The sequence below is a fragment of the Ipomoea nil genome, unplaced genomic scaffold (assembly GCF_001879475.1).
Source record: "Ipomoea nil cultivar Tokyo-kokei standard unplaced genomic scaffold, Asagao_1.1 scaffold2951, whole genome shotgun sequence".
Lineage (NCBI taxonomy): Eukaryota > Viridiplantae > Streptophyta > Magnoliopsida > Solanales > Convolvulaceae > Ipomoea > Ipomoea nil.
The window spans coordinates 155,868-408,139 of record NW_017619379.1 but is presented as its reverse complement, the minus strand read 5'-3'; the positions used below and the strand labels follow the sequence as shown (position 1 = coordinate 408,139).

The following is a 252,272-nucleotide window of genomic DNA, read 5'->3' as shown; positions in this document are numbered from 1 at the left end:
AAGCTTATATAATAAAGGTAATATCTCATTACATCCCAAAGTATATCATAAGTGTACGGGGTGCTATGCCACACCTGGGCTAGAGAACCCAGGTGCACAGGCTGTCTAACTAATATCCATTGAAACACAATGCATAATATGGCACGCAGGCCGAAAGGGAAACTACTCTACTTCTACGCTCCAGTTCTAGCGCTCCTCAGTGCTCTAGTCCTCTGTGCCTGAAAGCCAAATATATCTGTTCAGCGAGAGATGCTGGTAACCCACTCCAACGCGTTGAAATACAATACATATAGAGATATATATAGATATACGAAAACCATTTTGAGCATGAAGATATATCCTACGAACACTAGCTTTAAAACGGGGAATGACTCGACAGATAAGGCCAAACACAAGCACAGTTATAACGAGCATATGCAGTTCACAACAGATAAGGCAGATAAGGCGAAGCATAAACAATGATCATAACCCAACATGAACAATCCCAATATAAATCCCATAGTCACATCCCCAAGACACTCGTAATCACAACTCGTCCATGTCACAACACATAACACACTTTGTTGGCGCCACAGGACCAATCGCATGCACATACATGAGGGTCAGTGCATATAGCTCTGACACGGCCCCGCAGCACCCTGCCCCGTATCGGCAACACGGAGGGGTCGATCGCAACCGACCGATGAACCGCAGCTCATCATAGTGTTTGATCGCAACCAACAGTGGACCGCAGCCCAAGAGAATGTCATCTGACCGCAGCCAGGAAAAAGGACGAACCGCAGCTCGTATAGAAACGTTTGATCGCAACCAAATGGTGGACCGCAGCCCAAGAGTATCAATCTGACCGCAGCCAGCTTCTGAACCGCAACTCAGGATAACCAATCCGATCGCAACCGAATTGGGGTAACACACACATAACACATAGCAAGCACATGCAACCCACATTACACATTAGGAAGGGGGAGAAAACGTATAACAAAACCTATGCGTGATCCATCACTTACTAAGAATAGTCCTAAGGGGTTCATACTTCTTCCACCTAGGTCAACGGGATACCAATTCAACTAGCATGCAATATAATAGACTCATAAACCTACGAACGGTACCCGAAACATCAAACTAGACATAGGCACGATAAACGGAGTCCGTTGGGACACCACGGGGAAGCCGGGATCCCGGGTGTGATGAATTTCCAGCGGGTAGCCGGTGGGTGGGGGCCACTCGCCGGCTACCCGCCGGAGAATACTGTTCTGGGCAGCGGGTCGCCGGCGGGCAGCTGCCCGCCCGCCGGCCACCCGCTGTCGGGCGGTGCTTCACGGCCGTGGGTAGGTGGCGGGTCCCCTACCCCCCACTGACTCTTTTCACACACTTTATGCCTCGGGAACCGTTGTGGAACCCGAAACCATGCTTAGACACTTTACAACGCAATTAACGACAACACGTAGACAATTAACGAATCAAATACAAGAAACGAACGGCACATAACCTATCATGCTTTTCTAAATATAATCAACACCCAAACATGCGATTTCCCCACCCGATAATCCAAGAATAAGATCATACGATACAACCTAGGGTTCTAATCACTTTTATATCGACAAGAATACGGTTCGTCTTCTAATTGCAAGATTCGGTAAGAATAACACATAAACATCAAGAGCATCACACAATTATCAAGAACGACACATAATCATCAAGAACTCCATATAATTATCAAGAACACCATAGTTATCAAGAATCTCCCAATATCAAGATCATCAAGATCCCCCATGGGATCATCACATCAATTACCAATAATAGTCATCATAACTCGCCAATATACAATAATATGGGGAAACCCTAAGGGGGAATTATAACTATCAAAATAGGTTTTGTTGAGACATGGGTTACCTCTTAGCCTTAATTAATTCCTTGGCTATGAAGGATCTTTCTTTAAGCTTCCTTGCTTTCTTGATTTCTCCTAAGGGGATTCTTGGAGCTCTTTTGGGGTGGTGGGGCGTTATTTTTGTGGGAAGTTCTAGGTGCCTCCTAAGTCCCCTATTTATATATTTAGGAGTCCTAATTAGGAACTAATATTATAGGCTCGCTAATTCTATTCCTTTTGGAACTAAGGATTGGGTTTAGGGGTTGGGTTTATATATGAGGGCCCATGGACTATGGTGGGCCTTTTTCCCTAATTAATCATTATGATTTATTCTTTCTCTTGGGCTATTGCTTAATTAATTAAATGGTTTTAGGGGCCGTAACACGGGGTGTTACACTCTCCCCCCTTACAAGGGGCTTCGTCCCCGAAGCCCGGTCTTATAGTCCATCCTTTCACCCCTAGACACCTCGTAGCTCGGCCTCCTGATTAGGGTTGCGGTCTTACGTTTGTCTTGGCTTGGGGTAGGCTGAACTTTTGATGGTGTTGTGATAGAGAATTTTTCGGTTGTACCTCGGTTTCCTGCGCTGGAACTGGATGCACCGCGAGTGCCCAAGGTGGCCTCGATCGCTGCTACCCTTTGATCGAGTGCGCGTGTGGTGCGAATCAAGGATGAGAACCCTTCTTCCATGATTTAATTCTGCCGGTCGAGCTGAGCGAGTATGCGTTCGTTGACCGAACCCTCGTTTTGTCCCCTCGGGTTCCCTCCTAGCTGTGGGTGCACTGACGGGTTAGGCCCGTCTTCCTCCTCTTGTCCCTCATTTCCCTCCGTACCTCCGCAATCTTGCATGGCTCGCTTGAGCTTTTTGTTGGCGATGTCCAATCGATCAACCAATTCCCTACGTTCCTCCTCGGGTTTTTGGCAAATTTCTTCGAGGGTGAGATAGTGTCCTCCCTCGGTGTAGTAGATGTCGTTGCGACGGAGGTTTTGGGCATTGAAAACCATGCCGTTGGCGGTTTTGACCTCGGTGTGGCTTAGGTCTACCCCCTTTTTCTCCATGATCCAACTTAGGATCATCCCGTAGGGTAGGCTAAGCCGGTTGTTTGTCTTGCAGAACTCTATGTGCTTTAGCATGAGTGCCGGCAGGTTGAACTTGATTTTATGTTTTAGGAGATACGCAAAGGTGCACTCCAAGCTCCCCACATCCTTGCTCTTGTTATTGGTGGGCAAGAGGCTTTCGGTTACAATCATAACCAATATCTTTTGCTCCGCCGATAGCCACTTTCGATTTGGTCGAGTGGCCGAGGTGAACCCGTCCTCTTTCCCGAGTAAGTACCCAAGATAGTCCTTGTATCCCGTAGTTTGGGTATCGATCCACCCCTTTCGGTCATAGTCAGACACACCCGTGGTGGTCAATTTCAAGAGCTTGGCCAACCGGCCTTCGGAAAGCACAATTTCCTTGCCACGGACCTTGGTGGTAATTTCTACTTTGTCACCCCGTTTGGTGGCCACAAGGTGTTGGTAGAATTCTTTCACCAATTCGGGGTATGTGTCCCCTTTGATGGCGAGGTAAGTATCTAAAAGCGCTTGGTGTTTGAGCATGTCAACCAATTCCGGAGAGAATTGGTCAGGTTCAAGTGCTTTACCTCCGATTACGGTGTAATCGGCGTTGCTCCACTCCGGGGTGCGGATTCCGAGGGGCTTTTTCGGCATCTTGAATTTTTTTCTTTTGGCGGTGAGGAATTCCGGTAGAAATTCCGGCAGCTTTCCGGCGGGTCTCCGGCGAAGTTTCCGGCGGCCTCTTTTCCGGTGGTGGTTCGAGTCGCTACAAGGTGGCGATGGTGGGGCGGAGCTCGGCAATTTTTCGGCGGGGCGGTGGAGGCCTACGGTCGCGTGGGCGTTGGTGGCAGCGGGCGAAGCTTGGGTGGATGGCGGGCGGCGTCGCTCGGGTAGGGAGGCAGCGGGTCGCCGCTGGGTGCTCTCCGGGCGGTGGGCGAGGTCGGCTGGGACGGCGGCGCGGCGGTGTGGCGCTTAGCGGTGGCGTTCGGCCGGCGACGGTGGTGCGTGGTCGTCGGTTCTGCTGGGGTGGGGCGGCGAGGTGTGTGAGGTGGGGAAGGGAAAGAGTGGGGAAGAAAAAGGGGAGGAAGAAGAAGAAGGGTTTTTGATTTGGGGGTTTTGTGGGTTTTAGGGACTTGGAGGGATTTAACAAGGGGTTATCCCCTTAAAGTTTCAAGAAACACTCATGGCTTAGTGGTTGGGACTTGGACTTGTAAATGTGAGGTCTAGAGTTCAATTCCTAATGGTGACATTAGGCATTTCTTGGTGGTGTGGTCCTCCTTTGTCTTTTTCCTTATTTTGTCCTTTAGTGGGGGAAGGGTTGGGTTGATGATATAACTTGTGCTTTATCTTCGTAGTGGAAATTGAAGTTTGACCAAAAATCCTTATTCATAATACTTTCGAAGTAGCTAAGCTAAGTAGACATAATGTTTTCGAAGTATTTAAGCTAAATAGGTGGTCCATACGATACAAGGGGTGTGATGGTTTATCCTAGACAGAATTCGTTTTCTGAGTTTTCCTCGGTGGGATCCATATGGTCCTCGTCTTCCGGGATTGGGTTTTCCCCTTCTAGGTCTTCTTCGTTTCCGAGTTTGGCTTGCGTGTGACTCATAACGAATACTTTTCCGGGAGCGCCGTAACCCCCTTGGTGACTGGTGCCCCCGTGTTGACCCACGGTGGCGGGGCGTGGTCTTTGGGGTCGAGTGCACTGGAAGGCCCTGTGCCCCTCCTCTCCGCAGTTGAAGCATCGCCAGGGGTTACCCGCGCAATCCTTGCCTCTGTGGCTTTTGCTACACCTCGGGCAAGGGAAGCTTCTTGGATTAGCTTCATTGTTTCCCAGGGGTGGCCTTGGGTTGGTCGGGTTGTTCGGCCTCGTGCCGGTGTTGTTCCTCGTTCTTTTCACTGGCGGTGCCCCACTTCCGGTGTTTCTTCTTCGTATTTGTTCCTGAACCCCGCGTTGGAGTAGTTGGATTCGATAGAGGTTCGCGGCACTGGAATAAGCCTCGTTGAGGGTCCGGGGTCTTCTTACCACTAGCGCTTTCCGAGCTTCGAAGTTGAGGCCTGACACGAACCTCTCTATCTTGGTTACCTCGGTGGGGACTAGCTCTGGTGCGAAGCGCGCCAGTTCGAGGAATCGTCTATGGTATTCTATGACGGTGGCCGTTCCTTGTTTTAGATGAAGGAACTCTTCGTACATGGATGCTTTTACGTGGGTTGGATAGAACCTCTCTCGTAGTCGTGTCTTGAGGTTCTCCCAATTGAACCCCGGTTCTTGTTGATAGGTGGGTCCCTCGTGGATCCACCAGAGATCGGCCTCGTGCCCGAAGTAGAACGAGGCTATCTCTACGCGGCGTTCCTCTGGGCATTCCACTACTCCAAAAATCTTATCAAGCGTCCGGATCCATTCTTCTAGGACCGCGGGATCCTCTTCTCCCGAAAACGTGGGTGGTCGGTGATTTGAGACTTGTCGGGCGACGTCCGAGTTTGCGTTTGATGGAGGCGGTGGGGGCCTATTGTTGCGAAGGGCCGCGTCACTTAGTGCCTGTGCGACTTGTGTTAGTTGCTGCAGGGTTTGGGTCAAGGGGTCGTCAGTGGCGGGCTCTGGAGTTCTGGATTGCCTTCTGTTTGGCGCCATGCTATCGTCTTTCTGGTCAGTGTTTATAAGAATGTTAAGTTAGAGTCTGATGCACTTCTTGTGAAGTGATGAGTGGGGAAGGGTAACGTGTAGAGAAGTTATGTGTAGGTTTCACAATCTCACCGCGCGTCCTAAGATTCCTGAGTCCTATGTTCCTAGGTACCTAGAGTTCAAGCCTAACGTCCTAAAGTCCGGTCTTAAGAGTCTTTTCCTAGGGTCAAACTTAGGCTCTGATACCAACTGTAACACCCCAGATTTTCAAGACATTTTAAGCTTATATAATAAAGGTAATATCTCATTACATCCCAAAGTATATCATAAGTGTACGGGGTGCTATGCCACACCTGGGCTAGAGAACCCAGGTGCACAGGCTGTCTAACTAATATCCATTGAAACACAATGCATAATATGGCACGCAGGCCGAAAGGGAAACTACTCTACTTCTACGCTCCAGTTCTAGCGCGCTCCAGTGCTCTAGTCCTATGTGCCTGAAAGCCAAATATATCTGTTCAGCGAGAGATGCTGGTAACCCACTCCAACGCGTTGAAATACAATACATATAGAGATATATATAGATATACGAAAACCATTTTGAGCATGAAGATATACCCTACGAACACTAGTTTTAAAACCAGGAATGACTCGACAGATAAGGCCAGACACAAGCACAGTTATAACGAGCATATGCAGTTCACAACAGATAAGGCAGATAAGGCGAAGCATAAACAATGATCATAACCCAACATGAACAATCCCCAATATAAATCCCATAGTCACATCCCCCAAGCACTCGTAATCACAACTCGTCCATGTCACAACACATAACACACTTTGTTGGCGCCACAGGACCAATCGCATGCCCATACATGAGGGTCAGCGCATATAGCTCTGACACGGCCCCGCAGCACCCTGCCCCGTATCGCAACACGGAGGGGTCGATCGCAACCGACCGATGAACCGCAGCTCATCATAGTGTTTGATCGCAACCAAACAGTGAACCGCAGCCCAAGAGAATGTCATCTGACCGCAGCCAGGAAAAAGGACGAACCGCAGCTCGTATAGAAACGTTTGATCGCAACCAAACGGTGGACCGCAGCCCAAGAGTATCAATCTGACCGCAGCCAGCTTCTGAACCGCAGCTCAGGATAACCAATCCGATCGCAACCGAATTGGGGTAACACACACATAAGACATAGCAAGCACATGCAACCCACATTACACATTAGGAAGGGGGAGAAAACGTATAACAAAACCAATGCGTGATCCATCACTTACTAAGAATAGTCCTAAGGGGTTCATACTTCTTCCACCTAGGTCAACGGGATACCAATTCAACTAGCATGCAATATAATAGACTCATAAACCTACGAACGGTACCCGAAACATCAAACTAGACATAGGCACGATAAACGGAGTCCGTTGGGACACCACGGGGAACGGGGAACATCAAACGGGGAAGCCGGGATCCCGGGTGGGATGAATTTCCAGCGGGTAGCCGGCCTGTGGCCCCCACCCGCCGGCTGCCCGCCGGAGAATACTGTTCCGGGCAGCGGGTCGCCGGCGGGCAGCTGCCCGCCCGCCGGCCACCCGCTGCCGGGCGGTGATTCACGGCCGTGGGTAGGTGGCGGGTCCCCTACCCCCCACTGACTCTTTTCACACACTTTACGCCTCGGGAACCGTTGTGGAACCCGAAACCATGCTTAGACACTTTACAACGCAATTAACGACAACACGTAGACAATTAACGAATCAAATACAAGAAACGAACGGCACATAACCTATCATGCTTTTCTAAATATAATCAAAACCCAAACATGCGATTTCCCCACCCGATAATCCAAGAATAAGATCATACGATACAACCTAGGGTTCTAATCACTTTTATATCGACAAGAATACGGTTCGTCTTCTAATTGCAAGATTCGGTAAGAATAACACATAAACATCAAGAGCATCACACAATTATCAAGAACGACACATAATCATCAAGAACTCCATATAATTATCAAGAACACCATAGTTATCAAGAATCTCCCAATATTAAGATCATCAAGATCCCCCATGGGATCATCACATCAATTACCAATAATAGTCATCATAACTCACCAATATACAATAATATGGGGAAACCCTAAGGGGGAATTATAACTATGAAAATCGGTTTTGTTGAGACATGGGTTACCTCTTAGCCTTAATTAATTCCTTGGCTATGAAGGATCTTTCTTTAAGCTTCCTTGCTTTCTTGATTTCTCCTAAGGAGATTCTTGGAGCTCTTTTGGGGTGGTGGGGCGTTATTTTTGTGGGAAGTTCTAGGTGCCTCCTAAGTCCCCTATTTATATATTTAGGTGTCCTAATTAGGAACTAATATTATAGGCTCGCTAATTCTATTCCTTTTGGAACTAAGGATTGGGTTTAGGGGTTGGGTTTATATATGAGGGCCCATGGACTATGGTGGGCCTTTTTCCCTAATTAATCATTATGATTTATTCTTTCTCTTGGGCTATTGATTAATTAATTAAATGGTTTTAGGGGCCGTAACACGGGGTGTTACATACACTACCATATACCAAAACATCCCTTCGGAGATTTTCAACCCCAAACTCAAATTCAAGTCCAAAACATGCCAAATCTCACCAAATACAACAAAATGACTTGAATCAAAGAAATAGCCAAGCAATGGCATACAAGAACCCTAAACACAAGCTCTAGATATGCATTTTCACAAGACAATGCATAAACACTCACATTTCATAGCAAAATCACATGTAGAATCCAAGAATCATCAAATAGGTAAGGAAAATAGATTTTGTAGAGCATGGGTTACCTCTTGAAGACTCAACTTTCACTTTAAACACTTCACAAAGCTCTCAACAAGGTTCCCTTTCCACACCAACTTCAAGAACACACCAAAACAACATAAAGATTTCACCTTAATCGAATTTGGATTACGGGGTGTCACAGCCGGAGCCGCGCCGGAAAGACATCACTGGGAAAAACACCACCTTGAGGAATCTCGCAATGCCGAAGAAGCTCGTTGGGATCCGAACCCCGGAATGGAACGACGCTGACTACACGGTGATCGGAGGTAAAGCCCTCGAACCCGACCAATTCTCTCCGGAATTGGTCGATATGCTTAACTTCCAAGGGCTTTTGGATACCTATCTCACAATCAAAGGAGATACGTACCCCGAGTTGGTGAAAGAATTCTATCATCACTTGGTAGCCGTCAAACGGGGTGTTAAGTTGGAAATCACCACCAAGGTCCGGGGCAAAGAAATAGTGCTCTCCGAAGGCCGCTTGGCCAAACTCCTGAAACTGACCACCACGGGTGTGTCAGACTACGACCGGAAGGCATGGATCAGTACCCAAGGCACGGGGTACAAGGATTACCTCGGGTACTTACTAAGAAAGGAAGATGGCTTCACCTCGGCCACCCGGCCAAACAGGAAATGGCTAACCGCCGAACAAAAGTTGCTAGTCATGATGGTAACTGACAGCTTGTTGCCCACAAACAACAAGAGCAAAGACATGGGGAGCTTAGAGTGCACATTTGCCTACTTTCTGAAACACAAAGTCAAGTTCAATCTACCCGCCCTTATGCTAAAACACATGGAATTCTGCAAGTCTAGCAACCGGCTTAGTCTACCCTATGGAATGATCCTCAGTTGGATCATGGGAAAGAAAGGGGTGGACCTAAGCCACACGGAAGTCAAACCCGTAAGCGGGATGATTTTCAATGCCCAGAACCTCCGCCGCAACGACATCTACCATATCGGAGGGGGACAATACATCACCCTCGAGGAGATTTGTCTAAAGCCCACGAAAGAACGACGAGAGTTGGTCAATCAGTTGGACATCTCCAACAAGAAACTAAGACGGGCAATGCAAGAATGTGGGGAACAAGAAGAACAAGAGGAACATGAGGAAGATAGCGAGACTAACCCACCTGCACCCGCGCAAGAGAGAGGGAATCCGAAAGGCCAAAATGAAGGATCCGTCAATGAGCGCATCCTCGCACAACTCACCCGGCAAAACCAAATCATGGATGAAGGGTTCTCGTCCCTAATCCACGCAACACACGCATTAGATCGAAGAGTGGAAGCAATCGAGGCCATGTTGGGCACACGCGGAGCACCCAGTGTAACACCCCCGATTTCCATACCAAATTAAACCTTAAACATGCAGATAATTCTAACCATAAAAGCATACACAGCGGAAGACTTAAGCACGAAATAGATGGAAAACATAGAGTGTTATGCCACGCTCACACAACGGTGAACGCACAGGCGTAAACATCTGCAACATAATCTATCAATCCCAAAAGTAAAGTCAACAACATAAGTCTAGAGTCTAAACAAAGGCACGCAGGCCCAAACCATCATAAGGAAAAGGGGATCTACTCTAACAGCCTCTAGACCGCGCTCTCATCTATTCAGCACCTGAAAGAAACACAGATATATATGGGATGACGCCCAGTCAGCGAATGATGCTGGTAACCCACCAATACATGTGAAATATCATATGTAGATAGTTTATATACAAAATCATTTGCGAAACGGGATATAGTATATATATATTTCAAAACCAAGATAGAGATCAACACAAGACTCTTTGCACTCACAATAAAGATAAGGGAACACATCCCAAGACAGTAAGAAGTACATCGACACACAAGAACGGCTCAAGGCATAATCTACCATCACACAGTAGATTAACACCCGACATGCATAACACAAGAGAATAAGGACACAACCATTGGCAACACATGCCTTTGTGACAACACATGTCACAAATAGAGAAATACACAACAACGGCTACACAAGCCTTCGTGACATCACCCATCACGAATTGAGATGCCTTCCTTATGCCCGGTTCCAACCTTATGGCTACCCCCAACCTTATGTCTAGTTCCAACCTTTACCTCCAGGACCCCTGTACAACCAAGTCCAACCTTTTCCCTCCGAGGACTGTCGTCCCCATCCGCCAACGACCGCCAACAAATCCACTAATAATTATCTGTTATTAATAATTTACTGGAAATAAAAAAAAAAAGTATATTAATAATTATCTAATTAATATGTATTAAAAAATAATTATTGCCTGGTAATAAAAATGACATGAAAATTAAGTCAATTGAAAAATGAAATGATAATTAATACTTGATTAAAATGGATTAGGATATATTACTGGAAATAAAGAAATATGTTATTAATAAATAACTAATTAATCTATCTACATATAATTAAAAGAAAAATCCTCCTAGCCAAATTCCCCCGCCCCCAAAACTTAGGGGCATTTCTGTAATATCTATGTATATATAATTAGTCTATATATAATTCATAAATATTCCGTATTTGACTAATTAGTTATGGTAATTAATTAATTAGTTTATAAAATTTATTCCGTGTGAAGTTTAGTTGACTAAAATTTAATTAATTATAAAAATTATATATTCATATCCGTGTATGTATAAGTAGTCTATATATATTTCATAAATATTCTGTATGTGACTAATTAGTTATGGTAATTAATTAATTAGTTTATAAAATTTATTCCGTGTGAAGTTTAGTTGACTAAAATTTAATTAATTATAAAATTTATATATTCATGTACTCCTTTTTAGTAAGCAAATGTTTAATAGAAATTAATTAAATATATAAATAAATGTAGTTTACGCTCTTATTATCATATACTTAAATATTTTATATTTTTTTTGCTCAAATAATTAATAATTAATATTTTTTAAATTTTTTTATTATTTAAATTTTGAATTATTTAACATTTTGACTAGGAGTTGACGGAGAATGGAGAATTCCCGTCCCCGCCTAATTCTCCGCTAGGACGGGGATGAGGAATATTTCCAATTTCCCGCCGGGGACGGGGACGAGATGGTGATGGGAACGGGGTCGCAGTGACGGGGACGGGGAGTATACTCCTCGCCCCGTTGTCATCCCAGAATATGTACTTAAATTGGAAAATGGTTACCAAATTATAAGAATAAGTAACCATTATAATTGTGAGAATAATGGAAACAAATTCTGCGTAATAAATGAGAAAATTCTTTTGAAATTTTGCGTAATTTTATAAGAAAATAATAATTTATTAATTATTATTTACATCAATCTATACTATTAATAAAATACAAATTATCCTCTTTAAATTTTCCGCCCAAACTAATAAAAAAATATTAATTAATTCGTAAAAAAATTTAATAAAGCTTAATTGGTAACAAAATTTTATATGAAAATTAACTAATATATAATGAATTGTTACCCCAAATTAAAGTCAATATGTACTTAAAAATGAAAAATAGTTAACAAATTTTGTGAACAATTAAACCATTATAATTGTGAGAATAATTAAAACAAATTCTGCGTAATAAATGAAAAAATTTCTTGAAAATATTGTACTACCATCATCATTCACAGGCGGAGCTAGGTATATGATTCAAAACAATCAAGATGAAATGACAATATGCAGGCACATCGATTATCCTCATCTGTTCATAACATTCACATGCAACCCGAAGTGGACTGAGATTGAGAGGTATGTTGCACAACGTGGGCTTAAAGCAGAGGATAGACCCGATATTGTTTGTCGTGTGTTTAAGATGAAACTTGATGCTATGATTGAAGATATCAAGACAGAAAAGCTGTTTGGCGACATATGTGGAGGTATTTGGTTATCATACATACTTTAATGTGCCCTAATTAAATTTAAATTTCATGTATAAAATTACTTTTTTAAAAATTTTAATTTTCTGCACAGTTATCTACACAATTGAATTTTAAAAAAAAAAAAAAGATGTCTCCCTCACGCGCACATATTGTTATTTGCCAAAAGAATGAATCGGGCACATTCCACACTGGAAGTTGATGCCTTGATTTTTGCTGAGATTCCAGACCAAGATGCGGACAATAAGTACAATGACGTAGTTAGCGAATTTATGTTGCAAGGACCGTGTGGACACTCCGGAAGAATTCGTCATGCATGGTAAATGGTAAATGTTCAAAGTATTTCCCCAAAAAATATGTTAGTCAGACGATTCTGGATAAAGATGGTTACCTAATTTACAGAAGGCGTGACAATGGACACACAAAATAATATTGAAGTGTGGACCTGATCCAATTACAACTATAGTTGAAAGCATCTTCCCAACCGCGAAGTATGGAATGCTAGAAGAGTCGCACCTAGAAGGACGAGCGATCCTCTCACCGACTTTAGATGTTGTTGATCAAATTAATCAGTATATGTGTGACATGAACACTGCAGAAGGTCAGACGTATTTAAACGGTGACTCTTTGTGTAAGGTAGAATCAGATAGATGGTGATAATCTCTCACAAGTACACACTCTTGAATTTTTAAATAGATTGAGATTGTCTGGACTTCCTAATCATTCATTGACAATAAAGGTTGGTGCACTTGTTATGTTACTGCGAAACATAGACCACTCTCTTGGTCTTTGCAACGGTACGCGCCTCATCGTTACAAGATTGGCGGATCATATTGTCGAAGCAAGAATAGTTAATGGAACGCAGCAAGGAAACAAAGTTCTTATACCACAAATGTCTCTCACCCCTTCTAATACGAGATTGTCATTCAAGTTCCAGCGTAAACAATTCCCGTTGATGCTAGCATATGCAATGACTATCAACAAAAGTCAGGGTTAAACACTAACTCACGTTGGCTTATTGTTGAAAAAATCAGTCTTTAATCACTGTCAATTGTACGTGACTTTTTCCCGAGTCACTCATCCTAATGGCCTTAAGGTTTTAGCTCTAGACGAGGATGGACAAACTTCTGTGAGTACTACTAATGTCGTCTACAAAGAGATTTTCAACAATGTCTAATTCAAAACAGTTATATTATGTATACTTCTTGCACAAATATAACAAAATTGTTACATATCTACATATTACGTATATATTCCGTTACAAAAATTTCTATAGCTAAATTACTACACATAAAGATAAAGAGACCAATTAATTCAATTCCGAAACATTCATACAAACCTTCAACGCTAAAATTTGCACTATCGAATATGAACCAAATTATAATTCATATATTATAACGAATACATTCCGTGCATCGTACGGGTGCAAATACTAGTTGAAGAGGAATAAAAAAATAAAGAGGAAGCGCACCCAAGCAACATTCAAAAACAGGTCTTGAGGGTTAGCATATTACTGTTCACCTGCATAATTTCAAATTCTCCAAATGGAGAAGTCAGACATTGGCAATTTATATCCTACACCATGGCGCGCGTTGCACTGTGCGCCCAGATGCAAAACGACGTCGTTTTAATTAATTTTTTTTTTTTGAAATTTCCCGCCCCAGTGAATGGCAGTAATTTTTTCTTTAAAAAAAACTCGTTGTTCAAAAATGTACATAATGTTATACTAGAATACACATAATTGTATACATGAATGTACATAATTATATAACAAAATATACACTCTTTTTAAAAGATAATACACATAATCTAACATAATACATAATAAACATAAACTTTTAACATAATACACATCAACTCTTAACATAATACACACAAATTTTCTGATTCGGATGTACATAATTGTATAAAAAGAATGTACATAATTGTATAAAAAATGTACATAACTGTATGAACAAATACACATAATTGTGTGAACAAATACACATAATCGCAGCAACTTCCTACCGCGCCTCCCAAAACGACGTCGTTTTGGGAGGCACGCGGCGCATAGTGCTATGCGTGCCGTGGTGTAGGGTATAACGATTGTCAGACATTGGTTTCTCCAAAACTCTATAGAAACGGAAGAATGGAGATGGAAAATACATTTAGAAAAAGAAATTTAGTAAACAACTTCTCTAATTTTTATTTTTGACACTTCTCAATTTTTTCATTTTCCAAAAAAATTATCCATTTTGAAAAACGAGCTATAAACGTTGACTATAAAATCAGACCTTTTTTCTAAATTCAGAATTAGAACCAATGGGTTTCAAACTAGAACCATTCATACGGTTTCAATTTCAGTTCAATTACTACAGTTGCGAATTCAGATCGAATCGATCGGTTCGACTTTGATCATCCTTGCCAACAATTAGCTCTTCTCAGAGACTCAGACTGCAATACCAGAACTTAAGACTACACTTGTACATAATCTTACTAGCAAATTGAAGATTGGAATTGAGAGATAGATGGCTTGTGTTGCTTTATCTTCTCTCATTGGAAGCATTGAGATTGAGTTTCTACAACCCACCCCAAGGGTGAGTGTGTCTCCTCATGATCAACTACCAATCATTTCATTACTTGCAAATCTGTATTCTTTGCAAGCCCTTCTCCAGAAGGAATCCAGTGGTGAAGGTGATGGTGATGCAATCAGAGTTAGGGATTTGGAAATCCAAATCAGAGACTTTGCACTCAAATCTGAAGATCACATCCAAATACAACTCAGCAACATCCTTCTCGCTCAACACACAGGGATATGCCCTAAAAACAAAATGAAGATCTCGGGACAGCCCAGTGATTTAATGCGTTTTAGGGCAACACACGAACTGCATCAAATTTTGCGAGGAGCAGCAAAAAATTCAACAGCGTTGTTGAAGATTATAACCACAGGAAAAGCGTTGTGTGGGAGTGAGAGAGAGATGGCTAGTGCTGCTTTAACTATTCTCATCACAAAATTTAAGTATTACATTTTTCAACACTTCCCAACGATGTATCTTCGTGATGAAGCAGCAATGAAATCTTCCTTGTGGAAGCTTGATTCTCTGCAATCCTTTTTATTGCGGAGGAAATCCAATTGTGGTGCTGCAATAAAAATCAGAGACTTCGCACTCAAAGCCGAAAATGACATCGAAATACAGCTAAGCAACTTTCTTCTATCCGAAGACACTGAGCACGAAGAAGAAGCTTCCCAGGAACTCCGTCAAACCTTGCAAGAAGTTGTAGAAATTGCAGCAGAGATTATCGACAAAGAAGAACAGCAGCTATTAGCAGAGTATTTGAAGATAGTCAGAGGTAGCAGAAGCAATGAAGTTGATGATGAGGCAAATGAAACTCAACCATTAAAACATGCCGATGCTGATGCTTCCAAGTCTGCCAATGTTGTTGAGTCTGATGGTGATGGATCCTCCTCCTCGCATGGCTTTCTAAAGCCTGAGGGCAGAATGGTTGGCCGTCAACATGATTGTACAGTGATAAAGGACCAACTCTTGTCTTCCCGTTTTGGAGTAAAGATAATCTCAGTTGTTGGCATGGTGGGTATTGGAAAGACTACTGTAGCAAGAAATGTGTATGAAGATCCATCAGTTGCATCCCATTTCGATGTAAGAGCTTGGGTTACTATACCTCAACACTACAACAAGAGCAGAATGCTAAGTGACCTTCTTCAGTCAATTATGGCAGCGGAGCCAAATGTAATTAAAAAGAGAGGCACTTCAGATGAACTAGGTATAGAAATGCAAGTACGCAAACGCTTTCTTGGTAGGAGGTATTTACTTGTTTTGGACAACACTTTGGGCCATCATCAAGCTTGGAATGACATCAGAGAGTGTGTTTCTAATGACATAGGTGGAAGTTGCATATTACAAACCACTAGCAGGTTCAACCGACGTTGCAGCTGGAATGAATATATCCATAAGATGACTTTGCTAGATCCAAAAGAAAGTTGGGAACTATTTTGTAGTGTCCTTTCTATTGAAGAGCACTTGGCCCCTAAAATTGAAAAAATTAGGAACCATGTTGTGGAGAAATGTGATGGATTACCCCAGTTAATTGTTGAAGTTGCCAAGCGTTTATCTAAATGCAACAATATAGAAGAGGGATGGAAGAAGATTGAAAAGGAATTAGAGTCATTGGGAATTCTAGATCGCAATACACTCTTTTTCAGTTACTATCCATTGCCACATCATTTAAAAATTTGCTTTCTATATTTTGGAGTCTTCCCAAAACGTAATAGAATTCTAGTTACAATGCTTATAAGGCTGTGGATCGCTGAGGGATTTGTGATGAAGCCATTGGAACATAGGGAGTTAGAGGATCAAGCTTATGAGTATTTACTTGAGCTTATTGATAGAAGCCTTATCTTAATTGAAAATCAAAGTTTTGATGGAAAAATCAAGACGTGTAGAATGCATAGTGCTTTGCATAGTTTCTGTGTAGTAGAAGCTCAAAAAGAAGGTATTTTTTGTGCATTAAATACTAAGCAACATTCAGGATTGTCATTGGATGCATTTGCAAATTCTTGTCGTTGGCTAAGTTTATATTCTCACAGTTTTGACTATTATGTTCTCTTTTCTACAAATATCCCTCGCTCCATTTTCATCTTTCTTGAAAATCCTGAAAACTTTGTTCGCCTCAAGCTGCTAAGAGTTTTGGCTTTTGATACTTCTATATCACTTCAAAGAGTGCCTGTGCAATTAGGGGATTTAGTTTTTCTAAGATACCTATCCATAACACAATGGTTCGAGGATTTGGATGATGTAGTATCAAATAATCCAAATTTAGAGACACTTGTTGTTTCCGGTAATGGAGCACCAACTGTCCATTTGCCATCTAGTATTTGGAAGCCACCACACTTAAGGCATCTCGAACTTGGCAATTCATATATGGTAGATCCTCCAAGTGCAGATAAAAAGAATTTACAAACATTATCTTGGGTGGTGAGGCCCCTTCATTGCATTAAAAAGACGTATAGCAGGTTCCCTAACATAAAAAATCTGAAAATTTTCTTGAAGGATGACATAGAGCCCTATCACATTGGAGGAACTTGCAGCAATCCTATTATATTGGATGATTTTGACTATTTGGAAGGGCTTGAGAAGCTTAGCATTTCGGTTTCTATTGGTTGCAATGCAGCCCTTCCAAAACAGTGTATGTATCCTACAGGATTGAAGAAGTTGAAGTTGAGTGGGACTAATATTTCTGAGAGGGATTTAAATGTAATTGCCATGTTACCCAAACTTATGGTGCTCAAGTTGGAAAATGCCTTCCATGGAACAATATGGAATGTAGTAGCTCCAGGAGGATTTCGTCAATTAATATTCTTGCTCCTTGAAGCTAAAGAACTCAAGCAGTGGGTAGTTAGCTTCGGGTGTAACTTTTGGAGGCTCAAACACTTAGTCTTAAGATCTTGTAATTGTTTGAAACAGATGCCAAAGGATTTTAAAGGTTACAACTTGCAGTCAATTGAGTTGGAGGGGTGTCACTCTTCCCTTGTCGCTTCTGCCAAGCATTTACAACAGAAGAGTAGATTAAAAAATCTTAAGGTTAGAAGCTAAAGCCTAAAGCGTGTTTCATTCTTAATTTTTATTTCTTTTCTATTCAATGCTGATTTTTTTTTATTTATTTTTTATTTTTTACAAAATCAGTTATTATTTTATTTTTCTAATCTCATTTTGTTTTCTGCCTTATTTTTCACAGATCAAAATTCTGGACCCTAAATTTGATGAATACTGAATATACATACAGAAATGCCCATGTAAGATGAGTTGGGCAGCCTCATAGTATAATCTGTTAGAATATGGTATGTCATATGTGTTAGGTTACAAGTGCTGATTTTTTAATTGTGTTATTTTTGCATTTTCTAGTATTGCATCCCACTTTATTTTATTTTATCCAAGTATTGCTTAACCTGGTTTTATAAACAATAAATAGCTCGTTTAGTTGCTTTCTTTGGTTAAAAGTTAATGATTCCTCATGAATGCAATAAACTTACTACGACATCATTATGATTACTACTGCAGAGTACCCAGAAGTTGGTAATAGATGGTACTGAAACATGGGCTCAAGAGCTTTCTGTCAAAAAGACACTGGTTGACTTTTTATCACCAAATATTGTGAAAGAGATGTATGCTGATGTTTTGTCTTTTTGAAGATTTTGTGTTGGTGGCTGGGGCAAGCTGCCAAGAAGGTAAATTCATATTTCGTATGGTGCCTATATGTGATGATTAATACACTACTTTACATCTCTGTATCTGTTTCTTTTCTGTTTTGCATTTAATCCCAAGTACAAATTTTAATATGCTTTTGCAGATTGGCATATGCTAATTGAATACGTTTTTGAAAATTTTTGAAGCTATGAAGCTGTTAGTCTCAAGTATTGAAGATCTACAGGTAAGGGGAATTGCTTGGTTATGTTCCGTCTAAACTTGACTGATTAATATTGATTTGCAAGGCTGTTTATAATTCTAAAAACTTCTTCATGATATTGATTACATCCATTTCATGTATTTTGTAAGGTATTGAATGGAAGATTTTACAGTGATCTTGGTTTCTAAGAGAGGGCTTTCAAATCCTGTAGTTAGTCTTTGTGTGATTTTTTCCTTTTTCTACCATTTTCTTTTAAGCTACTGAATGCTCTATACTAGAGATGCATCATGTTCTTGAAATTGCTTGCAGAACCTGCAAAAATCGTATTCTTTAAAGAGGTTGCAGAATAAGCATGAAATTATTTGAAGCTAAATTGATAAGGATTACTCTTTCTGTTAGGAAAAAATCACCTAGAATAAATGAATGAATCATTCAATTTGCCAACAACTGAGAGAATGAAATAAAAAATGGAGAAGCTGTATTTCTCTAGAATCACAATATGAAATTATCTCGCAAAACTTGCACCTCTACAGTTGCTAACAACTCTGCAATTTGTTTGTTGCATTCTTTTCAGTGTTAACAGGGTAGTGAGGAGAGTTTGAAAAGGTTTATCAGTGACTTGGAGAATGCCTTCTGTGGAGAAGTACAGGAAGTAGCTAAACGAGAATTATGTAGACTAAGATTCTTGCTTCTTAAAGCTAATAAACTCAAGTATTGCACAGGCTGGCGGTGGTGATTTCCCATGTCTTGAGTGTTTAGTCTAGAGATGTTTATTGTTTGGATAATTAAAGTTCCCTTTGTGTTTAACAAAAAGTTTGAACTTGTGGTCAATTAAGTTGCACGGTGTGGCCCTTCCGTCGTTGCTTTTGCTAAGCAGATTTGAGATTGACAAGTTGAAATGGGGAACTGCATTTTTGAGGTTTGAAGGTACAGAACATGATCCATTCTTGATTACTTAGCTTGATTCTTTTCTGTTCCTTATGGATGCTAACTTTGTTTACAAACTAGTCATTATTTCTTTTTGGAATAAGGGTCAAATAGGCCATCGAACTGCACACGTAATGCAATTAGGCCACTGAACCTAAAAAACCAACAATTGGGTCCCTAAACTAACCAATTTCAAACAATTCTTTCAATTTGTAGGTTTCCCACAGGTCAACAGGTCATCCTCCCAAATTAATTATTTTTAAAAAAAATAAAGTTTAAAAATTAATTATTTAAATTAAAAAAAAAAAAAAAAAAAAAAAAAAAACAGAATTCTGCCGGAGACGAACTGTTTCTTCGTCTCTGGCCGTGGAGACGAAGAAACTGTTGGATTCTGTTTTTTTTTTTTTTTTTTATAATAATTAATAATTAATTTATAGACTTTATTTTTTAAAATAATTAATTTGGGAGGATGACCTGTTAGAAACCTTCAAATTGGAAGAATTGTTTGGAATTGGTTAGTATAGGGACCCAATTGTTAATTTTTTTGGGTTCAGTGGCCTAATTGCATTATTGTTTGCAGTTCGATGGCTTATTTGACCTTTATTCCTTTCTTTTTTCTTTTTGATCTGATCTCATTTTGTTTTCTCTATTTTGTACTATTTTTTTGTAGATCAAAATCCCTAAATATGACGAATCACAAATAGATGAGTCTATACTAGCTAGAGAATTCATCTGGCTCACAGTGAATTAACTATTATTTTAAAATGGTATGTTCGAGGCTGCATTTGTCTTTGTATCTGCATGCCAAATGAAATGAAATGGTGTTTTGCTACTTTATTCAGATAATTGAAGGTTAGAAATGAAATTGTTCCTCATGATGTCATCGGCTTATCTTCAATTCAGAACCTAGGTTTCAGCATAAAATTCCAAGTGCTATCATTGATCACAAGTTGTATTCTTTGACAGACAAGTAGTTTCTCATTTACAGGCCATTAAAGATGGCTTAGAAGTTAGAGCCCAATTTCACTTGTGGCTCATGCAGTAATCCCATTGTTTTGGATAATCTTGACTATTTGGAAGGGCTTGTGATGTAGGACAAGGGAAACGATGCCAACAAGTGACAAAGAAAGAAAAAAAACTCTCAAGAACCAAATTAACTCAGAAGTTTTCAAATTGTATTCAAAACTAAAGTTCTTGGATACAAAATCTGTTTAAATAGAAAACTAAGGAAATTGATGGGTTGGAAATATTAAAAACATGCCTGGGAACTATAAAAGAAACATAATATTTAAAGCTAATTCAAATTTTCCATAAAAAGTAGCCACCAAACTCCATGTCTCTTAGACTTCATGAATGTGACCACTGTTCTATTATTTCCTCAATTCCTGTTACACATCGGCTTGAGAAGCTAAGGATTTTAGTTTCTATTGACTGCAGTGTAACTCTACAAATCGGTCTATGTTTCCTTTCCTACTATAGAACTATAGAAGTTGAGTGGGCTTAATCTCTCTGCGAGGCATTTAACGATAATTGGCATGTTGCATCAGCTTAAGAAGTGAGCTTAATCTCTCTAGTTTTAGTTACTGTTGTCTCTGATTCAAGAAGGGCTGCATCCATTACGAACAAGAATGTTTGAGGTTAGAGGCTACATCATGCTTGATGCTTCATTCTTATTTTTTTTTTTCTTTTACATTCTTTAGAAAAGTTGTTACTATTTCTTTTTCTGATCCGATTTCATTCTCTCCATTTCCCAGGGATCAAAATTGACGGGTCTGAATTTGAGGAATCACCTTATCTAGATAAAGAAAAGGACTTGGTCGAGATCACAGATTCATAGTTAACAACCATTAGAAAAGGGTATGCACATAGATACTGAATAACACCTTCAATTTTGATCAGATACTAAATGACAAGGTATATGTTGCTAGAGTTGCATTCTAATAACTTCATTCACTAACATTCAATTCAAAACATGGATTTCTTGTTTGGTTCTTTTCTTTCCTTGTTCAATTACAAGTTCTATCATTATCGTAATTGCCTAGCTTGCTTCAAAAATGCATTGGATATTCTTTTTAACCGCCAAATGTTTCTCATTTACAGGGCATTAAACTTCCTCAATCCAACATCATAGAAAGAAGCAATATTGCTGCACCTGGTTTTGAATAGTTCAATAATTGCTATCTTTAGTTCAATAATTGCTATCTTTGGTCAAGAGTTGTGCGTTCCTTGTGAATGTAAGATACTATTGCAGAGTATCCAAAAAATGCAAATAGATGGTATTGAGACACAGGGTCAAGAGTTTCATTTCAAATGGACATTGGTCAATTTTTCTTGTACAGATAATTGAAAGTTTGATTTGGTTGATGTAAGAATTTGAAGGATGACACTGGACAAATTCAGTAACATAAATTCATGTGTATATATATATATCTGCCAATTAACATAGTAGAAAGATGCAGTATTGCTGTACCTGGTTTTGTCACTATAGTATTATCGAGGAAATGGGAAGCTGCTAGTGCTAAAGTATTGAAGATCTAGAGGTAAGAGGAGTTGCTTGGTTATTCGTTCTGCCTTTGGCTAATTGATATTGATTTGCAAGGCTAAGTGTAATTCTGAAAACTTCTTCATGAGATTGATTACATTCATTTCAGGCATTTTGTAAGGCATCAAATCAAAGTTTTGACGGTGATCCTGGTGTCAAAAACAAGGCTTTCAAATCCTGTAGTCAGGCTTTAGGTGATTTTTTTTTACCATTTTATTTTAAGCAATTGAATGCTCTAGACTGCAGATGCATTGTATTCTTGAAATAGCTTGCATATTTTTGGGATGATCATATGTTTGTTCCATTCTTTTCAGTGTAAAATGGGGGAGTGAGGAGAATTTGAAAATGTTTTACCCATGACTTGGAGTACACTTGGAGCCAAAGGTACTATATTGTCTTTTTTCTTGTCTAGATGAATGCGCATTTGGAGAACATGGGAAGAGCTCGTTTGCTACACATGTTCAAAATATGATATTCAATAAAATCAAGTATCCAACTTTTTGATAGAACCCAAAAAAAATAGTAAAACAACAAAAGGGCATAGATGTGTGTGTTCTTTAAGAAATCAAAGATATCAATCTTGAAAAAGTAGGGAGTTTTATGGTCATTTGTGATGTACTGGAGTGCTCAAGTTATTGGAGATGTAGAGGTAAGAAGAATTGCTTGGCTATTTTGTTCCGTCTCTGTCAGATTGATATTGATTTGCAAGGCTAATTAAGTATAATTTTGAAAACTTCTATTATTAGAATTGACTATAAATAACCTCCATCTTATGCATCCTCCATGGCTCCAAATCAAAGATTTGACAGTTTACTTGGTTTTAAAGAAAGGGTTCAAAATCTTGAAGTTAGTCTTTAGGTGATATGTAACCATTTTACTTTAATCTCCCAAAACTCACACCTCTTTGATTGCTAGCAACTCTGATGTGCTTTTATGGAGTAAAATTTGGGGGGATAACTAACGACTTAAGTGGTAGTGGTAAATGCAGTTAGAGTGGTGAGGGTTACAGGAAATTAGTCAAAGCAAATTTGAAATGGTTTCTTTTAGGAAAAAAATCACATAGAATAAATGAATGAAACATTCAATTTGCCAATAACTAACAGTATGAAATAAAAAATGGAGAGGCTGTATCTCTCTAGAAACACAGTATGAAATTATCTTGCAAAACTTTCACCTATGGTTGCTAACAACTTTGCAATTTGTTTTTAGTCATTATGATATGTCTGTTGTGGAGAATGTCTTCTGTGGAGAAGTATGGAAAGTAGCTAAAGGAGAATTATGTAGACTAAGATTCTTGCTTCTTGAAGCTAATAAACTCAAGCATTAGGCAGGCGTTGATGATTTGCCATGTCTCAAGTGGTTAGTCTTGAGATGTTATTGTTTGGAAAAGTTCTCTTGGTGTTTAACAGAAAATTTGAACCTGTGCTAAATTAAGTTGGATCGGTGTGGCCCTTCCATTGTTGCTTTTGCTATGCAGATTCGAGACTGGCAAGTTGAAATGGGAAACGCCATTTTTGAGGTTAGCAGCTATAGCATATGATCCCTTCTCACTTATTTCTTTTCCATTCCATTCCATATGGATGCTACCTTTCTTTACAAATGTTTTAGTATTTCTTTTTTTATCTGAGCTAATTTTGTTTTCTTGGTATTGCACTATTTTTTCGTAGATCAAAATCCCTAAATATGATGAATCACAAAAGAAGGGTCTGTACAAGACAACTTGCTAAGGCTCACAATGAATTAACAATTATTTAACAATGGTATGTGCGAGACTTCATGTCTCTTTTTATCTGCATGCTAAATGAAATGAAATAGGCCATGTTCGGTAAAATGGTTGTTAGCTGATACCTGTTAGCTGTTAGTTGATTGTGTTAATTAGAAGGTATAAATAGTTGATAACATTAGCTGATTGTAGAAAAGTGTTTGGTAAATTAGTTGTTAGCTGATAGCTGTTTGGTATAATTTCTTTTCTCAAAAAGCTAATTGAAAAAGTTGTTTGGAGTAGCTTTTTGAATTTTAGCCTTTTGGAGTTGCAAAAAGCTATTAACCAAACATTTATATTGATATTTTAACTAAATCAAACAATTAATAGTGGTCAAATAAGTCAAAATTGACCTATAGGCCAATTTTTTTATCAAACAGGGCCATGGTGTTGCTATCAAATACAGATAATTGAAGGTTACAAATGAATTGGTTCATCATCAACTGATCGCACTGGATTGTTGTTTGGTGCTTTTCTCCGCTTGTTACTCTGTAAATTCCAAGTGCTATCGTTGATCACAATTGCCTTGTTTCAAGAAATGGAGTGAATATTCTTTGACAGGCAAATAGTTTCTCATTTGCAGGGCATTAAAAATGACTTAGAGCCCAATTTCACTTGTGGATCGTGCAGTAATCCCATCATTTTGGATAATCTTGACAATTTGGAAGGCTTGAGAGGCGGCTAAGGAATTTAAGGTGTGTTTGGTTGGGAGGAAGGAATTATTAATGAAAGGAATTGTAATTCGGTGGGAAAAGAATAAGGTAGGAATAATGTAGGAATTCAAATTACATCGTTTGGTAGGGAGGATTGGAATTATTATGGATGAGAAGGAAAAAAGTGGTATAAAGACTAAAATTTCTTTGTGTAATAATAATAATAACAATCACCAATGATACTTTTGTCATTTCTTCTATTATGGATGGCGGCACTGTAACTCTTCAAATTGGTCTATGTTTCCTTTTCAACCATTATTGTGTGGCAATTGTTATGCCGTGGAACTGTGTTCACCGTGCAAGGTGGACACAGTTCTATGTTCATAATTACTGAACTTTATGTTCATAATTATAAAATTCTATATTCATAATTTTTTTAACTTTATATTCACAATTATTGAATGCACATGCACAATTTTCCAAGGAATGCACATGCACAATTTTCGGGCCTAATTTTTTGCGGGCTTTTGCGAGTTGGCCCACTAAACCCACAAGCTACGGTTCATGCAACCAAAGTCCGCTCCATGCGGGTTGGCGGGTCCCGCGGTCCGGTTCACGGACTTTTTTTTTTTTTTTTTAATAACTCAAAGTTCAAAAAAAAAAGAGTAAAGTCTACTACAAATAATATTAATTTTTTCGCATTTAAAAATTTTTAAAAAATTACATTTTTTAAAATGTTTATATATATATATATATAGGGAAGGGATCAGGCATTTGAGGCTTCACGTGCGGTTGTGCGGGTGGACGCACGTTAAGCATTAATCTGATGCACTTAAAGTACACAGCACACGCACATTAAGCACACAAACAAAACACCTTCAGAACACAACCTCACGCATGTTAAACACAAGTTTCACGCATGTTAAGTACAAGTCTCACACATGTTAAGCACAAGCCTCCGCATGTTAAGCACAAAAACACACGCACCTTAAGTTTTAAAAACAACTCACATTAAGTACACACTCACGCACATTAAGTACAAAACTCACGCATCTTAAGCAGGGGCGGAGCCAGGATTTGGTAGTGCGGCGGGGCCAATCATAATTTGAGAGAAAATAACGATGAAGTGAGAATAATTAACTCCATAACTTGAGGGTAAAATTTCTCTACCAACTTGCAAACATCATCAATTCTGAATGATATATGCATCTCTTTTGGATCTAACGATAAATTGAGAACAATTATCTTCATTGCTTTATCATCAAACCTATTGCTCAACTCTTGTAACTGAGAATCAATCATGGCATTAAAAATATCAAATTTGTAATGATGCCCAATTGTTAATTCATCTTGTTGATGCCTAGACCTTCCTCTTCTTGCAATATATTGAGCATCAAAATTTGGCACAATTATGTTGATAGTTTCACAAAATGACGACTTCACACTTCCAACTAATTCATCACATCCACTATCTCTTAAATTTTGAATAAGCAACTTAGTAGGTGACACAAGATGCATTGCATTCAATATTTCTTGAAATTGAAATTGCAAAGCTTGGCAAAGCATATTAGTTCAAATGCTATTATATCAAAGAAATTTAAAAAAATCACACTTGTTGTGTGACCAATGATCAAGAGCCGTGAGCCATCAGTCCACAAGGAATCACCATTCACCAAAGATCAAACATTTTTTAAATATGGATAGTTCACATGTAAACATTGTCAAAACCCTTTAAACAAATTTACATTAAAAGTGTGGATCAATAAGGAAAAAATTCATTAATCTTAGAAAAATGAATCTAGAAAAAAAAAATAAGAAATATGTATAAGCCATATTTTTGGCTTATACATATTTCAAGATGAAGAAATTTTGAGCATGTTAGACTATGTGATTGTGTATGTTCAAGAAGAAGAAATCATATTTTTTTGCCGGGGCTAGTTGCGAATCAAATAAGATTTTGAAAGCTTAGTTTAAATTTTTTTGTTCGGAGAGTGCAAATACTTTGGTGAAGCAATCGTTATACTGTGAAACTGTGTTCACCTTGCAAGGTGAACACGGTTCTATGTTCATAATTACTAAACTATATGTTCATAATTATAAAGTTATATATTCATAAATTTTTACCTTCATATTCATAATTATTGAATTCTATATTCACAATTACAGAATTCTATGTTCATAATTACTGAACTATATGTTCATAATTATAAAGCTATATATTCATAATTTTTGAACTTCATATTTACAATTATTGAATCTCTATATTCATAATTACAGAACTACATATTCATAACTTATAATTTGCATCGGTGAAGGGGACCAAAAAAATAATAATATACTATTAATATTTGTTTTGGGAGGGGGCCAAGGGCCAAGACGGCCGGTTACATTTTCCTCTAAATCCTCACACCATATTAGTATTATATTTTTTTTTTTTGAGGGGGCCAAGGCCCCTGCATTAACAATGTTTCTCCGCCACTGATCTTAAGCACACGACTCACGCACATTAAGTACAAAACTCACGCACATTAAGTATAAAACTCATGCACTTTAAAGTTTCAACAACTCATATTAAGTACACACTCACACACATTAAGCACAAAACTCACGCACATTACGCATAAGACTCACACACATTAAGTACAAAACTCATGCACATTAAACATTACACACGCACATTAATCACAAATCTCACGCACATTAAGCACGAGACTCACGCACATTAAGTACAAAACTCGCCAGGGACGGAGCTACCTTTGGGGGCAGGGGGCCCACCCCCACCTTCACCTTAATTTTTTTTTTTCGTAAATATGTATGTATATATTGATATAGTGTGGATAAAATACACTTTTGGCCCCCTTTTAATATTTTTTTTTTATAAATAATCTATTATGTTTATATTAAATGAACTCAAAATATATATTAAAGTTCAAATTCATTAAATAAAAAGAAATAAATCAAATAATTAAAGTGACTATTTTTCTGTATTATCTTATTTCTTTTAAGAAGATTTTAATAATGAATGGCATCAAGAATACATTTTAATTTAAAAAAATCTCCAAATTTGAGATATATGCTTTGGTTTATATATATTGATTAATTAATTAATGATTCATTATTGTGTGTTTTAATTATTTATTTACATTTTTAAGATGTACATTTGCTAGTTTAAATGATTAGTTTTGAAATTGACAAAAATTAATATTGATTATTTAATTCGTCTTGGTTTTTGTCATCTCTCAAATTTTGAAATATTCAATTAACCAGTAAAATGAATATAAGTTAATTATGAAAAAATTTGATGACAAAATAATTGACAAAACTTTTTATTTGATGTTAAGTGACAATCTATATTTAAATAAATGTTGCTGTTATTGTTATTATTATATTTTGTGTTATGTGAAAAATTTCTAAAGTAATGATAGCTACCTATGTTGATCGTACTGATATAATTATGTATTTCATACTTTATTACAAATAGTATAACTTGAAATCATTATTAATAATAATCACAATAATGTATGGCATATATAATAATATGGTGCGGTTAATTATAATGTCGACTAACATTGTAGATTTTCTCTTGTAAATTTTCTCTACTACATCGCCACCCCCCCCCCCCCCCCAACTCAAGTTTTCTGGCTCTGTCCCTGAAACTCGCGTACATTAATCACCCACACACACTGTTGGAAATTATGAAATTTCCGACCACCAGAAAATGATATTAAATCAAGTCGAAAGTCTTGTTCCAACCACTTTTGGTATCCAGAAAAACCTTTGTTGCTATCTCGGACCACTTTTTACTTTCGACTTGATTTAAGATCACTTTCAAATGTCAGAAATTCCATAATTTCCATTAGTGACAATCGCACGGGAAACACTTAAATGCACCTGAACCTGAACATATATATATATATATATATATATATATATATATATATATATATATATATATATATATATATATATATATATATATATATATTGATGGATATATTAGGAGAAGGGACTCGGGACAAACCGACCCGGGGGTCGCGGCGTGATGCAAAGGGCCTTGGAGACCTCAACTGGGTCCCTGGCGTAGACCTCGGCTGAGGTCGACTACGTAGACCCCAGTTGGGGACGACCTCAGAAGTCGACCAAAGGGGAAGGAGGCGGGGCTGATGTCTTCCCGTAGGCTTGGGGTCGACCTTCGACTCGAGCTACTCTCTTTCGTTACGAAGACTCGCAACTCAGAGAGTGGGGGACTCATGATGGATATATTAGGAGAAGGGACTCGGGGCAAACCGACCCGGGGGTCGCGGCGTGATGCGAAGGGCCTTGGAGACCTCAACAGGGTCCCCGGCGTAGACCTTGGTTGAGGTCTACTACGTGGACCCCAGTTGGGGACGACCTCATAAATCGGCCAAAGAGGAAGGAGGCAGGGCTGATGCCTTCTCGTGGGCTTGGGGTCGACCTTATACTCGAGCTACTCTCTTTCGTTGATGAAGACTCGCAACTCAGAGAGTGGGAGACTCATGATGGATATATTAGGAGAATGGATTCGGGGCAATCCGACCTGGGGTGGTAGCGTGATACGAGAGGCCTTGGAGACCCCAACGGGGTCTCCGGCGTGGACCTTGGGCGGGGCCTGCTACGTGGACCCCAGTTGGAGACCCCAACGGGGCCTCCCCGCGTAACCCGGTCAACTAAGATCCAACCGCCCACCCTATTCTCTTGGGGTCGGTTGGAAGGATTATTTAGTATAAAAGGACATATCCTTGTCTTGTTAGGACATCTACTTCTTATTATTATTACCATATGTTACCTTGTAACCCTTCTACAAACGTTATCAATACAAAGTTGTCCCCGCGACACACATTCAACGTCTTTTCCAATCCCTTATTTATCGGGTTTAGTAATTCGGGTCTACCCCGGGCTAATTAAATCCATCATTGGTGCTGTTGTTGAGAGTTGACGTATAAGCTCGAGCATGCTCCATATTCCACTAGTTATGGCAAGATCGAGGTCCAACTCTCGCGGCTCTCGTAACACCCGTGCCTCCCCTACCGGGGGTGGCCTCAACGGGACCACTAGTCAACAACGAATGCTTTCTTTGAGGTCGGCGGGTGACCTCAGAGATCACCTCACCTAACCACCGCAATGGCACGTCGGGGACCCCCGCCGCCCATCCTCCGAATCTCGCTCTCTTCTAGGAGGAGGCGGTGGCCCATGAACAAGCTTCCGTGACGCTGGCTCGCCTCGCGGAGGGGCTCCAAGGAGGTATGTGGGTCGGTTCGGAGGCCACCCGAAGGGTGCCGACCCCACCTCCACCTTCCCCGAGAGGGCGCAGCGGCCCAAGCACCCAACCACCACGCACAGGTCAACACCTTCCTCGAAATAGGGCACATTGAGGAGGTCCTATACCTTGAGTGGCCCACCAACGTGGTCCTCGACCCCAATATCATTGTTCTAGAAAAGGGGGCACCTGGCGACCCCACCCCTGAACCCCAAAACGATTTTATTTTTTCCAAAGGTAAAGGAGGTGAGGGGGCTTGACCCCGAACAGCGGCATATGTTCTCCCTAGTATAATCGGCAGAATCCAACCTCGCCTAGCAGGAAGAGGAGTTATTAACCCATGGTCGTGGTCGTGCGCGCCGGCCCGACCTTGGCTTTCCCTAACGGTAGTATAGGGGGGACACCACCACTCACTACTACCTAGCGAAAGAACCTAGTATGGGTTGCTTGCCCCTTGACAGGCCAAGGCCAAGCAGGTAATGAGAACCTACCCGCTCCCTGGTGATGCACTCTATAAGAGGTCCTACAGCGGCACCCTGCTACGTTACTTATACCACGTCGAGGCAAGATCAGACATTGAGGAGGTCGACGCAAGGGGACCTACTCAGTCCAACCCCTAGACCTCAGCCCCAAGCACACCTCCAAGATAGCTTGGGTGAAGAACCACAGGAAATCCAATTCGAAGGCCTACCCGGTCCTCTCCTTGCAAGCTCAAGCTCCCTACTGGCTCGACCACCTTAAGGAGTACAAGAAGACAGACGTCCTCCCCCCAGGAGAGGGGGAGGCCAAGCTCGTGAAAATGAGGGCCCCAACCTGCCTGCTCCTCGAGGACACACTCTGCGGAAGGGTCTACAACGGCACCCTGCTACGCGACCTATACCCCGAGGAGGGCCACCGGGGAGACCCCATTCTCCTTGCTCTACGACTTTGAAGCCCGGACCTCCTCCGAGGTAGCAATACCTTCCCATCAGGCAGAAGAATACAACCCCTGCCTCAACGAGGGCAACCACCGGACCTCCGTGCCGAGAATCTCCGCCACCACGCCCCTCGTCAACGGACTTCGCCACCACCGTGCACCGCGACACCGCCCAGCGCCACAGCCATCGCCACACCTCCCAGCGCCCAGCGCCCAAGCCTTCGGTTCGACACCTCCGAGGTTCACTAGCACGCCCATAGCCGCCGCGCATCTCCTAATTGTTTTCAGGTTTTCACTTATGCACTTTCAAATATAAGCTTTTATTTGGTTTTCTGCAAGGGCATTCAAGTATATACATGTGCTATAAGCAAGAGCTTTGATCTAAACTCTAAAAAATAGAGACATGAGAAACCTATTAATCTGAATAGTTAACAGATAATCAAAGATTTGTTTGCACAGGGATTTTGACATTAGCTATTTCTTTTGCATTAAGTATTTTTTTAGAAAAATTATTTCTCATAGGACTAATTGAAATTTTAGAGTTTTTCCATTAATTTAGTTTTAGTTGACGTCTTTTAGGTATACCGGTTTTTATACTTTCAATTGTTTCATCTGGATGCAACTATGCAAGTACACAAAGTCCATTTGGTTTCATACTCCAAAGAACCTACAAATTCTCCAGTGAACAAAATCCCAAAAACCGAATCTAGCTCATAACAGTTTCTGGACAACTCAATTTTGAAACATATGCTACTGCCCTAAATGATGTATACTCTCTTATCTATTCTTTATTTGTTTGTTTATTATTTTTCCTGTGGTGTCTAGCTCTTTGAGTATCCCTATTGACAATGATTTGTTTCAATCTTGCCATTTGTGTTACTTTTAAAGTCTCATTGAATTGTTTGGTTTATGCACAGGTCTATACATTTTGTTGCAAAGGGGAGTGATGATATGACACAGGAAATCAGCTTAGGAAATCAAGGAAAATAAAGCAAGATTGATTCTCTCAATTATTCTGATTGATTGGCAGTTTGAATTTTATTCTATTTCCTTTACAATTGTTTGGTAATTTTGGTTATTATTCTTGTTCATTTTTATGATGGTTGAATGCATGTAAATCTTTCTATATAAGTTGGGATTTCGTGATGCATTATATGATTCTGGCTTAACAGTTCAAGTATTTGGATTTTATTTTCCCCATGGATATAATTTATTTAGTTTTATTTCTATTAAATTTTTCTACATGTGGTCTTAATTGGTTTTCTAACTATGTTTTGCTATACTTATGGGCATAAAATTGAGTAGTTCAAGAGAGGAGGAGAGCAGGAGATGATAATTAAGAGAAACCTTAGTAGGGCTGTTGGATTTTCGAAACCAGATGAAACCTGGAAATAGCAAAGCCGATTCTGCAAAAAGGGATTGTGTCGGCGGATATATGTAATAGGGAGAATCTGTGTCGTGTTTGGTTAACACTGCCTTAAAAACATTTACACCCAGGGTAGTGCATGTTTTCGACAGACTCACAGATGAGCAGTATTTCTACCTCAAGAACTTCAGGCAAAATTTCTAGCATGTGTTGTATAAGAACAATGTTATATAACAAAGGCTCAGATAATGTGTATGCTGGAGAGGGGAGAATTATTCAGTAATTCTTGAATGAAGAATAGCATGAATTTATAGTACATGTTCCCAATGGCAACCCTCCTGTACAGCCACACATATGAGAAATAGGGGGACCATGGGAATGAGTTTCCCATGATGCTACGGACAAGGCAGTAGCTTTGACCACAAAATTAGGAGAAGGAAAGGTGGGAACAAAAAGGAGTAATGAAATGTTGCCACCTCACTTTCCCATTAAATGTCTCCCAACAATGCCCCACACATTTAAGGTGGTGAGGCTAGACCCACTCATGCTTGAGTCTGCACAGGAACTAACTTCCATATCAGTGTATTAAACTTGAACTGACATGTAGTGGTATTAAGTAACTTGTTACCGATGAGTGAATTGAATCTTGAACTCTCCGGTTAGTAGAGTTTTGAACTTAATAGCACTCGTTAGCCCTGATAAATCCCTGTTTAGTCTATCTCAACATAGAAATTTTACTCTATCAGGTCTATCTCAATATAGACCACCCTTAGCAGGCTACAGAGTAGGCACTGTTTTACAGTCCCTTTGTAAGTCTTTCCGTGATTTTGCTTGGTCACCCACGTGGTACCCATCACGAATTCCTCACCTCATTGGGTTTTAAACCCATCTCCCTTGAAGTATCAAGGACGGTCTTTCGATTGAGACCTTTTGTGAATGGATCTGCAATGTTCTTTTCAGATCTCACAAACTCCATTGTGATTACACCGTTTAGTATCAACTGCCGTACAGACTCATGTCTGACTCTTATGTGTCTTCTCTTGCCATTATAGACACTGTTTTGCGCAACACAGATGGCAGTTTGTGAATCACAATGAATAGGAACAGCTGGTGCTGGACACCCCCACAATGACACGTCTGCCAATAGGTTTCTTAGCCACTCAGCTTCTTAGCTTGCCAGATCTAGAGCTATGAACTCAGCTTCCATAGTTGATCAAGCAATGCACGACTGTTTAGTCGACTTCCATGACACGGCGGCTCCACACATAGTGAACACGTATCCACTAGTTGAGCTTGCATCATCGCTGCCATTTGCCCAGTTCGCATCACAATACCCTTCTAGTACAGTTGGGGACCCTCTATAGTCAAGACCCCAGTCCATTGTACCTCTCAGGTATCGAAGTACTCTTTTCAGTGCATCCCAATGTGGAGCACTAGGGTTATGTGTGTATCGACTGAGTTTGTTTACTGCGTATGCAATATCGGGTCTAGTATAGTTCATAAGGAATATGAGACTACCGATTATCTTCGCATACTCTTCTTGTGACACACTAGCCTCTATGTTTTTTGTCAGTTTTACACTAGGATCGTAAGGGGTCTTTGCTGGAGTTACATCATAACTCCCAAACTTCTTTAGAAGTTTCTCCGTGTAGTGACCTTGAGATAAAAGATAACCTATCTCTGTTTTTGTAACTTTTATCCCAAGTATTACATCAGCTTCCCCTAGATCTTTCATGTCAAACCTGTCACAAAGAGTTCTTTTCATTGCATTTATAGCCTTAATATTGGAGCTAAAAATTAACATGTCATCAACATAGAGGCATATAATCACAAGGGTAGACTCTATTTCTTTAGTGTAGAGGCAGGCATCTGACCGGTTAGTAGAATAGCCCAGGTCTAAAAGAGTTTTATGAAATTTTTCATACCATTGTTTGGGAGCTTGTTTCAAGCCATACAGAGACCTCTTGAGTCTATAAACTTTCCCTTCTTGACCTGGATCAACACACCCGGGAGGTTGTTGCATGTAGATTTCTTCTTCCAGTTCACCATTTAGGAATGCTGTTTTTACATCCATTTGGTGAACTATTAACCTGTGTAAAGATGCCAACGAAAATAGCACACGAATAGTTGCTATCTTTGTAACATGTGAGTATGTAAAGAAATAGTCTTCACCAAATTTTGTGTGTAGCATTTGGCTACTAGTCTGGCCTTGAACCTTTCAATTGAGCCATCTGGTCTTAATTTTCTTTTAGAAATCCACTTGCACCCAATTGGTTTGCAGCCATTTGGCAGATTTACCAATTCCCAAGTGTGGTTAGACTGAATAGAATCTAACTCGCTTTTAACAGCTTCTTTCCATAGCGTGGCGTCTACTGAGCGCATAGCTTCTTGGAAAGTTTTCGGTTCTTCTTCTAGGACCAATTGGCATATGAACTAATCACACAATTCATCTAGATCTTTCAGCTCAGTCAGATAGGTTATAAACTCAGAGCCAAAATTTTTCTCAACTCTAGGCCTTTTACTTCTTCTAGGCTCCTCAGAGATAGGAAAAAACATATGAGAATTCTGTTGTATGCTAACATCAGGTGAAGTATAAGACTTTTTCATAGGAAATATAGATTCAAAGAAAATGGCATCTCTAGCTTCACACATTGCACGATTTTCTAATTACATGAACCTATATGCTGCACTGTTCTCAGCGTACCCAACAAAAATGGCATCTATTGTTTTGGAACCCAGGTTAGGCCTTTTGAAGGACGGTAGCCCTACTTTGGCCAGGCAGCCCCATACCTTAAAGTAATTAAGGTTGGGGGCATGTCCCTTCCACAGTTCATAAGGAGTTTTTTCAAACCCTTTGTGCGGTACTCTGTTTAAGATGTGGTTAGCTGTCAGTGCAGCTTCCCCCCACAAAGAGTCCGGAGCACCTGAACTAATTAACATTGCATTAATCATTTCTTTGAGAGTTCTGTTTTTCCTCTCAGCGATGCCATTTTGTTGGGGAGTATAAGGTGCCGTTACTTCATGAATAATCCCAGAGTTTTCACACCGAATTTTAAGTGTGTTTGACTCATATTCTCCTCTATCGGATCGAAGCCTTTTAATCTTTTTATCTAACTGGTTTTCTACTTCATTTTTAAAAACCACAAATTTTTGTTCGGCTTCATCTTTTGATCTTAATAGATAAAGTTTTGTGAAACGCGAGAAGTCATCAATAAACGTAATATAATAACGTTTTCCACCTCTAGTTTCAGTAGATTTAAAGTCTGCTAAATCGGTGTGAATAAGTTCTAAAACAGTTGTAACTCGACTATTCACAGTAGGAAAGGAATTTCTAGCATACTTAGTTTCAGCGCAAGTTTCACATTGTGTGCATGCATCACTAGACATGTTTGGCAAAATGTTCATGCTTTTTAGTCTATTTAAGCACTTTGTACCAACATGCCCTAATCTATCATGCCAGAGATTTATTGAAACAACAATGTAAGCAGAAGAGGAAGCTTTATTATTAGCATTGTTTGGAGTGAAAACACAATTAGTAGAAGTGGAACCATCTACAACATTTTGTTTTCTAGCTACAGAAGCATCTAACACAAAAAGGCATCCCCGCAGATATCCCTTTCCCAAATATTTTCCACAGTGAGTCAGAACCAGTCGGTCAGACTCAAAAACCATTTTTATTCCAACCTTATTAAGAAGGCCTCCGGAAATCAGGTTTCTACGAAGGGAGGGAACAAAAAACACATTTTGCAGCAATAGGATTTTCCCAGAAAAAAGCGTTAACTCTATTTTTCCTCTACCACTTACCTTAGAGATGCTGGAGTTTCCCATAAACACTTGTTCTTCTCCAGTGTTCAGCTCAAGCACTTTAAACAGGTCCTTGTTGTTGCAGAAGTAGCTAGAGGCTCCGGTGTCCACGACCCACTCATCTGGATCACCAACCATGTTTACCTCGGTTATTACAGCTGCTACCATTTCTGTGTTCTCCGTGTTTTCCAGCAAGTGAGCCTGGTTGTTTGGCCTTTCACCGTTTGGCTTCTGACCAGCTTGACTTGTGGACCCTTTCTTGTAATAGCATTGTGCAGCACGGTGACCTCTTTTTCCACACACTTAGCATTCGTTACTGTTTTTTTCCTTTCTTTTGAATTTTTCCACCTTTGCCACGATTGTTGCCATTTGGTTTTGAGTTCCGTTTTTTATTTCTAGAACTTTCACCAGATTTTGGCCTTTCAGAACCAACAACAGTTTCAACCACATTAGCTTTAGCATTATCAGAAAGAACACCTGACCTTTGTACCATGCGATTTTCTTCTTCAATGTTGAGGCTGTTGATTAGTTGCTGCAAGGTGTAACTGGTTCGATCATGCTTCATTTTGTTCTTGAAGTCCACCCAAGAGTCAGGTAGTTTATCAATGAGTGAATCTCATAGAACGACATCGTTCACTTCGCCCCCTTCTGCTTTCATGTCAGCAACAAGGTTTTCAAATTCATGTACCTGTTCAGTGATTGATTTCGAGACATTCATAGTGAAATGCAGCCAGCGTCCCACTGCATACTTTCTCCTTCCAACGTTGTCTGATGCATATTTTTCTTGCATTAAGTCCCAAATCTTTTTTGCAGACTTATGCGGTGAGTACATGTCGAACAGTGGATCAGTCACCCGCTGGAGCATAATGAACCTGGCTAGTTTGTTGTCCTTCTCGTATTATTTACGAGCTTGTTCTGAAACTGAAGCAGCACCTGCTGTAGTTGTCTTTGACGCAGTGTAGGAATCAGCAGTTGCCTCTTTCTCTTTCGTTGCAGATTGCGTTGTCACCTCGGGTGCAGTTGCAGAATAGAGCGCAGGATCCACAGAGATAACGTAGTCCACGTCTTTGGACTCCAACTCCATCAAGATCTTGCCAGCCCACCTTCTGTAATTTAAACCACCAGTGAGTGGTTCTATGGAAGTGACAGAAGATGAGAGGATTGCAGACATAGACATAGTTGTATATATGTAAATGTTTTTAACTGTTGGATTTTCGAAACCAGATGAAACCTGGAAACAGCAAAGCCGATTCTGCAAAAAGGGATTGTGTCGGCGGATATATGTAATAGGAAGAATCTGTGTCGTGTTTGGTTAACACTGCCTTAAAAACATTTACACCCAGGGTAGTGCATGTTTTCGACAGACTCACAGATGAGCAGTATTTCTGCCTCAAGAACTTCAGGCAAGATTTCTAGCATGTGTTGTATAAGAACAATGTTATATAACAAAGGCTCAGATAATGTGTATGCTGGAGAGGGGGGAATTATTTAGTAATTCTTGAATGAAAAATAGCATGCATTTATAGTACATGCTCCCAATGGCCACCCTCCTGTACAGCCACACATATGAGAAAAAGGGGATCACGGGAATGAGTTTCCCATGATGCTACGGACAAGGAAGTAGCTTTGACCACAAAATTAGGAGAAGGAAAGGTGGGAACAAAAAGGAGTAATGAAATGTTGCCACCTCACTTTCCCATTAAATGTCTCCCAACATGATGATCAGGGTAAGTTGTCTGATATGGCATATCATTTTGGGCTTCACTTGTAAGTGGATTTTGAATAATATATATTGGTAATTGGCAATCATTAATTTAATGAAATTTTGGTTTGTTATGTACTGAATTTACCATATTGTAGTTTATTTCCATTCTTTACTTTCAATCTAATTTAATATCTTTTGTTCGTGACTTGCTTTCTTTTTAAGTTGTAACCATAGCTTATCATTTTCAATCCTTAGACACAATGTAGTCTTTTATATGGTAATTGGTTACTGTGCAAAATAGAAAGAAAGTTGATTTGTGAAGTTTTGAGAATACTACAAATAGCATGAGCAGACTGAGCTTATATAATATATATTTCAAACAATAGACTTTAATGATGTTGTTGTCTCCCCCTCCCCTCAATCCTAACATGTTTCAGTGTCAATTTACAGTCTAAAGCTTGATATAATGAAGGCAATGCTAATTTTTTTCTTCTGGTCTTTTATTTCTGGGAAGAAAGTCATGCGTATAACAAGGGTAAGGCACTTGTTGTGAGCAAAGTTCCATTACCTAATTACTGGGCAGATCTTGATGTGCGCCATAGATCAACACAGGAGGTGGTTGAACATGTTAAAACTTTTCTTATCTAATTTTCTCCACTCCATTGTGAGATGAGTATAATTTTCCTTTAGAAACAGTTACAAGTACACACAGACTTACTATTGCAATAATGGGCAGGTTAAACGAGCTTGTTCAAGGCTGAAGAGTCGAATTGTTGCCGAGCAATCAATAATCAAATGGGCTAAAATAATTGACCATTATGGAGGACCAAGTTGCAGAAATTCTTCAAGAAGAGAGGTTCAAATGCTATTGTATATGTTAGACTGAAAATTTTATTGTTTGTTTTAGTTTAGATTTGTTGTGTGTTATTGTATATCTTAGACATTCTTGTGATATATACATTATTTATCAAGTTTTTTCCCTCCCCTTATTTCTGTTAATTTCTTATATATACAGTTTTTATTTTGCTGAATAAAAAAAAAAAAAAAAAAAGAGAGAGAAACTTTGAACATAAAATAAGAAGAAATGAAATGGAAATGTTGACTTGAGGTATACACTATACGCACCCTTAGATGAAAAAAGAGATCTAGGGACTCAAATTTATGCATTGTTTAGATTTCCTAAACAACTATACTATTGCAATCAGCAATGTATTGACTCTTCATTCTCTTGTTTTTTTTCTTCTCTTTTTTCATTACAGCTACCGGACAAATTACTTCCTCATGGTTGTTTTTATTCTTGGTAAGAGAGGCTAAAGTTATTAGGCCATTACTTTTAATATTTTCTCTTCATTTGTAATCTTATGTTTCAATAATGGTATGCACCATTATTCTGATCATTGAAGATAATAATTGGTTTCTTGAAGCTTTTATACGAATTTTATAATTTGTTTGTAACTGTTAAACATGACCACTTAAGAAAAGATTGTCTTTTCCTGTTTCTTTTTGCATGTGGACATTTTAAAATGGGTATTATGACTTACATAACAAATTAACAATACAACATATGTTTTATACATTTGATGGTTTGCTATTGGTAGATATTCGTATTCTTTTACTTAGCACCCTATCTCGATCATCCTTTTCACTGCTATTTTCACTCTTATAAAGTTAAATAAACAATCATTCTTGTTTTTCTTTTCTTGGCCAAAGAGTGGAGCTCAATGTCCTTTTTTTTTTTTTCATTTTTTCTGCTTATGTTTCGTTAAATGAATGGTCTATGAAGTCTAGACAATTTCTCTACTATAAATTGATGTGAATGTACACCCCACAAAGAGAGAGGTATTGATGTTTAATAAACAGGTTAGCCTTTTGAACCAAGAGGCTACTAGTGCACAAATCAGATTTGCTTGTTAGAATAATTATTTATTTATTGGCATGTTCAGAATAAGAAGAGCCAAAATATGCTTTCTTGGCATTGTTATCCTGAACACTAGTACTTCTAATTAAATTGGTGTCCAACCTATTTTCATATTACCGTTGATGTATTTTAATTTTTCTTCACTTTGGTAGATTGACTAGGAGGATGAAAAGAATTGTTTTCAATCAATTTCTGCTGCTCTGGTATAAGAATTAAACTGCAGTTCTGATACATTTCTAAAATACCGATCATTGTTCTTGAATCTTGACAATAAAAAAATGATGCTACAAGTAGTAATAGTGAGCTTGAAGGTGCAAAACAAAATATTTTTCTTGATCTGCCTAGATTGGAATAAGCTTGTCTTTTCCTGTTTTCTTGTTGTGCAGTAAAGCAACTTTTTAAAGCTGGAATATAAGTGTTTTTTCCTTGTTGCCAGTAATTGAAAGGCCACATGAATCTCTAACTGATGTGTGGGGATCATTTTCCTAACTGGCTGCTTTAGATTGATATTATGGTACTCATAAATGAGTGCTAACATACAAAAATATGAGGAGGCATGCACTGATAGGTACATTTTCATTAAGTTCCATACGCTGCTTCTTACTTTTGTTGACCTAATTATTTCAGGTATTACAGTTGATTTATTTTCTGATGCAAAAGTTTTGCCTCAGCTGCAAGAGGTATGCACAAAGCATAGGTATAACCAGCTTCTGGTTCACATAGTTACACCTGAATAGTAACAAAGCAACAAAATAAAGGATGTTTAACATTGAGCACAATGTGACCAACTATAGTTTCTTCGTATTAATGAATTTGCAGGCAGAAAATATGTTTGCACACAAAGATGAGATTTATTCACGCCCTAAAAAAACATGGTTTATGACAGAAAAGGAGAAAAAGCTTGTGGCAAAGGTAGCTAAAGTGAGTATGCCCTTCCTGTGAATACCTCATAATTAACCTATGTATTTTATTTATCATTATTGAAAACCACTTCCTTTCCCAGTAGAAATGCTAATTACCTGTCATCAACCAAGTAAATGCCAATGGCAATATGAGAATAGTTTCATGACACATGTTCTATCACTTAATTTAATTCCTTATTTTAAATTTATATTTCTAAATATGGGTGGAATTTTGAAAATTCTACCAGGGCTCTATGGAGAAAGGAAGTGGTTCTGTAAACAAGGTAATCAGTGCTGAACAAGTAGAAGACCTCAAGATGAAGGAAAAGAGGAAGCCAGAGCATGAGGAGCTTTATTGTTTGGGATTTATGTAATTTGACTATTGACTGTCTGCTCATCCTGCTAATTATTATGATTATTACGCATGACAGAAAAATCTAAATTAGTTTGTTATATTAGTTTGTTAATAAATTTTTGTTATGTTAGTTTGTTAATATAAATTTCTGACAGAAGTGGATTCTAATCACTCTGTAAGTCATTAGGCACCCTCTTAAAATTGATATCTAATTTTTGTGGTGTTGCTCTGAACATAGCCGACCAAACCATATGATTGTTTTCATTTTGTAAAAAAACCGACGTGTTATGTTAATTTTTTTTAAAATTAAATACGTACAATGTCGGTTATTAATAAATAACTGACGCCGTATGTATTCATAATATATTTTTTACCCACATACAACGTCGGCTATTTGTTAATAGCCGACGTTGTATGTTTTAATAATTTAAAAAAAAATATACAAAGTCGGTTATTTATTTAGCCGACGTTGTATGTTTTCGATACAACGTCGCCCAGAACAACGTTGCTTTTTAGCCGACGTTAAAAGCCCAATTTAGCCGACGTTAAAAGCGTTCTGTGTAGTAGTGCCCCTTTTGCATCTCTCCAGAACAACGCCAGACCCCCACCTAAACCCGCACGGTCCACACTACACATCCCCTCAAAGCCTAATTTCACTCGCACCTGTTCCACTCGAAAACTTTTCGCCTTCGTCTCCATCAAGAAGACGAAGAAGGGCCGCTGCTTGGACACAATGCCCAATAATTCACGAACCGTCCGGGTACCACCCATTCCCCGGCAGTTCCAGCTGATAATACTCATTTGGCTTGGCGAGCCTGGTCCACCAGACCGCCATCATCTCGTTTTTTGAGTTCTCACCCATGGTTACATCTTCATCCTGTGGGCTAGCCGTTGACCCATCCTCCTCTCTGCGACGTTTTAGATCGCCTTGTAGAACCCCGCTCTCCTCCATGGCCACCAGTGTCAAGGGAGACGGACTGGCGGCAAGGATGTTGGACTCTACAGCTTTTTGCGTTGAGGTTGGCAGCAACCACTTTGCCCTTACAGGCTTCACCCGTCGCTGAGGTCCTGCCCTCATCCACGCCCCGAATGGAAAAGCCTCACGGAGAATGCCTTCTTCGTACACCCTTTTGCATAACTTATCGGAATGGCCTAGCACCCCGCAACCGAAACAGAACGTACTGAGTCTCTCATAACGAAAAGAGACCCACTGCGACGTACCATCCTTCCGCAACATCTTCAGCCGTCTCTTCAGGGGTGTCGCAACATTCAGACGCATTCTGATTCGAAAGAAGCTTCTCCAGGCACCTCCAAAATTAAATGGATCTAAAGTAACGAAGGTCCCCACATAATTCCCAATCTTCGTGAGGAAATCAGTAGTTGCGTACAAAGCCGGTAGTCCGTGTATCTGAATCCAGAACGAGACAGAGTCCAAACTGACATCTTCCGGCCTGACATTGATCGGCACAATCTCGCAGACCAGCATGTTATTCTCGAACGTCCATGGACCATCATCAAGGACCCTCTAAAGATCCTTCGGGTGGGGAAACTGGAACATGAATAGTTCATCTGATAATGGCACTACCTGCATGCCCATCACCGGACGCCAAACCGAGGTCAAGACCTGTTGCATGTGCTCGAATTTTATCGGTCGATCTGTAAGGAAGCGACCGACGAGATTATGTTGGATCGCCGCATCATGATTGGAATGGATGTCTCGCGCCTCCATCCCACCGGATTCCTCCTCAGTGATTGTCAGGTCCGCACATCTATCCTCAATCTACCGGATATCCATGATGACCAGAGGGAAACGAATCGTCGCGATGACCAAAGTAGTACAGATTAGTGTTGAGATCTCCATCAGAACAAGCGCCACAAATAAATAGAAACCCTAGCTTAGACGCCTAGGGAGAAACCTCTCTTAGACACGGCTAAGAGAGAGGTCCACAATCAGAAAGCACGAAACGGAGCACGATTACAGATCACGATCGGAGATCATGATCGGAAGAAACACGGCGTGATGCGGAGATTGCGGATGATATATTACTCTTTTACTTCAAGTGCATCTTTTTTTTTTTTGAAAGTTTACTTCAAGTACATCTATTTGTCGAACATTGAAATAATAATTGTAATTTGAATCAAATACTTAGTAATTATAATGTGTTTAAGTAGAAAATGTTTTCCAAGGACCTTGTGGTCTAGTAGCACCAAGTCGTTCTCCCATTTGGGAGATTGTGAGTTCAAGTGGCATTGACTCTTTGTACTTGAGTAGATTTCAGAAGTAATCCAGAATGGATAACATGCTATATAGCTTCTAATCTAAAGAAAAAAAGAAAAAAAAAAGGGGGGGTTTCCCATTTCAGCTTGCTAGTCTCAAATACGCTTAGCAGAAGCTACAACGTAAAGCTAGGGCCACACTAATCCAATTTAATTGACCGGCCGCAATGTCAAATATTCGGTTAAACATCAAGCTAAGGGAGCTCTGATCTTCCATATAATAACATATATATCTCAAAACTAACCACTTTAGACATTGAAATTACAATCATGCATGCTCGAGTTTATTAGCTTCCCATTTCAGCTTGCTAGTCTCACCCAAGGTAATATTTGCAAATTATATTTATTCCTAGTCAGAGGATTTACCAGTATGCTTGAGTTATTCTGCAAACTGCAATAGCATCTAGCTTGTGTTTCAACACCATCTATTAGCATATTCTGCAATAGCATCTAGCTTGTGTTTCAACACCATCTATTAGCATATTCTGCAATAGCATCTTGAGCAAATTAAAGATAGTAGCCTACTATTCAGCTATCCATTGCCTTGAGAAAACCGGGTATTATCATATATACTGCATCTTTCGATTATCTGGCCGGGATTGAGCAAGTTTATGCTTAATGCCCTGCAAAATCAGAAACATTTGGCTGTCAATTCAAACAATAGCTTTTGAATGAGAAATTAAACCAGAAAATTAGTCATGTTTTATTATATATCAAATAGTATGTTAGTTGCAATATGTCTTTATTTGCATAAGTACCATATATTTTTCAAACAACAGTAAATTCACTGTGAGCTCCGTCAACTCATCTTTTAAGTAGTGATTCCTCATAATCAAGTCCGATGATTTTGATCTATAGAAAAATAAGACAACGAAATAAGATCGGAGAAAGAAATAGTAAAAGCTTTTATAAAGAAAGTAAAAAATTAAGAATGAATTGGAGCATGTTAGTTGTACTATACGTAGCTTCTAACCTCAAACATTCTTCATCGTCTATCTTTAATCGCCTGCAAATGAGAAACTATTTGTCTGTCTGTCAAAGGTAAAATACAAATTAAAGCAATATAATTTCTCTATTGAAAACCTTTCCATTCTCTGTTGTGGAAAACCATGCTTATTCTGCAGGCTCTACAACCTCTATAAAGAATACAATTTTTCTGCAAGCCATTTCATAGTTCATACAATGCATTATCTGCAGTCTAGAGCATTCAGTTACTTAAAATAAAAAAATTACCTGAGGACTAACTTTAGGATTTGAGAGTGATGTTTATGAAACCAGGATCGCTGTCAAATATTTGATTTGATGCCTTACAAAATGCCTAAAATGGATGTAATCAATATCTCGATGCATCTATAGTCTATAGATTTCAATTGCTTCAAACAAAATGGTTAAAACCTCACCTGAAGAACGACTACAGGATCTAAAGCCCTTTGTTTGAAACAAGAATCACAGTTAAATCTTTGATTAATTTGAGGCCTTTCAAAATGCATGAACTATCACTTTGGAAATTTGTCAAAATGGTATCCAATTTGCATACCGATCTGTGAAAGCATTTTAGTACTTCAGGTTAATTGCAAAACAGAAAGGAATCAGAGATGTAAAGTAGTATGATCATCACATCATCAATACCAACTAGTGAGAGACAGAACTGATGAACAAAATAAAACAATAAGTGTAGTCTCACTATGAATTTAAAGTTTTAGTTGGAACAAAACACATCCATCCTTCAATTAGAAGGAAATAACTAATCAAGTCTTCTTACCTTGATCTAGATCTTCAATACTTGACTACTAGCAGCTTAGCTTCCCAGTTTGAAAATGTTTTCAAAAACGTATTCAATTGACATACCAATCTGCAAAAAGAACATTAGTACTCGGGATTAATTATATTAATTGCGAGAGGTAGATAAAAGAAATAGATATGTAAATTAAAGTAGTATGATCATCACATAATTCTTGCCCCAGTCATACATCTTCTTCTCCTTCAAATATAATGTTTGCTAATAAAAAGTTATACACCGTCTTTTTAACACCAAGCTCTTCAGCCCATCTTTCAAGACCAACTTCTAGATACTCGATCTGCTGGTTTCTTAATTCCATTAGTGAGGAATCATTAAATCTTAACCAATATAATGAATTTATTTTTTGTATATGTACTGTATTTGGCATGAAAATAAAAATATAACCTAACACATACCATTTTCCAACAGTTATTTACTATATATGAGGCTGGCCGCCCAAGTCATCTTACATAGACAATTCTGTATGTGTATTCTGTGAGTCATCATATTCGGGGCCAAGGATTTTGATCTGTGAAGTTAAAAATAATGCACAAAAACAAATGAGATCAGAAAAAAAGAAATACTAACTGATTTTGTAAAGAAAGTCAGCATTGAATAAAAAAGAAATAAAAAGAAACATGATTTAGCTTCTAACCTTAACATCCCTGGGTCTTCTCTTCTGTTGTAACTGCTTGGCAGAAGCGATAAGGGAAGAGTTACACCCCTCCAACTCAATTGACTCCAGGAAGCAAATTTCTGCAAAATGCATTGGGATCTGTTCCAAACAATTGCAGGATCTTAAGACTAAGTGCCTGAGCGTCTGAAAGTACTGGCCAACTACCCACTGCTTGAGTTCTTTAGCTTCAAGGAGCAAGAATATTAATTGATGAAATCTTCCATTAGCTACTTTCCATACTGTTCCATGGAAAGCATTTTCCAACTTGAGCACCTCAAGATAGGGTAACCTGGCAATTACATTTAAATCCCCCTCAGAAATATTAGTCCCACTCAACTTCAACTTCTTCAATCTTGAAGGATACATACACTCTTTTGGTAGTGCTGCATTCAAACCAATAGAATACGAAATGCTAAGCTTCTCAACCACTTCCAAACAGTCAAAATGATCCAAAGTAATAGGATTGCTGCAACATCCATTAATGTGACTGGGCTCCATGTCATCCTTCAGGAAAATTTTCAGATTTTTTATGTTAGGGAACTTGCTGTACACCGTTTGTCTACAATTAATTGGTCTCACCACCCAAGATAATGTTTGTAAATTCTTTTTATCTGCATTTGGAGGATCTACCATATATGAATTGCCAAGTTCGAGATGCCTTAAGTTTGGCGGCTTCCAAATACTAGATGGCAAATGGACTGTTGGTGCTCCATTACCATAAACAACAAGTGTCTCTAAATTTGGATTATTTGACACGACATCATCCAAATCCTCAAACCATTGTGTTATGGATAGGTATCTCAGAAAAGCTAAACCTCCTAATTGCACTGGCACTCTTTGAAGTGATATACAAGTATCAAAAGCTAAAACTCTTAATAGCTTGGGAGGAACAAACATTTCAGGATTTTCAAGAAAGAAGAAAATGGAGCGAGGGATGTTGGTACCAAAGAGCACATAATAGTCAAAACTGTGTGAGTAAGAACTTAGCCAACGACAGGAATTTGTAAATGTTTTTAATGATAATCCTGAATGTTGCTGAGTATTTACTGCACATAAAATACCTTCTTTTTGAGATTCTCCTACGCAGAAGCTATGTAAGGCACTGTGCATTCTACAAGTCTTTATTTCGCTGATACAACTTTGATCTTCAATTAAGAGAATACTTCTGTCAGTAAGCTCTTGTAAGTACCCATAAGCTTCATCTTCTAACTCCTTATGTTTCAATAATGGCTTCACAAATCCCTCGGCAATCCACAACCTTATAAGCATTTTAACCAGAATTTTTTTACGTTTTGGGAAGACTCCAAAATATAGAAAGCAGACTTTCAAATGATGTGGCAACATATTATAACTAACACTGAGTGCATTGCGATCTAGAAGTCCCAATGACTCTAATTCCTTTTCAATCTTTTCCCACCCTTGTTGTATGTTGTTGCATTTAGATAAACGCTTGGCAACTTCAACAATTAACTGGGGTAATCCATCACATTTCTCCACAACACGGTTCCTAATTTTTTCAAATTTAGGGGCCAAGTGCTCTTCATCAATAGAAAGGATATTACAAAATAGCTCCCAGCTTTCTTTTGGATCTAGCAGAGTCATCTTATGGGTATGGACTTTTAGGTCTAAGTGTCTAGTCACTAGTAATATGCAACTTCCAACTAATCCATTAAAAACACAATCTCTTACGTCAGTCCAAGCTTGCTCCCAAGTTTGCTTGCTCATAATGTTGTCCAAAACAATTAGATACTTCTTACCACCAAAGCATTTGTGTACCTGCATTGCTACTTCATGAGGAGTGCTTCCCTTTTTAATTACATTTGGCTCTTCTACTGGTGTAATTGAGTGAAGAAGTTGGCTTAGTATTCCGCTCTTATTGTACTGTTGAGGTACAGTAACCCAACCTCTTACATCAAAATAGGATGCAACTGATGGATCTTCATACACATTTCTTGCTACAGTCGTCTTTCCAATACCCACCATTCCAACAATTGAGAATATACCTGGTATGGCATAATTTTGAGAAAAGAGTTGGTCCTTTATCACTCTACAATCATGGTGACGACCAACCATTCTGCCCTCAGGCTTTAGAAAGCCGTGCGAGGTGGATCCATCAGATTCAACATTCGTAGAGCTAGCATGTTTTAACCAAGTATTTGATGGTTGAGTTTGATTTGCCTCATCATCATCATCATCATTGCTGCTTCTACTTTTGATTATGTTCAACAACTCTTGTACGCTTTCTGCTGCTTCTTGCAAGGTGTGATGGAGTTTCTGGGAAGCTTTTTTTAGACGTCCGGTGTGTTTGGCTTGAAGGAAATCTTTTAATTGTATTTGGAGGTCATCTTCAGCTTTGAGTGCGAAGTTTGTGATTCTGGTTTCCAATTCTTTGATTGCAGCACCAGAATTATTGGAATTCCTCTCCTTCAATAAGCAGCCTCGCAGGGTAGAAAGTTGCTGTGAGAAATATGCCATTGTTATTGCTGCTTTATCATCAAAACCATACACCTTTGGGAAGTATTGCTCAATTTTTTTGATGAGACTAGTTAAAGCAACACTACACATTTTTGATGAGTACAACAGGTCTGTTGCATATTTTGCAGCTTCTTTCAAAGTTTGATGGAGGAGGAGTTGATGGGAAGCTGCAGCTTTTTCTCCGTGTTGATGAAGGATGAAGTTGCTAAGGTGTAGTTCAATGTCGTCTTCAGCTTTGAGTGCAAACTCTCTGATTTCCACTTCTAAATCTCTGACTTTGAGTACTGCATCACCATCACCACTGGATTCCATCTGGAGAAGGGCTTGCAAATAAGAAAGGTTTTCAAGGAAAGCGTTGATTCCTGCTCGATCATGATCATGGAGAGACAGGCTTACCCTTGCTGTTTTCCGAAGAAACTCAATCTCAATGGTTTTAATCAGAGAAGCTAAAGCAACACAAGCCATCTATCTCTCAATTCCAATCTTTAATTTAACTTGCTGGATGGTAAGAATATGTATGTAGTTTTAAGTTTTGGTATTGCACACTGAAAAACTAGATCGATCAAATATGCAAGCAAGACTCTGATCTGAGAAGAGCTTAAATTAGCTTATAAAGTTTATTAATAATCTAAAATTAAAGTGATAGAGGACATGAATGCATTATTTCTCCTCTCAGCTTTTTTTTCCATTATAATCATCTGTCCTTCCGGCCATGCTTTATTTGTCGTCTTCTTATCCGCCCTACCCTACACATCACTTCCATAGTTCAATATCAATTATCAACCTCATAGCTAAACGTACAATTCCTTTCCTATTATACATTAATTAATTATTATAATAATATCTACTATATATATATATCTACTATCTACTATATATATATATATATATATATATATATATATATATATATATATATATATATATATATATATATACTAATAAGAGCCCAAGAGAGTTAGGCCTATAATGGGTAGAAAAAATGGCGGTCAAACTTTTTAATCAAATGAATAGCTTAGATTGATCAGATTTTAATTTTTCCTTAAGATTTCCTAATTTATCCTTAATGAATATGATTATCCGTTAAGTTTTTTGTTAAATATTATCTTTTTCGTTAACTTCTGTTAGTTCACCGTTAACTTACTCATTGATTTCAATAAGAAAGGTCTTAGGTTCAAACCTCATCCCAATCAAAGTTGGCATAATTAGTACTCTATTTTACTCTTATTAAATTAAATAATAATTTAGTAGCTACAACAAAAAATAATACATATGCATTTCTTTAATTTAGAATTATGTGTCTACAATGTCTTTATTCAAAAAAAATTATTCATTATTAATAAATTAAATAAGAGAAATAATTGTATTAGTTATATTGTCTTTATTTTTCTCAAATATCAAAATCCTTTACATCCAAATTCATCAATTGATTATATTCGCTACATTGTCCCTACAATGTCTTTATTAAAAAAAAATTATTCATTATCAATAAATTAATTAAGAAAAATAATTTTATCAGTTATATTGTCTTTATATTTCTCCAATGTAAAAATTTTTTACATTCAAATTCATCAATTGATTATATTCACTACATTGTCTATTATCCTTTTTGTGCAATATTTTTTAATAAAATATCAAAGTTAAAATACAAAATAATGCTATATATTTATTTACCAAGTAGTTTATTAATACCATGAAAAAATTAAAAAATTATAATTAATAAAGCCAATCATATTAACTACTTGAGGGATTTGTTGACAAAGAGAGTATTCAAATCACACAACAAATTGAAGTGAGAATTACCTCGCAATGTCCTTGTTTGACAATCAGCAGTTAGCAGTTAGCGTTGGCGGATTATATTAGCAGATTTGACCAGCGAATTATATCAACGGTTGAAAAAAAGATATTTGAAAAAATTAACTGTTTAGATTAACATGTAAAATGACCTAAGGGTGTATATATATATATATATATATATATATATATATATATATATATATATATATATATATATATATATATATATATATATATATATATATATATATATATATATATATATATATATATATATATATATATATATATATATATATATATATATATTTAATTATAATAATAATAATAATTGTTTTTAAAAAATAAAAAAATATAATTAAGCCAATCATATTAACTACTTGGGCGATTTATTGACAAAAAGAGTATTCAAATTACACAACAAATTGAAGTGTCCTTGTTTGACAATCAGCAGTTAGCGGTTAGCGTTTTGAAGTGAGAACTATCTCGCAATGTCTTTGTTTGACAACCAGCAGTTAGCGGTTAGCGTTAGCGGATTTGACCAGTGAATTATATCAACGGTTGGTAATTAAAAGATATTTGAAAAAATTAGTTGTTTAGATTAATATTTAAAATGACCTAATAATAATAATAATAATAATAATAATAATAATAATAATAATAATAATAATAATAATAATAATAATAATAATAATAATAATAATAATAATAATAATAATAATAAAGTTTTTAAAATATAAAAAAATAAAAAATATATAATTAAGCCAATCATATTAACTACTTGGGAGACTTATTGATAAACAGAGTATTCAAATCACACAACAAATTGAAGTGGGAAACTATCTCGCAATGTCATTGTTTGGCAATCAACAGTTAGCTCTTCAATATTAGTATATATTTAATATTTTATGCCCTAATTTTTATTTGCTCTCCCTTATGTCCCGTATTTGGTTTCAACCATACCTATACAATTATTTTATAGAAAATTAATTATAATCAATCTTGACTATATTATCTTGCATTTGCAAACTTAGAATTACCTATTTAAATACGCAAATTCAACATTCAATTATCTATGTATGAACAATTTCAATATAATCTTGCATTGATAAATACTTTAAAGTACTTATTTAAAAAACACATTGGGCATTATCTCACTCGCGCAATGCGCGTAAAAAACTAGTATATATATATATATATATATATATATATATATATATATATATATATATATATATATATATATAATATATATATATATATATATATATATATATATATATATATATATATATAAGAGCCCAAGAGAGTTAGGCCTATATAATGGGTAGAAAAAATGGCGGTCAAATTTTTTAATTAAATGAATGGCTCAGATTGATCAGATTTTAATTTTTCCTTAAAATTTCTTAATTTATCCTTAATGAATATGATTATCCGTTAAATTTTCCGTTAGATGTTATCTTTTCTGTTAATTTCTGTTAGTTCACCGTTAACTTACTCATTGATTTCAATAAGAAAGGTCTTAGGTTCGAACCTCATCCCAATCAAAGTTGGCATAATTAGTACTTTATTTTACTTTTATTAAATTAAATAATAATTTAGTAGCTACAACAAAAAATAATACATATGCATTTCTTTAATTTAAAATTATGTGTCTACCATGTCTTTAATAAAAAAAAAAAGTATTCATTATCAATAAATTAAATAAAAATTCTAAATTAAATATTAGTTATATTATATTTATTTTTCTTCAATATAAAAATTCTTTACATTCAAATTCATCAATTTATTATATTCGCTACATTGTCCCTACAATGTCTTCATTAAAAAAATTATTCATTATCAATGAATTAATTAAGAGAAATAACTTTATTAGCTATATTGTCTTTATATTTCTCCAATGTAAAAATTATTTACATTCAAATTCATCAATTGATTATATTCACTACATTGTCTATTATATATTTTGTGCACTATTTTTTAATTAAATATCAAAGTTATAATACAAAATAATGCTATATATTTATTTACCAAGTATTTTAATTAATACCATGAAAAAATTAAAAAAATATAATTAATAAAGCCAATCATATTAACTACTTGATGGATTTGTTGACAAAGAGAGTATTCAAATCACACAACAAATTGAAGTGAGAACTACCCCGCAATGTCCTTGTTTAACAATCAACAATTAGCGGTTAGCGTTAGCGGATTATATTAGCGAACTTGACCAGCGAATTATATCAACGGTTGGTAAAAAGATATTTGAAAAAATTAGCTGTTTAGATTAACATGTAAAATGACCTAAGTGTATACATATATTTAATAATAATAATAATAATAATAATAATAATAATAATAATAATAATAATAATAATAATAATAATAATAATAATAATGTCCTTGTTTAGCAATTAGCAGTTAGCGGTTTGCGTTAGCGGATTATATTATCGAATTTGACTAACGAATTATATCAACGGTTGGTAAAAAGATTTTTGAAAAAATTAGCTGTTTTGGTTAACATGTAAAATGACCTAAGGGTATAATAATAATAATAATAATAATAATAATAATAATAATAATAATAATAATAATAATAATAATAATAATAATAATAATAATAATAATAATAATAATAATAATAATAATAATAATAATAATAATAATAATAATAATAATTGTTTTAAAAAATAAAAAATATAATTAAGCCAATCATATTAACTATTTGGGGATTTATTGACAAAAAGAGTATTCAAATCACACAATAAATTGAAGTGAGAAACTATCTTGCAATGTCCTTGTTTGACATTCAGCAGTTAACTCTTCAATATTAATATATATTTAATATTTTATGCCCTAATTTTTATTTGCTCTCCCTTATGTCGCGTATTTGGTTTCAACCATACATATACAATTATTTTATTGACAATTATAATCAACTATATTATCTTGCATTTGTAAATTTAGAATTGCCTATTTAAATACGCAAATTTAACATTCAATTATCTATGCATGAACAATTCAAATATAATCTTGCATTGATATACTTTAAAGTACTTATTTTAAAAAAACATTGGGCATTATCCCAATCACGTAATGTGCGTAAAAAACTAGTATACTAATAAGAGCCCAAGAGAGTTAGGCCTATAATGCAATCGTTATACCCTACACCACAGCGCGCCGCGCGCCTCCCAAAACGATGTCGTTTTGAGAGGCGCGGTAGGAAGTTGCTGTAATTATGTGTATTTGTTCATACAATTATGTATATTTGTTCATACAATTATGTATATTTTTTATTATGTACATTTTTTATACAATTATGTACATTTTTTATACAATTATGTACATCCGAATCAGGAAATTTTGTGTATTATGTTAAAAGTTTATGTTTATTATGTATTATGTTAGATTATGTGTATTATCTTTTAAAAAACAGTATGTATATTTTTTGTTATACAATTATGTACATTCATGTATAACATTATGTACATTTTTTAACATGAGATTTTTTTAAGGAAAATTAACCGCCAAACACTGGGTAGCGAAACTTTAAAAAAAAAATAAAAATCTGAAACGACGTCGTTTTGCATCTGGGCGCACAATGCAACGCGCACCGTGGTGCGGGATATAAATTGCCCCTATAATGGGTAGAAAAAATGGCGGTCAAATTTTTTAATCAAATGAATGGTTCAGATTGATCAGATTTTAATTTTTCCTTAAGATTTACTAATTTATCCTTAATGAATATAATTATCGGTTAATTTTTCCGTTAAATATTATATTTTTCGTTAATTTTTGTTAGTTCACCGTTAACTTACTCATTGATTATAAGAAATGTCTTTGGTTCGAACCCCATCCCAATCAAAGTTGGCATAATTAGTACTCTATTTTACTGTTATTAAATTATCAAATAATAATTTAGTAGCTACAACAAAAAATAATACATATGCATTTTTTTTTAATTTAGAATTATGTGTCTACAATGTCTTTATTCAAAAAATAATTATTCATTATCAATGAATTAAATAAGAGAAATAATTTCATTAGTTATATTGTCTTTATTTTTCTTCAATATAAAAATTCTTTACATGTAAATTCATCAATTGATTATATTCACTACATTGTCCCTACAATATTTTTATTAAAAAAAATTCATTATCAATAAATTAATTAAGAAAAATAATTTTATTAGTTATATTAACTTTATATTTCTCCAATGTATAAATACTTTACATTCAAATTCATCAATTGATTATATTCACTACCTTGTCTATTATATTTTTTGTGCACTATTTTTTAATTAAAATATCAAAGTTATAATACAAAATAATGTTATATATTTATTTACCAAGTATTTTATTAATACCATGAAAAATTAAAAATATATAATTAATAAAACCAATCATATTAACAATTTGAAGAATTTATTGACAAAGAGAGTATTCAAATCACACAACAAATTGAAGTGAGAACTACCTCACAATGTCCTTGTTCGACAATCAGCAATTAGCGGTTAGCGTTAGCAGATTATATTAGCACATTTGACCAGCGAATTATATCAACGGTTGGTAAAAAGATATTTGAAAATTTTAAATGTTTAGATTAACATGTAAAATGACATAAGGGTATACATATATTTAATAATAATAATAATAATAATAATAATAATAATAATAATAATAATTGTTTTTAAAAAATAAAAATAAATAAATAAAATAATTAAGCCAATCATATTAACTACTTGGGCGATATATTGACAAAAATAGTATTCAAATCACACAACAAATTGAAGTGAGAAACTATCTTGCAATGTCCTTGTTTGACAATCAGCAGTTAGCTCTTCAATATTAGTATATATTTAATATTTTATGCCCTAATTTTTATTTGTTCTCCCTTATGTCCCGTATTTGATTTTAAACATACCTATACAATTATTTTATTGACAATTATAATCAATCTTGACTATATTATCTTGTATTTGTAAACTTAGAATTACCTATTTAAATACACAAATTCAATATTGAATTATCTATGCATGAACAATTCCAATATAATCTTGCATTGATATACTTTAAAGTACTTATATAAAAAAAAACATTAGGCATTATCACAATCGCGCAATGCGCGTAAAAAACTAGTATATATATATATATATATATATATATATATATATATATATATATATATATATATATATATATATATATATATATATATATATATATAAAGTTGGCAACTATAATAATGCAATTAACTATTTGCCGTTACTTTTCAATTTATTATATATTTTTGAAAAATCGTCATAACTATTTCTTAAAATATTTGTATATCTAAACTTACAACTTAGGGGGTGTATTCAATCATGACTTTCGTAGAGTTTTAAAGACTTTTATGAACTTTAAAAGTTTGGAGGTATTCAATTCAAACTTTTAAAAAGTCTTTAAAAGTCAGGCGGTATTCAATCAAGATTTTTAAAGAGTCTTTAAAAGTCATGTGGTATTCGATTAAGACTTTTAAAGAGTCTTTAAAAGTCTTTAAAAGTCATGTGGTATTCAACAAGTTATGAACTTTTGTAGACTTTTTAATTTTAGGACTTTTGTAGACTTTTCATTCTCAAATATAAATAGTTGAAATCCAACCATCAACCTCAAGATTTCAAAATTTTCTTTCTGACAACTTTGAATGTTTTCTCTCTCTATTTAAACTCCATTTTCTCCATATTTAAACTTTATAAACCTATCTAAATTCAATAAAATTATTTTTTTTCTTCATTATCCTATATTTTCCTCATACCTAAACTCTACCAATTTTTCTCTCTTTCCTAAACTTTACATTGATGTTGTTCGTTGTCTCAAATTGCTATTGCAAATAATAGTTCTTTGCATGATGCCTAGCAATATATCAAGTATAATATATATATATATATATATATATATATATATATATATATATATATATATATATATATATATATATATATATATATATATATATATATATATATATATATTAGATTTGGGTGAAGAACTATATAATAAGAAGAATTTTATGATATATTATAAATGTTTTGTAAGAAAATTATAAATGTTAAGAATCAAAATCATTGAAAGTTTGTAAGGATGTATTCAATTTATAATTTCAATGACTTTTGTAGATTTTTTAAAATAAAAAGTTGATAAAAGTCTATGAATGTTATTTATAAAGACTTTTATAGAGTCTTATAAAGTTTTAAAAAGTTTTGAACGACTCTATGAAAGTCAATCAAAGTTTATTAAAATCAATCATTTTAAAAGTCTTTAAAACTCTACAAAAGTCATGATTGAATACACCCCCCTTATTTTTATATCTAAACTAATTTATTTAACTATCCCTAGTAAATTACTCGTGTGATGCACAGATAAACTTATTTTATTATATATTTATATAATAAAATTAAAGATGAAGTCATAAATAACTTTAATATTTGAAAATGTATATTTATTTGATTATAAGATCAGTACAAAATTATCAATAATATATGACTTGTTTGTTTACAATTATAGTAAAAAAAAAAAAAAAATTGATTTGTAGTATTTTTTTTTGAAAGCCAACCAATAAATGATTGTATTAATGAAGCAAAGCAGCAATAGAGTAAGGAGGGATTGAATCCCATAACATAAACTGGTCCTGAGTAAAAGCTAAAGAAGCTAAAACATGTGTAGACGAATTAACCTGTCTAGAAACATAACTTAATGAGCAATAAGTAAACGAAGCCACCAACGTCCTGCATTGGTCTATTGTGGACCCAAAATTGATTTGTAGTATGATTTATGTAATTATATTTTTTCTTAAGAGTAAATACCAGCCAAGGTCCCTCGAATGAAGAAGGCGACGAAAGCTTACCAGTTAGTTTTGAAGACTGGAGAAGTGAAGGCGGAAGTTCTCGAGTGCTTGCAATATGAATGGCTCGGGAACGTCTGAGTAATTTCTACAGTGGTGAAAGAGTAAAAGGAAGCTCATGCGTCTCTATTTATAGGAGATTATTTGGGCGGGAATGGCTTAGCGAATCCGAGAAGTTTCTCATAGATCACGAGGCAACCGCAAGCCGGCACGTGGTCGTGACGTCATCGAGATAGCCACGTGGAAGGGATCGGTTCAGGTTCCAAATAATGACCTGGCCTTTCATCTTAGACCGTTTTTCCCGAGCTGTCAAAACGATCCAGGCTGGGGGGGGGGGGGGGGGGCTCTTAGTAGGATAAATCCCGACCGACACCTCCACGTGGGCTTTGCTCGATCATCGTTGTTCCACTCGCATTGACCTAAATCGCTCTACTCTTCCCGGCCTCTTTGCCCGACCTCTTTGCCCGACCCCTTTGTCCCGATCCAGATCTTCTCAGTCGCCCTACCTTAGCGCCAAAGGTGAGGGGAAGACACATGCCAATGAGAGGAGCCGACAAAAGGCTAAACTTGCACGGTGACACGTGGATAACGCGTGTACTACATGTCGATGGGGAGGAATGCTATAAATACTCCTCGAGGGCTAGGATGATAGGACTTTTGGAAGATTAAAAAGATTTAGCCCAGAGTTGCCCGACCGCCTTCAGTCGGTTCTCGAGCTAGGTCATTTAGATTATCCTTAGGTCCACGTGTATTAACACTATCAATAAGTACTAGGCTAATAATCAAAATTATTATTCTATGTTTTTTTAAAAAAAAAAAATTCAAGCTAACAATTAAAGTAAAAAGATTGTTTATTTAGAAAATAAAAATAAGTACAAGATCAATCCCTTTTAATAAAAAAAAAAAATGAGTACAGGCTAACAATTAAAGTAAAAAGATTGTTTATTTATAAAATGAAAATAAGTACAAGATTAACCCCTTTCAATAAAAAAAATGAGTACAAAGTCATGTTTGAACTATAAAGAGAAAATTTTCAAAATGGTCATCCGACTGTGGTCTTTTCTCAAATTGATCCTGTGACTTTTAATTGCACCCAAAGTAGTCCTCTAAGTCTCTAACTATAGTGAAAATCCTTAATTACCAGTTTTACCCCTCATTTTAACACCCACTTAACACCAAAACTAACGGAGGACCATTTTGACTTAAAATTCAATAGTCAGAGGACCACTTTGGGTTAATTTAAAACTCAAGGAACCAATTTGAGAAAAGGCCATAGTCGGAGGACCATTTTGGGAATTAACTCGGAGTAATATTTTCAAATTAGGTGCATGACTATATAATTTGTATCGCATTTGGTCATACCGTCTAATTTTCTGGTTAATTTCTCAGCCAACTATTGCTGAAATTTCAACGAGAAAAATAATTTTTTTCATGTAATAGTTGGCCGAAAATACTCTTTTAATTAAGGAATATTGTTTCGTCATTGAAATTTCGACAATAGTTGACCGGAAACTTGGGCAACAAAATTAGATGACAAGACCAAATGTAATATAAATTACATAGTCATCCATTTAATTTAAAAATATTAATAGTTAATGACCAAATTTGATACATGTACAATAGTGAAATTCTTTTAAAATTAAATATAAAAGTTAAAATATTAAATAATTTTGTACTAGATTCTTTCACATGAACACTGCATAGTCATCCCTGGCATGCTTGGTTAGTCCCAAATGTCACATGGATTGAAGCAATAATAGAAAAAATGCTCACATGCAAGAAGTATAAGAGACATGGAGTTTGAAATAGCTTTTAATATTCTTAATATTTATAATTCAAGCCAGGTTAAGTGTTACTACAAGTCAAGCGAAATACTCTTTCTTTAAAATTTTATTTGCTACCTTCTTTGAATTGGTGCTAGGCGACAGTTAAACCCAGTATTCGTGCCATGGTGCAAATCCCTTTCTTTTTTCAATATGAGACAAGTGTTTTTTTACAAGCCTTTCCACCTCTATTTTCCAACTCAAATGCGTCTACTTTGAGAATCAAGTTCTCATTCACCCATTATCCGTTTTGAGTGAATAATATATTGATCACTTTATCTCACTATGAAGAACCCAAATCCACTTTGACCTTACACAAAGCGAAAGTGGACCCTACATATATTTGTACCACAAAATAGCACTTACAATATCATTTTTGCTATTTTTTCCAACACTTAGAGGATGTTTGGTTCATGGAAAATGTTTTCCAAAGGAAAATATTTTTCTTAAAGTGGAGGAAAATGTTGTTTTCTAGTGTTTGGTTCATAGAATTCATTTTCCATTGGAAAATGAATTCTTTTCAAATTTGAGGAAAACAAAATCCTTGGTTGGACCAAGGATTTTGTTTTCCATGAAATATGGGAAGAAAAAGTGATATGAATTGCCTATTTTACTCTTGTTTTCTTTTTTAATTATATATTACTCTTATTAATTTGTAGGGGCATATAGGTCTTTATACTCGTTATTCCTTATAATTCCAAATCTAACCCAACAATGGAATTAGTATTCCAAGCAATTCTTTTTCCACTAACCAAACAATGAAATTCATCTTCCTAGTAATTATTTTTCAATGGAATTTCAATTCCACTTCCCTTAAAATATTTTCCGTGAACCAAATGAGTCCTTAGTTTTTTCCAATTTTGAAAATACGATTAGAAAACTTATAAATTAATTTGGTTCTTAAGAGTTTTTCTCTTTGTTATTTGTTGACATCTATCATTCCTCTTGTCCTATAAGTTGCAACCATTTGTAGACTTTAATTTTTTATTTTTATTTTTACAAGTTCATGATGATGCCAATACATAGTACAAATTGAGAGTTGTTAGTTATATATAAAAACATATATATTTGGAGTTGTTTGGATGTCTCATTTGCTATTCGAATCTAAAGATAGGTTTTGCTCCTTTTTTTTCAATAATTTTTTTGTTTTAACTAATGAGCAATATATGGTCTAAAGTTACATCCTATTGACTATTATGACATTTTTAATAAAGTTTTAGAATTTTGTAGAACATTAATATTGGCTATCCCTACCATAAATGAAAAGAAGATGTCCTCCAATTAGTCACATGGGCTTAACTCAGTACAGTATTTAGGAAAAGAAGATGTTATGCAATTAAAAGAATTCATGTGATAATTAATATTTTGAAAAAAATATTTTTGATCCATAAGCATTATTGAGTAGTATGTAGTGATATTGTCCTCGTGGACTAAGCTCAATAGTTCAGCAGCAGTATTTGGGAGAAGCGACCAAGGTTCGAATTTTGGTGGCAGTAACATGGGAATTATGTCAAAAGTTAAGTTGGCATCTGTTGAATCATTGAGTAATTGTGATTTACATCATGCCAAATGTTCTGTCGGATCGAAGTGTGAATTCAACCTTTTGAAAGAAGAAGTACGTAGTGATATACCTAAGCCATTTTTTTTTAGAAAAAAAAAAAAAAAAACACGATCAATATATTTTTATTCTTCTTTGAAATGCTAAACGTGTGTTGAAGCTTTCAATGTTAGTGTTGATATTGTAATTTTTTTTAAAAATTATTATAGCCGGCCAACATTAATTATTAAATTGTCTTAATTACTTGCCGGTAATTATGCTTCTGAAGCTTCAATAATTAAAAAAAAAATTGAAGTTTTTTTTTTTAATTTTATTTTACAAGTTAGCCATATTGAAGCATAATCTAATCTAATATATATATATATATATATATATATATATATATATATATATATATATATATATATATAAAATAAGCCATCATGTCCATATTTTTAGTGCTAACCATTTTGTACTTTGTGTTTTTAAAGTTGTACTATATAATTTTTTTAGACAAAAATATCCTTACCGTTATAACTTCCGTTATCTTTCAATTACTTTTACCATGCACTTGCATCCAACATATATCTTTTTATATTCTTTAATGATAATAACATTTGTAGACATTAATAAATAAGTTTTATTTCATTTTGATTTTACTTACTAAAAATTTATTAGTTATTCTTCAAAATATAAATATTGGGCATATATTTTTGCGCATACATTAAAAATGTGAATAATGTATTCCATTTGGTTGATGATGATATCAATGCAAATTACAAATTTGATGTTGTTAGTAATATATAATAAAATAAAGGGAAAATGACACATTTTCCCCCTAAGTTATATATTTATAGCACTTTTTTCCCCTCAATTATTTATGTAAGCACATTAGTCCCCTCAATTATTTTAAAAGTGATGGTTTTTCCCCCTAATATATTAAATTGACATTTCTACTCTTCAAGTAAACATTTTATTTATTTTACTTCTCCAACAAATTATTGCGTATATGTAGCGATTACCACAGTTTGATTCGAACTGAACCAGACACTATAACAATCGAATTAAAAGTTTTTGGTTATGATTCAGATCTAGAACCCAATATTTGGATTTTAATTTATTAAATTTAAGAAAAAAAAAAAAATTGGATCATGAACCGTGAACCGGCGGTTCCGGATCCGGTTCGCGATTTTGAACCGTCTTTATTTTAAAATTTTATTTTTTATTTTAAAATAATCTAAATTCAACAATAAATGTATTTTATTTTTTCAGTTCGAAACATGAACAGGCCATTCCGGTTCGCGATTTTAATAAACTCTAAATATCACGTTTTGATTATAAATTGTAATTGGAATATTTTGATTTGGTTGCTATAGTATCTGTTTGGTTTGAACCAAATTATAGTAATAATTTGTTGGAGAAGAAAAATAAATGAAATATTTATTTTAAATATTTATTTTAAGGGTAAATATGTCCATTTAACATTTCAGGAGGAAAAAGAGCCACTTAAATAATTTAGAGGGAAAAAATGCTATAAGTATATAACTCAGTGGGAATAAATGTCATTTTCCCTAAAATAAATTTCGAATTGTCAATTTTAAAATACAAAATATTTTTCAAATTTCAAGAAGTAATTTGAAAAGAAAATATTTAAACATTGCTTCACCCGTGCAATTTGGTAGACTAATAATTATTTGACCATTTTTACCTATTTTGAAGACCAAAAATGTTATTAACCTTTAAAAATGTCTGACTTGTTAGAGTGATATATAGTTAAATAAGGGATGTTAAACTAGTTTAGATATAAAAATAAGTTGTAAGTTTAGATATACAAATATTCTTTAAAATAATTAAGATGATTTTTCATAAAATATAATAAATTGAAAATACAACACTAAATAGTTCATTGCATTATTAAAGTTGCCAACTTTATATATTAATTAATGTATAATATAGGAAATTAAAGGAATTATTTAGTTGTTAACTATTATGCAGTATGATGGCATCGTGGTTATCATTTTAAATAGTCGTTATATCGTAGATGTGCACCGCGGTAAAAAACGGCGCCGTTTCTTTAAGTAAAGAAACGGTCAGCTGTTACTGTTAATGGAGCATGTTTGGTGTATTAAACACCAACTGAAACTATATTGTATCTAAACTGACACTGCCTCACGTATTATTTTTATATTATCAAGTGAAACTGCAATTGAAATGAAATGAAACTGTAGTTGTGTTGAAATGAAACTCCATTTTATACGAAATGAAACTGAATAACAATTTCACATATTTGAGTGATATTACCCAACGAAACTGTAGTTATATCAAAATGATACTTTAGTTGTGTTGAAATGAAACTGCAGTATATATAAAATGAAATTGAATAACATTTCACATATTTGAGTGTATATTGTGCAATGAAGCTGTAGTTATATCAAAATGATCATGGAGTTGTGTTTTAATGAAACTATAGTGTATATAAAATAAAATTAAATAACATTTTCACATATTTGAGTGTATAAATATCGAATGAAACTGTAATTATATTGAAATGAAACTGTAGTTGTGTTGAACTGATACTGCCGTGTATACAAAATTAAACTGAATAACAGAGTTACATTTTTGCGGAACGGCGCGGAACGGTACGAAACAGGTACCATTTCTTTCATTATACAAAACGACGTCGTTTTGAAGCGCAATGCATAATCGATTATGCACCGCGGTGCATGATATAATTATAGGTTTGAATTTCAGTGGTGGGCTTAAATTCTTTGTGCTATATAACATAGAGTAAATACCCAAAATGGTCCCTCAACTATAGCTAAATTCACAAATTGGTCATCGACTTTCAATTTTAACCAATTAAGTCCTTAACTTTGCAATTTTAACACGATTTGGTCCTTCGAACACTTTTTCATTAACGCCCGCGCCCGCGCCGTCATCGACGATCTCCAGAAGAACCTGCAGCTCTCATCGGTGCACATGAAAGCCTCCAGGATGACGCTGCACCGGTTCGGAAACACGTTGTCTTCTTCACTCTGGTACGAACTCAACTACATTGAATCCAAAGGGAGGAAGAAGAAAGGCAACAGGATTTGGCAGATTGCTTTCGGCGGTGGATCCAAATGTAACAGTGCGGTCTGAAAATGCAACCGAAACCTTAAAAAATCGACGATGGACCATGAAATTACATATATATCTTCAAAAATCACAGTCAACAAACGGTCAAATAGACGGAAGACCAAATCGTGTTAAAATTACAAAGTTAAGGACTTAATTGGTTAAAATTGAAAGTCAAGGACCAATTTATGAATTTAGCTATAGTCGAGTAACCATTTTGGGTATTTACTCTATAACATATACTACCTAGTTATGAGGTTGATATGGAAGTGATTTGTAGGGTAGGGCAGGGTAAGAAGGCAACAAAATAAAGCATGGTGGGGAGGACAGAAGATAATAATGAAAGTTTGAAAAAAGATGATAGGAGAAATATAATATATATATAATGCATTCATGTCCTCAATCACTTTAATTTTAGATTATTAATTAATAAAATTACAATAAAAACATATATGGCAGCAAGCTAATTAATTAGCTCTTTCCAGATCAGATCAGACTGTTACTTACATATTGGATCTAGTTTTCAGTGTCCTAAACCCTAAACTTAAAACTACTACATATTCTTATATTACCAGCAAATTAAAGATTGGAATTGAGAGATAGATGGCTTGTGTTGCTTTAGCTTCTCTGATTAAAACCATTGAGATTGAGTTTCTTCGGAAAACAGCAAGGGTAAGCCTGTCTCTCCATGATCATGATCGAGCAGGAATCAACGCTTTCCTTGAAAACCTTTCTTATTTGCAAGCCCTTCTCCAGATGGAATCCAGTGGTGATGGTGATGCAGTACTCAAAGTCAGAGATTTAGAAGTGGAAATCAGAGAGTTTGCACTCAAAGCTGAAGACGACATTGAACTACACCTTAGCAACTTCATCCTTCATCAACACGGAGAAAAAGCTGCAGCTTCCCATCAACTCCTCCTCCATCAAACTTTGAAAGAAGCTGCAAAATATGCAACAGACCTGTTGTACTCATCAAAAATGTGTAGTGTTGCTTTAACTAGTCTCATCAAAAAAATTGAGCAATACTTCCCAAAGGTGTATGGTTTTGATGATAAAGCAGCAATAACAATGGCATATTTCTCACAGCAACTTTCTACCCTGCGAGGCTGCTTATTGAAGGAGAGGAATTCCAATAATTCTGGTGCTGCAATCAAAGAATTGGAAACCAGAATCACAAACTTCGCACTCAAAGCTGAAGATGACCTCCAAATACAATTAAAAGATTTCCTTCAAGCCAAACACACCGGACGTCTAAAAAAAGCTTCCCAGAAACTCCATCACACCTTGCAAGAAGCAGCAGAAAGCGTACAAGAGTTGTTGAACATAATCAAAAGTAGAAGCAGCAATGATGATGATGATGATGAGGCAAATCAAACTCAACCATCAAATACTTGGTTAAAACATGCTAGCTCTACGAATGTTGAATCTGATGGATCCACCTCGCACGGCTTTCTAAAGCCTGAGGGCAGAATGGTTGGTCGTCACCATGATTGTAGAGTGATAAAGGACCAACTCTTTTCTCAAAATTATGCCATACCAGGTATATTCTCAATTGTTGGAATGGTGGGTATTGGAAAGACGACTGTAGCAAGAAATGTGTATGAAGATCCATCAGTTGCATCCTATTTTGATGTAAGAGGTTGGGTTACTGTACCTCAACAGTACAATAAGAGCGGAATACTAAGCCAACTTCTTCACTCAATTACACCAGTAGAAGAGCCAAATGTAATTAAAAAGGGAAGCACTCCTCATGAAGTAGCAATGCAGGTACACAAATGCTTTGGTGGTAAGAAGTATCTAATTGTTTTGGACAACATTATGAGCAAGCAAACTTGGGAGCAAGCTTGGACTGACGTAAGAGATTGTGTTTTTAATGGATTAGTTGGAAGTTGCATATTACTAGTGACTAGACACTTAGACCTAAAAGTCCATACCCATAAGATGACTCTGCTAGATCCAAAAGAAAGCTGGGAGCTATTTTGTAATATCCTTTCTATTGATGAAGAGCACTTGGCCCCTAAATTTGAAAAAATTAGGAACCGTGTTGTGGAGAAATGTGATGGATTACCCCAGTTAATTGTTGAAGTTGCCAAGCGTTTATCTAAATGCAACAACATACAACAAGGGTGGGAAAAGATTGAAAAGGAATTAGAGTCATTGGGACTTCTAGATCGCAATGCACTCAGTGTTAGTTATAATATGTTGCCACATCATTTGAAAGTCTGCTTTCTATATTTTGGAGTCTTCCCAAAACGTAAAAAAATTCTGGTTAAAATGCTTATAAGGTTGTGGATTGCCGAGGGATTTGTGAAGCCATTATTGAAACATAAGGAGTTAGAAGATGAAGCTTATGGGTACTTACAAGAGCTTACTGACAGAAGTATTCTCTTAATTGAAGATCAAAGTTGTATCAGCGAAATAAAGACTTGTAGAATGCACAGTGCCTTACATAGCTTCTGCGTAGGAGAATCTCAAAAAGAAGGTATTTTATGTGCAGTAAATACTCAGCAACATTCAGGATTATCATTAAAAACATTTACAAATTCCTGTCGTTGGCTAAGTTCTTACTCACATAGTTTTGACTATTATGTGCTCTTTGGTACCAACATCCCTCGCTCCATTTTCTTCTTTCTTGAAAATCCTGAAATGTTTGTTCCTCCCAAGCTATTAAGAGTTTTAGCTTTTGATACTTGTATATCACTTCAAAGAGTGCCAGTGCAATTAGGAGGTTTAGCTTTTCTGAGATACCTATCCATAACACAATGGTTTGAGGATTTGGATGATGTCGTGTCAAATAATCCAAATTTAGAGACACTTGTTGTTTATGGTAATGGAGCACCAACAGTCCATTTGCCATCTAGTATTTGGAAGCCGCCAAACTTAAGGCATCTCGAACTTGGCAATTCATATATGGTAGATCCTCCAAGTGCAAATAAAAAGAAACTACAAACATTATCTTGGGTGGTGAGACCAATTCATTGCAAACAAAAGGTGTACAGCAAGTTCCCTAACATAAAAAAGCTGAAAATATTGCCCAAGGATGACATAGAGCCCCCTAGTCACATTGGAGGATGTTGCATTAATCCTATTATTTTGGATCATTTTGACTGCTTAGAAAGACTTGAGAAGCTTAGCGTTTCGGTTTCCATTGGCTGTAATGCAGCCCTTCCAGAACAGTGTATGTATCCTTCAAGACTGATGAAGTTGAAGTTGAGTGGGACTAATATTTCTGAGGGGGATTTAAATGTAATTGCCAAGTTACCCCAACTTATGGTTCTCAAGTTGGAAAATTCCTTCCATGGAGCTGTATGGAAAGTTGCTGAAAGAGGATTTTCTGAATTAAGATTCTTGCTCCTTGAAGCTAAAGAACTCAAGCAGTGGGTAGTTGGCCAGAAGCACTTTCAGAGGCTCAACCACTTAGTCTTAAGATCCTGCAATTGTTTGGAACAGATCCCAATGCATTTTGCAGAAATTTACTTCCTGGAGTCAATTGAGTTGGAGGGGTGTAACTCTTCCCTTATCGCTTCTGCCAAGCAGTTACAACAGAAACGAAGATCCAAGGATCGTATTGTTGAGGTTAGAAGCTAAAGCATGTTTTATTTTATTTCTTCTCTATTCAATGCTAACTTTCTTTAGTATTTCTTTTTTCTGATCTCATTTGTTTTTATGCATTATTTTTAACTTCACAGATCAAAATCCTTGGCCCCGAATATGATGACTCATAGAATACACATACAGAATTGTCTATGTAAGATGACTTGGCCAGCCAGCCTCATAGTAAATAATTGTTGGAAAACGGTACGTGTTAGGTTACATGTGTCTTGCTCTTATATTTTTATCTGCATGCCAAATACAGAACATGTAGTTGCATATACAAAAAATAAATTCATTGGTTAAGATTTAATGATTGTGAAGGAGAAGAAGATATATGTTGGTCATTAAAGATCTTCTACTTCATGAGTATATGTGAGTGGGGCAAGCTAGGAAGGTATTTCCATTTCATCTCATCTGGTGCCTATATGTGATGATCATACTAGCTACTTTAATTTACATCTCTGTTTCTTTTCTCTACCTCTTGCACTATAATTAATCCCGAGTACTAATGTGGTTTTGCAGAATTGAATAAAAAAAATTCAAACTGGGAAGCTATGCTGCTTGTAGTCAAGAATTGAAGATCTAGAGGTAAGAAAACTTGATTAGTTATTTCAACAGTTGTGCCTCTCACTAATTGATATTGATGATTTGTATTCTAAAAACTTGTTCATGAGATTGATTATATTTATATCCATTTTAAGCATTCTGTAAGACATTAAATAAAATATTTTACATTGATCCTGTCTGTAGTCAGTATTCTTGAAATTGCTTTCAGAACCTTAAAAATTTGTATTCTTCAAAAGGCAGATCGAGGTTGCAGAACGTGCGGAAGAAGCACACATTTCCCCAAAGAATGAAATTTTTTTTAACAGATCAGAAAGAATATTAGACTGATAGATGTTGCCTTTTGTTTTAACTTCACAACTATTGAACTACTAAGCTAATTATTATTTCTGTTAGGATAAATGAATGAAACATTGAATTTGCCAACAACTAAGAGTATGAAATAAAAAATGGATAAATGAATGTTTGATGGTTCGTTGGTGGCTATAGCAGCCAAGTTTATTCATCTGGTGCCTATATGAGATGATGATGTGAGTATATATATGACTTTACATCTGCCTTTCTTTTCTATTCTGCCAATAATTCTTTGTTTTGATATGGTTTTGCCCAAATTTTTTTCAACTGGTAGTGCTCAAGCTATTAGAGATGTTGAGATAAGAGGAATTGGTTGGTTACTTTGTTCTGCCCCTGGCTGATTGATATTGATTTACCAAGTGAGTATAATTAATTCTGAAAACTTCTTTTATTAGAGTTGATTGCAAATTACCTGTATTGCTTCAAACCAAAGATTGATAGTGATCTTGGTTTTAAAGAATGGATCTACACTTTGACATTACTACATTGTAATCTTTTGATTTGCAAGTTGTTTGAAGCTGATTATAAGATATTTTTAATTTTTTACAAGTATAATTACATTTTTCTTATACAATTATTAAATCCATATTCATTTTTATATTTATTTACAAGTTGATCATATTCTCAATCTCCAAAAGTCACCAAGTAGCATAATTTGGCAAATTTCTAGTAAACGACATAATTTATTCAACTAATTAAATGAGTCAAATTATATATACTTTTGGTGATAAAATTTCATTCCACATGTCAAATTCTAATCAGTTAATTTTATTTTGTTCAATTTAATCTTGAAATTTGATTATTTTAATCTTTATATTTAACAAATAAATATAAAATTAAAGTTTAAAAACATTACATAAATTTGTGCATGAATTTTTCACATGAACACAACAATCTACCCAACACCAAACTTTTTATAGGAGAAGTAGGAATTAATAGCAATGAATAATGACATTAACATCTGAAATAAATTCAAGTTTGTAACCCTCATAATTGACAACTTAATATGGAGTTTAACATACCTGTTACGACTGTTAATTCTTAAAAGACAAATTGGAATTAATTCGAAATTATTTCTTACGAATCAGAATTAACACTTCTAGAATGGTGCTCTGAGAAGTCACCCAAGAATTTGCATTTGAGATGTACACCCAAAAGGTGCTAACGGATGGATACATCCGAGAAGCAAAACTTTACTTCTCAGTGTACACAGGAGGTCGCAGAAGCACATGAGTCAAGTCTTTTCATACTAACTTTGGGATTTGATTTGCACCTCCTACCCGCAAGAGAGAACTTCTAAAATATACAATTCAAATTATTATGAAATAATCTCCCAAAACTCACGCCTCTTTGATTGCTAACAACTCCACTTTTATAATGCAAAATTTGAGGGGTTAACTAACCACTTGTTAAATGGTAGTGGTAAATTCGGATTCTATTGGTTTGAATATAATGCAGCCCTTCCAGGAGTGTGTATGTATCCTTCAAGATTGAAGAAGTTGAAGTTGAGTGGGATTAATATTTCTGAGGAGGATTTAAATGTAATTTCCATGTTACGCCTGCTTGAGGTGCTCAAGTTGGAAAATGCCTTTCATGGAACGGAATGGGTAGTTGATGGAGGATTTCCTAAACTAATATTCTTGCTCCTTGAAGCTAAAGATCTCAAGCAGTGGGTAGTTAGCTGGAATCAGTTTAGGGAGCTCAGACACTTAGTCTTAAGATCCTGTAATTGTTTGGAACAGATTGCAATTGGTTTTGCAGAAATTGACACCTTGAAGCTAATAAACTTGAGCATTGCGCAAGCTAATCGATGGTGATTTCCCATGTCTCGAGTTGTTAGTCTGATCTTGAGATGTTATTGTTTGGAAAACTTCCCTTCCCTTCCCTTCCCTTTGGTGTTTAACAGAAAATTTGAACCTGCTGCACTCAATTAATTAAGTTGGATTAGTGTGGCCCTTCCCTTAGCTTGTTGCTTTTCCTAAGCAGATTCAGTACTGGAAATTAAAGTTGAAATGGGAAACTGCAATTTTGAGGTTAGAAGCTACAGCTTATGATCCTAGCTTTCTCAACTGTACTACTTCTTTTCCATTCTATATGGATGCTAACTTTCTTTACAAACTTGTTACTATTCCTTTTTCTGATCTCATCTCATTTTGTTTTCTCTGTTTTGCACTATTTGTTCGTAGATCAAAATCCCTGAATGTAATAGAAGAGTCTGTACAAGACAACTTGGTTGGGCTCGTAGTGAACTAACAGTTTGTTTAAAAATGGTATGTGTGAGGCTGCATGTGCCAAATGAAATGAAATGGTGTTGCTACTTTAGCTTGTACAGATAACTTGAAGGTTACAAATGAATTGAATTGGTTCCTCATGACTTCATCAACCGATCCATCTTCATTTGAAAAGTGATGAGGTTAGAGGCTACATCATGCTTCATTCTTAATATTTTATTTTCTTTTACATTCTTTAGAAAAGCAAGCTGTTACTATTTCCTTTTCTAATCTCATTTCGTTCTCTCCAGTTTCCATAGATCAAATTGATGGGCCTGAATGTGAGGAATCACCGTATCCAGATGAAGAAGAGGACTTGGCCAAGATTTATCATAGCGTTAGAAAAATGATATGCACACAGATATTGATGAATGACACCTTCAATTTTGGTCAGATGCTAAATGACAAGGTATGTTGCTATAATTTCAATTCATTCTAATAACTTCATTAACTAACATTCAATTTAAAACATAGATTTCTTGTTTGGTGCTTTTCTTTCCTTGTTCAATTCCAAGTGCTATCATTATCATAATTTAAAATATTGCAGACTGGACCGGGTTTTGAATAGTTCAATATATAATAGCTATCTTTGGTCAAGAGTTGTGGGTTCCTCATGAATGTAAGATGCTATTGCATACTATCCAAAAAAGATGCTAACTAACCACTTTTATAATGCAAAATTTGAGGGTTAACTAAACCATATAAATGGGGCTAGTGGTAAATGGTTTACTACAATGCAGTTAAAGGTTTAGTTTTGTGATGATGATCATATCTGCCTTGCAATTTTTATTTTTTTTTCCCTTGTAAATAGAGTGGAGAGGAGTATAGGAAAAGATTGGCACAAAATTGAAAAGGTTTTCCAGCTAGCAACTTGAAGAAAAATGTACTGAAATTTCTTTCTTTCAATTTGTTAAGATGAATGTGGGGATCTGTTACATACAGGAAGGGCTCGTGCTGTTAAAAAAGAATGATGTTCAATAAAACCAAACATCCGAATTTTTGGTAGAACAGATTAAAATCAAGAAGTAAAATAAAATTTGAGTAGAGGCGAGGGTGTACATAATATTACTGATATTTTAAAAATAATCAAAGATGAGATGTGAATTTTCATAAAGCTAGGAATTTCATGTGATAGTTGTGTGTCATGTATGTATATGTGCAAATTTATAGGTGCCAACTTACTGCAGATAAAGTAGGAGTAGGGTGCATGCTGTCAAGTTTGAAAAATGGTACATATATATGCATAGACATGCATATTACAACATACTATTTGATCTATTATAAAACATGACTAGTTTTCTGGTTTTGCATTCAAAAGATCGATATTCTTTGACAGCCAAATGTTTCTCATTTGCAGGGCATCAAGCATAAACTTGCTCATTCGCAGATAATAGAAAGATGCAGTATATATGATAATACCTGGTTTTGTGAATATATATATATATATATATATATATCAATGGATAGCTCAAAAAAAATTAGTTAGATGCTATTGTGGAATATCCAAAATATGCATGCTAATAGATGGTGTTGAAACAAAGGATTCATGTTGGAGGCTGTATGCTAATGTATTGAATATACATTATAAAAAATAATGTACTTTCAGTAATATACATTAATGGTTAGAAGCTAAAACTTATTTCATTCTTAATTTGTATTTCTTTTCTATCACTGTTGTCTTTCTTTACAAAATCAGTACCTTTTTTTTTTTTTTCAATCTGATTTCACCAGTCTTTCTATCAATTTCTAGTAAGTGTAGCTTACACTAGAGTCAGGCTTGTATAGTTGTAATTACAAAAAAAAATAAATTCATTTTTATAATTTACCATTATATCACTTTATCACCACATTATTACCTGAAAGAACATCATTATTTTATTGCTCTCTCTATATATTCGTGTGCAAACCGGGGGAGGACTAGTGTTGTTTCCTTGTACAGATATATTGAAGGTTTTAATTTCGTTGTTTCCTTAGACCTCAGCTGTGAAAATGTACCGTGCAGTCACTCCAACAACATAATAGAAATGTGCAGTAGACAGTTTAATTAGTTACTTCTGTGGTTAAGAGTGAATAATTCCTCATTAATGAAAGAAACTTACTATGATTGATTGCTACTACAGAGTAACCAGAAGTTGCCAGATGCATAGTATTTTTGATGATTCCTTAGGTTAGCTTGTAGAGCCTGCAAAAATCGTATTCTTCAAAAATCCAAGCTGTACTATTGATCATAATTGCCTTGTTTCAAGAAATGCAGTGGATATTCTTTGACAGACAAATTATATAGTTTGTGATTTGCAGGCCATGGCCATTAAAGATGACCCAATTCTAGTAGTTCAATAGTTTGTGAATTGTGCAGTAACCTTGAGTGTTTGGAAGGGCTTGAGAAGCTAATGATTTAAGTTTCTGTTGGCTGCACTGTAACTCTTAAATTCGGTCTGTGTTTCCTTTCCTACCCGAGAAGTTGAGATTGAATGTGTTTTAATCATTTCGATAGGCATATAACGGTACGTAGTTGGCATGTCGTTGCTCTAGCTTGAGGTGTTCAAGCTAGAAAATTCCCTTCCACAGAAAAAGTATGGGAAGTAGTTTGAAGGAGGATTCTGTCAATTAGGATTCTTGCTACTTGAAGAAAAAAGCCTGAAGCAGTTGAAGGCTAATAAATATTCCTTCCATATATATCTCTGGCGGCACTTGTGTCTAAGATTCTGCCATTGTTTTTGAAGAGATTCCCATGCAGTCAATTGAGTTGAAACAGTGCAGCCCTTCTGTTGTTGCTACTGCCAAGCAGATTCAAGAAGGCTGCATCCATAATGAATTGGACTGTTTGAGGTCAGAAGCTACATCATGCTTCATTCATAAATTTTTTTTTTCTTATACATGCTTTACAGAAGCTATTACTATTTCTTTTTCTGATCTCATTTAATTTTGTTCTCTCCATTTCCCATAGATAAAATTAAACCGATGGGCTTGAATATGAGGAATCACCTTATCCACATGTAGAAGAGGACTTGGCCGACATCATAGTGAGCTAATTGCTATTAGAAAAATGGTATGTACACATGATGCGTAGTATATTTGCAAACAAATAATTCTCGGAGTACGAGTTATCGATCCACAGGGAAGTGGTTGTATCAAGCACTAGTTACTAACTTATTCATTAGAGCTAATCCTAACAATTACTTAGATGATTGATTGGCATAAAATAAATAAAATAAAACAGAGGTTCAGGATTTTGAAAACAATTAGAGAGAAGTTGAGATTCATGGGATTCAAGTATTTAATCACCTAGTGCCAATTATCGTTTGCAATATTTAGTTTGGAATTAAGATTTGTGTGGGAATGCAAATTGGAATCGAATTACTCCCGTAATCTCTATTCCTAGTGAATTTCCACTCCCATGGCTTAAACACCCAATAAGATCAAAGATCAGCATTCAATTATTCCTAATTACTACCGTCTCCCGATGAGCAATAATCTAGAATAAACTTCCCCTAATAAGTTACCCTTTCCCAAGGACCAACCATTAGGTGCAACCGTGTGTGCCCTAATTTATGCCCCAACTCCCATTGGTGACACAAACATGGCTATGAAGCTAGTAGCTATGGCCATTAATTACAAGCATCAAGCAATATTATCACGATTGCAACACAAGTATTAAACCCAAATAATAATATATTAAAGAAACTGAGAGCTCAGGCACATAGGTTCATAAACACTTTTACCAAGAATCTCTAAAGAATTTAGCCAAGCATGACTAAATTATACATAGCAAATATAAATAAAGAATTACAAATCATCAAAAGAGTACAAGAATTGACCAGACGATTTTCCCAAATCTCCATAGTCTTCTTCTTGCTTTCCAAGACAACTTGTGGCTCTTGATTTCTCTCCTTCTTGTCTCCAAGAATCTCTGAACTCTCGCGGTCTCCCCTATTAGGGTTGAGGAAGGGGAGATTTTATAGTGGGTACAAAGTTGAGATGAAATAGGAATCTTGTACAAAATTGGACTCAAATTATAATTCCTATATTTAAATAAAGAAATTGCCGTAATTAATTTAAATTGAAGTTGGAATTGGAATTTGGAATTGAAGTGTGAATTGGGGTTTGAGAATTGAATTGAATTATGGTAATCAGCGCCCTCACTGTTGTTGATTCCAGCGCCCTCGCTCGACGCGTCGAGCCAAGTCTCGACGCGTCGAGACCAGCAGGTCCCGATCACCAAACTTTCTGGAAATTTTCGACGCGTCGAGCCCTCTGGGTCCCGAACGTGTCCAAAATTGCTCCAAACTCATCCTTGAACTTCCCTTGATCATAGAATTGACCTACAATGGTTCAAAAACACTAACAAACACCGTAAAACATTCAAAACAAGTGTGAACCTTAATTAAATGATAATAGCAAGGAAAATATGTATTAAATAAGCAAAATTAAAGAACTTAAATACTGAGATGATTCAAAATAACTATAATAACAAGCAAAGATGTGATAACATCAACACAGATACATATCTCATGTCTACCAATTATTTCCAACATACTTTATGATATATTATTAAACAAGACTAGCTTTCTGGTTTCTCTTTCAAAAAATGCTTTTGATATTGTTTGACAGCCAAATGTTTCTCATTTGCAAGGCATTAAGGATAAACTTCCTCAATCCCACATAACTGAGAAGTTGTGGCTTCCTGTCAAATGGACAATGGTCAGTTTTTCTTCACCGGAGATAGATGAATGATGTACTGTGATTGGTGAAACCTTTGGCACTATGCTTGAGTTAACTAATGATGTTTTTCAAAGAAATGATGTTGGTGGGTGTGGCATATATGCAGGTCAATTCATTTGGTGCCTATATGAGATGATGTAGATAGGTAAGAGGAATTGTTTGCTTACTTTGTACTGTCTCTGCCAGATTGATATTGAAAGCAAAGATTTGACAGTGATCTTGGTTTTAAAGAAAGGGTTCAAAATCTGGAAGTCAGTCTTTAGGTGATATGTAACCATTTTATTTTAAGTTTTAACTAAGCACTCCTTTTACAATTACGATATGAAATAATCTCCCAAAACTCACGCCTCTTTGATTGCTAACAACTCCACTTTTATAATGCAAAATTTGAGGGGTTAACTAACCACTTAAATGGTTTACTACAATGCAGTTAACATGCTTCATTCTTAATTTTTTACTTTCTTTATAAAAGCTTTTACTATTTCTTTTCTCAGATCTTATTTCGTCGTCTTATTTTTCCATAGATTAATATCGATCAACAGGCTTGATATGACGAATCACCGTATCCACATGTAGACCTCACTGTGGATTTATTGCTATTTGAAAAATGGTACTTATGCAGACTGCAGAGACATATCTGCCAATTAATTGCAACATACTATTTGATCTATAATAAAACAAAACTGGCTTTCAAAAAATGCTTTTGATATTTTTTGACAGCCAAATGTTTCTCATTTGCAGGGCATTAAGGATAAACTTCCTCAATCCCACAGACTATAAAAGATGCAGTATCGTGATGGAGGCTGAATATGATGAATAATGTATAGAATACGAGTTGGTTGGTATGTGTGAGGCTGCAACACATCCCCTAGCTTGTTACTCACCACAAAATTTCAAGTGCTATCACAATTTCCTTGTTTCAAAAATATGCAGTGGATATATATTCTTTGACAGACAAATATATAGTTTCTCCGGCCAGGTCATTAATTAAGGATAAAGTTCCTTAGTCAGACATAATAGAAAGATGCAGTATTGCCAAAGGCAATGGAGAGCGCAGCTCAGGTAGTTACTATGTTATTGTGATTGCTGTTGCAGAGTATCCAATGGTATTGAAGCATGGGCTCAGACACTGCAGGACGTGATGGAGACGGTGGAGTGGTACTTAAATTTAAGTTCTCCCACACTTAATAATATTTTAGATGATTCTTCCCTTGGGTTTTTGATGAGTAGCAATTATTAGTGGTTTTGTTGTTAGGCCAGTGTTAGCTATCTAGAGGAGCCACGTGAACGTCAACTTCTCATGGGGTAAGCAGTAAGGATTGTATAAACACTCTGCCCATTTTGCTTCACTTTTCTAATGTTGATGCTCCTAGAAGATCGAAATCATGTTGGTCATCCGGGCAAGTGGGTATGTAGATCAACCACCCACATCCCACTCATGTTTATTTATTTTGCTCTCTATAACTATGAACCATCCTTACTTGCCACTAACGCCCCAGGCCATCATATTCAAAAAATGTCCCTCAAGGTGATGATGTTCCTGCCAACCATGGTAGAACGTACAATTTGAGAGTCACACTCCACACAAATTATAATAATATGCTTGTATTTTTCATAGATCAAAATTCAGGGGCCTGTGAATATGATTAATCACAAATAGAAGAGTGTGTAGAAGATGAATTGATTGGGCTGTGCTTGTAGTGAATTAACAGTTATTTGAAAATGGTATGTGTGAGCTAGCTAGCTAGCTAGGTTGCTTTTGCATCTGCATGCCAAATGAAATGGAATGGTGTTGCTTCCTCATGATTTCATCAATTCAAAACTTAGATTTCTTGTTTGGTGCTTTTCTTCCCATTTTACTCAGTAAAACACAAGCTCTATAAATTGATCATAATTTCTTTGTTTCAAGAACTGTGGCGGATATTCTTTGACAAAAGACAAATAATTTCTCATTTGCAGGCCGGCCATTAAGATGATGACCCAATTTCACTTGTGAATATTCTTTACAGAAGACATAGTTTCTCACTTGAGCTTGAATTTTTGCAGTCCATCCCAAGGGTAAGGGTGTCTCTTGATGAAGATGAAAGTGAGTTGATGTGTTGTATGCTGAAGCGCCACACACGCTGGCCAAGACTGTCTCTTTATGGTCAAGTAGAAATGCTCCACAAAAAGCTTTCTTCTTTGGAGGCCATTCTAGACAAATTCAATGGTGGTGGTGGTGCTGAAATCAAAGATTTGGAAATCAAAATTAGAGACTTTGCACTCAAAGCTCAAGACCACATTGAAACACAACTCAGCAACTTTCTTTTGGCCAATGATAGAGGGCATCGACGAGAAGCTTCTCAGGGGCTCCATGGAAGTGTGCATGAAATGCAACAGAGTTGCTGAAGATTATGAACAGCACAAGCAATGAAGATGATGAGGCCAAGATGGCCGTCGAGCCTGAGAATGTTAAGTTGACTGTACCGGATCCTCACAGTGCTTTCCTAAGCTTGAGGGCAGAATAATGGTCGGGCGTCACCATGATCGTAGAGTGATAAACAACTTCCTCTTGGACAACTATGATGAACTAAGAGTAATTTCAATTGTTGGGATGATGGGCATAGGAAAGACTATGTTAGCCAGAAGTATCTACAATGATCCATCACTTGCATCGCATTTTCAGGTACGTATGGTAGGTGGGTTACTTTACCTCAAGAAAACCAGCATGCGAATCAAGCACTATGGGATCTTTTTTCATCAATGCTTAGCAGGTCAGAGGTATCTAATTGTTTTGGATAACTTATGGAACAATTCGGCTTGGCGACATATCCAATATTACTTTCCTAGGGATGACAAAACAGGAATTTGCATATTAATAACCATAATGCACTTCGATCAGGAATGCTATGCTAATACAAATTTTTATAAGCATGACACGACTTTTCTAGATCCAAAGGAAATTAAAGTTGGGATCTATTCTGCAACATCCTTCCTCCCAAAGAATCTATGGCACCTAAATTTGAAAAATTAGGAGTGAGGTTTTGGAGAAATGTGAAGGATTACCACAATTAATTGTTGAAGTTGCAAAGCGTTTGTCTAAATGCAACAACATACAACAAGAATGGAAGAAGAATGAAAAGAATTAGAGTTAGTTGGAACTCTAGATGGTAGTATACCTACTCTCATATACAATCCATTGCCAAAATATTTGGTGTTTGCTTTCTATATTTTGGAGTCTTTTCAAAACGCAGTAAAATCCCAGTTAAAATGCTAATTAGATTATGGATTGCTGAGGGATTTGTGAAGCCGTTGGCACATAAAGAGTTGGAAAGTGTGGCTTATGAGTATTTACAAGAGCTTGTTAATAGAAGTCTTGTCTTACTCCCAGATAGATGTGGCGTACTATGATACGCTATGTTTTTCATGTGGGTCCCAATATAAGTGTCTACATCAAGATTTTTATGTGTGGGAGTAAAAGTTGGGAATATAAAATGGGAGTACACATAGTATTTTCCTTATATTAGACTGAGGAGAACTTGATAAGCCACATCAGTCTTGGAGTGCACTTGCAGGCAAATGTACTAAATTCTCTTTTTTTTTTGTTCAGATGAATGTGCATTTGTAGAACATGGGAAGAGCTTGTGTGCTACACGTGTTCAAAATATGATATTCAATAAAATTAAGTATCCAACTTTTTGATAGAAAAAAAAGTGTAAAACAACGAAAGGGTATATATGTAAGTGTTCTTTAAGAAATCAAAGATATCAATATTGAAAAAATAGGATGTTTTCTGTGATACCTTAATATCATACTAGTATTTGACCCGTGCGCTGCACGGTATGTAAATTAAAAATTATTAGTTGTGTGTATGTTATATTATAAATTGTGTGAAATAATGCGGTTATAATTTATAACATATAAATGAAATATGTGTGGGAATTCAACAAAAACAATAGGAAAATGGTATATTACAAATAGTTGCAAGGTGATGGTACTAAGAAAAGAGAACTTTACAAAATTACAAATTATTGAAAACTTCATGATATACAACATTAGTGGTTGATGTAATAGTTGAACTTGGGTCTTTGACTATCAATATTTTGAGACCGTCTGGATTGTTAACCCGAGATGCAGCTACGTACAACTGACCGTGTACAAAAACCGGTTTATTTAGTATTAAACCAACATGAGTCAACGTTTGTCCTTGACTTTTGTTTATGGTCATTGCATATGAAAGCATTAATGGGAATTGCCTTCGTTGAAACTTGAACGGCAATCTTGGATCGGAGGGTGACATTGACATTCGGGGGATCAACACTTTTGTACCTTTGTTAGGTCCGGTCAGAATCTCGCCTTCAATAACATGGTCTGCTAGCTTTGTAATTATCAACCGAGTTCCATTGCACAAACCAAGAGAATGGTCAATATTTCTCATTAACATTACCGGTGAACTGATTTTCAAAGTCAGTGTATGATTTGGTAGACCTGAAACCCTAGAAATTCCGGTGTGTACATCTCCAAGTATGCCGTTGTCGCCATCAGCTTTGCATACTGCGTCTGAACTATAGTACAACCTGCTTTGGGCATTATGCAGCTCAGTCATATAGTCATTGACGGCGTTGACCACGTCAAGCGTTGGAGCTAATATAGCATGACCTAGCAGATGCTCGGGGTCGGTGTTTCCATTTGCAAACATAGGAAATGTACTGTGCACAATTGTTTTAATATCGTCCCCTCCGGATGACAGTAACATGTGTTTTGGAATTTCAACCTCTGCGAAACCATCATTCCGCCCACCCAGCTTTCCATCACCGACATTACCAATCCAATCGGCAAATTCTTGTAATGCCTGCCGGTTTCCACCGTTGGGTACCGAACTTAGTCTGAGGTTTTTAGTCAACCTTAAAACTTTGCAACTATCCCATAGATATGATGAATTTATGGCTAAAGAAACAATATCTTGCCGTGTTCCTTTTGGAATTACTGGGAGAATTTGGCGGAAATCTCCACCCAAAACAACTGTTTTACTACCAAACGTCTTCATTTCACTACACGGGTCTACAAAACGCAACAAATCTCGCATAGTTCGATCTAAGGCTTCAAAGCAATGTTTGTGCATCATGGGAGCTTCATCCCATATTATCAAACTCGTCTTTATCAACAATTCAGCCAGGTCGCTACCTTGCTTAATGTTACAGGTTGAGTCTTCGTTTATTGTAATAGGTATTGCAAATCTTGAGTGAGCAGTTCGGCCACCTGGTAACAACAAAGAAGCTATGCCACTTGATGCCACATTTAAAACGATCTGACCTTTGCATCGGATTGCAGCTGACAACGCTCTCCACAAGAAAGTCTTTCCTGTTCCACCATAACCATAAACAAAAAATAAGCCACCTTTACTGTCTGCAATGTCTTGTATAACCGTATCATAGATGAGACTCTGTTCTTCAGTTAGTTTGGCACACAGCACTTCAGCATCTTCTTTCAATTGCTCGCGATTGTAACATAACTCTTCAAAAACCAACCGATTCTGAAACAACCTTGAATTATCTGTACTTGGTATTGGCATCGGAGGATAGTCTTTTAAAGACTTATTTTGTTGCCCCAATAGGTTTTCCAATTCCAACAATGCAAAGTTCTTTTTCTCTTCCTCTGTTAAGACCAAATCTGTTACGATGCCAACAGTCAGATAGTTATAAATATAACCTAAGAAATTTTTTATTGTATCATAAAAAATGTACATTACCTGGTTGTTTTAATATTCTTCTTTGATAGTGTTGAGCATCTTCAGACAAATGTTGCCACACTTGATTCCAAACATTTTCAGGCCTAATAATTGATGAGGATGTTAGTAAGACAACAAATAGCTTCCTTAATGAATATGCAGTTGACCAGTAGCTTGCTTCATTTATAGTATCAATGTATTCTTTATCATCATCTAACAATCCATGAGCATAACAGACATCTCTAAAGGTCAAGTACTCAACACCATTAACTGTCCTAATATCTTGGAAACCTTTTGGACCACGGACTATGTTCAATAGACACCTTAAATAATAAATTTCTCCTGAAGCTGGTGGTACATAGAATATCCTACCAATTGAGAAACCCTTCTTTCTTGGATGCCATTCACGGATGTCCTTTTTCCACACAAATTTGGTAGGCATCTCAATGTAAGTTAATAAGCTCGCTTCTTTAAACTTCTGGTTGGCTACAAACCATGCATTAAACATACTTTTCCCAATGGTCTCTCTATTCAGAACATGATCAATCGTATCATCATCTTGAAACACAACTGATTGGCAGTCAGGCAAGTGAAAGCTTAGTCGCTCAACCGGTGGAGTTCTGTACTAGACTTCAAAACTAAACAACCTCCAAGCTGCCTCGCATGTAGAGATGTACCTGCAATCATAGTACATGTTTATTTCATCCACCATCTCATTACCAGCTTCATCCATCGTAGTCTTATAAAACTCGGCCGTTACACGGTCGTTACCCTTGTTGACATACTTGAATAGGTACTTGATTGACCTAGATTGGTTACACCACTCTACATTAATGTGGGCTTTGTATTTCAAGAGCAAGTACCGATTATGTGGTACAACATACCTATTGTCCAACTCTATTCCATTTTTTTTATTGTCCTCTTATCATCTCTTCTTCGATACAACGGGTAACCATCCTGGTCAAAATGGGATGCATCAATATATCTTTTTGGAAAATGCTTCGAGCACTTGCCATTTACCATGCACGGTGAATTACTCCTGGCAACACCACACGGGCCGTGCAACATGAATTCTTCGACAGCTTTGTAATACTCAATGTCCATCAGCTTGTCTGGGATCTCGGACGAAATGATCGTGTCCATAAAAGCAGGATTGGCAAAGCAGCTCGTCCCTTGTAGGAATAGTAATATGTGAGCATGTGGAAGACCCCGTTTCTGAAACTCAATTGTGTATATCACTGTTACAGAAACAATTACATGATGTGAGTTCTAAGATTCGTATTAATAAGTATTTTATGAAAAAAGACAGCTATAAGAAAATGCGGAGCGCACCTGCCCTTACCGCACCAAACAGTTTCCCATTTTTTATTTCTTTTATTAAGCAGTCTAGCTTCATCTTGAAAACTCGGCAAACAATGTCCGGACGATCTTCAGCTTTCAAATTTTTTTTCTCCAAAAAACGTTGAATCTCCGGCCATTTAGGATTACATGTAAAAGTAATAAACAGATTTGGATAACCTATAAATCTGCAAATTGCCATGGCGTCTTGGTAGTTTTGTATCATGTATCTTGCTCCTCCCGTGAAACTTGAAGGTAATATTATTCTTTTACCTTGAAAGCTAGGTTGAACTTCACCTCGTGTTAACGCATCAGAAAGACCTTTGTACGCCTCACACCTCAATGCTTTTTGATTTGACCTAATATATAGCAACCTCGAAGATTCAACCATAGTATACACATCAACCAAGAATTGTTGGAATAACCTTTTAGCGTACATTATAGTTGAGATCTCATTTGATCTTTCGTGAATACGGAACGCGAAGTACTCTATTTGTGAAACACTCTTTCTTGCAAAATTTTGTTTAGTACCATGTGTTGCAAAATGTATATCTTCCCTAAAACCATCCTCTCCATATGGAAATAAAATTGGGTATTGCAATGGTAGATACGCTGGGTTTAATTCACTTATTCGTTTAAGCATTCCAGATTTAGACTCGACCACAATATCACGTTCACCCATGCAAGGGTCTAAATCTCCAACGATGAGAGCAGCAACCTCGGAAGTAGTTGGTAGCGCATACGTTTTGGCATCTTTAGACCTCTTCCCTATTAATCTCCTTCTAATTTCACTTTTAGGATTAGATTCCATAAATGACTTGGCCATTCGGAATGACCATTCAGAATGACTTAACCAAAACATTGTGCTCATCTAGGTCTTGCTTAATGTCATGAACTACATCAAGATGCAATGTAGAACCATTGTTTTCCGCCCTAAAAAAAATAAGAATATATAATATAAGATTTTAAGTATTAACCAATGAGAGGCCCAAAAGAGTTTACTAACACAGAATATTATACCTGAAAGAGTTGAAGCGATTTTCTATCTCATTCTCTGTATCGTGAATGTATAATTGTGCAAATTTAGGTTGAGTGCCAAGTGAAGGCAATAAACTTCCAATGCGATGGAAATTTTGACCATTTATACGGAATATAGGCGGCGATGTTCCGTTGTTAATAGTTCTATCAATTTTTCCACCCATTGACGTGAAGCAAAACATGTTGTTATAGGACCTTATATTCTTCAAAAAACATTTGTTTTTATCACTTGATGTAAAGAATAGATCAAACAACTTTTGAGGAGGCTTTGTCATGAATGGCAACTTTATTTTACCATTCACACAACATGCGGAGTATTTAGGCCTGTCACATGACCTTGAATTGCTTGACCGTTCATTGTACCAAAAAAATGCATTACAATGCTCGCAACCATACTCTGGATCACCACTATCAAAATAATAGTCTAAAAAAAATACATTTATATTAGTTCATATCTAACAAAATAATATAGTTCATTGTCGTCCAAAGATAGTATGTATTCGTCCGACAACATTTAATATGAACTCACCATTTTTTGAGGGCACATTGTCATGTAATTGTTCGACAACTTCCTGAAAATCTGATATCAAATTTTGACAATGCTTGATGGGTTCAGTCTCCGGCTCTACCACGACTATTTGCATGTTGTTGTCATTTGTAATACAACAATTACTTTCAAATCCTACACAAACGATTATAAAATATATTACATGATTATTAAATATTTACTTAAACATTATAATTTAATATTGACTATGCAATAAGCAACTCGTCCTCGTAATATATTTATACCTAGTTGCGAATCTGGGGTTCGATTTAAGTCGAAGCAACGATTTTAACAGTTGGATGTAGTATGCCTGTCGCGGTCCCCATTAACTGTACCGCAATTTGCTTTAATTAAAAAGATATTGTAGAACGACTTGTTAGACTATTAAGTATTCCATTTGACTACACAATAAATTTATAGTAATCTTATTACAATATACTTGTTGAGATTATTACTATTTGATATGTTGCTAAATGGCATTCTGGTACTAAAATCTTGCGTTGAGGTAGTATGTATTGTCGTTCGTCCCGGAGAAGAAGCTGTGAATTAAGGTAGCAAATATTACAATCAAGTAGAAGTTAACCCAGATGAGTATAGATTATTTACTCAATTTCAAATTTATTACCTTGCGAGACTGGTGATCTATTTAAGTCGAACGAATGATTATGGCGCTTGGTTCTCGGTGATTTATCACGGTCCCCGGTAGCTCGAGTTAAATTTGCTTTAATTATAGAACAGGCGTAAAAAACACATGTTAGAATAATAATTATCCCATTTGATTGTTAGAGAATTTATTTAAAATATTATTATAATATTGGTTGAGCTAATTACTATTTGATATGTTGCTTAATGGCATTCTGCTACTAAAATCTTGCATTGGGGTAGTCCGTATTGTCGTTCGAACCGCAGTGTCACCTGTCGGTTGCAGTGACAACTAATATTAACAACAATTCATTAAGGGAGTGAATTGTTCCAAATGAAAACACTTACCATTTGTAAGAATACTTAAAGGCGTACTTAGCGAACTTTGGAAAACACCAATTAGCGGTGTACCCATTTTTGTATTCTTGTTAGATTCAAAGGACGTCATGTACGCTTCACCATTGACAGTGATATCTTCATTCTCTGTACAAAAAAAAGCCAATGTTATCACTCCACATGTACTATTTGGTGTACCCATTTTTGTTACTCATACCGAGATCTACTTTAATTATTCAATAATAGGATGTCAATAATGACGTTATTATATTGTATAATCACAATTATAATGTTAAAGTATTACTAATACTTTAAAATTTAGTCATAGCTTAATCTCATTTTTTAGTAGAACGTTAATAACATTTAAAAGTGTAATGATAGAAATAATAATGATTAGTATTATTATCAAATAATACCAATAGTAATATTACTATAAGATTAAAAAAATAATAAAGATATTATAATAATTAAAATTAATATTAATTATCAACAATTATAATAAACAATTGAGTACATGAAGTTGTAATACATAAACAATTAAACTATAAAATGAATAATAATAATAATATTTATGCGCACTGCGATGCGGTCATTGTTATTATTATGACTAAATAATAATAATATTTATGCGATGCACAATTAAACAATTTTATGACAACATAATATCACTCCCTAAATAATAATAATAATAATAATAATAATAATAATAATAATAATAATAATAATAATAATAATAATAATAATAATAATAATAATAATAATTAGAATTGCGGTGATGCTCACAGCTGGCCTGAGACGGTGATGTTCATAGCTGTCTTTCCCTTTCCTACACACCTAGCAGGCTCGATTCTGAGCTCATTTCACTCATCCCACTGTGGGTTCTCTCTCAACAAATGGAGTTGATTACTCCGGTTAGGGTTCGATTTGTCAGTCTCAACCCCTCTATACTATGGATTCGCGATGAAGATGATGTGGCTGTGAAGTATCAACTGACGCATACGTCTCCACAATACTCCCAATCTGAGTGTTAACTCCATAGTCAAAACCCCGATTCGGAGTTATCAACGGGTTTCTAACCCTATCTCTTCGCCGGAGGTCATGGGTAGACAGAGATCGAAGCTTGGTGGTAATAAATGTGTGTGATGCTCAACGATGGACCAAGGCAGGAATGGGTGTTCTCCTACACGATTTCTAGGATTTATACCAAGTTGGGTAAGGATTTCTAACCCTATATCTTCTACGTTTTCAGATCTAAGTATGGTGTATATATATATATATATATATATCTAAAATGGCAGCTTATAGAACTAATTTTTAGAAATCATCTTACTGTATACTGAAACTTGTTTATCACAACATCTATATACTGGAATTTAATTTGTGCCATTAATTTTTTGGGCCAAGAACACATACACATAGTTTATATGCTTTGATATAGTCTTTACGGCTATACTCTAACACAGAATAGTATAATTACTTTAACAGTATATAGTATTACCTTGGTTGTTGCTGTTCTGCTTCCGCTTTGCTCCTATTGTGGTTCAAGATGTAATTTTCTTCATGTGTTCGTCGGGAGATGAATTGGCTAAAGTCCAGTTTTGTTTAGGTGGTGCTTCAGAGAGAATAAGAATATCTCTTTGTTGATTATATAGTAGTAGAGCATTCCCATCCAAGATTGGGAGACAACATTGGAAAATGGTGAATATAAATCAAGTTGGAATACTAAAAGTTTTAGTTGTGCTACTTAATGCATAGTGATATCAATATACGTGCTAGTTGCATATTATTACTATTTCCTTCTCATAATTACATTGATTAAGCAAATTAGTGTGAAATATAATAAGGTTCCTGATTAAGCTACTATGTTGTTTTACAGGTAGCCTGAATATGAAAAGAGTTGTGGTTGTGAACATGTTGTGACATGTTTTAACTAAGTAAGTACCAATGTTATCCAGTTTGGTATTTACAGTTGCTTAGCAAGGCTCAAAGATAAGTTTTAAGTCGCACAATAGTGTAGAATCTACTTTGATATACATTGTTAGTTACCCAGAATAATATTATTTCATTGTTTCTAAAATATATTGTTTTTATACTCCCTTGATCCAGATAATTATCTTGTGGAATCTGTATGACAATCTGTATAGTTCTTAAGGCATTTGAGGGGGCTTCACCCATACAAAGTTGGTGTCAATACATGGTAAGTGCCTAATCAGCACTAAGTCCCTGATCATGTACTTTCTAATCACGTGATTATTATAAGCATCATTTGCCTGCCAGTTGTATCTTAATTTAATAATTGTTGACTAAATGCAGGCAAGCTGCTACAGAATATATGATGGTTCAAAGGATTTTGAAGAGAGCTTATATTGCAAATTGTTGTCAACATGTCTGTGGTCCTAATGACATCTAATTATGCACGTTGTGAATTTCAGTTGTACTTGCATTATCAAAGATAAGTTTTAATTCAATAATTAGTTGTCACTACACTTCATTACGCGTGTGTTCGCTACTCATGTACTATATATAATATTTCTGATGTATATTTTGATCTGCATTATACTATGCTTGCTGAACTCAACTGAATTCGCATTGTCTTTTTACTTAATAGAGTATTAGTCCTCTCATGTTTAGAAGTTCAAGTTTACTGAAAATATTAAGCAGCTCAACATGTGCTTTGATTTTTTTTTTTTTTTTGTTATGTTACACTTATTGAAATACATCTGTGATTAAGTTATATTACAGTTTTACTCACAATTGTATTTTTTACTCCATTCTAAAGTAGAATGAAGTGTGTCTTACTTGATCAAACTTAAAACAGTTTTTAGTAGTAACAAAGACGTTAAGCCGTTCTGTTTGAATCCTAATTTATTTACAACTCTGAAGATACCTGATTATTTACATTTGAAACTTGATGTATAACAACATTTTCTATTCAGCAAGCACTTATAATGTATAAGTTAGTTTCATAATACTTTTGCTACATTATATTAAGTACAATGTTAATATCCTGTTTACATTATTTAGGGTGCTCAAAATTGGATGATTACCAAACTGGAGAAGTGATTGACAGTAACCAATAGACAGGGTGAGATATCTCTTTTACTAAATAATTAAGTTTTGTAATCTTTGTATCTATAGTTTAGTATTCAGTGTAGAGTTATTGATAGGATGTAATCTTAATAGAAGTGATGGATAAGTGCTTTTAGGATTAGATTAAAAAAATATCAAAAATATTTACAATGTTTACATTTTTAGGAATAGAATAGGTAAAATTATATGTAATCACTAAGATTTAGCTTACATTAATCCTGACGTACTGTATAACTTAACTTAAATTAACACTGTATACTAAAAAATTAATCTGTATGCTAAAAAAAAAATACATTAATCTTCCAACTAATGTTTTACCTTAACAAATTACAATTGAAACTATATCTGTATTCTAATATATACTATCTGCATTGTCTTTTTCCATCATGTGATGTTCATCTTCTTCGCCTTTATGTGGAATCACTGTCTTCTTTAGTACCTACAAAAAAAAAATTAAAAAAAATTCCATTTTGCAGAAGGGATAACACATTTTCCTTACTAATAACATGATTTAAAAACCAACTGAAACCAATTAAATCCACCATGAGTATCCAAATGTTATGTCAAACTGTTTTAGGAACACCGCAATTTTGTCCTCATAAAAGCATTCATAATAAAAAAAAAATCCAATAGAGCACATCCCAGTCATTTAACTCATTACACATCTGCTTATTTCTCAATTTTGACCACAGCTTCCCTGCTTTTTTTTAGAACTTTATGTGCTGGAAAATTCATCAATCAGGGATCTCTTGACTGTTCCATTCTCAACGTTGTTCTCTGCATTCAGCCTCTGTGCAACAACTTGTAGAGGACTTTCAGCTTCATTTTCTTGGTCATTTTCCTACAAAATCAAGAGTTGAAACTGTAAGTACTAAATAATCTGCATTTATAAAGTAATTGGTATAATATGATACTCGGTAGCCCCATTTATACCTCTAGATCCCATAGATCCTCATCTGTAAGCTCCAACTCCAACTTTGAACTGAGATCCCTGTCCCTAACTTGAATTAGCTCTGGTGCATGCTTTTCTACAATCTTTTCATCAGTGATGATCCTCATAACAGGGAAAGCATTAAGGTAGTTTTGGAACTGTTCCTTGCGAACAACAATTCGAAATAGCAGATTCAATCCAATCTGAGTCTCAAGCTCCTTAGGTAGCCCCTTTCGGCCCTGCACGTAATTCATTTATTTTTTAAACTTTGTGTACATAGGAAATTTATACAATTGGTATATTAGTTAACAATTATATATAAAGATTACCTTAGGTACTATTCCTAAGTTAATATAATAGTTAAGAATTAAACACCATTTAGTACCTTAGTATGGGTATCCTTCAAATCATCTGCACCAACACCAAGTAGATCAAGGCACTCCCTGTCCCAAAGAAGGAAAGCAGAATTCCCATCCAAGTCCACCACCCTAACTTTAACCCTGTACCTCAAGGTTCCATCGCCCTAATTCCTGTCACATGTACTACACCACAGCCACTTTCCTTTCAGTTTCAGCTTTTTGTTGCAACCCTTTGTTCTACACGAAGCATAGTACCACTCAGGGTCATCAATGAACACAATCCTTGCTGCCACCCAAAAATCTCCAAACTGCACACACACATAGACAATTAGCAAGGTACATTATGAGCCCCAATCCAAACCCGTTTGAGTATAAATTTACAAAATATTATGTTCATTGTGAAGGTTTGATATGCATACTATGTATCAGTTGATCTATTTTTGCTAACAGAAAAGAACACATACTATGATTATATAACTAACAAAGATTAATTTGTGTGTGCAAGTTTGGGTCAAACACAGAGTATGGGTTGCATAATAATAACAACAAAACTGTCCCTAGAATGTGTTCATGCTATTTACTCACTGAGATAAGCACACTCTATTATTTTGAACAATAATATTTAGGTAATTGTGTTCTTCGATCTCCAGTACACTGAAAAATTTATTCCATTGGATTCAAATAACTTAATAACTTAATAACTTAATGTATCAATAGATTGGCAATGTATCACAGAAGGTTGTTTACTCTGGGTTTCTGGTGGCACATAAGCTTTTCTAAGGTTTTGTAAAGCTCATGTAATCAGTGAATTTTCAAGTTTCCAAACACCTATTCTTCCAAGTAGGTGATTGCATTGTAATAAAACTGTTTGGATGGTTGAATTATTCTTTTACAGGGAGTTCAAGTATCATAGGACATATATAGCTAATTTGATAGTTGGAGTTCATGATGAAGTTTTTCTGCACAGCTCTTTAGTTTTCCATTATTTTTTTGGATGTATATTATAGGTTTGAGTTCTATAATATTGTAAAGTATTGAGAATATGTACTTTTGATAATTCTTATATTTTGTTAATAGACTATTATAGGTTTGAGTTATTGTAAAGTATTGAGAATATGTACTCTTAACTTTAAAAAGTATATATTATTAATTATTTCTATACTTTGAACATACCTTGACAAACTATATATCGTATACATTGTTGATTTGCAGCCTATGGTAAGTTTAAATATCTGCAAGTAACAAGCTCAAATTTTATTAAACTTTCAATTTCATATAATTTGTATTGAAATATATATATATATATATATATATATATATATATATATATATATATTGCCGGCTAAATCTAATCAAAAATTTTTAATATGTAAAATATTGAGGGTATTTTAGTCATTTTACTCCTCTTTCATTTCTTCTCCAATGAGCTACCCTGTTTCCAGCTAAAACTTTTTTTTTCTTTCTTCTCAATCTCAAGAAGAGCAACAAGCAACACCATGGCTAAAGTTTCGTCTTGACTGCATTAAAACGGGTCGATGGGTGAAATTCTTAGACATGAGATTTGAAGTTCGTTCCTCACTATGGTATGCTTTTCTAATGCCATTTACAAAATTTTGTTAAACTTCATTCGCATCGTTCACTATATATATAATTTCAGCCTCTTCACAGATTTTCTCGGTTCCCTTTGAAGAAGGCAGCTTGCCTTCTTCCGACGGGAAGAAGTCGGAAGAAGGCAGTCTGCCTTCTTCCAACGGGGAAGGCAGTTGTCAACTACTTTCTTGATATGTTTGCCTCTATTAGGACTATATTATTCATATTAGACTAGGACTATATTATTCGTGTTAGACTAGGACTCTATCTAGTATCTATATATTCGCTCTCTGTACTCTCAGACATTATGATTGAACATAATACTTTTACATACATTCACATCTGGTATCAGCTTCCAGGTTTTTCTCTAATGGAAGGTCTCGGTCTCCCTTATGATGGCTCTGTTCGATATTCTGAACGTACCGTTACCGAGACTTCCCCTATGCCCACTGGGAGTAGCCTCTCATCGGCTCATCACTTTGTTTCCTTGAAACTGACCTCCCGTAATTATCTTTTTTGGCGGACACAGATGCTATCGTTTCTGGAAGGTCAAGGTCTTCTCGACTTCATCGATGGTAGTATACCGTACCTGGTCACAGCGCAGGTCGCTGTCGCCGACGCCGTTGCTTCGACTGTCGACAATCTAGCGGCGGCGGGCGACCTTGTAGCTCAGCAGGTGTCTTGGAGGAGGCAAGACAAGGCTATCTTATCCCTATTAATTTTGTCTCTTTCGGAGGAGACGATGCGGTTCGCCGTTGGTCGTTCTACTTCACGGTAACTCTAGCTCACCATCGAACAATCTCTCGCATCTTCCTCGCGTTCTCCGGCGTTACGATTATTCGGTGATTTGCAAGCCCTTCGGCAGGGTGATTCCTCCATATTGATTGATGATTTGGCTCTTGCCAGTCGCAATGTTACGTTAGACGATCAGAACTTATACGTCTTTCGTGGCTTGCGGTCTGAGTTTCGTCCGCTTGTGGCAACCCTGGCTCGGGGTGCTGCGGTCCCGCTTGCAGAGGTGGCGGATTTCTTGGTGTCACAGGAGTGGATTTGTGCTGACGATGGAGTCGGCAGTGTACCGCCGGTCGCGATGGCCGTTGGGCGAGGTGGTGCGGCCCCTAATCATGGTGGCCGTGGCAACGTGACACAGCAGCAAGGTCGCGGTCGCGGGCGTGGCTCGGGCACAGGTCCTCGGTGCCAAATCTGCAACAAACAAGGACATGGGGCTATCTCGTGTTGGCATCGTTTCTCAACCCCCCGACTCCTCAGGTGAATGTGGCTGTCTCTGGTGAGAATAGTGACCACAGAGGTCATAATGAGTGATTCCCGGACACTAGTGCTACGAATCATGCTACCCCTGATTCATCCTTGATGACTTCCGCGACAAGTTATGATGGCCCGAAAACTCTGCGAGTCGGCAGTGGTACAGGTTTGCCTATTGTTAATGTTGGTTCCGCTTCGTTAGCCACTGCTTCTAGTCGTTTAAGTTGCATGATGTTTTGCATGTCCCTAGTCTCTCTTCTTCTTTATTATATGTTCAGCGTTTTGCGAAAGAAAATAATGTTTTCTTTGAGTTTCACCCTCTTTGTTTCTATGTGAAGGACATTTTGACCAAGAAGGTTCTTTTTAAGGGACATGCATCTGGAGGTCTCTACACATGGCCTACGTCTTCTGCCTCCCCTACTACATTTGTTGCTGCGCGATCCTATTATGTTTGGCACATGCGGTTGGGGCATCCTCATTCTCAAGTCTTGCGTCAAATTCTAGCGTCTTCGTCTGTTAGTGCATTTAATTCTAGTGATCTTCCCAATGTATGTTCCTCTTGTCAATTGGGGAAATCTTCTCGTTTTCCATTATCTCGTGTTGAAACTACTAGTATGCATCCTTTGGAATTAATATATTCAGATATTTGGGGCCCTGCACCATTACTTTTTAAAAATATTTTGTGTTGTTTGTGGATGATTACACTCGTTATATGTGGTATTATACAATGTGTGCAAAGTCTGATTTGTATGCTATATTTGATAAGTTTCGGTCACTTGTTGAACGTTCTTTTTCTCGCAAGATTATTTCTTTTCAATCTGTTAGGGGGAGAATATAAAAAGCTTGGTTCCACTCTTGCTTCGCTGGGTATTCATCACAGGCAATCATGTGCGTATACTCACGAGCAAAATGGTCGAGTGGAACACAGGCATCGGCATGTTGTTGAGACAGAGCTGTCTTTAGTGGCTCAAGCATCTGTCTCGTCTCGTTTTTGGGACTATGCTTTTGAAACTGTTATGTATCTAATTAATAAAATGCATACTCGTGTTCTGTCTGATGAGTCTCCTCATTTTTGCTTGCATCGAACTCCCCCGTCCTACTCTTACTTGCGAGTATTTAGTTGTTTGTGCTTTCCTATCATTCGTCCATATAATCGCAATAAACTCCAATTTCGTTCATCTCCCTGTGTTTTTCTAGGTTATCCTCCGTCTTATAGTGGCTACCGTTGTTTGGATACTAACACTAACAAGGTTTTTATCTGTCACCACGTGCGATTCGATGAGACTGTGTTTTCCTTTGTTTCCCCTGTTGCCTCGCAAGTTGCTAGACCATGTTTCGAACCTTGGGCTGCTGCGCCGGTTGTGACGTGCCGAGGTAGTGGTGTCTCGGCCACGGCTATTGATGGCGTTCGGCGGTCGGATGAGCCCGTGTCGGCTTCTGGCGATGGTGACGATAATGGTCCCGAGCAGTCCGCATCGAGTGAGCGGGCTATCTTGGACCAGCAGGTTGAGCAGTACGGCAGGCCGCGCGGACGTCTTCGGCGAGCTACTCCTCATCCTCGGTCGCATGCTATGAACACTCGTAGCTCGGGTCTGCATCAACATGTCACCTTAACCATTATTTCTACCATAGCACGTGAGCCTACTTTTTACTCTCAGGTGGTCAAGTTTCCTGAGTGGCGTGATGCAATGGACGCGGAGTTCAATGTCTTGGTCCATAATCATACATGGCGTCTTGTTCCGTTTCAACCAGGTATGAATGTTGTTGGTTGCAAGTGGGTTTTCAGAACCAAACGGAAGGCCGATGGTTCAATAGAACGTCACAAAGCCAGGTTGGTGGCCAAGGGTTTTAATCAGGTTGCTGAAGATGACTTTTTTGAGACCTTTAGTCCTGTGGTTAAGCCCACTACGGTATGCCTTCTCTTATCTTTAGCCGTATCTCGTGGGTGGACTATTCGCCAGTTAGATATTCACAACGCTTTTTTAAATGGCGAGCTAGCTGAGACTGTTTACATGCGACATCCACCTGGTTATGAGGACAAGTCGTTAACTGATCATGTGTGTTTGCTTAAAAAATCTCTATACGGGCTCAAACAGGCTCCGCATGCTTGGTTCACAAGGTTACATGATTTTCTTGTCTCTATGAGCTTCTCACATTCAAAGACGGATGTGTCTCTCTTTATCTATTCTCATGACAATATTCGTCTTTATTTCTTGGTGTATGTTGATGACATTTTGATCATGGGTTCTTATTCAGATCGTGTTACTGCTCTTATTGATAAATTAGCCCTTGAGTTTAAGGTTTGTGATATGGGTGTGCCTTCTTTCTTTTTGGGTATTGAAACTGTCCCGTTATCTGGCGGTATGCTTTTATCACAACAACGGTACATGAAGGATATTCTCAAACGTGCTGGCACGGTGGACTGCAAGTCAGTAGTCACGCCCGTCTCTTCTGCGAAAATTACTAACGATGTTTTCGTTCCCTATGTCGATCCTACACAGTACAGGAGTCTTGCAGGTGCTCTCCAGTATCTTACGGTAACTCGTCCTGATTTATCTTATGTTGTTAATCTCTTGTGTCAACACATGCATGCTCCCACTACTACGGACTGGGCCTCTCTAAAAAGAGTCCTGCGGTATGTCAAGGGCACCCTGAATCTTGGTCTGCGTATTTCTCGATCTACATCTATGGATATTCACGGCTATTTTGACTTAGATTGGGCTGGCGATCCGAATGATTGCAAGTCTACTAGTGGCTTTGCTGTGTTCTTGGGCAGTAATCTTATATCTTGGGTGTGTCAAAAGCAACGGACTGTGACACGTTCCTTAACTAAAGCAGAATACAAGGGACTAGCTGATGTATCTGCAGAGGTTACATGGCTTGTTTCCCTGTTACACGAAATCGACATCCCTCCAGCATCTCCTCCTCGACTATGGTGTGATAATTTGGGAGCTACTTACTTATGTGCCAATCCAGTGTTTCATGCCCGCACGAAGCACATTGAGATTGACTATCATTTTTTTCGCGATAAAGTAGCTAAAAAGGAGTTAGAGGTGCACTTTATTTCAACCAAAGATCAACTAGCGGATATCTTTACAAAGCCTCTTTCGTCTCTGCGTTTTAATTCTCTCTGTGGAAAACTCAATGTTTTGGCTACCCAACCTTGTGCTTGAGGGGGAGTATTAGGACTATATTATTTATATTAGACTAGGACTATATTATTCGTGTTAGACTAGGACTCTATCTAGTATTTATATATTTGCTCTCTGTACTTTTAGACATTATGATTGAACACAATACTTTAACATACATTCTCATCGCTTCTAGTAGAATCAAACTAGTAAACTTCATATATATAAATCAGGACAATTCACAATGTGGTCAATCATCGGATGCACAAAAGAGAGCCAAAAGCAGGAAAAAATAGATAGAGATCTTAACTCACTGCAACAATAGGTGCACTCACCAAAAAAAAATAATGAAAAGTTGTCCACGTCGATAAACAAACCACGAATGAAGCTAATCACCAACAACAAGTTATTATTTGTAAATTAATATACTAAATTGATTATTGTCCAAGGTAATATAAAAGAATACAATTAGAACCTAGATTCTTCAAATAAACTAGAAGTGAAGTTCAAACTAAACTAATCTAAAGAAGTGAAGTTTAATAATACTAAATAATCCTAAATTCAATATTTTTTTTACGGAAACCCTAAATATAATATTAATATACTAAATAAAACTAAATTCAACATTAATATACCAGGATTATGTGGTCTAATGGTACTCGGGTTGGACTTCCATTTGGAAGATTGCGAGCCTCAGTGGAGGCGTTATTGGCTCTTTGTGTTTCAGTAGGTTGAGAAAGTATATGAACAGATACTACATTGTAATAGAGCTAGAAGTATTCAAAAAATTCAACATTAATATACTAACTAATCACAAATTTAATAATAATAATTCAATCAAATTCTAAAAATATATTTGAAATTAAATTCAAAAAAATTATATATAATTTGAAAACATTAATATACTAACTAATCACAAATTTAATAATAATAATTCAATCAAATTCTAAACATATATTTGAAATTAAATTCAAAAAAATTATATATAATTTGAAAAATAAAGCAACATGGGCGACGATGTTTTATGTCGGTTTATCAAAAATCAACATAAATCGGATGATGTAATATCCCTTTTTTTTAGTAGTAGTGTACATACAATATTTCTTCATCCTTTTTACTCCAGCCATAACCATGTACTATACATTATACAATATTTCTAAAAGACCCGTGATTTTTACCGTTATGATTTTCATGTTAAATTTGTGTCTTTATTATTATCCATTAAATCCTTGCAAAACACTTTATATCATTAATTTTTATACAACGAGAAATCAATTTTCTCCATCAATGTTTCTTTCATTCAGAGTCGATTAAACTCTCTAGATTATTTTCAAATTGTACACTTATTTTTGGTACCTTTACCATTAATTATTTAATTACCATTGTGACTTTAAAAAGAGATATTAAAACATAGGTGACATTTCTCCTCTATACTTATATTTGGGAGTTGCCATTTGCCCCTCAAAAATGGCACCCTTGTTTACCATTGATTTCAAATCTAATGGATGAAATTTTTTGATCTAATTTTATCATTTTAATTGCCCTCAGTTTTTAAAGAAATAACAACTTTACCATTACTTTTTTGTCTTCTTCCTCTTTGCCTTGACGTGATCTTTGTCTTCATTTTTCTCAATCATTCCAACACTCCATTCTTTCTTTATTTTTTTAACATTTTTCTAGAAAACCACTACATTATTCTAGGTAACATCTCCATTCTCTCCCTCAAAACCAAATCTAATGTCCTCCGCATGTTCCTAATTCAATTCTTGTATATCATGTTGGTATCTAAATAACTTATTTATGTATTCTTATTTATTTTGTCATATAATAATTATTAAAAATTATATATATTATTATTTAAAAATTAGAATTTACTCGTTTAAATAATAAATAGCACCCAGATGGCAACATTTCAGGTCGAAGTGCTCTTTGGGATATTTGGCCAACAATAGGCGACGGTTGTAGGCAAAACTGACGCCTATGTTTTTGGCAATCAAAATTAAAAAAGCCCTAACCTAGCGACTGACCATTTGACCACCACTTCCCACCCCTCCCCCAACAAAAAAAAAAAAAAACACTCTTCTCTGCTATATCCCAAAAAAGAAGCCCTAGTGATTGACGCGCAGCTCCGGAGGTTATGCCTCCCAACGATTGACGACGGTGGCGTGAGGGTAGGTGTTGCAACAACGTTATCTCTTCAGCGTGAGATTAGAAACTTCTGCTGCGTTATCTCCATTTTCTGGTGCTGCAGCGTGAGGTTAGTTTCTGTCTCAGAGCATCACATACTGAATAATTTCTTGGTTGTGACTAATAATTTCTTGGTTTGTGCATGGCAGCACCAGCACAAACTTCTGCTGCTGTTGTTTTGGCCGCCGGCGAGACGATGTACTCATACTCCTGCTTAATTGCCACCAAGTATATATATTTTCTTTTCTCTTTTTCTTTTATTTCTCATTTTTTTTAAAAATATATTTGTAGTGTGAGTGAGTGTTCAAGCACTGGCTAAACTGTCCCATTTTATGTCCTACTTATTATTCATGGGTCAAACCATCTCTTTTCTTTGTTTATTTTCTTTAATACTTTTTACTTATTTTTAAATTTGATTTTTGTGTTTAATAGTACTTTTAGTGTAGTTTCTAAATATATAAATTTTGTATACTAATACTAAACTTAATATTATGAAAAATTGAATACAATAACTCATTAACTCTAGTCAAACCTCGTTAACTGAACTAGACACATAAAATGGGACGGAGGGAGTATTAGTTTTTCATTCTTTTCTGATATGTTTCTCTGTGTTCCTTGCCCCTCAGTTTATTCTTGCAGCGAATAATGAATCAGTAAGTAAACTTTTTAAACCCAGAAAAGTTTATCATCAAGTCACAATTAAGAGTATAATTACCCAAAGTCACCATCTGTAGATTGCAGTATATATTATTATTGTCAAAACAATCTGCAAAATGCCAAAATACAGTGTTTGATATGATACAATGTCAAAGCAAGAATATTATTACCAATATCATAAAATTGCTTATAATAAGTCTAATTGATTTCCCATAAATTTATAATAATGTTGTTGTTTCTAAATGCATCTATCTTCATTTGTCCATATCTCATATGATATATACTTCAATTAAAGTTCATAACTTTACAGATTGATTGTGCCGCAATGGGAGATACGGATCGTAGCTGGATGTATGGGAAACGCAATACGTTTGAATATATGCAAGGGGTTGAAAATTTTCTAAAATATGCTGAAGCAAATAAAAGTAAAAATGATGAAGAATTTCTAGTGTGCCCCTGTTGTGACTGTAAGAATCTGAGGAAATTTCGTAGTTCTGAGCAAGTGAAGAGTCATTTAATATGCCGTGGGTTTAAGAAAGGTTATAACCGGTGGATATGGCATGGTGAAAGTATACTTCCTAGTACAAACACCGGTGATAATAGGATAGGCAATGATGAAGAGAATGATGATAATGAAAAGAATGTAGACACTGAGAAAAATGGAGAGAATGATCGAATAGATGAACTCATGCGTGATATTCAAGGAAATTTTAGTGAAGTTCCTCATGTATTTGAAAGTTTGTTTGTTGATTCAGAAAAACCTTTGTTCTCTGGTTGTAGTAGATTTACAAAGTTATCTGCTGTGTTAAAATTATATAAATTAAAAGCAGAGAATGGGTGGAGTGATAAGAGTTTTATGCAGTTATTAGAACTTTTAAAAGACATGCTTCCTGATGATAATGAACTTCCTATTTCAACTTATGAGGCAAAGAAAATATTGTGTCCGTTGGATATGGAGATTAAGAAAATACATGCGTGTCCAAATGATTGCGTACTCTATTGGAAAGAGTACAGTGATTTACATGTGTGTCCAAAGTGTGGGACATCACGTTACAAAAGAAAGAGTGTTGATGGTGGGTGTTGGGGGTAAGAAAGGCCCTCCGGTGAAGGTGTTATGGTATTTACCAATAATTCCGAGGATCAAACGTTTGTTTGCAAATCCAATTGATGCGAAATATTTGCAGTGGCATGCTAAAGGGAGAAAATATGATGGAAAATTAAGACACCCAGCCGATTCTCCTCAATGGAGGAACATTGATAGAGCATTTCCTGAATTTGGTAATGAAAACAGGAATCTTAGGCTTGGGTTATGCATCGGTGGAATGAGCTCCCATGGTTACATTAATAGTCGACATAACACTTGGCCGGTTCTTTTGGTTGCTTACAATCTTCCTCCTTGGTTGTGTTTGAAACGCAAGTACATCATGCTGTCATTGCTTATTTTAGGGCCTAAACAACCAGATGACATAGATGTGTACTTAGCACCACTTGTGGAAGATTTAAAAATGTTATGGAATGAAGGTGGGACGGTGTTTGATGCATATAGTCAAACAAACTTCACTTTGCGAGCCATGGTATTTTGCACAATAAATGATTTTTCAACATATGATAACTTGTCAGGCTATAATACTAAAGGCGCAAAGGCATGTCCTATTTGTGAAGATGAAACAAGTAATCTTTGGTTGAGCAACAGTAAAAAAATGTCTTCATGAATCATCGGATCTTTCTCCCTATTGGTCATCCTTATCGAAAGAAGATAAAGTGTTTTAATGGAAAAGCTGAGACACGTGCCCGCTTTCCATTATCAGGGCGTGCGGTTCATGAAAGAGTTAAAAATCTTAATGTTGATTTGGGCAAAACATCTAAACCTGCTGAAAATAATCTTTGGAAAAAGAAGTCAATATTTTGGAATCTACCATATTGGGAGCGTTTATCTGTACGACATTGTCTTGATGTGATGGATGTGGAGAAAAGTGTTTGTGACAGTATTGTTGGGACATTATTGAATATCCAGGGTAAGACTAAAGATGACATTAGAGCTAGAAAAGATATGGTAGAAATGGGAATACGAGATAAGTTAGCACCGCAAGAATCAGGAAAGCGGACATACTTACCTCCAGCTTGTTATACTATGTCTGAAAAAGAGAAAACAAGCTTTTGTGGATGTTTGAATGATGTGAAGGTTCCTAAAGGTTACTCATCCAATATTAAAAAACTTGTTTCAATGAAGGATTTGAAGTTGGTTCGTATGAAGTCTCATGATTGCCATATTTTAATGCAGCACATGTTACTCGTGGCTATTCGAGATGTTTTACCAAAACATGTTAGACATGCCATTATAAAGCTTTGTTTCTTTTTCAATGTTATATGTAGTAAAGTTGTTGATATTGAGGTATTGGATGATTTGCAGGCAGAGGCAGAAGTGGTAGTGACTCTATGTCAATTTGAAATGTATTTCCCTCCTTCATTTTTTGACATTATGGTGCACTTAATTGTTCATTTGGTGAGAGAAATTAAGATGTGTGGTCCAGTGCTTTTAAGATGTATATATTCGTTTGAGAGATTCATGAGGATACTGAAAGGATATGTGAAAAATCAGATTCGACCAGAAGGTAGTATCATTGAAAGTTATGTTGCTGAGGAGGTGATTGAGTTTTGTACGGATTATTTGGCAAATTTTGAATCTATCGGTGTTCCTAAATCTCGTCACGAGGGTAAACTTACAGGGAAAGGTACTATTGGGCAAAAAGTTGATTCAGCAAGAGCTGAAATGCGTGATAAAGCTCACCTCCTTGTATTGTGTGAAAGTGTGAAGGGTTTCATCTATTTCTTTAGATAGAACTGTACAGATTACAATAATTTATACTGAAAACTAGCTATAACCTAATGGGCCCACTGTAACGGGCCTAGGGTTTCAACACTCCCCCTCAAGCTGGAGAGTATAGATCATAAGCTCCCAGCTTGTTACAAATATATTCAACTCTAGGAGCTCTAAGGGATTTCGTCAAGATATCAGCTAACTGATCTGCAGAATTAACGAAGCTAGTTTTAATACACCCTGACACAATCTTCTCTCTAATGAAGTGACAGTCAACCTCAATGTGTTTAGTCCTCTCATGATAAACAGGATTTGACGCGATGTGTAGAGCTGCTTGATTGTCACATATCAACGTCATTTGGGCAACATTGCCACATTGCAATTCTTGTAGTAGGTGTTTAAGCCACATAAGCTCACATGTGGCAAGCGCCATGGCTCGATATTCTGCTTCAGCACTGGACCTAGCAACCACATCCTGCTTCTTACTTTTCCAAGATATGAGATTACCTCCAATGAGAATACAAAAACCTGAAGTAGAGCGTCTGTCAAACGGGCAACCAGCCCAATCTGCATCACAATACCCAACAACTTGTGAATGTCCTCTATCTTCGTATACTAAGCCTTGTCCTGGTGCTCTCTTGATATACCTTAGAACACGAACAGCAGCATCTCAATGAGAATCACAAGGTGTCTCAAGAAACTGACTCAACACACTAACTGCGAAGGAGATATCCAGTCGTGTGATCGTGAGATAATTCAGTTTTCCAATTAATCTCCTATATCGCTCTCGGTCAGGCAATGGCTCCCCCTGTCCTGGTAGGAGTTTAACATTCGGATCCATTGGATTATCAACCGGTCTACTGTCCAGCATGCCAGTTTCTTCTAAGATATCCAAGGCATACTTCCTTTGAGAAATTCTAAGATATCCAAGGCATACTTCCTTTGAGAAATAACAACACCACTGCTAGATTGAGCCACTTCAATTCCAAGAAAATATTTTAGCTTACCCAAATCCTTAGTCTGGAACCGACTAAAGAGATACTCCTTCAACTAAAATATGCCCTCTTGATCACTCCCTGTAATAACAATGTCATCCACATATACTACAAGGTATATGCATTTCTCATTAGAATGACGATAGAAAACAGAATGATCAACTGCACTTCTTGTCATACCAAACTCACACACCACAGAACTAAACCTTCCAAACCAAGCTCGTGGAGATTGCTTTAAACCGTATAAAGAACGGCGAAGTTTACATACCATACCAGACTCCCCCTGAGCAACAAACCCAGGTGGTTACTCCATATAAACCTCCTCGTGAAGATCACCATGAAGAAAGGCATTCTTGATATCAAGCTGGTGTAAGTCCCAATGATGAATGGCTGCCAAAGACAAAAGTAAACGAACTGAAGCAATTTTAGCAACCGGGGAAAAAGTATCAGTATAATCTAAACCAAAAATCTGAGTATAGCCTTTTGCCACCAGACGAGCCTTAAGACGATCAATTGCGCCATCAGGGCCCATTTTCACCGTATAAATCCATCTACAACCAACCACAGTTTTACCAGGAGGAAGAGGAACCAACTCCCACGTGCCACTAGACTGGAGGGCCTCCATTTCTGTTAACATGGCTTGACGCCAACCTGGATCCGAGAGAGCCTCACGAGTGGATTTGGGTATAGACACAGAAGATAGGTGAGAAAGAAATGCAAAGTAAGGGGACGAGACACGGTGATAACTCAGAAAGGTATATATAGGATGGGGGTTACGAGTAGAACGTGTACCTTTTCGAACAGCAATAGGTGCCTCAGTGAGATTAGTGTCAGATTGCAGTGGAAGTGGTGGAACTGCAGCCGGAGGATCGGACAGTACTGGCAAGTCACTAGGGACCTCAGGAACTGCAGGGCGAAGACGCCGGTGATAAACCTGAAGGGGCGGGTTAAGAGGAGTCGGTTGAGCTGGAGGAACAGTGGACTGGACAAGAGGAAGTGGACCAAGATAAGGTACGGGGAGCACCTCAGACACAGGGATCGTGTCTCCTGATGAGGACTGGAAAAATGGTGTGGACTCAATAAAGGTGACATCTGCGGACACAAAGTGACGCTTTAGTGCTGGAGAATAACACCTATAACCCTTTTGGACACGGGAATAACCCAAAAAGACACACTTGACTGCTTTAGGATCTAATTTGGATCGACCTGGAGTCATGTCATGAACAAAACAAACACACCCAAAAACACGAGGTTGAATAGGGAAAGGATCAACAGATGGACACACAATGGAATATGGGGTGTCATTGTTAAGGGCAGAAGATGGGCATGCGATTGATCAGGTAACAAGCAGTAAGGATAGCATCAACCCAGAATTTGGAATGAACATGGGAGTGTAACAACATAGTACGGGCAATTTCTACTAGATGTCTATTCTTACGCTCAGCCACCCCATTCTGCTGAGGTGTGTAAACACATGAACTTAGATGCAATATACCACGAGATGTCATATATGACTGAAAAGGATGAGAGAGATATTCTTTAGCATTATCACTATGCAAAACACGAATGAGTTTGCCAAATTGAGTTTGTATTTCAGCACAAAAAGTTTGAAAAATCTGAAACAATTCAGAACGATCTTTCATAAGGAAAACCCAAGTGCACCTTGAATAATCATCAATAAAGGTTACGAAATAACGAAAACCCAAAATAGAGTTGACACGACAAGGACCCCATATATCGGAATGAACTAAATCAAAGAGGGACGCAGCCCGATTATTGACTCTTCTCGGAAAAGACTGACGTGATTGCTTTCCAAGATGACACGACTCACAATCAAAAGACTCAATAGACAGACCTGGGACCATCCGTTTTAGTTTAGAGAGACTAGGATGACCCAAACGACTATGAATAAGTAAAGAGACTCTGTAGAGGCAGAAGCAGCAACATCACCACCCCGCATGTAATAGAGGCCCTGTGACTCATTGCCGGTGCCAATCACCTTCCCCGTACTGCGATCCTGCACAACAACCGAATCAGCACAAAAGGTTATGGAACAATTGAGAGTACGGGTAATTTTACTCATAGAGATAAGGTTGAAGGGACTGTTAGGGACATATAAAACAGACTCCAAGGAAAAAGACGATATAGGGGAAGCCTGACCAACACCAATTGCTGGTGTTTGATGACCATTAGCTAAGGTGACCATGGGTAAAGTCTTAGACTTAGACACATTATGCAAAAGAGAAAGGTTACCGGAAATATGATCTGAAGCACCTGAGTCCAATATCCAAGAATTTGGAGTATTGGCGTGTGAAAGACAAACCAAAGATGAAGTACCAGCATTAGGTGTGGAAGATTCAAGGCGGGATGCTGCTTTAAGTTGGAGATACTCTTCATATTCCCTAGAGGTCATCTCAACTGGGGTAGAGGTTGGCTCATGAGTCTGACTCTCGGATGCAGCAGCCTGGTTAACAGAACGGGGAGGCCGACCATGTAACTTCCAACAACGATCTTTGGTATGACCATCTTTGTGGCAGTATTCACACCGAGGACGTTTGCCACGACGACCACCACCACCACTAGATGGTCCAAAAAGTCCTCTATCCACAGCCCGAGTAGCTAGAATTGATGATTCTCCAATAGGTTCAATCGAGGGAGTTGAGGCAATACGAAGCAGTCTGGCAACAGCGTCAGTGTAGGTAGGCACACTAGGACTGGATAGAATCTGATCACGAATGTGAACCTGGTCAGGCCGAAGGGTAGCCAAGGTCATCACCATAAAGAACTTATCATACTGCTTCATATGACTTTCTGACGTCTCCTGATATGGAAGTAAATTATGATACTCCTGCTGTAAAGCTTCCATCCGACCCAAGAAATCCTGTGTACTCATATCAGCAGTGGAATGGAAATTAAGCATATTAGATACAAGGGAATATAGCCTTTGGATATCATTAGTATACAATGACTTAGCTTTATTCCACACATCATAACAAGTGTCATAAGACTTGTAAATAAGATATAATTTAGGTTCAATGGATTGCCACAACATATTGCACAATAACGCATCTGACTTCTCCCAATCTGATTTCTTCGATTCTTCAATTTCCCCAACCTTTTTTATTAGATGATCAGACATCCCCTAGCCTTTGAACCAGAGTGTCACAGAAGCGGCCCACGAAGTGTAGTTTTCACTCCCAACCAATTTGTCCATAGTAATGGTGGGATAAGAGGTAAAGGAAGCCATAGAGATTACCCAAAAAGGAAAAAAAAAAAAAAAAAAAAAACACACTGTCTGTTTTTTTTTTTTTTTTTTTTTTTTTTTTTTTTTTTTGACCGGCGGCGGCGGCGGCGGGAGGTGGCGAGGAAAACAGTCAACACTCCCGGAAGCGCCTCGTCGAGACGAATCCAACGGCGGTGGCGGTGTCACGATCGGAGGCCGGAGGAGAGAGATCTGGCCGGAAAAGTGAGCGGCAGTCCAGCGACGGCGGCGGCGCGTGCGGCGGAGATAGGCGACCGGATTCCTGCTGTAGGCTTGCGACGACGGTCCGGTAACCCCTGTGGTGTTAGTTTGGAAGAAAAACACCAGGTGGACGTCGGAACAGTGAAACAGTCGCGGCAGCAGCAACGGCGGCGACGGCGGTGGGAGGGAAGAAAGAGAATATTTAGGGTTTAGGCTCTGATACCATGTGAAAGTGTGAAGGGTTTCATCTATTTCTTTAGATAGAACTGTACAGATTACAATAATTTATACTGAAAACTAGCTATAACCTAATGGGCCCACTGTAACGGGCCTAGGGTTTCAACATGCTACATGAATCTGAGGTTCATCCATACTTGGACGAACACCTGTCCATGTTAAGGCATGAAAATCCTTCAAAGAGTGAAAGGTGGGTGACCAATGAACATAACCGCACATTTATAAGATGGTTCAGAGATAGAGTGATGCAAGAGTTATCTGAAGTTCCAAATAACATCAGTGAAACCATTAGGTGGCTAGCTCATGGTCCTAATTGGCTTGTGATCTATTATGAAGCATATGAAATTAATGGGTATACGTTTTACACAAAACGTAAAGATGATAAGAGCTCTGTGCAAAACAGTGGAGTTACAGTAGAAGCACTATCCAGAGATCACTCTAGTGCTAGAGATACCGAGCCAGTAGATGTTGCTATGCCATATTATGGTGTGATTGAAGATATTTGGTGTCTTGATTATATAATGTTTAGGATTCCTCTATTCTGGTGTAGTTGGGTTGATAACAGACGAGGTGTTCGAATAGATGAATTGGGTTTTACTTTAGTAGATTTTGATCAGTTGGGTTATCAGGATGAACCATTTATACTTGCATCTCAAGCAAAACAAGTTTTTTATGTTTCTGATCCTGTTAATAGTAAGTGGTCAATTGTATTACAAGGAAAAAGAAGTATTGTTGACGTTGGAGATGTTGTGGATGAAGAAGAATATGATCACTTTGATGAAACACTTCCATTTTCTATTGGCATTCAAGCTTTAGGGGAAGATAACATTGAAACAAGTTACATGCGTTGTGATCATGGGGAGGGCTTGTGGATTGATAATCACACATAATCATTTTTTGTTAAAAAATTGTAAGTTTATTTGCTTGTTAAATGATTATTATTTTTTGAAAATTGTATGTGGACATATATATATATATATATATATATATATATATATATATATATATATATACATATATATATATATATATATACATATATATATATATATATATATATATATATATATATATATATATATATATATATATATATATATATATATATATATTGCATGTGCAAATATAATATCATGGTTTATCATTTGCAGTCTACTTCACAACCTACTTCAAAGTCTAAATCATAGCCTAAGTGATGCAGTTCATGAATTGAGGCAATGATGGTCAATGCATGAAGTCTAAGAGACATGGAGTTTGGTGGCTAGTTTTATTTGAAATTTGGATTAGCTTTAAATGTTTTTAATATTTGTAATTCTCTTTATGTTTATTTTACCTTTCTCATGCATGCTTTTAATATTTGCAACTCTTCTATTTTCTTAGTTTTCTATTTAAATAAGTTTTTGTATTCAGAAGTTCAAGTTTTGAATATTATTGAAAGCCTTTTAGTTTGAATTATATTGTTTGTGTTCTTCTTCTTTCCATTATCCTACATCACTAAGACGAGAAGTCCCACAACCTGCAAGAGATTGAAAAAGAAGAAGGTATATGAAGTAATGAGTGTTGAGTGAATTTGCATTGACACTTCGGTTCGGTTGCATTTGGATATTAATATCAGTGATTGACATGAAGTTGACAAAGGATTGAAGGATACAATTTGGGATTATGTTAAGCTGTTAAGGTATACAATACTTCTACATATTGATTTTTACCTTATTAGTTTAAAAATAAGTATTGACTATTGATTGTTTGAGTTTTTTTCTTGTGTGCAGCTAGAAAGTGTTCAACATTGAAGATGATCAATTGAGAGAAACAATATTAAAGTTTGTTGGGTAGCGGTGGAAGGTTTTTAAAACCAGAATAGTGCATGAGTACATTAACAAGAAGCACCCAAAATATGAATGTCTATCTGAGTTTTATGATTTCTTGACTGAAGCATAATGGAATATTTTTGAAGTAAATCTCATGATTGAGGAGTTCACGGTATATTTAATTAAGTTATAATAGTTTGAATTCCTTATTATTAAAATTACCTACATATCACCATATTACTGCATTTACATCTGCATGCCAAATGAAATGAAATGACATGAAATGGTATTGCTACCTTATTCAGATAATTGAGGTTACAAATGAATTTGTTCCTCATGATGTCATCAATTGATCTTCAATTTGTAACATAGATTTCTTGTTTGGTGCTCTTCTCCCCTTGTTACATAGCAGAAAATTCCAAGTGCTATCATTGATCACAATTGCCTTGTGAATTATCTTGACTATTTGGAAGGGCTTGAGAAGCTAATGATTTTAATTTCTATTTGCTGCACTGTAACCCTTAAAATTGGTCTGTGTCTATGTTTCATTTCCTATTGGAGAAGTTGAGATTGAGTCATTTGAGTTGGCTTTAAACTTCTAATTGATATTGATTTGCAAGGCTAAGTATAATTCTTAAAACTTCTTCATGAGATTGATTACATTCATTTCATGCATTCTATAAGGCGCATCAAATCCAAGATTTTACAGTGATCCTGGTGTCAAAGAGAAGGCTTTCAAATCTTGTAGTCAGTCTTCAAGTAAATGTTTTTACCATTTTATTTTAAGATGCCAAATGCTCTAGACGACAAATGCATTGTATTCTTGAAATTGCTTGCAGAAAAATCATATTCTTTAAAGAAGTTGCAGAACAGTTATGCCTTTCCCCAACAGATCAGAGAATGCAAAGTTCTATAACAGAGAAATTATATTGGACTGATGTTCTTCAACTTGGAGTACATGGAGGCTAAGGTAATGCATTGTTTTTTCTTGTTAAGATGAATTTGCATTTGAGGCACAAGGGAAGAGCTTGTCTAGCGACTAGCAATATGATATTCAATAAAATCAATTGCCTGACTTTTCATAGAACATCAAAAGTAAAATAAAATTTGAGTAGAGGACATATATATTGTTAGTGTTCTTTTAGAAATCAAAGATATTGCTTTTGAAAAAAGTGAGTTTTTTGTGATACTGTAATATCATATCTGCAAAGTTATAGATAATAGAAATAATGAAGATAAAGTAGAGTGAATGATTTACTATATGCTACTGATTGAAATAGGTTTTGCTTCAAGTATTTAATGCATACCACTGTCTTCATGTGTCACAGGATGTACTGCCCATTTGCCTTTGAGTCATTACAATTTATATACGGTAAATCCTCCAACTCTCCAAGAAGGGAAAAATGGAATTTGCAAACAGTATCTTGGGTGAGTCCAACTCAAGGAGAATTCTGTAGACTACGATTCTTCGTTCTTGAAGCTAATAAACTCAAGCATTGGGCACGTGATGTGATTTCCTACATCTCAAGCGATTAGTCTTGAGATGTTATTGTTTGGAAGAGTTCCCTTTGTGTTTAACAGAAAATTTGACCCTATTGTCAATTAAGTTGGATCAGTGTAACACTTCTGTGGTTGCTTTTGCGAAGCATATTCAAGACTGGCAAGTTGAAAGGGGAAACGTCATGTTTGAGGTTAGAAGCTACAACATATGATCCATTCTCAATTATTTCTTTTCTATTCCATATATCCTTTACAAACTTGTTTCTATTTCTTTTTCTGATCTCATTTTGTTTAACTGTGATCCTTGTTTCAAGCAAAGGGATTTAGGTCCTGTAGTCATTCATCAGGTGAGTTTTTAACCATTTTGTTTTAAGCAGTTGAATTCTCTAGACTATAGATGCATCACATTCTAGAAATAGCTTGTAGAACTTGCAAAACTAGTATTCTTCAAAGTGGTTGCAGTCTTGCAGACCCTTCAGAAGAAACACGCCTTTTTCCCCAAGAAGAATTATATTAGACTGATGTTGCTTTGTATGTTCACTTAATAACTATTGAACCACATTAACTACTACTTATATTGTATTACTCAAATGAATGAAACTTTCAATTTGCCAACACGTCATCAACTCAAAGTATGAAATAAATAATGGAGAAGCTCTCAAAGCTCACACCTCTTTGATGACTAAGAACTCTATTTTTATGATGACGATGATGTGTTTTTCACTCTTTAATGTGTAAACAGGGTAGTGAGGAGAATTTTAAAAGGTTTATAGCAACTTGGAGTGCAGTTGAAGGCACTTGTAGCGGTGGGTACTGCATTTTCCTTTTTTGTGCAGATGAATGTGCACTTGTAGAACATGCTGGGAAGAGCTTGTGCGCTACACCTGTTCAAAATATGATACACAATAAAAATCAAATATCTGAATTTTTGATAGAACAAAATCAAAAAGAAAATTAAAAGTTGCCTAGAGGTTCATATATGCTAGTGTTCTTTTAGAAATCAAAGATATCAGTTTTGAAAAAGCAAGGAGTTTTGGGTTCATTCCTGCAAAGTTATAGATACAGACATAGTGATGTGAAAGTAGAGTAAATGGTTCTTCCAAAGTCTTCTTGCTTGCAGGCACTCACTGATTGGTTTCCATCTGATGAGAATGCATATCCCAAAGATAGCCATGTGGGCTTTGTTCTTGTCTTAGTAGAAGAAGGCAAATGCTTATGTACTTGAAGTAGTGATGTTTCTAAGCTGATTGATTACTTGACAATTAAGATCAAGAACCACTTTAAATCTGCACCTATCTTAGCTTGTAGAAAAATTTCAAACTGAGAAACTGGTAGTGCTCAAGCTATTGGAGATGTGAGCGGAATTTCTTGGTTATTTGTTCTGTCTCTGCCTATTTCAACTGGGGCATATATGTGATGATCATATTAAGGCTAAGATTCTTACTTACAAAATCAAATACTATTTTACTTTTCTGATCTCATTTTGTTTTCTGCATTATTTTTCACAGATCCTTCAATTTTCCTTAACCTGGTTTTGTCAATGTAGTGTTGTCAAGGAGATAAATAGCTCATGTAATTACTTTCTTTGGTTAAAAGTTAATGATTCCTCATGAATGCAATAAACTTACTACGGCATCATTATAATTACTACTACAGAGCCTGAGTATCCAGAAGTTGGTAAGAGATGGTACTGAAACATAGGCTCAAGATCTATCTGTTGCAAAACATTGTGAAAGAGATCTAATGTTGGTGACTGGGGCAAGCTGCCAAGCAGGTAAATTCATATATCATCTGGTGCCTATATGGGATGATTAATATACTACTTTACATCTCTGTTTCTTTTCTTCTTTGCAATTAATCCCAGGTACAACTATGCTTTTGCAGATTGGTATATGCTAATTGAATACCTTTTTGAAAAGTTTTCAAGCTAGAAAGCTGCTAGTCTCAAGTATTGGAGATGTAGAGGTAAGAAGAATTGCTTGGTTATTTTGTTCTGTCTCTATTAGATTGATATTGATTTGCAAGGCTAATTAAGTATAACTTTGAAAACTTATCAGCTTCAAAGCAAAGATTTGGCAGTTATCTTGGTTTTAAACAAAGGGTTAAACCCTGAAGTCAGTCTTTAGGTGATATGTAACCATTGCATAATAAAGAAAACTTACCATTGCATCTCTGGTCTGTTGAACCTAATGAAATACTTGGGAGTAACATATTTCTCCTTCTCTTCATCAGAGCTTTCTTCCACTTGAGTACTTGAAGAGGACGATTCAGGTTGATGATGCAAACTGTTGGGAATGTGTGGCTCAAATATTTACACATGGACCATTTCACCATGTTGGCATCTTCCACTCTCACCATAAAGCTAGCAGCTTTCTCCACGTTGCACTTCATCCCTCCTTAATGCCTTTTTTCTCTCATTTAGAATAGTATAAATAGCTTTGCTTGTTTTTGTAATAATGCATCAATTATTGAATTCATCTTCTTTGTCTTTAGTGTTCCTTACGTACAAATATATATATATTTCATTTGTTATTCTCTTTTGAGAATTTATATATATATTTTATATTAGATTCATTTGTCATTTATATAATTTTCTTCATTTACATATTTTCCCTATTATTTAACTTCTATAATTCTCAATTTTCGATTCTTCGCTTCCGCATTATTCTGCTATATTCCTAACAAGTGGTATCAGAGCGGTTTATTTGAGAATTATTTTCAAAGATGTCAACTGTTACTAAGTTCGATATCGAGAAGTTCGACGGGAAAATTAGCTTTTCTATTTGGAAGGTTCAGATGGAAGCCGTTCTAACCCAGAACGGTTTGAAGAAAGCGCTAGCTGGGAAGAAGAAGAAACGGGCGACAATGACAGATGTAGATTGGGAAGATCTGGATGACAAGGCACGTTTAACCATTCTTTTGTGCGTGTCTAAAGAAGTTCTACGTGAGGTAGTAAGTGAGACGACTGCGTCAGATTTATGGTCCAAGCTGGATGCGCTTTACATGGCCAAAACTCTGGCGAATACGCTACGCCTGAAGGAGCGTCTGTACACAATCCGTATGACGGAAGGTACTTCTATTAAGTCTCACTTAGATGAATTCAATTCTATTTTATTGGACTTGGAAAATATTGATGTCATAATTGAAGATGAGGATCGCGCTGTTTTATTGCTTGTTTCTCTCCCTAAATCATACAAGCATTTCAAAGAAATTATGCTGTATGGTAATAGTAGTGATACCCTTACTTTCGACAATGTTAAGTCAAACCTATTATCCAAAGAAAAGTTTGACTTTGAAATTAAGTCTGAGGACAAAGGTGAAGGCTTGACCGTAAGGGGTCGTTCACTTGAATCAGGGAGTAGCAATAAAAATTCTAGATCCAAGTCCAAAGGACATAAGTCCAACAAATCCTGTAAGTACTGCAATAAGCATGGTCATGATGTGACTGAATGCTTCAAGTTGAAGAACAAGCAAGATAGAGAAAAGAAGTCCGCTGAAGCTAGTGTAACACCCCGTGTTACGGCCTTCAATCCCGGATTAATTATTTAATTAATCCCGTTAATAATAATTAAATATGATTTAATTCGGTTAGGTTTCCCTTTAATTAATTAATAAGGCCCACCATGAACCGTGGGCCCTTGCCTAAATTAGAGCCTTAAGCCCATTAGGAATAAAGAAAGTAAACCTTTTACTATTCAGATTATGATTAGGATTCTCTTTAATTAATTAATATGGTCCACTATGGACCATGGAACCCAATCCTTAGTCCCAAAAGGAATAGAATTAGCAGGCCTATAATATTAGTTCCCAATTAGGACTCCTAAATATATAAATAGGGGACTTAAGAGGCACCTAGAACCCCCCACACGCCTAAACGCCCCATCGCCCAAGAGAGCTCCAAGAATTCCCTTAGAAGAAATCAAGAAAGCAAGAAAGCTTAAAGAAAGATCCTTCATAGCCAAGGAATTAATTAAGGCTAAGAGGTAACCCATGTCTCAACAAAACCTATTTTCATAGCTATGATTTCCCCTTAGGGTTTCCCCCATATTATTGTGAATGGCGAAATTATGGTGATTATTATTGATGTTGATTTGATGATTCCATGGGGAATCTTGATAATCTTGATAATTGGGAGTTTCTTGATAATGATGATATTCTTGATGATTAATTCGGGATCCTTGATGATTATGTGTTGTTCTTGATGATTATGATGTTCTTGATGAGTAATTGGCATCCTTGATGTTTATGTGCTACTCTTACCGAATCTTGCAATTAGAAGATGAATCGTATTCTTGTTGATATAAAAGTGATTAGAACCCTAGGTTGTATCGTATGTTATTATTCTTGGATTATCGGGTGGGGAAATCGCATGTTTGGGTGTTGATTATGTTTAGAAAAGCATGATAGGATAAATGTCGCTCGTTTCTCGTATTTGATCCGTTAATTGTCTACGTGTTACCGCGAATTACGTTGTAAAGTGTCTAAGCATGGTTTCGGGTTCCACAACGGTTCCCGGAACGAAAAGTTGATGAAAAGAGTCAGTGGGGGGTAGGGGACCCGCCACCTACCCACGGCCGAGAACACTGTTCCGGCAGCGGGCGGGCAGCTGCCCGCCGGCGACCCGTTGCCCGGAACAGTATTGTCCGGCGGGCAGCCGGCGGGTGACCCCCACCCACCGGCTACCCGCTGGAATTTTCCCCCCCTCGGGACCCCGGCTTCCCCGTTTGATGTTTCCCCGACCCCTGTGGTGTCCCAACGGACCCCGTTTGTCGTGCCTATGTCTAGTTTGATATTTCGGGTACCATTCGTAGGTTTATGAGTCTATTATATTGCATGCTAGTTGAATTGGTATCCCGTTGACCTAGGTGGAAGGAGTATGAACCCCTTAGGACTATTCTTAGTAAGTGATGGATCACGCATAGGTTTTATTACACGTTTCCCCCCCCCCCTTCCCAATGTGTAATGTGGGTTGCATGTGCTTGCTATGTGTTATGTGTGCGTGTTACCCCAATTCGGTTGCGATCGGATTGGTTATCCTGAGCTGCGGTTCAGAAGCCGGCTATGGTCAGATGGGAATTCCTGGCTGCAGTCGGATGACGGTATCCTGGGCTGCGGTCCAGAAGCTGGTTGTAGTCAGATGGGAATTCCTGGCTGCAATCAGATGACATTTTCCTGAGCTGCGGTTCAGAGGCTGGCTGTAGTCAGATGGGAATTCCTGGCTACAGTCAGATGACACACTCTCTTGGGCTGCGGTCCAATGTTTGGTTGCGATCAAACACTATGATGAGCTGCGGTTCATCGGTCGGTTGCGATCGACCCCTCCGTGTTGCGATACGGGGCAGGGTGCTGCGGGGCCGTGTCAGAGCTATATGCGCTGACCCTCATGTATGGGCATGCGATTGGTCCTGTGGCGCCAACAAAGTGTGTTATGTGTTGTGACAGGGACGAGTTGTGATTACGAGTGTCTTGGAGGATGTGGCTATGGGATTTATATTGGGGATTGTTCATGTTGGGTTATGATCATTGATTATGCTTTGCCTTATCTGTTGTGAACTGCATATGCTCGTTATAACTGTTGCTTGTGTCTGGCCTTATCTGTCGAGTCATTCCCGGTTTTAAAGCTAGAGTTCGTAGGATATATCCTCATGCTCAAAATGGTTTTCATATATCTATATATATCTCTATACGTATTGTATTTCAACGCGTTGGAGTGGGTTACCAGCATCTCTCGCTGAACAGATATATTTGGCTTTCAGGCACAGAAGAATAAGTCACTGGAGAGCGCTAGTACTCGGAACGTAGAAGTAGTTAGTCCCCCTTCGGCCTGCGTGCCATATTATGCATTTACATTATTGAGGATATTAGTTAGTTAGCCTGTGCACCTGGGTTCTCCAGCTCAGGTGTGGCATAGCACCCCGTACACTTGTATTATGTTTTGGGATTTAATGAGATAATACCTTTATTTTATAAGTTTTAAATGTCTTGAAAATCTGGGGTGTTACAGCTAGTGTTGTTGAAAGTGATTCAGAAGGCGATGTTTTGTTATCTGTTAGCTCCGGTTGCAAACGGAGCAAAACCGAGTGGATTCTGGACTCTGGTTGTACATTCCACATGTGTCCTCACAAAGACTGGTTCGTCTCTCTAGAACCGGTTAATGGTGATGTTGTCGTGATGGGTAATAATACCCAATGCAAGGTTAGTGGAATTGGAAGTGTTCAGATTAAAACTTGTGATAATGTTATCAGGACTCTTACCAATGTTCGGTATATTCCTGATTTGAAACGCAATCTGATATCCTTGGGTACCTTGGAAAGTCTGGGGTGCAAGTATATAGCTGAAGGTGGAGTTCTGAAGGTCATAAAAGGCTCTCTTGTTCTCATGAAAGCTTCTCGTTCTAGAAGCGTGTACGTTTTGCATGGCAGTACTGTGACGGGTTCAGTAGCGGTATCCTCATCGATGTCTGATGCGGATCTCACTCAGTTATGGCATATGCGTCTGGGGCATATGAGTGAGAAAGGCATGCATATCCTGAGCAAGAAAGGTCTCCTTGGTGGTTCAGGTACGGGTAAATTACAATTTTGTGGGCATTGTATTTTTGGGAAACAAAAGAGGGTTAGTTTCTCTACTGCTACACACCGTACCAAAGATGTATTGGAATATATACATTCCGATTTATGGGGACCAACTAAATTCCAGTCTATGGGAGGTTGTAGATATTTTATGTCTATTATTGATGACTTTTCTCGTAAAGTCTGGGTCTATTTCCTGAAACATAAAAATCAGGCATTTTCTATTTTCAAGAAGTGGAAAATACTTGTTGAGACTCAGACAGGTAAAAAAGTCAAGAAGCTCAGGACAGACAATGGCTTGGAGTTCTGTGAGTCAGATTTCAATGACTTTTGTGCGGCAAATGGAATCGCCAGGCACAAGACCTTGCCTGGTAAACCCCAGCAAAATGGTGTTGCCGAACGTTTGAACAGGACTCTATTGGAAAGAGCTCGTTGTATGCTCTCTAATGCTGGGTTATGGAAACGGCGTGATTTTTGGGCCGAAGCCGTTTCTACTGCTTGCTATTTGGTAAATAGATCTCCACACTCATCCCTCGATTTCAAAATTCCAGAGGAAGTTTGGTCAGGTAATCCTGTTGACTACTCTATCTTAAGAGTTTTTGGATGTCCTGCTTATGCTCATTCTAGTACGGGTAAATTAAACCCGAGAGCTGTCAAATGCATTTTCCTTGGTTATGCCTCTGAGTCAAAAGGGTATCGTCTATGGTCTCCTAATTCTCAGAAAATCATTCTGAGTCGAGATATCACTTTTGATGAAAATGCACTACTTTTTCCTGGAAGAGTTCCCAGTACAGGTGAGACGCAGAGTACTGGTGAGAAGGTGGAGTTTGAGTTCAGGCCTATTGATAGTGTTACTACTGTTGACGGTAATACTAAAGATGATGCATCTACTAGCACAACACCTCTCGTCGAGCCACTACGAGAGTATTCCATTGCTATGGATTGGCCTAGGAGGACAATCAAGAAACCTGCTAGGTATGCTAGTGATGATGAAACCAACATGGTTGCTTATGCTCTTTCAGTCGCATAGGAAGTTGATGGTGATCCATCCTACTATTCTGAAGCTTTTCCTATTGCTAAGTTCAAGCAGTGCTCGAGCTTTGTCGGCTGTTCCAGCTATTAATTCCCACAATGAATTTGATCCAAGGTGGAGATTGTTGGGAATGTGTGGCTCAAATATTTACACATGGACCATTTCACCATGTTGGCATCTTCCACTCTCACCATAAAGCTAGCAGCTTTCTCCACGTTGCACTTCATCCCTCCGTAATGCCTTTTTTCTCTCATTTAGAATAGTATAAATAGCTTTGCTTGTTTTTGTAATAATGCATCAATTATTGAATTCATCTTCTTTGTCTTTAGTGTTCCTTACGTACAAATATATATATATATTTCATTTGTTATTCTCTTTTGAGAATTTATATATATATTTTATATTTTCTCATTTTATATTAGATTCATTTGTCATTTATATAATTTTCTTCATTTACATATTTTCCCTATTATTTAACTTCTATAATTCTCAATTTTCGATTCTTCGCTTCCGCATTATTCCGCTATATTCCTAACACAAACTAATCATTGAGGCATAGTTGCCTTTTCTACGTCAACTTCAGTACAAGGGAGACTCATCACGGCTGCTAACTCTGGATCTCAAAAAGGAAAAACAGGCTTGCATGCGGTATATCGTAATAGCAAGTGTATCATCATTATGCTGTTGCCTGTTGATCACCCCCTCCTGGAAAAAGGGTGTCTTGCTCAGCCTGCTTTTCTTGTGGATCTTTTGCGAAAATAGATGGCATTGCACTGGAATTTTATGTTTTGGTTTGGGTTGTTCACTTGTTCATAAATGAATATTTCAGTACAATGGATTTGGTATTGGGGTGTTCGGAAGCCGTGAGATCAACGGATTTGGTATTGGGATCAAAAAGGAGATTACACAGTTAAATCATGGTATAAACAGCTCATTACTCACTAGGGTGGCTACTGATGGTCGCCCTTAGAATATGATATGGAATCTTCATGTACCACCAAAGGTGAAGAATTTTTGTTGGCAATTGGCTTCATCATTCCTCCCAACCAGAGATGCTTTAAACTCGAAGCATGTTGGTTTGTCACATGTGCAGGGCGGAGGACGAAAATGCATTCCATCTTTTCGTCAAATGTCGTGAAGCTTTAAATGGTGATTTGTTATCTAAATTTGTTATGGCTTGTTGGGGTTTGTGGAATAGTAGAAATGATAATGTGTGGAAGGGGCTTGCTTTTGATCTTAATTATACACTGCAAAGGGCTCTTACTTTGTTGGAAATTTGGAAGGCTGCTAATGAGTCACCTAATAATATGAATATTTCGCAGCCTGCACTTACTCACTGGACTAGGCCAGCATGTGGAAGGTTAAAAATGAACACAGATGTTGCATTTAATCAAGGAAATAATGTGATGGGTCTTGGTTGGGTGTTGCGAGATGATGATATAAGATTTTTTGCAGCTAAAAATATGTGTATGTCGGGGAGTTATTGAGTCAGGTTGCGGGGAATGGTTGGACTCTCCTCCATCTTTTCTTGTAAACATTCTTTCTTGTGATTCAATGAATTAATCTTTAGTTTTCAAAAAAAAAAAAAAAAAAAAAAAAACCTTGATAAAATTTAAAGTCCAAAGTAAAATATAAAACTTATGTTCAAACCATAAAAACTTTTTTAAAAAAGTTAAAAGTCAAAACTTCAAATATTCAAAATTCAAAGCACCCAAAACAAGTTTATGTCAACTACAACAATAGTGGTCCTTGTACATTCTTGTTCCAGGATAGACGTTTCAAAGCTTCAAAGTAAAGAAAAATCTGTCAAATTTGCAAAAATATGCACAATATTAGATATCACAATTAAAATACATTAGATCATTTCTCATATTTTCTGGTAACAATGAATTCTGTGGGTTTTGCGGCATAAATGAATTCTTTGCAGACATAACTAATGAAAAACAATAAGGACAACATATATAATCAAATATTAGCTACATCAATCACAATATTAGCTAAAGCAAATAATCCAAAGGGAGGCACTGAGGCAACAAGCCAATTGAATGATTTCTATATTTTCACTACTTTACCTAACAAGGTAACCCTCTATGGAACTTCAACCTATATAACATCTAAAATTTGTGCACTCTATTCCCCATGCCCCCTCCCATTTCAGTTACAATTTATAACTGAGCCTCAAGACTTTTCTTGAAAGGAGCCTCAAGACTTTAAAAATAAATGAATTCAAGATAGAGCACCCAGCATTAACCTCAAAGTGGCAATTACACCACAATTCAAAAGACAGACCCAACCACCAGCAAGCAAGTTATCAAAATAATATGATCATTATTAACACATGTTTTGGATCAAATTAAAATGAAATAGTTTTAAAATTATGATTCCAAATCATATTCTCAAACTCCAAAACTAATTAATGACTATAATAATGGTAAAATTCTTTGATTCATCGATTCAAAAATCAATAATGATTACTATTATAATAATACCAATAATTTTTACATAATAGTAATAACGGTATAACATATAATCAATTTTCTTAATCGTAATCGAATAACGTTTATTAATAATAATAATTATTAAATGTCATATAATATCATCATTATTAAAACAAAGGTTTTGAAGGAATTTCAAAATATAATTCTCAAAATCATAATCAAAATTATAATAATTATGGCAAGACTGCAAAAAAAAAAAAAATAAATAAATAAAAACCGGAGTATCAAATTTCCTTAAACATATGCGTTTTCCAAAATTGTGATGTAACAGCACACTCAATAATTGCAACAAATATATAGTCATAATAATGATATTAATAAAAAGAAAAAAAAAAGAAAAAAAAAAGAAAAAGAAAAAAGCCAAGCACCTTGTCCTTAGATGGTATGTAGTGACCTTTCTATGTGGGAGGTTATGAGATCAAGTCTCAGTGGAGGTGTTGTTGACTCTGTGTGCTTCATTCAGTGTTGCAAAAATCGGGCCTAGGCGCTAGGCGGTCGGCCACCTAAGCGCCCTAGCGATTTTTTCAACCTTGGCTTCATTAGGTTGAGAAAGTATGTTTACACAGACATTACAATGTAATAGAGTCAGTAGCATTTAAAAAAAAAATACTCAAAACCGAATGAGTGCATAGTTTCAAATAAAATTATAGTAGAGTTAAAATGATACTTTTTTTTTTTTAATACTATTGACTCTATTACAATGTAATATTTGTTCATAACTACTTTCTCAACCAAATAAAGCACAAAAAACCAATATCACCTCCACTAAAGCTCAAACCCACAACCTCCCCTATGAGGGAACAACTTGGTGCCATTAGACCATAATGTCCTTGACAATTAAAATGATACTTTAGTAATGCTAAAATAAAACTAGAGTCATAGAAAATGGGACTAAAAAATAAAGCTCATACAATAACATATAATATCAAATGAAAGTGTAGTAGAATTAAAATGACAATTTAGTGTTAGTATAATGAAACTATTGTGTTTGGAAAATGAAACTAAAAACAGAACTCGTAAAATAATGTATATTGTCAAATGAACATGAAGTGTAATTAAAATTATACTTCAACGTTACTATAATTAAACTAGTGTGTGTGGAAAATGAAACTAAAAAAATAGAGTTCATGCAACGTATATTGTCAAATAAAATTGTAGTAGAATTAAAATGATACTTTAGTGTTGCTATAAGAAACTAGCGTACGTAAAAAATGAAACTAAAAACCAAAGTAATATTGTCAAATGAAACTGAAATATAATTTGTTCTCTGTTCAGCTAGTGGCAAGATCACGGAGTCGGTTATGTTAGTTGTGCAATTCATTGTTGTAGATTGTGAAACTCGTGTGTTTGGTTAGTGTAATGTATTTCAATTTTATTTATTCTCCATCCAGCCGGTGGCAAGATCATGTGGGTCCGTTTGTGTTAATTGTGCCACCCAATGGTGTTAGATGTGCAATCCGATGTTGTGTATTGTGCAGCCCATTTTTTGGGTAGTGCAACATATTTTTGATTTTATTTGTTGTCCCTCCAACTGTGGTAAGATCACAGGACATTAATTTCAACGGGTTCAATAGACCCGTGGGTCCAATGAGACTACTCAACACTCAACAAGTCTATGAACCCACTGGAGAGCCTGTGCTCCTGTGTTGGTTGTGCAACCTGTTGTGGTGTAGTGTGTAACACATTGTTGTGTGTTGTGCAACGTATTTTCGGGATTAATTATTTGACTCCTAATTTACTGATTTGCCCTTAGTTATTAAGTTGTCCATGTGCGCCTGAAATTTTAGAAATCAACCACAAATTTGGGATCAACATTTGGCCATTGATCTTGCTATTTTATTTTATTTTTTAAAAAAAACAAGGTGACATTTTTTTAAATAATTCGAAATTTGGTGTAAATAACATGTGTTAAAACTACAATTAACTGGTGCAAGTGTGCAAGTAAAATCACTTAAAAGTGCAATCATTTTTACTTAATAGCGCAAGTAATTTACATTTTCACACCGGTGCGCTTAATGATAACGTCTTTCACATTGGTGCACTTAATGATAACATTTGGTGCAACTAATGATAACATTAGGTGCACTTAATATTGTTGTTCGGTGTATATTATTTGTTGTACTTTTAATACATTTTACTTGCAGTTAGGTGCACTCTATGAAGTTGTTACTTGCAATTTTAACACAATTTACTTGCACTTCAAAGTTCAGTTATTAACGAAAATGTCACCGCATTTAAAAAAAAAAAATAGTCTTTCTGATCCATTATATCTCTTAGTTCTCTCATAGGCATGTGGTTCTCACCTGATCCATCTCTCTCTCTCTCTCTCTCTCTCTCTCTCACACACACACACACACACACACACACATACACACACACACACACACACACACACACACACACACACACACACACACACACACACATATATATATATATATATATATATATATATATATATATATATATATATAGGAAAGTTCAAGTGCGGCGGTGTCTTACAGTGCGGCGTCACCAATATTTCATTAAATATACACCATCAACGTTAGGAAAATGCACCACAAAAACACACACAAATTAGGTACGCATCACCAAAAACACACCATTAGGTATGAGTAAAAACACCATACAGTGTTTGAAAATACACCATTGGGGGTGGTGAGTTATATGCTGTATTTTTGTGTTGTGTATTTTTTGATATTTTCTTGCATTTCATTGTGGTGTGTTTCCCTTACACTGTTAGTGCATGTTGTTAACACTGTTGGTGTATCCTGAAATTCTGTCGCACCGCCGCACCTAAGGATATCGCCGCATATATATATATATATATATATATATATATATATATATATATATATATATATATATATATATATATATATATATATATATATATATATATATATATATATATATATATATATATATATATATAGAATGAGTTCAAATGAGAACAAGTATATTATAGAGAATTGTGAGGACATATGTAGTATGTGCCATTAACCTGTATGTTGTGTGCATGACCGAATGTAGTCGTGTGCCACAGTTATGTCGCGTGCATAGATTTGTTAATTAATAGAGCCTAGGTTCGAAACCTGATATTTACATGTATTCTTGTGTGCTTGCTATTAATTTTTTGTGTGCTCATTATTTGTCCGCACAATCCTCTATATATTGTTGTCCTCATTTGAACTCAACCATATATATATATATATATATATATATATATATATATATATATATATATATATATGTGTATGTATGTATGTATCTTAAATTTTTTTTAAAATGAATGGTTCATATTATTTTGATTTTAATATTTTTTTAATGATTTTCCTTATTTACCCTCTATTATATTATTTTCTTCCCTTAAATAACCTAAATTTCGTTAGTATAAACTTTAGTAACAGAATATTCTGTTAACTATTTATTATTTTTAACTTATTAATTTATATAAGAAAGGTCTTAGGTTCGAACCTCATCCCAATTAGAGTTGACATAATTGTTAAACATATACTACGAATATTTTAATATATATATATATATATATATATATATATATATATATATATATATATATATATATATATATATATATATATATATATATATATATATATATATATATATATATAGGCTTTGGATCTGGTGCACCCGCTCTAATAGATGAGACCATGAGGCCCATTAATACCCATTGATTAAATTCCCATCTATGGTTGAGATTAAAAGAAATAATGTCAGTTATTATCAATGTTAAGGTTATATCAGTAATTGTAAGCCTAATTTCTTTAAGGACATAATTTTAATGGATTATGAAGCATTTTTTTTTGATGCTTTTGAGGATGGAAATTAAAAGATTCTACCTTTAAAAAGATTAAAGGAATGAATTAGCGTTAACAATGGTAGATGTGTGAAGGCGTCGCGGTTGATGGCAGGAGCAACAGTTTAGGACTTTCAGCAAATGGATATTAGCAGTATCGGTAAGTGCTTATACACATCTAAGTCTGTGCATTTCCATGGTTTTCCCGAAATGGTTGAGAACTGAACCAGGTTGGGGGGTGGTCGATAGCGGACTATCAAAAATTGTAAGCGTAAAGGTACACGTGCCTGTGCGTACGCCGTACAACCTAATAGGCAAGGTAGGTTGTGTCTATGTTTTTGTTTTTTCTTTGGTTTGTACCAGTAAGTGCATATACACTTTTACGTCTGTGCATATTCAATGGTTTTGTAAAACGTTTGAAAACTTAACGAGGGTGGGGGGTGTTCGATACCCGACTATCCAACGGCCTAAGCGTAAAGATACGTTGGCCAGTGCGTACGCCGTACTACCTAATAGATAAAATAGACTGTGTCCGTGTTTTTGTTTTGTTTTTTTTTTTTTTTTTTTTTTTTTTTTTTTTTTTTTTTTTTTTTTTTTTTTTTTGGTTTGTACCAGTAAGTGCATAAACACTTTTATGTCTGTGCATATGCCTGGTTTTGTTGAATGGTTATAAACTGAACGACCGTGGGGGGTGTCCGATAGTCGAAATAAGGAACAGGTCTGTGCATAATGAATTCATATCTATGATGGTGGTTTGGATTTGATTACGTAGGTTTTTTAATTATCTTACTTTTGAGTGGCAGGTGCACTAACTATGGGGGGCGATGTCGACGAAGACCATTGTTATATGAATATATCCCCGAGTGGGACCAAGGTTTGGTTGACGGGTTGCGACACATCCATAAAACCATTTGTCGGGCAATTGTTTGCAACATTAGACGAAGGTGTTGACTTCTATAACAAGTACGCCTCTGTCGCAGGCTTTGATGTGCGCCGTAGTTAAGACAAAAAGAATAAGCACAAAGTTATCTTAAGGAAGAAACTGGTTTGTTCACGCGAAGGTTTCAAAGGGGGCAAAAAATCAGATCCACCTGAAACGGTAATTGGAACAAAGACCAAACGTCGTAGGCCATCTAACCGAGTCGAGTGCATGGCAAAGATTGTGTTCAAAATAGACGGTGCGGGGAGGTATTTAGTCATGACATTCGAAGAGGGCCACACACACTGTTTGTGCGATGAGAGATATAAACCGTTCTCGAAAGTAAACAGGAAATTAGATGTTGGTCACCAACAGTTCATAACAAATTGCGCAAAAGTGAATGTGGGCTCGAGCAAAAGTTTTGAAATATACGCAGAGGTTGTGGGTGGAACAGAAAACGTTGGAGCAACACAACAAGATTTCAAAAATTACCGACAGAAAGTTTTGGCATACAAACACGGAGGAGACTGCCAAATGGTAATATCCAAATACCTGGATAAAAAGGCTGACTACCCTGACATGTACTTCGAGTATGAAGCAAACCATAACGACCAATTGACACGGATTTTTTGGGCGGATGGTGTGGCGCGAAAACATTACAGTGCGTTTGGAGATGTTGTGTCCTTCGATGCGACGTACAAGACTAACCGGTAAGATATTCTGAACCTTGTACAACTTTTACTGTAGTTGGACACCCGAAATATGCGAATTAATGTGACTGTGTGTGTGTATATTTGACGCGCGTATGAAGAAATATATAATAACAAAGATGGCAGCGTACTATGCACAGAGTGTGTGCGTTGCGCTGAAGCACATACATATGAATACAAAAAGCTATCTTTTCTTCATGTGCGCCACAGTTCAAATGTGTGTGTGTGTATAGTGTCCAAGAGTATAATTACATGTTTTACAATGGTAGCTGCATATTGATGTACAAGTTTGTGCATCCCCACTGATGGAGATATGAGTACTGTGTAATAACCAAATACCATGATATTGCAGCACGGAAAGGGATTGATGCGTGATATCAATATCCATGCAAAATTGATGTGGAGCTTATTCATATAAACTAACACCTTGATGTCACATGTACGACCTCGTGTCTATCCCATTTACCGGGATCGACAACCATAAGAAATGCGTGACATTTGGAGCAGCCCTCATTGCACGGGAAGACGTGGACTCGTACGTTTGGGTATTAAAGAACTTCAAAAACGCAATGGGCAGCCCCCCCGCTATCACTGTAACTGATCAAGATCCGGCGATGAAAGTTGCAATTGCACAGGAATTCCCTGAGACGCGTCATCGGTACTGCATGTGGCATATAATAACAAAGGTGGGTGATAAAGTGGGCACTGACTTAGCGAGGAACGAAGAGTTTAGACAGGAGCTAAATACTGTAGTATGGAACGACGCGTCAACATCAGGATATTGTATTCTTTTTGGTGGTAATCTCGTTTCATGGAAAAGCAAGAAACAAAATGTGGTTGCCCGCTCAAGTGCAGAAGCAGAATACCGAGCAATGGCACTTGGAATATGTGAGCTAATTTGGATTAAACAGCTTCTCACAGAACTCAATTCCTATAAACTTGGTCCTATGAAATTGATTTGTGATAATCAAGCAGCTTTGCATATTGCCTCCAATCCTGTCTATCATGAAAGAACCAAACATATTGAGGTTGATTGTCACTTTATACGCGAAAAGGTTGCATCTGGAGACATCATTACCTCATTTGTTGGGTCAAATGACCAACTTGCTGATGTTCTCACTAAACCTCTTCGTGGACCTAGGATTGAATACATTTGTAGCAAGCTTGGAGCTTTTGATTTATATGCTCCAGCTTGAGGGGGAGTGTTGGAAATAGGCAGTCATATTTACTCTACTCTAGGAAGTTGTAGCTTTGAGAAGATGAGTAGTTTTTCAGCATTTATTATGCCCTTTCATATGCCTTTCTTTATGCCTATATATATGGTTGTAATCTGGAGAACTAGAGACATATACAATGAAATAAAGCATCATTTCTTCCTTTTCCTCTACTGTTTTCACAGAAACTAACATGGGCTGAAGAGCCCTGCCAAATGGACAATATAATATAGGGTGTGGTGAGTTTATCCGATCCTCACAGAACATTGAAAAGGAGATGGATGCACTGCATGTTGGTCATTTAATTGTACGTGATGTACTGTCGTCGTCATTGGTGAAGCACTTAATTGCATGTTTGATGTTTTTCAAAGAAATCATGCATGTTGGTGGTTGTGGCATGCATGCAGGTTATGATGATATGACATTTACATGTCTGTTTCTTTGCGATAATATTCATTCTTTGTTTTGATATGCTTTTGCAGGTTGGTGTGCTAATTGAATGCCTTGCTGGAAAGTTTCTAAACTGGGAAGCTGCTGCTAGTGCTCTCAAGTTATTGGAGATGTAGAGGCCGGTAAGAAGAATGGCTTAGCTTGGTTATTGTGTTTGTTGGCCTCTGCAAAAACACTTCTTTTTTTCTCTCTTTTTTTTTGTCACAGTTGTTGATATATTTTAAGATTAGATCTTATGGAGTAAAACTCTCATCACATATCATGATTTTATTGATAGATAAGAAATAAGCGTAATAAAAATTGTTGTTCATTCTCTTTTGGATGAATCAAAACAAACCATATAAGTAGAAGTAAAAAAATAAAGTAAAACTTAAGAATGTGTAGAATTATATTACGTATTTGTTGAAATTGAGGGATTGATAGGTCTGGCGGGTGGAGAATAACCACCACCCGCCAGTTAGGCGGAAGCAAAATATGTGAGAACCAAAGAACAAGAGAATATATTATAATGAAAGATTACAATAGATTGTCTCTTGTATCTATGTTCTATATTTCAATGGACCTCTATATATACTAGATACTAAATTAGTCTAGGAAACTACTAATAAGAATAGGAAACTAAGACAACTTTCCTAAAATTTCACACTCCCCCATCAAGCTGGAACATCTAGAAGGTCCAAGCTTGGATTAAAACAAGCACTCTACCTCACTCAAAATTACAAATGAAAATTAAATGCAACTAGAGGATAACAATGCGAGATGGCTTCGGAGGGACAATGCAACCCTTGGGAATGAACACGCCAGGGGCAAAGCTTGTCACGAACATCCTTGGGAATGGAGGCACCAAGGGAAAACACGAACACCATCACAACAACATAAGCACTCTAGGATGGATGACTTCAAAAGAGATTGCGCTATGTCTGACCCTTCCTTGGGGATGAAGACGAAGGCACCAAGAACGGAGCTGAACACAATCCTTGGGAATAAAGACGAAGACACCAAGGACCCTTGGGAATAAAGACGAAGACACCAAGGACGAAGCTAAACACGATCTTGGGAATGAACCCACCGAGGACGGAATTGAACATGAACCTCGGGAATGAAGATGAACACCCCAAGGATAGAGTTAAACATGAACAACCTCCCGATAACACAAGAGAGCGGTAGAGGCAAAAAGGGAGCAAAGAATAGCAAAGGACGCAGTAGAGCCCATAGTAGATAAAATAGCAAATGATAGTAAAGGATAGCACACCGATTGTAGATAGTCACACTCCCCCTTACTTGAAACATGGGAAATAATCTAAGGCCTTTATAGTAGTGCTGAAACTGAACATCCATGGGATAAGGCATACCGGAGATAAAGAAACAAACACGGTTATACCAAAACACAAACACCATGGGAAAAGTTCGGCAACAAACCCAAAGAAGCCTTCAAATTTCACCAACAAGTCGAAAGAAGGGAAAAACAACAATCTGAAAAATCTCGCCGGAGGCAGACTCACGCGCCGGCGCGTGAGGAAGGTCGCCGGCGCGTGATGGCGGCGGTGGCGCGTGAGGACGATGGCGGTGGAGGAAAGCGATGAAATTTTCCAGATAAGGTCGCAAGAGGGAGAGGATTCCATTGGTGTTGGAGGTGAGATCACAAAATCACTGAAGAAGAGGAGATCTGACCGGAAAAATTAAAGCAGTCCGTCGGCGATGGTGGCGCGTGACAGCGTGTGCGACGGCGGATGGTGACGAGATTCCAGGCGTAGGCTCGCGACGATGATCCGAGAGGTCCTATGGTGAAAGATTTGGAGAACAACCACAAGACACGTCGGAACAGGAGAAAACAGTCACTGGTTCGCCAGAAAATAAGTGCTGCCGGAAATATTGGAATAAAAATAGCCTAGGAAAGTAGGCTCTGATACCATGTTGAAATTGAGGGATTGATAGGTCTGGCGGGTAACCACCACCCGCCAGTTAGGCGGAAGCAAAATATGTGAGAACCAAAGAACAAGAGAATATATTATAATGAAAGATTACAATAGATTGTCTCTTGTATCTATGTTCTATGTTGAAACACAAAAAGTTGTGTCTGTAGAAATATAGCTGTTGAAGTTGTGTAGGGTTGTGTCTGTAGAATTGTGTCTCTTAGTCTGTATATATTTATCTGTTGTCTCCCCATTGAGACAAGGAAGTTATAACAACTCTTTCTACATCTCTCTCAACATTCTATACTTCAATGGACCTCTATATATACTAAACTAGATACTAAATTAGTCTAGGAAACTACTAATAAGAATAGGAAACTAAGACAACTTTCCTAATATTCAACAGTATTCTTTAAGATTTAGGCACAACTTTTAGGTTTCCAATGATAAAAGAGTGGTCCTTTCAGGCCTTGTACTATCAAAGAAAGATGTGTTGTCGGTCATATATCTTATCTAATGCAATCAATTATTGAGTTTGAATTATTGGTTAACAGTATTTGATTTTCGGAGTTGCCATCTCCTCAATATACAACTTTGAATTATTGGTGAATACATTTATACATTTGTGTCAGCACACTTTAATTTACCACCTACTCCCTCAATGTGTTGGTAGGTAACACATTATGGAGTGTCTCACTTGCTGACAATCTTCCATAGCTAAAAGTATAAATTTTCAAAAATTGTATACTTACAATCAAGTAAAAAAGAAATTGTTTAGTTATGAGGTTGATATGGAAGAGATTTGTAGGGCAGGGCAGGGTAAGAAGATGACAAAATAAAGCATGGTGGGAAGGACAGAAGATTATAGTGAAAGTTTGAAAAAAATATGAGAGGAGAAATAATGCATTCATGTCCTCAATCACTTTAATTTCAGATTATTAATAAAAAGTGTCTCTTTAGTTATTCATAAAATTACTATAAAAACATATATGGCAGCAAAAAGCTAATTAGCTCTTCTCAGATCAGATCAGACTGTTGCTTGCATATTTGATCGATCTAGTTTTCAGTGTGCAATACCAAAACTTAAAACTACATACATATTCTTACCAGCAAATTAAATTAAAGATTGGAATTGAGAGATAGATGGCTTGTGTTGCTTTAACTTCTCTCATTGAAACCATTGAGATTGAGTTTCTTGGGCAAACAGCAAGGGTAAGCCTATCTCTCCATGATCATGATCGAGCAGAAATCAAGTCTTTCCTTGTAAACCTTTCTACTTTGCAAGCCCTTCTCCAGATGGAATCCAGTGGTGATGGTGATGGTGACGCGCTCAAACTCAGAGATTTAGAAATGGAAATCAGAGAGTTTGCACTCAAAGCTGAAGACGACATTGAACTACAGCTTAGCAACTTCATCCTTCTCGGAGGAGAGTATGGAGAAAAAGCTGCAGGTTGCCATGAACTCCTCCATCAAACTTTGCAAGAAGCTGCAAAAAAGGCAACAGACCTGTTGGAGTCATTAAAATTGGGTAGTGCTAGTGTTGCTTTAACTATTCTCATAAAAAAAATTGACCATTACTTTTGGCAACACTTCCCAACAGTGTATGGTTGTGATGGAACAGCAATGACAATGTCATATTTCTCACACAAGCTTTCTACCCTGCGAGGCTGCTTAATGCAGGAGAGGAATTCCAATAATTCTGGTGCTGCAATCAAAATATTGGAAACCAAAATAATGAACTTCGCACTCAAAACTGAAGATGACCTCCAAATACAACAAAAGAACTTCCTTCTAGCCAAACACACCGTACATCAAGAAAAAGCTTCCCAGAAACTCACCTTGCATGGCTTTCTAAAGCCTGAGGGCAGAATGGTTGGTCGTCACCATGATTGTACAGTCATAAAGAAGCAACTCTTTTCTGGTGGTTCTGGACTAATAAATATAATCTCAATTGTCGGAATGGTGGGTATTGGAAAGACTACTGTAGCAAGAAATGTGTATGAAGATCCATCAGTTGCATCCTATTTTGATGTAAGAGGTTGGGTTACTATACCTCCTCCTCAACACTACAATAAGAGCAGAATGCTAAGCCAACTTCTTCAGTCAATTACACCAGTAGAAGTAATTAAAAAGGGAAGCACTCCTCATGAACTAGAAATGCAGGTACGCAAATGCTTTGGTGGTAAGAAGTATCTAATTGTTTTGGACAACATTACAAGCAAGCAAACTTGGTACCAAGCTTGGAATGAAATCTTAGGATGTGTTTCTAATGGATTAGTTGGAAGTTACATATTACTAACCACTAGACACTACTTCAACCTAGATGTCCAGAGGAAAAGATATATCCATATCCATAAGATGACTTTGCTAGATCAAAAAGAAAGCTGGGAATTATTTTGTAATATCCTTTCTATTGATGAAGAGCACTTGGCCCCTAAATTTGAAAAAATTAGGAACCATGTTGTGGAGAAATGTGATGGATTACCCCAGTTAATTGTTGAAGTTGCCAAGCGTTTATCTAAATGCAACAACATACAACAAGGGTGGAAAAAGATTGAAAAGGAATTAGAGTCATTGGGACTTCTTGATCGCAATGCACTCAGTGTTAGTTACAATATGTTGCCACATCATTTGAAAGTTTGCTTTCTATACTTTGGAGTCTTTCCAAAACGTAAAAAGATTTTTGTTAAAATGCTTATAAGGTTGTGGATTGCCGAGGGATTCGTGAAGCCATTGAAACGTAAGGAGTTAGAAGATCAAGTTTATGACTACTTACAAGAGCTTACTGATAGAAGTCTTCTCTTAATTGAAGATCGCAGTTGTAACGGGAAAATTAAGACTTGTAGAATGCACAGTGCCTTACATAGCTTCTGCGTAGGAGAAGCTCAAAAAGGAGGTATTTTATGTGCAGTAAATACTCAGCAACATTCAGGATTATCATTAAACGCATTTACGAATTCTTGTCGTTGGCTAAGTTCTTACTCACACAGTTTTGACTATTATGTGCTCTTTGGTACGAACATCCCTCGCTCCATTTTTTTCTTTCTTGAAAATCATGAAATGTTTGTTCCTCCCAAGCTGTTAAGAGTTTTGGCTTTTGATACTTCTATATCACTTCAAAGAGTGCCAGTGCAATTAGGAGGTTTAGTTTTTTTGAGATACCTATCCATAACACAATGGTTTGAGGATCTGGATCATGTAGTGTCAAATAATCCAAATCTAGAGACACTTGTTGTTTCCGGTAATGGAGCACCAACAGTCCATTTGCCATCTAGTATTTGGAAGCCACCAAACTTAAGGCATCTTGAACTTGGTAATTCATATATGGTAGATCCTCCAAGTGTAGATAAAAAGAATTTACAAACATTATCTTGGGTGGTGAGACCAATTCATTGCAGACAAAAGGTGTACAGCAAGTTCCCTAATATAAAAAATCTGAAAATTTTCCTAAAGGATGACATAGATCCCAGTCACATTGGAGGATGTTGCAGCAATCCTATTATTTTGGATCATTTTGACTATTTGGAAGGGCTTGAGAAGCTTAGCATTTCGGATTCTATTGGTTTGAATGCAGCCCTTCCAGAAGAGTGTATGTATCCTTCAGGATTGAAGAAGTTGAAGTTGAGTGGGACTAATATTTCTGAGGGGGATTTAAATGTAATTGCCAAGCTACCCCAACTTGAGGTGCTCAAGTTGGAAAATGCCTTCCATGGAGCTGTATGGAACTCACTATCTAAAGGAGGGTTTCCTGTACTAATATTCTTCCTCCTTGAAGCTAAAGAACTCAAGCAGTGGGTAGTTGGCCAGGAGCACTTTCGAATGCTCAGACACTTAGTCTTAAGATCCTGTAATTGTTTGGAACAGATCCCGGAGTGTTTTGAAAGAATACCACTGCTGGAGTCAATTGGGTTGGAGGGGTGTCACTCTTTCCTTGTCGCCTCTTCCAAACAGTTACAACAGAAGAGAAGATTCAAGGATGTTAAGGTTAGAAGCTAAATCATGTTTCTTTTTATTTATTTTTTATTCAATGCTGACTTTCTTTACAAAATCAGTTAGTATTTCTTTCTTCTGATCTCATTTGTTTTTGTGCATTATTTTTCACAGATCAAAATCCTTGGCCCCGAATATGATGACTCACAGAATACACATACAAAATTGTCTATGTAAGATGACTTGGGCGGCCAGCCTCATAGTAAATAACTGTTGGAAAAGGGTATGTGTTAGGTTACATGTATCTTGCTCCTATATTTTTATTTGCATGCCAAATACAGTGCATATAGTTGCATATACAAAAAATAAATTCATATTCGTTGATTAAGATTTAATGATTCGTCATTAATGAAATTAAGAAACGTGCAGATCGACTGATCGAGTATCCAGAAGTTGCTCTTGAAAGATGGCTCAAGAGTTTTGTGTTAAAAAGACGGTGGATAACTTTTTATTAGCAAACATTATATTGTGAAGGAGAAGAAGATGTATGTTGGTCATTAAAGATCTACTACTACTTCATGAGTATATGTGACTGGGGCAAGCTAGGAAGGTATTTCATCTCATCTGGTGCCTATATGTAATGATCATACTACTTTAATTTACATCTCTGTTTCTTTTCTCTACCTCTCGCAATATAATTAATCCCGAGTACTAATGTGCTTTTGCAGATTGGTATGTCAATTGAATACCTTTTTGAAAAAATTTCCAAACTGGGAAGCTAAGCTGCTAGTAAAGTATTGAAGATCTAGAGGGTAAGAAGACTTGATTAGTTATTTCCTTCTAATTGAAGGATGGATGTGTTTTGTTTCAATTAAAACTTTAAATTCATAGTGAGACTACACTTAATTGTTTTTATATATTTTGTTCAACAGTTCTGCCTCTCACTAATTGATATTGATGATTTGTCAAGGCTTATTATAATTCTAAAAACTTCTTCATGAGATTGATTATATTTATATCCATTTTAGGCATTAAATGAAAGATTTTATAGTTATCCTGTAGTCAATATTCTTGAAATTGCTTTCAGAACCTTAAAAATTTGTATTCTTCAAAAGGCAGAGGTTGCAGAACGTGCAGAAGAAGCACACTTTTCCCTAACAAAGAATGAAAAAATTTTAACAGAAAGAATATTAGACTGATGTTGCTTTTTATTTTAACTTCACGACTATTGAACTACTAATTACTATTTCTGTTAGGATAAATGAATGAAACATTCAATATAATTTGCCAACAACTAACAGTATGAAATAAAAAAATGGAGAAGTTTAGAATCACAGTAAGAAATTATCCTACAAAATTTACACCTCCATCTACAGTTGCTAACAACTCTGCAAGTTGTTTCTATGATGATGATGATGTGTTTGTTGCATTCTTTTCACTATAAACAGGTAGTTAGTAGAGTTTGAAAAGTTTTACAATTGACTTGGAGAATGCCTTCTGTGAAATAGAATGGGAAATAGCTAAAGGAGAATTCTATAGACTAAGATTCTTGCTAGCTTCTTGAAGCTAATAAACTTGAGCATTGCGCAAGCTAAGCGATGGTGATTTCCCATGTCTCGAGTTGTTAGTCTTGAGATGTTATTGTTTGGAAAAGTTCCCTTGGTGTTTAACAGAAAATTTGAAGCTGCAGTCAATTAAATTGGATTAGTGTGGCCCTTCCGTTGTTGCTTTTGCTAAGCAGATTCAGTAATGTAAAGTTGAAAAACTGCATTTTTGAGGTTAGAAGCTACAACGTATGATCCATTCTCAATTATTTCTTTTCTATTCTATATGGATGCTAACTTTCTTTACAGACTTTTCTATTCTCAGGACTGTAGAAGTTGAAGTTGAGTGGGGCTAATATTTCCGAGTGGGATTTAAATGTAATTGCCATGTTACCCCAGCTTATGGTGCTCAAGTTGGAAAATTCCTTCCATGGAGCTGTATGGAAAGTTGCAGAAAGAGGATTTTCTGAATTAAGATTCTTGCTCCTGTGGGTAGTTACCAGGAATCACTTTCCGATGCTCAGACACTTAATTAGTCTTAAGATCCTGTTATTGTTTGGAACAGATGCCAAATAATTTCCTATGTTACAATTTGGAGTCAATTGCGTTGGAGGGGTGTAACTCTTCCCTTGTCGCTTCTGCCAAGCAGTTACAATGGAAGAAAAAGTCGGAGGGGTGTCACTCTTCCCTTGTCCTTCTTCCAATCAGTTTCAAGAGAGGATACATGGATTTAAAGGTTAGAAGCTAAAACTTGTTTCATTCTTAATTTGTATTTCTTTTCTATCAATGTTGTCTTTCTTTACAAAATTCGTACTGTTTTTTTCAATCTGATTTCATTTTCTGGATTATTTTTCACAGATCAAAATTCTAGACCTTGAATACGATGAAAACAAATCAAGAAGTGTGTATGTAAGAAGTCTTGTCCAGCCTCATAGTATACAACTCTCTGAAAATGGCAAGTGTTAGGTTACTGCATGCGTCTGGTATCTACATTTTTTATTTGCATTATTGCATACCAAATAAAATGATGTGCTGATTTTTCAGTTGTATAATTTTTGCATTTTATAGAGTTACATCCCGCTTTATCTAGTAAGTGTAGCTTACACTAGAGTCAGGCTTGTATAGTTGTAATTACAAAAAAATAAATTCATTTTTATAATTTAGAATTATGTCACTCTATCACCACATTATTACCTGAAAGAACATCAATATTGCTCTATATATTCGTGTGCAAACCGGGGGATGACGGGTGTTGTTTCCTTGTACAGATATATTGAAGGTTTTAATTTCGTTGTTTCCTTAGACCTCAGTTGTGAAAATGTACCGTGCAGTCACTCCAACAACATAATAGAAAGATGCACTAGACAATTTAATGAATGAATGATTCCTCATTAATGAAAGAAACTTATTATGATTGATTGATTGCTATTACAGAGTATCCAGAAGTTGCCAGATGCATAGTATTTTTGAAATAGCTTAGCTTGCAGAATCTGCAAAAATCGTATTCTTCAAAAATCCAAGCTGTACTATTGATCATAATTGCCCTGTTTCAAGAAATGCAGTGGATATTCTTTGACAGATAAATAGTTTCTGTTTTGCAGGCCTAGTCTACTGGCAGCAAGTTGCTCCCCTATGTGGAGGTTGTGAGTTCGAGCCTCGTTGGAGGCGGACTATTGGCTCTTTGTGCTTCAGTAGTTAAAGTAGTACATTGTAACATGTAACAGAGTCAGTAGTACTAAAAAAAAAAGCATTAATCCATCAATTGGACAACCTTGACTGTTTGGAAGGGCATTAATCCATCAATTGGACAACCTTGACTGTTTGGAAGGGCTTGAGAAGCTAATGATTTAAGTTTCTATCGGCTGCACTGTAACTCTTAAAATCGGTCTGTGTTTCCTTTCCTACCCGAGAAGTTGAGATTGAATGGGTTTTAATCATTTTGAGAGGCATATAACGGTACGTAGTTGGCATGCTGCTCTGGCTTAAGGTGTTCAAGCTAGAAAATTCCTTCCACGGAAAAGTATGGGAAGTAGTTGAAGGAGGATTCTACCAATTAGGAAGCTGTTGCCAGGCAGATTCAAGAAGGCTGCATCCATTATGAAAAAGAATTGAATGTTTGAGGTTAGAAGCTACATCATGCTTCATTCATAATTTTTTATTTTCTTATACATTCTTTACAAAAGCTCGTTGCTACTATTTCTTTTTCTGATCTCATTTTGTTCTCTCCATTTTCCATAGATCAAAACATACGGGCTTGAATATGAGGAATCACCGTATCCACATGTAAAAGAGGACATGTCAGACATCATATATAGTGAGCTAGCTAAGTGCTATATATTAGAAAAATGGTATGTACACAGATACATATCTCTTGTCTGCCCATTGTTTCCAACATACTCTATGGTCTGCCCATTATTTCCAACATACTTTATGATACATTCGAAAACATGACTAGTTTTCTTGTCTTTTTTCAAAAAAATAAAATAAAAATGCATTTGATATTGTTTGACATCCAAATGTTTGTCATTTGCAAGGCATTAAGGATTAACTTACTCAATCCTACATAATTGAGAGTTGTGGCTTCCTGCCTGTCAAATGGACAATGGTCTGTTTTTCCTCGCCGAACATTGTAAGTTCTCTTGGTGTTTAACAGAAAATTTGAACCTGCTGTCAACTAAGTTGGATACTGGCAAGTTGAGAAAGGAAACTGCATTTTTGAGGTTAGAAGCTACAGCACAGGATCCATTCTCAATTATTATATTTCTTTTCCATTAAATTAGAGCCCAATTTCACTTGTGGATGATGTAGTAATCCCATCATTTTGGATAATCTTGACTATTTGGAAGGGCTTGATAAGCTATAGTATCTACACCAATTGATTCATTGCAATATACTATTATTTCATCTTTTATAAAACAAGACAAGACTAGCTTTCTAGTTTCTCTTTCAAAAAATGCTTTTGATATTCTTTGACAGCCAAATAATGTTTCTCATTTGTAGGCTAGACCGGGCATTAAGGATAAACTTCCTCAACCCCAGCATATAAAAGATGCAGTATCGTCAGATCTGGTTTTGGCAATATGGTATTTTCAATGCAATGGATAGCTCAATAGCTACTATCTTCGGTCAACATACTATTGCAGAGTATCCAAAATATGCTAATAGATGGCATTGAAACACAGACTAAGGAACCTCCTCTCAGGTGGACAATTTAATGGTCAGTTTTTTCCTCAGAAGGAAGGAGATGCATGCTGGTGAGTGGTGATCAATACCAGTATGCTTAATTGAGTAAACTAATATTAATGGTTTTCAAAGGATTCATGTTGGTGGCTATAGCAGGAAAGTTTGTTCATCTGGTGCTTATATGAGATGATGATGTGAGTGTAAATAATTCTTTGTTTTGATATGATTTTGCCCAAAATTATTTTTTGAATTATATTGGTAGTGCTCAAGCCATTGGAGATGTTGAGATAAGAGGAATTGGTTGGTTACTTTGTTCTGCCTCTGGCTGATTGATATTGATTTACAAGGTGAGTATAATATTATTCTGAAAACTTCTCTTATTAGAGTTGATTGCAAATTACCTGTATTGCTTCAAACCAAAGATTGATAATGATCTTGGTTTTAAAGAATGGATCTGCACTATGAAATGACTACATTGTAATCTTATTAGAATCGATTGCAAATTACTTAGCTTGTTAGGTTGCCTTTTTGGATTTGCATGTTGTTTGAAGCTGATCTGATTATAAAATATTTTTAATTTTTTACAAGTATTATTACATTTTTCTTATAAAATTATTGAATTCATATTCATTTTGTGTTGTGACATGCATTATCACATTAATTTTGTTTATTTAATTTTTATGTAATTTTTTTTAAAAAGTGTAGTACATATTTGATTAATGGGAAAAGTGTCAAATTGGCCCCCTAAGTCGACCGGATAGTGCAATTGGGTCCCCTAACTAAAACAAGCTTCATTTAGATCCCCTAAACCTGTAAAATTGTTCAATTAAGTCCAAAGTGACTAGTTTAACAGGTTAAGACTTCACATTGTTGACACGTGTTGTTTTAAATAGTCCACCCACAGTGGATGCAACATAGTACTGAGGGGAGTGCATCTGGATCTTGCCAGGCTCACTGGGAGCTGGAATTGTAAAGCTCTTATTCACCGGAGATGAAGGCAAGGAGGAATCATTTCGAGTGCCAGAGGTTTGGAAGTGAAAGAAAAAGAAGAAGAAGAAGAAAGCGATGACGAATAGAGGAAGCTGGGGGTGAGAGAGTGGCGGCGGTATGAGTTCTCAATGACTGAAAGTAGGGCCGGTAGCGGCGAAAGAGCCAAGGAGACGGGAAAATGATAGAAATGAGGGCAACGTTAACACTCGACTTGACCTCCACTGCTTGTTTGAAGAAGTAGCTCGTAAGTCGTAGTAGCTCGACCTCCACTTGAATCGACTCCGACTTGTCATGGTGTTGCTCCGTGGATTCTTCAATGCCTTCGATTTTGGTCGAATTTGGACTCCACAGCAATAGGGATTTTTGTCGGTTTGGGACTCCACAGTTTGGCTATGCTTTTCAGGCAAGATGAAGTCAACAACGACACTTTGGAGTCAATGGCTTGGTAAAAAGAGCGCTGAACGAAGGAAAAGACTAAAATGCCCATACTAAATCGGAGTCCTCACTAGCTGAACGACGGAACACGACTAGAAGGACTTATTCGACCAAAAATAATTAATTTCAAGGACCAAATTGATGAATTTAGAATTGAGGGACTACATTGACAGTTCGCCAACCATTGAGGGACCAAATTGTTAATTTTCCCTAATAAATAAGGTTACGAGTAAAAAAGAAAATTCCTACCAAAAATTACTAATCATATATCTTATCTATGTATAATATAAAGAGCCAAACAATTTTTTCCCAAAACTTTTTCCGGCGGGAATTCCTTGTGCTTTGTGCAATGTTAGTTGTTCTTTGCAAATTTGATACCTGTTTTGTCGTTCCCGGTGTGTCGCCGTTCACGCAAATTTTGCCATGGAATCGTGTTCACCGAGAATGGTGAACACAAGGCAAAACGACGTCGTTTTTAGGCAAAAAAAAAAAAAATTTCGCGGATGTGGAGTTAACGGCGTGCGTTTGATCAAATTATGAATTTTCTGTTATGAGATTATGAATTTTATGAAAATTCATAATCGCATAACAGAAAATTCATAATCTCACAACTGAAAATTCATAATCTTATAACAGAAAATTCATAATCTCATGGTTCCAAAGTGAATATGTAGGCATGGTTCCAAAGTGAATGTGCAGACATGGATTCATAATTTATGAATGTCCGTGATTTCGGACGGGAATATGTCGGCATGGTTCCAAAGTGAATGTGCAGGCATGAATTCATAATTTATGAATGTCCGAAATTATGAATGTAATGAAAATTCATAATCTCATAACAGAAAATTCATAATCGCATAACAGAAAATTCATAATCTTATAACAGAAAATTCATAATCTCATGGTTCCAAAGTGAATGTGTAGGCATGGTTCCAAAGTGAATGTGCAGGCATGGATTCACAATTTATGAATGTCCGTGATTTCGGACGGGAATGTGTAGGCATGGTTCCAAAGTGAATGTGCAGGCATGAATTCATAATTTATGAATGTCCGAAATCTTTGTTCACCTCAAATTAAAGTGAAACCGCAAAATGTGAAAATAAAGAAGAAAAGTCACGCAATTAATTAAGGAAAAAAAAAAAAAAAAAAAGGATAACCGTGTACTAACACCGTTGGCCACACGTATGCAACACACAAACCACACACCTTACGCACTGAGAGACACCACCTTAGCAACAGTAACCATGCTCTTTCTGTTTTTTAACGCTAAGCACGCTCTTGGAGTTTTAAAATGATGCACGTTAAGTACAGAAATTGCGCACCTTACGCACTGAAACACAACCCGTTACGGACTTTACAATAGCGCACCTTAAGCACCCAACACACATACTTTAATCATACATACAAAGCCCGTGTTTTCCCCGCACTATCGTTCCCTATATCTTCTGTTGTGACTGAAGGAAGCCTAGATTTATCCGTTAATTTTTGCGGCAACACAAAGTAGACACTTTAAGAACACATACAAAACCCATGTTTTTTTCCCTCTGTCTTTCTCTGCAATTTTTTTTTTAACTGTGTATCGTTATATTTCCTCTTTTGTGAGTAAACGAATAACAACGGCCAAAACCAATTGGTCATAAGATCAACGCACCTGAAAGCTTTCATAGTTGCAATATTTTCCTGTTGTTTAAATATGTATTATGGTACATTGTGGTTCCAGAGAACACACCTTAAACTGTAAATGTGTGCACCTTAAAGCGCCAATTGGTGCAACGTAAGGGTTTGCCGGTTGAAACGGTCCTTTTTGTTGCAAGTTATTTAATACACACATCAACGCACTTTGATACTTGGAACCCCGCATTTTAAACAATTAAAAGCCGCACTTTACAGCAATATATATATATATATATATATATATATATATATATATATATATAATGGTCATAAAACAAAAATGTTTACAATTTTTCACCAACAAACATAATTGAATGTGGGAGAATAACCTAGAGACCTTTTCACAAATGCCTTAAAACAATAGTCGAGTTAAGTATTTATGCAACAAGTTGTGCATAATTAACATAGGAAAATAAATGTTTGACCGCTACTGTAAGAGATGTGGCATAGACCTAATTTTCTGAACAGCTGAACAAGTTAAGGTTCGTCTCAACTAAACCCTAATCCTTAAACAATCCTTCACGTAAAAATTGGACCATCAAATCTAATACTGTATAATGCTTTTGATTTGTGTAAAATGAGATTGAAAATTGGATGCGAATAATTTAGAAATGAGATTATGAAAATGCAAAAATTTATTATAACAATTACTATTATGTGTATGTATCTTGAGACTCATAATCCCCAGCCCGGTGGCAAGCTAAGCTAAGCTCTTTCACAGTTAATGAATCTATCTCTCATTTCAAGTTCCTCTTGTAGATCTTGAACCAAGTTCTCCATCTGTTAGTTTCAGCAATGTAACCCATTCATTCAATTTGTCCACCTATACTAGCTCCTTCTTATGTGCCAAGAACGAAGAGAATATATGCATGCCCACAGATATTCCAAGACAAACAAGAAATGCTCCATGCATGCGATATAGATGATGATCCTAATTCACATATAGCAAGAGTTATCGAAGCTGCGGTAAGATACAACATCTAATCCCTGTATTTAAAGGCATCTAATCCCTGTATAATTCCTGTAATGGTGATACAACATCTTTTAAGAGCTAGGCTTCTAATCCCTGTACAATGGGTCTACCCAAACCGCTTAATAAGTTTGATAGGAATTAATTAAAATCGCAGCTGAACCTTTAATTTTTAACGAATTAAAGGCTGCCTACGTACTCCAGATTTTGTCTGGGATCAAGCCGCACGTAGTTCTTGGGTTACATGGATGGATCGATCAAAGGTAGGTCTTTTTTGAATATAAAGTGTAGTTTGGTTTCAGGTTTTGATTTTTCTTCTTGAGCCTCTTCATTTTTGCAAGCAGCCTTTCTCGGACATCACCGTCGAAGTCGGAGACAAGAGCTTTCATCTGGGACTGGAGATTATTCTTGGTTTTTGGGAAATGATGAATGAGTTGTATCTTCTTCTTCGCTTTCTTGTCGGCTTCATCAGCGTAGCTTTGCTCCAACTTCCTCTTCGTGGCTTCCAACTTCAGTTTCATTGAATTATTCTTCTCTGCCACCGCAGCAGGGCCAGGAACTACTACTTCATCAATCTTTTTCTTCAACTTTAGAATGATCTTCATTTTCCTTAGCTTGGGTTGATCCAATTCTTCCATGCCCAAACATGCAGATGATGATTCTACGTCCATAGCTAGGGCTGATCGATGAGTGGTACGGTGATGATATAATGATCGAATTGAATTAATGGTTATAGGGAGGGAGTACAGTATATATATATATATATATATATATATATATATATATATATATATATATTTTGAGCGCCGCGGTAGTACGAATGAACGTGATGAGAAATGATAGTACTATACGTAAAACCTTATAGGGATAGGACTACGTACACTAATAATAATAAAAGATTTTTTATTTTTAATTACTTGGTGCTTAAGGTTAATTTAATATTATCAGTTATCACTATAAAATGATTTATATTGAGATACTTTGTTATTAATATATATTATATATTATATATATTGATGAATCAAGTGAGAACAAACCTAGTTAAGAAAATTATGAACCAATTTCAATTTAATAAGGCAAACTAACCATAATAATTTACATAATGCGGAAGCTAAAGTAAACAATAACAGGGTGCTATGCCACAGCTACATACTTAGATGCACAGGCTTGTAACAAACTATCCAACTCAAACAGTACAAGTACTCAGTGTGTAAACAGTCACGGCTCACAGGCCAAACCGACTAAGTTAAGAGAGGGAAGTAATTAAAGCTAGTCTAACGACGACTTCAATCTAGCGCACTCGGAGTCAAACTACTCTATACCTGAAAAACATTAAGGCGTAACAACCGGTAACCCACTCCAACCCGTTAAGTACCATATAATATAGTTTATAAGGAAAATCACTTTTGAGACTTAGGGATCGGATACATAATATAGTCTTAGCAACACTAGCGGATAGACATATCATTTGACTCATCGAGAGATTCACTCAGTCATACCGATCAACAACAGTTAAACAAGGGAATCAATACAAGAGACGATGATACAGATTTAACAATAATCAACAGTAGGGAAATCAAGCATCAATCAAGAGATCATAATTAAAGATATGCTCGCAAGCAAAAGAATTCAAGAATCACACTCAATGACCAAGTTGTTAGATATACAATAGTCTAACTATAATAAACCATAGTATACGAGAAACCTGACCTCGTATGATAGCGGAAGCGTAGTCATGTAGATCTCCAGCCATAGTTGATGTTCCTGTTGTGTTGCCTCTTAACGGTAGACCGTTAGCCATGTTTTGCCTCAGACCTGACTCAGAACCCTAGATGGTGTATTGGTGTCTACTGAGCAGTCTGAGTACCGTAACTGAATGTGCTAACATCCAACATCCTGTATCCCATCAATCCAGGATTATATTAGGCACAGAGTTTGGTTGACTAACAACTACTAGTTATTAAGTCCAACCAGACCACTTAATAAGCCTAGTCAACTTGCACCACTTAATTAAAGCCCTAATATATAATATATAATATATATTATTAGGGAAAATCTTAGATTCTCCCACTTGGTGCAAGTACTAGCACAACCTTCATCAAAGAACAAAACACACGAATCATAGTGATATGTCCTCTATTTAATCAGAGTAATATCCATTATGGTCACATGCATTTTAATTCTCCAACTTAGGTCCTTTATGAACAAACCCTATGTTTATTCTCGGTACCTTAAGGGATGTTTCTCAAAATACATTATGTGCACAATTGAAGGAGAAAACGCATCCAAATTGTACAAAAGAGTACACTGTATGATCTCTAAAACTTTATAAGCATGCCTTAAGTAGAGATCTCTTCATGTTAGCATAATGCTAACTATATTCCATGACTTCTTTATAAGTTAACTTTAAGTACTATCTCTAACAGCTAAGAGCTTGAAGTTGACACGTCTGTCACTCCCACTCATCAAAAATAGCCAAAAGATAGTCAAGTCACAGAAGTATTCCAATAACTTTGACAATAAACCAAACGTCTAAGTCCATAAATTTGGAATCTTAATCATACACCATAACTTCTCAAATAACTTCAATGTTCATTTTAAATGAACTGAACATAATGAGTCTTACTTATATGTCCCACAAAATTGTTTTGAGCCTAACAACTGAAATGGCCCAGGATCAATTTTGAAGAAACTAAAGACTCTATTAATCACTGAAGAATTTATTAAATGACAGTGCACCACAAATTAAATGTTTTTGTTCTAATAAATTCCTTGGTTACAACATTTTCATAAATATGTTGCACAACCAAATGTTCAATAATTTGAACTTATGAATTTATATGAAAAAATACAAGATTAATACTTGTGGAATATTTTTGACTTATTGTTTGACATACAATCAAATTTAGGATGTATGAAGCCAATTAAATCCATAAATTTTAGTGGAGCATCTTAATGATCTTTTTCTAAATGATCACTCCCACTGATTAAAATATTCTTCAGCGAAATTAATAAAGTGAACTTAATAATATACATACTCATAATTGATTTATTGACCAACTAACAAATGAAGACATAATTCCCCACCATTAGTTGGACATACTAAATAATCAATTTTTGGTTCCAATTAAAGCCCAACTAAATAATGAAGATATAATTCCCCACCATAGTTGGACATACTAAAATAAAAATACACCTTCCAAAACCAAGTTAGAATTTGGTTCAAAAGATACATTTTATTAATGGAATCCAAAAGATGTATGTCAAATTAAGTAACTTACTACAGTTAGTCCGAAGAACCGAGTAAGATTCGTGGATTAATTAATAGAAGTGACTAAATTTTGGGAAGTGACTAAAAAACATGTTTTGCCAATGCAAACCATGAACCTTAGAATTATAATTGAGCTAAATTTATAAATTCTAAGAATTGTGATAAAATTATTATCTAATGGGTTGAGGGATTTATTGACATAAAACTTGCATATGGGCTAAAGTTTTAATTCTATTGAATCCAATTAAGAAACCCTTATGATAATATTTTTCACAATTACTAAAGAGCCAGAAGAATCTAGTGACATAAAACTTGCCTGTGGACTAAAGTTTTACTCAATTAGATCCAACTGAAAAATTTTATTTATGATGAAACTATTATCAAATGAGTTGAAGAATCAAATGAGGCAATTTATACCATACACCCCGGTGTATAGAGCTATGTACGCCCAGCATCAAAACGACGCCGTATGGAATTGTTATGTAACGGATTTTTTTTTATTAGTCTGTTAACGCCGTCAAACGGTAAGAAGAGGGAAGTGAGAGAGCGGCTCTAAAGACATGGTGTCGTCGCGCCGATCATGCATATTGGATTAGAGAACACGAGAGCGACTTGATTGTTCGATTTGCGTCGTATTCTGCAATTGTTGGATGGAAGCCATGTCTGATTCGATTGCGTAGCAGGATGTGGCGGAGACAGAGCATACAACTGATCCTGTTGGAGTGGTAGATACAGAGGATGCTAATCCAGGTATTTGATTTTTAAGATTTTATTTTGTATTTGTGTTTGATGTACGATGAATATATTGAACTCGCTGTTGAATTATATAAGAATTAATATAGAATTTCTGTTTGATTGTGGTTGTTTTGGATGTTAGTATGGTTTGATTTGAAGTTGTTGTTTCAGTGAGGTTGTACGTGTATTATATGGTTTGATTTGTTTGGTTTTATGATTATGTGTATTGTGCCATATGTGTATGTGTATTGTAGTTATCGATTATGTACATTAATAGTATGCGATATAGGTTTTATGTATTTTAATGATTATGTGTATTGTGCCATATGTTTATGTGTATTGTATATATGGATTATGTACATTAACAGTATGGGTAGTTAAAATGTATGTGATTTGCAGCTGATCAGGATTTGGTAGGGATGTCAGTGTGTTCGGTTGATGAAGCATATGACATGTATAATTATTATGCCTTTAGAGTAGGTTTTAGCGTGAGGAGGGGTAAGCAAAGATATAGTTCTGCTACAAAAACAATGAAGACGAAGATGTTCCATTGTTCGAAGGATGGATTTAAAAGGAGTACAGGAAAAGGGTGTTATTCTAAAATTGATGGTCGTACAGGTTGTGGTGCATTTGTCCAATTCGATTTACATGAGAATGGGATGTGGATTGTTTCGAAGCATGAGAAGTTGCATAATCATGAATTGGTTCCACCAAGCAAGAGTTACCTTCTAAGGTCATATAGGATGGTGTCTAGGAATCATATATCATATCTTACTGATTTGAAGAGCAGTGGTGTGTCTGTTGCAGATGGTGTAAGATTCCTTAAAACACAATCAGGGGGATCACCACTTGTTGGGTTTACAAGTAGGGATGCATATAACTCTCTATGTACCGATGCATTGAACAGATTGGATGGTACCGATTCAAACAAATTGATTGAAATATTCAAACGGAGGCAGTCAAGTGAAAGGGATTTTTACTTTGATTTTGAGGTGGATTTGGAGTCAAGGTTGTGTAGTTTTTTTTTGAGGGATGGACGGATGAGGAGAGACTATGATTTGTTCGGGGATTTGCTAGTTCACGATACAACATATCGTACTAACAAATATGACATGATTTGTGGACCTTTTGTTGGCATGAATAACCATTGCATGAATGTTATGTTTGGATGCGGTTTTTTGATGAATGAGAAGATTGAGTCATTTGTATGGTTGTTTAAGACATTTTTGAGATCTATGGATTACAAAAGTCCACAAAGCATAATGACTTATCAATGTGCTGCTATGGCTGCTGCAATTGTTCAAGTTTTTCCAAGTTCACGACATCGGCTATGTATATGGCATATTGGCGAGAACTCAAAGAAGCACATTAAAGGGTTAAGAAATAAAAAAGATTTCCTAGATATATTCAATTGCTTGTTGAAGTATACGGATACAGAGGCAGAGTTTGAATTTTACTGGACGAGGTACGTGTCTGATATATGCTTTGTTATTTTGTTATTTTGTTTTTTTTTTTGTTTGTTTTTATTATTAGTTTACATATGGATTATCATTGAATGAATAGTTGTAGATTATATTATACAGAATACAGAATTATTTTTCTGGATCAAGTTTATGTGTATCTGTTTGATAGTTTATGTGTATTCATGTATAAGATTTTGTACATTAGTCTGTTCTGTATGTTATATACTGACATGCTTGTAGGTTTAATTTAATATATCTATGGCATGTTATTTCAGGATGGTTACAACATATAAATGTCACAATAATCACTGGATTGAAAAGTTGTATGGGTGTAGAGAAAAATGGTGTCCTGCTTTTAATAAAGATTATTTTTCGGATGGGATTTTATCTTCTCAAAGGAGTGAGACCACCAATCACTCTATTTCTAGAAGGTTGTCCAAGACATCTGGTTTGTGTGATTTTTATAACTCTTTTGTTGGGGTCATATCAGAGTGGAGAAGTAGAGAGAATGGGGAAGATGTTCGGTGTTCACAAGGTGTACCCACAATGGTGATGGATAATGTTAAGATTCTGTTGCATGCTAGGGAAATTTATACAATTGAGATATACTATTTGTTTGAAGAACAATTTTTGAAAGGTGGATCATGCTACCAAGAGTGTGTGATGTTGGAAGATGGTGTGTATAAGTATCATGTCTGGAGGCCTGATGTTGATATTATTAGGCATGAAGTGGTGTTTAACAGTAGACAAATGGACATTGGATGTATTTGCAAGTTGTTTACTGAATTGGGGATTTTGTGTTGTCATTGTTTACGCATTCTAAATGTGCATTGTGTTTCTGAAGTCCTCGAGAAGTATATTTTGAAGAGGTGGACTAAAAAAGTTGTTGAAGTTGATAATGTTGATATAATGTCTAGAGTTGATAGTGGTAATGGTGCATCTTCTGTTTGGTTATTAGAAATCATTAGGAAATTTCAGAGGCTTGCTGTTTATAGTCAGGAAAATATCGAAGGACGGAAGATTTGTGAAGAATTAATTGCAGATGCAAAGAGAAGACTTGAAGCTGAATGTGGTGGCAGTTTATTTGAAGATTGTGACATAGGATCGACAAGTGGTGTTATAAAGGATCCATCTACTAGGCAGATGAAAGGGTTGCGGAATTGGAGGGTGAGCAGCGTTATCTCAAAGAAATATAACAAAGCAAGGGGACGGAAGCATCTTGCAAATATGGTTGCTTCCAAAATAAAATCTGCTATTCAGTCTCAAGTTGAGGGTGATATTTTAAATATTGCAGGCGATGGATATCTTGTGCACCCAAGTTCCGGAGGTTCTAGTTTTTGTCACGTTAGCACAATGTCAAGCATGGATGATAATTAAAGCACATGTTAGTGCTAATCATCGTAGTAATATGTATCACGTACAGAACGATGTTAAATCACATAACTCAGCAGTAATAAAATAGACTTTTATTATGATATGTGCTGTTTTAAAAGTTTATGTGTATTAATTATATATCTTATGTGTATTCCTTATATACTTTATGTGTATTACTTCATATGATTATGTACATTTTTATTTGTGTTAATTACTTTTATTTATTTATGTACATTTCTTTTTTAGATTTGCAGTTATCAGTATAGGAAAATGATATGCTTGGTCATATGTGTATTATGTACATGTTTACATTCAGTAGGATGTTTGATTATATATATTAGCAGAAACAAATTATTTGTTAGACTTTTTTTAGTAGTATGTGCACTGTTTGAAAGTTTATGTGTATTCATTATATGGGTTATGTGTATTACTTCATATGATTATGTACAATTTTTGATAGTTCACAGTTTGTGTAGTATATGCATTGATTATGCACAAAACCATATTGAGGAATATGAAAAATATAGAATACAAGTAAACATTAGATTGGATTACCAAAAGGAGCATATACAAATTTCTGATAATTGTTTATCAACTGAAACTTCTAGAAATTGAACCAAAAAATACAAGTAATCATGTGTTTGGATTAGCAGAACTGATTTTTACAGATTGTGGTTAGTAGTTTCACTTCTCTTTCTTGTAGTTGTCCCTTGCTGATTGCATGACTGTTTCCATGTATATGTTTTTCTTCCACATGATGATGTTTGCTGCATATTTTGCTCTAAGCGATGTAATGAAAGCAGCCTACAGTAAACAAAAGATACATGTTAAAATTAGAAGAAACAAGAGATAACATGTGTAATGTAGAACAAAGTTGATTATTACTTACATCACTATCACCTCCTACGAAACCAGTTTCCCATTTGTCTACTGAAGTCCCTTTGTAAGTTTCCATGTGGCGCATGCAATACACACCACAATCTGTTGTGTTCTCTTCATCTTGCCATGGCATGTGAATGCACTCAGCTTCGATATTCTTCACTTTTCTTGCAAGGGGGTTTTTCTTCGATTGGAGGTATTTGTAGAAAGCTGTTTTCTGCACATTATAGTAATTGCAGTGTTTAATTAATTTAAGTAATGTAAATATTAAACTATAGGGTATAGATATTTAATAGGAGTATTAGTTTATCTTACCAACTTAGCCGGGCAGTTCTCATATCTGTTCGTATTTGGTATTCCCTTGGGCATTAACTTGTTATCAATGATCTGAAGTTTTGACTTGGGGATGTTAAAGCACATCAAGTAGTAGTGATTGTGCCTCAAGATTGTAAAGAAAACCTGAAATGAATAATTAAAAGGTATTTAACAAACTGTGTCAAATACAGACATAAATTCAATAATCTTAGAATTCATATATATATATATATATATATATATATATATATATATATATATATATATATATATATATATATATATATATATATATATATATTTTTGTTTTACTTACAAGACTTGCATCTGTGATATCAATTGCAGTCCCCCTCAACTGGTAGTCGATATTTGCACAGAAGTCACCTATATCCATATTCCTTGCTTTTATTTCAACATTTTCAAGCGTCATCTGTAAAGAAGATGTTGTGTGTCATATAGTACATTGTTTTAAAAAATGCGTTAGTTCTAGATGTGTACTTACGTAAGCAGCTTCCGAGAAGAAGATCCTTTTTGGTTGATCAATTGATCTTTTCATATCAAGCACCGTCAATCTGTGTGCCCAGATTTGCAGGATATTTGTAGCTAGTTGTCCATCTGCCAATGTTGCAATGTCCTCCCTCGTTGCAAACAGATCATGGGTAGAAAACAACATTTCACTGGAAACAAACAAAACAAGTTGATATTACAAAATAAACATTTCACAATTTAAAGTAATATAATGTCATGAAGTAATACACATAACATATAACCAGGATACACCAATGTACATAATATTATGAATGATACACATAACATATACCATGAATACACATAACATATATCAGGAATACACATAATGTGGTATATCAACTGAGAACACCAATGTACATAATATTATGAATGAATACACATAACATATATCATGAATACACATAACAAATATCATGAATACACATAATGTGGTATATCAACTGAAAGCATCTGTTATAACAAGTTATAAATGAAATACATACTAAGAAGGGTACTCAGTTTCATCTGATGGCAGGAATGCATAGTCTGAGATCAGTTTTTCCCTGGCGGAAACATTCTTGAGCTTTGAAATGTTGCTTGTCCAGTACGGGGATCGACAAGCCAGAGGGAGGTTTTTGAACTTTCGCTGTGGCCTCTTCCGGACATTGACATCTTCAACATCATCTTCAGATTCAGCAATGATGCTTTGTAGAGACAGAAAAGTAATTACGAACATGTTTTAATGTGTTAAGCAGTAGGCATAACAACATGATTAAATAATTAACAAGGATAAATGCACATTAGGATACTGTTAAGTGATATGTGAGTTTTACCTATCAAATTCAATTTGTTCTGGAGTTTTCTGTTCAGTTGCTGGTAGTGATTGGGGTGAACCATCAGCTATGTCATCAACGATATTCTCCAAGAGTGTTGCACTTGGGGTAAGTGCTGCTGCTGCTGTATTTCCTTCGGTTGTTTGTGGTGGTGGTGTGGTGGGTGATGCTGATAGAGTTGCTGCTCGGGGTTCAGATGTGGGTTCGGGTGGAGGTGGTGTTGTTTCAGGTGGAGTTGCATTTCTTGGGGCCTCTTCGGGAGTAGCGTCACGGCTAGTTGGCGTCAGGAGATTAAAAGTTGGTGCGGGTATGTCAGCAGTTGTCATGTTCTTCAATGTTGCCAGGAATGCCGCTTTAAGTTCAGCAACCGCATCCAAGAAACTGGGTTGGTTGTAGATATCATCATCTCGCAGTAAATTTTCCGGTGGGGTTGGGTTCGGGCTTGGGGTGAGGTTGGCAGTGGCAGATAAGTTGCTGAACACATTTTTTATAATCTCAACAACAGAGGTGTTTGCCCCAACACCTGCCATGACCTCACCGAACTCCATAATGCTCGTGGTCATCTTTTTTAATGCGGTGGTGACCTTTTCAACTTCCTGACCTTGTGGCAGTTCACGGGGCGGTGGCAGTTGAGGAGGTGGTGGCTGATGAGCATCTGGGATATATTCAACGACTTTGCCCTTTCCAAAGCCGCCTATGTCTCTTTCAACCTTGACCCTTGCCCTCAAATCACTTGAAGTCCATGAAGTGATGGTGGGAATTCTCTTTCTGACTATTTCTCCTCTAACCTGCACTTTGTCTAGGTATGCCAGCTTCAAATAGAGAAACAAAACAAAAAGAAAAAAAAAAAAAAAGAAGAAGATAAACCATTCAAAATCAGTATCAGTTTATGTTTAGGTTGGCAGAGTAGGATACACATAAAGTTATTAAAAGATGTACATAATTATAGCCTACAATGTACATAATGTATATCATGAATACACATAAGGTTATAGGTCAATATACAGAGTGCATACCATCAGGAAAGTTGCAGGACCAGTGAAGGTTGCATCACGTTTGCCCCTCCATGTTGTGGTGGTGTCAACAAGAGATCGTATCGTGTAAGCACACCAGTTGAAGTCTTGGATCTTGCTGACATCTTGCAGTGAATACAGGAGCCTGTAGTTGCAGAACATGTTCTTGAAGCCTCTTATCAATGTGGAAACAACATAGATTATGAAGTCACGTTTGAACATGTCTCCATGATCACGCCTCTCAATAATGCCATTCAGCATCTGGCTTGTAGTTGGTGTGCCTGTCTTCACTCCCCACCGCTGTCTCCAAAGTGCAACCAAGCCAGTGAACTGTGGGTCCTTGCTTGTTATTTCAGCCTCCACAACAGTCTGTTGGCCTCTGGGGATGCCAAGTGTTTTCTGTACATCATCATCTCCTAGAAGGAGCTCCTCCTCTTCCAGATGTATTGAGCATCTACCAATATCAAAGCGCTCTAGAAGGTATCTCAAAAGTTCACAATCACACAAGGACAGTGTTGCATTTAAAAGGGATCCAAATCCCATATCTCGAACAGCTTGGTGTTGTTCTGGGCTCAGACTACTGACGAGTGCACGGAGCTGCTTTGGGGAGGTCCGTACAGATAAATAATTATTGTTTCTTGGTTTTCTCCTCTTCTGTTTTTCATTACTTCTTATGCTCTTTGGGGCTTTGGCAGGTTCAGCAGCTGCACTGGCATGGGTTTTCTTTTGTTTTTTGGCAGGTTCAGCAGCTGCACTGGCATGGGTTTTCTTTTGTTTTTGGCAGCAGGCTGTTTGGGGGCATCACTGGCATTTGTACTGGTTTCAACACTTGGTGATTCAGAACATGTTTCAGCACCCTTTGACGAAGCAGCGGTATTTTTCTTTCGTTTACCCTCTCTGGCAATTTGTAGTAGTGTAGGATCAGACGTGGTTGTAGGTTTTGATGTAGGTGCAACATTCCTTTTTTTGGGAGATCTCCGGGGATTAGTGGGTGTAGGGGTTGACATATCTGTAACAACACAATACACATAAATACAAATATAAGGAATATGTAACACTAATATTAACACCAAACAGGCAGTAGATTGGGATTGAGAATTTTACAGGGGTGCAAATATACAATGTACATAATCTAATGAATGAATACACATAATATATAACTAGGATACACATAATGTTGAATATAAGAAAAATGGTTATCTATGATGAGGTATAGGAACTGAGAACATTAATGTACTTAATATTATATCAGAATAAACACAAGTATAAGTAATATGTAACCCTAGTTGACATAATAACATAATACACATAATAACAGTTTTAAGTATTAGGTAACACTAATATTAACACCAGACAGACAATATACTGGGATTGAGAAGTTTGCAGGGATGCAAATGTGTAATGTACATAATGCTATGAAGAAATACACATAACATATAACCAGGATACACATAATTTTGGAATAGAAGAATAATGACTATCTATGATGAGGTATAGCAACTGAGAACACCAATGTACATAATATAATGAATGAATATACATAACATATACCATGAATACACATAACATATATCAGGAATACACATAATGTGGAGTATAAAAATAGCGGTTATCAATGATAAGGCATAGGACCTGAAAACAGTAATGTACATAATCTTATACCAGAATATACACAAGTCCAAGTAATATGTAACCCTAGGTATCGTTGCTGTATTAACACAATGAAGTAATAGCATGAATGTTTGGAATGAGAAGTAATAGTAGTTATGCTTACTTGTATCTTTGCGATGTTATATGCCTTTTTGCAGAAGAATGTGGTGAAGTTTTTGCGGTTTTTGGCGTAGTTCGCGGAAAAAATGTGATCGTTTTTGAATTGCAGGGAGTGGTAATTGAAAGGCTTCGTGAAGAAGAAAGGTTTGATATATATATATATATATATATATATATATATATATATATATATATATATATATATATATTTTAAATGTGATTGGACGGACGGAGAGGCGCCCGTCCCGTCAAATGTCCACTAACGGAGTAATATTAAAACGCCACCGTTTTGCATGTAGGCGCATAGACCTACGTGCAACGTGGTGTATGGTATAACGATTGACCAAATGACATAAAACCTGCCTGTAGGCCAAAGTTTTAGTCAATAAGATTCATTGCTATCATTATGATAAAAAACTTAAAGAGATCATGTTCATTTTCTTAATCCCTGTGGGCAAATTAAGAAATATGATCTAAAGTTTACATCATAAAATTAAACTTCATGATAGAATTGGAAATTATTTACAAATAACCATAAAGTAAATAAATTGATTTATTTCTATCTTCACTGATAAAACTATTAAACTACATTCCGATACATAATTGCCTGTGGGCTAAATTATGACCGTAGTCAAGTATTTCATCCTGATTAATTATACAAATATAACGAAATTGCCTGTGGGCTAAATTTCATCATATTACATACAATTAATCACAAATGATATGTCCAAAACTTTATGTGATCAAAATAAACCGCTTAATATATAATTTTAACAGATTGAGGATGGTGTGGCTACTCCAAAACCAAATTAAAATTATAAGATCACTAGACAATTATCAAATTCTTGCCTAAACTTTATGTGATTAAAACTTAATAATCTTAGGTAGCTGAATATGTTGTAGCTATTCCTTAATTAACCAAGATTGAAAACTTAAGAGACTTTAGTAAATTAAAGATGCTTTGACTATTCTTTAATGAACCGAAATCAAATCACATTGGCAAGGAATACTTAAAATTTTGACAAATAGATTATACCAGATTGTGATGGGAAAATCTAAATATACCCCTAGAAAAGGCAGTTAGAGACAAAGTCTCACTGAAAACCAATTCCTTAAATAGAGTATCAATTTAAGGAGACTAGTGGCACAAGATGTTCTTAAATCATGGCCATTAAAACTAGTATGTCTCCCCAATTCATATATATATACTTAATGTATAACTGTTTGAGGGTATGAACCTAAAACTGTAAGGTATATACCGGTAAACTGTATGGTTCACCCATGATTAAAGCTTAAATGGTGAACTAAATTAGCGGACTAAATGTGCTTAAATTCAGGCACTACCGCGACTAAAGTTTATGCATAAGTCCAACTTAAATAGGAACTAATATAATTCCATCTCAAAGTATGCATTGCTAAAGGCATAATAAAATTGCATAATTTAAAACAGAATATTATGCTTAGGACAAATATGCATAAAATTAAACATTAAACTCATATATTCGAAATAAATTGCATAACTTAAAGCAATTTACAATATGAGATTTTAAAATATAAACTTAATATTCAAACACCGATGAGTCCAAACCAAAAGAGACCCAACATTTTGAATAATAATGTACTGGATATATACTTTGAATTTTTAAACTGTAAGCCCATGGTAAAATGTTTTAATGCATAAAGATCAAATTTATGAGAAATAACTGTATTTACAAATTCAAACAATATCAAACCAAAAGGATATGCTAGCATTTGTAAATCAAAATCTCACAAACCCTAATTGCATAATTAAACTTAATATTATGCACTTAATGTGATTGAATGCATAAAACAATCTAAAGAGTATGAACCAACTAAAGGATATGAATTTAAACAAAATATTCATTTATTCATACTTAACCAAACATGGGCAATCAGAACTAAAATCATAATTCCAAGAACTAAATGAATTATGGAATTAATGGCAAAAGTCAATTGCCTAGAAAATATGTTTTTCCAAAATTACTAAATTGATTCAAAATCACTCTCCATAACCCAGATAATAATATTATTATTATGAATTGCATAATTGCAAATAACCAAAATAGCAATAAATAGTCATAATAATATTACCACATTATGTATGTAGGAGACTAAATATGGAAAAACAATGGTTAAAACCGCTAACACTTATAAATATTTTTGGATAAAATTTTGAAATGTTAATAAAATTTGAAGTCCGAAAAATATTAATGTCCAGAAAATTATTTTCTGAACTGGAGTATTGTCACATAAGTTTATTTGGAAACAGTTCAAGGTACACATCTGAATACCATATAAAAATACTAATGTCATCATTAATCATTAATTATTAATAGTAATAAGTAACATTATAATCACTATTAACATTAATAATAACGACAAATCAAAGTATGGTAATGCACCTTTAATTGTTTTCCTTTTTCTAAAGATAAAATATGTGACTAGTCCAAATTAGCGGTTTAATTATAACTGTAGCACTAATTATAAAAAATAACCGCAAAAGATAATTAATGGCTAACCTTAATGATGCAAACCGCATCTCTCCATTGCGCTAACAACGATGATGATCCACAAGAGAAGAAAAACTCCAGAATTTTCCCAATCTTCACTATCGGTGTCAATAAACTCGATGCAGCGTCCAATGTTACGTTAAAAAATTTATTGGTAGGACTTAATTACCAACATTAATAGTCATGTAAAATGAAGTGGTAATCATGCAACGTACCAAATATAGCAGATTACCATGAAATGATAATTATTATGAAAAGTAATAAAATGAGATTAGCCCCTAAACTTAATAACAGTAATTAATAATGCCGAATTTAGCTTAATAAGTGGCAAAATTGTAATTAAGGGATGTCAAATACTAATCTCAATTTTACCACATAATAAGTAATCATGACTATTATGATACTTAGGGAGACTGAAGTTAAGGTAATAACCAAATTACCATTATATAGACAATATACCAACTATATTGCTTTTGCCATAAAATTAAAGACTTAATATTATTATTAAGGCCCTGAAAAACTATTGATAGATTAAAAATTTAATCAACTTAAACAATAGTAATAGTTCTTAATGGCCAAAATAACAATTAAATCCTTAATGTCTCTAAACATGCCAAAACAATAATTATAGCACTTAATCACTCAAATTAGGCACATAAACCTCAATGACCCAAGTGAATTATAACATGAATAAAAAAATGGTCTAAGTACTGAAATAGACCCAAAACTTAATATTATTACCAACGATGAATACCAAAATATGGTAGTTAGTAATAATTAAAACTTAATAAACATGTTATAAAAAGAGCTACAATTATTATTTAAATATCAATCAAAATAATGAGATCCATACTTTAATGACCCAAGATAGGTCCCAAATAGCTTGTTCAAAAATAGGTTCTAAAGTCCAAAGACACATAAAACTAGAATGTGCTCAAAAATTAAGGGGAAACCAAAACAAGCTACTTTAGTAGGTCATAATATCTAAAATTGACCTAAGGATCCAAAATTGAATGATATTTAAAAATGAATTTATGAGTTAATAATATGCTAAATCCAACCTTAATGCATACTATTATGAATGTATAACAATAACAATAATTTATGAATATATGTAGCATGCTTGAATTTGCATATTAATATATTATTAACCCATATATCTTAAATAAATTGCAATACTTAAAGCAATTTAATATAAACCTCAACATTAAATTAAAATTCAAATATCAACTTTAAAACTTAATATTTGCCCAAAAAATGAATAATAATTTAATTATGAATTTAATGCCAGAATTAAGAAGAAACTAAAGGGCATTAATATTCCAAAACAAGCAATTACCATACTTTAATTTTACCATTTGCCTAAATAATATACAATATTAATTAAGATAATATAAATATGGCAATTTGAAACTAAATAATTTCCATTTACCAAAATTAATATATAATATTAATTAAGGCAAATACTAATATGGTAAAATAAATACTAATAATAATGATAATTACCTTAATGACGCAAACTTATCTTAATGCACTTCCGTCTTCTTTAGAAATTCAACATAATGGTTTGGTAACCTCTCCTTAGCCGTTCATCTAAGGCAACGAAGAGTTGACCATCTGGACGGCTCTGTTCGGAGAAGAATTGACAAACTGAAGTCTGAACGAAGCCACACACACTTTCGCCGGACAGTAACTTCATGCATCGCCCCACGGTGATGCTCATTATATTAATTGGATTAGCCAGAAGCCATGCAGCGTCAAAAAGCTGCAATTCGCACCGTCCCTACATTTTTTCTTATGTAGCTTTGTTTCTCCGGCCATCAAGGACGGTGCTACATGTAGTGCCCAACAACACTCACCAACAATTGTGGTTCCCAAGTTCCCAAAATTGGCAAACAAGCTCAAATTTTCATATATAATTAATCAAAAAATATATATATGATACTCATAGATTCAAAAGAAAATATATATACACGACACAGTATACACATTTGTACACAGGCAATAATATATTTCAATCTAATTTTGTGCTTAATATGGATTTAAATTCCAACATACAAACATATACAAACTCGATGTATATATAAAAATTAATGTTGATTAAGGCAATAATAATCAACCAGGCAGAGATTATAAAGGCTCTGATACCAAATGTTAGATATACAATAGTCTAACTATAATAAACCATAGTATACGAGAAACCTGACCTCGTATGATAGCGGAAGCGTAGCCATGTAGATCTCCAGCCATAGTTGATGTTGTGTTGCCTCTTAACGGTAGACCGTTAGCCATGTTTTGCCTCAGACCTGACTCAGAACCCTAGATGGTGTATTGGTGTCTACTGAGCAGTCTGAGTACCGTAACTGAATGTGCTAACATCCAACATCCTGTATCCCATCAATCCAGGATTATATTAGGCACAGAGTTTGGTTGACTAACAACTACTAGTTATTAAGTCCAACCAGACCACTTAATAAGCCTAGTCAACTTGCACCACTTAATTAAGGCCCTAATATATAATATATAATATATAATATATAATATATATTATTAGGGAAAATCTTAGACAAGTTCCACGTACAATGGTGTACGTACTTTAAGTACACAAATCACGTACCTTAGCCATATAAATGAAGCCCAAGTTTTTTCCCCTCAGTCTGCGCCAACCACTCTCCTTAGGCACAACAACAACGCCCTTTTTTTTGAAACTACAAACGGGAGGGGGGACACCCCAGGCTGAAGGGATAGAAAAACAAAACAGCCTACTCCGTCTCAAGCATGAGACGATCGCTCACAGCTCCCATTTGATCCTTACAAACCAAAGTTTCACAGTCAGGGGGAGGGGAAGCAAAAATAATACAAGGCTCCTTCCTGTTAGCAGCTACCGTAGCCAAAAAGTCCGCAACAGAATTCTGTTCACGGAAAACATGCACTAACTCGATGTTACCACCTCTACAGAGTAAATCTCTGCATCGTCTCTTTATAGTTCCCTTATGGTGATCGCTATCGTTGTCGTCATTAAGAGCCTCCTTAACATCTTTACAATCAATCTGAACTTCCAAGTTTAAGGTTCCTATGGATTCCATCCATCGAAGTGCCAACTCCAGCGCTCTGAATTCAGCTTCCAACGGATTCCAAGCTTGGAAGGAGAATGAGCAACCCTCAATCCAATTGCCATTTCTGTCTCTTAGTACAGCGCCCCCACCTGCTAACGTGTCCACTCCCCTAAAAGCGCCATCAATATTGAGAATTAGAGGAGATTCGGTCTGTCCCTTCCAACGAATTTGTCTCTCCACGTATCTCCCTTGGGGATTTCCTAAACTGGATGATCTAGCGAAAGCCCTGTTAATCTCCATTTCCTGGATTCTTAACCACTCAATCTTGTGTTGCAGCTCTTTTTCTTGGCCCCCGAAAGCAACTTCATTATGCCATTTCCATAACCACCACATGGTAATAGCAAAGAAGATATTCCAATTTCTTTTTACTCTGGACTCCACCTTTCCCCTAAGATTGGTAGAAAACCACTCCTCAAAACTTAATCTCCAACAACAACGCCCTTTAACACCATAATCGACGCATGTTTTCTCGGCAGTGTATTTTCTTGTTTGTTTGTTTTTTATTATCCTTACATGTCTTTAGTTACTATAAACACAGAAGCAGACAATCTTCATAACACAAACTACTTACCTGAAAGTTTAAAATGACGCACGTGAAGTCCACAAACCATGCACCTTGCGTACCAAACGCATCACGTATAGAACAAAAACCCCACACCTTGTGTTTTACAATGGTGCACTTTTAAGTACACAAATCATGTACCTTAAAGATACATAGAAAGGCTATGTTTTATCCCCACTGTCTGCATCAACCATGTTCCTCACGCACAAGAACAATGCCCTTTAACACCACAACCAATGTACCTAAACTTTTAAAATTCCTCACATTAGGCATGCATGGTGATCGCATGTTTTATCCACAATGTATTTTGTTTTTTTGTTTTTTTTTGTTTTGTTTTTTTTTTTTTTTTTTAAACATTTCTTTAGTTATTATAACCGCAGGAGCAGACGACCTTCATAACGCAAATCACACACTTGGAGTTTTAAAATGATACATGTTAAGTATACAAACCGCGCACCTTACGCACTGAAACACAACACGTTACGAACAGAAACCAGGCACCTTCTGTTTTACAATGGCACACCTTAACTGCCCAAACCACATACCTTAATCATACATACAAAGCCTATGTTTTTTCCCCACAGTCGTTCCCTGTATCTTTTTTGTTTATAGTTACATTTCTTCTGTTGTGACTGAAGGAAACCTAGATTTTTTCGTTTATTTTTGCAAAAATACAGACCAGACACTTTAAGGACACATACGGAACTAATTTTTTTTCCCAATTGTCTTTTTTCTGCAATTTTTTTTTAACTGTGAATCGTTTATTTTCACCACATTTTTAACGCTAAACACGCTCCTGGAGTTTTAAAATGATGCACGTTAAGTACAGAAATCGCGCACCCTACGCACTGAAACACAACCCGAACTTACAATAGCGCACCTTAAACACCCAAAACACATACTTTAATCATACATACAAAGCCCGTGTTTTCCCCACTATCGTTCCCTATATCTTCTGTTGTGACTGAAGGAAGCCTAGATTTATCCGTTAATTTTTGCGGCAACACAAAGTAGACACTTTAAGAACACATACGAAACCCATGTGTTTTTCCCACTGTCTTTCTCTGCAATTTTTTTTTATCTGTGTATCGTTATATTTCCTCTTTTGTGAGTAAACGAATAACAACGGCCAAAACCAATTGGTCATAAAATCAACGCACCTGAAAGCTTTCACAGTTGCAATATTTTCCTGTTGTTTAAATATGTATTATGGTACATTGTGGTTCCAGAGAACACACCTTAAACTGTAAATACGTGCACCTTAAAGCGCCAATTGGTGCAACGTAAGGGTTTGCCGATTGAAACGGTCTTTTTGTTACAAGTCATTTAATACACACATCAATGCACTTTGATACTTGGAACCGCGCATTTTAAACAATTAAAAGCCGCACTTTACAACACTAAACCACACACCCAAACACTTTGGCACTTGCAAATTTTTAAAACAATTTTTTTTTTGTTACAAATGATTGAAGCCATAAAATAATTCACCTTAACAGTTGAAACTACTCATTGGCAGTTTCCCAATGCTGCACCCTTAGAACAAAAAACCACGCACCTTCGCCATACACACAAAGCCCATGTTTTTTCCTCGCTGTCTTTCCGTGTATTTTTTTGTTGTATATCGTTACATTTCTTTTGTAGATGTATCCGTTCATTTTTTTCAAATACACACACAATTATAGTCATTTTTTTTTTTTCAAATACACACACAGTTAGAGTTTAAAAATGGTGTAGCTTAGGTACACAGGGCACAAAGTTTAAGCTACATACAAAACCCATGTTTTTTCCCAACTGTCTTTTCTTGTAATTTATTTTTTTTGTATGGTTACATTTCCTCAACAGTGAGCAAAATCAATTGCTTGTCCGATCAACGCACCTGAAAGCTTTTACAATTGCAATTTTTTCTTTTTGTTTAAATGTTAAAGTGTAAATACACGAACCTTAAAGAATTATTAAAAGTCTCACATTACAACACTAAACTACGCATCCAAAGAATTTTCCTTTTTGTTGCAAGTCATTTAATAGACAAATCAATGCACCTTGATACTTCGAACCGTGCATTTCAAAGAATTAAAAAGCGCACTTTACAATACTAAACCACGCATCCAAAGAAATTTGAACTTGCAACTTTTGTTTCCAAATTGGTTTTCTTACAAATGATTGAAAACACAGAATAACGTGGTTAACAATTGAAACTGCGGGGCTTATTGAGAAAAACCACACACTTTATACTAAGTATTAAACCAGGCACGTACGGACTACAGATTTTGCCAGTTTCAATTTTTTTAAAATTCCTTTTGTTACTAGTGATTGGATACATAAAGATACAGACTTTAACACTTGATACTCCTTTAATTCGATTTTTCTTGAGCCATAATTCTTTTATAATCTCATTTTCCCTCATTAAGCCACTCCCTTATCCCAAGTATTTTCAGTTCGACTTGCGCTTTTACCCCACCTATACTTCATTGGGTTTGAATGAAAAGTTTAGGTCCTTCCCAAAAAGAGTTTTACTCGTACGCTTCACTACAAGATTATTCTACAATTAATTTCCCCAAGCTATGTTCGAATGGTTTTCCACTAATTCATTTCGCTATAGTCCTACATGCCCAAAACTACCCACGGGTTACGAAACACAAAAATGCAATACTCAAAGTCAAAAGAATCTTATATCGCTCAAAATTAAGCTAACTTGTAAACAAGGTTAAACAGTGCCAAATACCTAAACATTTAGGCTAGAGTAATACTTGCGTCCATGTCACCAGTCTCTGCCGGGCTTCGACTCATGATGAAAATCCCCCCTTGCCCTCCACTGGCATTCCTAATCTAGCTACTTCCACTCCGGCTTTGGTTACTGCTCCTTGCCTGTGCATTCTCTCCTTGCATCGCATTCGAACCTCCTTCAGAATGGCCTCCTACATTACCAGATCGGCCTCCACTCCCATTCCACCCACCAAAAAATTGATTTCGATTCTGATTCTATCCCACGCTTGATGGACTCACAACCCTAAGAACGGAGCACTCATAAGCTCGGTCACCATTCTTGCCACAGTTGTAACATCTAGTCGGTCCTACTTGACAATCAATCTGAGGGTGATCTTTCCCACACCTCTTATAGTAGAAATGTCTATTACGAGTGTGATTCTTTATAGTAACTCCTTGTCTGACGGGTTGATTTCCATTGGTTCTTATTTCCATCTCCGGGGAAAGCCCTAACGGGTCAAGATGGAATAAACTTTGCCTTCTTATCTATGTGATGTCCACTCTGATCTCTTCCATCTTTCTCTTATGCTTACCGTGTGCATCACACTGCAACTGCTGAATCATGTAGTAAAGTGCAACCCTTCCGTAAGCTAGCATCGCTCAAAGTCTGGCACCCTTGTATGTCCACCACCTTCTATATCTCATCATTGAGCCCATGAATGAATTTACGAGCTCGGGTGACCTCATCTAGTACAGTGCTGGCGCAAACCGTGCCAACTCAAGGAACCTCGCATGATATTCCTGAACTGTGGAGCCTCTCTACATCAAGTGTAGGAATTCTTCATACTTTGCAGTTTTGACATGCTAAGGATAAAATTAAACCTCTCACACAGTTCTCCCTTAAAATCTTTCCAGCTGAAACCAACTAGTATCTGGCGAAACTCAAGTCTCTACCTCTTGTTGTAGGTAGTACGCTGCGGCATCTACCCTCTGCTCTGGTGGACAATGAATTACCTCGAAAAACTTATCAAAAGAGCGGATCTAGCCTTCGAGCACCACAGGATCCTCTTGTCCTAAGGAACTTGGTGGATTGCGCCCAACTACCTCCTTCATGACATCTCTTCCATTACCGTTCAGAAGTGAATTGCGGTGGCATGCATATTGACCGCTCCTCACACAATACAAAGATAACACCTCAGTTAATAACAACCTAGGGTTATGTTGGTCCCGATAGATTGTGTGGTGAGTCTAGAGGGGGGGGGGGGGGGTGAATAGACTCTCGTCTTTCTTTCGCTTTTTAAAAGAAAAACCCTGACACCACTTTTGAGTAAGATAAGCACAGCGGAAAGGTTATAAAGAAAGAGTTGCACGAGTTTGATGAAAAGATAATACGAGTGATGAAAAGGATGATATGCAAGCAGTAAACTAAAGCAGTAAGTAAAGAGAAGAGCGAGACGAGATTTTATAGTGGTTCGGCCAAACTTTGCCTACTTCCACTCTTCTTCCACAACTGCTGGAAGGATTGCACTAACACTCTTTAGTACAATTACACAAAGACTTCCTTGATCACTAAGCCGGACAGCCTTTGAAGGTTTTTCAACTCCGAGAGTTTACTCCGCCTCTATCAACTTCCTCTTCTAAGTTGAGGTTGGTGAGAAAGTATTTCGTGATTCCTCCAACTGTGAAGTCTTGTTGGTGTGGATGATTGCTTCAAGAGTGCAAGACTTCTTACAAGATGTAGGGCAGAGATGGATGATCTACTTCAAATGCCTTAACACCTTAACTAGCTGGTTCGCAAAAAGCTTTGAGATTTGTTCACTTTTTAAGAGCTTTTTGCAAGAGAGAGAGTAGAGTGATAAAATGAACCAGCACCTTCTTAGTTGATGAAGGTTGGTTTATATAGGTGATGAAAATTCATCCGTTGGAGGGAAATGAATTTTTAAACCTTTTATCTGTTGGACAAGGACCATGGAGCCTCATGCATTTAATGCTTCATTAATGGGTTTGTACTATGTAGCCGTTGAAGGTATGGATGATCTGATGACTTTTGTCTTTTAGCTCCAGAGATAGTACAACTTCATTAAATGCTCTTTGGATAGCGTGTCCCATGAGTTGAGATCCTTATTGTCCTAGGATGTTGTCACATCAGACAGGTAGAACATTCTTCTTGTTGATGAGAAGAAGAATACTTGTTGAAATAGACTTGAAGAGGACTGTCTTTTTAATGACAACTCCTTCTTTCGTTGCTGTGGAGCCTTCTTTCGTCTTGATCAGCCTATCTTCTATTCATAACTCCTTTCGTGTGTTTGTTCTAGCTTAACACGAATTACATATGAGTTATGGCAACTTTCGTCTAGAACGAAAGTAGCGATACAATAAAAACGAAAGAGTTAGGGGTCTACTTTCTATATTACATTGGTATCATCAAAATCCTAATACAAGGTTCCTAACAATTTCCCCCTTTTTGATGATGCCAAAACCTATACTCTTCTTATAAGGCTGAGGAAGTGCTCCTTAAGGATAATTCTATTAATAACACAGCCATTATCGAGAGTTTACAAGAATTTTCTACGAAGAAGCAACAGAAATAAAGACAAGGACCTTTTTAACTCAGACAAGTGACACGAGATGTGTGACAATGAGAGTTTCATAGATATTCAGATAAAGTCATTACAAAAACTCTGTCAAAATAAATCAGAATAAAGGATAACTTACATTTCTAAAAGATTCAACTTTTGCTGAGCTTCCTTCCTTCTTTCTTGATTGTCCTTCTCTTCCTGTCTTCTTTGTGTTCTCTCGTAGTCTATCTTCTCGTTGATTCTTGCTCTGAAAGTCCTGATTGGATTGTTTCTGACGAGCTCTTCATATCCTCCTTTGATGTTTAGACTCGTGTAATTGTTGTAGGCTTCTCGAATGTTGTTGCCTTCCACTACTCCAGACTTCCACCAGGAGATCAGTTCAAACGAGTTCATTCCTTCTTGATAACTTTTGCCTGACTCTTTATGCACTTTGAAAGCTGCATTGTACATGACTTTATCAGGAGAGTCTTTGGTTACAGTTGATAGATCTTTGATGAGATTTTTAATCCTTTCTCTTTCTCTAGCTTCATCATCTCTTCTCCTGATCTCTTCATCGTGTTTTTCCCACAACTCCTTGTTTTGTCTTTTAATCCTTTCGTTCTGAGTGCTCATGTAGTTTTGCCTTGTGTGGTTGTCTTTCTTTTTCAACCAGATGGGATTGTTGCAACCTTCAAACCTCTTACCGCTTCCTTCTTCGTATGGGACATAGTCCACGAAGTTTCCAATGCCATCCATGGTAACTGAGGTATTTTTCATGAGCCTTTGTCTTAGACTTGCTTGATCTCTTCTTGATAGTCCTGTGAAGAGATATTTGGCTTCAGAGCCAAAAGATTGTCGAGCCTTGTGAGGTCTGTCTTGAGTGCGACCATAGCGTCTTTGATCATGAGACTGTCCACGAGACTTAGGTGGATGAGAGTGACCCGAGACTTTGTGAGGAGTGACTCGCTTTTCTGAAGATCTTTCTTTCGTGTTATCCCTTCTTGGTTGGTTGTCATCATCCTTATCTCTGTCTTCATCCTTATTTTCCCCCTTTTTGGCATCATCAGCGCAGGCAGAAGGAGGTACAGAGGGGATTTGTCTGATTGCAAGCAGGATGTCTTGAGCATATCCTAGAATCTGAAGAGCATATTCACCAAGTTGATAGGAATTGTCTTGATAAGTGTCAATCTTGGTACAAGCTAGGTCAACACGTTCCTTGAGGCCGTAATGAGAATGCTTAATTTCGTGTTGCTGCCTAGCGACTTTGTTTGAACTTTCTTCAAGATCAGAAACTCTTTTTACCAATTGCTTAAGAGTTTTGTCGTGAGAAGGATCCGGTTGCTGCGGTTGAGATTGTACATCAAGGAGTAGATTGACTTTTTGACACAAGTCATTCAATACTCTCGTGTCCTTCTCCCTTAGGGCGAGATATTGCGTGTGAATCAGTTCAGCTGAATGAACAGTTTCTCGCATGAGGTTCATAATGGTCCGTGGGGACTCAGCGATAGAATCGTCCTCAATGTGTGTTGGAGAAGAGTTCCTGTGTTCGTCATGATGTGGTGCTTCCGGATTTCCACCATGCATCGAGTGGCCATGTTCAGGTGAGGCTTCCTTTCTTTTCTCATGAACTGAAAGATTATGATGTTGTTGTATAGATTCGTTCAGATGCGGAATGATAGCACGAGATGAGTAAACTGGATTTTTACTGGATGCTTCATCCGAGTCTTCGTCTTCAGATGGTATTTTCAAGAGAGGTGGTCTTTGTGGGCAGTTATCATAGTCCGTTTCGACCAAGATAGTGTGGCTATCTTCTGGTTCTTCTTCTTCAGCACCTTCTCCTCCTTGTGGATTATTGTCATCATCATTATCATCATCAGAATCACTGTTGTCGTCTTCTGTTTCATCATCATTGTCATCATCTTCATTGTCGTCTTCATTGCTCTCGTCTTCACTTTCTTCTTCATCCTCTTCTTCGATTTCGTTGCCATGAACATCTTTCGTTCCACTAGCACGTCCTTTGGGATCTCGAGGATGATCTTCTGCCATTTGGGCTTTAATTTTGGATAGCAACATGATGTAGCGAAGTTGTTTCAATTCGGCTTCAGTTGCTGGATCCATCGGAGGTTTATGAAGAGGAACTACCAAGGGAGCTTTGCCCTTCCCGAGAGATCGATGAGTTATCCTATAAGAGTACACTCGGTGGATCTCCTCAATTCGCACAGCCTTTGTGACATCCTGAGTTTCAAGCCATTGAAGTGCGAATTCTTCTTCGTCGATCATGGCTTCAAAAGTTTCGAGAAAGATTCTGAGAGGTGTCGTGCGCCACTTGTGCCATTGTAGAACTCGATTGTAATCTCTTTCAATCGATTCTCTGAGAGATTTATCAAGGGTGTACCGGTCTGGAGAAGATTGTCGAGCAGATGGTTTCGGGATAAAAGATGTTTGAGCAGCTGTTATCTCGTCTACTAGTGCAGGTTCTTGTGTCAGAATTACCTACTCTGCAATAGTAGGTTCTTGTGGAAGAGATTGAGCATTAGTTGTAGCATCTGAGGCTGCTTTTGGGATGTTTTCTGGAGATCCCGGCTCTTGTGGAAAACTTTGACATCTTCCCTCCATTTCTACAGTAGCAGGGTCTTGTGTCGACTCTCGTAGGAGTTGCTCTGCTAGGGTAGGCTCTTGTGGATGAGGAACAGGAGACGCATTCGAATTGATGGATTTGTGAGCAACGGAACTGCTTTCGGGCAGAGAGGTTTTCAGTTCCCCCTCAGAGGTAGCTGCTTTCGAAATATCTTCCCCCTGTGATGTTGCTTCTTTTGACAAGGGTTCCCGAATTTGAACAGATCTCGTTCGACTTCGTTTGCTTAGACGAATGAGAGGTTGATCATCATCATCTTCAGAGGAGTTCCGCACTATCAAGGTTTCGAGAGAAGGATCATCTTTCGTCTTTGATTGGGTGGTGTCTGACTTTTGAGACTTAACCCGGGAAGAGGGTTTTTCTTGTTTCTGCCGTTTTGGTTTTGGTTGAGCTTCTTCGTCTGCTTTGGGGGTTTTTAAATTTTGTTTGGACTTCCCTTTGGGTAGATTGGGTTCAAGAGGAATGCCCAATTCCAATGCCTTCTGTTTGTCATATCCAGATGGCTTGTGTTTCATGTGACAGACCTTTTGACCAGGTGGAGCACCAGCACGTAGAATCACTCCTTTTGTGGTAAGAAGATGGCTTATAATGAAACCGAAGCCCATCTTCTTTGCAATGTCTCCAGGACTCTTGCGATTGTATGTGATGGTGTGAGCGATGTTGTGAAAAATGATTTTGGACCAATCAACCTTATGCTCATGAAGAAAAGCGTGCAGCATTTTCAGTTTTTCCCTTGTGACATCATCTGTGCCAGAAGTCTTGTGATCCACAATCTTGTTGAAGATATCTACTGCAAACTCATAATCCAACCGGAACCATTTTTTCTTGAGGGGCCAAAAGATTTTATCTTTGGAAGGTGCCTCCTTGTGTCGTATGGATTCATAGAAATCCTCCGGATCCAGATGATAATATACCAGATTGGACTTGTAGGACTCATCTCGTCTGGGAAACCCAAAAGCTGATCGAATATCCTCAGCAGTAACCACAATGTGATGTTTATTAACTCTTGAAGATATGCTTGAGAAATCAGAAGCTACATAAGCATTCAAATAAAACTGAGTAACATCAAGAGGGTACCATTCATCATAGCGGTGAGTTACCAAACCAAATAAACCTGTTTCAAGTAAAAGAGCGATTATCCGTTCTCCAAAGGCTTTATCCAAGACATACTTACGAAACCCTTCTTCGTCCCACATACTTCCTCCGACAATAAATGGAATTCTGGACTTGATAAACTCTATGTCTTCCGTGGGAAAGCTTGGTAGTACTGGAGTGGATGAAGGTTCAGGGTTCTCTGGGTTCTTTTCGGAAGGAGCCGCCATTGATGATAGAAGGCTTGACTATAGAGATTTTTGAGAGGAAGGGATGAAAATTGAGAGATATAAAACAGACGGAATGAAGGTTTGAGCAGGGTTTATAAAGCTCCGGGTTGGTGTTCGTAAAACAGCCCATTAAGAAAACTTATTCAAAATTTTTTTTTTTTTTTAAAAAAATTCAGCGGTTCCTCTTCCTCAAAAGGTAACTGATCATCATGGTTACGTGATAAGAACGTGTACAGATCTGAAACGATCATTCCCTCATTTAATGAGGAGAGAGAAAAAGCACTCAAGTGCTGAGAGGTGCATTAAATGCACGTCTTTGTCCTGTCAGACTAGTGGGATAGAGGCGATTTTCTCGGCCATTTGATCCCAATGAAACTTTATGAACGGTTTAGATTCAAAAAGAAGTAGCGTCTTAAGTACGATTCAAAAACTCGAAAGTTGTTCAGAATTTCACAAGACGCACATAATGTTGCCCGAGAGATTCATGAACAATCAACAATGTTACCCGAAAGAAGCGGGTAAGATTTGATCAGAACAAACTTCTCAGACTTTCAGCAAGGTTACACAGATAAAATATGACATCTTATTAACACATAGATAGGCAAGCTTTCATTCAACAAACGAGAAGAGAAGATACATAAACATAGATGATGATTTTCAGAAAATCACTTTTTCTTCCTCTCAACCTTCTTGGATGAAGAACATTCAGGCTTATCTTTCTTCACCCTTCCAAACACTTCCCTATACCATCTTTTATAGCTCGGAAAGTTGGAACCAGTAGAGGACTCAGCCTCATCATCTTTGTCATACTTTTCTTCCCAATTTTCTTGTGCCAGAAAGGCCATGTAGTCCTTGTCAATCCATTCTTTTGGGATCTTTTCTTCATTCTCTGATTCAACGATGAATCCAGCCATATCATCGTATTGAAACGATGAGTCTGAATCAGAGACGAGATTGATAGGAACATTAGGACTGTTGCCTGGATATAAGTCACCTTGCTCCTCCCTGAGGCGCCTAGAGGCCTCTTGGAGCTTGCGAGAGTCATTTCTTGTGAACCTTTTCTTAGGTGCCATTGTGAGAGAGAGAGAGAGGATAGTGAGAATTGTGTGAAATTCTCTCCCTTTTTATAGCCAAGGATTGAGGGGCTTATCAGTAAATCTGTCAATATTGCAATCAATGCTCATTACAGTGTTCAAGATAAGGCTGATTTCAGTTGAGACTAAAATTTTGATTCCCTGTACGGCCTGAGTTCCAACGTGCTTATCATTCAATAAATTCATAATGAATTTTTGAACTCTTTTTGACCAGATATAACTTGCAATAAATGCACATAACAGTAAGCCTTCCTGTGATCCGAAATCATAAGAACTTATGCAAAGCATTTATTTGGATAATACAGCCATCATGACATACAGGATAGAGAGAGAGAGAGAGACTTAAACATAAAAGATCAACCTACTACGGTTCAAAGGAAACGATAGGGTACGTGAAGTTCCAATCGGGTCATCTCATCAGTCACATCAGCCAGATTTGTTGTTTTGGCGTATTCATCCAACTCTTCTAGAGAGAGAGTGGGTTCGGGTGGCTGATCTGTGACCCGAGAGTGGACCCTTGAGAAATCCTCATAGGATTGAACATTGGGTGGAGGAACTTCAGGAAAGGGATACCATCGAGAGGTTGGTGTTGATGAAGAGTCTTTGTTGGAGCTCTTCATCATCATGATTCTCTCATAGGCCTCCTGACTGGCTAGTTCCAGCTGATACCTCTTGTTGTCCCTAGATTCGTTGACAAGAGTGTCAAGATCCTTTTTATAGGCGGGGTTAGGCATTGGGTAGGTTACATTGATCATCTCTCCTTCTTCTTTCAAGCTTATGATGGTGGCATTAGGGAGCTTGCTTGCTTCCTGTAAGTGATGCTTCAGACGGGTAGCCCTCTTTTCCGCTTCGTCCATTTTTCCTTTCTCTTTGTTCATACCTGCAATTCTTTTACTTAGAAAGAAGTGAGTGTGTCTTATGTATGGCAAAACTATTTTATAGGCAAATAAGTGTCGTGGAGATCTATACAAAATCTTTTGGATACTGACACTTTCTTGCGTGAGAGATACGAAAACAATGGTACATGAAAAGATATGGTGATTTATTATGAAGCATAGTGAAGTAACATCACATATTAGGTCATTTCAATCATTCCGATCTCATGCCTTAATAGAGAGAATCTTGTCTCACTCAAAGGTTTAGTGAGTATATCTGCCAGTTGATCATCGGTATTAACATATTCGAGAGCAATATCTTTCTTTTCAACATGATCACGAATAAAATGATACTTGATATCAATGTGCTTGGTCCGAGAGTGTAGAACTGGATTGTGTGTGATTGCTATAGCACTTGTATTATCACACTTAATGCTCACTTCTTGAGCATCTATCCCATAGTCTCTTAATTGATGTCTCATCCATAAGATTTGAGCACAACAACTTCCAGCTGCTATGTATTCGGCCTCAGCCGTACTAGTTGCAATGGAATGTTGTTTCTTGCTAAACCAAGACACAATTCTTCCTCCTAGGAACTGACATGTTCCCGAGGTACTTTTTCGATCAATTCGACAACCTGCGAAGTCTGCATCTAAGTATCCTATTAGATCAAATGATCCTTCTTTCGGATACCAGAGGCCAACATTTTGTGTGCCCTTAAGATATCGCAATATCCTTTTAGTTGCACTCAGGTGACTTTCTTTCGGTTTAGCCTGAAAGCGAGCGCATACACCAACAACAAACGAGATGTCGGGTCTACTTGCTATTAGGTATAGAAGAGAGCCAATAATACCACGAAAATTTTTCTGGTCAACTTCCTTTCCTTCATTGTCAATGTCCATCCTAAGAGATGTACTCATAGGTATTTTGACGGAACTTTTTCCATCAATGCCAAATTTTCGGATCAGATCTTTTGTATATTTGGCTTGGTTTATAAATATCCCATCAGGACATTGTCTAACTTGTAAGCCCAGAAAATAATTCAGTTCTCCCATCATACTCATTTCAAATTTTCCTTTCATGAGATTGGAGAATTTTTCACATAGATCTGGATTCGTGCTTTCGAAGATAATGTCGTCAACATATATTTGTACCAGTAGGATATGATCATTATCCTTTATACGAAAGAGTGTTTTGTCAACCACTCCTTTCGTGAAGCCACGATTGATTAGAAAACATGATAGCGTATCATACCAAGCTCGTGGAGCTTGTTTCAAACCGTAGAGAGCTTTCTTAAGGTGGTACACCTTTTCGAGGTCATTGTTGATAGTAAAACCAGGAGGTTGTTCAACATATACTTCTTCTTCAAGAAGTCCATTCAGGAAGGTGCTTTTGACATCCATTTGATAGACTTTGAAATTTTTGTAAGCTGCAAAAGCTAAGAATATTCGTATAGCTTCCAATCTGGCCACGGGGGCGAAGGTCTCATCAAAATCAATACCTTCCTCCTGACAATATCCTTTAGCCACAAGGCGAGCTTTGTTCCTAACAATGAGTCCATCTTCACTCATTTTGTTTCTAAAAACCCATTTAGTTCCAATGACATTTTGATGTGATGGTCTTGGTACTAGTTCCCATACTTCATTTCGCTCAAATTGATGAAGTTCTTCTTGCATAGCTATTACCCAGTCAGGATCACACAAAGCTTCATCTACAGATTTTGGCTCTATTTGGGATAAGAAGCATGCCATCATACTTTCGTGTAATGATGCTCTTGTTCTCACACCTTCTTGAACATCTCCAATAACTTGATCTGGTGGATGATCTTTCAACCATCTAAGATCTGGCTCAAAGACATCTTGAAAAGGCTGAGTATCCATCTCCGGGATATAAGGGAGGTCTATGTAGATCATTGGTTCAGATGGTGCGTTGCTAGAAGAAATGATAGGTTGATTTCCACTTGTTTGTTCAGATGACATCTCGGGTTCTAGTACTTTCGGCTGATACTTCATGTAAGACGAAAGTAAGTCTTCTTCGTCTGAGATGTCTTCATCTACGAATTTTTGGGCATTTTGAGCTGGGATAGCAGGTATCTTGTATCCAGAAGGATTTTTCTCAGATTGTTCATCAAATTTGACGTGGATGGATTCTTCGATAACCATTGTTCGCTTGTTCAGAACTCTGAATGCTTTGCTTATGGATGAGTATCCCATGAATAATCCTTCGTCAGCTCTTTCGTCAAATGCTTTAAGATAGCTTTTGCCATTGTTGTGAATAAAACACATGTTCTTCTTTCGTTTGCCTGTAAGTGCTGTCCTGCCATCCTTCGTGTTTATGATTCTGCACTCTTCTTTAAGGAATTCTACTTTGTATCCTTTGTCGCAGAATTGACTTGTGCTTAGAAGGTTGAATTTAAGTCCTTCTACATAAGAGACATCTTGTATGATTATTCCTTTCTTGATGATATCTCCTTTTCCTCGTGTTTGGCCACTTGTTTCTCCTCCAAAGATGACTTTGGGTCCATTTATTTCTTTGAAGTTGCTCAAAATTGTTTTGTCACCAGTCATATGTCTTGAGCATCCACTGTCTACATACCATATGACCTGTTTCTCCTGCATCAAAGATTATGTATTTTTAGGTACCCACTTAGTTTCGGGTCCTTGGGGGTTAGTAGTTAATTTTGGAACCCATATTAACCTAGAGTGCACATGACTCATCCTTGGTCCTCTGTATCCGTTGGAGGTGTGATAATCGAAATAAACACTGGCAAAGATTTTGTCCTTATACTTCCTTTGTTGCTCTTTTGGTGGAGGATTTTCATAATGCCAACGATAATTGGTTTGTTTACGTCGATGTGTTATCTTAAGAGCTTTCCTCGAGAGGAGTTCCGGGTAAACAAACCAATCTTCTTCTGAAGGCCCAGTCCTTCCATTCCCATACCCAGATCTTCTGAGGATTCTTTCAGGTTGTCCGTTCTTTGAGATTTCCTGAGCAGAACTCTTTGGACGATATTGCCTCTGGTTAACATTTGTCTTTTTATAGGATCGAGAATTCCAGTTAGGCTGACTCAATTTTTGGTGTGGACTTTTTCCACTGCCATTTGGTCCATTCCTTTTGACTCATATTTGTCTAGGATTGCCTTTACTAGGTTTTCTCTTTCCTGTTTCCACAATTCGTTGTATAGCCTTTCCTTTCGGTTGGCTTGTTGATTGTGGTGCTGTGACATTGTTATGTACCATCATAGGCTCGGGCAGCTGGGTTGGTCCTTGAACAAATATGGTTGCAAGACTCTCATGTGAGTATGCATTCGTGGATTTGTTCGTTTCGACTTGTGAAGAGGAGCTGGAGTTAAAACCAATTCCGGTTTTCTCTCCGGGCAGTCTGGATTCGTTTAACATTCTGTCCATTAAGTTGGATGACTTGTTAAACTTGTCCAACACTTCAAGCAATTCTTGCTCTCTCTTTTCTTTTGCTGTGCACTGCTCCTTAAGAGCGAGAACATTTTTCTCGAGCTGCTCCTTAGCAATGATCAGCATTTTGTTCTCCATGCGAACTTGCTCTAATTCATTATGGCTAGTCATGAGCCGAGAGTTCTCCTCTTTTAGCTTGGAGTAAGTGCTATTTATTAACTTAAACCTCCTCATCATTTCAGTGATAGATTCACTGGAGGTTTGACTCACTAAAGAACTTGATTCGGCTGAAAAGCAAGAAGAAGAATGAGAGTTTACCTCTTCTTCATCTGCCATGAGGCATAGTTCCTCTGATTCTTGGCTGTAGAGGCATAGTAGTCCTTTCTCCTCATCACTGCTTTCGTCTTCTGAGCTTGAGCTTGAGGTACTACTTTCGGGTATAGCTTTTTCAGTGTTTTCGGCAACCACCATTGCTTTTCTTCTTCCCTCACTCTTGGAATTTGATGATTCTGGTTTATCACTTTTCTTGTGTTTTTCTCCAGATTCCCTTGAGGAGCTTGTGATACTGTTGCCATCTTGATATTTGCTAACCATTGGATAAGGGCAGTTTGCTTTGAAGTGCCCTGGCTTTCGGCAGTTGTAGCACAACAGCTGTGAATCAGTGGTTTCGGTCTTTGAAGCCTGAGGGAAGCTTTCATGCCTCTTTCGGTGGCTTGACCATTGAGGATCTTGAAAGTTGTTCTTTCTCATGAATCTTTTCATCTTCCTGACAAATAGGGCATATTGTTCGTCAGTTAAAAAATCACAAGAGTTAGATTTTGACCTGTTAGGGGTTGACGCCGCCTGATTTGCTACGAGGGCAATATTTCTCGTTTCTGGTTCCTCAGCATCTTTCGGTTCATGTTCAAACTCATATGCTTTGAGATCACTGAAGATTTTGGCTGTGGGTGTTGTTTTCATGTCACGATTATCTCTCATCGCGATGACCTTCATCTCCCATGACTTCGGCAATCCACGAAGAATTTTTAGATTCATCTCCTTTTCGGTGAGTTCTTTTCCAAGGTCTGATAAGTCTCCCATTAGTCTTGTGAATCTTAGCTCCATCTCCATGATTGTCTCGTTTGGTTGCATCTTAAAGTCTTCGAACTTCTTCATGGCTATTGTCAGTTTGTTGTCCTTTTCTTGTTCATCTCCTTCTCCCAAGTCCATTAGAACTTTCCATACTTCCATAGCATTTTTACATTTTCTGACTCTGGGGAAGAGTGAATCATCTAGAGAGTTGTAAAGAATGTTCCTTGCCACATTGTCCAGGTTTGCTCTTGTTCTTTCTTCCGAGTTATACTGCTCTTTCGGCTTAGGTATTATTTGTGGAGCATCTGGTCCTTGAGCAGCAGCCTGTGCATTTGCCATCATCACTGTGATAGGTCCAGTAGTTATGACGTCCCACATTTCATCATGAATAAAGCACAGAAGAGCCTGCATTCTTAATTTCCAGTCATCAAACTTGGCAAGACTAAAAGCAAGCTGTCTAGAGCGATTTTGTGCATGTTCTTTTTCCATTTAAAAAAAAATCGTGCAACGAAGAAGATCCAAAAAAAAGATCAAAGGTGGATCTACCAGGCAGTAAAATGCAAAAAGCCTTCACCGTTCAAGGTATTCGGCTCTGATACCACTTGTTGGTCCCGATAGATTGTGTGGTGAGTCTAGAGGGGGTGGGGGGTGAATAGACTCTCGTCTTTCTTTCGCTTTTTAAAAGAAAAACCCTGACACCACTCTTGAGTAAGATAAGCACAGCGGAAAGGTTATAAAGAAAGAGTTGCACGAGTTTGATGAAAAGATAATACGAGTGATGAAAAGGATGATATGCAAGCAGTAAACTAAAGCAGTAAGTAAAGAGAAGAGCGAGACGAGATTTTATAGTGGTTCGGCCAAACTTTGCCTACTTCCACTCTTCTTCCACAACTGCTGGAAGGATTGCACTAACACTCTTTAGTACAATTACACAAAGACTTCCTTGATCACTAAGCCGGACAGCCTTTGAAGGTTTTTCAACTCCGAGAGTTTACTCCGCCTCTATCAACTTCCTCTTCTAAGTTGAGGTTGGTGAGAAAGTATTTCGTGATTCCTCCAACTGTGAAGTCTTGTTGGTGTGGATGATTGCTTCAAGAGTGCAAGACTTCTTACAAGATGTAGGGCAGAGATGGATGATCTACTTCAAATGCCTTAACACCTTAACTAGCTGGTTCGCAAAAAGCTTTGAGATTTGTTCACTTTTTAAGAGCTTTTTGCAAGAGAGAGAGTAGAGTGATAAAATGAACCAGCACCTTCTTAGTTGATGAAGGTTGGTTTATATAGGTGATGAAAATTCATCCGTTGGAGGGAAATGAATTTTTAAACCTTTTATCTGTTGGACAAGGACCATGGAGCCTCATGCATTTAATGCTTCATTAATGGGTTTGTACTATGTAGCCGTTGAAGGTATGGATGATCTGATGACTTTTGTCTTTTAGCTCCAGAGATAGTACAACTTCATTAAATGCTCTTTGGATAGCGTGTCCCATGAGTTGAGATCCTTATTGTCCTAGGATGTTGTCACATCAGACAGGTAGAACATTCTTCTTGTTGATGAGAAGAAGAATACTTGTTGAAATAGACTTGAAGAGGACTGTCTTTTTAATGACAACTCCTTCTTTCGTTGCTGTGGAGCCTTCTTTCGTCTTGATCAGCCTATCTTCTATTCATAACTCCTTTCGTGTGTTTGTTCTAGCTTAACACGAATTACATATGAGTTATGGCAACTTTCGTCTAGAACGAAAGTAGCGATACAATAAAAACGAAAGAGTTAGGGGTCTACTTTCTATATTACATTGGTATCATCAAAATCCTAATACAAGGTTCCTAACAGGTTATTCACACCCTACTAGCCCTAATCACACAAGATGCAGCTAACACCATATAGCAAGGTTCACACAAGTATCACAAAACTCAAACCCTTCTACTTGCTTTTTATACAAGACAAACACATACAATAATATAGGTATAATCCTCCCATAAAGTTATCATCAATATCAATAGTAGTAATGTAAATACCATATAGTTTATATTGTCAAAGTATGGCACTTAGGCCTATTTCCCTACTAATATAGATATAGGTAAGCAAATAGTTTTTCCCGTAGGCTATGCTAGTTGAATGCAGGAGGCACTTCAGTAGAACACGTCAGTAAAGAATCAGAGGACCATACAGAGACTTTGTACCTTCATCTTAAATTACACACACTATAAACGAATTTTGTGAAATATATACAAAGTTTATTTTTTGTCTTTACAGAATTTGGCACACCTAGTGGGACAACTCTGCCTCTCATCTCTTCACTGTTTGTTGATTCGCAAGCCCTACATTGGCATCAAGAAATCCCGGCCTTCCCCAAGATAACCTACGCTCAGGCTACCCGCTCAAGTGTAACACCCCGGATTTTTAAGGATATTTTAAGGTAATTAAAACTTAGAAGTAAGGAAAACTAACCATAATAATTTTAATCATAAACACAGTCACATAATTGTTGACATAGACATTTGAGGTTCATATTATAGCCACTGTAGCCTCCACAGCCACTGTCATTGCACAGCTCTGATCCATCGCCACCGCCATTGCTACGCTCCAGCCACCACCTCCACAGCCTTCACCATTCTCCACCGCCATTTCTGACCCACGCCTCAGCCACCGCCGCCAACCACCACGGTACTCTGGCACTTTTTTTTTTTCTTATTTTTTATTTAAAAAAAATAAATTGTGAAAATATGTGTTTTATTATTATTGTGTTAAATATTACAGAGTATATTTTTAGAATTTTTATAAATTTTATTTTGAATTTGTATTAATTTTTGATTTTTTTAGGGAAAATTTCATCTTTGGTCCCTGAGTTATACCCAAGTTCCGACTCAGTCCTTGAGTTATGATCATATCCATTTTAGTCCCTCAGTTATGAACAAAGTTGTGCATTTGGTCCCTGACCGCATGAGTTTAGCTCACTGATTAAGTAGACAACATTTGGGAGAAGAGACCAATGTTCAAAACTTGTTCCAAAGTATACAAATCCTATATGCGCAACAACATCAACATTTGGCCCTGTAAAAATCAATGAGTTACCATAGTGAGAGAAGGATAAGGAAGTGGATAGACTTACAAACGTGTGTAAGTAAATTTCAAAAAAGTTAATACCACAAATGATCGTCTGACAATTAGGTTAGTACTCCATTTAGTCATTGACTTTCAATTCGACCAAAATGCATACCTTAACTTTCATTTTTGACTACAAATAGTCCTCTGTTAAGATTTTTGTTAGATGAGTATTAAATCTAGAGGTATTAACGTCAAATATATATATATATATATATATATATATATAATGGTCATAAAATAAAAATGTTTACAATTTTTCACCGACAAGCATAATTGACTGTTGGAGAATAACCTAGAGACCTTTTCACAAAAATCTTAAAACAATAGTCGAATTAAGTATTTATGCAACAAGTTGTGCATAATTAACATAGAAAAATAAATGTTTGACCGCTACCACAAGAGATGTGGCACAGACCTAATTTCCTGAATAGCTGAACAACGTAAGGTTCGTCTCAATTAAACCCTAATCCTTAAACAATCCTTTAAGTAAAAATTGGAACATCAAATCTAATTAATACTGTATAATGCTTTTGATTTGTGTAAAATGAGATTGAAAATTGGATTTGAATAAATTAGAAATGAGATTATGAAAATGCAAAAATTTATATAAAACACATTCACTATATGTATTATCACAATAACTATTATGTGTATGTATCTTGAGACTCATAATCCCCAGCCCTGTGGCAAGCTAAGCTAAGCTCTTTCACAGTTAATGAATCTATCTCTCATTTCAAGTTCCTCTTTGTAGATCTTGAACCAAGTTCTCCCTCCGTTAGTTTCGATCAGCAACGTAACGTAACGCAACCCAACCCATTCATTCAATTTGTCCACCTATATTAGCTCCTTCTTATGTGCCAAGCTATGAACGAAGAGAATATATATGCATGCCCACAGATATTCCAAGACAATTCACAAGAAATATGCATGCGATATAGATGATGATCCTAATTCACATATAGCAAGAGTTATCGAAGCTGCGGTAAGATACAACATCTAATCCATGTATTTAAAGGCATCTAATCTCTGTATAATTTCTGTAATAGTGATAGTGGTGATACAACATCTTTTAAGAGCTAGGCATCTAATCCCTGTACAGTGGGTCTACCCAAACCAAACCGCTTAATCAAGTTTGATAGGAATTAATTAAAATCGCAGCTGAACCTTTAATTTTTAACGAATTAAAGGCTGCCTACGTACTCCAGATTTGTCTGGGATCAAGCCGCACGTAGTTCTTGGGTTACATGGATGGATCGATCAAATGTAGGCCTTTTTTGAATATAAAGTGTAGTTTGGTTTCAGGTTATGATTTTTCTTCTTGAGCCTCTTCATTTTTGCAAGCAGCCTTTCTCGGACGTCACCGTCGAAGTCGGAGACAAGAGCTTTCATCTGGGACTGGAGATTATTCTTGGTTTTTGGGAAATCATGAATGACTTGTATCTTCTTCTTCGCTTTCTTGTCGGCTTCATCAGCGTAGCTTTGCTCCAACTTCCTCTTCGTGGCTTCCAACTTCTTCTTCTCTGATGACGATGACGCCACCGCAGCAGGGCCAGGGCCAGGAACTACTACTTCTTCAATCTTTTTCTTCAACTTCAACTTCAGAATCATCTTCTTGGCGGTGCGGCAATCTTGGGGTTCAGCCGATGATTCGACGTCCATAGCTGATCGATGAGTGCTGATCTATCCGCCACAATATAATGATATGATCGAATTAATAATGGTTATAGGGATTAGGGAGGGAGTACACGAACTATATATATATATATATATTTATTGTGATTTGTGGGCGCGAACGTACGTGCAGTGAGAAATGATAGTACTTGGTGCTTAAGGTTAATTAATTTAATATTATCAATTATCACTTTAAAATTAAATCATTTAATTTATAATTGAGAAACTTCATTATTAATATGTATAAATGTTATTTTAAATTATTAAAGATCCCAAGAAATATATTTTTTTATAAACCAAGACTATGTGGTGTAATGGTATCCGGATTGAACTTTCATTTGGAAGATTGTGATACTACACTGTAATAGAGTCAGTAGCCCCTATATATATTATATTGGTGAATCAAGTGAGAACAAACCTAGTAAAAAAAATTATGAACCAATTTCAACATTAATTGTAAAATAAAAATAAAAATGAAATATATCAAATCAACATTAGCTTTAATTATAAACGGCATTATATTCACTACTAATTACATATAAATTAATGTGTCAACCGACATTCAAAGGTGGTTAATATTAGATAGAAAACACTCCAGGAAAATATTAAAAAACAGGTACGTACTCCATCTCTATCTATCTAGTCTAGCTTTTAGACCAACAGTGTGTGGATTGAAAATGGATCTTGAAAGTGTGTTTACGGGTACGTTAGTTTTGCATCCAGAAAGAGCAGGATATCGTGGGGTTGGTCGAAGCTGCGGACAGCGTTGCGACTTTGATTGTCCCTGACAACCTGAAGAAGCATAGAAGCTCAGAAATGACATATAGTACATAAAACCTAGCTTATAGGCATCGGACTATGTACAATATAATAATAAAAAAGATTTTTTATTTTTAATTACTTGTGCAACATTATCAGTTTGTTATCACTTTAATTAAAATGATTTATAATTGAGATAGATACTTTATTATTAATAATATAAATGTTATTTAAAATGATTAAAGTTCCCAAGAAATATATTTTTAACAATAGCTAGCGATATATTATATTGATGAATTAAGTGAAAACAAACTTAGTTAAGAAAATTAAAAACCAAATTCAACATTAAAATGTAAAATAAAAAATAAATTTAAACTTATCAGATCAACATTAGATTTTATTTTAAAAAGTGTTTACCGACATTCACTATTAATTACATATAAATTAATGTGTTCATCGGCATTCACAAGTGGTTAATATTAGATAAAAAACACTCAAGAAAAATATTAGAAAACAGGTACGTATTCCATCCCTATCTTCATTGATCACTTGCTATTTGGAGAGTGTGCTAGTGGCCTGTAGATAGTTTAATCTCTTCCTTTAATAGTTGTTGAGGCCTGTGAGCATAAGTAGTTGAATTGTTAGACTGCTGTAGTTGTAGTATCTGCCTGTGCACCTATGTTTGTTATAGGTGTGGCATAGCATTTCCCGGATTTATGTAGTTAGCTTCCGCTTTTCTTATGTTGATGTTTAGACTGTTAATCCCTTTAAATTAAGTTATAAAAATCGTTGAAATTCAGGGGTGTTATAGTATTGGGCTTGTTGTGCATGTGTGTGTGTGTTTTTTAAATTGTGTAGAATTTTACGATGGCGTGTGCGCGGGTGTGGAATGGCGTGTGCGGTTTTCTGTAACAGGAGGTGTACACCATGTCAAACTATAAAACGCGCACACCATTCCACACCCACGCACACACCGCCGTAAAATTTTCCATAATTTAAAATTTCAGATGTACAAAATATAATTAATTATTACTATTGATAGGGTCCCTAATAATTTAAAATATCAATTTCTATTCATAATCTCCCTAATATAATGCTTAAGATTCCAAGAATTATATCCATAATTAAACATATATCTACAATTACTATTTAATCCTTTTGATTTAAATATATCCTTAATTACTTTCACAATCTCTTTTAATCGCAAGCATTTATGAAAAACGAATCAATGGATATCATGAGATCTCATGATCTCATCTAGTATAGGGGTTGCACCAGATTCGAACCTATATATATCCTAAACTATTGAATATATTAAAATGCAATAAAGATGGCATGATGATGTTACTTGGATGGCTATTATTAACAGTTGCAAAGAATATATACCAACTGGGGAAGGCTGGATCTTGAGTGTACCCTCACTTCCCTCATTTAAGTCAATTCTTCATTCAATTCATATTTCCCAAGAAAGAGAGCTTCTGCTTATGGTGGATGGGGATAATGAGGCATCTGGAACCAAGATTCAGGTGAAGGGGCTTACAAGGGTTTCAGACAAGGGTCTTACTCTTCTCAACCAGATCACCTTAGATATACCCAGAGGTCTGATCATGGGGATCATTGGCCCTAGTGGGAGTGGAAAGTCAACGTTCCTCAGAGCACTCAATCGCCTATGGGAGCTTGCAAATGCCACAGTCTTCTTGGATGGCAAAGACATGTGATCTTGATGTCCTCACCCTTCGCTGCAAAGTCGGCATGCTCTTTCAGCTCCCTGCTCTCTTTGAAGGTATAAATCAAGAATAATAAATCAATTTTCTAAAGAACAAATACTTGAAGAAGAAGGTTCAAGAATCTGGAGTGGTCGTGTAAAGATTGTTGTACTCCTCCAGCTCGTCGTATATATCCCACACGCACCTAGCGCATCCGCTGCCGCAGCAATCGTCCGCCAACGACTTCTCTGGCGGCGGAGGAATGGATTCCCTTGGCTTGTTTGGTTTCTTCTCAGCCTCAGCCTCATCCTCCTCTATCTTGTGATTGTTTGCCGAATCTGCGGTGATTTTGCTTTTCGCTTCGTCGGCCATCGCGTTCTTCAAGGCTACAACACTTTTGTTACAGAATAGCTTTGGATATTGGAATCTGATGTGTCAAAGAGTCAGATCTCTTATAGACATGGCCGGTACAGTTGCACCTCGGACATGACGTGGCACTTGTCGGCGGTGAATTGGTCATGAGTGGCGGCATTACGGGATGAAGAAATTGGAGATGCAGATAATGCATGCCCAATTCCATATAACCAATCCGCCTATTTACAATGGCATCTACGCGGGCTTTCAGACGAGTCACCTTTCGGAGGAAATCCAATAAAAATAAATAAATAAATAAAAAACCTCCACTTACGGATAACTGTCAAGAAATCAAGAAAATAAGCCAGTGTGCTCCTTGTTTATGTAACTTGAATAGATGATATTCTAGGCTATACAGATGGCAGCTCATTTAGCTCATAAATAGTGATGAAGTCACAAACAAAGATTCAAGACAACACTCATCAAATAAAAGAGATACAAGGAATCAATTAAGGGGGAGAAGAATCAGAAATCAAGCCACTATGAGATCAAGGTTTTTGCCAAAAATTTGACAAAGGGGGAGAGTGTTGACTCAAAGTGTTTTGTCAAAGTTATGTGCAAAAAAAAAAAAAAAAAAAAAAAAAAAAAAAAGAATTCCAGTTCTATAAATGAATACTAGTCCTAAGAGGTATAGATATTGAAGAATACGAGTTCTAAGGGGAATTGTTATTAAAGATTTTCTAGTTCTAGCTTGATTAGGAATAACTTTGTTATTCATGAGTATGTTAGGAGTAGCTACTATAAAAAGGGATTGTCCTTTATTGTAGAACTCAAGCATTCAAGATCTAATTGTGAGGTACGAGAGTCATTGAGAAGAGATACCCAAATCCCCTTGAAAAGTAGTACATGTGTTTAGGTCTCAATAGTCTGATAGGGAAGATCGTTCTATTGTGTAATCTACGGTTTCAAAAAGTGTACTTTAAATAGTCTGATAGGGAAGATCGTTCTATTGTGTAATCTACGGTTTCAAAATGTGTACTTTAAATATTAAGCTTTTAGTGGATTTAGGCAAATTCTTAAATTGAGAAGTGCCTCGCAGATTAGGGTTATTTGCCCGAACTGCGTTACAGATCGGTTGTGTTACAACGTCAGTTTCATTCAACATCACTGTGTGCTGCGCTTATATATATTTCAGTTCCTTTTCTCGCAAGATTATTTCTTTTCAATTTGATTTAGGGGGAGAATATAAAAAGCTTGGTTCCACTCTTGCGTCATTAGGTATTCGTCACAGGCAATCCTGTGCGTATACTCATGAACAAAATGGCAGGGTAGAACGTAAGCATAGGCATGTTGTTGAAACGGGACTAGCATTAATGGCCCAATCCTCTGTTCCGTCTCATTTTTGGGATTATGCTTTTGAAACTGCGGTTTATCTAATCAATAAAATGCCCACTCCTGTCTTATCTGATAAATCTCCTCATTATCTTTTGCATCGGTCTCCTCTATCTTATTCATATCTGCGTGTTTTTGGGTGTTTATGATTTCCAAATCTGCGTCCCTATAATCGCAACAAACAACAGTTTCGGACATCCCCTTGTGTCTTTCTAGGATATCCTCCATCTTTTCGTGGCTATCGTTGTTTAGACACTAACACTAACAAGGTTTTTATCTGTCGCCATGTGCGATTCGATGAGGCTATCTTTCCTTTTGTTGCTTCTGTGGATTCGCAGGTTCCAAAACCACGCCCGGAGCCGTGGGGTGTTGCACCAATTGTTTCTGGTGGTGATCCGACTAATGTCACGACTCGTGACCCTCCTGTCGCGCCCATAGCCGCTTCTGACCACCACCGCCAGCAGTCTGCTACTGCCGAGCCCGTAACCGAGTCCGAGCGGACAGTCACGGACCAGCCGGCTCCTCGACCAAGAGGCTGGCCTCATAGTCGGTCTCCTCCCGCGCCTTCACCCGTTCGCTCTCATGGAATGAATACGAGAAGTTCGAGACCACATGATCATGTTGCTTTATCTGCTGCTGTTACTCCTGAGGCTACATGTTTTAGTCAAGCGGTTAAATTTCCTGAATGGCGGGATGCAATGGATTTGGAGTTTAATCCCTTGGTGCACAACAATACATGGAAGCTTGTTCCCTTTAAATCAGGTATGAATGTAGTTGGATGTAAGTGGGTGTTTAGATCCAAGAGAAAGGCTGATGGTTCGATTGAGCGTTACAAAGCTCGGTTAGTTGCCAAGGGATTCAATCAGATTGCCGGTGAGGATTTCTTTGAGACCTTTAGTCCCGTTGTTAAACCGACTACAGTACGTCTTCTCTTATCCCTAGCTATTTCTCGTAGATGGACTATTCGACAGCTAGACATACACAATGTTTTCCTAAATGGCAATCTCGCTGAGACAGTTTATATGCGCCAGCCCCCTGGTTATGAAGACAAAACGATGCTCAGGCACGTTTGTCTCCTTCAACGTTCTTTGCATGGGCTTAAGCACACATTTGCATGATTTTCTGGTTTCTGTTTGTTTCTCACCTTCCAGGACTGATATATCTTTATTTATATATTCACATGACAATACTCGTCTATATTTTCTGGTTTATGTGGATGATATTTTGGTTATGGGTTCTGATTCGGCTCATGTGACTGATCTTATTGACAAGTTGGCTCTTGAATTTCAAGTTCGTGATATGGGAGTGCCTTCTTTTTTCCTGGGTATTGAGACTATTCTGTTGTCTGGTGGCATGCTTCTATCTCAACAGCGGTACATGAAGGATATTTTAAAACGGGCAGGTATGGCTGATTGCAAGCCCGTGACCACTCCGGTTTCAATGGCGAAGGCCGAGACTGGTGCCGTGGTGCCATATGCTGATCCCACTCAGTATCGCAGCTTTGCAGGTGCTCTACAATATATTACAGTAACTCGTCCTGGTATTTCCTATGTTGTCATCGTTTGTGTCAGCACATGCACTCTCCCTCCACTGCGGATTGGACGGCTCTCAAGAGGGTGTTACGGTATGTAACTGGGACACTACATCTCGGTCTTAAAATTATTTCCTCTCCCTCTCTGGATATTCATGCTTATTCTGATTTCGATTGGGCTGGCAATCCTGATGATCGAAAATCTACCAGTGGTTTTGCTATGTTTTTGGTGACCAATCTTATCTCATGGGTTTGTCGAAAATAGTGTACTGTGGCTAATTCCTCAACTGAGGCAGAATACAAAGGACTCGCTGATGTTTCTGCAGAGGTTACATGGCTCGTATTTCTGGTGAAGGAACTCGGGTTTGCGCCACCTTCTGCGCCCAAACTCTGGTGTGATAATCTGGGTGCTACTTATCTATGTGCTAATCCGGTGTTTCATGCTCGCACCAAACACATTGAGATCGACTACCACTTTGTTTGCGATAAAGTAGCAAAGAAGGAATTACAAGTCAATTTTATTTCTATCAAAGATCAAATAGCGGATATTTTTACTAAGTCTCTTTCGTCTGTACGTTTTAATTTACTCCGTTCCAAGCTCAATGTTTTGGCTGACCAAACTTGTGTTTGAGGGGGAGTATTAGGACTCTATTATTCATATTAGACTAGGACTATATTATTCGTGTTAGACTAGGATTCTATCTAGCATCTCTATATATTCGCTCCATGTACTCTCAGACATTATTATTGAATACAACACAATTATATTCTCATCAGAATAACCTGGAGACCTTTTCACAAAAGCCTTAAAACAATAGTCAAGTTAAGTATTTGTGCAACAAGTTAGGCATAATTCACATAGGAAAATGAATATTTGACTTCTACCACAAGATAGAGATGTGGCAGAGACCTAGTATTGTGAATTGAGTTACTTTAACAATAAAAATTAGATTAATTTATATATTTTGAATTAGTTATAATATCTCATGCATATAATCATATATTCACTTTTAATTTATTTTTGGATGCAACTGGTTTGAAATATGATACTAAAAGTCTAAAATTGAAAGTGTTAATTTGCTAATAAATGAAGATTGAAGAATGAAGAGTGTTGGTCTACTAGTGCATGTTGAATATAATGTTGATCAACTTTGGATTTTATTTATTTATTTTTGCTTATTGAATGTGTTATGAACTTTGGAGTCAGACTTTGGATTATACCGTTTTTGAATGTTGTGAATTTGGAGTTTGGACAATGCTTATTGAATGTGTTAAGAATTTTGTTATTGTTTTTTTTTTTTTAATAAATGAGAGAGTTTTATTGATGGCGAATAGCGCGATGGGAGGCAAAGCCTCTGAGTTCATACAAAAGAGCTCTTTTGGCCTTTTCAGGCAAAGTACAAGAATCAACAAAGATCATCGAGTGAGAGGAAGCAATGCCAGATTCAGCAAGCGCGTCGGCAACCCGGTTAGCTTCCCGGTAGATATGTCTAATCTGGCCATTCCAGCAGCTCAGGTAAGAACGAATGAAAGCCACCGCGGCTTTAATTCTCCATGGTATTCTGTCTGTGCGAGACGCAATCAACTCAGCCAAAATCTTGGAGTCCACTTTTATCTCTGATGGGCACTTAGCAAAGGCTAAACACCACTGGGTAGCAAGATGCAAGGAAACAACTTCGGCCTCTAGAGCTGAGGCTGCTTCAAGGCGGAAGCTAAGCCCAACTACTAGACGACCACTGGAATCGCGCAAGCAGGCGCTTCCAGCCGCACCTTCTGCCGCGTATGCCGCGTCCGAATTGAGTCTTAACCTTCCCAATGGAGGTGTTAGCCATCGTACCCACACCGTAACCTTTCGCGGCGTTAGGCCAAAACGAGATATAAGCCCAGCCGTGAGAAGGAAGTCATCGGTCGGACCTCTTCTATTACACTCACGCGTTAAAGAGATTAAATAAATCTCTTGCCGCACTCTGTTGATGGCTTCTGGCGATGATAGAGATGTATCTTCATAAATTCCCTTATTATAAGAGCACCACAGGGTCCATAAAATGATAGCAGGTATAAGCCTTGCACACCAGCTGATTGCCGAGGATGGCGTTAGCAGCCACCATGCATGGCACACTGTTCTAACCGAGCTCGCTTGAGTTTGGGAAAGCCCGAAAAGTCCTGCAAAATAGCTCCAAACCTGCTGCACCATTGCACAATCATAGAGGCAATGCTCCATGGATGCCGAGTCACAATGGCAGAAAGGGCAAACAGATGGTTGACACACCACTCCTAGCTTCTGTATGATGTCCGGAAAAGGCAGTAACCGCCGAAGTAGGTGCCACATGAACAGCGAGATCCTCGACGGCAAACCACCTCCCCAGATGCTTTGCGACGAAAGACTTCTGCCAGCCTTCTCGCGTAGGGCCTCGTACGCTGAGGAGAAAGTAAAGTCTCCAAAGTAGGAGAGAAACCAGCACTCATTCCCCTCAGAAGTAACCACTATCTGCTCCTGCACAAAGTCCTGGACTTGTTGTATTCTCCTCCAAATCATCGAACAGGTTGCCTGGGGAGGGTCATGATATTTAGCTCGCATAAAGTCACCCCAAAGCGAACCTCCTTGCATCCAATTAAAACAGATTTTGGCTGAGTAAGTTTTCTGAATGCTGCCAATTGATCGTAGTCCAAGCCTGCCTTCTTCGAACGGGAAGCACATCTTCTTCCACGAGGTCCAATGCTTCTTCAGTTTGCTACCTTCCATACCCCATAAGAAGTTGGAAAATCTGGTTTCCAGGGCCCTTTCAATCTGTTTGGGTAACAGGAGTGAAGAAGCAGTGTACAACGGGATCATGGAGAGCACGTGACGAATTAAGGTTAGACGCCCCCCGGTGAGAGAAGCTTTCGTTGCCAGCTTAACAAAGTAGAGTCAATCTTCTCAAGCAAGTGGTGATAGTAAATAGGGCGGTTTCTACCTTTAAAAAGATTCACCCCAAGATAACGGAATGGCAAGGTCAACTTTTGCATTCCCAAGATTCGAGACATGGCAGAAGTTTGACTGTGTGTACATTTAGAGGAGGTAACAAAGAAACTTTTACTGTAGTTGATCTTTTGCCCCGAGCCACTTTGATATAGATTTAAAACGTCCACCAGAGCTTTTAGCGAGGCCGATGACCCATTTACAAAAATAACTATGTCGTCTGCAAAGGCTAAGTGAGTGATGGGGGGACATCTTGGCCCTGTATAGTATGGAGATAGTAGCCCCACACCTACTTTCAAGATCAGTGACCGAGACAGAGCTTCTGAGGCCAATATGAAGAGGAGGGGCGATAGCGGGTCACCTTGTTTCACTCCCCTAGTCGATTGAAAGAAACCACAACTAGCACCATTAACCAATATTGATAGCCTTGTTGCCTCCAAATTGGCCATTATGATGTGAACGAACAACGCCGGAAAGCCAAGGCGCTCCAAAACCGCTCTTAGATAAGACCAAGAAACCCGGTCAAAAGCCTTCATCATATCTAGCTTGACAATCCCATTCGCACCGCGGCATTTTTTGTCCAAATATTGGAGCAATTCAAAGGCTAGCAGGACGTTATCTTGAATACTGCAGCCTTTCACAAAGCCTGCTTGCTCTCGAGAAATTAGCTTCGGGAGAATAGGATTTAGCCTTGAGACTATGACCCTCGTGAAAACTTTGCTAATGAAAGTGCAAAGGCTGATCGGCCTGTAGTCAGCAAAGGAGTCTGGATGAGCCTTCTTGGGAATGAGGATTATTTGTGCACTTGCCATAGCTCGAGGAATCGGGACCCCCACTAAGAAGTCTTGAACTGCCCAAAAAACGTCCTCTTTTATTAACTCCCAGCAGTGTCTAAAGAACGCACCAGAGAAGCCATCTGGCCCCGGCGCGCTGTCCGGGTCTAGCTTCCACACTGCTTCTTTGACCTCTTCCGGCGTCAACTGTGAAACAAGAGAGTGAGTATCATGTTCGAGCAAATCTGGGGGGAGGCATTGCAAGAGAGGTTCTAGATTGGGGCAATCTTCTGCTGAGAAAAGGGAAGAGTAGAATGTGACAGCTTCCTCCTGTATTTCCCTTTGATCGGTTAGCAAATGACCCCCAGCACTTTTTACCGAGGAGATGCGTTGTCTTCGGTGCCTGTCCTTAACCACCGAGTGAAAGTAACGAGTATTCGCATCTCCTTCCTTCACCCATTTTACCCTAGCCTTCTGCTTCCAAAAACTTTCTTCCTGCTTTAGAGCCAACATGAGGTCTGCCTGTTTAGCTTGCAGTGCTGTTCTAGATTCTCCAGAGGGGTTATTGGCGTGTCTGCATTCTGCTAAAGCTACCTCCGATTCCAGAGTTTTGATACGACCAAAGATATTGCCAAAGGAGTGCTTATTCCAATCCTTTAGCGCCATCTTGAGCCGTTTTAGCTTATAGGAGAGAGCTCTCATGCCCCCACCGTCTGCTGATTGCTCCCAACTGTTGCGAACTATTTCCATGAAGTCCGGATGCGTTAGCCACATATTCTGGAAGCGGAACTGTTTCAGAGCTGAGAGCGAGGAGTTCGCACCGTGGAGAAGCAATGGTGCGTGATCTGATGTGGTTCTGGCTAGAGCACAAATTCGGATATCTGAGAATGAATCCCTCCAAACTGTATTTATGAGAAACCTATCTAGCCTCTTCCAGACAGGGCCAGTAGTTCGAACTCCATGCCAAGTGTACAGGTTGCCTATAACATCCAAGTCAATCAATGCATTATCTCGGATGAACGATGAGAAGTCAGCTATGCTATTAGTGTCCGGCCATGCACTTCCTTGGTACTCCGTCACACTTGAGATAACGTTAAAGTCACCTCCCATCAGAATCGGCAAAGGGCTATTTAGAAGAATAGCAAGTTGTGCCCAGAGATGTAGCCTCTCTCCCCTTGTGTGCTTCGCATAAACTGAGACAAAACGAAATCTGAACTGCCAAGGTAGATAAACAACATTACAGCTAACAAATTGGCCATTGTCACACTCTACTTCTACTTCGAAATCAGTAGTCCAAAGTAGCCAGATTTTGGACTCCGATGAGGCAAAACCATCTGAAAAGCCCAAGGCCTGTGTCATCTGCGCTAAACTGTCTTGGGTTAGCATTGGTTCGATTATTGAAGCCATTTGTACATGCTCACGTCTAATTAGTCGTTTGAGCCTACGACGTGAGGATAGTAGGCCCCTGACGTTCCAACTGAGCACATTCATTTGAGGCGGTGGGAAAAAGAGACCCTAGCGATTTTTCCCGCTGCAAGGCGTGTTGTGACTGCCGGTACTTGGGAAGAGTAGTCCTTCCTTGGCCTGCTTTTCTTTTGCTTACTGTGACGAAATTATCTTGTTGTGAGCCTCCCAGTTTCAAAGCAAAAATTTTGCTCGCTTCTTTCTAAGAGTCGAGCAGGGATGGGGTAAAAGATTGTGCGTTCTGTACCTCGTCCCCCTCAGATAAGTGCCCGGGCTGAGTATCAGAAGATTGTGAGTGACGAATTCCCTGATCGTCAATGATGTTTACTTCCAATGACGTGACGGTGGGGATCACCAGCGGTGTTGTTGAACCAGCTTCTGGCTCATTTTGGCTATCAACAGATGCTTGTTGAATGACCAATTGTGCAGTAGCTTGAGGCGCTGGGCGCCACCTTTTCCGTGGAGGGACCAGCAGTGGCTACCGGGAAGGCCGTTGATCAGTCACTCCCAAGGCTTCACGACGTGGTTCATTCAAGGGCTTGTCTTTCGTAGTTCGGCATTCAGATGTCACATAACCAAACCTGCGGCAGTCTAGACAGTACGGTGGGGTGTACTCGTACGTGACTCGTTGGCTAAACCCGCCATACGACCCATTATTGATCCAAATCTGATCCGTCGGGGAGGTGCTCACATCCAGTTCCACACAAACTCTCGCTGTCGAAGGTCGATTGTGGGATAGTGTCAAAGCATCTACCTTCAGTGGGGAGCCAATGAGGTTTGCTATCGAGTAGATGGCTCTCTTTTCGTGGAGATGAGCCGTCAGACCCTCTAATGAAATCCAGACGGGCACAATCGGTGATTCATATTCAGGTCGGAAATCAGGTGTCCATTTAAACACTCGCATTAAAGATCCCTTGATTGAGCACGACTTCCTTAGCCAGCATCTTTGGAAATCGGTTTCATGATCGAAATTCATGAGAATGTGGCGTTGATCCAGGAGGCCTAGTGTGAATGCGCCTCCAAATCCAATGAGTTCAAAGGCCTTTCTGAGTTCCGCCATCGGCGGGCGATATTTCGCAAATTTGCATACCAGAGCATATCTGAATTTGTGGGCGAAGATGTGGACGTCATCGTCTGAAAAGGAGATGGCGGGCATTCCTTTGTATCGTTCTGATGGGCGGATAAGAGGAGGCATGGTGGTATCCGAGAGAATGTCTGCAAAAGAGCGAGGAGGGGGCGCGGCGGCCCCCGTCGACGCTGCCATGAGGGGTTGCGATCGCAACAGGCACCAGCTGCGGAGCGTTTTGTTTTTCTGTCCGCAATTTGTGTAGCTTCTACGTTTCTGCATTGTAGTATCTTTTTTTTTTATTATTACAAAGGAATGGGATACACATACATCTATTTTGGGATTGTGGGTTGTGGAAAGTGTCGGTTTTTAAGTTATCAAAATAACCAATTAAAACTGACATATTCAATTTCGATCGGTTACGTGCATTAAAAAAAAAATCTGAAACGACGTCGTTTTGCATCAGGGCGCACAATGCAATGCGCGCCTTGGTGCACGATATAAATTGCCGGAGTGATAGACATTCACTTTTTGGTGGTTGTGGATACATGAAAACCCAAAACATTGGGTATGACTTATCATTGATTCAAAAAGGAAAAATAGAAGGGAACTACAAATATGGAAAGCATGATTATTTTGTTTACTAGATGATCAGTGGTAGAGCAATAGATGTAGGCGGGAACCTGTGTTGAAACAAAACAAACTAGTTTTAAATAAAGATATCTCTAGTACCATTTTAATTGTTTAACTGTGCAGTAGGATGATAATAGTTCTTGTAAAGTACAAACTAGAATGATTAATTGATGATCATATGGTTTAAAGGTTAGGAATCACGTTAACCATTTCATCATATGAGGGTGAATATGAATGAGTACAAGCTAAGCTAAGAACACAAGCAAGTAAATAAATAATCTTATACAGAGTACTATTTATTAAGTCAAATTACAGCTTCATTCTAACTATTACCAAATCAATCTGTATGGTGTCCAGAGCTGATGATGTATTATTCTTAGTTGTTCATATGCCTAAAACATTTATTCAAATATATATATTAAAAAAAAAACCATTAAGCGCAAAAAAAAAAAAAATTAAGAGTGTTCAATTTATAACCAAGTAACTAACTGTTGAGATTAACAAGAACAAAAAATGATAATAATAATGGCAGAAAAGTAAAGAATGCAAGATCTACCGATGATTCGACGTCCATAGCTGATCGATGAGTGCAGATCTATCCGCCAGAATATAATGATATGATCGAATTAATCGTTATAGGGAGGGAGTACATGAAATATATATATATATATATATATATATATATATATATATATATATATATATATATATATATATATATATATATATATATATATATATATATATATTTATTGTGATTTGTGAGCGCGAACGTCAGAAATGATATATAGTATGTAAAACCTAGCTTATAGGGATCAGACTATGTACAATATAATAATAAAAAGATTTTTTATTTTTAATTACTTGTGCAACATTATCACTTCGTTATCACTTTAATTAAAATGATTTATAATTGAGATAGAAATTTTATTATTATTAATATAAATATAAATGTTATTTAAAATGATTAAAGTTTTGAAGAAATATATTTTTAACAATAGCTAAGTATATATATATTATAATGATGAATCAAGTGAGAACAAACTTAGTTAAGAAAATTTAAAACCAAAATCAACATTAAATGCAAAATAAATAAACAAATTTAAACTTATAAGATCAACATTAGCTTTTATTATAAAAAGTGTTTACCGGCATTTACTATTAATTACATATAAATTAATGTGTTCACCGGCATTCACAAGTAAAAGTAAAATGTTTACCATTCAAGGTAACCGCTTTGATACCACTTGTTGGTCTCGTTAGGGTCGAAAGAGAGTCTAGAGGGGGGGGGGGGTGTGAATAGACTCTTCTCGAAAACTAGAAATCAATTCCTTTTAGTAGATAAACGCAGCGGAAAAAATGAGTTCGTTTTATAATATGCTTTGCACAGTTTGATTATGAGAAGCTTAGGGTTTGGTCAATATGCATGCAATGCCAGATAGATAGTTATACGAAAGTGAAGGGAGATGGAGAGAGGAATTTTTATAGTGGTTCGGCTATTAACGAAGCCAACTCCACTCTTCTTTGACAACTTGTGAAAGAGTTTGCACTATCACTCCAAGTACTAACTACTTCAAACTACTTGGAAGGTTTTTCAACTCCTTGAGTTTACTCCGCCTTTATCAACTTCTTCTTCAGAGTTGAGGGTAGAATGGAAATGACGTGTTTCTCCAACAGCTTTAAGTCTTGACTGGATGAATGGATGAATCTTCACTTGATTATCCTTTTCTTTCGTCTTCTTAGTAGTCCAATGATCATTCTCATCATTTGACGTTTACACGAGAGTTAGACCCTTCCACGTTTCTGTGACACCCCGAAATCCAAATTCAATTAAGGGATTAATTGAGTAATTAACCCTATTTCAATTGGGGAATTAATTCCTAAAAATCCTGAAAATTCAATAGTCGGAGACTAGTAATTGACTAGTCAACCCCAAAGTCAAAGTTGTACCTTAAGCTTTATAGGGAGTTCCCTTGTTCCCTTACATTTACTTATGTTAGTAAGGGTATTCTTGACCTTTCACTTGGTGTTAGTATTGTAACCTAACCTAGTAGACCACCTTCATTTTTTCCTTACACTTTCCAAAAATCTAGCTCTACCTTCTCTCTAAAAAGGTAGATAGCTTTTCTTCCAAACCAAGTTGAAGCCTTGCCAAAACTTCAAGAGTTGCTTCCAAGATTCAACCTTTCATATATTTGGGCATCTAGGAGGGTAAGATCTAAGTTCATCTTGTGTTTTTAGTATTATCTAAGGTGTCTTTTCTTAAAGATGGGATCTTTATGATCTTTTGGTGTGTTCTTGAAGTGGGTTTGGAAGGTGAGCTTTGTGAGGAGGTTGTTGAGGTGTAAAGTGAAGTCTTTAGTCTTCAAGAGGTAACCCATGCTCTACAAAATCTATTTTTCTTACCAATATGTGATTTCTTGGATTCTACATGTGTTTTTGCTATGAAATGTGAGTGTTTATGCATTGTCTTGTGAAAATGCATATCTAGAGCTTGTGTTTAGGGTTCATTTGTGCCATTGCTTGGCATTTCCTTTGATTCAAGTCATTTTGTTGTATTGGGTGAGATTTGGCATGTTTTGGACTTGAATTTGAGCTTGGAGTTTAAAATCCCCGAAGGGATTATTTGGGCACAGGTGTGTACCCGCGGGCGGAACGACAGTTAGAGGTCCAACCCGCCACCCAACCGCGGGGTACAAATGAAATGGAGGCATGTACCCGCGGGCGGAACCACGGGTAGGGGCCTACCCGTGGCCCTACCCGCGGGGCACGTGGTATGGTTTTTATGGGATTTGTTCCCCGTGATTCTTTTGACTCGGTATTTGGTCTTTTGACTTCCCGATGTTCTTTTGTGGAACTGTTTGAGCGTCTTCTTGATGTTTCGTATGTCTAGAACTATATGGTAGGATTCCATGTAGGTTTTGGTGTCTTGAATCGTGCTAAGTGTTCAACATTGTGATTCGTTGAACCGTGATGGGTCTTGTGTGTTCCTCGGAACTACGTTTGGTTTACCCGTTTGATAAACATGCTAGTTTGGTGTTTAAATGCTAGCGTGTGTGTTGTTTGTACCTTCCTTTGGTTGATGATAACTTGTGTTATTCATCGTTGTTGTTGGACTGTGATCCATTCCTTGATTGAGTATCGTTTCTTATCTTTGTTGTGATCCGTTGATTGATTCCTGTTGAGGTGTGATGTGTGTGTGTCTTTACCTGGATTGCACGATTAGTGGAAGGGGACACTAGTCACCAAGGTATTGCAGCGGTCCTCGTAGTGGTCGTGATGCGATTATGGAGTTTGTGGCCTTTGTGTAAGGTTCACGTGTTTATTTCTGGGATAACATGTGTTATCCAGGGCATGTGTTGCCGTGTGTTATTGCTACCCTCGTGTACTATGAAATCGGTGGTTTTGTTGGAGGGACTGTTGGAGGGGGAACGACGGTTCCCGGGGGAATAAGGTTGGACTTGGTGTACAGGGGTCCTGGATGTAAAGGTTGGAACTAGATATAAGGTTGGGGGTAGCCATAAGGTTGGAACAGGGCATAAGGAAGGCATATCAACTCGTGATGGGTGATGTCACGAGGGCTTGTGTAGCCGTTGTCGTGAGTTATTCTCTTGTGATGTGAGTAGTCACAAAGGCATGTGTTGCCTTGGCATGTGTTGCCATTGGGTGTGTCCCTATTCCTTTGAGTTATGCATGTCGGGTGTTGATCTATAGTGTGATGATAGATCAAACCTTGAGACTTCTTGTGAGTTGTGTTGTTCTTTGTGGTCTTGGGATGTGTTCCCGTATTCTTGTTGAGAGTGTTGAGTCTTGTGTTGACTATTACTCTTGGTTTTTTACTTATATATATATATATATATATATATATATATATATATATATATATATATATATATATATATATATATATAGATGTGTATTCAAATGAGGACAAGTATATTATAGAGGACTGTGAGGACAGATGTAGTGTGTGCCATTAGCGGGTGTGTCGTGTGCATGGCCGAATGTAGTCGTGTGCCACAGTTTGTATGTCGCGTGCTAGATTTGTTAATTTAAAGAGCCTGGGTTCGAAACCTGATGTTTACATTTATTCTTGTGTGCCATTACGTATTAAGTTGTGTGCCTGATATTAATTTGTTGTGTGCCCATTATTTGTCCTCACAGTCCTCTATATATTGTTGTCCTCATTTGAACTCAACCCTATATATATATATATATATATATATATATTCCGTTTCGAAAATGGCTTTACAAACTTATATCTTACTTATGTATGTTATTTCACATGTATTGGTGGTTTACCAGCATTATTTGCTGACCTAGCGTCGTCCCATGTTTATTGTGTTCTTTCAGGTGATGTTTAGACGAGTGCGCAGTCTAGTGCCTGCTAGTATAGCTTCTCCCTTACGTTTTGTGGCCTGTGAGCTAGCTTAGATGTAGTACAATGAGATATTTGGTTTAGATTTAAACATTGCAGATGTTTCCTGTGCGTTCATCCCTTTGGTGAACGTGGCATAGCACCCCGTATTCCAGTTTATTTATATATATCTATCTTTCATTCTTCCGCTCTGTTTGTTGTTGGTTTAGTTATCTGCTGCATGTTTAAGGCTTAAAAATCGGATGGTTTTTAGGGGGTGTTACAGTTGGTATCAGAGCCTAGGTTTGAGCCTAGGAGGGTTAAGTCTAGACTTTCTATGTGGCTAAGTGTGGTTTGAGACTTTTAAGCGACCTTAAGAATTTAAGTGTTAGGCTTAGGACTCTTGGTTGCGCGGTGAGCTGAGTGTTGCTTTTTTTGTTCTTTGTTTGTTTGCTATCTTTTGGTAACCGTGTTGTTGTTGTAGAAGTTTGCGATGCCTCCTCATCCCCGAGCACGCACCCCGGAGACCCCAACGAACGAGCAGCTCGCTCAGAATCTCCACCAGCTAACGCAGACGATGCAGACGCTTAGTGAAGCCTTACTGAACAACAACCACCCTATGCCGTCTCCTCAACCTACTGGGCACCGGGATATAGATCGCTTGGTGTCAGGACACAGGCCGCCAACCTTCGCGGGTGAGGAAGACCCAGTGGTTTTGGAAGAATGGATGAGGGTGTTCGACAAAATCTTCGCAGTCGTGGGTTGTCCCGAAGAGAGAAGGGTAGAACTGGCAACGTTTTAATTTTGCCATGAAGCTGATCTGTGATGGGTTCATGAGGGCCCGACCTACCTTGAAGAGCCTGAGTTCGACTGGTCCGCGCTTAAGGACAAGATGCGCGAGAGGTTTTACCCGGCACATGTGCGAGCCGCCATGTATGAAGAGTTTCTCCATCTGCAGCATGGGTCTTTGTCTGTGGTCGAATACCATAAGAAGTTCTTGGAGTTGGTGCGTTTTGCTCGGATGCTCATGCCTACGAAGCTCGCCAAGGTCGAGAAATTCGTGGTCGGTTTGAATTATGAGGCGCGAAAAGCTTTGACTGTGAGCAGGCCGAGTTCTCTTAAGGATGCCTACGTGAGTGCCGCCGATCTATATCGTGTTCAGCAGCTTCAGAGAGGATCTTATGAGCTAGCAAGGAAGAGGACTAAGAGCGGAAGTTCTTCCACCTTCAAGAAGCCATGACCGAGTTTTCAAGCCAAGAACGTGTCATCCTCAACTCAAGGACCTAGCCGAATGGAGCAAGGGAATCAAGCCAAGGCATCTCCTTGTTAGCGATGTGGGAAGATGCATATCGGTCAAAGTTGCAACGGCTTCGTGCTGCGATGCTTTCGTTGTGGAGATCGTGGTCACATCTCGTTGTGCATATCTTGAGTGTTATCTTGTGCTTCTTCGTGCCTATTTGAGTTACTTGGCAATCCTTGGCATGCTTTTCTTTGATAATGATTCTTTTGGAGTTAAGTGTAAGATCTTCTTGTTTAGTGACTTCCTTAGTTTTGCGAATGAGTTTCGTTGCGAAGTTAGCTATCCACCTTTGAAATGAATCGTGTTTGGGTTAATTCTACAATCCTTGCACTTAGTTATTCTTGCAACCTTTCTGTTGAGAACCCTCTACAATTTCCCAAGTATTCTTTGAAGTTGAGAATAGAAAATCCTTACCAAAAATTCTTCCTTGAGTAGCTTAAAAGTCAAGCCAAAATGTTTAATTGTAATTCTTGAGTTTTGAACCCAAACCTACTCTTTGCCAACCCAACCACTAAACCACTTAAGCTAATTGTCTTTTTCAAAACTTATTCAATCTTAATTCCATCTAAACCATAAATTCCCACTTTACCCAAATTCCCAAATTAAATCATCTTTCCCCCAATTTTTCCCCAAAATCCCTAATTTCCCAAATTTTCCTTTCTTCTTCTCCCTACCCGTGAACCACCCAAAACCTTTCCACCCGTCGCCACCACCTACACCCTCCACCCCACCGCCGGCGTAGCAGCCATCCGCCACCGCCTTGCTGTCCGCCACCGTCGTTCGCCGCCCGCCGGAGCTGCGTCGCCGAGAGAGAGCCGCGAGAGAGAGAGAGAGAAGAGCAGCGAGAAGAAGGAGTAGAAGAAGAAGAGTTGTCGACTTTGTTTGTTGAGCTTTGGGTCATCTCCTACCATGCCTAGAAGGTCAAGCTTAGCTAGAAAAGTGGAATGGGTGGATGCCCACTACCTTGTTCTTGAAGGTAAAGCCTTTGATCCAGAATTTTTTCCTAATTCTTTGTTGGATATGCTTAGATTCCAAGGTTTGTTGGATGGGTTTCTCGCCATAAGGGCCGAGACTTACCCGAGTTTGGTTAAGGAATTTTATCGTCACATGGTTGTGACAAAGGAGGGTGATATGCTTGAGATCACTTCTTAAGTGAGAGGTGTGAAGCTTGTGCTATCTGAAAAGAGGCTGACTCAGCTTTTGAGTTTAACTGCTTCAGGAGTTGCTCAGTATATTGGTCATTCAAGGATTAGTACGGATACCATGGGGTACGGGGACTATTTGAGCTATTTGTTAGGTCGCACGAGTGGTTTCACTCAAGCTTCAAGGCCAGAGAAAAAGTGGTTATCAGCGGAACAAAGGATTTTGGTTATGTTGGTGTTAGATTGTTTTTTGCCTAATAACAACAAAAGCAAGTTGTTGGGAAAGTTGAAGTGCACCTTTGCCTTTTGTCTCAAGAATATGGTCAAGTTCAACCTACCAGCTTTGATGTTGCAGCACATGGTTTTCTGTCGTGATCATAACCTGAAAAGCCTACCGTATGGGATGGTGTTGAGTTGGATTTTGGTTAGGAAATGTGTAAGTGTGGATGGTTGTCTTCCGAAGGCTGTGGGAAAGTTGGTGTTGGATGCCGCCAATCTTAGGAGTTGCAATTTGTTTCAGCTGGATGATGGTGACTACATCACGCTTGAAGAAGTGGCACGGAAAGCACCTGAAAAAAGGGCCGAGTTGGCAGCCGAGCTTGGGATCCATGCCGGGAAGTTGAACCTCGCCGTTCAGAGTTTGGGAGGCGATGAAGAAGTTGAAGATGAAGCCGATTGTGAGGATGAGGTGGAAGCACTGGAAGCTGTTGAGGTCGAAGAAAGTGATTCGGAAAGTGAAGAGAATCAACGAAGAAGGGAAGCTCGCACCAAGAGGGAGCACGACTCCATGACGCATGAGGAGTGCGTTGTCACCTTGCTTCGTCAGCAGAACCGCATGATCGAGGAGGGCTTCGCGTTCATGAAGACGCAATTCGTCGTCGTGCACCAAAGGCTAGATCAGATTAAAGCCAGTTCAAGCCGTAGGGGAGAAGATGACGAAGAGTCCAAGGAGTCGGAGAGCGAGTCCTTCTAGTGTGGAGCTGTGGCTATCTTGTTTGTCCTTCCTTAGTAGTTGTATCTTCCTAGCTGTTGTTACCATTGGTTGGTTGTTTGTGGTTTGCTTTTGTGCTTGTTTTTGTTTGTTGCCTGGTTGCTTAGTTAGCTTTGCAGTTAGTGTTTTATGTTGGTTGTCTAGTTCTTAGTGGTTGGCTAGAAGTCGGTGTTTGTGTTGAGGCTAGAGTTTGTGATGCTCAAACTATCCGTTTGTTAAACTCTTGCCAATCCTTGATTTGAAATGCCTTCTTTCTTGCTTTGAAATTCTTGAGAATCCTTTTGAGTTTTGACCAAAAGAGTTTGTTTTTGAACCTCTTGTCACAATGTTGTTTCCTATCACCGCTTGCTTTTAATTCGTCGTACCCAAGCTTCGGGGACGAAGCTTCTTTGAAGGGGGAGATGATGTGACACCCCGAAATCCAAATTCAATTAAGGGATTAATTGAGTAATTAACCCTATTTCAATTGGGGAATTAATTCCTAAAAATCCTGAAAATTCAATAGTCGGGGACTAGTAATTGACTAGTCAACCCCAAAGTCAAAGTTGTACCTTAAGCTTTATAGGGAGTTCCCTTGTTCCCTTACACTTCCTTATGTTAGTAAGGGTATTCTTGACCTTTCACTTGGTATTAGTATTGTAACCTAACCTAGTAGACCACCTTCATTCTTTCCTTACACTTTCTAAAAATCTAGCTCCACCTTCTGTCTAAAAAGGTAGATAGCTTTTCTTCCAAGCCAAACTGAAGCCTTGCCAAAACTTCAAGAGTTGCTTCCAAGATTCAACCTTTCATATATTTGGGCATTTAGGAGGGTATGATCTAAGTTCATCTTGTGTTTTTAGTATTATCTAAGGTGTCTTTTCTTAAAGATAGGATCTTTATGATCTTTTGGTGTGTTCTTGAAGTGGGTTTGGAAGGTGAGCTTTGTGAGGAGCTTGTTGAGGTGTAAAGTGAAGTCTTTAGTCTTCAAGAGGTAACCCATGCTCTACAAAATCTATTTTGCTTACCAATATGTGATTTCTTGGATTCTACATGTGTTTTTGCTATGAAATGTGAGTGTTTATGCATTGTCTTGTGAAAATGCATATCTAGAGCTTGTGTTTAGGGTTCATTTGTGTCATTGCTTGGCATTTCCTTTGATTCAAGTCATTTTGTTGTATTGGGTGAGATTTGGCATGTTTTGGACTTGAATTTGAGCTTGGAGTTTAAAATCCACGAAGGGATTATTTGGGCACAGGTGTGTACCCGCGGGCGGAACGGCGGGTAGAGGTCCAACCCGCCGCCCACCCGCGGGGTACAAAGGAAATGGAGGCCTGTACCCACGGGCGGAACCACGGGTAGGGGCCTACCCGTGGGTCTTCCCGCGGGGTACATGGTATGGTTTTTGTGGGATTTGTTCCCCGTGATTCTTTTCGATCACTCGGTATTTGGTCTTTCGACTTCCTGATGTTCTTTTGTGGAACTATTTGAGTGTCTTCTTGATGTTTCGTATGTCTAGAACTATATGGTAGGATTCCATGTAGGTTTTGGTGTCTTGAATCGTGCTAAGTGTTCAACATTGTGATTCGTTGAACCGTGATGGGTCTTGTGTGTTCCTCGGAACTACGTTTGGTTTACCCATTTGATAAGCATGCTAGTTTGGTGTTTGAATGCTAGCGTGTGTGATGTTTGTACCTTCCTTTGGTTGATGATAACTTGTGTTATTCATCGTTGTTGTTGGACTGTGATCCATTCCTTAATTGAGTATGGTTTCTTATCTTCGTTGTGATCCTTTGATTGATTCCTGTTGAGGTGTGATGTGTGTGTGGCTTTACCTGGATTACACGATTAGTGGTATGGGACACTAGTCACCAAGGTATTGCAGCGATCCTCGTGGTGGCCGTGACGCGATTATGGAGTTTGTGGCCTTTGTGTAAGGTTCACATGTTTATTTCTGGGATAACATGTGTTATCCAGGGCATGTGTTGCCGTGTGTGATCGGTACCCTCGTGTACTATCAAATCAGTGGTTTTGTTGGAGGGACTGTTGGAGGGGGAACGACGGTTCCCGGGGGAATAAGGTTTGACTTGGTGTACAGGGGTCCGGGAGGTAAAGGTTGGAACTAGATATAAGGTTGGGGGTAGCCATAAGGTTGGAACAGGGCATAAGGAAGGAATATCAACTCGTGATGGGTGATGTCACGAGGGCTTGTGTAGCCTTTGTTGTGAGTTTTTCTCTTGTGACTGAGTAGTCACAAAAGCATGTGTTGCCATTGGGTGTGAACCTATTCCTTTGAGTTATGTATGTCGGGTGTTGATCTATAGTGTGATAATAGATCATACCTTGAGGCTTCTTGTGAGTTGTGTTGTTCTTTGTGGTTTTGGGATGTGTTCCCGTATTCTTGTTGAGAGTGTTGAGTCTTGTGTTGACTATTACTCTTGGTTTTGTACTTATATATATATATATATATATATATATATATATATATATATATATATATATATATATATATATATATATATTCGTTTCTAAAATGGCTTTACAAACTTATATCTTACTTATGTATGTTATTTCACATGTATTGGTGGGTTACCAGCATTATTCGCTGACCGGGCCTCGTCCCATGTTTATTGTGTTCTTTCAGGTGATGTTTAGACGAGTGCGCGGTCTAGTGCCCGCTAGTATAGCTTCTCCCTTACGTTTTGTGGCCTGCGAGCCAGCTTAGATGTAGTACAATGAGATATTTGGTTTAGATTTAAACATTGCAGATGTTGCCTGTGCGTTCATCCCTTTGGTGAACGTGGCATAGCACCCCGTATTCCAGTTTATATATATATATATATATATATATATATATATATATATATATATATATATATATATATATATATATATATATTTCAGTCTTCCGCTGTGTTTGTTGTTGGTTTAGTTATCTGCATGTTTAAGGCTTAAAAATAGAATGGTTTTTAGGGGGTGTTACAGTTTCGGTCTAAGTTGTTCTCTCGGCCTTCTCTTGATCTTCTCTTCTTCAAGTAGACCTAAACTACTAAACACAACTCAGATTCGTGTATACTTGCTACTTAACCGAATCACATGGTGAGTTGATGCTGCTTTCTTCTAACCCGAAATTTGCAATGTAACGAAAGTAAAATGATGGTTCTACATTCCTAGTTTGGTAATATCAATATCTAAATACATCTGTTCCTAACACTAAGGAACTTGGCAGATTGCGCCCAACTACCTTCTTCATGACATCTCCTCCATTACCGTTCAAAAGTGCATTGCGGTGGCATGCATATTGACCGCTCCTCACACAATATAGAGATACCACCTCAGTTAATAACAACCAAAGGTTATTCACACCCTACTAGCCCTAATCACACAAGATGTAGCTAACACCATGTAGCAAGGTTCATAGAAGTATCACAAAACTCAAACCCTTCTACTTGCTTTGTATACAAGACAAACACATACAATAATATAGGTATAATCCTCCCATAAAGTTATCAATATCAATAGTAATAATGTAAATACCATATTGTTTATATTGTCAAAGTATGACACTTAGACCTATTTCCCTACTAATATAGATATAGGTAACCAAATAGTTTTCCCCATAGGCTATGTATTTATACTACTTTGTATTTCAAAGTATAGATAATCATTTATTTAGGTATGAGTAGAATACATAACACTTTATAGATAGATACACATATAGATAATTTGCAAAAGTGTAAAATAGATATCTAACTTTCAAAATAATAGATATCAATCATGGCTTCAACACCTCATCAATGGATTAAATAATTTTCCAAACACTTAACAAGCAATGGAAATAATCCCCATATTTAAAAATAGATTTTGGTCACGAGATTAGGAAAAACGGTACACAACTCGGGTCCGGACAAACTCGCCTTGCGGTACTCTTGCAAGCCCGCATACTATTTTATCCAGGGCTTCAAGCGGGACTAGGTGGTCCAGCCCAAGAGTCCAGTAACCCCTTTCGGGACTATGCAGTAGAATAGAGAGTTCCACCGCACGAGGCCTAGTCCATTTCAATTTTTGTCTCCATTATCAATAACAAAGATTCCAAATATGAATTTTTGATCCCTTACGCTAAATTTCATGGCTTTGTTTTGCATGATTATTTTGTTGATGATAGTGAAGAAGATAAGTATCGAGTCACATATCTCTTTTGTTAACAATGAAAAAGAAAATAGGAACATAGATGTTCTTAAAGGAATAACTCTATATGTCCTATTTTGCCTCTCTTATTTACTATTTTTTGATTAAATTAACTTTTTCTTATTTACTTATTTTTTTTCAGTATTTTCTATATAGCATGGAAATATGAAATGGAGAGAATTGGAAACAAGAAACCAAGAAACCTCAATTTCAAAAATATAGAAAACGAAACGTGAGAAAAAAAAAAGAAAACATTAAACTAACATATGGAATATATTTGTAAATAATTTTATTTATATTTACAAATATTAAGTATTTTATAAATAAAAATATAACATTGATCCAGTGCGAATTTCTGTCCTCCGAACTCACCCCCAGTTTATTCTTATGCAGGTGGTTTCAGGGAGCTACCCGCCATGGTACCTTGCCTCAGTCTATGGTAGCCCGGCACATCATCTGCGTCGGCGTTTGTGGACTGACCTTCGTCAAGCTGAAAATAGCATCACGGGCCCCTGGATTGTCGTGGGGGACTTCAATGCGGTTCTCAATAGTGAAGAGACGAGTAATTACAGCTCCTTCTCCTCGCACCGAAGCGCGGACTTCAGAAACTGGATCCAAGACGAGGGGCTCATTGACCTGGGCTTCTCAGGGCCGAAGCTCATTTGGGTCAAAAACGAAGCGGCGGAACGTGTCAAGGGCGCTCGACTTGACCGGGCCTTATGCAACACCGATTGGCGAAACAATTTCCCTGGGCCGTGCGTTACTCACCTAGCGCGAATTGCTTCTGATCACGGCCTAGCGAAGCTGGAATTAAAGCTCAGGGAAGAACTTGAGATCATTCTTCATCAGGAAGAGCTCATCTGGTTCTAGAAATCTAGGGAAGATTGGATCTGCTCGGGGGACCGCAACATTGCTTATTATCATGCCGCGACTACTATTCGTAGATCCCGCAATTCTGTCCAGAGACTCATGGACGAGAACGGTGTGTGGCTCTCGGGGACGGAGGAGTTGAGGGAACATATACGCGAGTTCTACATCAAACTTTTCACACCTGAACCAGATAGAGTTGCACATATCTTTTTGGAGGCAAACTTCCCCCCGCTTCCAGACTTTGGATTGGACGGTTTTCAACAGGACAGTCACTAAAGACGAGGTCCACAAAGCCCTCAAAGACATGAAGCCCTTCAAAGCCCCGGGCCCCGATGGGTTCCAGGCAGGTTTTTATCAGCACATGTGGGACAGAGTTGGGGAGGACGTGTACGCTCTTGTGCGGGAAGCTTTCGCAAGTGGCACAATTCTGTAAGGCCTAAATGATACCTTGATTGCACTGATCCCTAAGGTGAAAGATCCAGAGAACATCAGACAGTTTAGGCCCATTAGCCTCTGTAACGTGAGTTACAAGATCATCACAAAGACAATCACCAACCGACTTAAGCTTATCCTCCCAAAGATCGTGGGACCGTTTCAGAGCTCCTTTGTTCCGGGACGCCAGATTTCAGATAATGTTATCATCTTCCAGGAGGTAATGCACACCATGCGGATGAAACAGGGAGCGAAGGGGTTCATGGCTATCAAGTTAGACCTCGAAAAGGCTTATGATCGGCTTTTTTGGGACTACATTCAGGACACCCTCGAATGGGCGGGCTTTTCAGGCACGATCAAGGACCTCATCATGACTTGTGTCTGGACATCTAGGCTTTCAGTCATCTGGAATGGGGACCGGTTAGAGACCTTTCGCCCTGGCCGAGGCATCAGGCAAGGCGACGCTATGTCCCCAGCGATTTTTGTTCTTTGCATGGAAAGGCTTAGTCAGATGATAGTCTCTGCGACGGACAGTCACAGGTGGAAAGGTATAAAGATTGCACCAAATGGGCCGACACTAACACATCTTTGTTTTGCAGATGATATGGTCCTTTTCACAGAGGCCACAAGTGAGCAGGTTGAAGTAGTCAAAGAATGCCTTGACCGGTTCTGCAGGGACTCGGGACAGCGTATCAGTCTGGCAAAGTCACATGTATTCTTTCCAAAGAATATGGATGGCAACAACGCTGACAGCATCGCTAGGCAATTAATCATTGCTCGTACGAATGATATGGGTCGATATTTGGGAGTCCCGGCTTTCCATGGGCGGATTACATGTGCCAGTTTTTCGGACCTCCTGGACAGAATCTCGGGACGCCTCAAAGGTTGGAAAGCAAGGACGCTATCCATGGGGGGGCGAGTTGTTCTTGCGAAAGCCGTACTTAACGCCATTCCTGCTTACACCATGCAAACGGCAGCCCTCCCTAAAAGCATTGGACTTGAAATTGAAAAGAGGACTAGGAAGTTCATCTGGGGTCGAAAGAATCAGGAGCACAAAATGAGCTTGGTTAACTGGGATCTTGTCACGACAGAGATAGATGCTGGGGGCCTGGGAGTGAAACGGATGAACATGGCGTATATGGCAAAGCTCGGTTGGCGCCTCAGATCGGAAGCCGATAGTCTTTGGGCTAGGACGTTAAGCTCTAAATACAGGCTGACGGAGGCCCCGCAATGTGGCACAACTGGGCGACGCAACGTATCAAATGCGTGGCGTGGCATTGTAGCGGCCTGGAGCTTCATTTAAGAAGGTTCCCATCGAGTGGTGCGCGACGGGAGGAGTACCAAATTCTGGATGGACAAGTGGATCACACCCTCACCTTTGTATTCACAGCTTAACACCCCGCTTCCCTTGCCGGACCTCTACGCGAATGTGAGTGATTATTGGGATGAAGGCCGCGGATGGAAATGGGAGTCTCTGGAAGGCATTTTGCCGATGATTACCAAACAGCGCTTGATGAGCTACGTGCTTGCGGACGACCTAGTTCAAGAAAAGTAGGGTGGGGACTGGAAGATGACGGACGGTTTTCGGTTAGATCGGCCTATAAGCTAGTCGTGAATAACATGGCAAGTCCGACACGGGCGAATCCTTACCAACTTGGAGAGATCACGACATAAACTAACATCAAATTCTTCTTGTTTTCGGTGTGCAGGGAAGGCAGAGGACTTAAACCATCTCTTCCGGTTCTGCCCAGCAGTGGAGGGCATTTAGGAGGACGCCGTTCACTGGCGCACAAACAACCGCCTTAGATCATTGCAGTGGAGAGAGTGGCTGGAGGTAAACCTGAATGGAGAGGAGAAGCACGGCTTTGGGGAGAACTGGCCGGAGCGATTCTGCACCAGGCTCTGGTGGCTTTGGCGATGGCGCAATGACGAAATTTTCAAGTCCCAAACGATGGCTCTTGGACAGAAGACTGCATGGCTTGCCCGCTATGATAGAGAGACCAAGGCGGCTTTTAGCGTTAACAAGGCACAAGTCACGGGGAGGAGGACGCAAGCTAAGGTACAGGTGGGGTGGACGACGCCGGCCGAGGGTTGGCTAAAGCTCAACGTGGACAGCTACCGAAAAGGTAATGGCCTGGCTGGGTGCTGTGGTCTGCTACGGGACTCTCGAGGGGATTGGTGTCGTGGTTTCATGTTTAACATAGGCCTCTGCCAGACAATAGAGGCAGAAGCATGGGGGTGTGGCAAGGTCTGTGCATGGCCTATGAGTACGGAGCAACGACGCTCATTGTGGAGTGTGACTCGAAGAGGCTGGTGGAGATTTTGCGCCAAAGTGCCAACGACTCGCCGATTATCAACAACATCGTGAGAAGATGCCGGAGTGAGGTTGCGAAGATTCGGAGGGTGGTCTTTGAGCATACTCTTAGAGAAGGTATCAAGTGGCAGACAAGATGGCTACAGCTGCCCTTTCAAACAGCCCTGGTCTATGGAGGTTGACGGATATCCCTCAAGAATTCAACGAGGCTATTTTGCTGGACAAGCTGGGAGTGCACGTCGCGAGAAACATTCACAGCAACACGGGTGTTTGAGTCTTAGTCAGTAGTGTTTTTTGGGGTATCCCCCCTCTTCGGAAGCAAAAAATTAATAAATTAGTAAATAATAAATGCCAATTACTACCGAGTATGAAGTCAATTTAAAATAAAAATGGTATTGCTGAACTCCAAATATTGTTTAATTTACACAATTAAAATGGTTATTTGTTTCTTTAATTTTTTTTATTAATGTCTTTATATATTTAAATAAAATATCAACTCTAGATTAAGCTCATCTCATCAAGATAAGTTCATTAGCAACCTAGATGATGTAATGGTACACTATGTAAGGTGCACTACTGATAGATGTTTAATTTTATTACACCGAAATTTCATTTTTTAATGTATTGAAGATCATTTTTAGTTATATCTAAAAACGAACCTTCAATATACTAAAAATGAACTATAAAAATATAATCCAATGTACTAAAAAAGAATCTTATGTCAGTAGTCCACAATATAACAAATTAACAATTGACGATGCGCATTGTGGACCATAATTCATGATATAATATGCAGCTTATAACCCAAGAACTACATTTCCATTTTTTTTTTTAATCCGGTTTATACTTTTTTCCGACTAAATACATGGCTTTCCAATTATTTGATTAATTACGAAAAAGCACAAAAATATTTTTCAAAATAGGAAACGCTACCCTTATGGGGTTAATTATGACCTAATTACATGACAATGTATAGTATGACCTAATTAAAAAATTATTCTGGCCTAATTACATTTCAATGTATAGTTTGATAGTATATTTGACCATTTCTTCAAAATAAAAAGTGATTAGCAAACTCTTAAAAAATAAAATTTCTATCATATATATTAATTTTGTTGTGGAAAAAAAGAAGAAATGAATAAAAGATATTCTGACCTAAATGGCTCATGATATATTGGAAATTCCTATATCCACTGTCGCATCCAAATTTGCGTTTAGCACCGTGGACGTGTGCTTGATACCTATAGGAATTCATTAACTCCTAACTTGTACAGGCTCTTGTTTTCACTCAGGATTGATTACGAGAAAAAAAAAATATTATTTCAATAACAAATTTAGTTGAGCATGCATGATGCTGGAAAGATGTATAAACTTGACATGTGTGATGAGTGTCAAATTAATTCTTTTTCTTGAATATTATAATTTTCTTATTGTACTTTCTTTAATTAATAACTTTAAGTTGATATGTTTTAAATATGTCAAAGATGAGTTTGGATCCCGTGATTGATTACAAGAACAATTAGTCATCACCATTCATCAAGAGTCAAGAAGAAGAGAATTGATAGTGCAGTGTAAGGTCCAAAGTTACTAATTAACTACTGCTCACAATTTGAAATCTAAATTTTTTAGTATTCATTGAGTTACCAACAAGCATAATTGAATGTGGGAGAATAACCTAGAGACCTTTTCACAAAAGCCTTAAAACAATAGTCAAATTAAGTATTTATGCAACAAGTTGTGCATAATTAACATAGAAAAATAAATGTTTGACCGCTACCACAAGAGATGTGGCACAGACCTAATTTCCTGAATAGCTGAACAACGTAAGGTTCGTCTCAATTAAACCCTAATCCTTAAACAATCCTTTAAGTAAAAATTGGAACATCAAATCTAATTAATACTGTATAATGCTTTTGATTTGTGTAAAATGAGATTGAAAATTGGATTTGAATAAATTAGAAATGAGATTATGAAAATGCAAAAATTTATATAAAACACATTCACTATATGTATTATCACAATAACTATTATGTGTATGTATCTTGAGACTCATAATCCCCAGCCCTGTGGCAAGCTAAGCTAAGCTCTTTCACAGTTAATGAATCTATCTCTCATTTCAAGTTCCTCTTTGTAGATCTTGAACCAAGTTCTCCCTCCGTTAGTTTCGATCAGCAACGTAACGTAACGCAACCCAACCCATTCATTCAATTTGTCCACCTATATTAGCTCCTTCTTATGTGCCAAGCTATGAACGAAGAGAATATATATGCATGCCCACAGATATTCCAAGACAATTCACAAGAAATATGCATGCGATATAGATGATGATCCTAATTCACATATAGCAAGAGTTATCGAAGCTGCGGTAAGATACAACATCTAATCCATGTATTTAAAGGCATCTAATCTCTGTATAATTTCTGTAATAGTGATAGTGGTGATACAACATCTTTTAAGAGCTAGGCATCTAATCCCTGTACAGTGGGTCTACCCAAACCAAACCGCTTAATCAAGTTTGATAGGAATTAATTAAAATCGCAGCTGAACCTTTAATTTTTAACGAATTAAAGGCGGCCTACGTACTCCAGATTTGTCTGGGATCAAGCCGCACGTAGTTCTTGGGTTACATGGATGGATCGATCAAATGTAGGCCTTTTTTGAATATAAAGTGTAGTTTGGTTTCAGGTTATGATTTTTCTTCTTGAGCCTCTTCATTTTTGCAAGCAGCCTTTCTCGGACGTCACCGTCGAAGTCGGAGACAAGAGCTTTCATCTGGGACTGGAGATTATTCTTGGTTTTTGGGAAATCATGAATGACGTGTATCTTCTTCTTCGCTTTCTTGTCGGCTTCATCAGCGTAGCTTTGCTCCAACTTCCTCTTCGTGGCTTCCAACTTCTTCTTCTCTGATGACGATGACGCCACCGCAGCAGGGCCAGGGCCAGGAACTACTACTTCTTCAATCTTTTTCTTCAACTTCAACTTCAGAATCATCTTCTTGGCGGTGCGGCAATCTTGGGGTTCAGCCGATGATTCGACGTCCATAGCTGATCGATGAGTGCTGATCTATCCGCCACAATATAATGATATGATCGAATTAATAATGGTTATAGGGATTAGGGAGGGAGTACACGAACTATATATATATATATATATATATATATATATATATATTTATTGTGATTTGTGGGCGCGAACGTACGTGCAGTGAGAAATGATAGTACTTGGTGCTTAAGGTTAATTAATTTAATATTATCAATTATCACTTTAAAATTAAATCATTTAATTTATAATTGAGAAACTTCATTATTAATATGTATAAATGTTATTTTAAATTATTAATTAAAGATCCCAAGAAATATAATTTTTTATAAACCAAGACTATGTGGTGTAATGTATCCGGATTGAACTTTCATTTGCAATAGAGCCAGTAGCCCCTATATATATTATATTGGTGAATCAAGTGAGAACAAACCTTGTAAAGAAAATTATGAACCAATTTCAACATTAAATGTAAAATAAAAACAAAAATGAAATATATCAAATCAACATTAGCTTTAATTATAAACGGCATTATATTCACTACTAATTACATATAAATTAATGTGTCAACCGGCATTCAAAGGTGGTTAATATTAGATAGAAAACACTCCAGGAAAATATTAAACAACAGGTACGTACTCCATCTCTATCTATCTAGTCTAGCTTTTAGACCAACAGTGTGTGGATTGAAAATGGATCTTGAAAGTGTTTTTACGGGTACGTTAGTTTGGCATCCAGAAAGAGCAGGATATCTTGGGGTTGATCGAAGCTGCGGAAAGCGTTGCGACTTTGATTGTCCCTGACAACCTGAAGAAGCATAGAAGCTCCGAAATGATATATAGTACGTAAAACCTAGCTTATAGGCATCGGACTATGTACAATATAATAATAAAAAATATTTTTTATTTTTAATTACTTGTGAAACATTATCAGTTTGTTATCACTTTAATTAAAATGATTTATAATTGAGATAGATACTTTATTATTATTAATATAAATGTTATTTGAAATGATTAAAGTTCCCAAGAAATATATTTTTAACAATAGCTAGCTATATATTATATTGATGAATGTGAAAACAATATAATGTGGCAGTGATGGAAGAAGGCAGAGCACCTGTCCAATTTATAAGTAGAGAAAGGGAGAGAAATTGAATGCATGCAATCGAAACAGCGGGGAAAAAGGGGATTCGGGCTATCAAATCCGGGTGAAGGAAGAGGAAATCAGCGGGGTAATCAAGAGTCGAGTACTTTCTAGCAATAGGCCACGGGCCCAAGGAAAGATGGACCAACAGAATGGCTTTGCCGTAATAGGCCCAAAAGGGATAAAGGGAATTTATGCTGTGGGCCGTGGGCTGGCCTTGAGGAAAGCGCGACCGATTGAGGAGGCGAGTCCAGAGAATTGACACTAACAAGACTCGGCATAGCCAGTGACCATTGCTGCTTAAAAGCCCTGCCATTAGTGCGAGCCAATCCAGCCGTTGAAAGAGTCATGTAACGGCGACCCAACGACTCTTAGCCCCTTTATTCTTCATTATACCACATTTAAACTTGTATTTAATTAGTGGAGGAGGGTCACCTATAAAAATGGCCCCTCCCCGGAATGAAAAAACGGAACAGAGCTCCAAGAATACAGAGAAATATTCAGAAACTATAGTCGAGAATAGCCTATCTTGCTAGTTGCCTTCCTACTTTTCAAGGAATTTTACATAAGCATATTTTTCGGTGAATCCACCAATCAACGGTTGTGTTGGACCTCCGTGGGCCTAAAAACCCTAAAACCAACAAATAAATCACTACCATTAATCACTACCATTTTATTGTCTGGGACGGGAGATTATTCTTGGTTTTTGGGAAATCATGAATGACTTGTATCTTCTTCTTCGCTTTCTTGTCGGCTTCATCTGGGACTGGAGCTTCGTTCTAACTATTACCAAATCAATCTGTATGGCGTCCAGAGCTGATGATGTATTATTCTTAGTTGTTCATATGCCTAAAACATTTATTCAAATATATATATATTAAAAAAAAACCACCCCCTTTAACACTTGGATACATAAAGATATAGACTTTAACACTTCGTTTTTCCTTGAGTCATAATTCTTTTATAATCTCCTTTTCCCTCATTAAGCCACCCCCTTATCCCAAGTATTTTCAGTTCAAGTTGCGCTTTTAACCCACCTATACTTCATTGGGTTTTAAAGAAAAGTTTGTTCCTTTCCAAAAAGAGTTTTACTTGTAGTAGCTGAAGCATAAAATAATCATAATGAACCATATAATAATAATAATAATAATAATAATAATAATAATAATAATAATAATAATAATAATAATAATAATAATAATTATTATTATTATTATTATTATTATTATTATTATTATTATTATTATTATTATTATTATTATTATTATTATTCTAACAACCTAACCTCGTATTAGCTTAAGCAGAAGTCGTATTGATCTCCAGCCATAGTTGATATCGTTGTTATGTTGCCTCTTGATCGGTAGACGTGCAGGTCGATCTTAGCCGTTTTGTCTCATACTTAACTCAAATCCCTAGTTGGTGTACTGATATTTTCCTTAGTAGTATGAGTACCATATAATGAATAATGTATCTTGTATCCCATCAATACAAGCTTTTTATAGGCACACTGGTGGAATACAGACTTAAACCTAAATGTCTAGTCCAACCAATTACTTAATAAGCCTAGTCCACTTGCACCCCATAAGTAAGACTCATAATATATAATATATATTATACGGGAAAGTCTTAAACTTTCAAGATCCTTCAAAACCCTTGCCCTTTAGGCATTTTGGAGCACAAACCAATGTCCCTCTTTTTGCTAGGACACCCCTTATGAATCAAAGCCGATGCCTCTTCACCCAAATAGGTTTGAAGTACACCATTATCTCGCACATTCTTTAAAACATGTCTTAATTGATAAGCACAATGAAACTTTCGGAGAAAAGTGTTGATCATACCTCTTTTATCCCAAGTTTGCATCCGAATCATTTTCATTGGGGTTGACTTTGGTGATTGAGGTCTTGATGGAGTGATTTCATTCTTTTCGTTCTTGAGGGAGCAAGAGGTGTCCTCTTTCTCTTTTTCCTTCGCTAGACCACAAGAGGTGGTCTCCTTCATCTTACCTTCTTTAGGTAAACCACAAGAGGTGGTCTCCTTTTCTTTTTCTATTTTTCTACCACAAGTGTCTTTTTCACATATTTCTCCTATCGCATCCCTTCTGTCTTCCTCCTTGCTCACGGTCATAATGGCATTCACCCTTTCTTTCGGATTGTTCTCCGTTGTGCTTGGTAAAGCTCCCCATGGTCGTTTCGACATCATACAGAACATTTGGGCCACTTGTGTTTCGATGTTCTTCATAGACATAGCATAATCTTGCTTTACCGAGGCTATCTCTTGGGTGATCTCTTGTTTAAGGAATCCTTGGTCTCTCGTCATATCATTGTTCACTAACAGAAACAACCCCAGTTGATTTTCCACGACTTATGCTCTCTGGTTTACCAAACACATCCCGGACATTGACATGCACTCCAACACCTCTCACATAGCCACCGTGCTCATTGCTGCCAAGAGATGCTAACAGTACATCATTCTGTCTTTTACCTTGGAATGAGCCTTGACTTATCTCTTCACACTACTCAACATATTTCAACACACAAGATTTATAAATTACATGCATGTTAGCTAACATTCTCATCAATAATATATATATTTTTTGTTTTTTTCGTTGGGATCGGAATGTACTTCTATCTTCATATATTTTATATAGCGCTCGAACCCAATCCAAGCTTACGATCACTAGCTGCTATGGTCGATGTAATAGAAGCACAAGAAGATTGTGAAAGACAATACGTCGCATATCATCCACTCAGGTTGCTTTCCAGCATAGCCCCTAGACCCTAAAAAAGTTGTTAGCCCAATAATCTCTTAACATCATTTTATTATTATTATTATTATTATTATTATTATTATTATTATTATTATTATTATTATTATTATTACTATTATTACTATTATTTCTATTATTATTATTATTATTATTATTAGCTAATCACAGGAACTAATCAAACGGAAAAGGAGCTCGCAAACTTAGCATCCTTTTCGGCCATTGACGAAGCTACGATCCAGTAGCCTCAACTCTATGGTTGTCCCTAATTTCTGCGGCTAATTCTCGAACGAGTGTGGAGAAGCGGTTACACTGAATAGTATATAATGAGGGCAATAATGGAGAAGAAGCATCAATCTACCCCGGACCAATTCCGGTCGGTATGGGTAGACTTTCCGGCGGTGGCTATTTATTTTGGGTAGCAGCGGTGGTGCGGCAATTCCAACAGGTTGGCAATAGCTGCAAATTCTTCGGCTTCTTCTTCTTCTTTGCTCATGGCGGTGACTTCTAGTAATTACCAAGCAATTTCCACAACAAGCATTTGCAATTTGTTTAGTCTCTAGTTCGGCAGTAGTGCAGCAAAATTCTTTTTCTCTTTCCTCTTATTTTTCTTTTGATTATTTAATTGCAATTATTCTTGTTCCAAATCTGAGAGTAGTATTGTTTGAATTGGAAAAGGTTGCTTAATGCTTAATTAGTTAGAGCTTTTCTTTGTTCAACTTTATCAATTTTGTGACTAATCTTCGTCTTCTCTTGGTTTTATCTTTTCTTTCTTTTCCTCCAAATTTTGCTAAACTTTGTTAATTCCAAAATTGCTAGTCTTCATTGATCACTTGCTATTTAGTTTCAGGATTATTCAATTGTTTTTCTTGCCTTTGTTTTTTACTTGCGGTTTCATTTGGTTATATACATTCTGATTGTCGTTTAATTTAATCTATTTGTTTTTTGCCTTTTGGTTTAAGTCTATTGCTTAACTTCCTGAGTTCTATTATTGATCGTTATCTTTAGCATTTGATTTTCGCACTTTACATTAAGTCAATTATTTCCTATATTGCATAGTATTAATTCTCTGTGGGTTCGACCCTTGCTATTGCACACTATCACTACAACTGATTCGTGCACTTGCGAGGACATATATCATTAAAATTGTCCATCAGTGAGGATGCTTATTTCATTTTTGCAAATCCCTATACTTTTGACTCTTAACTTATGATAAAATTTATTCATAAATAATAACATGTTAATAGTAATAAATCATTAAGACTAATAAAATACGATTATTAAGCAAGTAAATTACGTACTGTACTTTGAACTCTTCTGTTTGATGGTCTTCTACTAATTTGTTCCATTGTTTTTCATTCCAGAAGTCATATAACTCGATGGGGGAGTTATATCTAGGTTATTTTTGGCATTTGATTTTAGCACTTTACATTAAGTCAATTATTTCTTAAATTGCATAGTATCAATTCTCTGTGGGTTCGACCCTTGCTATTGCACACTATCACTACAACTCATTCGTGCACTTGCGAGGACATATATTATTAAAATTGTCCATCAGTGGGGATGCTTATTTCATTTTTTCAAATCCCTATACTTTCGACTCTTAGCCTATGATAAAATTTATTCATAAATAATAACATGTTAATAGTAATAAACCATTAAGACTAATACCAAGACTATGTAGTCTAATGGTATCCGAGTTGGACTTTTATTTGAAAGATTCTAAGTTCCAGTCTCAGTGGAGGGATTATTGGTTCTTTGTGTTGAGAAAGTATATGAAATTGTACTTTGAACTTTTCTGTTTGATGGTCTTCTACTAATTTGTTCCATTGTTTTTCTTTACATTAAGTCAATTATTTCTTAAAGACATATATTATTAAAATTGTCCATCAGTGAGGATGCTTATTTCATTTTTGCAAATCCCTATACTTTTGACTCTTAACTTATGATAAAATTTATTCATAAATAATAACATGTTAATAGTAATAAATCATTATGACTAATAAAATACGATTATTAAGCAAGTAATTAAATTACGTACTGTACTTTGAACTCTTCTGTTTGATGGTCTTCTACTAATTTGTTCCATTGTTTTTCATTCCAGAAGTCATATAACTCGATGGGGGAGTTATATCTAGGTTATTTTTGGCATTTGATTTTAGCACATTACATTAAGTCAATTATTTCTTAAATTGCATAGTATCAATTCTCTGTGGGTTCGACCCTTGCTATTGCACACTATCACTACAACTGATTCGTGCACTTGCGAGGACATATACTATTAAAATTGTCCATCAGTGGGGATGCTTATTTCATTTTTGCAAATCCCTATACTTTTGACTCTTAGCCTATGATAAAATTTATTCATAAATAAAAAATTTTAATAGTAATAAATCATTAAGACTAATCAAATACGATTATTAAGCAAGTAAATTACGTACTGTACTTTGAACTCTTCTGTTTGATGGTATTCCACTAATTTGTTCCATTGTTTTTCATTACAGAAGTCATATAACTCGATGGGGGAGTTATATCTAGGTTATTTTTATTGGACGAAATCACGCACCAATCTTGCTTTGAAATCATTCGAATGTGTCCCTGCAGTCCTCATAATAATTTTTCTTGATTCATAAATTAATTAATTTGCAATTTACTTGAATTTGTATTAGATAAACAGATTTTAATAGGTATCAGAGCTATGTACTTAATTTGGTGTTAGAGCTCTGCACTTAATTTGATATCAGAGCTATGTACTTAATTTGGTATCAGAGCCTTAAAGATGTAAGTGAATATGTGTATGCATATCAGTGCCACTGTAGCCTCCACCACCACTGCCAATGCACGACTCTGATCCATCACCACTGCAATTGCCACACTCCACCGACTCCAACGTCACTGTAGCCTTCACAACATTCCACCGTCACTGCTGACACACACCTCAGGCACCGCCTCTAACCACCATGGTACTCTGATACGTTTTGTTTTTTCTTTATTTTTTAATTTTTAAGTTGTTAAAAATGAGTTTTATTACTGTTGTGGTAAATATTATATTTTAAGAATTTTTAGAAATTTTATTTCCCATTTGTATTAATTTTTGATTATTTTTATTATTATATCTTGAATTGTAAATTATGAATTTTAACGAATATATGTATAAATTAACGGTAATTTTTTGTTCTTATATATTAATATATGTGTTCATGCTTTTGAATTTTATTTATTTTTAATTTTGAAATTTAATAATTTTTATGGGTTCAACAACTAAACTACTACTGTATGTGAGTGTAAGCCATTGCAAACAAATTGAAACCCAATTCAAAAGAAATAAAAGCATCAACTGATCCGTACTCAATTTCGCGAAAGGTAAGATTCTTAGAATCACAATTACTCAGAGTCACTTCTCGGGGTTTATCCATCACTATTCCTAGAATTTGCCTTGCCATTTTCTTCAAACCGATCCTCATAAACTGTTCCAAACTGTAAACCATCTCAGCCAGACGTCGCAAATCAACAACTTTTTTCACCACCAAGTCATGAGCTCGAAGAAGCTTTTCAGCATCGTCTTGAACCATAACGCCAATAAAGGTGAAGCGCGGATGAGCCAGAAATGCAAGGAGAGATCGGAGAATGTAATCTTTGTGCAAAAGCAGAAAAATCAAACACCTCTTCCCGACACAGAGCTAGAGCATAGCCGCAGGAATGTGTTCCCCTTCTTCAAAGATGGGAGCCACTCAATGTCGAGGCCGACGACAACGGAGTGATTGTGAAGAACAGGAGAGTGATCGTGAAGAATCTGGTTGACACATTCATCGACATCGACGGCTTCCTTGGTGACAGTGACCAAGAGGTTATTACCGTGAAAGTAAACTTGGTGTATCCTAAAGGAATGCCAGCACTGGCGGACTTGGCGAAGCCTAGGTGGAATAATCATATCGCCCGACAAGAGTGAGATCGAAAGCGGTGAGTTTGATGATTGAAGAAAGTGGGTGTAGACTGAGTAAGGGAGGGAGCGTCGGGCATGGGTTCGGTATATATAGGTTTTTTGATAATTTGGGAAGAAAGTAATCAAATTTGAATATGTAAAAGGTTTAAACGGTAATGTAGAATTATTTTAGTTCCGGATTTAGCAAACTAGATTTATGGGTAAGGATTGTTTTTGTTTTGAATTTATGAAAATATAATGGCAACAATAATTAGTTTGATTTTTAATATTTTTTTTTTTGTGAGTTAGGTATTTTGATGAATTAGTTAGTTTGCTATTAGATAAAGAGATTTTAATTGGTATTAGAGCTATGGACTTAATTTGGTATTAGAGACTTTAAGAGCTAAGTGAATATGCATATGCATATCAGAGCCACTATAGGCTCTACAACAACTGTCATTGCACGGCTTCGATCCATCGCCAACGCCATTGCCACGCTCCAACTACCACCTCCGTCGTTACTGCAGCTTTCACCATTCTCCACCACCATTGTTGACCCACGCCTCAGCCACTGCCGTCAACCACCACGGTATTGTTGTACTTTTTATTTTTTAATTTTAAATTGTGAAAATATGTGTTTTATTATTATTGTGATAAATATTATATTTTTTGAAATTTTATTTTGAATTTGTATTAATTTTTGATTATTTTTAGGGAAAAAATTGCATCTTTAATCCCTGAGTTATACCCAAATTCCGACTCAGGTCCCTAAGTTATGATCATATCCATTTTAGTCCCTCAGTTATGAACGAAGTGGTGCATTTGGTCCCTGACCGCACGAGTTTAGCTCACTGATTCAGTAGATAACATTCGGGAGAAGACACCCAGGTTCGAAACTTGGTCTAAAGTATACAAATCCCATAAAAAGAGTTAATACCACAAACGGTCCTCTGACAATTAGGTTAGTACTCCTTTTAGTCCTTGACTTTCAATTTGACCAAAATGCATACCTTGACTTTCATTTTTGACTACAAATAGTCCTCCGTTAAGATTTTTGTTGAATCAGTGTTAAATCTAGAGGTATTATCGTCAAATATATATATATATATATATATATATATATATATATATATATATATATATATATATATATATATATATATATATATATGTGTGTGTGTGTGTGTGTGTGTGTGTGTGTGTGTGTGTGTGTGTGTGTGTGTGTGTGTGTGTGTGTATAATGGTCATAAAATAAAAATGTTTACAAATTTTCACCAATAAACATAATTGAATGTGGGAGAATAACCTAGAGACCTTTTCACAAAAGCCTTAAAACAATAGTCGAATTAAGTATTTATGCAACAAGTTGTGCATAATTAACATAGAAAAATAAATGTTTGACCGCTACCACAAGAGATGTGGCACAGACCTAATTTCCTGAATAGCTGAACAAGGTAAGGTTTGTCTCAACTAAACCCTAATCCTTAAACAATCCTTTAAGTAAAATTTGGAACATCAATTATCACTTTAAAATTAAATCATTTAATTTATAATTGAGAAACTTCATTATTAATATGTATAAATGTCATTTTAAATTATTAAAGATCCCAAGAAATATATTTTTTTATTAACCAAGACTATGTGGTCTAATGGTATCCGGATTGGACTTTAATTTGGAAGATTGTGATACTACATTGTAATAGAGCCAGTAGCATTCAAAAAAAAAAAAATTATAATAAGCGAGGTATATATATATATATTATATTGGTGAATCAAGTGAGAACAAACCTAGTAAAGAAAATTATGAACCAATTTCAACATTAAATGTAAAATAAAAATAAAAATGAAATATATCAGATCAACATTAGCTTTAATTATAAAAAGTGTTCACGTCATTATATTCACTACTAATTACATATAAATTAATGTGTCAACCGGCATTCAAAGGTGGTTAGTATTAGATAGAAAAACTCCAGGAAAATATTAAAAAACAGGTACGTACTCCATCTTTATCTATCTAGTCTAGCTTTTAGACCAACAGTGTGTGGATTTAAAATGGATCTTGAAAGTGTGTTTACGGGTACGTTAGTTTGGCACCCAGAAAGAGCAGGATATCGTGGGGTTGATCGAAGCTGCGGAAAGCGTTGCGACTTTGATTGTCCCTGACAACCTGAAGAAGCATAGAAGCTCAGAAATGATATATAGTACGTAAAACCTAACTTATAATAAAAAAGATTTTTTATTTTTAATTACCTGTGCAACATTATCAGTTTGTTATCACTTTAACTAATTAACTACTGCTCACAATTTGAAATCTAAATTTTTTAGTATTCATTGAGTTACCAACAAGCATAATTGAATGTGGGAGAATAACCTAGAGACCTTTTCACAAAAGCCTTAAAACAATAGTCGAATTAAGTATTTATGCAACAAGTTGTGCATAATTAACATAGAAAAATAAATGTTTAACCGCTACCACAAGAGATGTGGCACAGACCTAATTTCCTGAATAGCTGAACAACGTAAGGTTCGTCTCAATTAAACCCTAATCCTTAAACAATCCTTTAAGTAAAAATTGGAACATCAAATCTAATTAATACTGTATAATGCTTTTGATTTGTGTAAAATGAGATTGAAAATTGGATTTGAATAAATTAGAAATGAGATTATGAAAATGCAAAAATTTATATAAAACACATTCACTATATGTATTATCACAATAACTATTATGTGTATGTATCTTGAGACTCATAATCCCCAGCCCTGTGGCAAGCTAAGCTAAGCTCTTTCACAGTTAATGAATCTATCTCTCATTTCAAGTTCCTCTTTGTAGATCTTGAACCAAGTTCTCCCTCCGTTAGTTTCGATCAGCAACGTAACGTAACGCAACCCAACCCATTCATTCAATTTGTCCACCTATATTAGCTCCTTCTTATGTGCCAAGCTATGAACGAAGAGAATATATATGCATGCCCACAGATATTCCAAGACAATTCACAAGAAATATGCATGCGATATAGATGATGATCCTAATTCACATATAGCAAGAGTTATCGAAGCTGCGGTAAGATACAACATCTAATCCATGTATTTAAAGGCATCTAATCTCTGTATAATTTCTGTAATAGTGATAGTGGTGATACAACATCTTTTAAGAGCTAGGCATCTAATCCCTGTACAGTGGGTCTACCCAAACCAAACCGCTTAATCAAGTTTGATAGGAATTAATTAAAATCGCAGCTGAACCTTTAATTTTTAACGAATTAAAGGCTGCCTACGTACTCCAGATTTGTCTGGGATCAAGCCGCACGTAGTTCTTGGGTTACATGGATGGATCGATCAAATGTAGGCCTTTTTTGAATATAAAGTGTAGTTTGGTTTCAGGTTATGATTTTTCTTCTTGAGCCTCTTCATTTTTGCAAGCAGCCTTTCTCGGACGTCACCGTCGAAGTCGGAGACAAGAGCTTTCATCTGGGACTGGAGATTATTCTTGGTTTTTGGGAAATCATGAATGACTTGTATCTTCTTCTTCGCTTTCTTGTCGGCTTCATCAGCGTAGCTTTGCTCCAACTTCCTCTTCGTGGCTTCCAACTTCTTCTTCTCTGATGACGATGACGCCACCGCAGCAGGGCCAGGGCCAGGAACTACTACTTCTTCAATCTTTTTCTTCAACTTCAACTTCAGAATCATCTTCTTGGCGGTGCGGCAATCTTGGGGTTCAGCCGATGATTCGACGTCCATAGCTGATCGATGAGTGCTGATCTATCCGCCACAATATAATGATATGATCGAATTAATAATGGTTATAGGGATTAGGGAGGGAGTACACGAACTATATATATATATATATATTTATTGTGATTTGTGGGCGCGAACGTACGTGCAGTGAGAAATGATAGTACTTGGTGCTTAAGGTTAATTAATTTAATATTATCAATTATCACTTTAAAATTAAATCATTTAATTTATAATTGAGAAACTTCATTATTAATATGTATAAATGTTATTTTAAATTATTAAAGATCCCAAGAAATATATTTTTTTATAAACCAAGACTATGTGGTGTAATGGTATCCGGATTGAACTTTCATTTGCAATAGAGCCAGTAGCCCCTATATATATTATATTGGTGAATCAAGTGAGAACAAACCTAGTAAAGAAAATTATGAACCAATTTCAACATTAAATGTAAAATAAAAACAAAAATGAAATATATCAAATCAACATTAGCTTTAATTATAAACGGCATTATATTCACTACTAATTCCATATAAATTAATGTGTCAACCGGCATTCAAAGGTGGTTAATATTAGATAGAAAACACTCCAGGAAAATATTAAACAACAGGTACGTACTCCATCTCTATCTATCTAGTCTAGCTTTTAGACCAACAGTGTGTGGATTGAAAATGGATCTTGAAAGTGTTTTTACGGGTACGTTAGTTTGGCATCCAGAAAGAGCAGGATATCTTGGGGTTGATCGAAGCTGCGGAAAGCGTTGCGACTTTGATTGTCCCTGACAACCTGAAGAAGCATAGAAGCTCAGAAATGATATATAGTACGTAAAACCTAGCTTATAGGCATCGGACTATGTACAATATGTTAGGAACCTTGTACTAGGATTTTGATGATACCAATGTAATGTAGAAAGTAAACCCCTAACTATTAACTTTTTCAAACGCTGCTTTCGTCCTAAACGAAAGTTGCCATAGCTCACCTGTGATTCGTGTTAAGCTAGACAAACACACGAAAATGAGCTAAGTTTAGTCAATAGGGTCTCCAAGACGAAAGAAGACACAAGTCATGACAAACAGTAACGAGAATTCATCAGGAGTTGTCAATCACCTCGAAAGGACAGATTTGTTAAAGACCAATCTCACCAAGCATTTCCTTCTTCACAACAATAAGAAGAATGTTATGTCTGTCTGATTTGACAACATCCTAGGAACAAAAGGACCTCAACTTGTGGGACACCATTACCAAGGAGCATTAAATGAAGATGTACTATCCCCTGGAGCTAAAGGAGAAAAACCCTAATGCACTCCATACCTTCAACGGCTACATGGTACAACCACATTAATGGTGCATTTAACGCATGAAGTTACCCGGTCCTTACCCACTGGATAAAAAGTTCGAAAATTTCATCTCCCTCCAACGGATGAATTTTCATCAGCTATATAAACCCACCTTCATCAACTAAGAAAGTGCTGGTTCTTCTATCACTCGATCGATCTATAAACAAAAGCTCTTAAAAACGCTCTCAGCTCTCTAAGCTTTTGTAAACCAGTGTTAAGGTGCAAGGATACTTGAAGAAGCTCATCAATCCTTATCTTTCATCTTAAGGAAGTCTTGAACCTTGTGAAAGGCAGCTACTCATCATCAATCAAGACTTCACCACGTTGGAGAAATCAGAAATCATTTTCTACCAACCTCAGCTCTGAAGAAGAAGTTGATAGAGGCGGAGTAAACTCTTGGAGTTGAAAAACCTACGAAGATTGTATGGCTTAGTGATCAAGGAAGTCTTTGTGTATTTGTACTAAGGAGTGATAGTGCAAACCTTCCATAGGTTGTGGAAGAAGAGTGGAGTAGGCAAAGTTGGCCGAACCACTATAAAAACTCTCGTCTCCCTATCTCTTACTTTTCGTACTTTCTTTCGCATTGCATCATTATCCTCATTCATACCGAAAGTAACTTTACTAGCATCAAAACGTGCAAAGCAAGTAAAACAAACGCAACCATTCTGCTGCATTAAAACACCGAAAGATGATCTTTTAGCGAAAGACGAAAAGAGTCTATTCACCCTCCCCCCCCCCCCCCCCCCCCCCCTCTAGACTCTCGCTATAACACTACCGGAACCAACAAGTGGTATCAGAGCCAAATACCTTGATCGGTAAAGGCTTTGCATTTACTGCCTGGTAGATCCCCTATCAAAACATTTGAAAATCTTGCATATTTTCCCTTTGCACGCTTTTTATCTTCAAAAATGGAAAAGGATCATGCACATCGTTCTAAGCAACTAGCTTTCAGTCTTGCTAAATTTGATGATTGGAAGTTAAGAATGCAGGCTCTCCTTTGTTCTATTCATGATGAAATGTGGGACGTCATAACAACCGGGCCAATCACGGTCATGATGGCGAATACACATGCAGCAGCACAGGGAGCTGGTGCTGCACAGATGATACCAAAGCCGAAAGATCAGTATACCTCGGACGAAAGAACGAGGGCAAATCTGGACAATGTGGCAAGAAATATTCTCTACAACTCCCTATATGACTCTTTGTTTCCCAGAGTTCGAAAGTGCCAAAATGCCATGGAAGTGTGGAATGTCCTAATGAGTTTAGGAGAAGGAGACGAACAAGAAAAGGACAACAAACTGACGATGGCCATGAAAAAATTTGAAGATTTCAAAATGCTGCCAAATGAAACAATCATGGTGATGGAACTCAGATTCACTAGACTTATGGGAGATCTGTCAGATCTCGGGAAGGAGCTGACTGAGAAAGAGATGAATCTGAAAATTCTTCGTGGCCTGCCAAAATCTTGGGAAATGAAGGTTATTGCAATGAGGGATAATCGAGACATGAAAACAACGAGCACGGCCAAGATCTTTAGTGATCTCAAAGCATATGAGTTCGAACATGAACCGAAAGATGCCAAAGAATCAGAAACGAGAAACATTGCTCTCGTGGCAAACCAATCAGCATCAACACCCAACAGGTCGAAATCTAACTCTTGTGATTTTCTATCTGATGAACAATATGCACTATTTGTCAGGAAAATGAAAAGATTCATGAGGAAGAATAACTTTCAAGACTCGCAACGATCGGGCCACCGAAAGAAGCACGATAATTCACCTCAAACCTCAAAAACTGAAACCACGGACTCGCAACTATTGTGCTACAATTGTCGAAAGCCTGGACACTTCAAGGCGAATTGCCCTCATCCTATAGTGAGCAAGCATCAAGATAGCAACACTATCACAAGTCCTTCAAAAGAGACTGGAGAAAAATATAAAAGGAATGACAAGCCCGAATCGTCAAACTCCAGAAATGAAAGAAGAAGAAAGGCGATGGTAGTAAACGAAACTTCAGACACCATTGAGGCCGAAAGCAGTTCCTCCAGCTCAAGCTCAGAGGACGAAAGCACTGAAGAAGAAAAAGGGCTGCTGTACCTATTCAGTCAAGAGTCAAACGAACTGTGCCTCATGGTAGATGAAGACGAGGTAACCTCTCAATCATCCTCGTGTTATTCAGCTGAGTCTAGCTCCATTAGAAGTCAAACTTCCGATGAATCAGTAACAGAAATGATGAGGGAGTTTAAAATAATTAAGAACACATACTCTAAGCTAAAAGAGGAGAACTCTCGACTGATGACTAGCTATAATGCGCTAAGGCAAGTTCGAATAGAGAACATTAAGCTAGCCATTGCTAAGAGGCAACTCGAGGAAAATGTTCTCGTTCTAAAGGAGCAGTGTACAGAAAGAGAAAAGAGAGAGCAACAATTGCGTGAAGTCTTGGATAAGTTCAACAATTCGTCCAACTTAATGGACCGAATGGTGAACGAATCTAGACTGCCTGGGGAAAGAACCGGAATTGGTTTTAACCCCAGCTCCTCTTCACAAGTTGGCTTGAACAAGTCTTCTAATGCTTACTCCCACGAGAGTTTTCAAACAGCATTTGTTCAAGGACCCACCCAGGTGTCTGAGCCTATGATGGCAGTTAACAATGTCGAAACACCACAATCAACAAGCTAACCGAAAGGAAGGGCTGTACAACGAATTGTGGAATCTGGAAAAGAGAAATCCGTTAAAGGCAATCCTAGACAGATCTATGTCAGAAGGAATGGACCAAATGGCAATAGACGAGATCTATACCATAAAAGAGGTCAGCCTAATTGGAATACTCATTCCAAGAAACAGACGAATGTTAACCAGAGGCAATATCATCCGAAACTTACACAAAAGAATCCTACTCAAGGAATTTCAAGAAACGGACAAGTCAGACAAAACGAAAGATCCTTCACAAGATCTGGTTATGGCAATGGATGGACTAGGCTATCAGAGGAAGATTGGTTTGATTACCCAGAACCTCTCTCTAGAGCGGAATTTGAAAAGATTCATCTGCGTAAACAAACTAATCATCTCAAGCGTTATGAAAATCCTCCTCAGGAATACTTTCGTAAAAGATATAACGCTAAAGTCTTTGCCAGCATTCATTATGATTATCGCACGTCTAACGGATATAGAGGACCAAGGATGAGTCGTGGACACTCTAGGTTGATGTGGGTTCCAAAGTTGACTGCTAACCCTCAAGGACCCGAAACTCAAGGGGTACCTAAAAACATATAATCTTTGATGCAGGGAAAACAAGTCATATGGTATGTTGATAGTGGATGCTCAAGACATATGACTGGTGATAAAACAATGCTGAGCAGCTTCATAGAAGTAGATGGACCCGAAGTCATCTTTGGAGGAGAAAATAGTGGAAAAACTTGTGGAAAAGGAGATATTATCAAGAAGGGGTTAACAATACAAGATGTCTCTTATGTTGAAGGACTGAAGTTCAATCTCCTAAGCACAAGTCAATTATGTGACAAGGGATATAAAGTTGAATTCCCAAAAGACGAATGTCAAATCGTGAACACGAAGGATGGCAAGACAGCCTTAACGGGTCAACGAAAGAAGAACAAGTATGTAATATCCTTGATTTCTTCTAACGCTAACGTTTGTTTTGTGGCCAAAAGTAATGCAGATCTCAATCAAGAATGGCACAACAAACTAAGCCATCTAAACTTGAAAACTATTAACAAGCTTGCAAAAAGAAATCTCGTGAGAGGTCTGCCTGAAACATCGTAGACAAAAGATAAAATATGTGAGGCTTGTCAAAAAGGAAAACAAATCAAGTTATCTTTTAAGTCGAAAGATGTGGATGCAAACTCTCGTTCTCTAAGTCTTCTACATATGGATCTCTTTGGACCAGTTGATCCAGCAAGTTTGAGCGGAAGGAAGTATACTCTCGTCATAGTAGATGACTACACGAGATATACTTGGGTACTTTTCTTGAAAAAGAAGAATGAAACAGAAACAACTCTTCCCAATCTTTTGAGACAACTTCAAACAGAAAAGGAGGTCAAAATAGTTCGAATAAGATCTGATCAGGGAACTGAATTTGTCAACAAAGTTATAAAAGAGTTTTGTGCACAAAATGGAATTCTTCATCAACTCTCAGCAGCACGAACTCCTCAGCAAAATGGAGTGGCCGAAAGGAGAAACAGAACCCTGAAAGAAGCTGCACGAACAATGATTTCGCATTCAGGTCTACCAAAGAGATTTTGGGCCGAAGCTATAAATACGGCATGCTATACACAAAATCGATCCCTGATCAACAAAACCCACAACAAAACACCATATGAACTATGGAAAGGTAAAATACCTAGTATTGGTTACTTTCATGTCTTTGGTTGCAGGTGCTTCATACACAACAACGGAAAGAATCATTTAAGGGCATTTGACGAAAGAGCTGATGAAGGATTGTTCATGGGATATTCTTCAGTAAGCAAGGCATTCAGAGTCCTAAACAAACGAACAATGGTTATTGAGGAATCCATTCATGTTAAATTTGATGAACAATCTGAGAGGAACCCATCTGGAATTAAGACATCAAACAACTCAAGTCAAAGTCTTCAGCAACATGTTGATGAAGAAATTTCAGACGAAGAAGATATACTTTCATCTTACACGAAATATCAGCTAAAGGTTTCAGAACCCGAACCTACAACTCAAGAGAAGGTCACAACTCAACAGAATGATCCTATCATCACCACAACATCCGAACCAATGATTTACATTGATCTACCATATATTCCTGAAATGGACGTTCAAAATCAACAAGATGCATTTGAACCTGACCTAAGGTGGTTAAGAGATCACCCACCAGATCAAGTAATTGGAAATCTCCAAGAAGGTGTGAGAACAAGAGCCTCCTTGCATGAGAACATGATGGCATGCTTTCTATCTCAAATGGAACCCAAGTCCATAGAAGAAGCCTTAAATGATCCTGATTGGGTAATAGCAATGCAGGAAGAACTCCATCAGTTTGAACGAAACGAAGTATGAGAACTTGTGTCGAGACCATCCCATCAAAATGTCATAGGAATAAAATGGGTCTTCAGAAACAAAATGAGTGAAGATGGGCTCATTGTTAGGAACAAAGCTCGTCTCGTTGCTAAGGGGTATTGCCAAGAAGAAGGAATTGATTTTGATGAAACCTTTGCCCCCGTAGCTAGACTGGAGGCCATACGAATATTTCTGGCATTTGCAGCCTATAAAAACTTCAAAGTCTATCAAATGGATGTCAAAAGTGCCTTCTTGAATGGACTTCTTGAAGAAGAAGTATATGTTGAACAACCACCTGGTTTTGCAATTAATAATGAGCACGAGAAGGTCTATCACCTCAAAAAGGCTCTTTAGGCTTGGTACGATACTCTTTCATATTTTCTTATCAATTGGTGGCTTCACGAAAGGAGCTGTAGACAAAACACTCTTTCGTATAAAAGATGAGGATCATATTCTATTAGTTCAAATTTACGTTGATGACATCATCTTCGGAAGCACGAATCCAATCTTATGTGAAAAGTTCTCCAATCTTATGAAAGGTAAGTTTGAAAATGAGGCAAAGGCTAAGGGGGAAGAACCTAAATCTTCTTCTGGTTCCAACTACCCTCGTACTGGAAAATGGTACAAGCAGATGTGGGGAAATCTGAAAAAGGCGAAAGCTGAGTCGTCTGTGGTCAAGAAAATCGAGAGAAAGAAAAACTAATCCTTTGGATTATGTATCTCATCTTATGTATTGTCATCTCTCGTTATTATGAATAATAAAATCCCGTTGGTTCTGTTTATTTTAAAAGAAGTGAACAAGACTTTACTTGTCTCGTTCACATCTATCTAAAAGTATCCCGAATCTAGTACAACTTTCTTGGAAATGAACATATTCTCTAAGGCATGCCTAGGCCAAGTCATTCGGGACACATCTTTTGAGACGCATATCTATCTATTTAATGGATCTTCTTATTCGATAATGGACTCACTTCTCGCATTTCATAAACTCATGGATAAAGGGAAAGAAATGGTTCTCACAACCAAAAGCTTATCTGTGTCCGAAGATAACTCTCGTCGTAATCTCGGAAGCTCAATTGAGAAGGGTTCATCTTCTGGAAAGGCATCAGACATCTCAGAATTCTACTCACTTGTGCAACTTACACCACTTCTGAAACACGAAGATAGATATCGTGCATTGTACGCTGGTGCTAAAGCCAAAGTCATGGCAGAACTAGATGACATGGAGAGACGTGGTCTCTCTAGAGATGCAATGGGGACGGATCACGAAACAATCATAGCAGAAGTGTTTGCTCATGAGATCCGAAAGAAGGAGTATTTTGAGAATGCACGAAAGAAGAAGGCTGGCATTCTGTAAAGGCTCACTTGCCTAATGACGCACGAAAGATAGTAATCGTTATTATCATGTCTGTTTTGTGTAATAAATCTCTTGGATAATGCACCTTCTTTGTATGTTGTAAAAAAAAAAGGATTTGTTTGACTTTATTTGTCTTACAAATCTTCTATTGTGATAATTTTTTCTATCTTCGGGTTTGGAATCGTGCTTAAGACGTTTCATCTATGGCTTCTAATCAAAACCGTTTAGATGAGTCATCATGGGGATCGTGTGGCCGAGAAAAATGGTCCACTATCCCACCTTGTCTGACACAAGATTTGACGTGCAATAAATGCACCCACAGATACTTGAGTACCTTTCTCTCTCCGCATTAAATAATGGAATGATCAAATTTGATATGCACACGATCTTATCATTCCCCCACCCTGATCAGTTACCATATGGAGAAGAGGAACCGGTTACATTTTTTAAAAAATTCAAATAATCCATCTCTAAATGGGTTACCCATATCTAGTTACCCGGATCCAAATAAAACCCTACTTAAACCCTCTTCTCATCATACCTTACCTTTTTCATTCCACCACTACACACATCTACCATACCTACTCTCTCTCAAACACCTTACAATGGCGGAAAACTCTCAAGCTTCATTATCTGAAAAGGAATCAGAAACACCATCTACCTTAGAAATCCCAAGCTTTCCAACCGAAGATATGAGATTCATTGAATCCAGAGTTCCTTTCATTGTTGGGGGCAGCATGTGGGATGCACATGGATTTCTCGAATACGTGTTGGATAGGAGATTTGGCGAAGACATCATTCGACTTCTCACAGAATCCGGGCTGTACAGATTTATCACACACCTCTACACTATATGGTATCCCATCAATGTTACACAGTTCTACATGAACGCAACCATCTCTTCTGACTCTTTGACCATAACATCCAGAGTTCACAACCACCAAGTAGTTCTCACCTCGGAAGACATTCGAGCCACGTACGGTTTTCCGCAGAGAGATGAATCTTACAAATCCAATCTGACATATTATCACTACGATCCAGAAGACTTCTATGATTCTATCAAGAACAACCAAGCTCCTTCAAAGACAGAAATCACATGGCCGTTGAAGAAGAAGTGGTTCCGGCTGAATTATGAATTCACCGTTGATATTTTCAACAAGGTTGTTGACCACAAGACCTTAGGAACCGATGATGTGACGAAGGAGAAACTAAAAATGCTACATGCCTTTCTAAATGAACTCAAGGTTGACTGGTCGAAGATCATCTTCAACAATCTCGTTCACACCATCACCTATCACAGGAAAAGTCCAGGTGACATTGCAAAGAAGCTAGGGTATGGTTTCATGGTGAGCCATTTGCTAGTCAAGAAGGGAGTATTAATGCGTCCAGGAATCCGGCCAGGACCGAAAGCGTGTCATATGAAGCAGAAACCATCAGGTTATGACAAGCATAAGGCATCAGAGCTGGGAATTCCTATTGAGTTGGTTAAAGCCAAAAGGAAGTCAAGAACTCCAAAGGCATCAGAAGATGATAAACCTAAGCCCAAACGTCAAAAGAGAGAAAAACGTCCCTCTCGGGTTAAAGGAAAGAACACGGTGGATGTACAACCGTTACCAACGCCTCCAAAATCTCCTCAAGAGACGAAAAATCCATCTCCACCTCCTCCATCACCAGAACCAATCATTGTGAAAGACTCTTCCGAAGAAGACAATTTGATTTTATCAAGGCTCGAAAAAAGAGGTCGCTTTCGTTCACCTGTGAAAACAAAGCATGACACCTCTCCGAAGATGGACGAGATACCGAAAGCAGCACAAACGAAAGAAGTATCTCCTCAGGGGGGAAGATCAACCGAGAACTGACTCTCCAGAAAGTCCTTCTAACCGTCAAGTACCAGAACTTGATCTCATCTCTTCTCAAGTCCCCCATCCACAAGAACCCACTCCGGCAGAGCAACTCTCTCAAGGGTTGACACAAGACCCTGCATATGTGGAAATGGAGGCCAGTCGCTTAAGTCTTCCACAAGAACCTAGTTTACCAGAAAAGACGAGAGAAGTAACTGATGTGTTGATTGAAAATCCGTCTCTGCCACAAGAACCTACCAATACAGAGCAGGTAATTCTGACACAAGAACCTGCGTTGGTAGACGAGACAACTGTGGTACCAATAGTGAACCCGACTATCCCGAAAGAAGCAGCACCAATTCCCGAAGCAACTGTTCCACTTCCAACACGAGATCAAGTGCTCCCAGAATCCATTGAAAGTGATTATCAGCGTGTATTGCAGTGGCAAAAGTGGCGTACAGCTCCCCTAGGTACATTCATTGAAACCTTTGAAGCCATGCAAGACGAAGAACAGTTTGCCCTACAGTGGATTGGCACAGAAGATGTCTACAAAGCACTTCGACTTGAAGAAATAAGTCGAGTTTTCTCCTACAAAATGACCAATCGCACTCTTGGAAATGACAAAGCTCCAATCTGCATTGAATTCAAGAAACCACCTTTGGATCCAGCTGTTGAAGAAGAGATGAATTGAAGCAACTCCGCTATGCATTATTGCTATCAAAAATCAAAACCACCTTAGAAAAGGAACATCAGAATGATCCGAATTGCAATACCAGTGGCTCGAAAGATGAGCTTGGATGAGAAATTGAGGAAGACGAAAGTAATGAGGATGAGGAAAATGAAGATAATGATGACAAAGATGTTGAAGATGCAGATGATGAGCATGATGATGATGATGATGACAACGATGATGATGATAATATGGTAAATAATGTCACCAAAGAAGCTGAGCCCGATTATGACAGTCAATCCCCACTATTGATTGGCCCTGATTATGAAACATATCCTCAAAGTTCCCCTCTGAGAAAGTTGTCATCTGACAGTGATGAAACAAGGGAAGCATCACACCAAGCTAAGCAGATTCCATCTGATCATCCCGAAGACATGTCTCGTGCAATAGTGCCGCACTTTCCTCCCATGGACGAGACTCCAATCAAACGAGAAGAAGCTCCTGAGGGAAAAATGGATGCCTCACCTATTCTTCTCAGCTCGGCAAGTGGTGGAAAAAGGGAAGCACCACCTCAAGATGAACAAATGGACACATCGACGAATATTGAAGAAGAATCAACCCAAAGTCCCCACGGACTATCATGAACCACATGAAAGAAACTGTCAATGCAGCCGAGACCATTCATTTGCAATATTTGGTTCTCAGGCAAAAGGACACGAAAGTGCTAAATGATTTAAGCAAAAAGGTTGATTTCCTAATATCTGCCCAATCGCAATCTCGGCCTCCACCTCCAGAACAACCTCAACAGCCTCAACAAGCTCAAACTGATCACAAGTTCCTTGAGAGGATTGCAAAGAAGCTTCATGAGCTCAACACCTCCATCAACAAAGTTGCACGGCAGCAACACGAGCTCAAACACTCTCATTTCAGCCTTAAAGAGCGTGTTGATTTGGCATGCACGAAGATAGATACTTCACAAGATAATTCCTACCAACTGGGAGAGTATGCTCTTCAAATTCTCGGATATACTCAGGACATTTTACTGGCTGTGAATAAACTCTCCACTGTTCCTCCGTCCACTTGTGCCGATGATGCCAAAAAGGGGGGAAAAGAGAAACAATGATGAAAAAGATAAATATGATGATCATCCGAGAGATAACACGAAAGAACCATCTCCAAAGGAACAACATCGACATTCTCCCTCTCGGATACCAAGAGACTCTGGTCAGAGAAACACGAATCCATCACATCCATCCTCCAAGTCTCATGGCCATCATTCTTCACAATCAAGATATCGTGGACGACATCAGTCTATAACACTCAAGCCTCGTCAATCTTATGGTTCTGAAGCCAAATATATCTTCACAGGTCTCTCCAGGAGAGAAAAGAAAAATCTAAGGCAGAAACTCATGAGGAACAACAAAGTAACCATGGATGGCATAGGAAACTTTGTAGATTTTGTGCCTTATGAAGAAGGAAGCGGTAAACGTTTTGAAGGTTGCAATGTCCCTGTCTGGCTCAAGACAAAGGACAATCATACAAGGCAAGATCATATAAGCACCCAAAACGAAAGGATCAAAAGAGAAAACAGAGAGCTATGGAAGAAACATGATGAAGAATTCAAGAGGAGAGAGGACGAATCAAAGGAAAGAGAAAGGATAAAGAAGCTCATTGAAGATTTTCCAGTGTAACCAAAGACTCTCCACCAGGTGTTATTCACAATGCAGCTTTCAAAGTGCACACTGAGTCAGGAAAAAGTTATCAAGAAGGAATGAACTCGTTTGAACTAATCTCGTGGTGGAAGGCTGGAATAGTCGAAGGAAGAAACATTCGTGAAGCCTACAACAATTACACAAGCTTGAACATCAAAGGAAAACATGAAGACCTTGTCAAGGCAAATCCAATAAAGATCTTTAGACAAAGGATTAATGAGGAAATAGATTTCACAAGAATGCTCAAGCAACAAAAGGAAAGGGATGACCGTGAGAATAAGGAAGCTGAACAACAGAAGTCAAAGCTCTTGGAAATGTAAGATATCCTTTCGTTATGCTTTCTCTATAGAGTTTTTGTAATTTCCACCATCTTAATATAAAGCTCTAATTGTCACACATCTCGTGTCACTTGTCTGAGTTATTTGTCCTTGTCTTACTTATTATCGCTTTCATCTAGAAAAGACTTGTAAACTCTCAAGTATGGCTGCCTTTATAATAGAAAATCCATTATGGAATGTTTATCAGCCTTACAAGAAGAGTATAGGTTTTGGCATCATCAAAAAGGGGGAAATTGTTAGGAAGCTTGTATTAGGATTTTGATGATACCAATGTAATGTAGAAAGTAGACCCCTAACTATTAACTTTTTCAAACACTGCTTTCGTCCTAAACGAAAGTTGCCATAGCTGACCTGTGATTCGTGTTAAGCTAGACAAACACACGAAAATGAGCTATGTTTAGTCAATAGGGTCTCCAAGACGAAAGAAGACACAAGTCATGACAAACAGTAACGAGAATTCATCAGGAGTTGTCAACCACCTCGAAAGGACAGATTTGTTAAAGACCAATCTCACCAAGCATTTCCTTCTTCACAACAACAAGAAGAATGTTATGTCTGTCTGATTTGACAACATCCTAGGAACAAAACGACCTCAACTTGTGGGACACCATTACCAAGGAACATTAAATGAAGATGTACTATCCCCTGGAGCTAAAGGACAAAAACCCTAATGCACTCCATACCTTCAACGGCTACATGGTACAACCGCATTAATGGTGCAATTAACGCATGAAGCTCCCCGGTCCTTACCCACTGGATAAAAAGTTCGAAAATTTCATCTCCCTCCAACGGATGAATTTTCATCAGCTATATAAACCCACCTTCATCAACTAAGAAGGTGCTGGTTCTTCTATCACTCGATCGATCTATAAACAAAAGCTCTTAAAAATACTCTCAGCTCTCTAAGCTTTTGTAAACCAATGTTAAGGTGCAAGGTTACTTGAAGAAGCTCATCAATCCTTATCTTTCACCTTAAGGAAGTCTTGAACCTTGTGAAAGGCAGCTACTCATCATCAATCAAGACTTCACCACGTTGGAGAAATTAGAAATCATTTTCTACCAACCTCAGCTCTGAAGAAGAGGTTGATAGAGGCAGAGTAAACTCTTGGAGTTGAAAAACCTACGAAGACTGTCCGACTTAGAAATCAAGGAAGTCTTTGTGTATTTGTACTAGCGAGTGATAGTGCAAACCTTCCATAGGTTGTGGAAGAAGAGTGGAGTAGGCAAAGTTGGCCAAACCACTATAAAAACTCTCGTCTCCCTATCTCTTACTTTTCGTACTTTCTTTCGCATTGCATCATTATCCTCATTCATACCGAAAGTAACTTTACTAGCATCAAAACGTGCAAAGCAAGTAAAACAAACGCAACCATTCCGCTGCATTAAAACACCGAAAGGTGATCTTTTAGCGAAAGACGAAAAGAGTCTATTCACCCCCCCCCCCCCCCTTCTAGACTCTCGCTATAACACTACCGGGACAAACACAATATAATAATAAAAAAGAATTTTTGTTTTTAATTACTTGTGAAACATTATCAGTTTGTTATCACTTTAATTAAAATGATTTATAATTGAGATAGATACTTTATTATTATTAATATAAATGTTATTTAAAATGATTAAAGTTCCCAAGAAATATATTTTTAACATTAGCTAGCTATATATTATATTGATTGATTGTTGAATCAAGTGAAAAAAAACTTAGTTAAGAAAATTAAAAACCAAATTCAACATTAAAATGTAAAATAAATAAATAAATTTAAACTTATCAGATCAACATTAGATTTTATTTTAAAAAGTGTGTACCGGCATTCACTTTTACATATAAATTAATGTGTTCATCGGCATTCACAAGTGGTTAATATTAGATAAAAAACACTCAAGAAAAATATTAGAAAATAGGTACGTATTCCATCCCTATCTATCTAGTCCAACTTTTAGACCAACATGCAATGCACTGTGTGTGGATTGAAAATGGATATGATATTCAAAGTGTGGATATATATATATATATATATATATATATATATATATATATATATATATATATATATATATGTATGTATATATGTATATATATACATACATATATTTGTGTGTGTGTGTGTGTTAGTTTGGCATCAAGAAAGGGCAGGATATCGTGTGATTGATCGAATTTGTGGTACGCGTTGCGGCTTTAATTTGATTGTCCATGACAAACTGATGAAGTATGTATAGAAGCATAATTGTGAAGTTGTTGTTTAATTGATAACCCACTAAAATAACTTGCAATCCAAAAATGATAACGGAAAATTAAACTAAAGAAATGAATATAAATAACAAATATTTGAAATTGAATAAAGTTTAGGAATCACGTTAACCATTTCATCATATGAGGGTGAATATGAATGAGTACAAGCTAAGCTAAGAACACAAGCAAGTAAATAAATAATCTTATACAGAGTACTATTTATTAAGTCAAATTACAGCTTCATTCTAACTATTACCAAATCAATCTGTATGGTGTCCAGAGCTGATGATGTATTATTCTTAGTTGTTCATATGCCTAAAACATTTATTCAAATATATATATTAAAAAAACACCATTAAGCGCAAAAAAAAAAAAAAAAAAAAAATTCAGAATGTTCAATTTATAACCAAGTAACTAACTGTTGAGATTAACAAGAACAAGAAATGATAATAATAATGGCAGAAAAGTAAAGAATGCAAGATCTACCGATGATTCGACGTCCATAGCTGATCGATGAGTGCAGATCTATCCGCCATAATATAATGATATGATCGAATTAATCATTATAGGGAGGGAGTACATGAAATATATATATATATATATATATATATATATATATATATATATATATATATATATATATATATATTTATTTATTTATTTATTTATTTATTGTGATTTGTGAGCGCGAACGTCAGAAATGATATATAGTACGTAAAACCTAGCTTATAGGGATCAGACTATGTACAATATAATAATAAAAAGATTTTTTATTTTTAATTACTTGTGCAACATTATCACTTCGTTATCACTTTAATTAAAATGATTTATAATTGAGATAGAAACTTTATTATTATTAATATAAATATAAATGTTATTTAAAATGATTAAAGTTTTGAAGAAATATATTTTTAACAATAGCTAAGTATATATATATATATTATAATGATGAATCAAGTGAGAACAAACTTAGTTAAGAAAATTTAAAACCAAAATCAACATTAAATGTAAAATAAATAAACAAATTTAAACTTATAAGATCAACATTAGCTTTTATTATAAAAAGTGTTTACCCGCATTCACTATTAATTACATATTAATTAATGTGTTCACCGGCATTCACAAGTAAAAGTAAAATGTTTACAGTTCAAGGTAACCGCTTTGATACCACTTGTTGGTCTCGTTAGGGTCGAAAGAGAGTCTAGAGGGGGGGGGGGTGTGAATAGACTCTTCTCGAAAACTAGAAATCAATTCCTTTTAGTAGATAAACGCAGCGGAAAAAATGAGTTCGTTTTACAATATGCTTTGCACAGTTTGATTATGAGAAGCTTAGGGTTTGGTCAATATGCATGCAATGCCAGATAGATAGTTATACGAAAGTGAAGGGAGATGGAGAGAGGAATTTTTATAGTGGTTCGGCTATTAACGAAGCCAACTCCACTCTTCTTTGACAACTTGTGAAAGAGTGTGCACTATCACTCCAAGTACAAACTACTTCAAGCTAGCTTCCTTGATCACTAAGCGGACAGCTACTTGGAAGGTTTTTCAACTCCTTGAGTTTACTCCGCCTTTATCAACTTCTTCTTCAGAGTTGAGGGTAGAATGGAAATGACGTGTTTCTCCAACAGCTTTGAAGTCTTGACAGGATGAATGGATGAATCTTCACTTGATTATCCTTTTCTTTCGTCTTCTTACTAGTCCAATGATCTTTCTCATCATTTGACGTTTACACGAGAGTTAGACCCTTCCATGTTTCTGTGACACCCCGAAATCCAAATTCAATTAAAGGGATTAATTGAGTAATTAACCCTATTTCAATTGGGGAATTAATTCCTAAAAATCCTGAAAATTCAATAGTCGGAGACTAGTAATTGACTAGTCAACCCCAAAGTCAAAGTTGTACCTTAAGCTTTATAGGGAGTTCCTTGTTCCTTACACTTCCTTATGTTAGTAAGGGTATTCTTGACCTTTCACTTGGTGTTAGTATTGTAACCTAACCTAGTAGACCACCTTCATTTTTTCCTTACACTTTCCAAAAATCTAGCTCTACCTTCTCTCTAAAAAGGTAGATAGCTTTTCTTCCAAACCAAGTTGAAGCCTTGCCAAAACTTCAAGAGTTGCTTCCAAGATTCAACCTTTCATATATTTGGGCATCTAGGAGGGTAAGATCTAAGTTCATCTTGTGTTTTTAGTATTATCTAAGGTGTCTTTTCTTAAACATGGGATCTTTATGATCTTTTGGTGTGTTCTTGAAGTGGGTTTGGAAGGTGAGCTTTGTGAGGAGCTTGTTGAGGTGTAAAGTGAAGTCTTTAGTCTTCAAGAGGTAACCCATGCTCTACAAAATCTATTTTGCTTACCAATATGTGATTTCTTGGATTCTACATGTGTTTTTGCTATGAAATGTGAGTGTTTATGCATTGTCTTGTGAAAATGCATATCTAGAGCTTGTGTTTAGGGTTCATTTGTGCCATTGCTTGGCATTTCCTTTGATTCAAGTCATTTTGTTGTATTGGGTGAGATTTGGCATGTTTTGGACTTGAATTTGAGCTTGGAGTTGAAAATCCCCGAAGGGATTATTTGGGCACAGGTGTGTACCCGCGGGCGGAACGACGGTTAGAGGTCCAACTCGCCACCCAACCGCGGGGTACAAATGAAATGGAGGCATGTACCCGCGGGCGGAACCACGGGTAGGGGCCTACCCGTGGCCCTACCCGCGGGGCACGTGGTACTGGTTTTTATGGGATTTGTTCCCCGTGATTCTTTTGACTCGGTATTTGGTCTTTTGACTTCCCGATGTTCTTTTGTGGAACTATTTGAGCGTCTTCATTGATGTTTCGTATGTCTAGAACTATATGGTAGGATTCCATGTAGGTTTTGGTGTCTTGAATCGTGCTAAGTGTTCAACATTGTGATTCGTTGAAACCGTGATGGGTCTTGTGTGTTCCTCGGAACTACGTTTGGTTTACCCGTCTGATAAGCATGCTAGTTTGGTGTTTAAATGCTAGTGTGTGTGTTGTTTGTACCTTCCTTTGGTTGATGATAACTTGTGTTATTCATCGTTGTTGTTGGACTGTTATCCATTCCTTGATTGAGTATGGTTTCTTATCTTTGTTGTGATCCGTTGATTGATTCCTGTTGAGGTGTGATGTGTGTGTGTCTTTACCTGGATTGCACGATTAGTGGTATGGGACACTAGTCACCAAGGTATTGCAGCGGTCCTCGTGGTGGCCGTGATGTGATTATGGAGTTTGTAGCCTTTGTGTAAGGTTCACGTGTTTATTTCTGGGATAACATGTGTTATCCAGGGCATGTGTTGCCGTGTGTGATAGCTACCCTCGTGTACTATGAAATCGGTGGTTTTTTTGGAGGGACTGTTGGAGGGGGAACGACGGTTCCCAGGGGAATAAGGTTGGACTTGGTGTACAGGGGTCCTGGAGGTAAAGGTTGGAACTAGATATAAGGTTGGGGGTAGCCATAAGGTTGGAACACGGCATAAGGAAGGCATATCAACTCGTGATGGGTGATGTCACGAGGGCTTGTGTAGCCGTTGTTGTGAGTTATTCTCTTGTGACGTGAGTAGTCACAAAGGCATGTGTTGCCTTGGCATGTGTTGCCATTGGGTGTGTCCCTATTCCTTTGAGTTATGCATGTCGGGTGTTGATCTATAGTGTGATGATAGATCATACCTTGAGACTTCTTGTGAGTTGTGTTGTTCTTTGTAGTCTTGGGATGTGTTCCCGTATTCTTGTTGAGAGTGTTGAGTCTTGTGTTGACTATTACTCTTGGTTTTTTACTTATATATATATATATATATATATATATATATATATATATATATATATATATATATATTCCGTTTCGAAAATGGCTTTACAAACTTATATCTTACTTATGTATGTTATTTCACATGTATTGGTGGTTTACCAGCATTATTCGCTGACCTAGGCGTCGTCCCATGTTTATTGTGTTCTTTCAGGTGATGTTTAGACGAGTGCGCAGTCTAGTGCCTGCTAGTATAGCTTCTCCCTTACGCTTTGTGGCCTGTGAGCTAGCTTAGATGTAGTACAATGAGATATTTGGTTTTGATTTAAACATTGCAGATGTTTCCTGTGCGTTCATCCCTTTGGTGAACGTGGCATAGCACCCCGTATTCCAGTTTATTTATATATATCTATCTTTCATTCTTCCGCTCTGTTTGTTGTTGGTTTAGTTATCTGCTAGCATGTTTAAGGCTTAAAAATCGGATGGTTTTTAGGGGGTGTTACAGTTGGTATCAGAGCCTAGGTTTGAGCCTAGGAGGGTTAAGTCTAGACTTTCTATGTGGCTAAGTGTGGTTTGAGACTTTTAAGCGACCTTAAGAATTTAAGTGTTAGGCTTAGGACTCTTGGTTGCGCGGTGAGCTGAGTGTTGCTTTTTCTGTTCTTTGTTTGTTTGCTATCTTTTGGTAACCGTGTTGTTGTTGTAGAAGTTTGCGATGCCTCCTCATCCCCGAGCACGCACCCCGGAGACCCCAACGAACGAGCAGCTCGCTCAGAATCTCCACCAGCTAACGCAGACGATGCAGACGCTTAGTGAAGCCTTACTGAACAACAACCACCCTATGCCGTCTCCTCAACCTACTGGGCACCGGGATATAGATCGCTTGGTGTCAGGACACAGGCCGCCAACCTTCGCGGGTGAGGAAGACCCAGTGGTTTTGGAAGAATGGATGAGGGTGTTCGACAAAATCTTCGCAGTCGTGGGTTGTCCTGAAGAGAGAAGGGTAGAACTGGAAACGTTTTAATTTTGCCATGAAGCTGATCTGTGATGGGTTCATGAGGGCCCGACCTACCTTGAAGAGCCTGAGTTCGACTGGTCCGCGCTTAAGGACAAGATGCGCGAGAGGTTTTACCCGGCACATGTGCGAGCCGCCATGTATGAAGAGTTTCTCCATCTGCAGCATGGGTCTTTGTCTGTGGTCGAATACCATAAGAAGTTCTTGGAGTTGGTGCGTTTTGCTCGGATGCTCATGCCTACGAAGCTCGCCAAGGTCGAGAAATTCGTGGTCGGTTTGAATTATGAGGCGCGAAAAGCTTTGACTGTGAGCAGGCCGAGTTCTCTTAAGGATGCCTACGTGAGTGCCGCCGATCTGTATCGTGTTCAGCAGCTTCAGAGAGGATCTTATGAGCTAGCAAGGAAGAGGACTAAGAGCGGAAGTTCTTCCACCTTCAAGAAGCCATGACCGAGTTTTCAAGCCAAGAACGTGTCATCCTCAACTCAAGGACCTAGCCGAATGGAGCAAGGGAATCAAGCCAAGGCATCTCCTTGTCAGCGATGTGGGAAGATGCATATCGGTCAAAGTTGCAACCGCTTCGTGCTGCGATGCTTTCGTTGTGGAGATCGTGGTCACAAAGTTGCGGAGTGTCCCAGCAAGCCAATCAGAGGGCGTTGCCGCCACCCCCGGGAGCCGGAGGAGCATCGGGAGGTAGTTCGGGCCGTGGAGCAGCTGGAGCTAGGCCACTTGAGAGGGTCTTCGTGATGGAGCGTTCGTAGGCAGAGTCCGATGGTTTGGTGGAGGAGGAGTTGGCAGGTAATCCTTTCCTAGCCTATCCTTGTTTTTCGTGGGTATCGTGTTCTTTGCTGTCTTGAGTGTTATCTTGTGCTTCTTCGTGCCTATTTGAGTTACTTGGCAATCCTTGGCATGCTTTTCTTTGATAATGATTCTTTTGGAGTTAAGTGTAAGCTCTTCTTGTTTAGTGACTTCCTTAGTTTTGACGAAATGAGTTTCGTTGCGAAGTTAGCTATCCACCTTTGGAATGAATCGTGTTTGGGTTAATTCTACAATCCTTGCACTTAGTTATTCTTGCAACCTTTCTGTTGAGAACCCTCTACAATTTCCCAAGTATTCTTTGAAGTTGAGAATAGAAAATCCTTACCAAAAATTCTTCCTTGAGTAGCTTAAAAGTCAAGCCAAAATGTTTAATTGTAACTCTTGAGTTTTGAACCCAAACCTACTCTTTGCCAACCCAACCACTAAACCACTTAAGCTAATTGTCTTTTTTAGAACTTATTCAATCTTAATTCCATCTAAACCATAAATTCCCACTTTACCCAAATTCCCAAATTAAATCATCTTTCCCCCAATTTTTCCCCAAAATCCCTAATTTCCCAAATTTTCCTTTCTTCTTCTCCTTACCCGTGAACCACCCAAAACCTTTCCACCCGTCGCCACCACCTACACCCGCCACCCCACCGCCGGCGTAGCAGCCATCCGCCACCGTCGTTCGCCGCCCGCCGGAGCTGCGTCGCCGAGAGAGAGCCGCGAGAGAGAGAGAGAGAGAAGAGCAGCGAGACGAAGGAGTAGAAGAAGAAGAGTTGTCGACTTTGTTTGTTGAGCTTTGGGTCATCTCCTACCATGCCTAGAAGGTCAAGCTTAGCTAGAAAAGTGGAATGGGTGGATGCCCACTACCTTGTTCTTGAAGGTAAAGCCTTTGATCCAGAATTTTTTCCTAATTCTTTGTTGGATATGCTTAGATTCCAAGGTTTGTTGGATGGGTTTCTCGCCATAAGGGCCGAGACTTACCCGAGTTTGGTTAAGGAATTTTATCGTCACATGGTTGTGACAAAGGAGGGTGATATGCTTGAGATCACTTCTTAAGTGAGAGGTGTGAAGGCTTGTGCTATCTGAAAAGAGGCTGACTCAGCTTTTGAGTTTAACTGCTTCAGGAGTTGCTCAGTATATTGGTCATTCAAGGATTAGTACGGATACCATGGGGTACCGGGACTATTTGAGCTATTTGTTAGGTCGCACGAGTGGTTTCACTCAAGCTTCAAGGCCAGAGAAAAAGTGGTTATCAGCGGAACAAAGGATTTTGGTTATGTTGGTGTTAGATTGTTTTTTGCCTAATAACAACAAAAGCAAGTTGTTGGGAAAGTTGAAGTGCACCTTTGCCTTTTGTCTCAAGAATATGGTCAAGTTCAACCTACCAGCTTTGATGTTGCAGCACATGGTTTTCTGTCGTGATCATAACCTGAAAAGCCTACCGTATGGGATGGTGTTGAGTTGGATTTTGGTTAGGAAATGTGTAAGTGTAGATGGTTGTCTTCCGAAGGCTGTGGGAAAGTTGGTGTTGGATGCCGCCAATCTTAGGAGTTGCAATTTGTTTCAGCTGGATGATTGGTGACTACATCACGCTTGAAGAAGTGGCACGGAAAGCACCTGAAAAAAGGGCCAAGTTGGCAGCCGAGCTTGGGATCCATGCCGGGAAGTTGAACCTCGCCATTCAGAGTTTGGGAGGCGATGAAGAAGTTGAAGATGAAGCCGATTGTGAGGATGAGGTGGAAGCACTGGAAGCTGTTGAGGTCGAAGAAAGTGATTCGGAAAGTGAAGAGAATCAACGAAGAAGGGAAGCTCGCACCAAGAGGGAGCACGACTCCATGACGCATGAGGAGTGCGTTGTCACCTTGCTTCGTCAGCAGAACCGCATGATCGAGGAGGGCTTCGCGTTCATGAAGACGCAGTTCGTCGTCGTGCACCAAAGGCTAGATCAGATTAAAGCCAGTTCAAGCCGTAGGGGAGAAGATGACGAAGAGTCCAAGGAGTCGGAGAGCGAGTCCTTCTAGTGTGGAGCTGTGGCTATCTTGTTTGTCCTTCCTTAGTAGTTGTATCTTCCTAGCTGTTGTTACCGTTGGTTGGTTGTTTGTGGTTTGCTTTTGTGCTTGTTTTTGTTTGTTGCCTGGTTGCTTAGTTAGCTTTGCAGTTAGTGTTTTATGTTGGTTGTCTAGTTCTTAGTGGTTGGCTAGAAGTCGGTGTTTGTGTTGAGGCTAGAGTTTGTGATGCTCAAACTATCCGTTTGTTAAACTCTTGCCAATCCTTGATTTGAAATGCCTTCTTTCTTGCTTTGAAATTCTTGAGAATCCTTTTGAGTTTTGACCAAAAGAGTTTGTTTTTGAACCTCTTGTCACAATGTTGTTTCCTATCACCGCTTGCTTTTAATTCGTCGTACCCAAGCTTCGGGGACGAAGCTTCTTTGAAGGGGGAGATGATGTGACATCCCGAAATCCAAATTCAATTAAGGGATTAATTGAGTAATTAACCCTATTTCAATTGGGGAATTAATTCCTAAAAATCCTGAAAATTCAATAGTCGGGGACTAGTAATTGACTAGTCAACCCCAAAGTCAAAGTTGTACCTTAAGCTTTATAGGGAGTTCCCTTGTTCCCTTACACTTCCTTATGTTAGTAAGGGTATTCTTGACCTTTCACTTGGTATTAGTATTGTAACCTAACCTAGTAGACCACCTTCATTCTTTCCTTACACTTTCTAAAAATCTAGCTCCACCTTCTCTCTAAAAAGGTAGATAGCTTTTCTTCCAAGCCAAACTGAAGCCTTGCCAAAACTTCAAGAGTTGCTTCCAAGATTCAACCTTTCATATATTTGGGCATTTAGGAGGGTATGATCTAAGTTCATCTTGTGTTTTTAGTATTATCTAAGGTGTTTTTTCTTAAAGATAAGATCTTTATGATCTTTTGGTGTGTTCTTGAAGTGGGTTTGGAAGGTGAGCTTTGTGAGGAGCTTGTTGAGGTGTAAAGTGAAGTCTTTAGTCTTCAAGAGGTAACCCATGCTCTACAAAATCTATTTTGCTTACCAATATGTGATTTCTTGGATTCTACATGTGTTTTTGCTATGAAATGTGAGTGTTTATGCATTGTCTTGTGAAAATGCATATCTAGAGCTTGTGTTTAGGGTTCATTTGTGCCATTGCTTGGCATTTCCTTTGATTCAAGTCATTTTGTTGTATTGGGTGAGATTTGGCATGTTTTGGACTTGAATTTGAGCTTGGAGTTTAAAATCCCCGAAGGGATTATTTGGGCACAGGTGTGTACCCGCGGGCGGAACGGCGGGTAGAGGTCCAACCCGCCGCCCACCCGCGGGGTACAAAGGAAATGGAGGCCTGTACCACCGACCACGGTTAGGGGCCTACCCGTGGCCCTACCCGCGGGGCACGTGGTATGGTTTTTATGGGATTTGTTCCCCGTGATTCTTTTCGATCACTCGGTATTTGGTCTTTCGACTTCCCGATGTTCTTTTGTGGAACTATTTGAGCGTCTTCTTGATGTTTCGTATGTCTAGAACTATATGGTAGGATTCCATGTAGGTTTTGGTGTCTTGAATCGTGCTAAGTGTTCAACATTGTGATTCGTTGAACCGTGATGGGTCTTGTGTGTTCCTCGGAACTACGTTTGGTTTACCCGTTTGATAAGCATGCTAGTTTGGTGTTTGAATGCTAGCGTGTGTGATGTTTGTACCTTCCTTTGGTTGATGATAACTTGTGTTATTCATCGTTGTTGTTGGACTGTGATCCATTCCTTGATTGAGTATGGTTTCTTATCTTCGTTGTGATCCTTTGATTGATTCCTGTTGAGGTGTGATGTGTGTGTGGCTTTACTGATTAGTGGTATGGGACACTAGTCACCAAGGTATTGCAGCGATCCTCGTGGTGGCCGTGACGCGATTATGGAGTTTGTGGCCTTTGTGTAAGGTTCACATGTTTATTTCTGGGATAACATGTGTTATCCAGGGCATGTGTTGCCGTGTGTGATCGGTACCCTCGTGTACTATCAAATCAGTGGTTTTGTTGGAGGGACTGTTGGAGGGGGAACGACGGTTCCCGGGGGAATAAGGTTTGACTTGGTGTACAGGGGTCCGGGAGGTAAAGGTTGGAACTAGATATAAGGTTGGGGGTAGCCATAAGGTTGGAACAGGGCATAAGGAAGGAATATCAACTCGTGATGGGTGATGTCACGAGGGCTTGTGTAGCCTTTGTTGTGAGTTTTTCTCTTGTGACTGAGTAGTCACAAAAGCATGTGTTGCCATTGGGTGTGAACCTATTCCTTTGAGTTATGTATGTCGGGTGTTGATCTATAGTGTGATAATAGATCATACCTTGAGGCTTCTTGTGAGTTGTGTTGTTCTTTGTGGTTTTGGGATGTGTTCCCGTATTCTTGTTGAGAGTGTTGAGTCTTGTGTTGACTATTACTCTTGGTTTTGTTTCTAAAATGGCTTTACAAACTTATATCTTACTTATGTATGTTATTTCACATGTATTGGTGGGTTACCAGCATTATTCGCTGACCGGGACTCGTCCCATGTTTATTGTGTTCTTTCAGGTGATGTTTAGACGAGTGCGCGGTCTAGTGCCCGCTAGTATAGCTTCTCCCTTACGTTTTGTGGCCTGCGAGCCAGCTTAGATGTAGTACAATGAGATATTTGGTTTAGATTTAAACATTGCAGATGTTGCCTGTGCGTTCATCCCTTTGGTGAACGTGGCATAGCACCCCGTATTCCAGTTTATATATATATATATATATATATATATATATATATATATATATATATATATATATATATATATATATTTCAGTCTTCCGCTGTGTTTGTTGTTGGTTTAGTTATCTGCATGTTTAAGGCTTAAAAATAGAATGGTTTTTAGGGGGTGTTACAGTTTTCGGTCTAAGTTGTTCTCTAGCCCTAATCACACAAGATGTAGCTAACACCATGTAGCAAGGTTCATAGAAGTATCACAAAACTCAAACCCTTCTACTTGCTTTGTATACAAGACAAACACATACAATAATATAGGTATAATCCTCCCATAAAGTTATCAATATCAATAGTAATAATGTAAATACCATATTGTTTATATTGTCAAAGTATGACACTTAGACCTATTTCCCTACTAATATAGATATAGGTAACCAAATAGTTTTCCCCATAGGCTATGTATTTATACTACTTTGTATTTCAAAGTATAGATAATCATTTATTTAGGTATGAGTAGAATACATAACACTTTATAGATAGATACACATATAGATAATTTGTAAAAGTGTAAAATAGATATCTAACTTTCAAAATAATAGATATCAATCATGGCTTCAACACCTCATCAATGGATTAAATAATTTTCCAAACACTTAACAAGCAATGGAAATAATCCCCATATTTAAAAATAGATTTTGGTCACGAGATTAGGAAAAACGGTACACAACTCGGGTCCAGACAGACTCGCCTCGCGGTACTCTGGCAAGCCCGCATACTATTTTATCCAGGGCTTCAAGCGGGACTAGGTGGTCCAGCCCAAGAGTCCAGTAACCCCTTTCGGGACTATGCAGTAGAATAGAGAGTTCCACCGCACGAGGCCTAGTCCATTTCAATTTTTGTCTCCATTATCAATAACAAAGATTCCAAATATGAATTTCTGATCCCTTACGCTAAATTTCATTGCTTTGTTTTACATGATTATTTTGTTGATGATAGTGAAGAAGATAAGTATCGAGTCACATATCTCTTTTGTTAACAATGAAAAAGAAAATAGGAACATAGATGTTCTTAAAGGAATAACTCTATATGTCATATTTTGCCTCTCTTATTTACTATTTTTTGATTAAATTAACTTTTTCTTATTTACTTATTTTTTTTTCAGTATTTTCTATATAGCATGGAAATATGAAATGGAGAGAATTGGAAACAAGAAACCAAGAAACCTCAATTTCAAAAATATAGAAAACGAAACGTGAGAAAAAAAAAAAAAAGAAAACATTAAACTAACATATGGAATATATTTGTAAATAATTTTATTTATATTTACAAATATTAAGTATTTTATAAATAAAAATATAACATTGATCCAGTGCGGATTTCTGTCCTCCGAACTCACCCCCAGTTTATTCTTATGCAGGTGGTTTTAGGGAGCTACCCGCCATGGTACCTTGCCTCAGTCTATGGTAGCCCGGCACATCATCTGCATCGGCGTTTGCGGACTGACCTTCGTCAAGCTGAAAATAGCATCACGGGCCCCTGGATTGTCGTGGGGGACTTCAATGCGGTTCTCAATAGTGAAGAGACGAGTAATTACAGCTCCTTCTCCTCGCACCGAAGCGCGGACTTCAGAAACTGGATCCAAGACGAGGGGCTCATTGACCTGGGCTTCTCAGGGCCGAAGCTCATTTGGGTCAAAAACGAAGAGGCGGAACGTGTCAAGGGCCCTCGACTTGACCGGGCCTTATGCAACACCGATTGGCGAAACAATTTCCCTGGGCCGTGCGTTACTCACCTAGCGCGAATTGCTTCTGATCACGCTCCTTTGCTTTTGCAGGTTGAACAACAGCGACAACAACTACACACAGCTCCTTTCTCCTTTCAGGCGGCCTGGCTTACCCGTACGGATGTGCATGACGTAGTGGGGAGGGCATGGAACTCAACCAGATGCTTTGTGGATAACACACGTACCCTGGCAGAAGAGTTGGCTAAATGGAACAAGGAGTCCTTCGGAAATGTGTTTAAACGCAAGAAAGTCCTGATGTCCCGGATTAGTGCGGCCCAGAAGGCCTTAGCAGCAAACTATCATAAAGGCCTAGCGAAGCTGGAATTAAAGCTCAGGGAAGAACTTGAGATCATTCTTCATCAGGAAGAGCTCATCTGGTTCTAGAAATCTAGGGAAGATTGGATCTGCTCGGGGGACCGCAACATTGCTTATTATCATGCTGCGACTACTATTCGTAGATCCCGCAATTCTGTCCAGAGACTCATGGACGAGAACGGTGTGTGGCTCTCGGGGACGGAGGAGTTGAGGGAACATATACGCGAGTTCTACATCAAACTTTTCACACCTGAACCAGATAGAGTTGCACATATCTTTTTGGAGGCAAACTTCCCCCCGCTTCCAGACTTTGGATTGGACGGTTTTCAACAGGACAGTCACTAAAGACGAGGTCCACAAAGCCCTCAAAGACATGAAGCCCTTCAAAGCCCCGGGCCCCGATGGGTTCCAGGCAGGTTTTTATCAGCACATGTGGGACAGAGTTGGGAGGACGTGTACGCTCTTGTGCGGGAAGCTTTCGCAAGTGGCACAATTCTGTAAGGCCTAAATGATACCTTGATTGCACTGATCCCTAAGGTGAAAGATCCAGAGAACATCAGACAGTTTAGGCCCATTAGCCTCTGTAACGTGAGTTACAAGATCATCACAAAGACAATCATCAACCGACTTAAGCTTATCCTCCCAAAGATCGTGGGACCGTTTCAGAGCTCCTTTGTTCCGGGACGCCAGATTTCAGATAATGTTATCATCTTCCAGGAGGTAATGCACACCATGCGGATGAAACAGGGAGCGAAGGGGTTCATGGCTATCAAGTTAGACCTCGAAAAGGCTTATGATCGGCTTTTTTGGACTACATTCAGGACACCCTCGAATGGGCGGGCTTTTCAGGCACGATCAAGGACCTCATCATGACTTGTGTCCGGACATCTAGGCTTTCAGTCATCTGGAATGGGGACCGGTTAGAGACCTTTCGCCCTGGCCGAGGCATCAGGCAAGGCGACGCTATGTCCCTAGCGATTTTTGTTCTTTGCATGGAAAGGATTAGTCAGATGATAGTCTCTGCGACGGACAGTCACAGGTGGAAAGGTATAAAGATTGCACCAAATGGGCCGACACTAACACATCTTTGTTTTGCAGATGATATGGTCCTTTTCACAGAGGCCACAAGTGAGCAGGTTGAAGTAGTCAAAGAATGCCTTGACCGGTTCTGCAGGGACTCGGGACAGCGTATCAGTCTGGCAAAGTCACATGTATTCTTTCCAAAGAATATGGATGGCAACAACGCTGATAGCATCGCCTGGCAATTAATCATTACTCGTACTAATGATATGGGTCGATATTTGGGAGTCCCGGCTTTCCATGGGCGGATTACATGTGCCAGTTTTTCGGACCTCCTGGACAGAATCTCGGGACGCCTCGAAGGTTGGAAAGCAAGAACGCTATCCATGGCGGGGCGAGTTGTTCTTGCGAAAGCCGTACTTAACGCCATTCCTGCTTACACCATGCAAACGGCAGCCCTCCCTAAAAGCATTGGACTTGAAATCGAAAAGATGACTAGGAAGTTCATCTGGGGTGGAAAGAATCAGGAGCACAAAATGAGCTTGGTTAACTGGGATCTTGTCACGACAGAGATAGATGCTGGGGCCTGGGAGTGAAACGGATGAACATGGGTATATGCAAAGCTCGGTTGGCGCCTCAGATCGGAAGCCGATAGTCTTTGGGCTAGGACGTTAAGCTCTAAATACAGGCTGACGGAGGCCCCGCAATGTGGCACAACTGGGCGACGCAACGTATCAAATGCGTGGCGTGGCATTGTAGCGGCCTGGAGCTTCATTTAAGAAGGTTCCATCGAGTGGTGCGCGACGGGAGGAGTACCAAATTCTGGATGGACAAGTGGATCACACCCTCACCTTTGTATTCACAGCTTAACACCCCGCTTCCCTTGCCGGACCTCTTCGCGAATGTGAGTGATTATTGGGATGAAGGCCGCGGATGGAAATGGGAGTCTCTGAAGGCATTTTGCCGATGATTACCAAACAGCGCTTGATGAGCTACGTGCTTGCGGACGACCTAGTTCAAGAAAAGTAGGGTGGGGGCTGGAAGATGACGGACGGTTTTCGATTAGATCGGCCTATAAGCTAGTCGTGAATAACATGGCAAGTCCGACACGGGCGAATCCTTACCAACTTGGAGAGATCACGACATAAACTAACAAAATTCTTCTTGTTTTCGGTGTGCAGGGAAGGCAGAGGACTTAAACCATCTCTTCCGGTTCTGCCAGCAGCGGAGGGCATTTGGGAGGACGCCGTCACTGGCGCACAAACAACCGCCTTAGATCATTGCAGTGGAGAGAGTGGCTGGAGGTAAACCTGAATGGAGAGGAGAAGCGCGGCTTTGGGGAGAACTGGCCGGAGCGATTCTGCACCAGGCTCTGGTGGCTTTGGCGATGGCGCAATGACGAAATTTTCAAGTCCAAACGATGGCTCTTGGACAGAAGACTGCATGGCTTGCCCGCTATGATAGAGAGACCAAGGCGGCTTTTAGCGCTAACAAGGCACAAGTCACGGGGAGGAGGACGCAAGCTAAGGTACAGGTGGGGTGGACGACGCCGGCGAGGGTTGGCTAAAGCTCAACGTGGACAGCTACCGAAAAGGTAACGGCCTGGCTGGGTGCTGTGGTCTGCTACGGGACTCTCGAGGGGATTGGTGTCGTGGTTTCATGTTTAACATAGGCCTCTGCCAGACAATAGAGGCAGAAGCATGGGGGTGTGGCAAGGTCTGTGCATGGCCTATGAGTACGGAGCAACGACGCTCATTGTGGAGTGTGACTCGAAGAGGCTGGTGGAGATTTTGCGCGCCAAAGTGCCAACGACTCGCCGATTATCAACAACATCGTGAGAAGATGCCGGAGTGAGGTTGCGAAGATTCGGAGGGTGGTCTTTGAGCATACTCTTAGAGAAGGTAACACAGTGGCAGACAAGATGGCTACAGCTGCCTTTCAAACAGCCCTGGTCTATGGAGGTTGACGGATATCCCTCAAGAATTCAACGAGGCTATTTTGCTGGACAAGCTGGGAGTGCACGTCGCGAGAAACATTCACAGCAACACGGGTGTTTGAGTCTTAGTCAGTAGTGTTTTTTGGGGTATCCCCCTCTTCGGAAGCAAAAAATTAATAAATTAGTAAATAATAAATGCCAAATTACTACCGAGTACGAAGTCAATTTAAAATAAAAATGGTATTGTTGAACTCCAAATATTTTTTAAATTTACACAATTAAAATGGTTATTTGTTTCTTTAAATTTTTTATTAATGTCTTTATATATTTAAATAAAATATCAACTCTAGATTAAGCTCATCTCATCAAGATAAGTTCATTAGCAACCTAGATGATGTAATGGTACACTATGTAAGGTGCACTACTGATAGATTTTAATTTTATTACACCGAAATTTCATTTTTTAATGTATTGAAGATCATTTTTAGTTATATCTAAAAACGAACCTTCAATATACTAAAAATGAACTATAAAAATATAATCCAATGTACTCAAAAAGAATCTTATGTCAGTAGTCCACAATATAACAAATTAACAATTGACGATGTGCATTGTGGACCATAATTCATGATATAATATGC

At 37.5% G+C, this 252,272-nt stretch overlaps 7 protein-coding genes and 3 long non-coding RNA genes across 19 annotated transcripts; 5 read left to right on the top strand and 5 right to left on the bottom strand.

Annotated features, from left to right (window-relative positions):
• The first annotated feature begins 14,549 nt into the window (after positions 1 to 14,549).
• On the top strand, positions 14,550 to 136,497 carry LOC109162588 (putative late blight resistance protein homolog R1A-4). Of its 4 annotated transcripts, XM_019311265.1 has the most exons (7): positions 14,550 to 14,906; positions 63,888 to 66,053; positions 66,688 to 66,694; positions 131,490 to 131,598; positions 133,425 to 133,595; positions 135,098 to 135,207; positions 135,860 to 136,497. In XM_019311265.1, exons 1-7 carry the CDS (start codon positions 14,735 to 14,737, stop codon positions 135,903 to 135,905), a joined length of 2,781 nt encoding a protein of 926 aa, XP_019166810.1. In that variant the 5' UTR covers positions 14,550 to 14,734; the 3' UTR covers positions 135,906 to 136,497. The 4 variants fall into 4 exon arrangements, 3 of the variants coding, with proteins under 3 accessions (XP_019166810.1, XP_019166809.1, XP_019166808.1); XR_002051115.1 differs by lacking the exons at positions 131,490 to 131,598; positions 133,425 to 133,595; positions 135,098 to 135,207; positions 135,860 to 136,497 and adding exons at positions 66,808 to 66,916; positions 131,753 to 131,925; positions 132,044 to 132,071; XM_019311263.1 differs by lacking the exons at positions 14,550 to 14,906; positions 63,888 to 66,053; positions 66,688 to 66,694; ... (1 more) ...; positions 135,098 to 135,207; positions 135,860 to 136,497 and adding exons at positions 128,093 to 128,344; positions 128,382 to 131,369; positions 132,044 to 132,111.
• On the bottom strand, positions 43,110 to 48,625 carry LOC109162587 (putative late blight resistance protein homolog R1A-4). 5 transcript variants are annotated; one of them, XM_019311257.1, is made up of 9 exons: positions 45,470 to 48,625; positions 45,231 to 45,343; positions 44,983 to 45,112; positions 44,797 to 44,886; positions 44,435 to 44,575; positions 44,268 to 44,352; positions 44,008 to 44,066; positions 43,793 to 43,886; positions 43,110 to 43,657 (listed from the first exon to the last, which is right to left on the bottom strand). In XM_019311257.1, exons 1-2 carry the CDS (start codon positions 48,428 to 48,430, stop codon positions 45,281 to 45,283), a joined length of 3,024 nt encoding a protein of 1,007 aa, XP_019166802.1. In that variant the 5' UTR covers positions 48,431 to 48,625; the 3' UTR covers positions 43,110 to 43,657; positions 43,793 to 43,886; positions 44,008 to 44,066; positions 44,268 to 44,352; positions 44,435 to 44,575; positions 44,797 to 44,886; positions 44,983 to 45,112; positions 45,231 to 45,280. The 5 variants fall into 5 exon arrangements, with proteins under 5 accessions (XP_019166802.1, XP_019166804.1, XP_019166803.1 ...); XM_019311259.1 differs by having other exon boundaries at positions 44,008 to 44,040; XM_019311258.1 differs by having other exon boundaries at positions 45,005 to 45,112.
• On the top strand, positions 96,645 to 110,749 carry LOC109162589. Of its 3 annotated transcripts, XR_002051116.1 has the most exons (8): positions 107,434 to 107,518; positions 107,599 to 107,729; positions 108,088 to 108,450; positions 108,574 to 108,606; positions 109,002 to 109,065; positions 109,916 to 110,033; positions 110,144 to 110,224; positions 110,492 to 110,749. XR_002051116.1 is itself a non-coding variant. In XM_019311267.1 (7 exons), exons 3-4 carry the CDS (start codon positions 99,147 to 99,149, stop codon positions 105,839 to 105,841), a joined length of 1,872 nt encoding a protein of 623 aa, XP_019166812.1. In that variant the 5' UTR covers positions 96,645 to 96,851; positions 96,931 to 97,009; positions 97,749 to 99,146; the 3' UTR covers positions 105,842 to 105,861; positions 106,103 to 106,492; positions 106,567 to 106,629; positions 106,721 to 106,909. The 3 variants fall into 3 exon arrangements, 2 of the variants coding, with proteins under 2 accessions (XP_019166812.1, XP_019166811.1); XM_019311267.1 differs by lacking the exons at positions 107,434 to 107,518; positions 107,599 to 107,729; positions 108,088 to 108,450; ... (3 more) ...; positions 110,144 to 110,224; positions 110,492 to 110,749 and adding exons at positions 96,645 to 96,851; positions 96,931 to 97,009; positions 97,749 to 100,237; ... (2 more) ...; positions 106,567 to 106,629; positions 106,721 to 106,909; XM_019311266.1 differs by lacking the exons at positions 107,434 to 107,518; positions 107,599 to 107,729; positions 108,088 to 108,450; ... (3 more) ...; positions 110,144 to 110,224; positions 110,492 to 110,749 and adding exons at positions 96,645 to 96,851; positions 96,931 to 97,009; positions 97,749 to 100,237; ... (1 more) ...; positions 106,103 to 106,629; positions 106,721 to 106,909.
• LOC109162590 lies at positions 120,037 to 127,007 on the top strand. The gene is made up of 3 exons (XR_002051117.1): positions 120,037 to 120,048; positions 125,048 to 125,050; positions 126,715 to 127,007. It is a non-coding gene; the product is annotated as an uncharacterized LOC109162590 (long non-coding RNA).
• LOC109162593 lies at positions 131,822 to 132,851 on the bottom strand. Its single transcript, XR_002051119.1, has 3 exons — positions 132,762 to 132,851; positions 132,539 to 132,540; positions 131,822 to 131,917 (listed from the first exon to the last, which is right to left on the bottom strand). It is a non-coding gene; the product is annotated as an uncharacterized LOC109162593 (long non-coding RNA).
• Positions 136,498 to 140,797: 4,300 nt separating the features above from the next.
• Positions 140,798 to 146,957, top strand: LOC109162585 (protein FAR1-RELATED SEQUENCE 7-like). The gene is made up of 4 exons (XM_019311256.1): positions 140,798 to 140,809; positions 144,066 to 144,132; positions 144,517 to 145,582; positions 145,856 to 146,957. Exons 1-4 carry the CDS (start codon positions 140,798 to 140,800, stop codon positions 146,955 to 146,957), a joined length of 2,247 nt encoding a protein of 748 aa, XP_019166801.1.
• Positions 146,958 to 148,236: 1,279 nt separating this feature from the next.
• Positions 148,237 to 148,512, bottom strand: LOC109162591. Its single transcript, XR_002051118.1, has 2 exons — positions 148,465 to 148,512; positions 148,237 to 148,292 (listed from the first exon to the last, which is right to left on the bottom strand). It is a non-coding gene; the product is annotated as an uncharacterized LOC109162591 (long non-coding RNA).
• A 40,099-nt stretch (positions 148,513 to 188,611) lies between these two features.
• Positions 188,612 to 189,815, bottom strand: LOC109162584. Its single transcript, XM_019311255.1, has 2 exons — positions 188,671 to 189,815; positions 188,612 to 188,615 (listed from the first exon to the last, which is right to left on the bottom strand). Exons 1-2 carry the CDS (start codon positions 189,813 to 189,815, stop codon positions 188,612 to 188,614), a joined length of 1,149 nt encoding a protein of 382 aa, XP_019166800.1.
• Positions 189,816 to 190,350: 535 nt separating this feature from the next.
• LOC109162583 lies at positions 190,351 to 191,136 on the bottom strand. Its single transcript, XM_019311254.1, has one exon. It carries the CDS (start codon positions 191,134 to 191,136, stop codon positions 190,351 to 190,353), a length of 786 nt encoding a protein of 261 aa, XP_019166799.1.
• A 50,451-nt stretch (positions 191,137 to 241,587) lies between these two features.
• Positions 241,588 to 250,291, top strand: LOC109162582. The gene is made up of 5 exons (XM_019311253.1): positions 241,588 to 241,798; positions 247,948 to 248,737; positions 249,009 to 249,117; positions 249,213 to 249,395; positions 249,497 to 250,291. Exons 1-5 carry the CDS (start codon positions 241,588 to 241,590, stop codon positions 250,289 to 250,291), a joined length of 2,088 nt encoding a protein of 695 aa, XP_019166798.1.
• Positions 250,292 to 252,272: the final 1,981 nt, after the last annotated feature.

What these genes read in the sequence shown, in the direction of transcription:
- LOC109162587 (XM_019311257.1), bottom strand. Translation starts at nt 48,430, where the DNA reads ATGGCTTGTGTTGCTTTAGCTTCTCTGATTAAAACCATTGAGATTGAG. An exon ending in GAAGACCCAGGGATGTTAAG is followed by an intron (nt 45,344 to 45,469) that starts GTTAGAAGCTAA and finishes TTAACTTCACAG; the next exon opens with ATCAAAATCCTTGGCCCCGA.
- LOC109162589 (XM_019311267.1), top strand. Translation starts at nt 99,147, where the DNA reads ATGAATCATCGGATCTTTCTCCCTATTGGTCATCCTTATCGAAAGAAG. An exon ending in AAAGCTCACCTCCTTGTATT is followed by an intron (nt 100,238 to 105,060) that starts GTGTGAAAGTGT and finishes GGGTTTCAACAT; the next exon opens with GCTACATGAATCTGAGGTTC.
- LOC109162588 (XM_019311263.1), top strand. Translation starts at nt 128,529, where the DNA reads ATGGCTTGTGTTGCTTTAACTTCTCTCATTGAAACCATTGAGATTGAG. An exon ending in GAAGATTCAAGGATGTTAAG is followed by an intron (nt 131,370 to 131,489) that starts GTTAGAAGCTAA and finishes TATTTTTCACAG; the next exon opens with ATCAAAATCCTTGGCCCCGA.
- LOC109162585 (XM_019311256.1), top strand. An exon ending in TACAGAGGATGCTAATCCAG is followed by an intron (nt 144,133 to 144,516) that starts GTATTTGATTTT and finishes TGTGATTTGCAG; the next exon opens with CTGATCAGGATTTGGTAGGG. An exon ending in TTTGAATTTTACTGGACGAG is followed by an intron (nt 145,583 to 145,855) that starts GTACGTGTCTGA and finishes ATGTTATTTCAG; the next exon opens with GATGGTTACAACATATAAAT.
- LOC109162584 (XM_019311255.1), bottom strand. Translation starts at nt 189,815, where the DNA reads ATGGCTTCAATAATCGAACCAATGCTAACCCAAGACAGTTTAGCGCAG.
- LOC109162583 (XM_019311254.1), bottom strand. Translation starts at nt 191,136, where the DNA reads ATGGCAGCGTCGACGGGGGCCGCCGCGCCCCCTCCTCGCTCTTTTGCA.
- LOC109162582 (XM_019311253.1), top strand. Translation starts at nt 241,588, where the DNA reads ATGTGGGAAGATGCATATCGGTCAAAGTTGCAACCGCTTCGTGCTGCG. An exon ending in GAGGGTCTTCGTGATGGAGC is followed by an intron (nt 241,799 to 247,947) that starts GTTCGTAGGCAG and finishes ACATTGATCCAG; the next exon opens with TGCGGATTTCTGTCCTCCGA. An exon ending in ATGTTATCATCTTCCAGGAG is followed by an intron (nt 249,396 to 249,496) that starts GTAATGCACACC and finishes GACTACATTCAG; the next exon opens with GACACCCTCGAATGGGCGGG.